This window comes from Oncorhynchus kisutch, unplaced genomic scaffold (assembly GCF_002021735.2).
Source record: "Oncorhynchus kisutch isolate 150728-3 unplaced genomic scaffold, Okis_V2 Okis06b-Okis10b_hom, whole genome shotgun sequence".
NCBI classification, from domain to species: domain Eukaryota; kingdom Metazoa; phylum Chordata; class Actinopteri; order Salmoniformes; family Salmonidae; genus Oncorhynchus; species Oncorhynchus kisutch.
The window spans coordinates 6,293,180-6,557,657 of NW_022261983.1; the positions used below are offsets into that span (position 1 = coordinate 6,293,180).

Consider the following 264,478-nt stretch of genomic DNA (forward strand, 5'->3'; position numbering starts at 1 on the left):
CGCCTCTAGAGACTGGCTGCCCTTACTGACCTTAACACACTACACACACACACACACACCCGCAAACACACACACACACACACCCGCACACACCACCCTTGTCAAAAGAGAACTATTCAGTGTTCTAACAACAAACAATATCATCTGCCGGAGGGGAAACTATCTGGCTGCAAACAGCTGGATGAGTGTCAGTCCCATGCAGATGTGCCCACTAGTATAAATAGACACACTCAACCAATCAAACAGACCCTCATAACCTCCTGACAATAACCTATTGGCTTTAAACACACACACATGATCCACCCTCTCATAAACACACAGATGGGGTGGCCACACTCTCCCTAACACAAACACAAGTGTGTGTGTGTGTGTGTGTGTGTGTGTGTGCGCACAGAGACGGCAGCTGTTTAATCAAAGCGGCATAGAACGAAAATCATTCTCAAGCTGCTGTTAATGAGTTCAACCCTGCTGTATAGCTTTCACACACATGCACACAGCCAACCTCCCCTTTCCAGTTGTCCATGGCAACTCCCCACAAAAAAACAGTGTCAATCCCCAGTGACTGACAGTCCAGACTGTGTGACATCAGGAGGAGTTGGGTCACACACTGATAATAACTAATAATATTTCTTTATCATGGGAGTGTGTGTGTGTGTCTATTAAAACAGAGCTGGATAAAAAGTATATCCAATATGAAGAGAAAGGGGAATATCTACTCACTGTTTTGATGTGAAAAACCCACATTAACAGAAGCTACAAGACTCCATAGAGAGGTCATACCTGCTGCTGTAGATGCTATAAGACTCCATAGAGAGGTCATACCTGCTGCTGTAGAAGCTATAAGACTCCATAGAGAGGTCATACCTGCTGCTGTAGAAGCTATAAGACTCCATAGAGAGGTCATACCTGCTGCTGTAGAAGCTATAAGACTCCATAGAGAGGTCATACCTGCTGCTGTAGAAGCTATAAGACTCCATAGAGAGGTCATACCTGCTGCTGTAGACGCTATAAGACTATAGAGAGGTCATACCTGCTGCTGTAGAAGCTATAAGACTCCATAGAGGTCATACCTGCTGCTGTAGAAGCTATAAGACTCCATAGAGGTCATACCTGCTGCTGTAGAAGCTATAAGACTCCATAGAGAGGTCATACCTGCTGCTGTAGAAGCTATAAGACTCCATAGAGAGGTCATACCTGCCTCTGTAGAAGCTATAAGACTCCATAGAGGTCATACCTGCTGCTGTAGAAGCCATAAGACTCCATAGAGAGGTCATACCTGTTGCTGAAGACGCTATAAGACTCCATAGAGAGGTCATACCTGTTGCTGAAGACGCTATAAGACTCCATAGAGAGGTGATACCTGCTGCTGTAGAAGCTATAAGACTCCATAGAGAGGTCATACCTGTTGCTGCAGACGCTATAAGACTCCATAGAGAGGTCATACCTGTTGCTGCAGAAGCTACAAGACTCCATAGAGAGGTCATACCTGTTGCTGCAGAAGCTACAAGACTCCATAGAAAGGTCATACCTGTTGCTGCAGAAGCTACAAGACCCCATAGAGAGGTCATACCTGTTGCTGCAGTAGCTACAAGACTCCATAGAGAGGTCATACCTGTTGCTGCAGACGCTATAAGACTCCATAGAGAGGTCATACCTGTTGCTGCAGAAGCTACAAGACTCCATAGAGAGGTCATACCTGTTGCTGCAGAAGCTACAAGACTCCATAGAGAGGTCATACCTGTTGCTGCAGAAGCTACAAGACTCCATAGAGAGGTCATACCTGTTGCTGCAGACAACAGCATGGGGAGAAGGTGAAAGAAGCTGTTCAGTACATGAAGACAGAGGTAGTGAGAGAGGAATGGGATAGAAACTGTTTCTCCTTTTGGAGTAGGATTGATGGAACAGGTTAGGGAAGGTGAACTGCAGTGTTTAAAACCAGTCTGTTACAGCCCTTGATGGAATGATGCATCTCTTGGCCCCTACATCTGGGTAGTGTGTATTAGAGCACACCATAGCAAAACGTTTTGCAACGGAAAACAAAACTGAGTGTCTCTTATTGGTAGTTTCCAGTCGCTCTGCTTTCTTCCATTTAGTGCCTAATGAACACACCCAGGACTGTTATGAGTGCTGCTCGCTGGGTGACGGATGGATGGTCACGGTCTCCCTTCATCTGACGTAGAGCACCCCCATGTTCACCCATTTGGGTGAGCCCGGCCTCAATTGAATACACGTTGGCAGGGCCTATTTGCTTAAATAAAGGGTATTGGAGAGATTGAAGGGCCCATTGAGTTAAATTACACCCCAGGTCTCAGTCAACTCAGAGAAGCCTGAACCCCCAGACGCTCTCATCTAGTGTCACATTTCTCCTCCACTCTGTTTTTCCCTTTCTTTTTCTGTCTTCCGCTTCTCTCTTTCTTCTCTGTCCATCTCTCAGTCTCTCTCCCTCTTTCTCTCTCCGCCCCTCCTAAGGAAGGCAGCCAGCAGCAGCCTTCCTAAGGACTATCATCATGTGAAGAGTAATTCTGGTCTGAGCACGGGCCATCACTGACTGACTGATGGGCGAACTCCTTTCTGGTCACTGGGAATACAAACAGAGGAAAATGACCCCCACTCTGACACACACAGTTGTTAAGCACCCAGAGTCACACGACAGCCTGTCTCTCTGTAGGTTTTGATCTTGCTTGGTCTACTAAAAGGTTCCTTATGGAAACGTTTTGAAATGTTTTGCAACAGAAACCTAAAATAGCGTTTCTTATTGCACAAGTTCAGGTAGTCCTTCCCTGTTTTAATACAAAATATATTTTTTTTAATGTTTGGCGACAAATGAACACAAAGCACCCAGGGCTCTTGCTCTGTCTCAGAGAACCCAACCAGATGTTTTATTTATTCAACCAGGGAGGACAGTTGAGAACAAGTTCTCATTTACAACTGTGACCTGGCCAAGATAAAGCAAAGCAGTGCGACACAAACAACAACACAGAGTTACACATGGAATAAACAAACACAGTCAATAACACAATAGAGAAGGTCTACATACAGTGTGTGCAAATGAGGTAAGATAAGGGAGGTAAGGCAATAAATAGGCCATAGTGGCAAAATAATTACAATTTAGCAGATTAACACTGGAGTGATAGATGAGCAGATGATGATGTGCAAGTAGAGATACTGGTGTGCAAAAGAGCAGAAAAGTAAATAAAAACAATATGGGGATGCGGTAGGTAGATTGGGTGGACTATTTACAGATGGGCTATGTACAGCTGTAGTGAATGGTTAGCTGCTCAGATAGCAGATGTTTAAAGTTAGTGAGGGAAATATAAGTCTCCAGCTTCAGCGATTTTTGCAATTCATTCCAGCCATTGGCAACAGAGAACTAGAAGGCGGCCAAAGGAGGTGTTGGATTTGGGGATGACCAGTGAGATATACCTGCTGGAACGTGTGCTACAGGTGGGTGTTATCGTGACCAGTGAGCTGAGATAAGGCTGAGCTTTACCTAGCATAGACTTTTTGATGACCTGGAGCCAGTGGGCCTGGCGACGAATATGTAGTGAGGGCCAACCCACTAGAGCATACAGGTCGCAGTGGTGGTGGTATAAGGGGCTTTAGTAACAAAACGGATGGCACTGTGATATACTGCATCCAGTTTGTAGAGTATTGGAAGATATTTTGTAGATGACATCGCCGAAGTCGAGGATCGGTAGGATAGTCAGTTTTACTAGGGTATGTTTGGCGGCGTGAGAGAAGGAGGCTTTGTTGCGAAATAGAAAGCCGATTCTAGATTATCACTGAATGTCTGTATGTGACAGAGAAAGTGTCCAAGAGAGCAGGAGAGGACAAGGGAAGTGCCACAGCACATACTGTACCTCAAAGGCAGGAAGTGTTAAAAAATGAGTTATGTTAACCCCCGCTGATGAAAAGGCCCCTGCCTAGTGTCCAAGTTCAACTACACATGAAACTATTCCACTTCTACTCATAAACTCCCCTCTCTCCCTCTGTGCCCCTTCCATAAACCCAGAGCTCCCTCCACTCTGGCACCCCCTACTCAACCGCGCACACACACACACACGATGGAAATACCTTCCAGCACAGTTATTATTTCCTTTATGACAGGAGGGGGCACCACACATGCCTCCATGCCTAGGTCCTCTCTCCTGGGGCACTAAATCACCCGCTCTTGGGGCCTTGCGACGGGCCTCTGTGGCCAGGTGAGGATTGAGGTCCCGTCCTGCGTGTTTTTCATCTCTGCTCTTTACTTTGCTTTAAAAAGGCAGTAACTTGCAGAACCTGTCAGGGAGCAGAGGATGGAGAAAGGACCCTTGCTATAGCTCCCTTCTCCCCAGGAGAGGCAGGGGTCGGGCGGGGCAGTTGGGGAGAAGAGGCTTGGGATGTATTCATTAGAGAAGAAAATAGCAAAACATTTTGTAATGGAAAACTAAAACAAGGATTTCTTACTGGACAAGTCCAGGAAGTCCCTGCCTGTTTCAGCCCATTTTCTTCCATTTGGTGCCTAATGAACATGATCCTGGACGTGTGCAGGGCTTGGGGTCAGAGGTCACTGGGGTTTTCTGCATGCGGGGGCCTGATGGATGCCGTCCTACACTAAACAGTTATGTACTCTGCCTCCAGTGCCTCGTTAAGGCCTAACTAATGACACATCCAATGTTCCCTACTGTTTTCTGTTTGAGAAAGAGAGAACGAGACAAATTGCCAGATAACTAACACACTAATGTTAATAGGAAGACTTGGCTGCTCAGTGAGGATCACTCACTCTTGCATTAATTAATTCCTCTGTCAACTCGATCAAACTATTAGAACACTAAAACAATTAGACAAACTGGCTGTTACATCAGTGATCTCAGACTCATCCCTCTTTCTCAACCCCTGAGTTGTGTTCATTTCCACTTTAGAACCCAAGGGAAAGTTGAGGTTGAATTTTTATGGAGAACTCTGTATCCAGTATAAAAAGTGTGACACAGTCAGTCAGAGTACAAGATCTACACCCGGGTTAATGAGTGTCACCCCTGTTGACGGAATGAACCGCTCAAAAACAGATGCTGATTAATGTCGGGTAGCGCCAATCAGGCAAACAGGGGGATATGGTGTTCCGTTGGCGGCATCTACTGGTAAGACGCGGCTACTACAGTTACTACAGTATTCCATCCCAGGTTGACAAATTAGGCCCTCATCTATGGATTTCACATGACTGGGCAGGGGCGCAGCTATGGGTGGGCCTGTGAGGGCATAGGCCCACACTCTTGGGAGCAATAATGCTAATTACATGTCCACAGGGGCACAGGACAACGACCTTAGGGGTTTTTAATAATGTTTATATACTGTTTTACCCACTTCATATGTGTTCTAGTCAAGGCTCATCCTACATAACTACTGCTGTACATATATTTTCTATTCATATACTGTCCATAATGTCAATACACACAGACTCTGACATTGCTCGTTCTGATATTTCTTAATTTCTTTCTTTTCATTTAGGGGATTTGTGTGTATTGTTCGTTATTACTGCACTGTTTGAGCTATGAACATAAGTATCTCACTGCACCTGCGATAAAATCTGCTAAATATAAAGTATGTACATGAGCAATAACATGTCATTTAACTTGTAGATCAGTGATTCCACACAGTACAACCGTAATGTATGTGGAAGGACCACCAGAGGGCAGGCTGGGCTCATGGATAGTAGCCCAACAAGGCATGGGAGACAAGGTAACCAGAGGCAATTAAGCACAGCTGACGGTACTAATGACATACTCTCCTTCCCCTATAAGAGAGAGAATGGAACCAGCAGACAAGGGGGGAAAACTATCTCTGGAAGATGGCCACCGAGAGAGAGGAGCTATCCAGGAAGAACCACTAAGACGGTGACAATCCCGTGACTTTTTGTTGTAGTTTAAAGATAATCCTATTGTGTTCCTGTTTCATCTGGAGAAGAAGATAGTGACGCCCAATTACTTGGTCCGCTCACATGTAGTAGATGTCAAACACACACATTATGTGAACCTCTACTGCTATTGTTTCCCACTAGAGAGTTGGGAAGTATTTAAGACACAACACATAAGATAGAAAGAGAGGTTGCTGTGTGACAAATCTTCCTTGATAGTGTCATGACGTTGGCCTGAGGGATAGGTTTATGACAGTCATAAATACCTCTTCCCCCCTTTTTCCTCTCTCTAACCTACTGAGGTTACATTTGCAAAACCCTTGGTTAACATAGAGATTCTGGGAACATCAGAAGGTGGAGGGAAATGGAACTATATTCTGGTAATGCGACCAATTGAACATATGCCGTGGTACTTAATGAATATGATGTCAGTTCGTTTGTCATCTGATACATTCTCATCAATGATAAGATGACATAAACTCTACAGTGGAAAGTCTACACATCAGAGTTATCGGATTCACATGGAATTGTTGTTCAATTTAAATGTTTGAATATGAAATTATTTGTGATGGATGAAATGTGATTTTAGCTGCTAAAATGTGAGATGTTGGTTGTCATAAGATAGGTCTCTGCTCAATCAGTGGTCCGCCTCTGTGAAGAGACATGGGCTATAAAACTTTTCAAACACGCCCTCTTCTCCCTTCCTAAATAAAGCCTTGACGACAACAGAACTTCCTGTTCTGAAGATGTAGGGACGACGGTCCTATGTCAGAATGGTTCAGATAATAACTACAGAAAGAAGCCAACATCAGCGTGAGCTTTGGTTGCGAATGGTATGAACTTTGAACTCTTATTCACTACAGAAGTGATGCCCTCTAGCCGTTGAGTTAGCAACAGCAGATGCAATAAGGGTTAGGAAGGAACAGACAGAGTATCCCGTCTACCACACAACGACGTTACTACAACGTATCCAATTGACAACCAGAGACATTCTTCAAAGGACAAAGGACTCGGTTTGGCAACACGGTCTTCCATCTACCACCAAACTACTGAAGCGCAGCTCAGAGTAAATATTTATTGCATTTTCCTTTTCCAAATGGGCGGTAATTTCGAATGCATCGGATACTGTATTTACGATAGCACAGCTTTTTACCTTTGTTCCTCAGTCTCCCGCTCTTTCACTCAACCCAGCCCCTTTTCCTTTGTGTAACAAGCTGTCATATCTGTTCCGCCCCCTTGGGACGTTTTCCTTTATGACGTAATTTGTAATCAAGTTATGATTAATTGTGTGTATGTGAATTCTGTGTGATTAGTTAGGTATTTAGTAAATAAATAATTAAACCCAATTTTGTATTGCTGATTCAAATTGTTAGCCAGGGTTCTTGCAGATAACCAAGAATTTACAACTTTCAGATGATGAGACTGAAGTAAGATGTTATTGACTGCTATTGATGTAAAATATTACTGGTTCTTTAAGAGTTTATTCGGAAGATAACAGCTCTATAAATATTATTTTGTGGTGCCCCACTCTCGTTAATTACATTTACATGATTAGCTCAATCAGGTGATATTAATTACGGAGAAATTATTTCATCGAATAGCATGTCATATCACTTAATCCGGCATAGCCAAAGACACGACAATAGATAGCAAACTCTCTATGTGACAAACACAATATGTGAACATGCACTTTCTGCCATCTTTTCTATCCAGCTCCTGTGCTATCCAGCTCCTGTGCTATCCAGCTCCTGTGCTATCCAGCTCCTGTGCTATCCAGCTCCTGTGCTATCCAGCTCCTGTGCTATCCAGCTCCTGTGCTATCCAGCTCCTGTGCTATCCAGCTCCTGTGCTATCCAGCTCCTGTGCTATCCAGCCCCTGTGCTATCCAGCCCCTGTGCTATCCAGCCCCTGTGCTATCCAGCCCGTCTTTCAAAGATAATTCGTAAAAATCCAAATAACTTCACAGATCTTCATTGTAGAGTTTAAACACCGTTTAAACTCTACATGCTTGTTCAGTGAAGCATAAACAATTAATGAACATGCACCTGTGGAACGGTCGTTAAGACACTAACAGCTTACAGACAGTAGGCAATTAAGGTCACAGTTATGAAAACTTAGGACGCTAGATGAGACCTTTCTACTGACTCTGAAAAACACCAAAAGAAAGATGTCCAGGGTCCCTGCTCATCTGCGTGAACGTGCCTTAGGCATGCTGCAAGTGAGGATGAGGATAGCAGGTGTGGCCAGCGCAATAAATTGCAATGTCCGTACTGTGAGACGCCTAAGACAGCGCTACAGGGAGACAGGATGGACAGCTGATCGTCCTCACAGTGGCAGACCACGTGTAACACCTGCACAGGATCGGTACAGCCGAACAGCATACCTGCGAGACAGGTACAACAGCAACTGCCTGAGTTACACCAGGAATGCACAATCCCTCCATCAGTGCTCTGACTGTCCACAATAGGCTGAGAGAGGCTGGACTGAGGGCTTGTAGGCCTGTTGTAAGGCAGGTCCTCACCAGACATCACCGGCAACAATGTCGCTTATGGGCACAAACCTACCGTGTCTGAACCAAACAGGACTGGCAAAAAGTGCTCTTCACTAACGAGTCACCGTTTTGTATCACCAGGGGTGATGGTCGGGTTCGCGTTTAACATTAAAGGAATGAGCGTTACACCGAGGCCTGTACTCTGGAGTGGGATCTATTTGGAGGTGGAGGGTCTATCATGGTCTGGGGCAGTGTGTCACAGCATCATCGGACTGGGCTTGTTGTGATTGCAGGCAATCTCAACGCTGTGCGTTACAGGGAAGACATCCTCCTCCCTCATGTGGTACCCTTCCTGCAGGCTCATCCTGACATAACCCTCCAGCATGACAATGCCACCAGCCATACTGCTAATTCTGTGTGTGATTTCCTGCAAGACTGGAATGTCAGTGTTCTGCCATGGCGAGCGAAGAGCCCAGATCTCAATCCTACGGAGCACATCTGGGACCTGTTGGATCGGAGGGTGAGGACTTGGACCATTCCCCCCAGAAATGTCCGGGAACTTGTAGGTGCCTTGGTGGAAGAGTGGGGTAACATCTCACAGCAATAACTGGCAAATCTGGTGCAGTCCATGAGGAGGAGATGCACTGCAGTACTTCATGCAGCTGGTAGCCACCCCAGATACTGACTATTACTTTTGATTTGACCCCCCCTTTGTTCAGGGACACATTATTCAATTTCTGTTAGTCACATCTGTGGAACTTGTTCAGTTTATGTCGCAGTTGTTGAATCTTATGTTCATACCAATATTTACACGTTAAGTTTGCTGAAAATAAACACAGTTGACAGTGAGAGGATGTTTATTTTTCTGCTGAGTTTATATTTAGCTGTACTGTACATGACAATAATAGTTCCTGTCTGGCCTCAGTATGTACTGTAGGACTGACTCACCTTGCAGGAGGAAGCCAGCAGGGAGCCGTCCTGTTTCCAGCTAAGACTCTGCAGCTGATCACCATGCGGCTCCAGAGCTGCAGACAGAAACACAGGTCAGAGATCAAGAGACTGGTCAGCTCAGCCCGCAGGTTATCACAGGGAAGGTCAAGGAAAGGTCACAGAGAGGTCAACAGCACAGGTTAACACAAGACCAGGAACAACAAAGTACATAAAGAACAGATTCAGGATGAATAGACAAAGAAAAGAAAGCACAGGTAGAAACACGGGACAGGTGCAGCCCAGACACGGGACAGGTGGGCCAAGACACAGGACAGGTGCAGCCCAGACACGGGACAGGTGTGGCCCAGACACGGGACAGGTGGGGCCCAGACACGGGACAGGTGGGGCCCAGACACGGGACAGGTGGGCCAAGACACGGGACAGGTGCAGCCCAGACACGGGACAGGTGCAGCCCAGACACGGGACAGGTGCAGCCCAGACACGGGACAGGTGCAGCCCAGACACGGGACAGGTGCAGCCCAGACACGGGACAGGTGGGCCAAGACACAGGACAGGTGCAGCCCAGACACGGGACAGGTGCAGCCCAGACACGGGACAGGTGGGCCAAGACACAGGACAGGACCCTGTGGCGGGTCGGGCGCAATGCACGCTGACATGGTCGCCTGGTGTACAGTGTTTCCTCCGACACATTGGTGCGGCTGGCTTCCAGGTTAAGTGGGCATTGTGTCAAGAAGCAGTGCGGCTTGGTTGGGTTGTGTTTCGGAGGACGCACGACTCTCGACCTTCAACTGTGAAAGGATCAAACTGACAGATTGTGTGTATGGTCTGTTTGCTGCTATATTTGGGCGAAGAAGTGTGTTCGTACTGTATTGATCCAGTGATTGATTATGAGTGTGTGTGTTCATCATTCATGCATGTGTGTTTGTGTGCGTTCCTGCAATCATTTGTGAGTGTTCATGCATTCACCATTCTTTCATGCCTGCATAGTGTAAAGCTCCTCTCCTCCAGTGTATCCTACCTGCTAGCGGTGATTGTTGGCGTCTGGTGTCCCAGAGCTGGGCTGTCTTTGTGGAGCCCACAGCCAGCAGGCCAGAGGAGGTGGGGTGGAAGGCGACCAGCTCCAGACGACCCTCTCCGGGACACAGGGTCACCTCCGCCCCCCCGGGCTGCTCTTGTTCTGGTTCACACACACGCCACAGCTTCACCTGCATGGACACACACCAGGCCAAGAAAGCATGTTTTTAGTGACCTTGTTGTGCTGAGTAAGAGAGAGACACACTTGCGGAGCACACAAACACACACACAAACAAGAGTGTCAGGTGAACGGGCTCTCAATCAGACATGAAGACGGTGACATACACAATAATTACAAAAGTATGTGGACCCCTTCAAATTCGTGGATTCTGCTATTTCAGCCACATCCACTGCTGACAGGTGTATAAAATCAAGCATCCAGCCATGCAATCTGAATAGACAAACATTGGCAGTAGAATGGCCTTACTCAAGAGCTCAGTGACTTTCAACGTGGCATCATCATAGGATGCCACCTCCCCAATAAGTCAGTTCGTCAAATTTCTGCCTTTCTACATTAGTCCCAGTCAACTGTAAGTGCTGTTATTGTGAAGTGGAAATGTCGACGAATAACAACGGCTCAGCCGCGAAGTGGTTGGTCACACAAGCTCACAGAACGGGACTGTGGCGTGCTAAAGTGCGTAAAATCATCAGTTCACAGTTGCAACACTCACTACCCGAGTTCAAAACTGCCTCGAAACAACGTCAGCACAAGAACTGTTCGTCGGGAGCTTCATGAACTGGGTTTCCATGGCCCAGCAGCCGCACACAAGCCTAAGATCACCATGCCAAGCGTCGGCTGGAGTGGTGTAAAGCCCGCCACCATTGGACTCTGGAGCAGTGGAAACATGTTCTCTTGAATGATGCTTCACCATCTGGCAGTCCGACCGACAAATATGGGTTTGAGAAACGCTTCCTACCCGAATGTATAGTGCCAACTGTAAAGTCTGGTGGAGGAGGATAATGGTCTGGGGCTGTTTTTCATGGTTCGGGCTCGGCCCCTTAGTTCAAGTGATAGGGAACTCTTAGCTACAGCATTGAGGAAGGCCCTTTCCTGTTTCAGCATGACAATGCCCCGCTGCACAAAGCGAGATACATACAGAAATGGTTTGTTGAGATCGGTGTGGAAGAACTTCACTGGCCTACACAGAGCCCTGACCTCAACCCCATTGAAAACCTTAGGGATGAATGGGAACGCCGACTACGAGTCTGGTCTAATCGCCCAACATCAGAGCCCGACCTCACTAATGCTCTTGTGGCTGAATGGAAGCAAGTGTGTGTTACACATGCATATAAAGTATTATACACATGTAAATGTAACATTTGCATATCTCTATCTAATGTTAGGTTTTGAGGTTTGTATCTTGCTCCATGTCAGTAGGTCATTGAAGGCAATGACTTAAACTGATCCCTTCACCCCAGCTACACTCACTGAACGTCCGTACCCCAGCTACACTCACTGAACGTCCGTACCCCAGCTACACTCACTGAACGTCCGTACCCCAGCTACACTCACTGAACGTCCGTACCCCAGCTACACTCACTGAACGTCCGTACCCCAGCTACACTCACTGAACGTCCGTACCCCAGCTACACTCACTGAACGTCCGTACCCCAGCTACACTCACTGAACGTCCGTACCCCAGCTACACTCACTGAACGTCCGTACCCCAGCTACACTCACTGAACGTCCGTACCCCAGCTACACTCACTGAACGTCCGTACCCCAGCTACACTCACTGAACGTCCGTACCCCAGCTACACTCACTGAACGTCCGTACCCCAGCTACACTCACTGAACGTCCGTACCCCAGCTACACTCACTGAACGTCCGTACCCCAGGTACACTCACTGAACGTCCGTACCCCAGGTACACTCACTGAACGTCCGTACCCCAGCTACACTCACTGAACGTCCGTACCCCAGCTACACTCACTGAACGTCCGTACCCCAGCTACACTCACTGAACGTCCGTACCCCAGCTACACTCACTGAACGTCCGTACCCCAGCTACACTCACTGAACGTCCGTACCCCAGCTACACTCACTGAACGTCCGTACCCCAGCTACACTCACTGAACGTCCGTACCCCAGCTACACTCACTGAACGTCCGTACCCCAGCTACACTCACTGAAAATTGAAAGGCAGAGTTGATAGACATGCCATTAGCCCCAACCCTGTTGTTAATGAACAGTGAGTTCATCTCCAACAGCTGGCCTTGCCCTAAAACCCACCGCAGCCGACTCAGTTTGCCCATACCCAACCACCTACTGTTAAACATTGGAGCTTTCACTACTAGGACTACAGACACCTGGACCATGTTCTCACTACTAGGACTACAGACACCTGGACCATGTTCTCACTACTAGGACTACAGACACCTGGACCATGTTCTCACTACTAGGACTCCTGACACCGGGACCATGTTCTCCCTACTAGAAATACAGACACCGGGACCATGTTCTCCCTACTAGGACTCCTGACACCGGGACCATGTTCTCACTACTAGGACTCCTGACACCTGGACCATGTTCTCACTACTGGGACTCCTGACACCGGGACCATGTTCTCACTACTGGGACTCCTGACACCGGGACCATGTTCTCCCTACTAGGACTCCTGACACCGGGACAATGTTCTCCCTACTAGGACTCCTGACACCTGGACCATGTTCTCCCTACTAGGACTACAGACACCTGGACCATGTTCTCACTACTAGGACTCCTGACACCTGGACCATGTTCTCACTACTGGGACTCCTGACACCGGGACCATGTTCTCACTACTAGGACACCTGACACCTGGACCATGTTCTCACTACTAGGACTCCTGACACCTGGACCATGTTCTCCCTACTAGGACTCCTGACACCTGGACCATGTTCTCCCTACTAGGACTCCTGACACCGGGACCATGTTCTCCCTACTAGGACTCCTGACACCGGGACCATGTTCTCCCTACTAGGACTCCTGACACCTGGACCATGTTCTCCCTACTAGGACTCCTGACACCTGGACCATGTTCTCCCTACTAGGACTCCTGACACCGGGACTGGAGAGCCAAGTGGTATACAGCTGCAGATACAGGATTTAATCCAGCAATAAGGTGGTAAATTGGAGCCTTTTAAATGCCACCTGGGCCCTGATTTATTATTTTATGTAACCTTTATTTAACTAGGCAAGTCAGGTAAGAACAAATTCTTATTTACAAACCCAGACGACGCTGGGCCAATTATGCGCAGCCCTATGGGACTCCCAATCACGGCAGGATGTGATGCAGCCTGGATTCGAACCAGGTACTGCAGTGACGCCTCTTGCACTGAGTTTCTTAGACCACTGCCACTCAGGAGCCCAAAGCATGGCAAAAGCGATGACAAAGTCTTAAAACAGGGTGTGTGTGTACACATGTGTTTTTGTGGGTGTGGACGTCTGTGTGTGTTACTCAGCACAACAAGGTGACTAAAACAATATGTCTTCTTGGCAGCAGATGAAAGCTGGGAATATAAAGTATCCTAGCTGAGCTCAGGGCTCCTCTACATATGCTGGGTACTTTACTGTGCACTGAGGCTTCGGCTCAGTGTGGCTGTACATGTGTTTACTCAGCCCTCTGAGGCAGACCCTGCTGCTGAGTCTGCATACACACTCACACATGGACTGAGTGACTTCAAAAGGTTTCTTTCCACATAATAACAGTCAATGCTATTCATTTTTTCATCCAGATGTGTCAGAGCCCTCGTTCCCGGCCTAAAGATACAAACAACTGTTCATGAGTATGTGCATGTACCATGAAAAAAATAGAACAACCAGTCTGCAAGAGAGTGTATGACCATAACGAAATCCTCTTTCCTTCCTTCCTCTCTTAAAGATATGACTCATCTTATAGTTAGGTGAAAGGTCAAGAGGAAGGAAGGAAAGAATGAAGGACATTTTTTTTAAATGAAGACAGGGCCTTAGAGGAATGAGGACAGGGCCTTAGAGGAATGAGGACAGGGCCTTAGAGGAATGAGGACCAAGTGAGAGGAGGGCCTCACCGTTTCATCTGCAGAACAGGTAGCCAGGAGATTATCATCAAACGGAGAGAAGTCCAAATCAGTTATCAGATCTGAGAGAGAGAAAGACAGAGAGGAGGACAAATCAGTTATCAGATCTGAGAGAGACGGAGAGAGGACAAATCAGTTATCAGATCTGAGAGAGAGACAGAGAGAGGACAAATCAGTTATCAGATCTGAGAGAGAGACAGAGACAGGACAACTCAGTTATCAGATCTGAGAGAGAGACAGAGACAGGACAACTCAGTTATCAGATCTGAGAGAGAGACAGAGACAGGACAACTCAGTTATCAGATCTGAGAGAGAGACAGAGAGAGGACAAATCAGTTATCAGATCTGAGAGAGAGAGACAGAGACAGAGACAGAGAGAGAGACAGACAGAGAAGTCCAAATCAGTTATCTGAGAGAGAGCGAGAGCCAGAAGTCCAAATCAGTTATGTGAGAGAGAGAGAGGGAGAGAGAGAGACAGAGAGAAGTCCAAATCAGTTATCAGATCTGAGAGAGTGAGAGAGTGAGATTGAGAGAGAGAGAGAGAGAGAGAGAGGACAAATCAGTCAGATCTGAGTAAGAAAGAGAGAGACCGAGAGGAGGACAAACAAGAGATTTAGGTCACAGGTTTAAGGGTTTATTTGAGAACATGGCATTCCTCTTGTGATCACTTGGATAAGTTAAAAGTCCAATGCAGCAGTTTTTGTCACAATATCAAATCATTTCTGGGGAACAATTAAGTAGCTTACTGTGATTGGTTTCAATTAAAATGGTCAAAAAGAAACAACAAAAGCTTCTTAACAAAGAGCAATTTCTCAAGGAAGAATTTAGCTCGGACAGTCTGGGAATGGTCTGAGTGGGGAGGGGGAAAGTAAAAACTAGTGGTTATTGGCAGAGGTTTGGAACCCTCTTTCTTATTGGTAAATGAACAAACTTCCCGCCTGATAATGTCACCAGACAGGCCAAAACGCCATCCCACCAAAACAGGCTGATATTACAGGTGGTCTTTCCAAACAGCTCTTACACTAAAAGGGCATTATAATAATTTTCACAATTTCAGAGTATTATCCAACCTCCTAGTGTGGAAATATATATAAAACACAGGAAATCACATTTTGGACTGGACCTTTAAGAAACTGGTCTTGTTAAAAAAAGCAGACAAAAGGGAGTGAGTTCGATAAAGGTTGAAACATCTTAACCCTGGTCTCTCACGTTAAAAACCCCTTTAGACCAAGAGGAAATTCCCTTTTGGGCCACTGATTTGGATGTCGCAGGCAGGGCTAGCTCATCATGAGACCATGAGCAACCATGTCCCCGACTCATGTTCACTACACCTAGTTCCAGATCTGGTTGTACTGTCTAGCTAACTCCTTTGGTCGGGAGTCGTGACACACATTTCTATATGAATTTGTTTAGGTCACCCAAATTGTTACATATTGCAGTTTTAAGAAATGTAAAACAGAGAGAGAAAAAAGAGAGTTGTGATGAGTGGATAGTGTCTGGCGCTTGTGAAGGAGGGATTTAACAATGACTGCCTACCCCAGCCAAACCCTCCATTAACCCGGACAACGCTGGGCAAATGGGACTCCCCATTACGGCAGGTTGTGATACAGCCCGGGATCTAACCCGGGTCTGTAGTGATGCCTCTAGCACTGAGAGGCAGAGCCTTAGACCACTGCGCCACTCAGGAGAAATGAATGAAAAGTGGCTAGAGGGATCTTACCAGCATGACATGGGATCACAGTCACTGTCCACTTGCCATCAGACCCTGGTTCCACAGAGGTGAGGCCGAGCATTCCTCCACCTGGTGACACACACACAAGAGACAGACAGCATGATCTATACAGTCTCTCTTTCATACTGATATGGCCTTCTCTAACAAAACAGATCGAGATATCTCCTCTGTGATGGCAATACCTGCTCACACACGCTTCAACAGACAAGTGAACTTACCAGAGACAGACAGGTAAATATACCAGAGACAGACAGGTAAATATACCAGAGACAGACAGCATGACTCCTCATAACAGAGACCAGACAGAATACTCTTAGTTGAACCCCAACCACATACCACTGTTGCCTGAATCACACTATATGTCCAAAAGGATACCACATCCACCATAGTTGCTGGAATCATGCAGGAACTGACATTTAGAAAAGAAAGCACAGTATGGTTCTATAGTTGTCCTGACTCAGTCGTATCCTTACCGGCCTGGTCAGTGTTGAAGGCCACAAGCCTGGTGCTGGATTTGATGTGGTTCCCCTGAGAGGTGAAGGATCCTGCCCGGACATTACTGATCCAGCCCTGGACACAGGGGAAATTCACAGTGCATTAGGGGTAGGTGTGGTGGGACACTGGAGCTATCATTAGGAAGATGACTTAAGCAACTGGCCATCAGATAAAACAAAGGTGGCCTAAAAGATGACACTGTCTAACGGTCATTATGAGTAGGCTATTTCTGACCTACGCTAATATAATAGAGAAGGGACGAACAGAATTGTTGCTATACTTGACAAGAAAACCATTAGAATGTTTCAGTTATTGTCTGTTCACTTAAATGCAAGTCTATCCAACTGAGTGGGATCCTAAGCATTCCCTTGACAAGTCCACACAAGAGAATAGCAGCTCACACTCTTTTAGAGACACACTGCTGAAGTGCAATGCCCTTCATTGTCATCGCAAAATAAACTGTGGATAACTTAAATGCACAGGCAGAGCACACACACACTGCTTCTCCAAACACCCAAGATTCAGACTAACTGTCATTATCAGGAAGATTCAGACTAACTGTCATCATGAGGAAGATTCAGACTAACTGTCATCATGAGGAAGATTCAGACTAACTGTCATCATGAGGAAGATTCAGACTAACTGTCATCATGAGGAAGATTCAGACTAACTGTCATCATGAGGAAGATTCAGACTAACTGTCATCATGAGGAAGATTCAGACTAACTGTCATCATGAGGAAAATTCAGACTAACTGTCATCATGAGGAAAATTCAGACTAACTGTCATCATGAGGAAGATTCAGACTAACTGTCATAAGAAGGAAGATTCAGACTAACTGTCATAAGAAGGAAGATTCAGACTAACTGTCATAAGAAGGAAGATTCAGACTAACTGTCATAAGAAGGAAGATTCAGACTGTCATAAGAAGGAAGATTCAGACTGTCATAATAAGGAAGATTCAGACTGTCATAATAAGGAAGATTCAGACTGTCATAATAAGGAAGATTCAGACTAACTGTCATAAGAAGGAAGATTCAGACTAACTGTCATAAGAAGGAAGATTCAGACTAACTGTCATAAGAAGGAAGATTCAGACTAACTGTCATAAGAAGGAAGATTCAGACTAACTGTCATAATAAGGAAGATTCAGACTGTCATAATAAGGAAGATTCAGACTGTCATAATAAGGAAGATTCAGACTGTCATAATAAGGAAGATTCAGACTGTCATAATAAGGAAGATTCAGACTGTCATAATAAGGAAGATTCAGACTGTCATAATAAGGAAGATTCAGACTGTCATAATAAGGAAGATTCAGACTGTCATAATAAGGAAGATTCAGACTGTCATAATAAGGAAGAGGGTAACAGAGGGCATGTTGTTACACACACCCTCTGCCGTCCATGTTGAATCAGCAGAATGTTAAGGAAGTGGGAGCGACTCCCTGCGATGCGTATTCTAAAACCTCCTTTCACAACACTAACAACAGGGCATAGGCAGGAGCGCCGTGTGTTTGAATACCACTGCTGCCAAAACCGTTATGGGCTAACCATGTCAGACAACAGGCCTGAACACTGTCGCGGGAGCAGAGAGCACTTAGCAGCCCAGACAGTGTCTGACAGCCCAGCAAAACAGCTAGTTTCTCTCTCTCAGGAAACACACATTACTGCTCCGCAGGCAGCCAGGCATAAAGAGAACAAGGTGCCTATTCTCACTCACTCCTTGGAGTTCTCCCTCTCCCTCGCTCCTAACATTTGAGATGGTGCTTTGAGTGTTGCTTTTCTGAGGCAGTCCTCGTAACAGGATCAGAGATCCGCTTTGCAGCTGGAACTCACTCACACTGTGAGACTGTGTGGAGGTCTGCTACATGGAGAATAAGCATCCAAGTAATGGTATGTTTCATAACCGATGGCATGACACCACTACTGTGTATCTTACTCACAGCCTACAGTCATTGGTTGACAGAGAGGAGCTTTGTTAAATGGCGTAGGGATACGCACTGTATGTACAGTGCACTTTAGAACTCAAATCTGAGCATTGCTGCTACATTGTAGAATGATGACCGGTTACAATGCGAGCAGGAATTCTGATACATTCGAAACAATGTGGCTATTCAGTGATGATGGGCATCATAGCCTGCCTATCTGTAACATCTGACAATCCTGACCAATACGAACCGCTGTCAATTTCAAACGTGGAATTTGCATAGACTGCTGAAAGCTAGCTAGATAACAATAACCACATGGTTAACACTGTCACGTTAGCAGCCTTCGCGGTTTGCACTTGGTTTTCGTAGACTATTGTTTCTCTACCAACACACTGTTGCGATGCAGCAGCCTTCTGCAGATATGCAGGAAGTTCAATTTCCTTCAAACATTTTCAGACGTTCCCCAAAACACAACTCCATTCCGTCTTCTTCACCGTTGCTAAAAACCAATGCTGGCGAGGCTTTCTTGCAACACTCATTACTTACATCTTTCTTGGCGATCTTCGGGGTGGTGTTTTTGAATTTGGAGGTCTTGAAACGATTCATTCTAGTCCCCTGAATTAACTTTCGTGCCTTCCGGGTATCTCTGTCTTGTTGATACTATTCGAAAAGAGCGAGCACTCAGCAGCACACTCCTTTTCAGATGACAGTTCTCGAGTTCAGCACTGTCACAACTCGCTGTACTGTGTGAGCGATTCAATCGACGATCGACTCAAAGCCCTGTTTAGCTACATCAATGATGATTGACCACGGTAAAATACAAACGTTTCTGTTTTGAAACGTTTAATCGTAATTGCCGTGAGTAAGAAGCGGACTACATGGGATTCAACTGTTTAAATACTATTCCACAGTTTCTCAAGTACAGATGTTTCAACAGAGTGAAAGTTAGTTTGGGAACATCTTGAAACAAAAAATATATTTATTGACAGTCAATTCTTCTGCGCATGTCCGTGACACAACTTTACTTGCACATGCGCAGTCCTCGCTGAGTAACAGCAGTAAAGTAATGATGGCGTCCTCAGCGGCTCGCTGCTCCACACGTTGGATAACAGTTGCTGTGTCCTCTGGTCACCGTCGTGCTTTGGCCCCTTCTTCCAATGGAGGCTCAAGAAGTCTGTCGACTTTTGGAGCACAGAAATTCTGGCCGGGAAGCAATGCAATGCGTGGGGGATCGGGGAATGCGTTGACATTGAGAGGGCTGTCAGGTGGGTGCACAGAGACGGCCTAACTAGCAAGCTAGGCTAGCTTGATGCTAGCGTTTCTCGTAGTTTCCATTCACCTTTTTGGACACAACTGACAGTCTCCAACAACAAAAAAATTGACACCACGGTAACATTCCTAACGATACAACTGAAAGACAGACTAACCTTAGCTCAGCCCATAGCTGGCTAGCTAACTAGCTAGTAGTTAGCTTATACGCATTCAAATTGCTGGAGGTATTTTGGTACTGTAGCAAGCCTGCAGCTCCATAGCCATTGCAAGGAAAGTAATGTCAGGTCACAGCACTGATGATCTTGAGCGGACTGTCAGTAATAGCTACCGAACTGTACAGTCAAACATTGCGTTGAACTAGCTGTATCTGCATGCTCCATGATTAGCTAGCTATATATGCCAACTGGCGTTTGCTAGAAATGTATTGGCCCAAGAGTTGATCATCACAGACAGCAGATAACTTTATGTATTTGATAGAGTCCTCAGATATATCGAGCCCTGCTTAGTGTTATAGATGAATTGTGAGTGTACAGGCCTGTAGCTACCTTGGAAATAGATGACAACAATAATAATCCACAGTCATGTTGCCAGGTGTAATCTACTCACAAGCCCTTTCTTGGTAGTTCCAGGTCTTAAATCTCCCCATGTCATCTGCACACTGTCCTTCCACACAAGTACCCCAGCCTCCAACAAACAGGACTTCTACGCGGTGTTGGAGGTACCACGCACTGCCACCCAGAAAGAGATCAAGAAAGCGTATTATCAGGTGTGTGTGTGATCACTTTCTGTGTAGTGTTGATTGCTGTATTGATCCTTAGCTGTCACAATCACCACAGTGGTTGAAAGATAACTTTTGTTGTTGTCCCTCTTCAGATGGCTAAGAAGTATCACCCTGACACCAACAAGGAAGACCCTAAGGCCAAGGAGAAATTTGCTCAGCTGGCTGAAGCTTATGAGGTTTGGCTGACCTTCAAAATGGGCTTCCCCTTTTAAGAAACTAAAATTAGATTAAAGGATAGCAATATTTCTGTGACTTGTGTAGCTGATGTGGAATCACTAGTTCGTTACTTTCCTAACCGGTTTCTTGGTACTATTTGATATCACTCTTGAAGAAAGTGTCAGTTAATCAAGTAAACGAAACATCAGAACCACTTGACTCAATGAAGGAACTGCCTGGTCTTATTGGAGGTCAGTGCATCTTACTTCCTGCTTTGTCCTCCCCCAGGTGCTGAGTGATGAGGTGAAGAGGAAGCAGTATGACGCGTACGGGGTGGCAGGGTTCGACGCCAGCCAGGCGGGCGGTGGTGGACACCAGCAGTACTGGAGCGGACAGGCCAACAGCGTGGACCCAGAGGAACTGTTCCGCAAGATCTTTGGGGAGTTCTCTGGAAACCGTGGCTTCGGCGACTTCAATGCCGTATTTGATCAGCCCCAGGAGGTATGTAGTTGGGATGCCACACTGCTTTTAGAACCAAGGGGTTTGGAGAAGGGGTTATGATTAGCCTAATCCCAGATCTGCTTGTGCTGTCTGTGCATGACAACCACCATATGAGTTGGCTATACAGCACAAACAGAGGTTTGGCTGCTCATTCAAGTCCATGTTCAGTGAGGTCATATTGAGTGAGCCCATGCCAGGAAGTAAAAGCAGGAAGCAATTACTTTTTTAGGAGTGTAAACTTTTTGTTAAAGACATCCAATATGAATCTCTTGTCCCTCCTTTCCTCCCAGTTTATCATGGAGCTGACGTTCACCCAAGCTGCCAAGGGGGTCAACAAAGAGATGGCGTTCAACACTGAGGCCAGCTGCCAGCGATGTGATGGCAAAGGGAGCGAGCCTGGCACCAAGGTTGTGCACTGCCACTACTGCAACGGCTCTGGCATGGTAGGTGACATGATGTGTGGCGTGAAGTGTTCGTGTCTCACGTGCTTGTCTCACGTGCTTGTGTGTTTTGCCCTGTACAGGAGACGGTGAACACGGGCCCCTTTGTGATGCGGTCGACATGCCGTCGGTGTAATGGAAAAGGCACTGTGATCTCCACCCCATGTAACTCCTGTCACGGGACCGGACAGACCAGACAGAAAAAGACAGTAATGGTCCCTGTCCCAGCAGGTGAGACACACCCACACACTGACTCTCACTCCTATACCTACCCAGTCTTATCTGGAATCTTTCAAAACAATTCTTGATCTAAACGAGGTATGCATTTTCTAATGTGCACCCACAGAGAGACCCAGGAGCAGCCTTCTCATCCTGAATCTCTTTTCTCATTAAGATCACAAATATTTTTTTTATTCAACCTTTATTTAACTAGGCAAGTCAGTTAAGAACAAATTCTTATTTACAATGATGGCCTACCGGGGAACAGTGGGTTATCAAATCAAAGTTTGTCACGTGCGCCAAAAACAACCGGTGTTGTAGACCTTACAGTTAAATGCTCACATACAGGCTCTAACCAACAATGCAAAAAAGGTATTAGGTGAACAATGGGTAAATAAAGAAATAAAAACAACAGTGAAAAATAACAGTAGCGAGGCTATATACAGTAGTGAGGCTATATACAGTAGTGAGGCTATATACAGTAGCGAGGCTATATACAGTAGCGAGGCTATATACAGTAGAGAGGCTATATACAGTAGAGAGGCTATATACAGTAGCGAGGCTATATACAGTAGCGAGGCTGTCAGAATGACAGATTTTTACCTTGTCAGCTTGGGGATTCGGTCCAGGCAACTTTTGGTTACTGGCCCAAAGCGCTAACCACTAGGCTACCCGCCACCCCATAATTCTCTTCTAAACTGTTTTAAACGTTTATAAAACGCTATAATGCTGATGAAGCACTTTCTATGTTTGAAATGTCTATAAAACGTGAGCGACTTCAACGAGAGCAACTTTAATGTGAGCGGGTTAAACGAGAGCAACTTTAATGTGAGCGGGTTAAACGAGAGCAACTTTAATGTGAGCAACTTGAATGTGAGCGGGTTAAACGTGAGCGGGTTAAACGAGAGCAACTTTAATGTGAGCCACTTTAATGTGAGCGGGTTAAACGTGAGCGGGTTAAACGAGAGCAACTTTAATGTGAGCAACTTTAATGTGAGCGGGTTAAACGTGAGCAACTTTAATGTGAGCGGGTTAAACGACAGCAACTTTAATGTGAGCGGGTTAAACGACAGCAACTTTAATGTGAGCGGGTTAAACGTGAGCAACTTTAATGTGAGCGGGTTAAACGTGAGCAACTTTAATGTGAGCGGGTTAAACGTGAGCAACTTTAACGTGAGCGGGTTAAACGTGAGCAACTTTAATGTGAGCGGGTTAAACGTGAGCAACTTTAATGTGAGCGGGTTAAACGTGAGCAACTTTAACGTGAGCGGGTTTAATGTGAGCGGGTTAAACGTGAGCTGGTTTAATGTGAGCGGGTTAAACGTGAGCTGGTTTAATGTGAGCGGGTTAAACGTGAGCAACTTTAACGTGAGCGGGTTTAATGTGAGCGGGTTAAACGTGAGCTGGTTTAATGTGAGCGGGTTAAACGTGAGCAACTTTAACGTGAGCGGGTTTAACGTGAGCGGGTTAAACGTGAGCAACTTTAACGTGAGCGGGTTTAACGAGAGCAACTTTAACGTGAGCGGGTTTAACGTGAGCGGGTCAGAGATGTAATCTGAGGGCTACTGATCCCGTCTTTGAGCGTCCCAGACGTCCTGATATTTTCAAACCTGTCGGCACAATCTGCAATGCTCTTCTAGTGTGAGATGTACAACGACAGGTTTTGAGAACGGTGTTCAGCAATAGCCAATGAGGTCTCCAGAGAAGATGCCAGTAAGATGATGGCGTCACCCAGAATGTGTACTCTCGAGCAGGAGCGATAATAACAACTACTAATATGCCTTTGTACTTGCCTTTAACCAAAGCCAAAGTGTCAAATCGATATTTCAACTAGGTGTGAATGTCTGACTGAAAACGTTTGAGGCTGATTTGTTCTAGCTATACAATCTAATTGCATCATTGTTTTCATGAGACAGCATGTCTGTATGGAGAATCCTTACGACCCAGTGAAGAATCGTGTAGTTTGTGACCCTGTACTGTGCCACATCGTGTGACCCTGTACTGTGCCACATCGTGTGACCCTGTACTGTGCCACATTGTGTGACCCTGTACTGTGCCACATCGTGTGACCCTGTACCGTGCCACATCGTGTAGTGCGCACCACTACGTTGGCGAGACAAAAAACGACAGGGAAGACAGTCGTTTAATGTGAGAGGCTCAGCGATGTTAGGATTTTGAAAGTTGTGTAGTGCGCACACCCAGGTTGACTGGCTGTATTGTCTCTTTGCAGGTGTTGAGGACGGTCAGACGGTCAGGATGCCTGTGGGGAAGAAGGAGGTGTTCATCACGTTTCGGGTCCAGAAGAGCCCAGTTTTCAGACGGGACGGCGCAGACATCCACTCTGACGTGCTGATCTCTGTGGCTCAGGCTGTACTGGGGGGCACGGCCCGGGCACAGGGCCTCTACGAGACAGTCAACCTCTCGGTGAGAGACACACGGACAGACCAACCTTTCTGTGACACACCTACATACATAAGAGTGATGGATCGATGGCCAGTAACTAACTGTGATTGGTGAATCCTCTTGTAGATCCCTGCTGGGATCCAAACAGACCAGAGGATCCTCCTCTCTGGGAAGGGCATCGCACGGATCAGTGGCTATGGATACGGAGATCACTACGTCCACGTCAAAGTCCGAGTCCCCAAGTAAGCTACACACAGTACACCTTTAGATACCATCTCTGTAGTAAGTTACTCACAATACACCTTTAGATACCATCTCTGTAGTAAGTTACTCACAATACACCTTTAGATACCATCTCTGTAGTAAGTTACTCACAATACACCTTTAGATACCATCTCTGTAGTAAGTTACTGACAATACACCTTTAGATACCATCTCTGTAGTAAGTTACTGACAATACACCTTTAGATACCATCTCTGTAGTGAGTTACTCACAATACACCTTTAGATACCATCTCTGTAGTGAGTTACTGACAATACACCTTTAGATACCATCTCTGTAGTGAGTTACTCACAATACACCTTTAGATACCATCTCTGTAGTAAGTTACTCACAATACACCTTTAGATACCATCTCTGTAGTAAGTTACTGACAAATGTTAGATGCTCATTCCTCACGGTCTCCACTGTTGTGTGTGAGCAGGATCCTGACAGACAGACAAAAAGCTCTGCTCATGAGCTACGCAGAGGATGAGACTGAAGTGGAGGGGACAGTCAATGGTGTCACAAGCACCACTGCAGGTAGTGGCGCACACACACACACTGTTTCTGCGCTAGGTTCCTACACACTGACTGCACACTTACCTGCTCCCCTTCATTTGGTTTACAATTAGTTGAGGTCCCTCCCAGCTCTGCTCATGAAAGCTGACAGTGCTTTTATGAGTAAAATCTTGTCTCACACAGTACATGTTTCTGACCAGGTGGGGGCAGTGGTAAGCAGCCTGAGGCAGGGCAGGACAGGCAAGAGGAGGTAGGAGAGAGCAAGCAGGAGCAGGGCTTCTTCACCAAGTTAAAACAATTGTTTAGCTCCACCTGACAGTCACAAACCAGGTAGGACACTTTAGTCATGATGTCTTCGCCTGACAGTCACAAACCAGGTAGGACACTTTAGTGATGATGCCTTCACCTGACTGTCACAAACCAGGAAGGACACTCTAGTCATGATGTCTTCACCTGACAGTCACAAACCAGGAAGGACACTCTAGTCATGATGATGCCTTTGCCACTTGTGCACATGCATATGTGGGATAAACTGTTTCTGGAACACACTGGTTCGTGGCACACTGTTTGTCAGTCAGCTGGTTTGTGACTGTCATCTGTTTAAAGTTGCATGCATACATACACTACATACATACTAAAGTATGTGGACACCCCTTCAAATTAGTTGATTCGGCTATTTGAGACACCCGTTGCTGACAGATGTATAAAATCGAGCACACAGCCATGCAATCTTCATAGACAACATTGGCAGTAGACAGACTGGCCTTACTGAAGAGCTCAGGGACTTTCAACGTGGCACCGTCATAGGATGCCACATATCCAACAGGTCAGTTCGTAAAATTTCTGCCCTACTAGAGCTACCCCGGTCAACTGTAAGTGCTGTTATTGTGAAGTGGAAACGTCAAGGAGCAACAACCGCTCAGCCGCCAAGTGGTAGGCCACACAAGCTCGTCTGTCCTCGGTTGCAACACTCACTACTAGTTCCAAACTGCCTCTAGAAGCAACGTCAGCACAAGAACTGTTCATCGGGAGCTTCCTGAAACGGGTTTCCATGGCTGAGCAGACAAGCCTAAGATCACCACACAAGCAATGCCAAGTGTCAGCTGGAGTGGTGTAAAGCTTTCCGCCATTGGACTCTGGAGCAGTGGAAACGCGTTCTCTGGAGTGATGAGTCACACTTCACCATCTGGCAGTCCAATGGACGAATCTGGATTTGGCGGATGCCAGGAGAACACTCCCAACCCAAATGCATAGTGCCAACTGTAAAGTCTGGTGGAGGAGGAATTATGGTCTGGGGCTGTTTTTGATGGTTCAGGCTAGACCCCTGAGTTTCTGTGAAGGGAAATGTTAACGCTACCGCATGCAATCTCATTCTAGACCATTCTGTGCTTCCAACTTTGTGGCAACAGTTTGGGGAAGGCCCTTTCCTGTTTCAGCATGACAATGCCCCTGTGCACAAAGCAAGGTCCATACAAAAATGGTTTGTTGAGATCGGTGTGGAAGAACTTGACTGGCCTGCATTGAGCCCTGACCTCAACTCCATCAAACACCTATGAGATGAATTAGAAAGCTGACTGCGAGCCTGGCCTAATCGCCCATCATCATCAGCACCTGACCTCACTAATGCTCTTATGGCTGAAAGTCCCTGCAGAAATGTTCCAAAATCTAATGGAAAGCCTTCCCAGACAAGTGAAGGCTGTTATAGCAGCAAAGGGGGACCAACTCCATATTAATGCCCATGATTTTGGAATGAGATTTTTCGACAAGCAGGAGTCCACGTACTTCTGGTCATGTAGTGTACATGCATACACACAATTGTTTAACCATATAAATATATTTACTTGAAAATACATCCCAATTCAAATCACTGTTTTGCTGTCACTTTCAATGGGTGGAGGGACAGTAGTTTGTCATATGCTGGTTTTGAAAACACATGCAGTAATTCTGGTTCTTTTTTTTATACTGAAAGGTAAAAGGTCCACTGGGAACTGAGGCGAGTGTCCGAGGGTAGAGAGATGATGCCCTAAGAAGACAGCCACAAGGAGAGACCAGATATGGGGACAGGTGGTGGGGGAGTGTTGGAGGGATGATGTCTACTGGACAAGACTAGTTACCCCAGATCTACCTTCACAGATCTCCTTTCATCCTTGATCAGTTACATAGCAGTGGAAGACAATGGACTGAAACAGACTCAAACAGAATGTGGTCCTAACTCATACCTGCTGCCTAAAACACAAATCCAAGAGGAAATATGCTCTGGAAGTACCAGGAAGTGACTGCCCCTTAGGCATGTAATTTTTTGGATGGTGTTAAATGTGCAAAAATGTTGCGCAATGGTATTCAAACATATCATAAAAGGCATTGGGCAGAAGTAAATTCATCCACAAATATAATTCTACATCTTAAATGACCACATGTTCAAAAGATTGGGGTACGTGATCCGTACGTAAAGCGAACGGGCGGCAAATTTAACAGGGTATTCCATAGATGTTCCTAATGTTCCTGTCCATCAGATTCCTAACCGTGTGATAGCAGCGCAGTCAGTCACTCAAAGTATGGTCTGTGCTGTCTGAGGAATGCACTGTTGCCAGTGATGGCTAAAAAAATCATGGATATACGAAACATTAGACACCTCCATAATATTGAGTTGCACCCCCTTTTTCCCTCAGAACAGCCTCAATTCATCAGGGAATGGACTCTACAATGTGTCATGCGTTCCACAGGGATGCTGGCCCATGTTGACTCCAATGCTTCCCACAGTTGTGTCAAGTTGGCTGGATGTCCTTTGGGTGGTGGACCATTCTTGATACACACAGGAAACTGTGAAAAAACCCAGCAACACTGCAGTTTGTGACACTGGTGCGCCTGGTACCTACTATCATACCCTGTTCAAAGGCATTTCAATCTTTTGTCTTGCCCATTCACTCTCTGAATGGTACACACACACAATACAAGTCTGGTCTCAAAGCTTAAACTTCCTTCTTTAACCTGTCTCCTCCCCTTCATCTACACTGATTGAAGTAAATTGAAGTGTCATTAATAAGGGATCATAGCTTTCACCTGGTCAGTCTGTCATGGAAAGAAGTTATTCCTAATGGTTTGTACACTTAGGGTATAAGAATATAAAATTAATTTAATTTAAAAGGCCTGTGCTGCAATAAGGAGCTTTGTTTTGGTTGAGATCCTCCTGATTTCTTAATGTGTAATAAGTTTGTTCTGTAAAGTTAACTCTGCTTCCTATCTATCTAGCCACTGCAATGAGTTCTACCAACCTAGTAACAGCATTAGTACTGTCAAACAGCTATGGTGAGATAAAGAGGAAGTTGTCTGGCTGATATACCTTTCTGTTACATAAAAAAGTAATGTATGTGGAGATGCATTTGGGTCTGAGAACCCAGTCATCCAGGATGGGCATGACTCAAACCAGTTGGATCAGATGTGGCTGGACCTCTTCCCTCCTACTCTGCTCCTCGTCAACCCCTTCTCTCTTGATGAATCTGAGGATTCACTCAAAGCAGCACACGTTCATGTACCTCCATTCTGCCTCCTTATATTTGTAAATACACAGCTGTTGATATTGCAACCATACCAATGTGTCATGTTAGAAGTAAATAACAAAGTGAAATCTAAATGAATTGTTCATGTCTTATTGCTGCCAGATGTGAACAGTGGAAATACTAAACTACTGGAGAACGGGCCCATGACCCTGGTCTAATACTTTAGATGTCTGTACTTCCTTTAACAGAGCTGAATTGCAAGTGACATTACTAAGCACAGATCTGTTAGCAGTTGGATATGTTTATCTTAGGAACACAAGGAATGTATTCAAACAGGGAAAATGTCAACACAAGATAATGACAAAAGTATACAGGAAATTCAACCATTTATTTTACTACAATATTCCTGTGATTTTCTTCTTTCACAAAATGAGACCAGTGACATTTGTAGTAAATCGTCAGTCACTGATAAAGCTGGAGTTAGATTGCAGTGTACTTACTGTACAAGACTAATGGGTTTGATAATACGGTTACTGTTTGCTTTCTATTACAGTCGACAAGGCAAGAAAGAGTCACGCAACGTGTGTCTGTCAAGCACTCACTGAGATCACTAGGGTTCCATTAGTCCATCGCCAACAACACTCACACCTCAACACCTGAGATTATGGGTCGTGTTCATTAGGGCCCACGTTTCAGAAGAGTTTAATTGGACAAGTCCAGTTAGTCCCTCCCTGTTTCAGTCTTCTTCTGTTTAGTGCCTAATGAACACAACCCAAGTCTGGTCATTCCAGAACTCCTTCAAAATGTTCTAAATACTGCAACAGTTCCATCCCCTGAAAACAAATACTAAAATTGCATTTACATTGAACTAAAATTATGACACATCTTGCAATGATTCTTAAGTATATAATTTCATTAACATGAACCTGAGACCCAACACGTACATGACTAATGAGGCTCTGGACTGGTCTGGACAGCCATAACTACACCTGGGTCATGTTCATTAGGGCAAAATGTTTTACCACGGAAGTCAAACATTTCTTATTGGACTAATCAAGATAATCCCGGTTTCATTCTGCATTGTTAATACCTCAGATGGAGGGAGGGCTACTGAACACATAATACGTCATCTAACACCGGCAAAGAATTCAATGACTACCAAATACACCAGAGATGGATAGGAGAGAACCACAGACCTGAACACACAGCATAGAACCTGTTTATAATGAACCGAGATGTCATGTCAGAAACTTGACCTTTGGTATTCAGCATTCTGGCCTTTTACAACTTCTCCACCTTCAAGCGAAAGCATAGAATACAACGCAAACTGCTGTCTTCAATGTTTAAACTACAAACAAATCAAGGAATGTAATGTTGATGTCAGTGTGAATCCTGAAAAGGATCTGCTAAATACTGTACTGTATTGCCCTTATATTCGCTCAGATACAAACCTATGGTCACCTGCACAATTGTTCTCCACAACCAAACAACAATGGCTCAACCTCATCAGGTTGGTGCATAGCTTTCAAGTCTTAAATGTTATCCATTCAGACTGATGAGGTGCCTTGTCTTCACCAATCTAACCCGATCTCACCTGTCCTGCCCTATCTCCCAGACCATTACACTAGCTGCTGTATTCGCTGCCTCTACCTGGTGTTCATAGACCTAGAACAATACTGAAAATCAACTTTATACACGTTTCCAGGACGGATGTGTCCGTTTTCAGACACTCTGCTCCTCTCTAGACTGCCTGAGTGCCAAGCAAAGGACAAGGAACTGGACAGCACTAGATAACTAAGTCCAACATAGCATAAAACAAAGAAATACACTTCAGAAATGATTAATAATAATAATATTGCTCGTCCATCCTAAAACAAGAACTAAAAAGTGTCCATCCTACCACTCACTCACTGTCTGTGTGCTTTTCACAGGAGGTTGGACATTTCTGCCTGCGTTCATTTGAAGAGAAGAGAAAAATAATACATTGTGATGTGTGACAACCGTTGGCAACATTTTAAAGTCTAGACCTTTCTAAAACAGTGTGCTCTTATTGTCAGTTAGCCTGTGCTGTCCGTAACCAAATCTTGGGACTACTCCCAAGAGAGTATCACCCCATAACCATTAATACAAACTTTAAAAGATGTCGCTCAACCTACTCACGCAAAGAGATAGTAGTCTGCCCTACAGAAATACTCCTACACTTTGCCAGATCTGCATATTAACATATGCATAGAACGTGTTACTTTGACTGTTTCTGGCTCAGCAGTGTTTGAGTTGTGCTGGTGCTCACCGCTACGGAGTGCCAGCACCTCAAATGTTCTACTTGTTCAGTTCCACCACCTAAATAAAAAAGTACCGGCAACTAATTCAGTCCACTTCAAGCAAAGGCTCACTGCTCTAATATTTTCAAGATTACATTTTGGTTTGATGGACTGATTGTGAGGACACCAGAATATAGTCCTTCAAATCACCATGGCAACCTAAAAGTGTCAAAATCCACAAAGGCTTTTTTGTCATAGCAGGATAGCTGTTTTTTCCCTCCAACTCTACTGCATCACTCCATAATACAATTGTTTGGAATTATTAAGAGACTTCAACCTGACAAATCACACTATAATCTAAACAAGTAAGATCAATTGTCATCTCATGTCAACTCAAGAAGAAATAAATGCTATAACAGGTTTGAATTTAAAAAATGGCTCTAAACTGGTACTAAGAGCTACAAATATGACCAACCATACTGAGAAGATACAGGATGGAGAGTGAGAGGGAGGTAGTAGAGAGAGAAAATTAGAGGAGAGGAGGAGGGAAGGTTACAAGGTCTGGGTACAGATGGGTTCTCATCCAAACGTTCAGAAAACAATTCTTCTCGTCTTCCCTCCCTGTTTTTCCTCCTTCTTTCCTGCAGAACAGCCAACAATTGGCTGTGGGTCGGATCACATGAAGTACCACGCAGCCAATCCGGCGAGGGCGGCGACCCAGGCGGCGAATAGGACCTGGCCTGTGGGGTGTCTGAGGACGGCCATGGCCAGCTGACCGACATACGCCGAGCCCCCACTGGCCGCTGAGATAGACAGAGGACAAAGAACACGGTCAGCAAACATCCCACATTACCATGTGAAACACTCATGCCATTTTTAACACCACTAAGCCAGGTCAAGCAGTACTGCACTGGCCTGGTTAGGGAGCCACCGTAGATTTTTTTTATTTTACCTTTATTTAACCAGGCAAGTCAGTTAAGAACAAATTCTTATTTTCAATGACGGCCTAGGAACAGTGAGTTAGCTGCCTGTTCAGGGACATATTTTGTACCTTGTTAGCTCGGGGATTTGAACTTGCAACCTTTCGGTTACTAGTCCAATGCTCTAACCACTAGGTTACCCTGCCAGCCAGATGCTGGAGCCATGCTGGAAAGGACAATGTGAAAAGCAAATATCCAAGCCAGCCAGACAGTGTGGTAAGGGTATTGTGGTTCTAAATGCCCACGTATTGCTAACATGGCACAACAATTCTTTCTTTTGGTTTTCTAGATCAAATCACTTTGTTTCCAGACAGAGCCTACAGGAGTTGTGTGTCAGCGTACCCATTTGTGCGGCGTAGTAGGGACATTTGTTGATGTCTCCTCCGGTCCCATGGGCCCCGTGAACGGGCATGCCCGCGTCCATGACCTCCTCCTGGATATCCTTACCCATCTCCTCTAGCTCATCAAATACCTGACACCAAACACACCAAACACAGGGGATTACAACTGGTTCATTTTCACTCAGCACAAAACAGAACCAAAGGTCAAACAGGGAGGTACCATCTGAAAAGGTCCAATAAAGAAAGCTTATTTTTCACAACACTTTGGAACAGTTTGATATTGTGTGTCCTGATGAACACAATCTCTGAACTGAAACAGTAAGCTGAATTGTGTTGACCCAGAGTTTAGCACAAACAGTTTCACATTGTGACTGGGTCGGTGGGCGAGTGAAAGGAGTGATATTTAACTTAAGGAGGTGCCACTGGTCAAAGAAATGTACATGATGCAGAACCGTAATAAGAATATGATCAAGTTCAACATCTGACATTCATGTAATGTAATCAGAAGCCAGATGTGAATTAATGATCATATCTGAGCACTTGAAATATGATAGATGGCACATTGTCTGGCTACGCTCTCAGAACCAGTTAGCAGAGTGGTTACGGTGATAAGCACAAATCCAACCATCTGCTGTTGGCCAAAGGCCCTAATTTTCCCTGGGCACAAGACTTATCTCCAAAGACAGGATCAATACAGTGGCTGGTTACGGAGCTTAAATGATTAATTAAATGATACAATACTGAGAAATGCAACTAAAACGACCGTGGCCTACCTCAGAGACTAAACTAATGCGGCCTGGCTTCCTCTGAAAACAAAACATCTATTTTTATTTAACTAGGCAAGTCAGGCAATAACAAATTCTTATTTACAATGACGGTCTAACCCTGCCCTAACCCGGACGACGCTGGGCCAATTGTGCACCGCCCTATGGGACTCCCGATCACGACCGGTTGTGATACCATCCGAGATCGAACCCGGGCATGTAGTGACGCCTCTAACACTGCAATACAGTGCCATAGACTGCTGCGCCACTCAAGGACCCACAGAAATGAGATGGCAATATTTCCAGCCATCAACTAGAAGGAATTATTAGGAGATCCACCGTTTACTGGAAGACCCACCACACCAGTAAGTGCAGCAGTCTCCTTTTACTGGAAGACCCACCACACCAGTAGGTGCAGCAGTCTCCGTTTACTGGAAGACCCACCACACCAGTAGGTGCAGCAGTCTCCATTTACTGGAAGACCCACCACACCAGTAGGTGCAGCAGTCTCCATTTACTGGAAGACCCACCACAGCAGCAGGTGCAGCAGTCTCCGTTTACTGGAAGACCCACCACACCAGCAGGTGCATCAGTCTCACTCTTTAATCAACCCCAGCTCTATCTTCCCTTCCCCTTCCTCACCTCCATGTTGAACTGAAAGGCCAGCACGGCCTCCGCCACCAGCCTGTCCTTGGTGGCCATGTCCAGCTCCAGCTCATTCATCCGGCTCCGGTACAGCTGCTTGAAGGCCTTGGCGCTGTGGATGCCGTCAAACTGGTAGAAGTAGACGCCCTCGCCCGTCGATGGCAACTTCAGCGCCCGCTGGGCCACCTTCTTCAGCACCTGACCCCCGGACAGGTCACCCATGTAACGGGTGTAGGCATGGGCCACCAGCAAGACCGGCTCTTCCTGACCCACCTAAATACAAATACAACTTCACTGGCTTCTGGTATTGTCAACCCCCCCTGGACTCCACACACACACACACACACACACACACACACACACACCAGAGGATTGAAGCAGCACAGGGAGTCACAGTGCAGCACCCATGGAGTAGTGTTAGGTCTGAAGTGCCTTGCATAAAGGCACAATGGTAGTGGATGGTGGTAATGTGAATCTGAAACCAGCAGCCCTCCAGTAGCCAGTTCAGCCCCCACTTTTTTCATCGTCCAGCCTGGGACTTGAACCAGCGACCTTCTGGTTACCGGTCCACCTCTCTAACCTCTGGGTTACTCACCTGGTGGATGCGTTCCACGTAGCGTTGCGTGGCTGGCGAGCAGCTGACCCGCTCCCGCCAGTCCTCACCATAGAAGTAGTCCAGGTCGCGGGACAGAGCGTCACGTCTATTCAGCTCTGGGAAGTAGAGCGGGGAGAAGTCAGGATGATCCTTGTTCCTCTCAATCTCCTCCTCCATGGCCTCGTAGGTGTAGTAGAGGGCCACATCACCCAGCTGAGCAAGAGAGAGATGCAGAATTGTACCCCAAAACAAACATTTTAGGTGCAAATATTTTTCATTAATCCATGTTTGACAGTACCTCAAATAATGTGTGTGTGTCAACATTCACGTTTTCAAGATACATCCCTTTCTGTATCCTGGCATAGTCTCACAAAGTGAGGATGTCAAAGCGCTTCATGTTCTTTAAAGCCTTACAAGATATTGTTGTTCAGTATAGTGGTTGTTCATTACCAGTGGTGCTGAAAGACCCATCATGATTCTTGACAGTAATATCTTTCAAAGTGTTTGCAAAGTGAGGATGTCAAAGTTAGATCAAAAAGCCTACACCCTTAACTGACTGCTGTTGATAAATCAGATGATGCATAATGTTCAAGACAGTGAATGCAGCAGTACTAAGTCTCAGAAAAGACTTAAGTGGCTGCTCTATTCTCCAGACTGACCTTGAAGAGCTCCTTGCGGATGCGCCCCCTGAGGAAGTCCTTGACAAACTGGGTGTTCTCCGCCTTCTCGTGAACCTCTTTGGTCCCGGCAGCCAGCAGTTCAGAAAGGTCTGTGGGGCTGTGGGGAGGGCACACTGGCTGACACCGCATGGGAAACTAGAGGCACACACTAACTACATGACCCATAGGGCTGGCTTCCCAAACCCAGATTAATCCTAGTTCTGGAGAAGAAGGGAAAAAACACGTTCAATGTAGCCTATTCTCCATTGAGGATGCTTTTTACTCCAGGAGAAAGTTTAATCTGTGTCCGGGAAACGAGCCCATTGTGTTTTCAACTCTCCTCAGAAATGAAAGAGATAGACAATTCTGTCAGATTTGGTCTGAAACATACCCTGCCCACACCCTGGCACTCAAACATACACTTGAGAGAGGAAACCTCTCACTTCCAGAAACTGCCCAGCAGTGAAGTTAGACCATCCCAGATGTCTATACCTGAGAGTGTCTTCTGGCTCTCTCTCTGCATTCACCAGGCCTCCTCCATCGGCGACACTCTCCGCCTTCACAGAGTCCTCCATCTTTTCTGCAGACAGCTTGGTCCTGTCACTCAGACAGACACTCTTTGCCAGTCTCTGCCAAAGACAGAACACCAAAACAAGACCCACACATTCAAAACTGACTCACTATTGAGTGGGTGGGGTAGCCTACATGAGAGCCACATGGCCTAGATACAGTATGTGCAGATAGATAGATACAGAAGTAGTGCTTTTGTAAACAGAAGCCCAAATGTCCATGACAATAGAGTCTTAAGGGATAGTTGAAGGTTTTGACAACTTATCAATTGTTTCCATTTACCCAGTCAGATCAACTCATGGATATCATTTGTATGTCTCTGCATGCAGTTTCAATGAAGTTGAAGGTAATTCGTGTTAATGGAGCAATTGCCAACTAGCGTGAGTGTAATGACTGAAAGTCTATGGGATCAGCTAGCATGCTCCTCTGACTATAGGTATGCTGTCCACGCTGTGTTCTGGTGTACCGTTTGACAGCTAGCATAAACAGTAGCCCAACATGCTCCTCTGACTATGGGTATGCTGTCCACGCGGTGTTCTGGTGTACCGTTTGACAGCTAGCATAAACAGTAGCCCAACATGCTCCTCTGACTATGGGTATGCTGTCCACGCGGTGTTCTGGTGTACCGTTTGACAGTTAGCATAAACAGTAGCCCAACATGCTCCTCTGACTATGCTGTCCACGCTGTGTTCTGGTGTACCGTTTGACAGCTAGCATAAACAGTAGCCCAACATGCTCCTCTGACTATGGGTATGCTGTCCACGCTGTGTTCTGGTGTACCGTTTGACAGCTAGCATAAACAGTAGCCTAACATGCTCCTCTGACTATGCTGTCCACGCTGTGTTCTGGTGTACCGTTTGACAGCTAGCATAAACAGTAGCCCAACATGCTCCTCTGACTATGCTGTCCACGCTGTGTTCTGGTGTACCGTTTGACAGCTAGCATAAACAGTAGCCCAACATGCTCCTCTGACTATGGGTATGCTGTCCACGCTGTGTTCTGGTGTACCGTTTGACAGCTAGCATAAACAGTTGTCCAACAAATCCATAAGAGAAGTGGTGCTTTTTTTCTGAAACTGAAAATACAGAAAGGAAATATTTCTTAACTCCAAATAATAACAAGGTAAACCTAACATTTAAGAACAACAAGGCAGAAAAACACTTTACATAACATTAGCCAAGTTAGAAAGCAGAACCATAGAACAGTAAATGTAGCTAGCTAGTTAACGTAAGTTAGCTCATAAATAAGTAAAAATAATGCCACCACCTTGAAACATTTTTCTCTCTGTATAATAGCTAACATTGTTATGATACTTACAATACTATGCTTGCAATGGGCATAAATGCAGATTACTGAAAATAAACTAATGTAATGATTGCTGTTTTGACAAGGTAGCTAGCGATCTCTGACAGAGCTGTTTGATTATTTTCATCGTCATGGTAACCACATGCCCCGAGTCTGCCTGCTAGCAAGGGATCTCTTTACATTCTAGATGGCATTTACGTTCTATTTAAGCAATAAGGCACGAGGGGGTGTGGTATATGGTCAATATACCATTGCTAAGTGCTGCTCTAAACAAGACGCAACGCGGAGTGCCTGGATACAGGCCTTAGCTGTGGTATATTGGCTATATACCACAAAGCCCCAAGGTGCTTTATTGCTAATATAAACTGGTTACCAACGTAATTAGAACAGTAAAGATGTTTTGTCATATCACACACGTGTTATATGGTCTGATATACCACGGCTTTAAGCCAATCAGCATTCAGAGCTCAAACCACCCAGTTTATAATTGGGTCCGTGACAGTGCAAGTAGCCAAAATTGCTTAATTAGTGCAAACCCAGCACAACATATCATATCAGATACAACATAGCAAACAGCATATATATATTTTCTGATGAATCCTCGGCTCATGCCTGTATAAACTTAATATGGTAGGGTTTAAGCATAGCCTACATCTTTGAGGGTGACAACCCAAACCATCCTAATTAGTCATAATAAGTAAAAGAAATTGGCTATGTAATTAACTCAACTATTTACTAAAGCTACATTCATTAAAACATCAAGAAGGGTCCATGAAATTAACTGGCCACATAAATCAGTACCCTTTGTTATTGCTGCCTGAACATGTCTCATGTGCCAGGATTACCAAGAAAACCTTGCACAAGGGCAAAAGAGCACTTAGGCTAATGTGGGTGGGACTACTGCTCTATTCTGCTGCGGGCCAAAATATTTTGTTCATTATTATTCTGCAAGTAAGACTATATTATTCTGCATTTAGCCTAATACTACACCGTCTTCATGGTGTAAACAAAAGATTGGGTATATGATATAACGTGTTAATATCCTAATGACAGTAAAACCCAATTCAAACATCTCTCTACATTTAGGAGAAGAGAGTCTAAACAGAACAGCAGCATTTGATACAGAGACTCTCCATCCAATGTCTTGTTGACACGTAGCCTAGTTATGACCAGCAGAACATCAGTCCACAACACAGGTTAGGCTAGATCTATAGAATAAACTCTACAGAAACACCTGAGATTTTTCAGATCAGTGTCACTTCAGTAACAGGAGCAGCCTACCACAATAAATATGACAATTATACGTAGCTTCTGTGCCTTATGATATCAGGTCCAGTCCACTTCAAGTCCACATGAGAGACCTCCCGAGTGGCGTAGCGGTCTAATGCCCTGCATCGCCGTGCTTGAGACATCACTACAGACCCGGGTTCGATCCAGCTGTGACCGGGAGACCCGTGAAGAGGCGCATAATTGGCACAGCGTCGCGCGGGACAGGGAAGGGTTTGGCCGGCCGGGATGTCCTTGTCCCATCACTCTCTAGTGACTCCTGTGGCGGGCCGGGCGCATGCACGCTGACATGGTAGCCAGTTGTACGGTGTTTCCTCCGACACATTGGTGTGGCTAGCTTCAGGGTAAAGCAAGCAGTGTGTCAAGAAGCAGTACGGCTTGCCAGCATCGTGTTTTGGAGGACGCATGGTTCTTGACGTTCGCCTCTCCCATACGGGAGTTGCAGAGATGGGACAAGACTAAGGAAACCTCTCACCAATATACCAATTGGATATCACGAAGTCGAAAAAGGGGGTAAAAATAATAAATACAATCCACATGATTAACACATGTTCACCATGCCTACCAGATAAGTTCGGGAGATGCAGTCGTCAATGCAGGCAGGGGAAGCAGTGGAAATGCTCTTTTCTCTTACCAATTATGTGTTGTTGTTGTCGTCTTGGGGCGTTGGTGGTCACTGGTCAAACGTCCTCTGACAGTTGATTCAGCTGTGACCTTATTTAGAGTGCCAGAGATAAGGGAATGTGTGTGTGACTTTGGCAACACTGACACACAAGTAACATCACAGTGAATAGCTGGCACAACATAGAAGGGGCCTAGCATTAGAAGGCCCTAGTCGCTTCACATAGTAATGAGGAAAGTCAACAATGAAGAGGCCTGGAACTACACAGAGAGCCAGACAAAGGAGCTCATAGTACACACATTGCTAGATGTTCAGTTAGTCTTGTGTTTACAAGCTAACTAACTGTAAACTGCATCAAATAGTAGTTCTGGTTGTATCCATGATAGTGTTCCAACACTAGTTACATGCATTTCATCAAATGCGTCTTACATTTAAGGATATGGCAAGGGAGTATTGCAAGCTAACTAACATCAGAATGTCGATTGGTCTTGCGAACGTTGTAACAAAGACGCTAACTGAGCTAGCCACCACTAGCAGAGCAGTTAGCTAGTTGAACAATTTAGCCCGTGACATCAAGGCACTGAACTGGCAGCTGTTAGACATGTTCCATGCTAGAGATCTATGTATAGTAGTTGCTAGTCTTTGGATGAAACAGTTTACAAGTGTTATAACCAGCGCCAGCTAATTAAACAGTTAATACGTGATTTACTTCAGGATGACAATGTGTCAAACATCTTAGAATAGCCTAATTTACTGTTGTGATGCTGTAGAACGCTAAATAACTCACATGGGGTTATCTAGCATCCTACTCTGCCCCTATTGTACAGAGAATAAACATACAGTAGATTACCTTCTCTGCGCACTCTGCGGAGCTCTTCTTCAGTGTTGCTTAAAACATAGGAAATGTAGTCTTGCTTATTCTTCTTTGAGATTGGGTTGGCTGACCGCATCCAACTTTTAGGTGCATACACCGCCACCTACTGTACTGGAGTTTGAGCTCAGTCACGGACTACCTACATTTACTTACGGTAATACAAAATTGGGGGAAAAGAAAAATTACCCTGGCAACTATTAGCTCTCACTAAAAAAAACACCACCCCATTCCACTATTTAACCTTATCTAATCCTACTCCAGGCCAACGGTCTAAGAGGACAGAACACTACCACTCAATATCTCTGCAAGTCTTCTGCAGTAAAACCTCGCAATCCCAAGTACTTCTCTGCAGCTGCCATCACAACCTCTATTTTCTGTGACTTGTGTTCCATTTCTGTAGTACAGTTGACAACCATGGCTATAAATGCCAAGAAACCCACCTCACTGAAACACATACTAATCTCATCCCTCTTTATTGGTCTCTGCCTACTCACAGAAACTTTGTAATGTACATATCTTCCTCTACCGCTCTCTTCACTTCTTCAGCATATGACACTTTCTGTACTAACGTTAATCACTGACCTCAACCTGCCTTTGTCTCACCAGACACCTCCAATCTCCAGCCCCATGGGCAACCAACAGTTTACATACACAACTTTCTCCACCGATACTACACATTCCTTCATCTCATTCCCTCCTGCACTTTCTCACATCTAGGAATCTCCCTCCTACACACTGCGGCAACCCCTAAAACACAGGTGCATTGCAGTCTTGGGAACAATGTGAACAGAAAGAGAATAGGAGATTTGGATGACTGAATTAGCCACGCTATGGCGCGCCACATTAACTAAATGCCACAGTTACATTCACTTAAATTTAGTTACATTCACTAAATTAATGTGAGTCTGTTCAAATTAATTAATTCATTAATGGACTGAAGAGAGTCTCATTTTTTAATTAATTAATTGTCAGTGGATGCTCTTTAAAAAGACAATGTCAGATTATTTATTTCCTTGTTTTTATCGTCACTACCAGAAAATCTGCAGGGTGTGCAATGGATCTGATTATCATGGTGGTGGGGATGGACTGATTTGTGATCAATACAATCATTGTGAGGGGCAGAGGAAGGGCAAGTAAGTATGATAGGCACTCCATTGAACAGCTTTTAGAAACAGGAAAACTGGGAAAAATGTGTTACTATATGTAATGTGCTACTATGTGTAATATGTTACTATATGTAATATGTTACTATACTGTATGTAATGTGTTACCAAATGTTATTTGTTGATATACGAAATGTGCTACTATATGTAATATGTTACTATATGTAATTGACTCTTAACCAACCATGCTATTTTGTTTGTTTTTCCTGTTGTTCGTAACTTGTTTTGTACATAATGTTGCTGCTACCATCTCTTATGACCGTAAAGAGCTTCTGGACATCAGAACTGCGATTGCTCACCTCAAACTCTACGAAGATTTCTTCTTCAGTGAGTTGGACGGGAGGGATATACTACAGACACCCGACCAGGCCCAGATCCCCGTTATTCGCTGGAGAAGGAAACTGAGATTTCGCGGAAAGAGATCAGGGTGCCTTGTGAGGATCAGGCAACAAGTGGCTAACCTGCCCACCGTCCTGCTAGCTAACGTTCAATCGCTGGAAAATAAATGGGACGAACTGAAAGCACGTCTCCTGATCTCTCCTACCAACGGAACATTAAAAACTGTAATATCTTATGTTTCACCGAGTCGTGGCTGAATGACAACATTAAGAACATACAGCTGGCAGGTTGTACTTTCTATCGGCAGGACAGAATAGCAACCTCTGTTAAGACACGGGGCGGGGGCCTATGCATTTATATAAACCACAGCTGGTGCACGATATCTAAGGAAGTCTCTAGGTTTTGCTCGCCTAAGGTAGAGTAGCTCATGATAAGCTGTAGACCACACTATCTACCTAGAGTTTTCATCTGTATTTTTTGTAGCTGTCTACATACCACCACAGACCAATGCTGGCAGTAAAATCGCCATCAATGAGCTGTATATCGCCTTAAGCAAACAGGAAAACGCTCATCCAGAGGCGGCACTCTTAGATGCCGGGGACTTTAATGCAGGGAACTTAAAACAGTTCTATCTAATTTCTATCAGCATGTTAAATGTGCAACCAGAGGGAAACAATTCTAGACCACCTTTACTCCACACACAAAGCTCTCCCTCACCCTCCATTTGGCAAATCTGACCATAATTCTATCCTCCTGCTGAAAAGCAAAAATTAAAGCATGAAGCACCAGTGACTCGGTCTATAAAAAAAGTGGTCAGATGAAGCAGATGCTAAACTACCGGACTGTTTTGCTAGCACAGACTAGAATATGTTCCGGGATTCTCCCGATGGCATTGAGGAGTACATCACATCAGTCACTGGCTTTATCAATAAGTGCATCGAGAATGTCGTACCCACAGTGACTGTACGTACATACCCCAACCAGAAGCCATGGATTACAGGCAACATTTGCACTGAGCTAAAGGGTAGAGCTGCCGCTTTCAAGGAGCGGGACTCTAACCCGGAAGCTTATAAGAAATCCCGCTATGCCCTCCGATGAACTATCAAACAGGCAAAGTGTCAATACAGGACTAAGATCGAATCGTACTACACCGGCTCCGACACTCATTGGATGTGGCAGGGCCTGCAAACTATTATAGACTACAAAGGGAAGCACAGCCGAGAGCTGCTCAGTGATACGATCCTACCAAAGGAGCTAAATAACTTATACGCTAGCTTCGAGGCAAGTAACACTGAAACACGCATGGGAGCACCAGCTGTTCCAGACGACTGTGTGATCACGCTCTCCACAGCCAGAGACCACCATAGTCCCTGTGCCCAAGAACACTAAGGTAACCTGCCTAAGGTAACCGACCCGTAGCACTCACGTCTGTAGCCATGGAATGCTTTGAAAGGCTGGTAATGGCTCACATCAACACCACTATCCCAGAAATCCTAGACCCACTCCAATTTGCATACCGCACCAACATATCCACAGATGATGCAATCTCAATTGCACTCCACACTGCCCTTTCACACCTGGACAAAAGAAACACCTATGTGAGAATGCATTTCATAGACTACAGCTCAGCTCAACCATAGTGCCCTCAAAGCTCATCACTAAGCTAGGGACCCTGGGATTAAACACCACCCTCTGCAACTGGATCCTGGACATCCTGACCGTCCACCCCCAGGCGATAAGGGTAGGTAACAACACATCCGCCACTCTGATCCTCAACACGGGGTCCGTGCTCAGTCCCCTCCTGTACTCCCTGTTCACTCATGACTGCACTGCCAGGCATGACTCCAACACCATCATTATGTTTGCTGATGACACAACAGTGATAGGCCTGATCACCGACAACGATGAGATAGCCTATAGGGTGGAGGTCAGAGACTTGACTGTGTGGTGCAAGGACAACAACCTCTCCCTCAACGTGATCAAGACAAAGGAGATGATTGTGGACTACAGGAAAAGGAGGACTGAGCACGCCCCCATTCTCATCAACGGGGCTGTAGTGGAGCAGGTTGAGAGCTTCATGTTCCTTGGCGTCCACATCACCAACAAACTAACATGGTCCAAGCATACCAAGACAGTCGTGAAGAGGGCACGACAAAACTTAATCCCCCTCAGGAGACTGACAAGATTTGGCATGGGTCCTCGGATCCTCAAACTGTTTTACAGCTGCACCATCGAGAGCATCCTGACGGGTTGCATTACTGCCTGGTATGGCAACTGCTCGGCCTCCGACCGCAAGGCACTGTAGAGGGTAGTGCGTACGGCCCAGTACATCACTGGGTCCAAGCTTCCTGGACCTCTATACCAGGCGGTGTCAGAGGAAGGACCCTAAAATGGTCAAAGACTCCAGCCACCCTAGTCATAGACTGTTCTCTCTGCTACCGCACAGCAAGCGGTACCGGAGCACCAAGTCTAGGTCCAAGAGGCTCCTAAATAGCTTCTACCCCCAAGCCATAAGACACCTGAACAGCTAATCAAATGGCTACCCAGACTATTTGCATTGACCCCCCCCCCCCACCCCTCCTCTGGAACGCTGCTGCTACTCTCTGTTATTATCTATGCATAGTCACTTTAATAACTCTACCAACATGTACATATTACCTCAATTACCTGGACACCGGTACCCCTGTTTATAACAAATATAGTAAATATTGTTATTTACTGCTTCTCTTTAATCATTTGTTATTCTTATCTCTTACATTTTTTTTTGTATTTTCTTAAAATTGCGTTGTTGGGACAAATACAATATACTATATGTACTATGCTACTATATGTAATGTGTAATGTGTAATATGTTACTATAAGCTTACTTAGCAAATAGCTGTAGCTATAGTACAGTGTGTGTATTGAAGTCATTTCCTTATTTCATATCAGACAGTTGGGTGGCTTGCTTGACATTTTTACTGCAGCTGCGACCTTAGCGATGGCTAAGGGTCAAAAGAGCGTGAGACCTGTCAGGGGCAACGACAGCTTTTGGTCTTCATCAACCTCAAGGTGATATGATGAGTGGTGTTGCTGGCTCAGCATTATTCAACTAAATAACAGTATTACTGCCGTTACACAGGCAATTCTGATCGTTTGACCAATTATTGGCAAAAGAGCTGATCTGACTGGTCAAAAGACCAATTACTGGAAAAAGATCAGAATTGGGCTGCCTGTGTAAACTCAGCCTCTGTGTCATACAGTGGGTTCAGTAGATCCATCAACTTCTCTGCTTCCCTTGTATGAGTAACTTGGAGATTTGTTAATTGTTTATCTTCAACTTTCACTTGATTTCCTCTATTTCTGAATCCACACTGACTAGGTCTAATAATCCTGAAGACTTTGTCACGGAGCAGTCCAGTGGTTTGCAAATGGCCAACATGAATAATGTGTCTGGGCAGGATAGTATGTTTAAGGACTCTCAGTATATGGTAAAACTCTCAGTACATGGTAAAACTCTCAGTACATGATAAAACTCTCAGTACATGGTAAAACTCTCAGTACATGGTAAAACTCTCAGTACATGGTAAAACTCTCAGTACATGGTAAAACTCTCAGTACATGATAAAACTTTCAGTACATGGTAAAACTCTCAGTACATGATAAAACTCTCAGTACATGATAAAACTCTCAGTACATGGTAAAACTCTCAGTACATGGTAACATGCCATATTTATGGGAACATGACATTTCTGAGATTAATTTATAATGGGCTAAATAGATTACATGATGTAGCAGCAAATAAAAAAGTTTTTTCGTGCCTTGTTATGTACATGAGGCAAAACGTTATTCCTATCATTTCATAATGTCAGAAATATACCCTCGTTCATGTAGGTTCACCCAGTGATGGGTTTCCCAGACCTTAATGTGGTGCGTGCTGCGGAGCGCACAGTGAGGGAGCACCAAGCCAAGTTCTCCCAGACCTTAATGTGGTGCGTGCTGCGGAGCGCACAGTGAGGGAGCACCAAGCCAAGTTCTCCCAGACCTTAATGTGGTGCGTGCTGCGGAGCGCACAGTGAGGGAGCACCAAGCCAAGTTCTCCCAGACCTTAATGTGGTGCGTGCTGCGGAGCGCACAGTGAGGGAGCACCAAGCCAAGTTCTCCCAGACCTTAATGTGGTGCGTGCTGCGGAGCGCACAGTGAGGGAGCACCAAGCCAAGTTCTCCCAGACATCAAGCATTCTACAACAGGCAGAGAGACTGTTTCGTTTCTTTCATTATTATTATCATCATCATTATTCAAATTACAGCAACTCATTTTTTCGCATGAAGTATCTAATTACACTGGAGGCCTGTTTGTGCATTTGCTTTTTCCAAATTGCAAAAAAATCAATGTCATGGGATTTTATTAATTTTATTAAAGGAACCGTCTTTCCCCTCTCTCGCTCTCTCTCACTTCAGCGTCAGACCATCGAGATAATTCCTATCACTAAGGTGATCTACAAGTGGGAGACGCATTTACTTTGTCTATGGAAATGAGTTTAAAGACAGTGCAGATGACTATCCAGCTAGCTGTTGCTGCACAATAATGTAGTGTGGTCCTGTACGGCTCAGTCTGTAGAGCATGACGCTTGCAACACCAGGATTGTTCTTTCCATTCCCGTGTACAAAATAATAAGAATTGTATGCGTGACTGTCAATCGCTTTGGGTAAGTGTCTGGTTTAATGGATTGCTTTAAATTCGTCTGTCTTCCACAGAGGTGGTGATAGCCTAGTGGTTAGAGCGTTGGACTAGTAACGGGAAGGTTGCAAGGATAAATCCCCGAGATGACAAGGTACAAATCTGTCGTTCTACCCTTGAACAGTTAACCCTTGAGCAGTTAACCCACTGTTCCTAGGCCGTCATTGAAAATAAGAATTTGTTCTTAACTGCCTTGGCTAGTTAAATAAAGGTAAAATAAAAAGTGTACTGTAGTTTATGGTTGGCTTGGCAGTTTGCTATGCCTGATAGTCTTTACACTTATGCAGTGAATGCTTTGGATATTGTATTTTCCACTTAAAGTATATGCTCGACTCCCGTGGTCATTCGAACAATAAGCGCTAAGTTCAGTCCATTTGGAAAAGTATTCAGACCCCTTCACTTTGCCCACATGTAAATAAGTATTTATTTATTTTTTCTTTGCAAACATAAAAAAAAACTTTTCACATTGTCATTATGGGGTATTGTGTGTATATTAATGAGAGGAGTACATAATTTAATTAATTTTAGAATAAGGCTGTAACGTAACAAAATGTGGAAAAAGTGAAAGGGTCTGAACACTATCCGAATGCACTTGTATGCAGAAGGAAGTAGCTTATAAACTGTACATTACTCAACTGTACATTGTGTTTGTGCGCGAATGGGGTCTGATTCTTGATGTGCCCCTGGTTGTCCTAAGAATTGTGCCATCTGGTTAGCTTAATATAAGGAATTAGATTTATAGCATTTACTTAAACTTTTGATACTTAAGTACATTTAAAACCAGATACTTGTAGACTTTTACTAAAGCAATATTTTACTGGGTGACTTTCACTTTAGTCATTATCATCATGGTTTCTTTACTTTAATTCAAGTATGCCAAATGACTACTTTTTCCACCTCTGGACAGATACTCTCTCTGGATCTGCACATCTTTGTTGTGTCACAATATTATATCCTACATTATGCAAAAGTAACAACTTTTAATCAGATACAGCTGAAGATGCAGACAAGTGTACAAGTCATTGATGTGTAATTCCTTCCACAATTCACAGTCACTTTGCGATGCCAACCATTAGGTATTTACCAACCAGAATTACAATTCATCTTTGTTTTAACCTAAATCATTGATGGTGCCGGCAGTTGTTCTTCAGAAACATGGATTTCCAAAGCCAACATGATCTTGGAGTGCCTTGATCTCACGAAGAACTGCCTCTTTCTGCAGGTTCAACTGTGAAATAAAAGTAAATTACTTCATTAAATTCATATACATATCAATAACATTGTTTTGAAACAATTCAGAGAGGAACAACCTTCAGGACGTATTTGTAGGACTGCTCTGCCTCAAGTCTTCTGCCCGTCTGAAACACACAACCACACACACTTGAGGGTTAATACACATGGATTTCACCTGAACTCTTTGTTTGTGTCAAAAACCCCAGTACACGGCCCTAAAGGAGCCAATTCTCTTCTGGCCTCCTTCTGCACACTATATACTGTACTGTGTATATACACACTATAGCACTCAGTCCCACATAACAAGATGTAACAACAGAGATCCTTTCATTCGATATGTAATTCTATGGTGGTGACATCATAAGGTTTGGATCATAGAAACACAATCCTTAGAAAGGGTTTGAAACCTCGAACTCTGGCAATCTGGCTGGCCATCATTGACTTGAATGGGGAGGACCGTTTTATGGATTCTATTTCTATGGACTGGACTGCTCACCTGCAAACAAACTAGAGACAGGTAACCCCACACCTCCGCGTTCCCATTGTTCAGGATGTTGGCCTCTGTCAGTGCATCCTCTGCTTCAGTCAGCTCCCCTAGCTGTGGGCGGGCGGGCACACACACACACACACACACACACACACACACACAAAGAATGTATTCCTAATTCCTGACTAGCCTGGATAAATAAAAGGTTAAATAAATAATAAAAATGCATACACACACAAATGTATCCTTCATACATAATCAAAAAGAGCAGTATCATTTCTAGAGGAGCTTGGGAAGAGTAGATATGGTATTTCTTACCCGGTAACAGGCGATCCCTAGTCCCAGCCAGGTGAGGCAGGAGGGGGAGCTCTTGCAGGCGCGCAGGTAAGTCGTTTTCGCCCTCTGAAACTTAAGTGTCAATACATAAAGTGTTAATTTCAATCATGTTGGCACACATTGGTAGGTAGGAGCTGGAGACACACCTAATTGGTGGATGAGGTGCAGAGTCAAACTAACAGACCAAAAACAATGAATCTCACACACTCCTAGGGACTCTTAATTACAGGGAGTTAATTACACTGGGTAACTTTAATATTTTTAGAATAATGTATTGTTCAGTTTCCACCAAAACAACTACCAACTCCTGAATATTCCCCAGTAATAAATACATTGTTCTCAGGTCCCAGGTGGTGTGTGTGACCCCCACCCCCTGTCCATCTCACCTCCCCTTCCTGCAGGTAGATGGATCCCAGGCGCAGGTAGATGGGGTGTGTGTCTGTGGCATCCGTCACAAAGTCCAGGGTCCTCTCGTAACACTCCTGGGCCTTCCCAAACTCCCCAGTCAGATGGTGTATGTGCCCAAACAACGCCCATACATCTGGGTCCTATACATGGCCAGAATACACACATCTGGGTCCTATACCTGTCCAGAACACATACATCTGGGACCCTATACGTGTTCAGAACACACACACATCTGGGACCCTATACGTGTCCAGAACACACACATCTGGATCCCTATACGTGTCCAGAACACACACATCTGGGTCCCTATACGTGTCCAGAACACACATCTGGGCCCTATACATGTCCAGAATATACAATATAGCAATCAGGTCCTGTATAGATCACTTAGTTAGAGCATGGTTTTAATAACACCAAGGTTGTGGGTTCAATTCCTGCAGGGATCACACTAATGTGTTAGACATTTGTTTCCTGTATGGAATAATATATAAACCATTTAGAAGCATCAGATTATCATCAGATTGCTGCAAAACCAATTTCCTTTGCAACAATAAAGTTGAAAGTTGAACTTGAAGGGCCAGCTTCTCAGACACAGATTCAGCCTAGTTCTGAACTAACAAGCTCTTTCAATTGAGAATCACCATTGAGAATGCTTTTTACTCCTGGACCAGGCTTATTTTGTGTCTGGGAATTGGGCTGGAAATGTCTGTTGGCTCTACCTGAAAGCTGTCGTTGAGCGCCTCCTTCAGGCTGGACTCGGCGCTGCCGTACTCTGCCCTGAGCAGCTGCAGGCGGGCCAGGGCCAGGTGGTAGGAGCTGCTCAGACCCCCCCCTGGACACAAGAGCTCCTGGGCCAGCGCTCTCTGGGCCATCTGTGGACAAAGGGTCAGAATTGGACAAGATTAGAAACATATGCGCAAAAAACCACATGGATCACCGTGCAGAGTCTCTTTTTTATAATCTACCATCTGTAGCAAACACAGGACACAGAGGGAAGGCTGACAAATATGTGTCTGGAGTGATGCACAGATCTCGTATCAGAATATTGGACAAATTAAAGAGTGATAAGCATGAAGACAGTGTGAGAGAGATACTATTATACAGAGCTATAGTAGCTTACCAGTCTGACATACTGCATGTGTTTTTCACTCATTATCTTCTGTTGGATTGGGCCATAGTTTAGTGTATATACATCCATAGTCTTCTATACAGCATGTGTGTCTAGTAGCAGTGTGTATATATATATATATATATATATATATATATATATATATATATATATATATATATATATGTGTGCTCATGTTGCTGACCTGTAGTGCGTTGTTCTGCAGCAGGAACTGCACTGTCTCCATATAGATGGTGGTGTTTAGTCTGGTGGGGGTTGCTAGGTGTCGCATGGCACTAGGTTCAGCCTCAGCACCTCCCTTGTATCCCTCCCCAGGCTTGTTGCCCTGGCAGCTCTGAGACCCGGTCACCACACTGGCTTCTGTGTCTCCATCCACGTCTACAGCCAACAAAAGTAGATCACAGAAATGAGTTTGACCTCTTGCACAACAACACCTCACACTCACAAAGCATGGTCTTGGTTGAACAAGGCTGACAAAACGTCTAGTCTCAGACAGGGTGGCACCACCGTACGATGCTCGATTTGTCGCTCGGGCTAACCAACTAGTGATACTGCATCTGCTACACTTCAGTGCTCACCTGGCTCGATGGTGAAAGACTCACAGTTCGCCACCTCCTGCTCCTCCTCTCCCAGGTCTGGTGACTCCACCCTTGTCTCCACCCTGCAGGGTGGGGTGACCACCAGGGCTGCCCTCTGCTGCTTGGTGGCCTCCAGGAAGGCCATCTCTGTCTGGATGGAGTTCTCCTGGCCCTCATAGAACAGGCCTGACCAGTGACCACAGATAACATGGTCACCACCATTGGATGGCAAATTTTTTGGAACTGACTCCCAATTGATTCCAAATTGAAGAATTAGAATCAACACCAATACTTCTAAAGTCAAACAGCTCTATTACAACACATTATTCTAGTATCGTAACACCGTATAAATTATTATGGCGTGTCCTTGTTTCTTTGTATTGAATTCTTGGAATTAGATGATGTTCGCTGACAAATTAAAGTAAGAGGTGTCTGTTTGTGTTTGTGATTAATAGAGGTGTTTCCATCCTGGTCCTAGTTCACTTTGTGCTGTAGAGCCAACCCTAGTGTTGTTACAAACATACAGTATCTGGGACCAGGCTAGCATCTCCCTCCCGGCCTCTCATCTCTTACCAAACAGAGTCCAGGCCACCACATTGGCCGGGTCCACACACGTGGCTCCTTCAAAGAATGTCTCTGCCTCCTCAAGGCGTCCACCCATCTCTGCCAGGATACCACACATAAGCAAACTGCAGACAGACAGAGAATATCATTCAGTTAGACTCTGTAATTCATTTATTTACCCATAAAATAAAAATACATCAAATAATGAAATAAAATTGTGCAGGGGTGAAACCCCCCAGAAAAGGCTTGTAGGAGGGCCCTCATCCCATCAGAGGTATACATGCAAATGACAAGTTCCTGGTTTCACTGGGTGTAAGTTTTAAGTATGGACCTCTATTCCCCTGGTCTGTTTAAACCAGACTGAACGCTGAACCAGGTTACTATCCCCTCCCTTATTACCTGGGCAGGTGTGTTTGCTCCATGGACACAGCGTAGTGGAAGCACTCCTCAGCCTTCTGGTAGTCAGCCGTCAGCATGTACAACACCCCGTAGTCAAACCAGTGGGCTGGGTCGCTACGGTCACGCGTCAGCTGCTACAGGGGGAGAACCATCACAAACAAATCAAGCTCACTAACGGGGTTAGAACATCTCTTTCTGAACTAAAACCATACTTAGAAATGCCCGTTGTTATGATGTTTAACCCTCCCGTCACAACTAAAGGTCCAATGGTTGAAAACATTCAATAGTTTTGTCACAGGCACTCTAGTGACTGCAGCACAAGGTGTGAGGTGCAGACAGACAGTGTGTAACTACTCCGAATGTGATTAAAATGAGTGCTTCAGCACTTCGCCTTTCCCAAAATGATCCCCTCCAACACTCTGTTACCTCCTGGTAGTACTCGGCAGCTAGCTGGTAGTCCCCGTTGAGCTGGGCCTCCTTGGCAAAGTGGATGAGCTGGGCACAGTCCACCAGGGGGCGAGGCTGAGTCTCCTGGGCATCCACTGACAACGTCTGGGGAGAGAAGAAGGACAAGGCAGTTAGGTCTTTTTTTGTACATTTTGTGGACACAAACGATTGCACATAATTCATATATTTCACCAAATATAGCATGTTACAAACAGAGCCCCATAAGGGATAGTTATGAACACCCAACCCTCGGCAACACAGTGACCAGGGGCTGGTTTCAAATATGGACTTTTTTGGTATAGAGGAACTACGTCACTGTCTATGTCAAAAAAACAACACATCTGGGGACTCTCGGAACAAATCACAAGGCAGCCATGCCAGAACGTCACGATTCAAAACCAAAGTTTACAGGCAAAACCTGTGCAGTGGTTTTAGTTAAGATAGATAATGCAAACTAGCCATTTGTGAAATGCACACAATAACCTCTGTGATCTCTATCCTGCTAGCTACTATTTAGTATTTTATTAAAGCGGATAAAGTAGTGACGCAGGCAGTGACGTAGTTCCTCTTTACCAAGAGGCCATCATTGAAACCAGATCCTAGTCACTGTCATTGCCTGTGGTCGGTCGGGTTTACGAGACTACATAAGGGAAGAACAGAGTAGGTTGAAATCCATGGAAAGAAAGAACTGGTCATGGAAATGTATGTATGGTGGGACTGGGAAGGGTGAGCAAGGGTGTGTGTCTTGCCTTGTTGAGGGCGACGTGCATCTCGTCCACCAGGAACACATAGAGCTGGCTGAGGAAGGCCTGCAGCTGCTCAGGATCTGAGAAGGCCTCGGTCCGCAGCATCTTCTCCCTCACGATACGCACCACAGAGTACTGGCCATGACATGGTAGCAAAAACATCACCACAGAGTACTGACCCTGACATGGTAGCATAAACATCACCACATTTACAGATTTACAGTTGAAGTTGGAAGTTTAGATACACCTTAGCCAAATACATTTAAACTCAGTTTTTCACAATTCCTGACATTTAATCCTAAGAAAAAAATCTGTCTTAGGTCAGTTAGGATCACCACTTAAATTTTAAGAATGTGAAATGTCAGAATAATAGTAGAGAGAATGATTTATTTCAGCTTTTATTTCTTTCATCGCGTTCCCAGTGCGTCAGAAGTTTACATACACTCAATTAGTATTTGGTAGCATTGCCTTTAAATTGTTTAACTTGGGTCAAATGTTTTGGGTAGCCCTCCACAAGCTTCCCACAATAAGTTGGGTGAATTTTGGCCCATTCCTCCTGACAGAGCTTGTGTAACTGAGTCAGGTTTGTAGGCCTCCTTGCTCGCACATGCTTTTTCAGCTCTGCCCACAAATTTTCTATAGGATTGAGGTCAGGGCTTTGTGATGGTCACTCCAATACCTTGACTTTGTTGTCCGTAAGCCATTTTGCCACAACTTTGGAAGTATGCTTGGGGTCATTGACCATTTGGAAGACCCATTTGCGAGCAAGCTTTAACTTCCTGACTGATGTCTTGAAATGTTGCTTCAATATATCCACATAATTGTCCTCCCTCATGATGCCATCTATTTTGTAAAGTGCACCAGTCCCTCCTGCAGCAAAGCAGTCAATCACGGATTACAAAAAGAAAACCAGCCCCGTCGCGGACAAGGATGTCTTGCTCCCAGACAGATTAAATAACTTCTTTGCCCCGCTTTGAGGACAATACAGTGCCACTGACACGGCCCGCTACCAAAACCTGCGGACTCTCCTTCACTGTAGCCGACGTGAGTAAAACATTTAAACGTGTTAACTCTTGCAAGGCTACAGGCCCAGACGGCATCCCCAGCCGCATCTTCAGAGCATGCGCAGACCAGCTGGCTGGTGTGTTTACGGACATATTCAATCAATCCTTATCCCAGTCTGCTGTTCCCACATGCTTCAAGAGGACCACCATTGTTCCTGTTCCCAAGAATGCTAAGGTAACTGAGCTAAACGAATACCGCCCCATAGCACTCACTTCCATCTTCATGAAGTGCTTTGAGGGGCTAGTCAAGGACCATATCACCTCCACCCTACCTGACACCCTAGACCCACTCCAATTTGCTTACCGCCCCAATAGGTCCACAGACGATGCAATCGCAACCACAATGCACACTGCCCTAACCCATCTGGACAAGAGGAATACCTATGTGAGAATCCTGTTCATCGACTACAGCTCAGCATTTAACACCATAGTACCCTCCAAACTCGTCATCAAGCTCGAGACCCTGGGTCTCGACCCCGCCCTGTGCAACTGGGATACTGGACTTCCTGATGGGCCGCCCCCAGGTGGTGAGGGTAGGTAACAACATCTCCACCCCGCTGATCCTCAATACTGGGGCCCCACAAGGGTGCGTTCTGAGCTCTCTCCTGTACTCCCTGTTCACCCACGACTGCGTGGCCATGCACGCCTCCAACTCAATCATCAAGCTTGTGGACGACACTACAGTGGTAGGCTTGATTACCAACAACGACGAGACGGCCTACAGGGAGGAGGTGAGGGCCCTCGGAGTGTGGTGTCAGGAAAATAACCTCGCACTCAACGTCAACAAAACAAAGGAGATAATTGTGGACTTCAGGAAACAGCAGAGGGAGCACCCCCCTATCCACATCGACGGGACAGTAAGTTTTAAGTTCCTCGGCGTACACATCACGGACAAACTGAATTGGTCCACCCACACACATGGCAGCAGCGCCTCTTCAACCTCAGGAGGCTGAAGAAATTTGGCTTGTCACTCAAACAATCCAGAGCATCCTGTCGGGCTGTATCACCGCCTGGTACGGCAACTGCTCCACCCACAACCGTAAGGCTCTCCAGAGGGTAGTGAGGTCTGAACAACTACCTGCCCTCCAGGACACCTACACCACCCGATGTCACAGGAAGGCCATAAAGATCAAGATAAAAACAACCACCCGAGCCACTGCCTGTTCACCCCGCTATCATCCAGAAGGCGAGGTCAGTACAGGTGCATCAAAGCAGGGCCCGAGAGACTGAAAAACAGCTTCTATCTCAAGGCCATCAGACTGTTAAACAGCCACCACTAACATTGAGTGGCTGCTGCCAACATACTGACTCAACTCCAGCCACTTTAATAATGTAAATTGACGGAAATTGATGTAAAAAAATTTATCACTAGCTACTTTAAACAATGCCACTTAATATGTTTACATACCCTACATTACTCACCTCCTATGTATATGTATATACTGTACTCTATATCATCTACTGCATCTTGCCATCTTTATGTAATACATGTATCACTAGCCACTTTAAACTATGCCACTTATATGTTTACATACCCTACATTACTCATCTCATATGTATATACTGTACTCCATCTACTGCATCTTGCCTATGCCATTCTGTACCATCACTCATTCATATATCTTTATGTACATATTCTTTATCCCTTTACACTTGTGTGTGTATAAGGTAGTAGTTGTGGAATTGTTCGGTTAGATTACTTGTTGGTTATTACTGCATTGTCAGAACTAGAAGCACAAGCATTTCGCTACACTCACATTAACATCTGATAACCATGTGTATGTGACAAATAAAATTAGATTTGATTGATTTGATTACTTTTGTACCTGTTTCCGTCAGCATCTTCACAAGGTCATTTGCTGTTGTTCTGGGATTGATTTGCACTTTTCGCACCAAAGTACGTTCATCTCTAGGAGACAGAACACGTCTTCTTCCTGAGCGGTATGATGGCTGCGTGGTCCCATGGTATTTATACTTACGTACTATTGTTTGTACAGATGAATGTGGTACCTTCAGGCGTTTGGAAATTGCTCCCAAGGATGAACCAGACTTGTGGAGGTCTACAATTCTTTTTCTGAAGTCTTGGCTGATTTCTTTTGATTTTCCCATGATGTCAAGCAAAGAGGCACTGAGTTTGAAGGTAGGCCTTGAAATACATCCACAGGTATACCTACAATTGACTCAAATGATGTCAATTAGCCTACCAGAAGCTTCTAAAGCCATGACATCATTTTCTGGAATTTTCCAAGCTGTTTAAAGGCACAGTCAACTTAGTGTATGTAAACTTCTGTCTCACTAGAATTGTGATACAGTGAATTATAAGTGAAATAATCTGTCTGTAAACAATTGTTGGAAAAATTACTTGTGTCATGCACAAATTAGATGTCCTAACCGACTTGCCAAAACTATAGTTTGTTAACAAGACATTTGTGGAGTGGTTGAAAAACTATTTTTGATGACTAAGTATACCTAAGTATATGTAAACTTCAACTGTATGTTGTTAGTCTTATTATACATCCCACTTCTGATATTCTATGAAAAACAATTGTTTATGAATAACATACCAGGGGAAACATATGTATCAGACAGCATTGAATTGTCTTCTCAAAAAGACTTGAAAAGGGACGACAGAGCTAGGCTGGTCCAACTTGGAAAGACAGCACAAACAGATCTGGGATCAGGATATTTGGGATCCAATTTATCTTTCACTAAATCTATCATACATGAGAAGAACAACAAGCAGACTGGCTTGTTAACCAGAATTTAGGAGATAAGCACCAGCTGGCCACTGTTTAGCCCCGACCCCGCTGTCCAAAAGCAGTTATTGAGCACTGATGCAACTGTCATTCTCAACATTATCCTTTACCCACTCCCCTAACCCGGATCATACTCATTAGTGTACACCATAGCAAAAGGTTTTGCAACGAAAAACAAAAACAACTGTTTCTTAAGTTCAGGTAGTCTCTCCCTGTTTCAGTCATTTCTTTTAGTGCCTAATGAATGCGACCCAGCCCTTTCTCACCTTAATCTGCTCCTTGAAAGCAAAGTACTTCCCAGAATAGTTGAGTTCTCCCAGGAGCTTGGTCTTGCGCTGCTCCTGGCTGGTTGGGTCCAGAGGCTTCTCTCCGGGCAGGAAGGCAGGCCCGAACAGCTGCTGGTACTGCTCCAACACCTGGCCTGCCACACTGGCTATCTGGGCCTGGTACTCCTGCACAGCCTGGTACAGCAGGATAGAAGGAAGGAAGTAGGGAAGCAAGGAAGGAAGCAAAGCCGCAAGGAAGGAAGGGATATGTAAGGCTAAAAATAGACTTGTTTTCAAACAATTATGACATTTGATAACGATTTACATTTCCCAGAGCCCGTTATAAGGTTAAGTGTGACGTTGGTTTGGGATGTGCTGGACCGCAGGAGACAGCAGCTATCATCACTGGAAACCACTGGCATTTTATGCCTCTACACAAGTCTAGATTATGGCCACAAGATGGCAATCACTCAGAGTGAATGTAGTGATTGAGGGAAGTGCAATCATTAGACCACATTTTTGGATTGCGTTTGTGGAATGTGTATGTGTGTGTGTGTGGTGGTTTACTCTCTCTGCTCCAGCAGGTCTGCGAGGCAAAGGAGCTCTAGGAGGTATCAGCTCCATCACCCTTTCAACAGAAATGCAGAGAAACCGTAGTAAACCATAAAACAATGTTACAACAACATTACTAGGATATTGCTACAATGTTACTACAACTGCTACTACAACATCTATTCAAACAAACCATCCCCTTTTCATCCCATTCCAATCTATATTACTGCAGTACTTCCACTCAATTACTTCAGACTTACATGTTAATCTTTAAGGCCATTCCACATGTTTAATTAAAGTTGAACAAACGTCACGTTACCTTTTGGCTAACTCTTCCGGTGATCTCTTTGGCACCAGCGATTTCTCAAGAGCGATTTCAATGATGATGTAGGTTCTGGAATCTGCATACATCTAAGTTCAAGGTTCAAGTTCATTTGCCACATGCAATAGATACACTGGAAATGGTACACAGAGGATAGGTGCTGCTTATTGAGGGTGGCAGGTATCCTAGCAGTTAAGATCATTGGGCCAGTAACAGAAAGGTCGCTGGTTCGACTATGTGAAACATCTGTTTATGTGCCCTTGAGCAAGGCACTTACTCTAATTGCTCCTGTAAGTCTCTCTGGATAAGAGAGAGTCTGCTAAATGACTACATTGTAAATGTATACACGAACCCTAGATTTAATATTGTTTAATGGTTCACAGAACCCCAACTCACCTGACCCTCTGTGTTCACTTGTTGCTGCTGTTCAGTTTCAACCAGCGTCACACTATCAGTGCCAATGGGTGCTGACTTCCCCTGTGTCCCGGGCTGAAATAAAACAAATCACTATGTCCTTCTCTCTCACCAATCAAGGCAAACAAACAAAGCATATTTCTCTTCTAGTTCACTCTTTACAAGTTAGAATATTGCCATGAGACATTGCAAAAAGACGAAGTTGGAAATACACAATAGCAAACAACCTGCATGGTTCAACCATGCTACAGTTCAGAACAGTTATTAAACAGTTCTTTTCTGGTTGGATGTGGGCATGTGTAGGCAACACTTCTAGACAACACTTGTGTATGAACCATGAATGAGAGGTTGTTGTTTGTGTGGATCGATTCATGTACTTGTTTGTACCTGTCCATGCTTGCATGTGTGTATGTATGTCTACTTTGTGTGTGTGCATCCGTGGGCATGCACACACTTGTGGAGGCACATGTGTGTGTGGGTGCATGCCTCTGTGTAAGAGCCTGTTATTTGTCTGGCCATAACAGATGCTTAGTTGGTAGGGTGGCTGTGTATGTGTGTGTGTATGTTTACGTGTATATATGTGTGCGTACGCACATGAGTGTGTGTGTGTGTTCGTTGCTCCTTCTGCTGCTGGGCCACGGGGGGGGCTGTAGCGAGGGGCCAGATGAGCTAACAGCTAACGAGATGATTCACCGCTCTCTGACGACGCTGGCAAGCTGCTGCCATTAAGGCTAATTGCTTTGGGAAGCGCTCCTGTTGCTGCCGACCCACAACTCAATCATACAGGAAATCAGGGTCTCTGATCTAAGATGCTCTGTGGGAGACTGCAGCTGGCCTATCAACAGGATGTCACTGAATGCTATTGAGACCTTTTACAAAGAAGTCATATCCTAGCTCTATCGCAATTTGTTTTTCTTCGATTCCTTGCATCCTATCTCGTTGCCTCCTACTCAACCATATTGGAGGAGAAGGTCAAGGGTCCCTCCCATCTCACCTTGTTCTCCAATGTGTTCTGAGAAAGAGGCGAGAGGGTGCTAGGCATCAAGGAAAGATGAATTGAGAAAGAGCCACTGTCTGAGACACAGAGCCCCATCGTGGTCAAAAAGGCAGTAAGTCAGTCGCTTACCCTTTTGGGCGATTCCTTGGTGTCCTTCCCGCCCTTGTGACCGCCGTCAAACATCTTACTAGGGACCGCCTTGCAGGAGCCTACGGAGGAGGGGGCCCTACCTCGGCCCTGGGTGGCCGGAGCCCTGATACTCTCTCTCAGAACACTGATGTTTCTCTTAGCCTGTCAAACACAATACACGGGTCGTGTTCATTAGGGCACACTGTAACAAAACATGTTGCAACGGTAAACGAAAATGACGGTACTTATTGTACCAAGTCCATAGTCGTCCCTCCTGTTTCAGTCCGTTTGTCACCTTATGAACATGACCCGGGTCACACATAATAACACCAGATAATCACTCAGCAGGGGGTGGTTTGGTTCTATGTTGCCAGGGTAATGCAAAACTCAAGTTCAGCACCGCAGGGGTAGCGTAAGAGCATTAGAGCACATCACAGGAGGTTGGTGGCACCTTAACTGGGTCGGAGGGGCTTGTGGTAATGGCTGGAGCAGAATCAGTGGAATGGTATCAAATACATCAAACACATGGTTTGATGCCATTCCATTTACTCTGTTCCAGCCATTATTATGAGCCATCCTCCCCTCAGCAGCCCCCATTAACAATCCAAAGTATGTCACAACAAGCCAATTGACAATGAGCAAAAACCATCCCCGCAGGGATACAGCGCTGCACAGCTGTGAAATACTAAAAGATGTGTCAAATGTGTGTTGTGGTTAACGGATGTATCTCATATTTCCACATTTGTTCATGTACAAGCTAAGAGCCCTTAGAAATCAAATGGTTATGAGATGTACTGCGCAAACACAAACAATTGTTTAAGATTGTAATAACATGGACCATCAAGTGTTTTGATTCTCTATTTTAGGACACTTGAGGGTATCATAGAACACTTTTTTGCCCTTAAAAAATGTTCTAACTACATAGGAAATGTACAAAAACAAACCAAAACAACTAACTAAATGTCCTCAGCAAAATTATACTTTAAACAAAACTCCAATAGACAGAGAGAGAAAGCAACAAGGACACGAAAACTGGCACGGAATAGAATGGATGATAATCTGGACAACTGCTGTGTCTCAGAATGAATTAGTCAACATGGCTGCCTCTGTTCTGCAAGTCTGTTCTGCAAGTCCGTTTCATTTCTCCAATCATATCACAGTCTCTCTCAAACACACAGACACACACCGAAAGCGGTTCTGTAATAATCACGAGTGTCAAATTAGTATTGACCGTTCCTCCACACCTGCCACTGCAAGACTATCTCACCTTAGTCTTGCGATACCAAACCTGTCAAACCTGTCAAACCATATTCCTTTTTTCTCCCCAATTTTGTGATTACGATCTTGTCTCATCGCTGCAACTCCCCAACGGGCTCGGGAGAAGTGAAGGTCGAGTCATGCGTCCTCCAAGACCTACCAAACTGCGCTTAATACCTGCTCGCTTAACCCAGAAGCCAGCTGCACCAATGTGTCAGTGGAAACACCATTTAACTGACAACCGAAATCAGCCTGCAGAAGCCCGGCTCGCCACAAGGTGTCGCAATAGAGCACGATGAGCCAAGTAAAGCCCCCCGGCCAAACCCTCCCCTAACCCGGACGACACTGGGCCAACTGTGTGCCGCCCTATTGGACTCCCGGTCACGGCCGGTAATGAGATCAAACCCCAGGCTGTAGTGATGCCGCAACACTGAGATACAGTGTCTTAGACCGCTGCCACTTGGGAGGCCCCAACAACACCATATTCTAAAGAAACCTTGAATGGCTGTAGTCGAAGCTACTTTCACCTTGACCAGTAGGTCAGAGTCGTAGAAGGGGTAGAGCCGGTACGCTCCACGGACACGCCTCGCCCCGGGGTACAACAGGGGCGCCATGTCCACGTATGCCACTCCATGGAAGGAGAGTTGGGTCTCATCCTCACCCTGTTGAACAGACACACACACACACACACACACACACACACACACAAAAAAGGCAATTCAAAGAAACATTAGTCAGGATATTAACAATAATGGCCAAGAGTGATTTTATCAGATCCTGTATAGGAGAAATTCAGTGTCTTACTCCCTTGTCTTTGCCAGCCTTCCCTCCTTTAGTGGCTCCAACCTGTGGTGACCTCATGACCTCTACTGGCCACAGTCTGCTTTCTGCTATCCTACGGGTCAGACTGAGAGAGGAGGATAGAACATAGATAGAGAATTCAATTAAATTCAATAAAACGTTATTGTTCCCAAAGGGCAATTTGGTAGCAGCACATTATATAGTCCAACTTTTTTCAATTCAATATTGAAAAACTTTGAGGATACTGTAGCTCTCTATTTATATTTGTTACAGATAAAATCCAAGATTTAAAGCAGGGCTCAATAGAAGCAGATTGTTTGCAGTGAGGTGGTGTATCTGTCTCACCAGGCTGCACCATCTGCATCCAGAAAGCAACGACGCTCTGTGTCCCAGCTCACTCTCTTCTTATTGGTCTCCGCTTCTTTCCGGAAATCCCTGTCCTGGAAAACACAGGAAGCGATGAGGGGAAGAGATCCATTGTCACGCCCTGACCTTAGTTATCTTGGTTTTCTTTAGTATTTTGGTTAGGTCAGGGTGTGACGAGGGTGGTTTGTTAGTTTTTGTATTGTCTAGGGTTTTTTATATTGTCTAGGGGTTTTTCTATGTCTAAGGTTTATGTATCTCTAGGGGTTTTAGTAAGTGTAGGTGTTTATATGTCTATGGTTGCCTAAATTGGTTCTCAATCAGTGGCAGCTGTTTATCGTTGTTTCTGATTGGGGACCATATTTAGGTAGCCATATTCCTTGGGTATTTTGTGGGTTCTTGGTCTATGTTTAGTTGCCTGTCTGCACTACGCATATAAGCACCATGGTTCGTTTTTTTGTTGTTGTTTTGATAGTTTGTCCAGTGGTTTTTCTTTAATTAAAGAAGATGTACGCCTACCACGCTGCGCCTTGGTCACCTCTTTATGATGACCGTGACATCCATACATTACACAGAATGTATTGGTCAAACCACTGAGAGTGCAAACGATGACTCAATGACAATAATTGAAATAATGACATAACAATAAAAACATTTGATTCATTTGGTATTAAGGTGAGATTGTGCTGCAGTACTAGAGATGGTTATACCAACCATAATACCAGAGTACAAGTAGGCTAGAGTACCTCTATGCTGGTGAGATCCCCATCCTCCATCTCAATGGGCTCTCCCTCCATGGAGGCACCTGGTATGAACTGAGCTCCAGGAGCCAACAGGGGACCCAGGGGCCACTTCCTGGGTCTTCCCATAGGTTCACTCTCCCCGCCCACCTTCAGCAGCCCATTGGAGAACATCAGCACCTGCTCTTTCTGGGGGAAACAAGAAATGTGTCAGGTACAAGTTAAATGTCATATGACATTAGGGATTGTGGGTTCATCTGTGTATGTGTATTGTATCCTTGAATTACTGTCAATAGTTCACAGTTGACAACATTTCCACAGTAAAAATGCTTTCGTGCATCAGTATGGGAATTGGTCTGTACTATTCCAGTGTGACTGTGAACTAACCTATAGAGATGTCATTCTATTCAACATCAAATATTTCACAAATGGCATGAAAAGAAGAGGAATTTCACTTTACTTCCTGTATTGACTGAATTTAAATGGAATTGGCTCCAACCCTGATGGCAACATAGGTCTCTTATCGCTCACCTCTGCAGTGAGGGGAACCTGCAGGGCAGCCACATAGCTGGAGAGAGGACCAGACCCAGAGACAGGGTTCCACACCTCCGGAACAGAGTAAGCTGTCTCCACAGTAACCTTCAGCAGGTTGGAGTCAGACAGCTGGACGCCGGATAGCAGAGGCTCGGGAACACAGACGGTCACGTCTAGAGATGGCTGGATGCCAGGCAGAGGAGGGAGATGTCAATTACAAACAAACAGCATACATACATACATACATACATACATACATACATACATACATACATACATATATATAAACACACAGTCACGTATGAACACACAAACACACAGTCACACACACACAAAGTCTCTCGTGCTGGTTAGTTTTTACTCCTACTTTACAGCTGCCATCCTGTGAGGCTGCCTCTGCAGGTGAGCCAGGAGTTGGATGAAGTAGCACAGTGGAGAAGAAGCTGACCTGACCTATTGAGGGTGAGAGAGAGAGGAATACATTTACATTTCAAACATGAGTGAGTTTTTTTGGGGCCCTGGAAGCTATTAAGTTAGATGGATACTCGATTGAATCTAATGTGTTGGTCTCTCACCATGCAAGAGAGGTAGCAAGTCCACTATAGCTTGCCCTATAACTGCAGTCTTCTCCTCCTTCTGCTTCTTCTCCTTGGGAAGGACCTCAATCACTGTCACTAAATGACAACGGCAACGACAGATTAATGTGCTAAGCAACCGTGGATTGGTGAACAACTGGCTGAACGAGGGAGACACGGTACAATGAGGATATGGATCAATCGTCAACATAAATAGTGGCTTTAACATCTGAAACAAGCAGCACTCATCATAATAATGGATTAGTTAGTAGTAGCTCACATATGACAGGTTTGTGTGCCATGTCATCTAATGTGTGGGCAGCATCTGAGCACTCAAAGCTGCAGGTGAAGTTGTAATCCACGCCCTGATCCACAGCAGCATCCAGCTTATGGGAATCTCCCAGGACGATGCCATTGAACTCAGCTCTCACATAGTTCAGGATGGACTCAGCCTTGTTGCCCCTCTGGAAGTGAAAAACAGCAACACCATTTTGTTAGGGTTTATTATAATATTAACGTTAGTTAGCTAGCAGAATTTGATCAATAGAGCTGTCACAGCCGGGGGTGCACATTTGACTCAACTGATCCATTAAGTTAGTCATCAAACTCTTGATCAACTGAATCAGTTGTACTTCCTGAGCTAAGACAACAAAGTGCACAACTGTGGATCCCCAGAACCCAAGAATGTAAAACACCAAGTTAGCCATATATGCAAGTTGCTACAACTGACCGATCTTATTCTACCAGTGCTACTAACGTACTGGAAACCAGAAAGGGACACAAGCTTACCAGGTTATTTCCACGAAGTACTGTTATTTTCACGAGTGTTGCTTTGTCTCCCACACCACGAAATTGTTCCATTCTGTTTTTGTAAATCAGAGTGAGTAAAAGTCAAATGTTTGTTGATTGTTCTGGATAAACAAAAACTCCCCCTGCACTGCAGCAGGTGAATACATCAGCGTCCCCGTTTCCATAGTAGCGAGTCTGAATATCGCGAGAAGTGGGGTTGTTGTTGGTGGAGGAGTGGCTAGCTAGTTGCTAGTGAGTCGCGTGTGCTATTTTTTTATGTGAGTAATATGTATGTTGTCCAGTATTTAAAGGACTACATAGTAGACGTTGTGTATGAACGCCATACAATGTTGAATGGGTTTTCTATCAGTCGGTTGGACTTTGCAAATCTTCTCTGTTTTTCCAGTTAGCTAACGTTAGCTAGCGTAACTTCCGATTTTTGCTTTCGCGGGTCAGTACAACAACAGCTTGCTAAAGTTGCATGCAGATGTTTGGCAAGTGTCACACTTTCTCAAGATGCAGTATTCAAATGTGTATGTGATGCATTTAAGTTTGCAGTGTGCCTATGCTTTCATTTAGCCATCGAGCTAGAGCAGAGGTGTATACACTAGGAACGAACCTGAATGTATCCAATATAGCATCTTGTTTTCGCTGTAAAAAGTGTTCCGATGCAAAGCGTGTTGGACTAATGATTACACCCCAGATATAGTAGCGTTGTTTTGTTTACGCATGGTCACTGTGAACTGTAATCTATTGTGCATGACAGTGCCAGGCTGCCTGCATTATGTCACTGCTTAGCCTTGTGGATGAAGCCATCAAGTTGTGTAAAGTAGAGGAGACCAAGATAAACGAGAACATCCTTCAATACAGGGAGATACTGCGCTCTTTGTAAGTACAGTAAAACCTCCACGTCCATTGATATATGTTAAGCTAATGGTCTACAGTTGTTCTGTATGAGTAGGTAACTCGAAAGGCCTGTGTTATAACATGCTTGCCATCTGATCATTCACCAGGAGACCACAGCAAGAAGACGGCAAGGAAATAGAACTGACAGATGATGTTGAAAAGGGTATTATGATGATCCACAATCTGCTATTTTCTCTGAAGCCCAGTGTACTAGTAGTAACTGGATATGGTAATGTTTTTCATATCTACGTTGTCAGCATGTTTTTCTCTTTCTCTGTTTAGACCCAGATGTCCAACTGGAGGAGAGACGGGAGATGAAACTGCTGAATCGATTGCTGGAGAAGGCCCTCAGAGTTCGCGCTGGCACAGCACCCCAAAAAGACCCTCAGAACTGTCCAGGACCAAAGAAAGAACCAGTGGACACTACACAGGGCAAGGGAAGGGCTCTGACCCCAGGTGGCACCAAGGGGAATAAAAATGGCATTAAAACTACCTCCAAACCCATCACGATGGACAAAAAAGAGTCCAAAAAGTATTCTGCCTCCCATCTCTCCTGGGGTGGAAGGGGGAGGATGGGTCATCCGGTAGGTCATTCAGGACAAGGCAGGGCAAGCATGATCAGAAGCTCTGTCCAGATGCAGAAACGATCTGTCGTGTCATCAAAGGGGTTTCCTCCCCAGTCCTCTGGGAAGGAAGTGAAGCAGGCTGGTCCTCCAGGTCCTGTGTCACATGATCAGGGTCAATCACCACAGGCCTCATCAGCACATCATCAGGTTGAGGTGTCCCACAGGTCAGCTGCAGCCACTTCCTTCCAGCCCCCTAAGTGGGACACGGTGTCTGTTTCACACATGGAGGGGATGCCAAAAGCACATGTAATTTCACCTCCACAGAATAGGTAGGCTGCAAGACAACACTAGACCACTGCTTAGTGAACAAAGTATATGACAGTGTCAAATTCCTATTCCATAAGCAACATAACCAATTAAAATGGAACGTCCAAGTACCGTACTGATATCGTTAAGAAGTTGGCTAGAAGCAACTCAACGTTTGTGATATAATATGACTAGTCTGTTGTGACAATAAGTAGTTTGAGTGTGGTTTAATGACACTGTACATGTTTTTGTGGCAGGGCTCCCACACCGTTAACTAAATGGATCAGTCTAAGGACCAAACAAAGCAGGTCAGCCAGTAAATCATATCTTTTGTGAAGGGAATGTCTGACCTATATCATCCTTCTTGTAACATTTTCCATCCAGTGTTCTGTAATGCATACAGAATTTTCTCTAATGTATTATGTCCAAAAGGGTCAATTCCTTGTGCACCGCAGTGTGTCCAGGTGCTATGATTCTGGCAGGAACAGCTAGCTAGGTATCCAAAAGAAATGTCCAAAAAGTGATTGTTTTTTTGTTCTTCATGTCTTTTGTATACTCTTTGATGTTGAGCTGTGTTTGTTTGGGGAACAAGAAGTAGGCTATACATGTATACCACAGGAGGTTGGTGGCACCTTAATTGGGGAGGACTGGCTTGTGGTAATGGCAGGAGCGGAATCAGTGGTTTGATTCACTGAACACGTGGTTTGATTCCATTCGCTCCGTTCCAGCCATTATTATGAGCTGTCCTCCCCTCTGCAGCCTCCATTGATGTATACTTGTATACTGTTGTAATGGTGGCTGGGACATTCATTTGACCCTTTCAGTTTGTTTTCTTCCCTCAGGTTATGGGACAAAGTCCTGGCTCTACAATCCAAACCTGTGGCGGAGAGGAGTCACTTCACGGAGAGAGTGAAAGCCACTGTATTCTTCCTCAGATGAACTGAACATTTACCACCCACATATAGCCAAACCTGATTTAATGCACCCTCATGCTTACATTTAGACATTAATGAGTAGTTAAATAGTGTTTTAATAGTATATCTTATTTGTGACATGGGACCTGCAGAGATATCAATTGTTCATTTTAACGAGTATAAACTCGTTACTAATTCTCTCACTCCCACTCGTTCACACAGCCTACGTGAGAGAAATTAGCACGGCATCAAATTCAGTGTCTACCAGCATTTCTCAAAATAACACCCCAGATTTTAGAATTCACACACAGAAAATGAAATGTGTTTGTGTGTCTTCTAATATTATCTCAGAGTTTTGTCTGCTTGTTCTCCTTGACCCGTCCCCTTATGGGTCAGTTCTCCAGAGAGTGGCCAACCAGTGGCAGCCCGGCCGACACCGGGGCTCAGGTGGACAGACTGACACAGCTTTGCACGGATCTGAGTCATTGCTACCAGAGCGAGCGGCTGCTGACTGGCCAGACCTTCAGAACCTCTGGCACTGAGCCAGGTACCAGCCCAACCAGAGGAGATATGGAAGGAGGGATAAGTAAGAAATAGGAAATGACAGAAGTGGAGGGATGGAAAACTGGTAGGAGATGACAGAAGTATTGGCGATGAGAAAACAAGAGTCTGGAAAGAAAAGCAATAGGGGGTGAAGAAGGGGTCCATTTATCCAAGAACTAAGTAGTTAGCTTAGAAATAAGAACGTTCAGTGTTATTTTTCAGCTCATCACCCCTTAGTCCTCTGACCTCATTTACTGCTGAGCTTATTAATTCTGAAGCCATTAGCAATCATTTGACAGAGCTGTTTTTATGCTACAGATAACAATTAATTACAGTAACTTCTGAGTAATGTAAAGCAATTAGATACGGCAAAACCTTGTCATGTTTTATAGCACCATTACCAATACATTTGAGATCGATCCGCAATGCGCTTTCACTGCATGTGTTTAATTTCATGTCCAAATGCTGAAGAGAGTAATTCTTTGTCAATGTGTAATAATAATGCTTAGCTCATGTCTGTTATACATACCGTGCATTCGGAAAGTATTCAGACCTCTTGACCTTTTCCACATTTTCTTACGTTACAGCCTTATTCTATGGATTAAATTGTTATTTCCCCCCTCAATCTATACACAATACCCTATAATGACAAAGCAAACACAGGTTTTTAGAATGTTTTAGAAAATGTATTTAAAAAATGAAATATAACATTTACATAAGTATTCAGACCCTTTACTCAGTACTTTCTTGAAGCACCTTTGACAGTGATTACAGCCTCGAGTCTTCTTGGGTATGACGCTACAGGCTTGGCACACCTGTATTTGGGGAGTTTCTCCCATTCTTCTCTGCAGATCCTCTCAATCTCTGCCAGGTTGGATGGGGAGCGTCGCTGCACAGCTATTTTCAGGTCTCTCCAGAGATGTTCGATTCGGTTAATTGTTTCTCATGGTCTGAGTCCTTTAGGTGCCTTTTGGCAAACTCCTAGCGTGCTATCATGTGCCTTTTACTGAGGAGTGGCTTCAGTCTGGCCACTCTACCATAAAGGCCTGAATGGTGGAGTGCTGCAGAGATGGATGTCCTTCTGGAAGGTTCTCCCATCTCCACAGAGGAACTCTGGAGCTCTGTCAGAATGACCTTTCGGGTTCTTGGTCACCTCCCTGACCAAGGCCCTTCTCCGATTGCGCAGTTTGGCTGGGTGGCCAGGTCTAGGAAGAGTCTTGGGGACCTTCAATGCTGCAGTAATTCTTTGGTACCCTTTCCCAGATGTGTGCCTCAACACAATCCTGTCTCGGAGCTCTACGGACAATTCCTTTGACCTCATGAATTGGTTTTTGCTCTGACATGTACTGTCAACCGTGGGACCTTTATATAGACAGGTGTGTGCTTTTCCAAACCATGTCTTATCAATTCAACTTTCAAAACAAAGTAAGTCGCACACTCCATGTGTAATCTCCCAGCAATGTAATGGCTATTTACCAATGTTTCAGCATCACTGTGCCTTTATTTTGATAGTTTATTGTTTATTCGCCGTTAGTGAGCACATCCACACAAACTATTATTCTTGGTGTGCGCCAGCTCATGTTATTTATCATTCAATTGAATTTACCGCAGGTGGACTCCAATCAAATTGTAGAAATATCTCAAGGATGATCAATGGGAACGGGATGCACCTGAACTCAATTTAGACTGATAGCAAAGGGTCTGAATTCTTATGTAAAGATAATTTGCCAAACATGTCTGAAAACCGTTTTTCGCTTTGTCATTATGGGGTATTGTGTGTAGATTGATGAGGATAAAATGTATTTAATCAATTTTAGAATAAGGCTGTACCGTAACAAAGTGGAAAAGGTTAAGGGGTCTGAATACTTTCCGAATGCACTGTACATTTATATTTATGGATTCTTTTTTCCATGTTATTATGTGAAGCAACATGCCAGAAGAGCGAATATGAGTCCTTGCTGATGCTGGAAGGACTAGAGAAGATGGTGGCAGACCTCCGGAAACATGCTGGACAGCTGAGAAAAGGTACTAAATCTTGCTTCACTCTATACACTCACGCACACACATCTCCACTCTCAATGTTTTTCACTGGCACAGTGTAGAGTATAATCAAATGTCGAGAATGAGTTAGCATGTTAAAAATCAGTCTTGGAAAGTAGGCATATTACCCTCCAATACTCCCTTTACTGACTCTTCCAGGGACTTCACTTGTGGTGAAATTGTGACCCTTTGCAATTGATTCACGCAGCAGAATGAGCCTATATAGCATCTCACAGTATAATGCAACATATTCTCCACGACCTTGAACCAATACAATTATAAGCTGAGCTCTCTTTTCCCCCCTCTCACCAATCTCACTGTGACAGTGTGGTGCTGATGGGGGGGACTTTTATTTAGAATTGACCGTTTTTAGTATTCCCCAAGCCTCCAAGGTGACTGGCTAGGGGCCAGATTGTGACAGAATGTTCCAGAACACTCACACACTATCCAGAGTCAAAGCCAAAGTCCCCACTTAAAATTGAGCCTCGACTGGCTGCCTTGCTGGCCCCGGGCCTTCTCTAACACTCACAAAGAAATATCTCATTTGCATGTACTTAAGTATTCACATCCCTGAGTACCAATACTTTGTAGAAGCACCTTTGGCACAGATTTGTGGTGAAATATTTCAAATCAATGGAGAGAGACTTAGATTTCCTCATAACAATCCAACTTGATTATTCATTATTACAATAATGTAGCTGGGCAACAATAAATGCAGAGGTGATCACTGAGAACCCAGCAGCAGATTTGGGTTACAGCTCTTTATAGCAAAGTACATCCTCCTCTACACATCTGACAAACAGATGTGTAGGAATTATACAAAGATACATTGTGTAATCAAGTAACAGACACAAATGTACATTGCGCCAGGTTTCTGTCTCTAGGTAATTTACTGCTTGTTTATACAGAGTTATTTTCCCAGTTTCACACTCCTTAACACACAGATACTAATGCAACATGGAACACTGGGTACTCCTCACAATGTCTGAAGTTCGGTGTTCATCTGCGTGTGGGAGAGAAACTGGAGGGAGGGTTCACCTGGCCCTGGCAGACAGGCATTTCACAGACACTGTTCATTCAATGGAATGCAGGCTGTAGGTTTTATCACCAAGGCATTTTAAATCAATTGCGTTAAGCCCCAGAGGCCCAACTCAATCACACAAACACAGATGAGAGAGTACTAATGCAACGTATTATGTGACTTGTTAAGCAAATGTTTACTCCAGAATATATTTAGGCTTGTCATAACAAAGGGCTTGAATATTTATTGACTCAGATTTATTTTATTTTTTTTCATTTGTAAACATGTTGACATTATGGGGTATTGTGTATATAGGCCAGTGACAAATCTAAATGTCATCCATTTTAAATGGAGGCTGTAACACAACAAAATGTGGAAGAAGTCAAGGGGTGTGAATACTTTCTCGAGAACAATTATACAGTTCCTATCTTATCTCTAATCTACATTCTGGTATTCATTCTGAAGGAACTGTATCATTCTTATAATTGATCTCTAATCTATATTCTGGTAGTCAGATTATGATGCAGCATTTTATTTTGGGACAATTCAATTCAGTGTAAATGTCCAACAATAGAATGGTACAGTGACTTTTGTTGCAGCATTGTCTTGAGTCAACTGACAACAGTATGATGAGCAGATTCATTCTCAGGTCACCATCCTCCAATGGAGAAATGTGCTCCCTGAGAGTCAATCTTCACGCGGACACACACTAACGAGCTAAATGAACCCCTCACTTTCTTGACTTATGGATAATGAAAATAGAAGTCGTCAGTTACACCGGATTTATTCTGGTTTCCTTGGTCTCCTTTTGAGATTGTGTGACGGTGAGGCTCCTTCTCAGGTCCCTCTGTGTGAATGTGACGGTGAGGCTCCTTCTCAGGTCCCCCTGTGTGAATGTGACGGTGAGGCTCCTTCTCAGGTCCCCCTGTGTGAATTTGATGGTGAGGCTCCTTCTCAGGTCCCCCTGTGTGAATGTGACGGTGAGGCTCCTTCTCAGGTCCCCCTGTGTGAATGTGACGGTGAGGCTCCTTCTCAGGTCCCCCTGTGTGAATTTGATGGTGAGGCTCCTTCTCAGGTCCCCCTGTGTGAATGTGACGGTGAGGCTCCTTCTCAGGTCCCCCTGTGTGAATTTGATGGTGAGGCTCCTTCTCAGGTCCCCCTGTGTGAATGTGACTGAGGTTTTAAAGCCGTCAGTCCGCGCAATGCTTGTCCCTGCTATTTAAAGCTGAGGGAGCAGCAAGCACACAGGAGGTGCAAGCGTTTTCGGCTTCGGTTGCTCACGCTCCTCTCACTCTAAAAATAATCAATTTTTCCGACCAGAGTGGGAGGCATGGGATCGATGGAGGAGGCTGAAGGGGGAAGGAGCGGGCGCGTTCTGCCCCGTCAGGAGTAAGGGTGAGTGGGGTGACCTGAGTGGGGTGACCCCCTTGCCCCCCACCCTGACCTACACCAGCCAGGCAGAGCTCCAGGAGGTGGAGAGGCTGAGGTTGCGAGTGGGGCTGCTACAACAGGAGGTGCACCTGCATCAGGTAGCGGCACATCTGTCTCATACATACACATACACCTGTATCAGGTAGCGGCACATCTGTCTCATACATACACACACACCTGTATCAGGTAGCGGCACATCTGTCACATACACACACACACACACACACCTGCATCAGGTAGCGGCATATCTGTCTCATACATGCACACACACACCTGTATCAGGTAAGAGGCACATCTGTCTCATACATACATACACACACACACACCTGTATCAGGTAGCGGCACATCTGTCTCATACATACACACACACACACACACACACCTGTATCAGGTAAGAGGCACATCTGTCTCATACACACACACACCTGTATCAGGTAGCGGCATATCTGTCTCATACATACATACATACATACATACACACACACCTGTATCAGGTAAGAGGCACATCTGTCTCATACATACGTGTGTGTGTGTGTATCAGGTAAGAGGCACGTCTGTCTCTATATATATATATATATATATACACACACACCTGCATCAGAGGCACATCTCTCTCACACACCTCTATCAGGCAAGAGGCACATCTGTCTCATACATGCACACACATACCTGCATCAGATACTCATACAAACACACACCTGTATCAGGTAGCTAATAACACACCCTTTGCATATTTCTACCAAGAGCCATGCCATTACACACCTGTGCCATGTTAAAAGGAAAAAGGATTTCTCCACAAAGGTCAATACTGTGATTTTGCATCTGTGTGTGTATGTATGCATTAGTCACTTTTTTGGTGTGTGTTCTGTTTCTCTGACAGGCTCTCTCTGACACCATGGTCATGCCCTCCGCTCCTGGACTTCCCAACCCCGCCGTGCTCCGTGACATTTACTCCCTGCTTGGAGAGGGAGGGGTGATGTTTCCTACTCTGGTTCTGGACACAGAACCTGACTAAAGGAACAGGTCAAATGAACTGAACAGGCCAAATCACCTGGGTCATGTTTATTAGGGCACACAATGCAGCAGAAAACAAATGAACGTTTCTAATTGGACAAGTCCAGGTAGCCTCTCCCTGTTTCATTCTGTGTTCTTCCATTTGGTGCCTAATGAACACGACCAAGAAAGACTATTGAAGAATAGACCAATGAATGGTATGTCTTAGGAGGGGACACTGAGAACAGAGGAAGAAGAATGGAGAATCTTCTGAAAAGAGGCATTTTTGTGTGTTGGGAATGTCAATCTGTGTATTTATTTGGAGAGATTGAGCATTTTGGTTTTACATTGTTTCTTTTGAAAAATATTGTAAGACTCCTATAATTAGATTAAATTATTCAAATTGATGGATATTGAAAAAGTTACTTTGCATTTTCCATTCGGTAGTCTACATCTACAAATGTGTAATAATTTTAGTTTAATAATTTAAGTAAAAATGTTGTAGGTCAACTAAGTTAGGGTCACTGACAGATGCTGTGATTTTATATTTGTCAGCAGGTGGCGCTTTACCCATGACGCGCCTTTCAAATCAAAAACAGCCTACGTGCAGTACATTAGTACTTGTTATACAGACTACATACAGTACATTAGTACTTGTTATACAGACTACATACAGTACATTAGTACTTGTTATACAGAATACATACAGTACATTAGTACTTGTTATACAGACTACGTGCAGTACATTAGTACTTGTTATACAGACTACGTGCAGTACATTAGTACTTGTTATACAGACTACGTGCAGTACATTAGTACTTGTTATACAGACTACATACAGTACATTAGTACTTGTTATACAGACTATGTGCAGTACATTAGTAGTTGTTATACAGACTACATACAGTACATTAGTACTTGTTATACAGCCTACATGCAGTACATTAGTACTTGTTATACAGACTACATACAGTACATTAGTACTTGTTATACAGACTACATACAGTACATTAGTACTTGTTATACAGACTACGTGCAGTACATTAGTACTTGTTATACAGACTACATACAGTACATTAGTACTTGTTATACAGACTTCATACAGTACATTAGTACTTGTTATACAGACTACGTGCAGTACATTAGTACTTGTTATACAGACTACGTGCAGTATATTAGTACTTGTTATACAGACTACATACAGTACATTAGTACTTGTTATACAGACTACATACAGTACATTAGTACTTGTTATACAGACTTCATACAGTACATTAGTACTTGTTATACAGACTACATGCAGTACATTAGTACTTGTTATACAGACTTCATACAGTACATTAGTACTTGTTATACAGGCTACATGCAGTACATTAGTACTTGTTATACAGACTACATGCAGTACATGAGTACTTGTTATACAGACTACATACAGTACATTAGTTATTGTTATACAGACTACAGATAGTACATTAGTACTTGTTATACAGACTACATACAGTACATTAGCACTTGTTACACAGATTCACAGTACATTAGTACTTGTTATACAGATTTCATACAGTACATTAGTACTTGTTATACAGACTAGACAGTGCATTAGTACTTGTTATACAGACTACAGACAGTACATTAGTACTTGTTATACAGGCAGTACATTAGCACTTGTTATACAGACTACATACAGTACATTAGTACTTGTTATACAGACTACAGACAGTACATTAGTACTTGTTATACAGACAACATTCCCTCTTATCTATCTAATGCATGTTAAGTTTTAATTTTAAATATCAAGTACAGCATTTTTCCCCCCGAAATGAATACTGTGGCTAATACAACGGGAAGCACTGTGGTTAATACAACAGGAAGCACTGTGGCTAATACAACGGGAAGCACTGTGGCTAATACAACGGGAAGCACTGTGGTTAATACAACGGGAAGCACTGTGGCGTATACAACGGGAAGCACTGTGGCTAATACAACGGGAAGCACTGTGGCTAATACAACGGGAAGCACTGTGGCTAATACAACGGGAAGCACTGTGGCTAATACATCGGGAAGCACTGTGGTTAATACAACGGGAAGCACTGTAGTTAATACAACGGGAAGCACTGTGGCTAATACAACGGGAAGCACTGTGGCTAATACAACGGGAAGCACTGTGGCTAATACAACGGGAAGCACTGTGGCTAATACAACGGGAAGCACTGTGGCTAATACAACGGGAAGCACTGTGGTTAATACAACGGGAAGCACTGTGGCTAATACAACGGGAAGCACTGTGGTTAATACAACGGGAAGCACTGTGGTTAATACAACGGGAAGCACTGTGGCTAATACAACGGGAAGCACTGTGGCTAATACAACGGGAAGCACTGTGGCTAATACAACGGGAAGCACTGTGGCTAATACAACGGGAAGCACTGTGGCTAATACAACGGGAAGCACTGTGGCTAATACAACGGGAAGCACTGTGGTTAATACAACGGGAAGCACTGTGGCTAATACAACGGGAAGCACTGTGGTTAATACAACGGGAAGCACTGTGGCTAATACAACGGGAAGCACTGTGGCTAATACAACAGGAAGCGCTGTGGTTAATACAACGGGAAGCGCTGTGGTTAATACAACGGGAAGCACTGTGGTTAATACAACGGGAAGCACTGTGGTTAATACAACGGGAAGCACTGTGGCTAATACAACAGGAAGCACTGTGGCTAATACCACGGGAGTTTGCTCTTATAAGGCAGCAAATAAGGAGGCAGGTGACTCATTTGAGTAAAGAAGGCCGAAACTAACTCTGTCCTTCTGGTCTGTGGAGTGGTGTGGAAGGAGAACAATGTAGGAGATTCACTATTATCCGTCCTGGCTCTGGGCTGCATTCAAAACACGCCATGGGTACTGTGAATAGGACAAGCAAGCAAAAATACAGTGGGGAAAAACTTGGCAAAACAGTTTAATGACGGCTGGGGAGGTAGATCAACAGCATGAGCCTCATCTGCCTGGCAAACACGCCATCGGTCGTCAGGTGGTGTAGGTATGAACCAGTGGAGGCTGCTGAGGGGAGGACGGCTCATAATGACTGGAACGGAGCAAATGGAATGGCACCATGGAAACCGCGTGTTTGATGTATTTGATACCATTCCACCTATTCCGCTCCAGCCATTACTATGAGCCTGTCCTCCCAAATTATGGTGCCACCAACCTCCTGTGGCACGCATCAAGTGCCAGTCCCAATTCACTCCCTACCTCTTCCCCTTGGCCCTAACCTAATCCTTTGGTGTTTGCAGTTGTTTAAAGTGTAAGCAATATGGGGAAGAGGTAGGCCCTACGAGGCCCTTCAGATCGGCCAACATTGAAGGGTAAGGCCTACGGGACCAGCTGTCTGTGTTCATCTCCATAGTCAAAGCCACAAACTTGATCTGTGTCTTTGACTGGCCAGAATCCTTGCCTAATCTAAGAGGAATAGCCTCTGTCTGCTGTTTCATACATTTTGACTGACATTCCCATCCTGTCTGCTTCTGGATCAGATTTCTACATCCTGTATGGGTCTGGTATGTAATGGGTGCGTGTCGGTGGCAGGGAAGTCAGGCGCAGGAAAAAGAACTTGGTATAAACAGAGTCGTTTAATAAGTGCTCAGAAAACTCCAAAAACCAAAATATACCAAAAATAATATAAGTGGGTACAAAACCCGTCACACACCGACACATGACTTGCACATGTAGGTAGGGGTGAAGTGACTACGCATAGATAATAAACAGCGAGTAGCAGCAGTGTACAAAACAAATGGAGGGGTGGTGGAGGTGTTAATGTCAATAGTCCGGTGGCCATTTTATTAATTGTTCAGCAGTCTTATGGCTTGGAGGTAGAAGCTGAGCCTTTTGGTCCTAGACGACGCTCCGGTACCGCTTGTTGTGTGGTAGCAGAGAAAACAGTTTATGACTTGGGTGACTGGAGTCTGACAATTTTTGGGGCTTTCCTCTGATGCGATATGAGAGATTATGAGGTTGGGTGTGAGAGGTAGCGGGGGCCTAGAGAGGATAAAAAGGGCCAGTTCAATGCGTGCCCAGTCTACCCACGGTCAAATGACTTGAGGATGGCACAAGCTGGTCCAGACTGAGCGACAGGTGGCGCCGGGTTTACACAGCGGGTCGTGGGTGAGTATGCTCTGCTGCACCAGACCTCACACACACACACACACCCCTCCAGGGTGACTGAGTCACCAGGGGAACAGGTTCCATGGAAATCTACTATGATGGTTGTCAGCTGGGGTTAGCAGGTTTCTCACCAGAAAGAGACAAAGAGACGTAATAGCATACAGCAGGATAGTAGTCATGGTGACACGAGGGTGGTGTTCAGAGGCACAAAATGGAATAAAATGGGGATTTTCTGTTTTCCATTAGATAGCCAATTTTGACTTTGTGGCTGTGCTAACACAAATGTGCTTTTTGGTCTTAACATAAGGCTAGAGTTAGGAATGTGGTTAATGTTAGGGTTAGGTTGAAAATCAGATTTTAATTAGAGAAATTGTACAAATAGACTGGGTTTATGACTGGTTTATGGGTGTGGTAGTCAGTGACGACTGGCTCTTCCTTACCAACAGCTCTATTCCGATAAACGGGTCATTTTCCTCTGCTGCAGTAGAGTGATGAGGGCACTGATCATTATTCATTTAGACATGATTCTATCAAGTGCTAGCTCTGTCACAATCCTCTGTTTCTGCTATGGTACTGGTATTCACCAGTAGGCCTTTTACTACTACACACATGCTCTGTCAGTGGTTTTATGGGCCTGTTTGCCATCCCTATCAGAACATAGTTATTATTTATTTAATCATGATGCTACTGTATATCAATCCATTATTGAATGGGAAACTCTCCCAACCATTTTATCAAAGCATCCACTGTGATTTATAACTATGCCTTTCTTAATTGCCCCTGAGGGGATAAATACCATGTTATTGAGTAAAAATGAACTGTGTGTCTGTATAATTGCGGTTGCCAGTCCCTGTGTGGGAAGGGCTGGATTCCCAGCAAAAGGGAGGATTCTGTCTTGATAAGAGCTTCAGTTTAGGCCAGGGCGTGTGAAGAGGGGAGGCAGGAAAGCACTAAGCGGCAGGCATTAATAATGTCAACATAAATTTGCAACACACAGAGGTCCCGGTGAGCCCACTCAACTCAGCCTTCCTGTGTTCCCGTTTGCCTGACACAAGTCCCGCCCAGGTGACATACTGTAGTATGTATGCTTCAGACAACTGAACCATTTTCAGCAATGTCCTAGTCTTTACGTAAAGGGCAATTCTGCAACTTTTCAACCTCAAATTCATTATTTTCAGCACCATACCAGTGTCAACATGCATTTCTGTGATTAAAAAGATAAGAGTTCTTAAAAAATGCTTCTCTGTGACATCACAGGGTAGGATTAAATGTAAGAAAAACTGCTCGTTTCTGGCCAGTTGAGGGTATTTTCTTGCTCCACACAGTCACTACGAATCTCATCTTTTGATGCCATCGGGTAGAACTGTTACACTTTACTGTATATTTTTACCACAAACTTAGAAACTGGCATTGTGCTGGAGATAATGAAAATGAGGTTGAAAAGTGGTGGAATTAAATTGTATTTGTCACATGTGCCGAATACAACCGTGTAGACCCTACCGTGAAATGCTTGCTTACGTGCTCTTAACCAACAAACAAATTTAGCTTAATAAACTAAAGGAAAAATAGCAACAAAATAAATGAACGTTTAAGTTTTCTGTGTAACTGTTGTATATTCCTCTACTCAACTGGTCTCTTTCTTTCTCCCTTTTGCTTTTCCTTCTAGTCATTTTAGGAAGGGGACAACTGATGTTGTTTGAATTGAATTATCCTCTACTCTATTCTTTCTCCGCCTGGTCCTTTAATCTATCCATCCTCTCTGTAATTTGAATGGGGGGGGGGCAGATGTACAAAACCCATAGTGCTTTATAAACTGCCGTGTCCAAGTACACAGCCACAGAAACCATGCTGCGTTACCAAGAATCCACCTCGCTTTTCATTGAGCCTTCTTTCTCCTCTCTCTCCCACTCTTCTCTGACGCCCCCGGCCCTTCTCTCCCCCCATCCATTACCCTCCTCTCCTCCTAAATCTCCTGTATCTCTTTCTCTGTTGGTATTCAGTTACAGCAGGCAGCTAGTGTTGAGTCACGCTGTTTCATCAATTACCCCTCCAGCAATGGTTTATTATTTGACTTCCTCCCTGACCACCCTGCCTGTGTGTGTCAGTTTACTCCGTCACAGAGAGCTTTTAAACGAAGGGCAGGGAGGGACATCTCAATAAAGGTTCAATCTTGTGTGTGTGTGGGGGGGGTGGGGGGGTCTATTCCCATGTCCTCTTATTTCCTTTCAGACTATGGAGGAAAGTGTGTTCCACTCTCTTTGTTTATGTTGAAACCAAGGAGTTTTGGTAAATAAATAATACTAATAGGTCTTTGACGGTTGTTGTGACCAGTGGTGGCTGCTGAGTGGAGGACGCCTCAGAATAATGGCTGTAATGGAGCGAATGGAATGGCATCAGACACATGAAAACTATGTGTTTGATGTATTTGATACCATCCCATCCATTGCTCTACAGCCGCTACCACAAGCCCCCCCCCCCCCCCCCCCCCAATTAAGGAGCCACCAACCTCCTGTGATTGTGACCATAGAATTCGTTTTATTTCTATGGTTGTGGGTGACGCCCTCCGCCTCTCTGGTAGTCTGGTAAGATATTTTGTTAATCTGCCGCCAGACATGAGAGAGACATGATGACAGGTAAAGAATGTAGGTGGACTTCTATTCCATGGCTGACATCAATAACTAGTTATCCCCTGTCTATGAACTGGTTATCATCAATGGCTGACATCAATAACTAGTTATCCCCTGTCTATGAACTGGTTCTCATCAACAATTGTTAAAACGCCAAATTCAAAACAGAAATCTCATAATTAAAATTCCTCAAACATACAAGTATTTTAAACCATTTTAAAGGTAAACTTGTTGTTAATCCCACCACAGTGTCCGATTTCAAAAAGGCTTTACTATAAAAGCACACCAAACGATTGTTAGGTCTGCACCTAGTCACAGAAAAACTGTCATTTTTCCAGCCAAAGAGAGGAGTCATAAAAAGCAGAAATAGAGATCAAATTAATCACTAACCTTTGATGATCTTCATCAGAATGCACTCACAGGAATCCCAGTTCCACAATAAATGTTTGATTTGTTCGATAAAGTCCATCATTTATGTCCAAATACCTTATTTTTGTTTGCGTGTTTAGTACACACTCCAAACTCACGAGGCGCGGGCAAGTCCAGGTGAAATTCAGACGAAAAGTCATATTACAGTTCGTAGAAACATGTCAAACGAAGTATAGAATCAATCTTTGGGATGTTTTTATCATAAACTTCAATAATGTTCCAACCGGAGAATTCCTTAGCTGCGTTCCATTGCATTTCTACAGACTAACTCTCACATGAGCGCGCGTGATCAGCTCATGGCACTCTGCCAGACCCCTGACTCAATCAACTCTCATTCCCCCCTCCTTCACAGTAGAAGCCTCAAACAAGGTTCTAAAGACTGTTGACATCTAGTGGAAGCTTTAGGAAGTGCAATATGACCCCATAGACACTATATATTCGATTGGCAATGACTTGAAAAACTACAAACCTCAGATTTCCCACTTCCCGGTTGGATTTTTCTCAGGTTTTTGCCTGCCATATGAGTTCTGTTATACTCACAGACATCATTCAAACAGTTTTAGAAACTTCAGAGTGTTTTCTATCCAAATCTGTATATATATATATATATGCATATATTAGCAACTGGGCCTGAGTAGCAGGCAGTTAACTCTGGGCACCTTATTCATCCAAGCTACTCAATACTGCCCCCAGCCATAAGAAGTTTTAACTGACAGATTATTTCACTTATAGTTCACTGAATCACAATTCCAGTGGGTCAGAAGTTTACAAACACTAAGTTGACTGTGTCTTCAAACTGTTTGGAAAATTCCAGAAAATGATGTCATGGCTTTAGAAGCTTCTGATAGGCTAATTGACATCATTTGAGTCAATTGGAGGTGTACCTGTGGATGTATTTCAAGGCCTACCTTCAAACTCAGTGCCTCTTTGCTTGACATCATGGGAAAATAAAAAATAAAAAAGTCTGGTTCATCCTTGGGAGCAATTTTCAAATGCCTGAAGGTACCACATTCATCTGTACAAACAATAATACGCAAGTATAAACACCATGGGACCAGACAGCCATCATACTGCTCAGGAAGGCGACGCGTTCTGTCTCCTAGGGATGAACGTACTTTGGTGCGAAAAGTGCAAATCAATCCCAGAACAACAGCAAAGGACCTTGTGAAGATGCTGGAGGAAACAGGTACAAAAGTATCTATATCCACAGTAAATTAGTTCTATATCAACATAACCTGAAAGGTCACTCAGCAAGGAAGAAGCCACTGTTCCAAAACCGCCATTAAAAAGCCAGACTATGGTTTGCAACTGCACATGGGGACAAAGATCGTACTTTTTGAAGAAATGTCCTCCGGTCTGATGAAACAAAAATAGAACTGTTTGGCCATAATGACCATCGTTATGTTTGGAGGAAAAAGGGAGGGGATTGCGATCCGAAAAATACCATCCCAAAAGTGAAACACGGGGGTGGCAGCATCATGTTGTGGAAGTGCTTTGCTGCAGGAGGGACTGGTGCACTTCACAAAATAGATGGCTGCATGAGGCAGGAAAATTATGTGGATATATTGAAGCAACATCTCAAGACATCAGTCAGGAAGTTAAAGCTTGGTCGCAAATGGGGTCTTCCAAATGGACAATGACCCCAAGCATACTTCCAAAGTTGTGGCAAAATGGCTTAAGGACAACAAAGTCAAGGTAATGGAGTGGCCATCACAAAACTCTGACCTCAATCCTATAGAACATCTGTGGGCAGAACTGAAAAAGCATGTGCAAGCAAGGAGGCCTACAAACCTGACTCAGTTACACCAGCTCTGTCAGGAGGAATGGGCCAAAATTCACCCAATTTATTGTGGGAAGCTTGTGGAAGGCTACCCATAACATTTGACCCATGTTAAGCAATTTAAAGGCAATGCTACCAAATACTAATTGAGTGTATGTAAACTTCTGACCCACTGGGAATGTGATGAAAGAAATAAAGCTGAAATAAATAATTCTCTCTATTATTATTCTGACATTTCACATTCTTAAAATAAAGTGGTGATCCTAACTGACCTAAGACAGGGACTTTTTTACTGAGTTTAAATGTATTTGGCTAAGGTGTATGTAAACGTCCCACTTCAACTGTACACACACACACACACACACACACACACACACACACACACACACACACACACACACACTGTGTACAAATAAGCATGTTCACATTGGAGGAGACGTCTAGGACCATATGGTGTGGCTCTTTGTAGACGGCTTTAAGACGAGACATTCCTGATTAGCATTACATGGTTAATTTAATTAAAATGACACTGTCATTCCTCCTGCATATCAAGGAGCTCACATCCACACACAAAACTACTATCTGTTCTAATCATTCATTAGAATCATGCTTACAATATTCATAGTTGAATGAATATATCCCATCCCATAGAGTTTCATGTATTATTCCAATCAGTCTTCTACTCATCCCATGAGCGTGCATTCTAAATGAAACAACATTTAAACTGGTTAGAATGTCATCCCAGTAGAGCCTTACCCACCAGTAGTGAAGCATCTTTCTGGAACTGGGTTTAGGTGAGCTGGGAGAGGACTTAGGGAGGCAGAGCTGTCAGGATTGATTTAATTTGAAGAGAGGCTGAAGGCTCCGGAGGCTGGTCCTGGTGGTATAGAGGGGATTAGCCTCTCTGTCATCCATACGTAGCCTTTATCCCATTTAGCCATTTGGCAGGAGGCTTTGTGTACGTGTGTGTGGAGGAGGAGGAAAGGGTGCTGCGTCGTGTGTGTGGGCGGAGGAGGAGGAGGAATGGGTGCTGAGTGTGTTTACTATTACGTGCATCTGTGTAGAAATCAGAAGGATCACTCCAGATCCAAGGCGAAATTCGATATTTGTGCAGGTCCACTGGATGTCGGGAGACACTGTCAGAACCAGCCCAAGATCCCTGTACTGGGATTCAACCCACAGTCTACAGAGCAGGAGCTCATCGCCACTCCACCATCTGTCCACAACAATATACCAAGTCTGAGTTGTCTCTGTTTCATCCCTATCGCAAACCTTCACCCCTAATTAACCCAGTCAGAATGAATGCCTACACTTCACACTAGAGTTGTTTCTGTGTGCCTAAATTTAACAAGTTTGTCACAGAACGTTGGGAGATGAAGTCAGTTTACTCGTCAAAAATAAACGTTGGGGCATGAAGTCGGACTGTGATATCTTGTTGGTATAAATATAGGTTTTCATATATGGACTATGTCTGTCTGTGAATGTGTTTCTAAATGTATCTGTGTGTGTGTCCCTCTGTGTTGTGGCAGGGTGCAGTGGGAATGCCGTTGTTGTAGAATTAGTATGTTGAGCGTGATACAGCTGTGCCGTTGCGGCGAGGTGTGTGTGAGAGAGAGAGAGGTGGCAGACGCTCCAAACACTCCCCTTCCTCTCCCTACTCTGATCAAACAGAAACGCTATCTCTACCTCATTCTGCTGGTATCTTTTCTATAGTTGAATCCTGGCAGAGTCGTGCTCCCCTCCCTGCAGAAAACGTAGCAGTAGGTGTTTCTTCTATTCTCCAGGGGATACTTTCTCTCTACCGCATGGAGATAAAAAAGAGAATAAAGGAGAGGAAGGATGGAGAGAGACGAGACGGAGAGGGAGCAGTTAAACTGTTCTTCTCCTCTTCTCCCTTCCCCCTTCCTCTTCTCTCCTCCCGCTTCCTGTTCTCCCACCACTCCCCATTCCTCCCTGCCCCGGTCTTTGACATCACATGTGCTGCGGCCAATCTGAGACTTTGTTCCGCCCACTTTCCTCTCCCTGGCTCCACCCCCTCCGCTGGCCCCTTATATATCCCCCTACAGTCCCGGCAGCAGAGTGTACAATGTGCTGCCAGAGAATCAGCAGCAAGCAGGGCAGACGCAGCAGAGAGACAGAGAGAGAGGGAGGAAGAGACAGGGAGAGTGTGAGTAGGATTTCTGCGCTTTATGACCAAAACCTCACAATACCTTCCACTCTACCTATTCCTCCCTTTCTCCTCTGTGCTCTGAGACAGAGAAACCTCCTCTGGTTGTCTCTATTTCTTGCTCCAGGCCAGTGCTGACTACTACTGAGGAGAAGATAGCTGAGGCAGAGGCAGCTCCAGGAGGATCTGCTGCCTGGTCTGCACCTCCAGCCTCCACCTCCTCTCCCCCTGCGGAAGGCCGGGTTAGTCCAACAGGATGGGCTGCACCACTAGCAAACTGGCCTGCCAGCCTCCAACCCAGCCCTCAGGAGCCCTGACCCCTGGACAAGAAAATCAGTCCTTGAGCCAGCTGGAAGCCCAGGGGCCCAAAGGCCCGGAGGTCCTATCCAGTCTGGAGCGCCTTTCCCAGGCCACGGGCGGCATGGAGAAGTCCTGGTATCGCTGCATCTTCCCCTTTGGCATCATCTCGTTGGTGATCGGTGTGTCGGGCACGGCTGTTACTTACACATACAATGACCTGCCCCTGACCAAAGTGGTGACGGTAGTGTTGCTTATAGCTGGACTGGTGCTGACACTGACCGCCGCCGCCTGCTGGACGGTCCACAAGAGAAAGAAGAGAAAAAAGAAAGAGAGGGCCTCAGGAGCCGGAGGAGGAGGAGGGAGCTCCTTTACCTCAGAGCAGTGCCCCTTGTGAGGAACACCTGGAGCCTGGGATATTCTGACCACACAGGGACATGAGAGGAGAGAAGCCCCAGGAAGGGAGCACCGCCAGGGGGTGGGCTAGCCACCACCACCAGCCCTCCCTAGTCTTTATGGAGCCTGGGATATTCTGACCACACAGGGACATGAGAGGAGAGAAGCCCCAGGAAGGGAGCACCGCCAGGGGGGTGGGCTAGCCACCACCACCAGCCCTCCCTAGTCTTTATGGATCCTGGCTGCTCTTGCCTCAGCTCATAGCTCAGGAATAGGTGTGGAGAGGAGGAGGATAAGGACTCAGGAAGAGGTGTGGAGGAGGAGGACAAGGACTCAGGAAGAGGTGTGGAGAGGAGAAAAACAAGGACTCAGGAAGAGGTGTGGAGAGGACGAGGACGAGGACACAGGAAGTGGTGTGAAGAGGAGGAGGATGAGGACTCAGGAAGAGGTGTGGAGAGGAGGACTCAGGAAGAGGTGTGGAGAGTAGGAGGATAAGGACTCAGGAAGAGGTGTGGAGAGGAGAAAAACGAGGACTCAGGAAGAGGTGTGGCGAGGATGAGGGCTCAGGGTTCACGGACAGACAGACGGGCGGAGGAAGTACCTGTGGAACTCTGAGGAGAGAGAGACAGAGGGAGAGAGAGACGGATGGGTCTGGCATGCGGGTTCACCACCTCCTCACACACACGCGCTTATACAGTCGGACAGCAGGTGTCCAGTGTCAAAACAACCTCTCAGGAGACATGCACACACACACCCTGAGACCCCCTCACACACATTGACACACGCAGCGGGAGCCTCACAGACACTTAATCCGCTATGCCGAGCTGCTGCCGGAGTCAGTGCTGCCGTCACTGGCCGTGTCAGTCGCGGCATTCCTCCCAGCCAGGACAGGTGACAAGCCGACCGACCGGTGAAAAGTGGGCCAGCGACGGCAACTCGACACCGGGCCGAAAGAGGAGTGCACCCGCGTCAGTGCCCCGCGTCATTCACTCGTCCTGTGACACTGCAGCAATGTGTTTGGGCTTTTTTTACGCAACGGGAGAGTGGAACCTGAGTCCGCCAGGATCTTACTGGCAGCTGGTGGTAGAGGGACGAGGAGAGGAGCAGGAGAGGGCAGGAAAATGATGTGTTTATTTGTGCGAGTGTATTTGTGTAAGTGTGTGTGTGTGTATGTGTGCAAGAAAGACATTCTACTGGACCGAAAGAGTATGTACAGGACCTGTGGACTTTTTCCAGTGTAAGAACACAAGAACTAATGTATGGAACAAAGAAATCACACATCTACACTATTACACTAGAACAGAGTGACCAGTCCCTTCAGTATTACAGTAGTAGGTCATTGTCTGTGCTTTGTGCCTTTCTGAGGCACAGAAAAGACTACTATTCTAGACTGTGGAATACAGACCAAGGAGGAGAATATTCCACATGGAGTCATAAAGGCCCAAAGGAAACCATGTCTCTGCCTCAGCCATTGGTAACACAAAAGTCTGAGTTTTTAGGTCCAGCACCGGTATTAATCCTCGCAGTGAAAAAGGGACATAAAGGCATTTTCCACTATGTTTTTCTCCATGCAGCCATTCTGAGAGTGGAGTGGAGAGAGCTGAGTGAGTGACTTCACTGCACACCTGACACACTGTAGTGTGACTATGAGCATTGACCTCTGTCAGTTTTTCTGCAGTCGTAGGACCTCAGCTCCTCTCTCACAGAGAGAGAAAGAGAGAGAGCGAGCAGGGGACAGGATGGGATAAATGAAGGACATTACTGCTGGGGGGACATTCCACCGAGGGACACTTTGACTTGGTGACACTCCACTCTGAGGGACCCCTCCCGTCCCCTTTTCAGTGCCTTGAGCGAGTGGAGCAGAGAACTGGAGAGCTGGATCATGGAAAAAGGCTCTGACTTCTGTGTTACCCGTTTCCATCTGCTCTTCTGAGAATTTCCCCCTCTCTCTCCTCCTCTCCCTCTCCTCCTCTCCCTCTCCTCCCTCTCCTCCTCTCCCTCTCTCTCCTCCTCTCCTCCTCTCTCTCCTCCTCTTCCCTCTCCTCCTCCTCCTCTCCTCCCTCTCTCTCCTCCCTCTTTCCTCCTCTCCCTCCCTCTCTTTCCTCCTCTCCCTCTCCTCCCTCGACCCTGACAGACAGACAGCTATCTCAGGGGGAGACAACCCTCCTTCCCTCACATTACTATTACCATTCAAACATTTCCCACTCCCCCCCTCACCATTTTTCTCATCTCTCGTTGTGACTGACCACTGGAGGAGACTGGGACTACTGCAGCACGACAAACACACACACAAACACACACGCAAACACCAACACATACGCAAGCAAACACACACACGCAAACACACACACACACGCAAACACCAACACATACGCAAGCAAACACACACACACGCAAACACACACCAAGACTGGTTTTCCATCCTTTCCTCTCTTTCCTCAATGTTCCTGAAAAATGAGGAAACTGCTCTGTGATCTGGGAAACCCTCTCTTGCGGTGGTGAGGATTTATTAATGGCATTGATTTGATTGGACCATCCTCATTTCGTACTGATGAATCAGTGTTTTAAAAGGATCTGTACAGGTTTGTGTCATTAGGGAATAGAGGCAGTGTACTCATCTAGCTTCTCTCAATAGATGTTCTGAGAATGAATAGGCGAGGCTACACAGTGTTACTGAGACCACCACTTGGGCTGATTGTCTTGATAATAGAACTGACATATTGATTGTTGTCTTGACGATATAACTAACATATTGATGGCTGTCTTGACGATATAACATAATGATGGTTGTCTTGATGATTGAATTAACATATTGATGGTTGTCTTGACGATAGAACTAATATATTGATGGTTGTCTTGACAATAGAACTAACATATTGACGGTTGTCTTGACGATAGAACTAGCATATTGACGGTTGTCTTGACGATAGAACTAACATATTGATGGTTGTCTTGACTACTACAGTGTATCTCTGGATGCGTAGAGAGAGTTAAATGGATGTAGATTAGAATGCACATACACGTGAACAGAGGTAGAGAAGGGAGTCTGGCCTTCAGTCTGGAGCGGTGCCTGTTTTGAATGGGCTCTCCCCTTGAGAAAAGTGTAATTGATTAGCCAAGTATTGATCCAGTCCCATAGAACACCAATGGCATCTAGCATGGTGTTAAATGTGTCTATGCATAAAGAGAAATCAGATACATAACCTTTCAGTGCCAAAGACTCGGGCTGCATCCCAAATGGCACCCTATTCCATATATAGTGCACTACTTTTGACCAGAACCCGGGTCATATGTAGTGCACTATATAGGGAAAAGGGTGCCAATAAAGACGCAGCCTCTCTCCACTCACAGGTCAGCCTCAGCTCTATGGTTACATGTCTAGTGTAGTAGGATAGACATGCAATGGCATGGATCAGCCCTTTCTCCTGCTTTTGCCTTTGTCCTGAATATGTTGCAGCTTATTGTGTGTGAATGTACTGTAACTATGTCCTCTATTGAACGTGTTAGTCAGTACAGCTTTGTCTTATATCCTCTATTCTACAACCCAGCCAAACTGAGGTGAGCTCTACTGCGCTGGCCTACTGGAATTGTGCTGGAAACATTTGATGAACTAACGCAGTATGGTTCAGATTGGCACAATAGTGTGAAAAGGCTGAGAGAGAGAGAGAGAACAGAAGACAGAGAGAGAGAGAACAAAAGAGAGAGAGAGAGAACAGAAGACAGAGAGAGAGAGAACAGAAGAGAGAGAGAGAGAACAGAAGACAGAGAGAGAGAGAACAGAAGAGAGAGAGAGAGAACAGAAGAGAGAGAGAGAACAAAAGAGAGAGAGAGAGAACAGAAGACAGAGAGAGAGAGAACAAAAGAGAGAGAGAGAGAACAGAAGACAGAGAGAGAGAGAACAGAAGAGAGAGAGAGAGAGAACAGAAGAGAGAGAGAACAGAAGAGAGCGAGAGAGAGAGAGAGAGCAACCAGCCAGTCGAGCCTCTCAATTTTAAGTGGGGACTCTGACTTTGACTCTGGACAGATTTAGGTCAGTCATGCTCAGTGGTGGAAAAACTACCCAGTTGTCATACTTGAGTAAAAGTATAGATACCTTAATAGAAAGTTACTCAAGTAAAAGTGAAAGTCACCCAGTAAAATATTACTTGAGTAAAAGTCTTAAAGTAGTTGGTTCTAAATATACTTAAGTATCAAATGTAATTGTTAAAATATACTTAAGTTTCAAAAGTAAAAGTATAAATCATTTCAAATTCCTCATATAAATCAAGAACATACGGCACTATTTTCTTGTTTTTAAAATGTATGGATAGCCAGGGGTACACATTAACACTCAGACATCATTTACAAACGATGCATATGTGTTCAGTGAGTCAGCCAGATCAGAGACAGTAGAGATGACCAGGGATGTTCTCTGTTCAGTGAGTCAGCCAGATCAGAGGCAGTAGAGATGACCAGGGATGTTCTCTTGATAAGTGCGTGAATTGGACCATATTCCTGTCCTGCTAAGCACTCAACATGCAACGAGTACTTTTGGGTGTCAGGGAAAATGTATGGAGTAAAAAGTACATTATTGTCTTTAGGAATCTAGTGAAGTAAAAGTTGAATAGTAAAGCAAAGTACAGGTACCCCAAAAAACGACTTAAGTAGTACTTTAAAGTATTTTTACTTAAGTACTTTACACCACTGGTCATGCTGAACTGAATATTATTATTATTCGTAGTTAGAATGCTTTACTGGAAACGGCACTGAAAATGTCTCTGAACTCTGGCTGATCTGGCGCAGGATCAAGGCAGTGGTCCTGGCCTTCAGCCACAGAATAGGAATGCTGCCTTCTTGTCCTTTTTGTTACTGGACAGAATAACAAGTGGCTTTACTGGCTGAAGTAGCTGGGTCCTCCAGTACTCTCACTATTCTGCGTTGGTCCGTTCAACGTCATTTCATTGAAATGACATGCAAACAGCATTGATACAACCAGTGTGGCCACAGTGGGATGTGTATATAATTCTATGTGCTTTACAGCCAGCTCTACTGACTTGCGTTGTCACGGCATGCCATACATTGTTAGTGGAGTTTGGCATGACAACGGACACGACCAAGGAGTCAGGCTGAAGCTCAAACAGGCCTGCTACCAGCAGGCTAGCTTCAAAAGGCCTTTTCACATGTGGTTATCCCAAGTCTATACTTAACCCCAGACGCTCTTAGTCCTGGGCTAGAAACGCTAGAGCAGGGGTTCTCAAAGGGGGGTCTGCAGACCCCTGGGAAGGGGAAAACTGAAAACTAGCTGTTTTTGGCAGAGAGGTTTGGAACTCTCTTTCTTATTGGTCGATTAACTCATTTACTGCCTGGCAGAACAGAACTCCATCCGATCAAAACATAATGACATTTTAGGAGGACTTTTCCAACAGCTCTTACAGCATTATCAGAAATAAAATGCTAATTAATTACTTAAAAATCATACAATGTGATTTTCTGGATTTTTGTTTTAGATTCCGTCACTCACAGTTGAAGTGTACCTATGATTTAAAAAATGACAGGCCTCTACATGCTTTGTAAGTAGGAAAACCTGCAAAATCGGCAGTATATCAAATACTTGTTCCCCCCGTCTGTAAATATAATGTTTGACTGCACTGGGCCTTTAAAACGGTAAAGTTGTATCTGCCTCATGACAAAATGTGTAGAATTGCAGGAAATGTGCTTGAAAACTGCAACATTTTTTCTCTGATGTCAAGAGGCGAGCTTTAAAATGTTCCTTTCCCTGGCCAGAGACTTGGTTCATCCAGCCATGCACTGCTGAAGTCATGGTAAAACTGGACTTGTTCTGATTAAGAGGGGGTCCCTGTTGAATTCCCTTTTTTTCCTCTTGCACTAGTTGAACACGATTAAAGAAGACGATTAAAGAAGACTGAGGAACATTTTTATTTCATGAGTCTCTGGTGACGTATTTGCCACAAATAGTCACATAACATCGTTTTAAATTGAAAGGAAGCCAAGTCTGAATATCAAAAGAAGCAGGGTGGGATATTTATAAAAGAGATGATTTGTAGGCAGCGCTCTGAGAATCCCTTAGAAGAGAGAGACAGACAAGGCCCCAGGTGGTTCTGATGTTTACAGTGTAACCATCTCTCTCTCTCCCTCTCTCTCCCTCTCTCTCCCTCTCTCTCCCTCTCTAGAAGAGTTGTGTAATTTCATTGAGAGAACTGGACCGCAAAGTGCTACGTGCAGGGAATACAGTCGCAAGCAGTTCGGCTGTCATTCTAACCACACACACACACACACTGCAACACAGACATGGACACACACGGACACCCACATGCGCACGCACACGGATACGCACAGTCCGACACGTAGGTCTCTGAACACCATGCATGTTCTGTGTGTGTATTCAGCTGTGTGAGTTCAGCTGTGTGCTTGCTTATGAGGAGAAAATCTTGTTATGTAATCATATATACAGTACGTAGTAGTACTTGATGTGATACTTGAATAGCACTTAGGTCGTATTCATTAGGGCACACTGTAGCAAAAGATTTTACAACGGAATATGAAAACTAACGTTTCTCATTGGATAAGTTCAGGCACTTCTACACTACTTCGGTCTGTTTTCTTCCGTTCGGTGCCTAATGAACACGTCCCTGGTATGAGGTGATGTAAAGATGGAATGATGATTGTGCTGAAAAAGAGAAGAGAGAAAAAGAGGGACATCTACCTCTACACCGGGTGAGGGATGTCTAACAAATAGTGGACAGCCATGTCTGTCTGCTGAAACCAATGCTGTTTATTTGTCACTAGTGACAGAAAATGTATGTCTCTCTGCCCATTATTCTGTGATGAATACAACTGTATATCTATTTGTATATTTATACTCTGTCTGTCTGAACGTGTATATTTTAATTTTAATTGTTGTAGTACCCCTTTCCTGCAGTCGAATTACCTAGTGGCTTCATGGGTGGAATGTTATTCATATTTTTCATAATTTCATAATTAATAAACATTATTTTTTTAAACCCACCGAAAATCTGGTGTTTGTTTCTATGTCAAACAGTTTTGTTATATTTCAGTCTTCTGGTATGTATATGAAGTGTAATATTGTCATTCAAACTCAAAATGAAATACATTTCCTATCTGGCATCTTCTTTTTTTGTTGTTGCCCATAACCATGTGTGTGAGGTGTATACTTCTGTTTCAAAGTAGATTTGTTTGACTACCAAGAACCACTCTGTGTGACCCTGATTTAGCCCACTGCAGTAAAAGGTTATTTAAAGCAGTGATGTGAAAATCCTCTCTTTCTGTCATCTCTTGGTATAAGGTTTTGATCGAAGAAAGGATAACTCTGTTTTGGCTAAGAAGTTTTAAAGGGATAGACTGCCTTCAAAGTAAGGAAACACAAATCTAAATATGTTATTTAGCTGAACTGTCCCTTTAATTTGACCATAACACAATTACTGCTTGTGAGTTGTTTACAGAGCTGTTGAGTATTCATTGATGCTCAGGTTAACCTGGACTCCAGGTTTATCCCTATAGATCTGTCAGGATTTCTGTTTTGCAGGACTGGGCTAAAAATAGAGGAAGAGTAGGGGGAGGGAAGGAGTGGGTGGAGAGAGAGGGGGGGGGGGCGGGGGAAGAGAGAGAATGAGAGGGGAGGAGCAAAGAGTAGGGGGAGGGAAGGAGTGGGTGGAGAGAGAGGGGGGGGGGGCGGGGGAAGAGAGAGAATGAGAGGGGAGGAGCGAGGAGTAGGGGGAGGGAAGGAGCGGGTGGAGAGAGGGGGGGGGCGGGGGAAGAGAGAGAATGAGAGGGGAGGAGCGAGGAGTAGGGGGAGGGAAGGAGTGGGTGGAGAGAGAGGGGGGGGGGCGGGGGAAGAGAGAGAATGAGAGGGGAGGAGCGAGAACAAGAAAGAGAAAGACAGTGTTTGCTATTTTTCTTGGGAAGCCTGGAGCATGTTTGTGTGTCTGAATGGTTGTTATGTCTTATTGAGTCATTTTGACAAATGGATTTTCCAAAGAATGATTTGTTTATTTAAGGGACAATAGAATTCCCAGAACACAACCTCCTCGTCATAACTAGATCATAACAACACTTAACCAACAGTGTTGAGAGAGAGAGAGAGTGCTTCCATTTTTAAACATGTTTCCCTTCATCATTGCATCACCTCTGTGCCAGAGTCATCATCTCAGTCATTAAACCAGCTATGTGCTGTCTAGATTCATATAACCTGTTTTGTCAATTGTAACTGTCATTACAAAACAGGAAACCTGTCTCATCACAGAACATTGTAGTGAAGAAACTCAGGGAATAAATCTGCTATCACTAAGGCCCAGAGGTGTTCATTGTCAAGTCACATGGTCAAGGCAAAAACGGAGGGCCCGGGAAGTTGGCTCAACGAAAGGCACCACCTACTGGTGAAATAGTGTTTTCAGAAATTCAAATTCACGACAAAAGCCAGTCTCCTTATTTATTTATTTATTTATTTATCTCTCTCTCTCTCTCTCTCTCTCTCTCTCTCTTCTTTCTATTTATCTTCCTTCACTATCTCTTGCTTCACTATGTCTTCTTTCACTATCTGTTCTTTCTATATGTCTTCTCATCACATTGTTAAATAGAGATCCAGCCATAACTATGACAACACATGACCTCCAAATGTAGCATAAATTGTTGTTGTCAATTATCACCTCACATGCCGTATAATGCATATATTATTTGTCGCTCTGTATAAGACTAAATAAGCTATAGATGTCAGGTGGCAGTCACATCAACCTTAAGCACTGTACCAAATAGATGCAATATAATGATCTTATTGTAAGTTGCTTTGGACAAGACTATAGCCTAGGTGACGGTAATGTGAAATATATGTCTTGATGTAGCATTCCATGAACTGAAAGCCCTGTACAAATTACAGATGACCTAGTAGTCAATGGTGATGGGAAACAGGTGTGGATGTAGGGACTGGGGCAAGTGTGTTTGGGGTTGGGTGGAGGGAGGTGGGGTGGGGTGGGGTGGAGAAGGGTGAAGAGGTCAGTAGGGCCAGAGTGCAGATGGAGGGGAAGTAGTTACCTGGATGTTTGAGGTCCGTACAGATACAAATTACTGGAATTTGTCAGGTGTGCTCATCTGCACCCTCACCCATCCACAGAGGCTTACTGTCAGTGTTCTACTCTGACTTACTGTCAGTGTTCTACTCTGACTTACTGTCAGTGTTCTACTCTGACTTACTGTCAGTGTTCTATTCTGACACACTGTATTGATCTATTCTGACACACTGTATTGATCTATTCTGACACACTGTATTGATCTATTCTGACACACTGTATTGTTCTATTCTGACACACTGTATTGTTCTATTCTGACATACTGTATTGTTCTATTCTGACACACTGTATTGTTCTATTCTGACACACTATTGTTCTATTCTGACACACTATTGTTCTATTCTGACACACTGTGTTGTTCTATTCGGACATACTGTATTGTTCTATTCTGACACACTGTATTGTTCTATTCTGACACACTGTATTGTTCTATTCTGACATACTGTATTGATCTATTCTGACATACTGTATTGATCTATTCTGACATACTGTCAGTGTTCTATTCTGACACACTGTATTGTTCTATTCTGACATACTGTATTGTTCTATTCTGACATACTGTATTGATCTATTCTGACATACTGTATTGATCTATTCTGACATACTGTGTTGTTTTATTCTGACACACGGTATTGTTCTATTCTGAAATACTATATTGTTCTATTCTGACATACTGTCAGTGTTCTATTCTGACATACTGTATTGTTCTATTCTGACACACTGTATTGATCTATTCTGACATACTGTATTGTTCTATTCTGACATACTGTATTGTTCTATTCTGACATACTGTATTGTTCTATTCTGAAATACTGTATCGTTCTATTCTGACATACTGTATTGTTCTATTCTGAAATACTGTATCGTTCTATTCTGACATACTGTCAGTGTTCTATTCTGAAATACTGTATTGTTCTATTCTGACATACTGTATTGTTCTATTCTGAAATACTGTATTGTTCTATTCTGACATACTGTATTGTTCTATTCTGACATACTGTATTGTTCTATTCTGACATACTGTCAGTGTTCTATTCTGACACACTGTATTGTTCTATTCTGACATACTGTATTGATCTATTCTGACATACTGTATTGTTCTATTCTGACATACTGTATTGTTCTATTCTGACATACTGTATTGTTCTATTCTGACATACTGTATTGTTCTATTCTGAAATACTGTATCGTTCTATTCTGACATACTGTCAGTGTTCTATTCTGACACACTGTATTGATCTATTCTGACATACTGTATTGTTCTATTCTGACACACTGTCAATGTTCTATTCTGACATACTGTATTGTTCTATTCTGACACACTGTATTGTTCTATTCTGACATACTGTCAGTGTTCTATTCTGACACACTGTATTGTTCTATTCTGACATACTGTATTGATCTATTCTGACATACTGTATTGTTCTATTCTGACATACTGTATTGTTCTATTCTGAAATACTGTATCGTTCTATTCTGACATACTGTCAGTGTTCTATTCTGACACACTGTATTGTTCTCTTCTGACACACTGTCAGTGTTCTATTCTGAAATACTGTATTGTTCTATTCTGAAATACTGTCAGTGTTCTATTCTGACACACTGTATTGTTCTATTCTGAAATACTGTCAGTGTTCTATTCTGACACACTGTCAATGTTCTATTAAACCAAACACTCTCTAAGACATCAGGTCCCATATTCATAAGTCGTCTTAGAATAGGATTGCTGATCTGGAATCAGTCTTGTATTTTAGATCATCCTGAATATGATTACATGGACAGTGAGGACCTGATCATAGATCAGCATTCCTACTCTGAAGCTTCATGATTATAGGCCCTGGATGAATGATAATTAAATCAGAATCAGAGCTGTGCGGCATAGTGCACTCCAGACCATAGAATTAGGAATACAGCAGTGTTGAGTGTAAATTACTACTGTTATCTGTCTCTTTGCTTGGGAGATATCCAACAATGCCTAGTAGTGGAAATTAAAAAAGGACAATTATTTCTCAGTGCTGATGACTCACTGCCTCTGCTGCTTTGTTCATACTGTATGTTGATGGTGGTGGTGAAGATGTTGATGAAGGAGCAGAATGGAGCAGGTCAGAAATGAAGTATTAAACAAACAGCATAGGCCTGGCACGTTTGGATGAACATCACAGATGACGAAAAAAGCTGCAACATTAATCACAGTCCACTTACTTTATTTCGGTGCAATCAATCAAATGTATTTAGAAAGCCCTTCTTACATCAGCTGATATCACAACGTGCTGTACAGAAACCCAGCCTAAAACCCCAAACAGCAAGCAATGCAGGTGAAGGAGCACGGTGGCTAGGGAAAACTCCCTAGAAAGGCCAGAACCTAGGAAGAAACCTAGAGAGGAACCAGGCTATGAGGGGTGGCCAGTCCTCTTCTGGCTGTGCCAGGTGGAGATAATAACAGAACATGCCCCCCACCACCACCACCAACACCACCACCACTACTACACTCTTGTTGGTACATCTAGTATGTCCTACTCTGTCCTGAAAGCTTTTAGTCAGGGAAACCTGAGTAGATCACACACTCTACTGAATACCTGGCTACATCTGAATTGGCTGAGAGAGCCTGTGTGTGCTAAATTGCTCTTCCATCTGTAGCAATTTCTCTGAACAGGTAGAACAACAGCTTCTGATAGTGTACATGCCTCACTCTTCTCTTCCACCAACCACGGCTTTTATACAAATGACATGACACCTTTAGAGAGCAAATTGATGTTTGTAAGGCAACCTGAAATGACAGTCTGTTGAATTGTATTACCAAAAGAACAAAGCTAAATATGACCTTGTCTGGGGACAACAGAACTGTTCTTTTGCAGTAAACACCACAATGGATGCTTTGGACTGCACAGGAGAACCCACCTTATTTAAAGCCTGAGGAGTTGCTTTGGAAACAGTAACAGGTTATAATACAGGTGAAATCTCATAGGTCAATCACCCACAACAAAAATAGGTTTACAATTTCACACAAACATGCCTGTGTAGAATACACAAACACCAAGACCGGTTAACTTTCTCTTACCATGAAGAGTGGTACTGTTGTATTATGTACCGGGAAATATACATGCAATGTACATTACATTCAAATCAAATACAACAGGTGTAGACCTGACAGTGAAACGCTTACTTACAAGCCCTTAACCAACAATGCAGTTTTAAGAAAATACAAAAATACGTAAGAGATAAGAAGAGCAGCAGTAAATAACAATAGCGGGCTATACAGGGGGTGATGGTTCAGATAACAGTACCCCCGTTACAGGGGGTGATGGTACAGATAACAGGACCCCCGTTACAGGGGGTAATGGTACAGATAACAGGACCCCCGTTACAGGGGGTAACGGTACAGATAACAGTACCCCCGTTACAGGGGGTAACGGTACAGATAACAGTACCCCCGTTACAGGGGGTAACGGTACAGATAACAGTACCCCCGTTACAGGGGGTAACGGTACAGATAACAGTACCCCCGTTACAGGGGGTAACGGTACAGATAACAGGACCCCCGTTACAGGGGGTAACCGTACAGATAACAGGACCCCCGTTACAGGGGGTAACCGTACAGATAACAGGACCCCAGTTACAGGGGGTAACGGTACAGATAACAGGACCCCCGTTACAGGGGGTAACGGTACAGATAACAGTACCCCCGTTACAGGGGGTAACGGTACAGATAACAGTACCCCCGTTACAGGGGGTAACGGTACAGATAACAGTACCCCCGTTACAGGGGGTAACGGTACAGATAACAGTACCCCCGTTACAGGGGGTAACGGTACAGATAACAGTACCCCCGTTACAGGGGGTAACGGTACAGATAACAGTACCCCCGTTACAGGGGGTAACGGTACAGATAACAGTACCCCCGTTACAGGGGGTAACGGTACAGATAACAGGACCCCCGTTACAGGTGGTAACGGTACAGATAACAGGACCCCCGTTACAGGGGGTAACGGTACAGATAACAGGACCCCCGTTACAGGGGGTAACGGTACAGATAACAGGACCCCCGTTACAGGGGGTAACGGTACAGATAACAGGTCCCCCGTTACAGGGGGTAACGGTACAGATAACAGGACCCCCGTTACAGGGGGTAAAGGTACAGATAACAGTACCCCCGTTACAGGGGGTAACGGTACAGATAACAGTACCCCCGTTACAGGGGGTAACGGTACAGATAACAGTACCCCCGTTACAGGGATAACGGTACAGATAACAGTACCCCCGTTACAGGGGGTAACGGTACAGATAACAGTACCCCCGTTACACGGGGTAACGGTACAGATAACAGTACCCCCGTTACAGGGGGTAACGGTACAGATAACAGTACCCCCGTTACACGGCTAGGGGTAACGGTACAGATAACAGTACCCCCGTTACAGGGGGTAACTGTACAGATAACAGTACCCCCGTTACAGGGGGTAACTGTACAGATAACAGTACCCCCGTTACAGGGGGTAACGGTACAGATAACAGGACCCCCGTTACAGGAGGTAATGGTACAGATAACAGGACAGAGTTAATATGCGGGGGAACCGGTGTAGAGGAAATTGAGGTAATATGTACATGTAGGTCGAGTTATTAAAGTGTCTATTTACAGATAATAACAGAGTTGCAGCAGCATTCCAAAAAAAATAGTCTGGGTAGCCATTTGATTAGATGTTCAGGTGTCTTATGGCTTGGGGATAGAAGTTATTTAGGAGCCTCATGGACCTAGACTTGGCGCTCTGGTACCACTTGCCGTGTGGTAGCAGAGAGAACAGTCTATGACTAGGGTGGCTGGAGTCTTTGACCATTTTTAGGGCCTTCCTCTGACACCGCCTGGTATAGAGGTCCAGAATGGAGGCCGAGCAGTTGCCATATCAGGGAATAGGTTTTGTCGTGCCCTCTTCACGACTGTCTTGGTGTACTTGGACCATGTTAGTTTGTTGGTGATATGGACGCCAAGGAACTTGAAGCTCTCAACCTGCTCCACTGCAGTCCTGTCGATGAGAATGGGGGCGTACTCGGTCCTCCTTTCCTGTATCCACAATTATCTCATTTGTCTTGATCACGTTAACGGAGAGTCTGTTGTCCTGGCACCACACAGTCAGGTCTCTGACCTCCTCTCTATAGGCTGTCTCATCGTTGTCGGTGATCAGGCCTACCACTGTTGTGTCATCAGCAAACTTAATGATGGTGTTGTAGTCGTGCCTGGCTGTGCAGTCATGATTGAACAGGGAGTACAGGAGGGCCCCTGTGTTGAGGATCAGCGTGGCGGACCCTTACCACGTACCCTTACCACCTGGGGGAACCCGTCAGGAAGTCCAGGATCAAGTTGCAGAGGGAGGTGTTTAGTCCCAGGGTCCTTAGCTTTTTGATGAGCTTTCAGGGCATTATGGTGTTGTACGCTGGGCAGCTCTCGGCTGTACTTCCCTTTGTAGTCTCCAATAGTTTGCAGACCCTGCCACATCCGTCAAGCGTCGGAGCCGGTGTAGTACAATTCGATCTTAGTCCTGTATTGATGCTTTGCCTGTTTGATGGTTCGTTGGACGGCATAGTGGGATTTCTTATCAACTTCCATGTTAGAGTTCCGTTCCTTGAAAGCGGAAGCTCTACCCTTTAGCTCAGTGCAAATGTTGCCTGTAATTCATGGCTTCTGGTTAGGGAATGTACGTACAGTCACTGTGGGGATGACGTCCTTGATGCACTTATTGATAAAGCCTGTGACTGATGTGATGTACTCCTCAATGCCATCGGAAGAATCCCGGAACATATTCTAGTCTGTGCTAGCAAAGCAGTCCTGAAGTTTAGTATCAACTTCATCTGACCACTTATTTTATAGACCAAGTCGCCGGTGCTTCCTGCTTTAATTTTTGCTTGTAAGCAGGAATCAGTAGGATAGAATTATGGTCAGATTTGGAGGGCGAGGGAGAGCTATGTACGCGTCTCTGTGTGTGGAGTAAAGTTGGTCTAGAATTTCTTTCCCTCTGGTTGCACATTTAACATGCTGATAGAAATGAGGTAAAACTGATTTAAGTTTCCCTGCATTAAAGTCCCTGTCCACTAGGAGCGCAGCTTCTGGATGAGCGTTTTCCTGTTTGCTTATGGCAGTATACAGCTCATTGAGTGCAGTTTTAGTGCCAGCATTGGTCATTACAACCCCTTTACATTTCATAGGTAATTCCTCTTTTCCAGGGGAATGACAGATGAATTGTGTGGCAGAGAAACAATGACATACCACCAAGCATTGATCTGATATTACTGATGATGTCTCTCATACTTAGTCTGGACCTTTCTAGCACTCTAACACTCTCAGAGGACCCCCCCTAACGCTCATATATCACAGCCGCACGCACACACACAGTGGCAGGTTTATGGCATGACTGTGATGCAGTGTGGCTTTATACAGTGAGCCACCTAGAGCCAAAATTGAGCTTTTCAGTTACAGTTTCCATGTTTTACCTGGGATTACACCACCTAATATTTCTGCTGTAAGAGTCTACCGACAGATTTCTATAGTAGGAGTCTTCTGTTGTATGGTTGGTAGTGGTGGTGCTGAGTGTTGTGGGGGTGGTGGCAGGATCAGGATGAGAAGGGGATGAATGGAGGACAGACAGAGAGCTAGGGAGAAAGGAAGAATTACGCTACTATCTATGGTGTCTCTAGCTGTTTATCCCACCGTAGTTCAAGTTATCGTTACTCATTGTGTATTTATTCCTTATTGTTCCATTTTTTCTATTTCTCTTTTTTTCTCCCTCTGCATTGTTGGAAAGGGCCCATAAGAAAACATTTCACTGTTAGTCTACACCTGTTGTTTACCAAGTAATTAACAAATACAATTTGATTTGATTTATTTGATTTGTAATATACACTGTTGTAGGATTCTTCTGATGTATGGGTTGGTAGTGGGGGAGTTGTGGGGGTGGTGGAAGGATGAGAGGTGATTTTGGGACAGGTACTGAAGATTAAATGATGAACTCGGGAGGAAATAAGGATTAGGCTTCTGTCTGTGGCTGTCCTATATTTTTATAATATAATCACTGTGAGATTCTTCCTCTGATGTTTGGGTTGGTGGTGGTGAGTATTGTGTGGCAGGATGTTTTACCTTTATTTTACCCAGACAGGTTAACAAATTCTTATTTACAATGATGGCACATGTTGGTTCAGGAACTGAAGATGAATGGAGGAAGAATACAAGATACATATGGAGAGACAACTAGGGAGAAAGGAGAGGTAGGATGAATTCGGAAAGAGTGGGACATCATGTAAACTGGGACAGCTTAATCCTGACACGTTTATTTATTGGTCTGACATGAGAAAATCAAAGATATTGTTACTAAGCCTTTGCAAACCACATGATCAAAATCACATCACTTCATTGGTGTTACATCATAGAGGGGGACAGAGCAAGCTTCAAACAGGAAGCTCACACCACAAAGCACACGGTAATATTAATGACATTTTTCTTTTGATGGTAAGGGTATAAAACGGTCGTAAATAATGCACTGTGCCACATTGTGATGTAAATGTGGATACTATGAACTGGTGCATCAAAACACAGAAACAAGTTGACAATATTATGTTTCCATTTTGTAATTCTGAGATTGTTTTTGTTTGCCAACCATAGCTAAAGTAGTACAGAATTGAGAAGCTAAGGTGGGACAGTCTTATAGGCTTTACCAATGGAGGAAAGAGATCCCGTTAAAATTGGGGACCCCCAGTACTTAGGTTAGGCCAGGCTCTGCTTCTTATAGTACTATATCCTGTACATGTTTTCTTGTAGTTTTTAGTTCAGTTCTTAGTACTGTTATTAGTTCTGTTATTAGTACTGTTATTAGTTCTGTTCTTAGTACTGTTATTAGTTCTGTTATTAGTACTGTTATTAGTTCTGTTCTTAGTACTGTTATTAGTTCTGTTATTAGTACTGTTATTAGTTCTGTTCTTAGTACTGTTATTAGTTCTGTTATTAGTACTGTTATTAGTTCTGTTATTAGTACTGTTATTAGTTCTGTTCTTAGTACTGTTATTAGTTATGTTATTAGTACTGTTATTAGTTCTGTTATTAGTACTGTTATTAGTTCTGTTCTTAGTACTGTTATTAGTTCTGTTCTTAGTACTGTTATTAGTTCTGTTCTTAGTACTGTTATTAGTTCTGTTCTTAGTACTGTTATTAGTTCTGTTCTTAGTACTGTTATTAGTTCTGTTATTAGTACTGTTATTAGTTCTGTTATTAGTACTGTTATTAGTTCTGTTCTTAGTACTGTTATTAGTTCTGTTATTAGTACTGTTATTAGTTCTGTTATTAGTACTGTTATTAGTTCTGTTCTTAGTACTGTTATTAGTTCTGTTCTTAGTACTGTTATTAGTTCTGTTCTTAGTACTGTTATTAGTTCTGTTCTTAGTACTGTTATTAGTTCTGTTATTAGTACTGTTATTAGTTCTGTTATTAGTACTGTTATTAGTTCTGTTCTTAGTACTGTTATTAGTTCTGTTATTTGAGTGAACTCAGAATACGTGGGACACTTTTTGCATTTCCGTCCCCTGTAACCTCTTCAGACGTCTATCCCACATGTTAGCCCAACACATGATACAAATCTGAAATTCTCTGATGTTTCCTAACCACACAAAATTGAATTGTCATTGGGGTACAATTAGGACTATAATAAGGGTGTCCCAGTTGATATATTCTGCTGTCCCAGTCTCCCAAATGCGAACTGAAAATATGATTTTGACTATGATTTTGTACACAAATGGGTGTGTCATGCCTCCTGTGTATATGATATCAATATTTTTGGGTGTGTGTGGTTAGGAAACATCTTGAGGATTTCAGAAATGTATCATGTGTTGGGCTAACATGTTGTATAGATGTCGAAAGAGGTTACAGACGGAAGTGCAAAAAGTGTCCCACTTATTCTGAATTCACCTTACAGAAGAAGATGGAGGTGAGGCCACTATAGAGAAAGCCAGGAAGAAAACAAGGATCACATTGTCTGTGGTGGTTCAGCTGCGCTGTGCTCGCTTTGATGACAATCAAGTGGGCAGCGATCAAAGGGAGCCAGTATTTTGAAGATACCGTTGCCCTCTTTATTCCCCTGGGGAACAGAGAAGACCGAACCCTCACATCATGTCCACAGACACAACAGCTGCTATCTCACTTGGGGTAAACATCCAATCTCTGCCTCTGCCAACTACCTGTCTGCATCATCACCCCTGATTATGATTCATGTTTGTGTGTGTGTGTGTGTGTGTGATGGAGAAGGGTCTGGAATGTGTGTGTGTGCTTGAGGATGAAAATGACTTCATGCTATGCCTGTATTGATTCTTTATTGTGTTGTTTGACAATATGGAGGACAAATGAATGATGCTGAGGCATGGCTGCTCATCCATAATACAACGCTTTACATTTCCCTCTACGTCATGGTATTTTTCATTTGCTAATTCTTTGGCTAGCGTCTTATTATAGTGTCTTTGACCACCATGGTGCTACATTTCCGGCATCCGTTCCATGATAACTAATTCATTTGTCCTTGCCTCGCCAACTCCCGTCTCCCGTCTCTATGATGAGTAGCTGTCTACAAAGGTTAATCTATGCATCCCATTTCATTCAAGTCCACCATTTAATATTCAGGTTCATCACTTCCTGTCATGGAGGTGACTCCGCTAAGATAGATCAGGAGATATTTTGGATCTTCTGAGAATGTGAGATTGCAATGTGAGGGGAAATTCTGACTGCATTGATTTCAAATAGTAATGAAGTTCTGACAAGGAGGAGAAAATGCAGAATATTAATATAATATTAACATTACTCACACATTGTCCCTTGAGACATAAGTCATTATAAAAACTATATGGCATGATGGGGAAATTGTGAAGGAAACCTTTATTCAGATAAAAAAAATACAATTCTGAGTTGTAGACTTTTCAGAGGAACTCCAGCACCGTCATGTTCCTTGGGACTTAAATGATACGTGGGTCTGTTCTTCAATGTGGAATGATTTAAAAACGTCACTTAGATTTGATTTCACCTATCAATCACACACAGGCCTATCGGTAATCAAACGCCAAGCCAATCAACTTGTAAATAAGTTTAGCCGGAGAAGATGAAACGAGAACAAACAATCGGCAATCATCTTTCCATCTTCCTCCTCAGAGCCAGTTTCTCTCCTTTATGTGTGTGATTGACTGGGTTATTCAAGTTTGAAGCTCATCAATTTGGAAAAGATTGCAAGAGTTCATATTTGAAAAGATTGGTTTGAGTCAGTCACAGTTTATCTGACTTGCCACTCTGTTTTTTTCTGGTTATTTCCTACCCCTCCTTTCCTGCCCCATAAGACCCATTTAATAAACATCCTTTCTGAAGCATCAAGCACCATGAAAGCAAACTGTCAGCGATATCCCATGACTCTTGGAACTCAAATGGGTTTCTGAAAAGATTTTCAACAGAGATGTCGGCCTATCTGTAAACATTGCTTCACAAAATGTCTCCTGGGATAAAACTGTCAGACGTACCTTCAATAGATCTGTCCTGGTGGTTTGGATGATTGGAGTGATAGACATTTTTTTGAGATTGAACTGCACTGAAGAGAACAGAACAGTACTGGGTCAGAGCAATGCGTTTGCCTTTACAGTCCTTGCTGGCCAGGACTGTCACGCCTACTCCTGCTCCCTCCCTCCTGCACTCAACGTCGCCGGTCTACAAACCACCGTTCCTGGCAACCCACATTGCGCACACCTGGCAACCATCATTGGGCACACCTGCTCACCATCATTAAGCACACCTGGACTTCATCAGCACCCTGATTACTCTCCCTTCTTATAGCCCTCAGTAGCCTCAGTCATCAGGCAGTGTTGGTTTTGGTTACGTTCAGTACTCTTCTCCTATTTTGTTGTTTCGTCATGTTTATTATTAAACTCCTCTTCTGTACCTGCTTCCTAACTCCCTGCATATACATTACAGGGACATCCTTACCCCAATGAAGTTGAAATGTAAAATGGTTAAGGTAAGGGTTAATGTTAGGGTTTGGGTTAGGGTTAGGTAAGGGTTATGGTTATGATTAAGGTTAGGGTAGGGGTTATGCTAAGGGTTTAGGCTAGTGTTGAGACTTTGGCATCATGAAAGTGAAGACTGTTATTTTATCAAATCATTTCTCTGTAATTATTATTACATGATTAAACTAATCATGTAAATGTAATTAACTAGGAAGTCAGGGCACCAAGGAAAATCTTCAGATTACAACATAATTTTCCTAATATAACTCAGACATTTTAATATCTGATAAATTAATCTTCTAATTAATGAATAATTCTTTACCTCACGTTAGTCTCATTCCAAACATCGTAAATTGTTGGTTATCTGCACGAACCCAGCCTTTACTATGCATCATCCATACACCAATTGTCTTAATCATTTATTTACTAATTAACTAAATCACAGAAATGCATAAACACACAAACAGTAGCTATGGTTACAAATAAATTATAGGGGAGGTTCCCTAATGGGCTAAGCCGATATGACGGCTTGGTGGACAAAAGGGAAGTGGGTGTGGACTGAAAAGGGCGGGAAAGACAAAATGAGTCACTACACAGTTGATAATTATATTAATTGAAATGCTAATCATTTGCACATGAATGCTCACTCATTCGGGAATAACTGCAATGAATATATATTTACGCCCAGTGTGTCGTCGTGATCTCTGTTGGAATCGTCAGTCCTTCTGTTGGAGAGTCAGCTCATCATCGTCTCTCTCTCTGCTTCCCTGAAGATCAAAGTCTTCCGTGGTTAAATGGATACTTCAGAGTACCATTCAGAAATACTCTCGTAGTATAGATGTTTCGGCGGTTGGCGGTCTTCGCATCCCAAGTTGACATAATTTCTAGCTGAAGACTAGTAATTATTATCTAAGATTTGTTCTTATTCTGTAGGGATCGATAGTCTCAGAGTTGAATGATTTCCAGCTGTGTAGCCAATGCTCCACGTGGTATGGTTAGGAATTCAACAACCATTTCAACCTTAGCTTATACTGAGTTTTTTGTGGTCTGAAGAGGATTTCCTCAGGAAAGGTTTTATTCGTAACAGTAGAAAAGAGCTGTTCCATGACGCCAGATAACTTTGTTAAACTTTAAAAGGAATAGAATTCTCTTTCATTAAGGTTTAACATCCCATTACATAATTTCAGAAATAGTTTAATCTTTACTCATTCATTTTATACAAGAATTAGATGCAAACCCCATAATTGAGAAATGTACATATTTGGAGAAATAGTTATGTGTGTTTCCTGTCCTCTCTGAGGTCACCAAATGAAACACACGCTTCATACCCGTCCCTTAAGTGTCCAAGGACCATTTCTCAACCACACTGCAAACTGCCCTAACCCATCTGGACAAGAGGAATACCTATGTGAGAATGCTGTTCATCGACTACAGCTCAGCATTTAATACCATAGTACCCTCCAAACTCGTCATCAAGCTCGAGACCCTGGGTCTCAACCCCGCTCTGTGCAACTGGGTACTGGACTTCCTGATGGGCCGCCCCCAGGTGGTGAGGGTAGGTAACAACATCTCCACCCTGCTGATCCTCAACACTGGGGCCCCACAAGGGTGCGTTCTGAGCCCTCTCCTGTACTCCCTGTTCACCCACGACTGCGTGGCCATGCACGCCTCCAACTCAATCATCAAGTTTGCGGACGACACTACAGTGGTAGGCTTGATTACCAACAACGACGAGGCGGCCTACAGGGAGGAGGTGAGGGCCCTTGGAGTGTGGTGTCAGGAAAATAACCTCACACTCAACGTCAACAAAACAAAGGAGATGATTGTGGACTTCGGGAAACAGCAGAGAGAGCAGCCCCCTATCCACATCGATGGGACAGTAGTGGAGAGGATAGTAAGTTTTAAGTTCCTCGGCGTACACATCACGGACAAACTGAATTGGTCCACCCACACAGACAGCGTCGTGAAGAAGGCGCAGCAGCGCCTCTTCAACCACAGGAGGCTGAAGAAATTTGGCTTGTCACCAAAAGCACAAAAACTTCTACAGATGCAAAATCGAGAGCATCCTGTCGGGCTGTATCACCGCCTGGTACGGCAACTACTCCGCCCACAACCGTAAGGCTCTCCAGAAGGTAGTGAGGTCTGCACAACGCATTACCGGGGGCAAACTACCTGCCCTCCAGGACACCTACACCACCCGATGTCACAGGAAGGCCATAAAGATCATCAAGGACAACAACCACCCGAGCCACTGCCTGTTCACCCCACTGTCATCCAGAAGGCGAGGTCAGTATAGGTGCATTAAAGCAGGAACCAAGAGACTGAAAAACAGCTTCTATCTCAAGGCCATCAGACTGTTAAACAGCCACCACTAACATTGAGTGGCTGCTGCCAACACACTGACTCAACTCCAGCCACTTTAATAATGGGAATTGATGGAAATTGATGGAAAATATATCACTAGCCACTTTAAACAATGCTACTTAATATAATGTTTACATTCCCTACATTACTCATCTCATATGTATATGTACAGTGGGGCAAAAAAGTATTTAGTCAGCCACCAATTGTGCAAGGTCTCCCACTTAAAAAGATGAGAGGCCTGTCATTTTCATCATAGGTACACTTCAACTATGACAGACAAAATGAGAAAAGAAAATCCAGAAAATCACATTGTAGGATTTTTAATGAATTTATTTGCAAATGATGGTGGAAAATAAGTATTTGGTCAATAACAAAAGTTTATCTCAATACTTTTATATACCTTTGTTGGCAATGGTCAAACGTTTTCTGTAAGTCTTCACAAGGTTTTCACAAACTGTTGCTGGTATTTTGGCCCATTCCTCCATGCAGATCTCCTCTAGAGCAGTGATGTTTTGGGGCTGTTGCTGGGCAACACGGACTTTCAACTCCCTCCAAAGATTTTCTATGGGGTTGAGATCTGGAGACTGGCTAGGCCACTCTAGGACCTTGAAATGCTTCTTACGAAGTCACTCCTTCGTTGCCCTGGCGGTGTGTTTGGGATCATTGTCATGCTGAAAGACCCAGCCACGTTTCATCTTCAATGCCCCTGCTGATGGAAGGAGGTTTTCACTCAAAATCTCACGATACATGGCCCCATTCATTCTTTCCTTTACACGGATCAGTCGTCCTGGTCCCTTTGCAGAAAAACAGCCCCAAAGCATGATGTTTCCACCCCCATGCTTCACAGTAGGTATGGTGTTCTTTGGATGCAACTCAGCATTCTTTGTCCTCCAAACACGACGAGTTGAGTTTTTACCAAAAAGTTCTATTTTGGTTTCATCTGACCATATGACATTCTCCCAATCTTCTTCTGGATCATCCAAATGCTCTCTAGCAAACTTCCGACGGGCCTGGACATGTACTGGCTTAAGCAGCGGGACACGTCTGGCACTGCAGGATTTGAGTCCCTGGCGGCGTAGTGTGTTACTGATGGTAGGCTTTGTTACTTTTGTCCCAGCTCTCTGCAGGTCATTCACTAGGTCCCCCCATGTGGTTCTGGGATTTTTGCTCACCGTTCTTGTGATCATTTTGACCCCACGGGGTGAGATCTTGCGTGGAGCCCCAGATCGAGGGAGATTATCAGTGGTCTTGTATGTCTTCCATTTCCTAATAATTGCTCCCACAGTTGATTTCTTCAAACCAAGCTGCTTACCTATTGCAGATTCAGTCTTCCCAGCCTGGTGCAGGTCTACAATTTTGTTTCTGGTGTCCTTTGACAGCTCTTTGGTCTTGGCCCATAGTGGAGTTTGTAGTGTGAATGTTTGAGGTTGTGGACAGGTGTCTTTTATACTGATAACAAGTTCAAACAGGTGTCATTAATACAGGTAACGAGTGGAGGACAGAGGAGCCTCTTAAAGAAGAAGTTACAGGTCTGTGAGAGCCAGAAATCTTGCTTGTTTGTAGGTGCCCAAATACTTATTTTCCACCATAATTTGCAAATAAATTCATTAAAAATCCTACAATGTGATTTTCTGGATTTTCCCCCCTCATTTTGTCTGTCATAGTTGAAGTGTACCTATGTTGAAAATTACAGGCCTCTCTCATCTTCTGAAGTGGGAGAATTTGCACAATTGGTGGCTTACTAAATACTTTTTGCCCCACTGTTTATACTGTACTCTATATCATCTACTGCATCTTTATGTAATACATGTATCACTAGCCACTTTAAACGGTGCCACTTTTGTTTACATACCCTACATTACTCATCTCATATGTATATACTGTACTCGATAACATCTACTGCATCTTTCCTATGCCATTCTGTACCATCACTCATTCATATATCTTTATGTACATATTCTGTACAAGGTAGTAGTTTTGGAATTGTTAGGTTAGATTACTCGTTGGTTATTACTGCATTGTTGGAACTAGAAGCACAAGCATTTCGCTACACTCGCATTAACATCTGCTAACCATGTGTATGTGAAATCCTTTGTTCTCTCTGTGTCTCTCTTTCTGCGTGGCCAGGGGGAGAGTGTCTCCGCCAGGAATTTACGACCTGAGAGAGAGAGAGAGAGAGAGAGAGAGAGAGAGAGAGAGAGAGAGAGAGAGAGAGAGAGAGAGAGAGAGAGAGAGAGAGAGAGAGAGAGAGAGAGAGAGAGAGAGAGAGAGAGAGAGAGAGAGAGAGAGAGAGAGAGAGAGAGAGAGAGAGAGAGAGAGAGAGAGAGAGAGAGAGAGAGAGAGAGAGAGAGAGAGAGAGAGAGAGAGAGAGAGAGAGAGAGAGAGAGAGAGAGAGAGAGACCACTAGCTATACCTAAAAAGGGCCCCGTCATGGCACTATGGACGTCCCAAGGATTCAGGATAGCACTAACCTTGCCTTTACCCTGCTGCAAATCACATGCCGGCTCTATCAGTTCGAGTAATACTATTCCACACTAAATTAGACTATAGACTATCATCTGAGTAACTAAGGTCTGATAGGCCACAAATTGGAAAGAGAAACCTTTCCCCAAACTCTTGTGAGCCTATTATTTGAGCTCATCTTTGTAGGCTGTATTGACACTTCTATTAGAGACTGTATGTTATTTATAATGAGGGATACTTGGGGAAAATCTGGCCTCTCTGAAATGAAAATGGATTGCACTCCCTTCAGTAAAACATATATTTACCCTCCCCTCCCTGAAAGCTTAAAAAAAGTGACCCTCCTCTATACCCAAAATAATAATCAGAACATAAAGTGGATAGCAGAGAACATGCCTACCGTTTACCCTCACAGACCAGATCCTTAGATATGCAGTTTTAGAAACTGTTATTCGTTTTGTAAGCATCACATATCAAAGTAGCCAGAAGGTTGTGGATTTGCAGACTAAGGGTAGGGGTGAACAGATCTCAATTATACTAAAAGCAATACATGAATCTATCATTTTATTTGCAGTTTGAGAAAAAATATCCTTTTATAAATGCATTTCATGCAATTCTACATCATTTTACATGATGGAGACAAGCAGAGTCTTTTTTAATACCACAACAAAGCATGACAATGACTGAGCGCATGCTGCAGCACTGACACGTTTTGATATCTGTGCAGGCTATTGTTTAGAAAGAGGATAGTCTAAGTCTGGAACAGTGCTGAAGTTGTCTAACTGTAAAAATGTTGCTCAACAGAACCACTTACGACTGTAGTGTCTGATCATCAATGAATTTGAGAAAAATACATACATTTTTTAACACAACAGCCGCATATCAACTGGTAGACCTATATGCACTTGTAACTTCTTTTCATTTGGGATACTATAGTTTTCTAATTTATTCTATTTTATTCCATGATATTGTTGTAACAAAATATATTTGTGTTGACTGATTAGGGCATGGGATTATAAGAGCATCAGCTAAGGCTAAATTAACAAACTGGACACGCATAGCTCAGTGCATGATCTTCAAACCAAAGACTGGCCAAACTTGTGTTTCTAAAAGTGAATTCAAAAGTCACTGTAGAATTACTGTATAGCCTAATAAGGCATTTTTGGTTTCTTTATTATTTAATTCTAAGTAATTCATTTAATTTTATACAGCCTAAATGCAAAATGTATAGAGGTTCTATAGGTTCTGTTGATGTGTTGAAATGCTGAGTGCTCCTGCCAGCGTGTCACAAATGCTTCACAATTGATTTCTTAAATGGCAGGCTATAGCCTTGAAATAATAATAATATAGCCAAAATAATACATTTTCCTTCCTTCTTAGGCTAGCTGGCTTGCTCCTGACTGATTTGGAGTTAGTATGTTGTTTAATATCCTGTTGAAATGTTGAACGTCAATTGATAGTGACAGAATCACACATTACTTCCCAAGCAAAGTACATTTTTTGTCTCCTCGGCTATAGAAGGTTGTAGCGCAGGCTCTGAACGTCATAGAGACAAACGAAAGATATCCCATATGCATCAGAGTCACGTCTTTCCCCAGAAAGCGTCGTTATAGAGCTCTTTATATAATGAGATTCATAATTTTGTAGATTTTTTTAAATATTTCGCTAACAAGGGGTAGGCCCATTTTCTTTTTTTTAAAGCCACAGTACCCTCACATTCTCTCACATAACACTTCCTGGTTTTACCTTAACACACCAAGCCCTTCACTGAGACATTTAAGGAGTGCATGGTGACTGAACAAATTGTCTGACAAAATCTATGGATAGTAGACTATGATTTAGTCTATCAATAGGAATAGGAACAGAAATAAATAGGCTTCAACAAAAAGCCCTCTTGTTGTTAGTAGCCTAAAGTCAAATTAAAATGAAGACCTTCAATTAGGCCTTCTCGAATTAGCATACTTAAGGCACCCATGCGCTGTCCAGTTATGCAAATTACTCAAATATGGCTTATTGTGAGGTCAATAACTCTGATAAATAGCTTCATTATGGGCAATGAAACATTTAGTTTTTATTCAAAACAATTATAGCAGTAGCACGCTTACCTCTGGTCCTCCTTTTCATCTTCAGGCTCTCCCTCTCAAACTGAACAGGACATCAGTAGGCCTAGTCCATGCAAACAAATATTACATAAAATAAATACTAAACCCTCTCCCTTCCTAGAAATGAAAAAGCATGACCCTCCCTTTTCCTACAGGTAACAATTCTGTAAATTGCAACCGCTCCCATAGCTATGTAAAATTGTAATGAAAGCAATTACACCATAAACATTTTTAAGAAATACGTTTTTATTAAATGAATTATCTCGAGTGATACTGTATTTTCTTGTTAATGTCTCTTTAAATATGGTACGTTTAAAACGTAAATTATGACTACTACATATCCCAAATTTCAATCCAAGAGGCCGGGCGCTGGCCGACGTCATCGTGTTTGGTTACCCCTTTTACCAATAAAATGCATCAATTTGGAAGCGCGTACTTCGAAAATGGTTTCATATTATCCAATCAGTGGTCTTTATTTAATTATTTGTAACGACAAACCAATCGAAGTTGCCGCTCTTCTTCTAGACGAATCGGAAGCTCGTTAGATAATAGCTGGGCGTACTAGTTTTTCGCCAATGAAATCGAAGTTGATGTTTAAACTCTGCGCGCGGGCGGTGCTTAGCCAATTTTGGGAGGATCTCAAAAGTTGAGAGGGATGCATGGATGGATTTGAATTCATGCTATTAATTTCACAACATCCCATCAAGCTAGACAGCGCTCTCAAGCTGTCTTTTTGAATTAGACAAATTTATAATTCATTGGAATTACCATAGTTTATAACACAAGTTATATTTACTCGTATTTTGTTCACTGTCAGCTTTGTGGTTGCACATCTTTAACACTAGGGAGCTTGCCGTATTTAAGGTGATCTCTCCACGAAATGAAAGTAAGCGGTAAGTATCTCCGACTCAATTAGCTACGGTGTGAATGTGCCATCTAACATGTAAACGTTAGATTAGAGAACTTGCATTGTGTGAGAGTGGATAGCATGAAAGTTTTATAGCTACTTCATAACGTTAGCAGCTAACTAGCCTGCTAGCTAGCTATCTGTTATGGTTTACTGATGTAATGATGGCTAGTTAGTTAGCTAGCTACTGGTACACAGCTTGGTGCCAGTACTAGAGCCAGTCGTTAGTTCAGTGGCTAACGTTATAAATGTGCCTTATTTGAAACTAAAGCATTCGTAACATTTATATCATAGTTAAATACGTTGTAAAGTCATTACATTTTGTGTGGTTTTGAAAGCCCCGCAAATAGATAATTAACTTTATTTTATTTAAATCTAAGAAGCTTTACAGGAAATGTTAAATGTACCTAGTTTTGAGGAGGGAAATTTGGGCGCTGAGTTAAGCTAAACTCAAACATTAGCCAGAACTTGGCCAGCTAATTAGTCAAAATAGATTCCATTGGTTATAACTACCGATATATCATAAAATTAATAATATATAAATTATATCTAACTGGGTCACTTTTGCCTAATTTGATTTAGTTTGAGTCAGCAAGCTGTAGCAAACGTAAACTGACTTTCAGGTGGGAATTACTGTCTCTTGTGCAGCATATAGATGAGAACTGTAAACAAATACTATTGAATAAACAGTGTATGAAACAATGTCAGTAATCAACGGTATCCCACAGTTGGAGACTAAATGTATGGGGGCACTGTGTGAGTAGGAGTTAGTTTATTTGGAGGGTCAGTTGAGTTGGATAGAGGGAGGTTTTTTGCGTTTGATGGGTATCTGTATCTAAAATGGCAAGAGTGATTTAAAAAAAAAAGTATACTTCTCCCTCTCATCTTTAGTGCTACACTGTCGTTGTTCCAAATGCTTCACGGTTCCAGCACGGAAGCGGGTCCGTAAGCGTGTTCCAGCCCTAACACTGCTGTCTCTTCCCGAAGAGGTGCTTCTGTGTGTTCTCCAGTGCCTCTCTGCTGAGGACCTGCTGGCTGTCAGAGCTGTGAGTCTCACAAACACACACACGGTCTTGTTTAACTAATCTTGTGGAGATTTACAATTCTGTCCCATTCAAAATCCAATTTAAACATTAAACTGAACAAAATTTTGGTTTGTTTACTATTATTGTGGGTACTTCTTGTCCCTGCAAGTTAAAGACGTGAACACACACACCTAAAAAACACACACACTCTCTAACAATTGAACAGCCTCTGGAGTAAACATAATTTGAGGGAGTCTCTTCTGAACATCTTGTCACCACCTGTATACTCCTCCTTTAGCATGTATAAGGAATGTTATGTTTACTCAGTTATTGAAAGGAAGAATAATTTTTTTGAACATGCATGGAGGATTGCCATGTTGGAGGCTAACTGAGGCATTTGGTTCTCCCAGGTACACTCTCAGCTCCGTGACATCATTGATAACCACTCTAGTGTTTGGGCCCGGGTCAGTTTCAGGGATACCTGGCCATCCCCCAACACAGTCTGGCTCTTTGAGAGGTAGGATGGACTCCTCCCACACCCAAACCCTGACCTCGACTCTGTACATCTTCCAATGTCAGTTTCACATGAGGGAGACTGAAAGTGTGCATACATACCCTAATATGTTTCTGTCTCCTCTTTCAGGGCCGCAGAGAAGGGGAACTTCGAGGCAGCTGTGAAACTAGGGATTGCATATTTGTACAATGAAGGACGTAAGTCTCACTGCATTTGTCATCCATTGTTTCTCATTGAATTGGTTGTGAGGTTGCTCAGTGATTGACATTGACCAAATCACTTAATTAATTCCTGTATAATAATCACCCTTTTCTCTGTCCCAGCGTTGCTGAGTGATGAAGGGCGTGCCGACGTGTGCGGCCGGAAGGCGTCCCAGTTCTTCAGCCTGGCGGAGAGCCTGCGTTCCCCTACCGCTGACCCCTTCATCTGGGTTTTCATCCGCCCGCCCTGGTCCCCCACTGGGAGCTGCTGCAAGGCTGTGGTGTTTGACAGGCTCAAGGCGGAGTGTGAAACCAATGTGGTAAGTGTTTACCAGGCTAGGCGTGGTTGAGCTTGGCTGTGGAGATGGGCAGCCATAGACACAGCCAACCTCAGCAACCATCACTGTCCTCTCCCATGGTTCCTATTGGAAAAACACTCATTTAGTATAATATCCTGGATACAAATTAGAGGGCTGTTTTACCCATAGAAATATAATGAGTAATGTTGAATCTGTTTCTATGGTTGTGCCTTCCTGGTTTATTCACTCAGAGCTGTCCATCGTCTTTCCATCCATTATCAACACTGATTAAGATGTGTAAAGGCGGCAGGTAGCCTAGGGTTTTAAGAGGGTTGTGCCAGTAACCGAAAGGTCGCTGGTTCAAATCCCCGAGCCGACTAGGTGAATGCGCCCTTGAGGAAGGCACTTAGCCCTAATTCCTTCTGTAAGTCACTCTGGGTAAGAGTGTCTACTAAATTACTAAAATGTAGGCATCACACTGCATGGGAAGAAAGGAGAGGTGGATTCGGAAACATGTTGCTACCAATAAAGTCTTTCCCGAAGGCCAACAGGACCTTGGTAATGAAGACAAATGGGGAGAGACTTATGCTGCTTTGTGCAACGCCATAAAGTTCCACCCCTTACAGCCTGTTTTTTTCCTGTCCTCTCTTGTGGTGCCCTGCATGTATCGCCTCTGTTTTGTTGATTTTTATAAATAGACGAGCATGTCTTTGCTCAATGGAATGAATGGACTTGTAATGTAAAAGCCAATGTTTCTATAAAAATAGTTTTGTAGACTAAGGTTGTGCTCAAACAATGCTTTCATTAGGCTACATTTTCACATTTTGCTGTTTTTTATTTTTTTGTAGGAGAGGAGGGGTACGTTGCTGCACTGTCTGGCCAGAGTCCTCCAGCTTTTTGATGTAAGTGTACACACACCATTGCAAGTCTTCCAGAAAGGCAGAGGCGTTAGTGTGGTGATTTTTGTACTGACAACTGTCATCCATTTCTATGGTAACCAAACCAAAACACAGTTCGTTAGTTTCTGATGAGGCTGTGAAGACACTGTCACTTTTTAGGCAGCCCTGCTAGTCATCAGCCCAGTTAGGATACATGTTTTCTCCCTCTTCTTCACTTATTGATTGCTCGCTACGCACCTCATTGTTTCTGCTCTCCCATGAACCCACACGGATCTTTTAAAGCAGCTTTGTTTCAGTAATAATTTTACATACCAAAAATCCTTGATGACTCTCTGACATTCATTCAGGGGTTGTTATGTGTGTGTGTGTGTGTGTACAGTTGAGGTCGGAAGTTTACGTACACTTAGTCTGGAGTCATTAAAACTCGTTTTTCAACCACTCCACACATTTTTTGTTCACAAACTATAGTTTTTGCGAGGCGGTTAGGACATCTACTTTTTGCATAACACAAGTAATTTTTCCAGCAATTGTTTACAGACAGATTATTTCACTTATAATTCACTGTATCACAATTCTAGTGGTTCAGAGGTTTACTTACATTTAAGTTGACTGTGCTTTTAAACAGCTTGGAAAGTTCCAGAAAATGAAGTCATAGCTTTAGAAGCTTCTGATAGGCTAATTGATCATTTGAGTCAATTGGAGGTGTACCTGTGGATGTATTTCAAGGCCTACCTTCAAACTCAGTGCCTCTTTGCTTGACATCATGGGAAAATCAAAAGAAATCAGTGAAGACCTCAGAATTGTTTTTGTAGTCTTCCACAAGTCTGGTTCATCATTGGGAGCAATTTCCAAACGCCTGAAGGTACCACGTTCATCTGTACAAACAATAGTACGCAAGTAAAACACCGTGGGACCACGCAGCCGTCATACCACTCAGGAAGGAGACGCGTTCTTTCTCCTAGAGATGAACGTACTTTGGTGCGAAAAGTGCAAATCAATCCCAGAACGACAGCAAAGGACCTTGTGGATATGCTGGAGGAAACAGGTACAAAATATCTATATCCACAGTAAAACGAGTCTTCTATCGACACAACCTGAAAGGCAGCTCAACAAGGAAGAAGCCACTGCTCCAAAACCGCCATAAAAAAAGCCAGACTGTGGTTTGCAACTGCACAAGGGGACAAAAAATGTCCTCTGGTCTGATGAAACTAAAATTGAACTGTTTGGCCATAATGACCGTTGTTATGTTTGGAGGGAAAAGGGAGGCCTGCAAGTTGAAGAACACCATCCCAACCGTGAAGCACGGGGGTGGCAGCATGTTGAAGGGGTGCTTTGCTGCAGGAAGGACTGGTGCACTTTACAAAATAGATGGCATCATGAGGCAGGAAAATTTACATGGATATATTGAAGCAACATCTCAAGACATCAGTCAGGAAGTTAAAGCTTGGTCGCAAATGGGTCTTCCAAATGGACAATGACCCCAAGCATACTTCCAAAGTTGTGGCAAAATGGCTTAAGGACAACAAAGTCCAGGTATTGGAGTGGCCATCACAAAGCCCTGACCTCAATCCTATAGAAAATTTGTGGGCAGAAATGAAAAGTGTGTGCGAGCAAGGAGGCCTAAAAACCTGACTCAGTTACACCAGCTCTGTCAGGAAGGGGCTGAAATTCACCCAACTTATTGTGGGAAGCTTGTGGAAGGCTACCAGAAACGTTTGACCCAAGGTGAACAATTTAAAGGCAATGTTACCAAATACTAATTGAGTGTATGTAAACTTCTGACCCATTGGGAATGGGATGAAAGAAATTAAAAGTTGAAATGAATCATTCTCTCTACTATTATTCTGACATTTCACATTCTTAAAATGAAGTGGTGGTCCAAACTGACATAAGACAGGGAATTTTTACTAGGATTAAATGTCAGGAATTGTGAAACAGATATGTAGGCCTTGTTGTGCTGGATAGAGAGGAGTATTTAAATGTGCTGTTTGAAACACTGACTATTGAAACCTGGTTTAATCTGTGTGTTTCAGGAGGACGACAAGCGCGCCGAGGCCCTGACACTACTTGAAGAGTCGTCTCAGTCGGGCTGTCTACAGAGCGCTTACCTGCTTTGGGAACATAACCGTAAAACCGCAGTGAGTTTCCCTTCTCTCTGGTTCTCCACATCTCAAAAGGCTTTGTTTATGTTACAATGTATGTTGTGTAGTTAAAGGGTGTAAAATGTGATATAAAACCCCTGTTGTGTTGTTAGTCAACAAACTACCTCATAACTTACTGTGGTCCTGTGCTGTCTTCTCAGATGGCGGACCCAGGCAGGTACCTCCAGTTCATACGCACGCTCAGGGACTACGCAGCCAAAGGATGCTGGGAAGCACAGGTGTGTGTCTATTTGGCTTTGTTTACAGAGGCAGGCCAATTCTGATTGTTTATATATAAAATCAGCTGTTTCCAGCTACAATAGTAATTTACAACATCAACAATGTCTACACTGTAATTGATATTTGAATGGACAAAAAATATGCTTTTCTTTCAAAAACATGAAATGTCTACGTGACCCCGAACTTTTGAATGGGTGTGTATAATCAGCCAAAAAAGGGACGTCCTCTCACTGTCAACTGTGTTTATTTTCTGCAAACTTAACATGTGTAAATATTTGTATGAACATAACGAGATTCAACAACTGAGACATAAACTGAACAAGTTCCACAGACATGTGACTAACAGAAATTGAATGTGTCCCTGAACAAAGGGGGGGGGGTCAAAATAAAATGTAACGGTCAGTATCTGGTGTGGCCACTAGCTGTATTAAGTACTGCAGTGCATCTCCTACTCATGGACTGCACCAGATTTGCCAGTTTTTGCTGTGAGATGTTACCCCGCTCTTCCACCAAGGCACCTGCAAGTTCCCAAACATTTCTGGGGTGGAATGGCCCTAGCCCTTACCCTCTGATCCAACAGGTCCCAGGCGTGCTCAGTTGGATTGAGATCCGGGCTCTTTGCTGGCATGGCAGAACACTGACATTCCTGTCTTGCAGGAAATCACGCACAGAATGAGCAGTTTGGATGGTGGCATTGTCATGCTGGAGGGTCATTTTTAGGATGAGCCTACAGGCAGGGTGCCACATGAGGGAGGAGGATGTCTTCCCTGTAACGTACAGCGTTGAGATTGCCTGCATTGACGACAAGCTCACTCTGATGATGCTATGACTCCACCCCCAGACCATGACGGACCCTCCACCTCCAAATCGATCCCGCTCCAGAGTACAGGCCTCGGTGTAACGCTCATTTCTCAGACGATAAACGCGAATCCGACCATCACCCTTGGTGAGACAAAACTGTCTGGTCTTGTGACGGTGGGTTTATGCCCATAGGTGACGTTGTTGCCGGTGATGTCTGGTGAGGATCTGCCTTGCAACAGGCCTACAAGCCCTCAGTCCAGCCTCTCTCAGCCTATTGCGGACAGTCAGAGCACTGATGGAGGGATTGTGCATCCTGGTGTAACTCGGGCAGTTGTTGCCATCCTGGACCTGTCCTGCAGGTGTGATGTACAGATCCTGTGCAGGTGTTGTTACACGTGGTCTGCCACTGTGAGGACAATCAGCTGTTTGTCCTGTCTCCCTGTAGCACTGTCTTCGGTTTCTCACAGAATGGACATTGCAATTTATTTCCATGGCTACAGCCGCAGTCCTCATGCTTCCTTGCAGCATGCCTATCACACAGATGAGCAGGGACCCTGGGCATCCTTCTTTTGGTGTTTTTCAGAGTCAGTAGAAAGGCCTCTTTAGTGTCCTCGGTTTTCATAACTGTGACCTTATTTGCCTACCGTCTGTAAGCTGTTAGTGTCTTAAGCACTGTTCCACAGGTGCATGTTCATTAATTGTTTATGGTTCATTGAACAAGCATGGGAGACGGTGTTTAAACCTTTTACAATGAAGATCTGTGAAGTTATTTGGATTTTTATGAATTATCTTTGAAAGACAAGGTCCTGAAAAGGGGACTTTTTTTGTTTGTTTTGCTGAGTGTGATATATATATATAACACACACACACACACTACCATTCTAAAGTTGGTCATTTAAATATTCCTTGATTTTTAAAGAAAAGCAATGAAGGTTTGTCCATTAAAATCACATCAAATCGATCAGAAATACAGTGTAGACATTGTTAATGTTGTAAATTACTACTATTGCTGGAAATGGCTTTAAAAAAAGCCAACTGTTATATGGAATATCTACATGGGTGTACAGGGGCACATTATCAGCAACCATCACTCGTGTGTTCCAATGCCACGTTGTGTTAATCCAAGTTTATCATTTTAAAAGGCTAATTGATCATTAGACAACCTTTTTTTTGCAATTATGTTTGCACAGCTGAAAACTGTTGTCCTGATTTTAAAGAAGCCATAAAACTGTCCTTCTTTAGACTAGTTGAGTATCTGGAGCATCATAATGTGTGGGTTCAATTACAGGCTCAAAATGGCCAGAAACAAATAACTTTCTTCTGAAACTCGTCTATACTTGTTCTGAGAAATTACCAAGAACCTGAACATCTCGTACATTTCTGTGTACTACTCCCTTCACAGAGTAGCGCAAACAGACCCCAATGAGAATAGAATGAGTGGGAGGCCCCGGTGCACAACTGCGCAAGTCCTCAACTGGCAGCTTCATTAAATAATACCTGCAAAACACCAGTCTCAACATCAACCGTGAAGAGACGACTCCGGGATGCTGGCCGTCTCAGCCATATCTCCGACTGGCCAATTAAAAGGAAATGATTACTATGGGCAAAAGAACAAAGACACTGGACAGGGGAAGATTGAAAAAAAAAAAGTTATGGGCAAACTAATCTAAGTTTGAGGTGTTTTGATCACAAATAATATTTGTGAGATGCAGAAAAGATGGAGTGCTTGATGCCATCTGTCAAGCATGGTTGAGGCAATGTGATGGTCTGGGGGTGCTTTGGTGGCGATAAAGTGGGAGATTTGTACAGGGTTAAAGGGATCTTGAAGAAGAAAACCAAGTTTGAAGTACAAATCATTCTTTCTAACCTCTTGACTGGATAACAAGGACATTTCTAAGTGACCCCCAAACTTTTGTACGGTTGTGTGTCTATCTCTCCAATGGCATAGACATGATAATGTAGCCGCTGACTAGAACAGGCAGCCCAAATCCACACACAGACTAAATCTATGGTTTTGTTTATTCTCCCAACCATTTAAAGTGGATTAATCATTGAGGATGTTACTGAGCACAGGTGGTGTTTAAAAAAAAAAACATTCTCCCTCCTGTTGAGCTTGCTTGGCAAGCCTGGCATGACTTTTGACCTGTGCCCTTTGACCCTTTCTCTCTGTGTGTGCACGCTTCCAGCTGTCCCTGGCCAAGGTGTGCAGCAGTGACAACCCGCTGGGTCTGGAGCAGAGGGCCTGTGCCGACCTTGTGGCCCAGCTGTTTCGTTCCTGTCCCCCCGTGCCCCGACGCAGGGTGGAGGAGGTGCTCCGACAGGGCATCAACGACACCATGAGGTAACCTGGTTTGGTCTGGAACTGACTGTACCCACACTGAAGATCACTTGACTTTGTACCAATTGTGTTGTTTTATCAATTTTGGTTAATGGCTCGCGTTAAGGGAAAAGATTCTTAATTTGAAGGGGCTTTCAAAATTCTAAGCACTCTTAATGACTTGCCTAGTAAAATATAGGTAAAAATAAATAAATATGCTATTTACTATCATAACCACATTTTTCTAGGTACATAACATTATTAATCTCTCTCTCCTGTGCCTCTCCTCTCCCCTCACTAGGTACATTAGTGTTTATCTCTCGTGTGTCCCCCCTTCTCTAGGTACATAACAGTATTCATCTCTCTCTAGATACATCCTGGTGGACTGGTTGGTGGAGGTAACCACCATGAAGGACTTCTCCAGCCTGACCCTCCACGTGACAGTGGGCTGTGTGGACCGCTACCTGGCCCTGCGCTCCGTGCCCAAGGCCCGCCTGCAGCTGCTGGGCATCGCCTGCATGGTCGTCTGCACGCGGTACGAGACAGAAAAACGTTGGAGGTGGATGTAGCATCATTTGGGTTGGAACGTTCCTGTAATTTTCCCAAAATGCCCAGGCTTTCCACAAATCCTGGTTGGGAATGTTGCATCCTGCTTATTCCTTCCTGATTTTGGGAAGTAGCTGGATTTTTGTAACTCTAAGCATGATACAAACTAGTCAGTATTTATCCTCTATGTAGTCTGCCCCGATGTACAGTACTTCTGTATTCACTGGATCAGCTTTAGCTAAAGGTGGGTGCTCAAGTGCCACACAACATATTTTTCAATGCTCAGAATTATGAGACTGTACGGAAACGAGCGTTATATTTACTGGACTAGTTCAGGTCGTCCCTCCCTGTTTCAGTCTGTTTTCTGCCTAATGAATATGACCCACGTCTCCTTCTCTAGGTACATCAGTAAGGATATCCTGACCATCCGGGAAGCGGTGTGGCTCACAGACAACACCTACAAGTATGAGGACCTGGTCCGCATGATGGGGGAGGTCATCTCTGTGCTGGAGGGCAAGATCAGGGTGAGCGGAGTACAGTCTATACCCATCTTATGTCAACATGTTTAGTCTGCCCTGATGATGGCATCTGTATTTGTTTCATCAGCTTGGGTTAAAGGCATCTGTTGAAGTGAAAATATATATATTATTATTTTTTGTTTGGGGGGGGGGTTCAAAATGATCAACTCTCTTTAGTCCTGTCTAGTCATTTTTATTTCTATGAGTTCAACTCGTTTGGTGTTGTCTCAGCAGACTCCCACTCTGCTGGACTATGGCCAGGTGCTGCTGTCTCTGTTACCCCTAGAGCGGCTCAGTGTCCACCTGTTCAGCTACTTGTGTGAGCTCACCTTGCTCTACTCAGCCCTCACTACATACTCCTCAGCCCACCTGGCCAACGCCATCCTGCTGCTCACACGGGCACTACACCACTACGGTAAGGCGGGCAAACAGGCAGTCTACGGTTGCGTCCCAAATGGCACGTTGCGCTGTAGTGCACTATATAGGGAATAGGATGCCATTTGGGACACAAACCATTTGTCTTCTAAACTCTGTCTACAAACTGATATGTAATCTACCCCGATGATGTATTTCTGTATTCACTTGATCAGCTTTGAACTGAAGTGTAACAAAAAAATCTTTCTGAGGGGGTGGTCTTCAAAATTGAGATTTATCTAAGTGCTGTATCCTCAGTCCCAAGGGAGTTGCTCAGTAACCATACATGACACACACACACACACACACTGTTGTCCTAGGTTTTCAAACACCCCTAGAGCAGTGGTATTCAAACCTTTTCAGCAGGGACTCCATTTTTCTTCCCAGCAGAACTTCTGGGGATCCCATTATTTTCCAAATTTCTTGCAACCTGTAGTTCCCTGTTACCCACCCTTTGAATACCTAGTCTAGTTCATCAGCTTCTCATTAAAACTTCTGAGGCGTTATTTTAATATTTGTTGGACGTCATATCAGTCTTGATGCTCTACTGTGTCGCCTTGACCCCTGCTCTTCCTCTCTGCATTGCAGCTCCCATCTGGCCCATCCAGCTGGCTGAGTATACAGGCTTCTCCAAGCAGGACCTGGTCCCCTGCACTTTACTACTCTATGTCAAGTGGTAAGTTATAATACATGCCACGGGCGTCCTAGAAATCACCATAACCGGTTATTAAACAGTTCTATATGCATACTAGATTCAAGGGCTAATGTTAGTCTGGGTTAGAAAGTCTGTCCCCTCTTGTACTGTTCTTTCTCCAATATTTGTTCCCTCTATTTCTCTCCCTTGTAATCCAATGCCTGACAAACAAGGGGTGCTCGCTGGCTTGACTTTGTTCTCATGAGGGTTACCAAGGTGATAGAGGCATATTGGCGGAGGAGGGTGGGTGTGTAGCTGTGAAAGCAAAACACAAAACCCTCACACTCTACTGCTACAAATACACTGTAAAAGTTGATTGGCTAGAGAGATTTCACCTTAGGTGTCAAATCTGTGTCAAGCTGATAGTTCGAAGATGTCAGCAATTACATACTAGAGAAAATAAAGTACTGCAATTGCCAGTATGGCTTGTTTTATGAAGTTTACACATCGTCCAGCCTTGGTCTAAGAGCTTTTGTGGCTGTTCATTGTTGACTGAAACCAAGCTGTTTCTATTTTAGCTTGCCTGCTGGTTGTGGTAGTAAACAACCTTGTTAGCATGCAGGCTAGCTGTGGTGAGTATCGATAGCCCCTCTTCCTGGAGATCCCCATTGTCCCTCAGCAGCCCATCCTGCTATCAATTAGCATTCTAGCAATTAGCATTTCTCCCCTTTTTTTTCATTCTGTTACTAGTTAACACAACCACAAAGTCATAAACTCTGCCTATAAAAAAAAATCTGATTTAAAAAATATAAACCAAACCTAAAACCACACTGCTAACCTTGTGCCCAATCCTAACCTTAAATAATTGTGTATGTTTATAGCAATTTTACTTTGGGGCTGTGTTATCTAGTGGAAGAAAAACAATTCTGGGAAGCAGCAATGGGGGAATGACAGACGGTGGTTAGTTGTGCTAATTAGCGCTGTCAGCGCATGATTAGAACAAATCATTAGCTTGTTTAAGATTTTTTTTATACTTGTAGTCTTCGTTAGGGGGAATAAGGCAACACTAGCGTACATGCAGGTGTTATTGAGAATGTGTTTGTGAGAAGACATCTTTATGTAACTTACTGAGATGTTTTTTTTTCCATTCCTCGGTTCATCATCCACACACAGTAGTCAATGTGAAGTGCTATTTAAAGGACTGCTCCAGTATTATTACAATCCTGAAGTGTTCTCTGGGCACCATTACTGTAGAACCCCCTGCAGGTCAGAAAGGTAGCAGGTCTGATGAATGCCATGCTTCTTTTCAATATGAGTGTGATTTCCAGCAGGTGAGGAATGCCAATCTCTGTAGTGATTTTAGTTGAAGAGATGAAAGGTTGTGTTTTGGTCCTCTTAACCCTTTTGATCAGGCTGGGTTTTCTGTCTGTGTGTGGTAGGTGGTTTTTACCACATGGGTGGTTAAGACTCCGCCCACTCACAATCTCCCTCACCCCCTCCCTCTCCTTCATGTCCCAGGCAGGAGGGCTGTCCGTTGCTGTCTCATTATAAAGCCAGTAAAATGCACCGACCGCTGTTTGTCTTTCACCGCACACGTACAGAGGCCAGCTCCTGCTGTTCTACGTTTTCCCTCCTGCAGTTCTTTGAGCACACTGTAGAAAATCACATGAAGTCGCATACTTATAAAGACAAATGAACAAAGTAGTGTGCTGATTTCTTAGACTGTTGCTAACCAGCGCTGCAGACAGACAAATTGGACAATGGTATTGATTACAAGATCAGGTTGTTTGTGGCTATGTCCTAAATGGTCTCCTATTCCCTAGTGCACATGTTTTCCAAGGTAGTGCAATGTGTAGGGAGTGGGGTGCCATTTGGGACGCAGACTATCTGCTCCTGTTAACCACGACGTAGATCATCATTAGCGAAGGGTCACAGTGACCCTGATGCAGAGGGCCGTAGGGGTGGGGTGTTGGCTGGGATCGAAAGGTGAGTGGGAGGGAGCTGGACCTAGGGTGTGTGTGGCAGGGAGGGTGTGTGTGGCAGGGAGGGAGGGGGTGTGTTTGCTAAGGACTGTGTGTGTGGGGGATGACTCACCCTGCACCATACTTGTGTGAGTCAGACTAGTGGGAGGCACTGCACTTTATTGACAACGTCCAATTTTCAAATGAAGTACTATCATAGACTGATATGATTTCCCATTGGATGTAACACAGTTGGAGAACACAGACTGGATGATTAATCATGCTCTTCTCTTTCTTCTCTCTCTCTCTTCTCTCTGACAGCTTCAGTAAGGATGTACCCAAAGACTACAGGCAAATGTCTCTGACAGGTGTCAAGCAGAGGTTTGAGGATGAGGCCTACCAACACATCAGCAAAGAAAAGGTGAGCTTGTCATCTCCTGACATGGACCGTTGCCTTTTTCAAACTAGTATGTCAAGGCGAAGTGCACAGTGCTGGGCTGCTGGCCTGGATATTCTCCTTTTGGCTGTACTGGTGGTGTGCACCTTTTGGCTGTACTGGTGGTGTAACAAAACTAGGGATGGGAATTGCCAGGGACCTCGCAATATGACATTATCACAATACTTAGGTGCTGATATATGTATTGTGATTCGGTGTTCCAAACATTGGTCACTCTTTGTCTGCTACAGGGCGCATGAGAACGAGTTTTGATTGGGATAAATAAATAAATAGCTATAGGATGAAAAATTGTTTTTTTTTTTACAGGTACAGCCGACTAGTGCTAGCTAACGTTACCTAGTGTTCTTTTTTACAAATCAATATTTGGAGTCATAATATCAATATAATGTTGTCCCCCCCCCATCACTAGGCAAAGAAAAACAAGATGTCCTTATTGGACAAACTTAGTACCTCTCAGTTGAAGAGCTTTGTCTTCCAGTCCGTGTCTAGTTAACACTAACCTAACCAGTGTGTTTGTGTACCGTGTTCTCTCCCAGGTGATTGATTTCAAGGAGCTGTGTCAGGTCCTGGAGGTCCCGGAGGTGGAACCCTACATGGTGCTGCCCAGCCCCACGGGCCAGCCAGCTGACATCCACACCTTCCTCTCCTCCCCCTCCAGCAACAGCAAGAGGTGGGTTCCTACGTTAAGCCACTCAAATGTGAGAGCAATATAATGATTAGCTCCACCGTGCTCTCTTTTATAGGCCAGGGAGAATTTCTCTGTCCAATCCTTGCCAAGTGTCTAGGCAGATTGTCAACGCTAGGGGTTAATTTGGGATTGGGCAAGTCACTCTCACGTAGCCTTTTATGGTGGTTGTCCAGCGCTGGTCTCGTCCAAAAAAGTGCTTTTTTGTTTGTTTGTTTATGCTGTACTGAGTAATTGCCATCTGCCCACTAGATGACCACAATGGAAATGAATATTAAACTTTGTCATCCTTTGACTTTATTAACATTTAAAAACATTGATGAATAACTAAACTAAGAAGACTCAGGTTAGCTAGGTTTCATCAAATAGGTTACATATTTTAATAATAAAAATCTGCACTAAGACAATCTGCATGTTTTTATACCAGTGGTGTTTATGCCGAACGGCCTGCCTGATTATGTAGTGCACACAATGTACCTCCTGGCTAAATCTTTCATGTACTGAATAAAAATCTAAAGTTCAGTGCATTTCCATGGCATTTTCCACTTTACTGATTTTTAGTTTTGTCAAAAAGCTGTGTAAAACAAACTATTCCTACCTGCAGGACATGAGATTGGGAATATTTATTTTTGTCAAGCATCGATCATCATGTCAACACAATAAGACCCTCTATTTCTTGGGAAGGAGCATCAAGCTCATCACTGTGCACTTTCACCACCCTGTGACATTCATCATAACTTCCATCTGTAGCCTAATAAACTGCATGGTTTCCCAAGTCCTAGTGAAAGGACCACACACCATATCTTGTGACTCCAAGCTTACTTGGATAAATATGCTGTTTCTCTCCCCTAGGAGACGGGAGGAGTCCTTGCCTGTGCACCGAGGCAGCTTTGTGGCCACACCCACGGCTGAGCTGTCCACTCAGGAAGAGACCCTGGTGGGGGACATGCTGGACTGGAGCCTGGACACCTCCTGCTCTGGATACGAGGGGGACCAGGAGAGTGAAGGAGAGAAGGAGGCCAAGGAGGGAGAGAGTGAGTGGAGGGTATCAACTATATGAGTTCTGATCATTTATGATCAGCTCTTTACCAGGGGTGTATTCACTAGAAACCAAACAGGGAGGGACCTACCTGAATGTGTCCAATAAGAAACGCCTGTTTTTTGTTTTCCATAGCAAAGCATGCACTAATGAATACACCCCAGCCCTATCTAGAGATGGGGGTTAATGGAAGATGAGTGTCATGCTGGCCATTCTAACTGGTGAACTAGATGTAGTGACATCACTATGTACTGGAAGACAGACATTATTCTCCTTATGTGGGGTACAGACCAGACTGCTCAGAGGCAGACGCATGCAAAACGCATCGTACATGTATTTTGAAAGTTGAATACCTTGAGAAATCTATTGCACAATGGTTTTTGACTACATCAGCAATGGACTAATGAAACAAATACAAAGAGTTTGACGTTTTCCTTTTCAGGCATCCATAATTGATAGTGACGGGGAGGAAATCGATAGTTGTGTATATCAATATTTCAGGATGATTATTATATCGATATTTGACTCCGAAGTATGGATTTGTAAATAAATAATAATAATTGACTAGCTAGCACTAGTCCGCTGTACTGTAATAATTGACTAGCTAGCACTAGTCCGCTGTACTGTAATAATTGACTAGCTAGCACTAGTCCGCTGTACTGTAATAATTGACTAGCTAGCACTAGTCCGCTGTACTGTAATAATTGACTAGCTAGCACTAGTCCGCTGTACTGTAATAATTGACTAGCTAGCACTAGTCCGCTGTACTGTAATAATTGACTAGCTAGCACTAGTCCGCTGTACTGGCGCCAAAACTCCCGTAGCTTGTTTTCCACCTTTAAAAAATAAACGAAATAGTGATCAATATATTTTCAGCTCTTTTTTAAAATTTGATTTCTGTGACTGATCAAAACGTTCTCTCATGTTCTCTTATCTGCAGCAGGCATAGTGAGCAATATGTTGGCAACCTCAAATCGCAATGCATATAGAATCTTAAATATAGAGTCATGATATCGTGAGGTCCTAATAATTGACATCGGTTGGATATTTGTTCACATGAGGTCACTACACTCACTATGATATGCTGCCAAGCTAACAGTATCTTCTTCTGTGTAGCCTCTGTTCTGGCCATTACACTGGAGCTAGCAACGGAGCCCGAGGACTCCAAACTGCACTGCCGAGCCCTCTCCAGCGACGATGACAGTTTCTGTGAGGGGAACAAAGAGGAAGAGGAGTATGAAGGGGAGGGGAGTGCCAGGAGCCGACCGGGCGAGCCCCTCTCCTCATTCATCACAACCGACTTCCACAGCTCAGGCTACTCCTCCGTCCAGAGTGCCAGCCCTTCCTCCAATTCCTCTTCACTCCTGATGCCCTGCACCTTCACGGCGCTGCCTCCGGACCCCACTCCAGGCTCTGCCTCCAGCATCACGGTGGCTCTGCCTGGGTTCCGCCTCCTGGTGCCGGTGCAAAGACCCCGGGCTGCAGCACGCAAACAGGTAAAGAGGAAGAACGCAGCAGCTCACAGCGGAGGGGAGAGGGAAGGGGAGGATGAAGAGGTGGTATATGCCTCAAGTGTAGGTTTCCTAAGCCTGTAAGCACTGACTTGACTCACCGTTGAATGGATTCAGATGATTTTCTACCACCCTGCCTCAACTTAACCCTCTTTTGCCATGGTCGCGTTCATTAGGCACCAAACTGAAGACAAACAGACCCAAAAGTAAAGGGACTACCTGGACTTGTCCAATAAGAAATGATAATTTCTGTCTCCTGTTGAAAAAGTTTAAATGTTCCTGCCCTAATGAACACGACCCAGGAGCACTGTTCTGTCGTTGACAATATTCTTAATTCCATGAAGGCCTGAACTCTGCACTGGTTCCTGGAATGTCATAAGATCACAAATACCTGTTGTAAGCTTTACACACAAACCCAAACGGTCTCTCCAGAATCCAGACTTTTTTTATTTTGTTACATTCCGCACGAGTAAACAGACATCTTCTGCTTGAGAACGATCAGATGGCTCCCTCTCATATTTCACTGACTTCGCTTGTATCCCAAATGACACCCTATTCCCTATGTATTGCACTACTTTGACCAGATTCCTGTTCAAAAGTAGTGCACTGCATAGGGAAGAGGGTGTCATTTGTGAGACTTCCTTCATCAGCCGAAAAACCATTGGAACAGCTCTTCACTATCCGCCTCATGACTTTGTTACATTGCATTGATCCAGATTGTGTTCCGCGCTGGTCTCACACATTGACTTTTGCAACAACAACCTATCTCAGATGTCAAAGGATTGCAGCTACCACCTAAAAAAAGAGACACCTCATGGACCATTTTGAAATATGTCTGTATGAAGACTTTCACATGTGAAAAGAACCACAACCTGCATTGTTGACTGTATTTGATTACAATTATTAATCAATGCAACAGTTTTTTTTGTTTTGCTCTCTGCAACTCTTCTGATGTTGGGAGTTTCATGAATCCCCGTTTATACCAGTGAAGAGATTCTGATATGCACTGCCTGTACAGAATGGTCAGGAGTTGGCTACTCTGTACTAGCCTGGGATCCAAACTGAGTAGTGAAACAAAGCCATGTTCAGTTTGGATTCCAGGCTCGATCTGTACTTTAGATATCTACTATTGTATAAAGCCTTATTTTGAGTCAGAATTTTCTCTGATCCATTTTTGTCATTTGTCTGTTCACATACCAAAGGTACTAAAACATAATTGAGGGGACTATCGGTGGGTAAATAGCTTTTACCTGTAAAGGACTGATATGATAGTAATTCAAGCGTACAGAAATACATTCTTAGCTACAGTTTTGTATGTACTGTTTAGAGTTGGAGCACAGGAGAGAACCTATACTACAGGAACAAATCAATTCTATAAGCTTTAACAAGAGCAAGGTATTGTTTCATTTGAAAACAGCATAACATTTTGTAGAAGCAGAATATTTCAGTCATCCCCACCACCCCTAACCTTTGACCCCATAACACCTAATTTCATGGGTGAGAGCACATGATTGCATCTGTCTGTTAGAAACCACTAAAATTGATGCCCTAGAAATATGGTATAGATTGTATTTCTATGGTTCAATCATCAGTGATGTCATCTGAACATTGAGCCATGAACATTGACCAATGAGGTCACAGTTTAGTAACTAAGAGGTGCACAGTGCGACATGAAATTTGAAGTTCAGAACATCTAACAAGTTTTGTCGAAGCAAGTCTATTCGTTTTGCCCACCGTTTCTCCCATTGGGTTCGTCTTGAATGAGGTCTGGCACTTCTATTGAATGAGGAGCGTTTTGTTTTCCACAGTGATGTTTTCTATGCTTGAACAATCAACTACTAATGTTATTCCATTAAGTGGAGTTGCATTGCCTCCTTTTGGGGAAACGGAAGTGAAGACACTAAAAGGCAAATGGTTACTTGATGTGTTGATAAGTACTGTATGCCTACATCAGGACACGGAGTCCTTGGGCTCCGTCTGAAATGTCATCCTATTCCATATGTAGTGCACTTCTTTTGCTCACAGCCCCATTGGTCTCTGGTCAAATTAGGGTGCCATTTCAGACGCAAACCGTGTGCACAAATGATTGTGACTGTAAATATGTTTTTAAAACTGTTAGGTCAGACTCATATCCTTGGTCTGTTATGTACATATGTAAATGTGGCGGGGGGGAGAAAGAACTGTGACAATATACCTTTTACTTGAAATTGGATGATTGGTTTTGGCTTCATTCCAAGAAGGACACGTCTTTTTCTACATAAAGGTTGACATTTGGCTTGTTTTTTTGTCTACATTGTACCATCAAGTGACTTGTGTGAAGATATTTCTGTGCACCCGGTATCAATTTCTATTAAAACAAGCATGTGGACTTGCAGATGTATGTGTTGAATATTAGCTTTGACTGACACTCCCTCAACCTGTTCCACCCTTTTTAACTGCCCTGCCCAGGGAGCAGTACGACCACCAGGGGGCCACACCTGGAGCGTTCACACACATGCACTTGAATATTTCAATTGAACCTTTTAAGTAGGTAAGTCAGTTAAGAACATTCTTATTTACAATGATGGCCTACCCCGGCCGAACCCGGATGACGCTGGGCCAATTGTGCGACGCCCTATTGGAATCAATACAATACAGCCTGGATTCGAAGCCAGGGTGTCTGTAGTGATGTCTCTAACACTGATATGCAGTGCCTTAGACTGCTGCGCCACTCGATAGTTAAAAATACAGAATGTATGCACATGAATTTATGTGCAAAGAGTTGCACTGATGAGAAAGGGTTTATTTTCTTAATATCATAGACTGATAGAGGTAAGGTATTCTTGCTTATATAATTATTGGACCATGCAATTGTCACAAGTTTAAATGACTATACAATATTACCCTAGCTACAGAATACCCAGAGACACACAAGTTTCATGTCCCCAAATGACTCCTGTATTTCGAAAGAAAAGGGAACATACGGTTAGTGCTATTCGGGATCATTGGGACGTCCCGGGCAGCAAGGAGCCAACTAAAAACCCACACACAGCTGGTGTAGGGTCATGTGACAGACAGGATCAGGTCACGTGATTGCATCTGTTGACGATTGTATCTGGATTTGCACAAAGAATTCGGCCTTTCACTGTCTGGTGCAATGTCATCGCCTCCCTAACTGGCGTTTACTGAGTAAAAATACACACATTCACAGCCTAACGAACGCAACCTCGGGTGTTAAGTCGAAAGTAAACTGAGAGGACATGTAAAGCCATCGTTTTAAAAAGGAGGAATTGTATACGCTGACTAAGGAGAACCCATGAAGTTCACATATCGAGCCTTTCTTTTGTAAGGTAAGGTTGCCTTGCATTTGGAATGATTCAATAAGGGTTTCATAAAACTGTGTTTAATAGTTGTTCTGAGACTAAAATAAATGAAATATCATCAAGCAACGTTATTTTGGGGGAAATATTTGTTTTGGACCTGCTTCACCAGTATTGGGGATTGTCGTTTGTCCAATCATTTAGGCCAAATAATTCGGTTGGACCAATAACCGTGAAGACCGAAGGGCATCATTTCTATAAAAAATACAGACGTATTATTTGCGTTACATCTATAATGTTTAAATCAAGTCCAACATCACTTGGATGTTTATCTTAGTTTAGTCAGCAACTGACGTTCAAATTTCACATGAACGACAAATCGTATATAATTACTTCATCAGCATTGCGTTTGTAAATGCATGAAAGGGAAAGGGGATACCTATTCAGTTGTACAGATGAAGGCATTCAGTTGAAATGTGTCTTCCGCAGGTAATGTCATTTGTCTATCCCTTATACAATGATTTAAAATTAAACAATAACTTAATTCTAGAGTGTAGACAGAGTATTTGTTGATTTAAATGAATTTGGGCCTAATATTAGGCCATGAAAGAGATGCATTTTGAGATTAATGACACTGCTTTTTCTATCATACATTCGTCTTTAATTAGATCTTCAGCACATAAACTTTAGCATGAAGACACTGCCTCTGAGAGTTTTATTCCCTACCTTCCTCACCCAATGAACTCTTATTATTCTGGTGGGACCCTCCGAACGTGACACAAGAAGACACACTGACCATTGGCAAGAAGTACAAGGGTTGATAATTGTTTATAACTACCCTTTCACAGAGGAACCCTATTTCTTTGAGGCCAGTCACAACAGCAGTCCCTTTGTCTAAACAGAAAGACATATTCAGATTTGTAGCAACTGAGGATAGAGAGGCCTTATATTTCAAAAAGGAAGTTACCTGCCTTGCCTTCACACAACGTGAATGTAGTGGTGATTTAGGTCTTGGTGGTGGTGAATGATATGACAGGCGCATGACTGTTGTCATCTGTCCGCAGCAGACCATTCGTTGTTGCTCTCCAAGGCTTTTGAAACAGTTTCAGGGCCAAAGAAGTAGATTGACAGGAAAGGGTATGGCTCACATCTGGATTATACCCCTTTTGCACCACAGAGTGCAGCCAAGCTGTGCTGCACTGGCCCAGTTCTGCATCAAACATACACTACAAGGGCCTCCCGGGTGGCGCAGTGGTCTAAGGCACTGCATCGAAGTGCTAGCTGTGCCACTAGAGATCCTGGTTCAAGTCCAGGCTCTGTCGCAGCCAGACGTGACCGGGAGACCCATGGTGCGACGCACAATTCGCCCAAACTGTCCGGGTTAGGACATGTTCTTGTCCCATTGCGCACTAGCGACTCCTGTGGCAGGCCAGGCGCAGTGCACACTGACACAGTCGCCAGGTGTACAGTGTTTCCTCCGACACACTGGCTGGGTTGTGTTTCGGAGGACGCACGGCTTTTGACCTTCGCCTCTCCCGGGGGCGAAGGGGGGGTTGCAGCGAAGGGACAAGACTGTAACTACCAATTGGATACCACGAAATTGGGGCGAAAAATGGGTAAAATAACATACATGACCAAAAGTTTGTGGACACTGTGTTGCTGTGTGTTGACAATGTTAATTCCTTAGTGATGTGGACACCGAGGAACTTGAAGCTCTCGACCTGCTCCACTACAGCCCTGTCGAAGGGATGAAGACATGTTATTTTAGATGGGTGTGATAGGTGTGTGGGGTTGTTCTTCTTCTTAACACCCATAGTTCATCCCAATTTGCATTCCATGCATTCCATTGAATTGGTATATTATAACCTTTTCCTGTCTGCCTGTCAAAGGCCTACTCTGTTGAGGCAGTTCAAAAACATTTAAACAAGCATGTCCTGTCAACACTCACTAAACAAACTAGGTACAACTGGTTTGGTGAGCGATTGTCAACAGTATACTTTTTGCTTAGTGTTTTTTCCTTCTGGTGTTTCTTCTCCCCCTCTCTTCTCCCCCTCTCTTCTCATGTCCTCTATTCAGCTGGATGTCATCATTCCCCAGTTGTCAGACTCTGTGTTTCTCAGAACCCGGATTTAGGTTTTCTGATTGTACGTATTAAACACAGTCTATACAAATACCGAGCTGAGTAACATCCAATTTCACTTCTCTTTTTTGCTTGTTTGATTATCTTTGTTTATATTATGAACTGATGGTTATCTGGAGGTGAAAAGCCTCTGTGGATCAACTGTGTTTGGTAGGATTGCTCTCTCAAATTTCCGTCAACACACCAAATACCTTGATAAGCCTAGTTCAGAACCAGATAAATGTAGTAACTGAACATTTCTCTTTCTCTTTTTGTCTGTCCAGGTCCTGCTGTAGTTCTGGTCTGTATCCAGTCTCCTCTCTAAATGGCGATAGCACGCCAGTTTGGATTACTCTTGTGGAAGAACTACCTTCAGCAGGTGGGTGGTGTAGGGAGAACTACCTTCAGCAGGTGGGTGGTGTAGGGAGAACTACCTTCAGCAGGTGGGTGGTGTAGGGAGAACTACCTTCAGCAGGTGGGTGGTGTAGGGAGAACTACCTTCAGCAGGGGTGGGGAACCTCAGGTGGTGGTGTAGGGAGAACTACCTTCAGCAGGTGGGTGGTGTAGGGGATATTGAATGTAAATCTTCAGGGGGATGCTACAGTTAACCATCTGAATAAGATCTATAACTTTATTGTGAGTTGTACTTTGCAGAGAGTGAAATGTGTACTGTACTATTTAATAATAATAATACATGGGACTTATAGCGCTTTTCAAGGACCCAACATCACTTTACAATTGTAATAAAACCAAAAAACAGGAGTGAAGACATCAGACGTAACAAAAACATGAATAAAGAGAGGGGTGGGCTCAAAGAAGGCAGAGTGTGATGTGTATGGGGAGGGTTGGGATTTGGATACGAACCTGGTTTAGGGTAAGTGGTGGGATTGGGGTTGTATACAAGCCCAGTTTAGGGTAAGGGGCGGGATTGGGGTTAGTATATAAACCTGGTTTAGGGTAAGGGGCGGGATTGGGGTTAGTATATAAACCTGGTTTAGGGTAAGGGGCAGGATTGGGGTTAGTTTTTAAACCTGGTTTAGGGTAAGGGACGGGATTGGTTAGTATTTAAACCTGGTTTAGGCTAAGGGGCGGGATTGGGGTTAGTATATAAACCTGGTTTAGGCTAAGGGGCGGGATTGGGGTTAGTATTTAAACCTGGTTTAGGCTAAGGGGCGGGATTGGGGTTAGTGTTAACCTGGTTTAGGCTAAGGGGCGGGATTGGGGTTAGTGTTTAAACCTGGTTTAGGCTAAGGGGCGGGATTGGGGTTGTATATAAACCTGGTTTAGGGTAAGGGGCAGGATTGGGGTTAGTTTTTAAACCTGGTTTAGGGTAAGGGGCGGGATTGGGGTTAGTATATAAACCTGGTTTAGGGTAAGGGGCGGGATTGGGGTTAGTATATAAACCTGGTTTAGGGTAAGGGACAGGATTGGGGTTAGTTTTTAAACCTGGTTTAGGGTAAGGGACGGGATTGGTTAGTATTTAAACCTGGTTTAGGCTAAGGGGCGGGATTGGGGTTAGTATATAAACCTGGTTTAGGCTAAGGGGCGGGATTGGGGTTAGTATTTAAACCTGGTTTAGGCTAAGGGGCGGGATTGGGGTTAGTGTTAACCTGGTTTAGGCTAAGGGGCGGGATTGGGGTTGTATATAAACCTGGTTTAGGGTAAGGGGAGGGATTGGGGTTAGTGTTTAAACCTGGTTTAGGGTAAGGGCCGGGATTGGGGTTGCTGACAAACAGTGTCACAGCCACAGGTTCTGTCACAAGACTGTTTTGACCCATGTTTGGTCTAGCAGCCCCATAGTTCTATCAATCCTTGGGGAAATCAATGTTTGCAGATACATTCGGTCAATTCAGGAAGTGTTTCAATTTAAAATGTTTGAAGTAGCTTTTTTTCATTTAAATGAGAAATGATTGATAATATATGCAAATGTTTTTCTGTTCATGAATTGGAATTTCAGTGTAGTTCCTGACTTCAATTCGAATCGACCCCAACTCGGCCTCCAACATTGATTTATCATGTGACAAGTTCATTTAGAGGTTCGCAACGGGACATGAAAGCCTGGTGCGTGTCTTGGCTGTTGTTGTTGCACTGAAACGTGTTAAGGTGGAGGTCAAAAAGTAGTCATTTAAAATCTAAATTACCTTGCTCTCTTTTGTTTTCCAAATTCTATATTGACATGGTACCTTTGCCACCCCACCACGGTAACCACTAGCTTCCATGGTGTGGATGAGTTGACAGATCTACAGTAGGTTTTAAAGACCAGTTCTTTAATTGACTGTTGTGAGTGATTAATATGTGATGGTTTGGTATAGCCACCTATCCAAACTCTGTCCTTTCACAAATCCTGGGCCAGTATTTGTAAAGTGTCTCAGAATAGGAGTGATGATCTAGGATCAGTTGAGCCTTTTCGATATTAATACATAAGATTACATGGACCTGATCCTAGATCAGCACTCCTACATTGAGACTCTTTATGGATACGGTCTGACTACCCTCAGTCTTGATATATTGCCAAGCTTCATGCTGCGTTGAAACAGTAGGTGGTGAAACACACTGGGCTGGGATATTTATTCACTGATGAAAGATTGAATTGAATGGTAAGTAAATACACTTCTGTAGTGTTTCTTGTGTGTGTAAGACGTGCTGGTGTGTTTGAGTTTGTTTCTCAGTAGTTTGGGCTGTTTTATTAACGATAGCTCCTCACAATGGCTCTCATATCAAAGACTTAATCAAAACCCTTCACAAATCTGGGAGGGTGGTTGCATAATGAAACACACACACATGACAATGTCACACCACAGTTTCTCGTGTTAGTGTGTGTAGCTGCTTCCATTTCCTGCTTTCTTCCTCCCTTTAAGATTGTTGTTTCATTACCATTAACCCACACTCCTGGAGACTCAATTGAGGCCAGGCAGGAAAAGGGTGTCTATCTTGGCCCCATCACAGAGACACTGCAGAGTGCATGGAAGGTTCATACCAGGTAACCAGGGATTGACCCAGAGAGAACTGCTCTGTAGGGGTCAACGTGGGTCACAGTCTGTATTCAAAAATGATCTCCAAGTAGGTGGAGTAGTAGGAGTGCTGATCTTAGATCAGGTGAAATTCTGTCTATGTAATACTATTCCTTTAGATCTAAAAGGCAACATTTATCCTATATTAGCACTCCTACTGTGAGACCATTGTTAATACAGACCCTAAAGTACATAGTTAGCTGACTATTGTTAATACAGACTAGAGGTCGACACAATTAATCGGAATGGCCGATTTAATTAGGGCCGATTTCAAGTTTTCATAACAATCGGAAATCTGTATTTTTGGGCACTAATTTGCCTATTTATTTATTTAAAAATGTATTTAATCTTTATTTAACTAGGCAAGTCAGTTAAGAACACATTCTTATCTTCAATGACGGCATAGGAACGGTGGGTTAACTGCCTTGTTCAGGGGCAGAACGACAGATTTTCACCTTGCCAGCTTGGGGGATCCAATCTTGCAACCTTACAGTTAACTAGTCCAACGCAATAACGACCTGCCTCTCTCGTTGCACTCCACAAGGAGACTGCCTGTTACGCAAATGCAGTAAACCAAGGTAAGTTGCTAGCTAGCATTAAACTTATCATATAAAAATCAATCATAATCACTAGTTAACTACACATGGTTGATGATATTACTAGATATTATCTAGCGTGTCCTGCATTGCATATAATCTGACTGAGCATGCAAGTATCTGACTGAGTGGTGGTAGGCAGAAGCAGGTGTGTAAACATTCATTCAAACAGCACTTTCGTGCGTTTTGCCAGCAGCTCTTCGTTGTGAGTCAAGCATTACGCTGTTTATGACTTCAAGCCTATCAACTCCCGAGATGAGGCTGGTGTAACCGAAGTGAAATGGCTAGCTAGTTAGCGCGCGCTTAACTAGAGGGACGGAAGCTATACTGTTACACTGGCAATACTAAAGTGCCTATAAGAACATTCAATAGTCAAAGGTATATGAAATCCAAATTGTATAGAGAGAAATAGTCCCGTAATTCCTATAATAACTACAACCTAAAACTTCTTACCTGTGAATATTGAAGACTCATGTTAAAAGGAGCCACCAGCTTTCATATGTTCTCATGTTCTGAGCAAGGAACTGAAACGTTAGCTTTCTTACATAGCACGTATTGTACTTTTGCGTTCTTCTCCAACACTTTGTTTTTGCATTATTTAAACCAAATTTGAACATGTTTCATTATTTACTTGAGGCTAAATTGATTTTATTAGATGTATTATATTAAGTTCAAATAAGTGTTCATTCAGAATTGTTGTACTTGTCATTATTACAAAAAAAAAAAAAAAATCGTCAGATTAATCGGTATTGGCTGTTTTGGTCCTCCAATAATCGGTATCTGCGTTGAAAAATCATAATCGGTCGACCTCTGTTAATACAGACCCTAAAGTACATGGTTAGCTGACTATTGTTAATACAGACCCTAAAGTACATGGTTAGCTGATGCAAGAAGTTCATTGTAAGGGAACTAGGGGAAAATGGAACTTATACAGTAAAATATTTTCTAAGACTATGATTTAAGAGAATTAATTGATTCATTGCTGGAAAGTTTGCTCGCATTCTTTTTGCATCCAAAATGTAAAAAAATTGGTAGGGGTATAGCCATTTGAATTCAATCATAGATGACATTTAAGAATCATTTCTAAAAAGCCTAGAATTCAATGTAGGGTTGATCTTGTTTGTTTTGAGTATTGATCCCTCGCTATAAAGAGCATCGGGATGTTTTGGATGTTATTTATTTTCAGAAACGTTTCCATTATTTTGGATTTCTCTTCTAGATAGTATACTGAATGTGTCTCACACTGTAGGTGTTCTGAGATTACACATGGTCTTCCTTGTATCAGTAGATAGTTTGTTTCCCCTTCATGTTTCGCCAGGGTTGTGTTCTTTAGGGCACACTGAATTAAAATGTTTCAAAATATTGTGCAATGGAAAACAAAAACTATTCTTACTGGACCAGTCCATGTAAGTCCTTCCCTGTTTCAATCTGATTTTCTGTTTACTCCTGAATGAGCACAACCCAGACCTAAACATTAGATGCTAGCTGGACTGTAGCAGGCTGTGTAACTCATATCTTGTTCAACTGGTAATCAACAGTAATCCCTGTTAAACAGAGTTCATATCAAATTTAATTTGTCACATTCTTTGTAAACAACAGATGTAGACGGACAGTGAAATGCTTACTTACAACAATGCAGAGAGGAGAATAAATAGAACATTTCCAGAAAAATGATATCACGCGGAATAAATACATAATGAGTAACGATAACTTGGCTATCTTCACGGTGTACTAGTGCCGAGTCGATGTGCAGGGTTACGAGTAGAGGTCGACCGATTATAATTTACCAACGCCGATTTTTATAGATATATTTGTAATAATGACTATTACAACAATACTGAATGAACAATGAACACTTATTTTAACTTAATATAATACATAAATAACATCTATTTAGTCTCAAATAAATAATGAAACATGTTCAATTTGGTTTAAATAATGCAAAAACACAGTCTTGGAGAAGAAAGTAAAAGTGCAATATGTGCCATGTAAAAAAGCTAATGTTTAAGTTCCTTGCTCAGAACATGAGAACATATGAATGCTGGTGGTTCAATATTCCCAGTTAAGAAGTTTTAGGTTGTAGTTATTATAGGAATTATGATGTGTCGACTATTTCTCTCTATACCATTTGTATTTCATATACCTTTGACTATTGGATGTTCTTATAGGCACTATAGTATTGCCAGCCTAATCTCTGGAGTTTATAGGCTTGAAGTCATAAACAGCACTGTGCTTCAAGCATTGCTAAGAGCTGCTGGCAAACGCAGTAAAGTGTTGTTTGAATGAATGCTTACGAGCTTGCTACTGCCTACCACCGCTCAGTCAGACTGCTCTATCAAATCATAGACTTAATTATAATATAACAAAACACAGAAATACGAGCCTTAGGTCATTAATATGGTCAAATCTGGAAACTATCATTTCGAAAACAAAAACGTTTATTCTTTCAGTGAAATACGGAACCGTTCCGTATGTTATCGAATGGGTGGCAACCCTAAGTCTAAATGTTCCTGTTACATTGCACAACCTTCAATGTTATGTAAAAATTATGTAAAATTCTGACAAACTAAGGTCACATAGTTCGCAACGAGCCAGGCGGCCCAAACTGTAGCATATACCCTGACTCTGCTTGCACTGAACGCAAGAGAAGTGACACAATTTCCCTAGATAATATTGCCTGCTAACATGAATTTCTTAACTAAATATGCAGGTATAAAATAAATATACTTCTGTGTATTGATTATAATAAAGGCATTGATGTTTATGGTTCGGTACATTTGTGCAACAATTGTGCATTTTTCGCAAATGCACTTTTGTTAAATCATCACCCATCTGTCGAAGTTGAAGTAGGCTGTGATTCGATGATAAATTAACAGGCACTGCAAGCCAGGACAAGCTAGTTAACTACACATGGTTGATGATATTACTAGTTTAACTGCTGATTATGTGAAGATTTATTGTTTTTTTATAAGATAAGCTTAATGCTAGCTAGCAACTTACCTTGGCTCCTTGCAGCCACAAGGTCCTTTTGACGCTGCACTCGCGTAACAGGTGGTCAGCCTGCTATGCAGTTTCCTCGTGGATTGCAATGTAATGGGCCATAATCGGCGTCCAAAAAGCCTGATTACTGGTTTGTTATGAAAACGTAATCTTCCCTAATTAATCGGCCATGGCAATCGGTCGACCTCTAGTTCGGAAAGTATTCAGACCGCTTGACTTTTTCCACATTTTGTTACGTTACAATTTTATTGTAAAATTGATTGAATTGTTTTTTCCCCCCCCTCATCAATCTACTGCCATAATAACAAAGCAAAAACAGTTTTTTAGGAAAAACGGACTATCACATTTACAGAATTATTCAGACCCTTTACTCAGTACTTTGTTGAAGCATCTTTGGCAGCGATTACAGCCTCGGGTCTTCTTGGGTATGACACTACAAGCTTGGCACACCTATATTTGGGGAGATTTTCACATTCTTCTCTGCAGAACCTCTCAAGCTCTGTCAGGTTGGATGGGGAGCATCGCTGTACAGCTATTTTGAGGTCTTTCCAGAGATGTTCAATCGGGTTCAAGTCTGGGTTCTGGCTAGGCCACTCAAGGACATTCAGAGACTTGTCCCAAAGCCACTCCTCCGTTGTCTTGGCTGTGTGCTTTGGGTCGTTAACCTGTTGGAAGGTGAACCTTCACCCCAGTCTGAGGTCCTGATCACTCCGGAGCAGGTTTTAATCAAGGATCTCTCTGTACTTTTCTTCTTTCATCTTTCCCTCCATCCTGACTTGTCTCCCAGTCCATGCCGCTGAAAAACTTCCCCACAGCATGATGCTGCCACGACCATGCTTCACCCTAGGGATGGTGCCAGGTTTCCTCCAGACATGATGCTTGGCATTCAGGCCAAAGAGTTCAGCCTTGGTTTCATTGGACCAGGGAATCTTGTTTCTCATCTTTAGGTGCCATTTGTACATTTTTACTGAGGAGTGGCTTCCGTCTGTCCACTCTACCATAAAGGCCTGATTTGGTGGAGTGCTGCAGAGATGGTTGTCCTCCTGGAAGGTTATCCAATATCAACAGAGGAACTCTGGCGCTCTGTCAGTGACCATCGGGTTCTTGGTCACCCCCAAGGCCCTTCTCCGCCGATTGCTCAATTTGTATAGACAGATGTGTGCACTGTAATTGAGGTAGATGATGTATGTACATATAGGTAGGGATAAAGTGACTAGGCAACATGATAGATAATAAACAGTAGCAGCAACCTATGTGATGAGTTGGTGCAATGGGGTCAATGCAGATAGTCCAGGTAGCAATTGGTTAACTATTTAGCAGTCTTATGGCTTGTGGGTAGAAGCTGTTCAGGATCCTGTTGGTTCCAGACTTGGTGCATCGGTTTCACTTGCCGTGCGGTAGCAGAGCGAACAGTCTATCACTTGGGTGGCTGGAGTCTTTGACACTGCTTGATATAGAGATCCTGGATGGCAGAGAGCTCGGCCCCAATGATGTACTGGACCGTACGTGCTGCCCTCTGTAGCACTTTGAGGTCGGATGCCAAGCAGTTGCCATACTAAGCGGTGATGCAGCCAGTCAAGATGCTTTCTATGGTGCAGCTGTATAAATGTCTGAGGGCCCATACCAAATCTTTTCAGCCTCATGAGGGGGAAGAGGCGTTGTGGTGCCTTCTTCACGACTGTGTTGGTGTGTGTGGACCCTGATAATGTTTTAGTGATGTGGACACCAAGGAACTTGAAGTTCTCGACCCGCCCTGTCTGTGGATGGTGTGGACAGGCCCTTTGTTTCCTTTTAGTCCAGGATCAGCTCCTTTTTCTTGCTGACATTGAGGGAGAGGTTGTTGTCCTGGCACCACACTGCCAGGTCGCTTACCTCCCCCCTGTAGGCTGTCTCCTCGTCGGTGATCAGGCCAACCACAGTTGTGTCGTCAGAAAACTTAATGATGGTGTTGGAGTCATGGGTGAAGAGGGAGTACAGGAGGGAAAAAAGCAAATCCCACTGAGGGGCAACCGTGTTGAGGGTTAGTATGGCGGATGTGTTATTGCCTACCCTCACCACCTTGGGATGGCCTGTCAGGAAGATCAGCATCCAGTTGAAGAGGGAGGTGTGCAGTCCCAAGGTCCTGAGCTTAGTGTTGAGCTTGCAGGGCACTGTTTTGTTAAGCGCTGAGCTGTAGTCAAGGTTGACAATGTCAGTGAAGACACTTGCCAGCTCGTCAGCGCATGCTCTGAGCACGCAACCTGGTAATCCGTCTGAATGTTAACCTGTTTAAAGGTCTTACTCACATCGGCTACATAGAGCGTGATTATACAGATCTGGAGCAGCTGGTGCTCTCATGCATGGTTCAGTGTTGCTGGCCTCGAAGCGAGAATAGGAATGTAGCTCGTCTGGTAGGCTCACGTTAATCTTTGTAATCATGATAGTTTGCAAGCCCAGCCACATCTGAGGAGCGTCAGGGCCGGCATTGTAGGATTCAATTTTAGTCCTGTTGTCTCAGTACCATCGCCAAGGGGACTCGGTGGCCCCATGAAACTGTCTCTCGGATACTGTTGTTCTCTATGGTACACACTCAGTCTGTATGGCAATGTCTCCAGAAATATCTGTTTAGGTTCAGCCCTGACCTGTGAGAATGAGATGAGAGCATCTCCAATGTGATAACTGAACACTGTCCAAGCTGCTGCTTTCTCCAGTCATTGTACAAGGGGTGGCCTTCACATATCCTATGAGCAGTGGAACTTGTGAAATGCACCATATCTCTCCTATGAGCATTCAAATAATTGTTGTCTTGACTCATCTGGTCAAATGGCAGCTTGGACATTTCATCTAACATTTAAATCACCAATTTTCTTCTGAAACTATGGAAATGTACCTTACAGTACTGCTAATGGATAGTTTTTGTTTCAGTCTGAGCCAACTCCGGTGTGTCAGAGGAGGTCACAGAGAGAATTACTATTCGATAGTAATCACTTTGATTTACTATCTACTGAGTCCAGGCTTTTGATGATTTAGGTGACGAATGTTCTGTCATGCACAGCTCACTGATCTTTCTCCTTCTCTTCTCCTCTTTCTAAAACCTTTGCCGATGTTCCTCTACCACTTTGTTTCTTTCCTCTGCCAATACATCCTTTCTCTCCCCCCTACAGAAGCGTCAGATCCTGGTGACTCTAGTGGAGATCGCCCTGCCCCTGCTCTTCTCGGGCATCCTCATCGTGCTGCGCGAGAACGTGCCCTTCAAGGACTACCCCAATGCCACACTCTACCAGAGCTTCTCTGTGGATGGCCTGCAGTACCCACTGGACAACTACCATCACTACCAGTTGGCCTACGTGCCGGGCAACGCCAGTGTGGTGCGGCGGGTGGCGGAGGACGTGCAGAGCAGCCTGGCACCCGTCATCAGTTCAGGTGAGTAAAGGAGAGAGTGTGAGGGCTGTGCTGCTCTACCAAGCAAAAATGATGTGATGATGATGATAATAATGATGATGGTTTAGATGGGAACGGATGATGATGTTGAGTATGACTAAAACATCTGAAAAAAAGATGTTCCTCTGCTGGAGAAAACATACAGTCTTTATCATGAAAACAAGCTCTGTTCTGCCAGTGTAAGTACGTCCTACAGTGAGAGGCCATCTCATAGACAGAAGATGGGGTTGGTCTGTCAAGTCTTTGTAGCCTGTGTCTGTGTTCTGTTGTGAGGTGACTGGGACCATATCTCTGTGCTGGTCACTGTGTCCTGCATGGAGTGGTAGCTTATAATGGATACAAAAATGGATGGAAAACCTAATGCAAATGTACAGTTTAGCTTGGGTTGCCCAGGTGTAGTCAGTGTGTCATTGTCTCGAACAGAGAACATTATTTACTTTGATGAGTTCAAGTTCATTTGGGGTTACAGCGTGTTTGTGTGACAGCTTGTTACTGCATCCTGTTCTGTGAATGATGATCTCTCCGCTGCCCTTAGCGGTTCAGAGGACAATTCTATTATTTAAGTCCAGATTTGTGAGATTCTATAAGCATGGACCTGTAAAGATCATTGGCTATAGTGTTAAAGAAAGCTCTGAGCATTTGAAACCCAGTCACATACAATACTGTTACTGTAATGACCCCACTTTCTCTGGAAAGCAAAGCCCACATTGCCATTCATCGAATTGAATCAGTGCCACTGTAGGTCAATTATCTCTTCCTGTGGCTTGCATTTTGCCAATGACACTATGCTAGGCATTAGGGGTGGATGTTGCTGTTTCTGTAACCAGTGGCACAGCTTTGATACTGTAAAGGCAAATCTCTATTCAATAGGAATCTACTATGTTATAGTTAAACCTGTTTCACTTTATGTGTTGTAGGCTGATCTATTCAATATGAATCTACAAATGTTGTTATAGTAGGCCCAGTAGCCTGTAATAGTAGGCCCAGTAGCCTGTAATAGTAGGCCCAGTAGCCTGTAATAGTAGGCCCAGTAGCCTGTAATAGTAGGCCCAGTAGCCTGTAATAGTAGGCCCAGTAGCCTGTAATAGTAGGCCCAGTAGCCTGTAATAGTAGGCCCAGTAGCCTATGCTACTGCTTTGATGTTATTGCAGATATACAGGTAGCTGCCAAATTAAAACAATTGAAAGCAAGTGCTTCCATACAGGTGTCATTCCTGAGTTAATTAAGCAATGAATATCCCATCATGCTTAGGGGCATGTATAAAAATGCTGGGCAGGGAATTTATTTTGGCTACCATAGCTATGCCATCCATTTTGTCACCAAATCCCCTTATACCACCCACTGCGACCTGTATGCTCTAGTCGGCTGGCCCTCGCTACATATTCGTCACCAGACCCACTGGCTCCAGTTCATCTACAACTCTATGCTAGGTAAAGCTCCGCCTTATCTCAGCTGACTGGTCACGATAACAACAACCACCCGTAGCACGCGCTCCAGCAGGTATATCTCACTGATCATCCCCAAAGCCCACACCTCCTTTGGCCTCCTATCCTTCCAGTTCTCTGCTGCCAATGACTGGAACGAATTGCAAAAAATCGCTGAAGCTGGAGACCTATATTTCCCTCACTAACTTTAAACATCAGCTATCTGAGCAGCTAACCGATCGCTGCAGCTGTACATAGCCCATCTGTAAATAGCCCACCCAATCTACCTACCTCATCCCCATACTGTTTTATTTATTTACTTTTCTGCTCTTTTGCACACTAGTATTTCTACTTGCACATCATCATCTGCTCATCTATCACTCCAGTGTTAATTTGCTAAATTGTAATTACTTCACTACTATGGCCTATTTATTGCCTCACCTCCTCATGCATTTTGAACACACTGTTTTTAGACCTTTTTTCCTCTATTGTATTATTGACTGTACGTTTGTTCATTCCATGTGTAACTCTGTGTTGTTTGTGTCGCACTGTTTTGCTTTATCTTGGCCAGGTTGCAGTTGCAATGAGAACTTGTTCTCAACTGGCCTACCTGGTTAAATAAAGGTGAAATAAAAAAATAAAAAATAGGATGGCAATGCCCCATCCACAGGCAGTGGTCACTGAATGGTTCAATGAGCATAAAAACTAACCATATGCCATGGCTGTCTCAGTCACCAGATATTTTTTTAAATTGTATTTATTTATTTCACTTTTATTTAACCAGGAAGGCTAGTTGAGAGCAAGTTCTCATTTGCAACTGCGACCTGAAGCATAGCAATTCGACACATACAACAACACAGAGTTACACATGGAATAAACAAAACATAGTCAATAATACAGTAGAAAAAAGAAAACAAAGTGTACATACAATGAGTGCAAATGAGGTAAGATAAGGGAGTTGAGGCAATAAATAGTTCAAGGTTGCAAAGTAATTACAATATGGCAATTAAACACTGGAATGGTAGATGTGCAGAAGAAGAATGTGCAAGTAGAGATACTGGGGTGCAAAGGAGTAAGATAAATAAATACAGTATGGAGATGAGGTAGATGGGCTATTTACAGATGGGCTATCTATGTACAGGTGCAGTGATCGTGAGCTGCTCTGACAGCTGGTGCTTAAAGCTAGTGAGGTCGATATGAGTCTCCAGCTTCAGAGATTGTTGCAGTTCGTTCCAGTCATTGGCAGCAGAGAACTGGAAGGAAAGGCGACCAAAGGGGGAATTGGCTTTGGGGGTGACCAGTGAGATATACCTGCTGGAGTGCGTGCTACGAGTGGGTGCTGCTATGGTGACCAGTGAGCTGAGATAAGGTGGGGCTTTACCTATCAGGGACTTGAACCTGTAGCCAGTGGGTTTGGCGACGAGTATGAAGCGAGGGTCAACCAACGAGAGCGTTCAGGTCGCAGTGGTGGGTAGTATATGGGGCTTTGGTGATAAAACGGATGGCACTGTGATAGACTGCATCCAATTTGTTGAGTAGAGTGTTTGAGGCTATTTTATAGATGATATCGCTGAAGTCGAGGATCAGTAGGATGGTCAGTTCTACGAGGGTATGTTTGGCAGCATGAGTGAAGGATGCTTTGTTGCGATATAGGAAGCCTATTCTAGATTTAATTTTGGATTGGAGATGCTTAATGTGAGTCTGGAAGGAGAGTTTACCGTCTAACCAGACACCTAGGTATTTGTAGTTGTCCAAGTATTCTAAGTCAGAGCCGTCCAGAGTAGTGATGCTGGACGGGCGGGCAGGTGCAGGCAGTGATCGATTGAATAGCATGCATTTAGTTTTACTTGCATTATAGAGCAGTTGGAGGCCACGGAAGGAGAGCTGTATGGCATTGAAGCTCGTCTGGAGGTTAGTTAACAGTGTCCAAAGAGGGGCCAGAAGTATACAGAATGGTGTCGTCTGCGTAGAGGTGGATCAGAGAATCGCCAGCAGCAAGAGCGACATCATTGATGTATACAGAGAAGAGAGTTGGCCCGAGAATTTAACCCTGTGGCACCCCCATAGAGACTGCCAGAGGTCCAGACAACAGGCCCTCCGATTTGACACACTGAACTCTATCAGAGAAGTAGTTGGTGAACCAGGCGAGGCAATCATTTGAGAAACCAAGGCTGTGGTTTCTGCCAATAAGAATGTGGTGATTGACAGAGTCGAAAGCCTTGGCCAGGTCGATGAATACGGCTGCACAGTAATGTCTCTTGTCGATGGCGGTCATGGTATCGTTTAGGACCTTGAGCGTGGCTGAGGTGCACCCATAACCATCTCTGAATCCAGATTGCATAGCGGAGAAGGTACGGTAGGATTCGAAATGGTCGGTAATCTGTCTGTAATCTGTCTTCCGAAGACCTTAGACAGGGTAGGATAGATATAGGTCGGTAGCAGTTTGGGTCTAGAGTGTCACCCACTTTGAAGAGGGGGATGACCGCAGCAGCTTTCCAATCTTTGGGAATCCCAGACGATACGAAAGAGGTTGAACAGGCTAGTAATAAGGGTTGCAACAATTTTGGCAGATCATTTTAGAAAGAGAGGGTCCAGATTGTCTAGCCCGGCTGATTTGTAGGGGTCCAGATTTTGCAGCTCTTTCAGAACATCAGCTATCTGGATTTGGGTGAAGGAGAAATGGTGGGGGATATCAACCCAATTGAACACTTCTGGGATATTCTGGAGCGGTGCTTGAGAGAGCGTTTTCCATCAACAAAACACCAAATGATGGAATTTCTCGATGAAGAACAATGTCTCATCCCTCCAATAGAGTTCCAGACACTTGTAGAATGTATGCCAAGGTGCATTGAAGCTGCTCTGGCTCATGGTGGCACAACACCCTATTATGTTGGTGTTTCCTTTATTTTGGCAGTTACATGTCTTCTCATTGATGCTGTATAACTGAATGTTTTTGTGGTAGTATATCTTGTACCATTATGCTATATAACTGGATGTTGTTGTGGTAGTATAGCATGTACCATTATGCAGTATAACTGGATGTTGTTGTGGTAGTATAGCATGTACCATTATGCAGTATAACTTGATGTTGTTGTGGTAGTAAAGCATGTACTACTGCCCTGGTGTTATTGTAGGCCCGCCTACCAGCCTCGGCTGTCCTGGGAATACTGGTTCCTCCAGAAATGGCGCCTGACTCCTCAGGCAACATGTAAGGGCCAGTCTCTTCACTATCTGATTCAGATGGAGAGGTGGGGGAGATGGAGAGGAGCTCACCCCTGTCAGTCTGGTGCGGCTGGACGAATGGACACACACACACACACACACTGAGATCAACTCTCTGAATAATTTAGATTGTGAGAGGAGGGGGAAGGGAGCGGTCACTATGGAGGTTTAGAATGTTATGCATGTAGAATAACATGCATGTAGAATAATTCAACAGGGTATGACGTGTTAAAATGTATGCACATCTTGTAATACATTATACAAATACACTTTCAGCGATTATACTGAGTTCATAGAAGGATATCAATCAAATAAATAAATAAATTAGGCCCTAATCTATGCATTTCACATCACTTGGCAGGGGCGCAGCTGTGGGTGTGCCCACCCACTGGGGAGTTTTTCCCCACAAAAGGGCCCCTCTCAGATGATCCCGCCAGGTGAAGAAGAGGATGTGGAAGTCTTGGGCCTGTGTGGTTACACGTGGTCTGCGCTTGTGAGGCCGATTGCCAAATTCTCTAAAAAGACATTGGAGGTGGCATATGGTAGAGAAATTAACATTAAATTATCTGGGAACAGCTCTGCTGGACATTCCTGAAGTCAGCATGCCAATTGCATGCTCTCTCAACTTGAGACATCTGTGGCATTGTGTTGTGTGGCACAACTTTAGAGTGGCCTTTTTTTGTCCCCAGCACAAGGTGCACCTGTGTATTGATCCTGCTGTTTAATCAGCTTCTTGATAAGCTGCTGCTGTCAGGTGGATGGATTTTCTTGGCAAATGTAAACAAATTTGAGAAATAAGCTTTTTGTGCGTATGAAACATTTCTGTGATTTAAAAAAAAATTCAGCTCATGAAACATGGGACCAACACTTTACATGTTGCATTTATATTTTTGTTCAGTATAGAATCAATATGAAAAAGGGACAGGAAAAAATAAATAAACTCAGCAAAAAAAGAAACATCCCCTTTTCAGGATTTTCTCTTTCAAAGATAGTTCGTGAAAATCCAAATAACTTCACAGATCTTTATTGTAAAGGGTTTAAACACCGTCTCCCATGCTTGTTCAATGAACCATAAACAATTAATGAACATGCACCTGTGGAACGGTCGTTAAGACACTAACAGCTTACAGACAGTAGGCAATTAAGGTCACAGTTATGAAAACTTAGGACACTAATGAGGCCTTTCTACTGACTCTGAAAACCACAAGAAAGATGCCCAGGGTCTCTGCTCATCTGCGTGAAAGTGCCTTAGGCATGCTGCATGCATGAGGCATGCGTGCCCAGGGCAATAAATTGCAATGTCCGTACTGTGAGACGCCTAAGTTAGCGCTACAGGGAGACAGGACAGACAGCGGATCGTCCTCGTAGTGGCAGAGGATTGGTACATCCGAACATCACACCTGCGGGACAGGTACAGGATGGCAACAACAACTGCCTGAGTTACACCAGGAATGCACAATCCCTCCATCAGTGCTCAGACTGCCTGCAATTCGCTGAGAGAGGCTGAACTCAGGGCTTGTAGGCCTGTTGTAAGCCAGGTCCTCACCAGACATCACCGGCAACGTTGCCTATGGGCACAAACCCACCGTTGCTGGAGCAGACAGGACTGGCAAAATGTGCTCTTCACTGACGAGTTGCGGTTTTGTCTCACCAGGGGTGATGGTTGGATTCGTGTTTGTTGTCGAAGGAATGAGCGTTACACTGAGGCCTGTACTCTGGAGGTGGTGTGTCACAGCATCATCGGACTGAGCTTGTTGTCATTGCAGGCAATCTCAACGCTGTGTTTTACAGGGAAGACATCCTCCTCCCTCATGGGATACCCTTCCTGTAGGCTCATCCTGACATGACCCTCCAGCATGACAATGCCACCAGCTATACTGCTCATTCTGTGCGTGATTTCCTGTTCTGCCATGGCCAACGAAGAGCCTGGATCTCAATCATATTTAGCACGTCTGGGACCTGTTGGATCGGAGGGTAAGGGCTAGGGCCACCGCCCCCCCACAGAAATGTTTTGGGTCCTTGCAGGTGCCTTGGTGGAAGAGTGGTGTAACATCTCACAGCAAGAACTGGCAAATCTGGTGCAGTCAATGAGGAGGAGCTGGTGGCAGCAGATACTGACTGCTACTTTTGATTTTGACCTGTTTTAGAGTGAGAGGGCCTATGTGTGTGTGGGCCTGAATACCAGTGCTCAGGATAAGATTAACAGAGCATGTTGAAATCTATGGGAGCGGTAGACAAATCTATAAATGAATGGAAAACATATTTTGAGCTCAAGATATGACATTGATTGTTTCCTGTAACTGGAACACGGGGTGAAAGTGAGGCTTATTTCACAACTTCACTGTGTCTATATCATGCCGCTGTTATATGAGCCCGTTGTGTTTTCAGCTGGCTTTCAAACCAACTAATGTTCTCTTTGCCTGTGTGACTGTTCTGTTCCTGCCACTTGTTTCTCTTCTGACTGTATGTCTCCATGTCAACTGGTAGAATTCACAAGGTTAATTAAGGATCCGGCCCTTTTTATAAATGTTCGCCTAAAATGACTTTCCCAAATCAAATTGCCTGTAGTTCAGGCCCAGAAGCAAGGATATTCTTGGTACCATTTGTAATGAATTGCTTTTAAGTTTGGAAATGTGAAAGGAATGTAAGAGAATATAACACAATAGATCTGGTAAAACCATTATTTTGTATTTTTTTTGTACCATATTTGAAATGCAAGAGAAAGGCCATAACGTTTTAGACTGATCCCATTTGATTTCTGTCCATATGTCCTGGGAAATTTTCTTGTTACTTACAACCTCATGCTAATCGCATTAGCCTATGTTTGCTCAGCCGTCCCGTGGAAGGGACACCAATCCCAAAGAAGTTCAAGGGAGAGTCGGTGTGAAAAATTGGTAGACATGACATGGGATTTTGTCACTTCAACTAATGTTCTCTCTCTCTCTGTTTGCCCCAACAGTGCATGCGTTTGAGACAGAGGAGCAGTTTGAGGACTTTGTGAGGAAGGACCCTCAGTCTCGGAAGGTTCTGGCTGCTGTGGTGTTTGAGCACTCCTTCACTCACGATGATGAGCCACTGCCCCAACAGGTTGGTTTAGTAGTGTATTCATATAGTTTGTATTGCACTTAGGGATGACCCCAATTAGTCGCCTGGTCGATTGTTTGGTCGATAGGCTGATGATCGTCCGGGGTTTTCATTTTTTGTCGAGCAGTAGCAAATATATATGCCTTTGGAAAGTATTCAGACCCCTTGACTTTTTCCACATTTTGTTACGTTACAGCCTTATTCTAAAGTGCATAAAAAAATCCTCTGCAATCTACAGACAATACCCCATTATGACAGTGAAAATAGGTTTTTAGACTTTTTTGCAAATGTATAAAAATAAAAAAAACACACCCTTTGCTATGAGACTCAATTGAGCTCAGGTACATCCTGTTTCTACAACTTGATTGGAGTCCACCTGTGGTATATTCAATTGATTGGACATAATTTGGAAGGGCACGCACCTGTCTATATAAGGTCCCACAGTTGACGGTGCATGTCAGAGCAAAAACCAAGCCATGAGGTTGAAGGAATTGTCCGTAGAGACAGGGTTGTGTCGAGGCACAGATCTGAGGAAGGGTACCAAAAATGTTTGCAGCATTGAAGTCCCCAAGAACACAGTGGCCTCCATCATTCTTAAATGGAAGAAATTTGGAACCACCAAGACTCTTCCTGGAGCTGGCCGGCCCGGCCAAACTGAGCAATCGGGGGATATGGGCCTTCTTCAGGGAGGTGACCAAGAACCAGATGGTCACTCTGACAGAGCTCCAGAGTTCCTCTGTGGAGATGGTTGTCCTTCTGAAAGGTTCTCATCTCTGTAGCACTCCACCAATCCGGCCTTTATGGTAGAGTCACCAGACGGAGCCACTCCTCAGTAAAAGGCACATGACAGCACCTAAAGACAGACCATGAGAAGCAAGATTCTCTGGTCTGATGAAGCCAAGATCTAACTCTTTGGCTTGAATGGCAAGAGTCACGTCTGGAGGAAACAGGGCACCATGCCTACGGTGAAGCATGGTGGTGGCAGTATCATGCTGTGGGGATGTTTTTCAGCATCAGGGACTGGGAGACTAGTCAGGATTGAGGCAAAGATGAACGGAGCAAAGTAAAGAGAGAACCTTGATGAAAACCTGCTCCAGAGCACTCAGGACCTCAGACTGGGGTGAAGGTTCACCTTCCAACAGGACAACAAACCTAAGCACACAGCCAAGACAACGCAGGAGTGGTTTCGGGACAAATCTCTGAATGTCCTTGAGTGGCCCAGCCAGAGCCAGGACTTGAATCCGATTTGAACATCTCTGGAGAGACCTGAAAATAGCTGTGCAGCAACGCTCCCCATCCAACCTGACAGTGCTTGAGAGGATCTGTAGAGAAGAATGGGAGAAACTCCCCAAATACAGGAGTGCCAGGCTTGTAGCGTCATACCCAAGAAGACTCGAGGTTGTAATCGCTGCCAAAGGTGCTTCAACAAAGTACTGAGTAAAAGGTCTGAATACTTATGTAAATGTGATATTTCAGTTTTACATTTTTTTTATAAATTAGCAAACATTTCTAAAAACCTGTTTTTGTTTGTTATTATGGGGTATAGGGTGTGGATTGATGAGGGGGGAAAAAAACCGAATCAATTTTATAATAAAATTGTAATGTAACAAAATGTTGAAAAAGTCAAGTGGTCTGAATACTTTCCGAAAGCACTGTATATTTGATTTGATTGAACACGAGACACCTGTCTTATTCGCGCCCATCTCAGTGAACTAATCCATTGCGTAAGCCGCTGGGGATGGCACAGTCCAAGAAGGTGAGTGTGGCTAAGATGCACAATGCACGTCTGTCTTACTGTGCTCTCTCCCTCCAATACAATACATATATATCACCAGTAGTACATTTACCATTAAGGCCTATTATTTCTAATCTACATTGTGTGTTTGATTACGGTCATTTCTGTTAATGCATTCAATTGATTATTATTCCTGTCTTTTACCTTTCTCATTGTCAGAGTGGACACGTTGTTTGCGGAGCATACAACCTATGCTACACTTGTGAGATAAAATAAAAATGTCATTCCATTTACGAATTTTGTGACTTTAGTCATATTCGAAGTAGGACTATAGGATACCTGACCTGCACGCCAATGTAGGCATAGAAATGTGCCCATTTGGGGGATCTGATATTATTTCTGATTGCCTTAATACACCACCATTAATGAGCTGTGGAGCTTCTCAAATTTGTTTTCTTCACCTCAAATAGCAAGCAAACAAAGTCTGTTTTTACATACGTGGAGAATTACAATACAATAGTTCCTCAATGTATTTAAAAATCGTTCCAGTTCCCTCCCATTCAATAACCACTCGGTATGAAAGGGAAAAATATCATGCTCTGATCCAGTGGAAAAGTCATAAAATAGGCCTACCTGATTACTTATTATCCCTTGTGCAAATAACCTACAGCTGTCTGTCCCGAGCTCACTGGCACAGAATATTTTATACAATGTTGCAAGTTTGTGAGCTTGTGCCCAACCCAAGTTAATAGTTGATACAATGTTTCAAGTTGGTTGCAGACAGGCCATGCGTAGCCAATGTGATTTTCTATATTTATTTTTATCAGGATATTTTCTACCTTCAGGCTGCAATGTTTTTATTTGTTGGCTTTATATAGGGTATTTTTTACATGGCTGGCAATGCCAAAATAAGTTACTTTTTAGGTTTGTATAATTTTCACTTAGATTTTAATAGAATTATGATAAAACACATGACAATGATTTTGAGATACAAAGACGTATTTATAAATTAATGAAACAGTTCCACATAACCATAACTGGAAGGCAGATTGGTAGAAATATTAAGATAAATTGGCCTATTACCGGAAACTTCAAGAGAGTAAGGGCGGAATCTGCGAAAGCCAGCAGGAGCGGGAAGAGAACGGTCGGGTCAGGTTTTTTATCTTTTTTTCCTGGTTATCTTGATCTCTGGCTCCCTCTTGAGTAATTTGTGTCTTATTTCATGTGCTTAAAGCATCAGACAAACTCAATGTAAAAAGTTGATTTTAGTTAAACACAGGGTGTGTCTATATATGGAAAAAAAATACTTGTTTAAAAATGTTGACCAATCGATTGGTCAAAAGAACAGACTTTCGGTCGACCAAAATGTTGCACTGTATGCCTGCCCGTTTCCTAACAAACCAATACATTGTTTCTTAGTTTATTCTTTCATCATTGGTGAAGGAGATATGCAGGCTTCGAGACTGGGAAGGGACTGGGTGAGGGAACGGGGTAGATGGTAGATGAGATGCATGACCGTGAGCATATTTGGACGAACTGGGAAAGACTATCTGAATCCTCTCCTTGCTGGATAGAGGCGGAAGACCTCAACCAACCCTCTGAACCACTTGGATGTGGTGTTGAAAGATAACACATGCATTTATTATTTATTAACACATTAATTTATTGCTGTCTACTCAAACCTTAGCTTATACTCAGGTTTATGGTCTCTACTCAAACCTTGGCCCTCTTGTGGCAATCTGGTCTGCAACCTTTAGCCATCTCGTAATTGAGGTAAGCTCGGTCTCCTCTCAAACCTTGGCCCTCTCGTTATCGAGGTAAGCTGGTCTGGCGATAGAAAACCCGGGTGGGGGTTTTATTCGGAAGAGCAGAAAAGGGCCTGTCCCATGACACCATAACTGTGCTCATGGGCGGTCCTCTAATTCAGTTAAACTCCAAAGGGAATTGGAGTTTCCTTCATTACAGTCCAAAATCACATTACACAATTTCACAAACAGTTAGATGTAAGCTTCATAACTGAGGCTATTTTATAAACAGCATTATGGTAATGTGGCCATATTGTCTTTCATGAGTTTCACTAAATTGTACCAAACGCACCAGTTCGTAGTTGGATTCTTCACCGATCTTTTATACCTTCTACAGAACATAAATGTCGTTCGGTTCTCCAGTTCTGTGAGGTGGAAGAAATTCCTTTGTTCTCTCTATGACACTCACTCTCTCTCTATACTGTGGCCATGAGGAGATAATCTCTTCCAGGAATTTAAAACCTGAGGTTGCAGCAGCCTGAGTGTAGGAGACAGAGAGAGGGGGATGGTGCTCTCTGTACCCAAAGAGGGAAACGTCATGACATACTGTAGATCCAAACTTCTACCAACCTATATCTATCCTACCCTGCCTTTCTAAGGTCTTCGAAAGACCTTAACAAGACAAGATAACAAACAGATCACCGACCATTTCGAATCCACCGTACCTTCTCCGCTATGTAATCTGGTTTCCGAGCTGGCCATGGGTGCACCTCAGCCACGCACGCTCATTGTCCTAAACGATATCATAACCGCCATTGATAAGAGACAATACTGTGTATTCATCGACCTGGCCAAGGCTTTCGACTATGTCAATCACCACATTCTTATTGGCAGACTCCATAGCCTTGGTTTTTCAAATGACTGTCTCACCTGGTTCACCAACTACTTCTCAGATAGAGTTCAATGTGTCAAATTGGAGGGCCTGTTGTCTGGACCTCTGGCAGCCTCTATGGGGGTGCCACAGGGTTAAAAACTCGGGCCGACTCTTTTCTCTGTATACATCAGTGATGTCGCTCTTGCTGCTGGTGATTCTCTGATCCACCTCTACGCAGACGACATCATTCTGTATGCTTCTGGCCCTTCTTTGGACACTGTGTTAACTAACCTCCAGACGAGCTTCACTGCCATACAACTCTCCTTCCGTGGCCTCCAACTGCTCTTAAATGCAAGTAAAACTAAATGCATGCTATTCAACCGATCGCTGCCCACACCTGCCCGCCCGTCGAGCATCACTACTCTGGACGGTTCTGACTTAGAATATGTGAACAACTACAAATGCCTAGGTGTGTAGCTAGACTGTAAACTCTCCTTCCAGACTCACATTAAGCATCTGGGGCGGCAGGGTAGCCTAGTTAGAGCGTTGGACTAGTAACCGGAAGGTTGCAAGTTCAAACCCATGAGCTGACAAGGTACAAATCTGAACAGGCAGTTAACCCACTGTTCCTAGGCCGTCATTGAAGATAAGAATTCGTTCTGAACTGACTTGCCTCGTTAAATAAATAAATATCCAATCCAAAATTAAATCTAGAATCGGCTTCCTATCTATTTCGCAACAAAGCATCCTTCACTCATGCTGCCAAACACACCCTCGTAAAACTGCCCATCCTACCGATCCTTGACTTCGGCGACGTCATTTACAGGATAGCCTCCAACACTCTACTCAGTAAATTGGATGCAGTCTATCACAGTGCCATCCGTTTTGTCACCAAAGCCCCATATACCACCAACCACTGCGACCTGTATGCTCTTGTTGGCATGCCCTCGCTTCATATTCGTCGCCAAACCTACTGGCTCCAGGTCATCTATAAGTCTTTGCTAGGTAAAGCCTTATCTCAGCTCACTGGTCACCATAGCAGCACCCACCCGTAGCACGCGCTCCAGAAGGTATATTTCACTGGTCACCCCTAAGCCAATTCCTCTTCGGCCGCCTTTCCTTCCAGTTCTCTGCTGCCAATGACTGGAACGAACTGCAAAAATCCCTGAAGCTGGAGACTCATATCTCCCTCACTAGCTTTAAGCACCAGCTGTCAGAGCAGCTCACAGATCACTGCATCTGTACATAGCCCATATGTGTATAGCCTAACCAACTACCTCATCCCCATACTGTTATTTATTTGATTTATTTTGCTCCTTTGCACCCCAGTATCTCTACTTGCACATTCATCTTCTGCACATCTATCACTCCAGTGTTTAATTGCTATATTGTAATTATATTGCCACTATGGCCTATTTATTGCCTTTACATCTCTTCTCCTACCTCATTTGCACACACTGTATATAGACTTTTTCTATTGTATTATTGACTGTATGCTTGTTTTGTTTATTCCATGTGTAACTCTGTGTTATTGTTTGTGTCGCACTGCTATGCTTTATCTTGGCCAGGTCGCAGTTGTAAATGAGAACTTATTCTCAACTTGCCTACCTGGTTAAATAAAGGTGAAATAAAAAATTAATAACAGTATGTGTGTGACCAGTCAGCTTCACTGTACTTTAACCTAGGGTGAGCACATTTTAAAATGCCCAAAAGCGGGACAATGGTATGATTTTACGGGACATTCGTGGGACAGTGTAGCCTACACCTGAATAATTTTTCCACACACATCTCCCTACCGCAGCACCGAGTGAACTAATTGAAGTGTACCTTGCCTGCACTTTTTTCCTCACACAAAATTCTGGCTATATTTTGCCAGGGAATCATTGCTGGTTTGTCTTAGGAAATGTTTAACAGTTCGGAAGAGAGACTTTTAAAACGGTATTGAATGAAGTAACAGCAAATATGTTGAATGAGCAACTAATGAGCATGGACAGCCTCACAAGTTTGCCAAATGACCTTATATCTTTGTCTAATATGACTATTTACTGACATTAGTAGCTCTTCGTTACACACAATTTTTGTTATTAGTTAATTAACAGTCCTCCAAGTTTAGCTGGAATTTAGCCCGAAATGTTTTGACAAATGTGATTGGTTGATGATATGACATTGGCCTATGTCTCTTCTTGTGTTGGGCATAATATCAGATCTCAACAACGATTGGAGAAGTGTTTAACATCACCAGCACCACATCCTTGATATTTATCTTGTTGTAAGCTCAACGTGATTTCAAACAAGACCGGTTGGAATGTAATTTCTCAGCAAATGAATAAGAAGTCTGACTGAAATATGTACCTTTTTTCTAAATTAGTGATGTTTTCATTTGTTGGTCAAATGCGGGACATGATTGTTTGGTTGTGGGACGAAAGGCCAAAATGCAGGACTGTACCGCACAATCTGGGACATGTGGTCACCCTAATTGAACCTTGAACCCTGAATCAGCTCTTTGTTTACATATGAAAGCATCTGGTTCTCACTGACAGTATTATTGCCCCTCATTCAAATCCAATAATCCTGGAGTCACCTGCAGTCCGGCCAAATCCTTGACATTCTAACCTTTAACCACACTTTAGTTTTTCCTCCTGGTTTGAGGCTATACAGAACGTTTGCATCTGAGAATGCTCTTGAGCCAAAAGGGGTTGCCTATAGAGACATAAATATTCTACAGAAATGACCTAATTGGACAGAAAGCGGCAGACCTCGACACACCAAAAGCTAAAGCTCCACAGTGGTTTTTTAACCCGAGCAGCGGGAATGACCTGCTGGAAGGAAGTCAGGAAAAAGAGATGAGAATTCCCTGGTTGGGTTGATGGACACCATCCTCCCTATGGAGATTTAACTCTGTCACCCTCTCCCTGTGTCAGTGGAATGTGTTGGTGTGTGGTGGGCAGAGAGGTAGATGGTGGTGGATCAATATATATCATCTTATCTTTCACATCTAAAAAAAGAAAATCCACTCTTCCAGTTGTTCATAATCTTTCTCTCTTTTACTCTCTCTATTTCTTTCCCTCCCTCCTCTCCTCCTCCTATCCCCTACAGGTCAGCTACCACCTGCGGTTCAGCTTTAGTCCCCGTAATGCCCCGGCCAAGGAGAAGTCTGAGCTAAACATCAACAATGACTTTGACTGGCACACTCTCAACTTGTTCCCCCTCTTCCAACTGCCCGGGCCCAGGGAGCAGTACGACCTCCAGGGGGGCACGCCTGGTGAGCCTGTACCCTAACCCTAATTGTAACTCTAAACTTAACACTTAAGCTTAACATAGCCTTTGTACCCACAATGGAGAATGTTCCTTGTTCTACTATCCTTGCGAGACTTTGAGGGATTTCCGGCACCCGTGAGGATAATAATGATTTTATATATATATATATATATATATATAATAAACACAGTCTCAGGCTTCATACGCTTGTGTTTGCCTGTTCATATTGCCAGTGTAAGATGGATTACTGATAAGACAGACAGCGAAGAGAGAGAGATAGTGAGGGAGAGTGTTGAAAGACAAGGGTGGTGATAGGGGGAGGGAGGGAACTAGACATGGAATGGGAATGATAAATTCATAGCGGGTCAGAGGGAATTGGAGAGAAGGGTGTCAAAGTATTTTTTATGGGTGACCGTCCATTCCAATCATTTCTGTAATGAAAATATTTTGCCTTGGCAATCCTGATTATTTGACAGGGCAGAGGAGCAATATAATATTTATAATATTTAAAAGATAAATACACCATTACACACTCACTGGATGAGAACTCCAGGGTTGTGTTCATTAGGCACCAAACGGACTGAAACAGGGAGGAACTATCTGGACTGGTCTAATAAGAAATACTCCTTTTTGTGTTCCGTTGCAAAACATTTTCAGTTGCGTGCCCTAATGAACACCACCCTGATCTGTCATCCATGTTGGTTAATCAGACATTATTGACACTGAATCTTTTCAAGCATAAACACAGTAAATATAGTAAACAAACACCAAGTGTTTCTGCAGGCTCCTTCGGGAACAGTGGATAAGAGCCAGATACGAGAGGAAGGAGTTTGTGTGTGTGGAGAGACCGTAGCTGTCTGAAGTAGAGGTCGACCGATTATGATTTTTCAACGCCGATACCGATTATTGGAGGACCAAAAAAGCCGGTACCGATTTTAGTCGGCCGATTTAATAAATAAATACATATAAAAAAATATATATATATTTGTAATAATGACAATTACAACAATACTGAATTAACACTTATTTTAACTTAATACATCAATAAAATCAATTTAGGCTCAAGTAGATAATGAAACATGTTCAATTTGGTTTAAATCCTGAAAAAACTAAGTGTTGGAGAAGAAAGTAAAAGTGCAATATGTGCTATGTAAGAAAGCTAACGTTTCAGTTCCTTGCTCAGAACATGAGAACATATGAAAGCTGGTGGTTCCTTTTAACATGAGTCTTCAATATTCCCAGGTAAGAAGTTTTAGGTTGTAGTTATTATAGGACTATTTCCCTCTATACCATTTGTATTTCATTAACCTTTGACTATTGGATGTTCTTATTGGCACTTTAGTATTGCCAGAGTAACAGTATAGCTTCCGTCCCTCTCCTCGCTCCTCCCTGGGCTCAAACCAGCAACACAACGTCAACAGCCACCACATCGAAGCAGCGTTACCCATGCAGAGCAAGGGAAACAACCACCCCAAAGCTCAGAGCGAGTGAAGATTGAAACGCTATCATCTCGGGAGTTGATAGGTTTGAAGTCATAAACAGCGCAATGCTTGACGCACAACGAAGAGCTGCTGGCAAAACGCACGAAAGTGCTGTTTGAATGAATGTTTACGCGCCTGCTTCTGCCTACCTACCGCTCAGTCAGATACTTCTATGCTTGTATGCTCAGTCAGATTATATGCAACAAAGGACACGCTAGACAATATCTAGTAATATCATCAACCATGTGTCTTTAACTAGTGATTATGATTGTTTTTTATAAGATAAGTTTAATGCTAGCTAGCAACTTACCTTGGCCTACTGCATTTGCATAACAGGCAGTCTCCTTGTGGAGTGCAACGAGAGAGAGGCAGGTCGTTATTGCTTTGGACTAGTTAACTGTAATGTTGCAAGATTGGATCCCCCGAGCTGACAAGGTGAAAATCTGTCTTTCTGCCCCTGAACGAGGCAGTTAACCCACCGTTCCTAGGCCGTCATTGAACATAAGAATGTGTTCTTAACTGACTTGCCTAGTTAAATAAAGATTAAATGTTTATGTAATAATAAAAAATCATCAAATCGGCGCCCAAAAATATTGATTTCCGATTGTTATGAAAACTTGAAATCGGCCCTAAATAATCGGCCATTCCGATTAATCGGTCGACCTCTAGTCTGAAGCATGACAAACACTTTATTTTTTATTTTTTATTAAACGCAACTCTACTTTGCATGAAAGTGACCCCTAAGTGGCATATACAATATAACATGTAAACCTGTACTCCTTCACAGGAGGGTTTAACCAACTGCTGCAGTCAGGTGCACTGTTATTATCTCGTGTTCACAGATCACACACTCGATGGGAGAGCTTTAGCTATTTGCACAGCCCCTTGAAAGATAACCTTTCCTCCTTGCTCCCGCTATGTTCCCATGGCAACCCTTGCTCTGTGTCACAGGGCAACAGTGTTTGGCTGAGCCCTGTAATCTAGTGGTACCCCCTTGTCACACTACCTTTCTAACCCAAATGGTATTTTTCACAGCTTTGCCTTCATCATCAGGAAACTTTTTATTTTTTTTCCATCCATATATATATGAACCTTTCTCTCTGATAAATGGTGACGGCTCAGATATTTTTTTCATATTTTCCAGAATATATCCAGAAACGATGGTGGTGGTGGTGGTGGTTGCGTAACAAGTTGTGTATTAAATTGAGAATAGGATGTTGTTGAGATTTGCCCCATCTCTTTGCTCATGGCTCCAGATCCTCCATCTTAGACCCTGCCCTTTTGATTCCCTTCCTCCTTCCTCTTTGAAGCTATGTCAATATTCTGACTCTCAAAAGAGGAAGAGATGATGAACAGAGGAGAACTGGCATTCTGGTGTTCTCTACTGAGCCAGACCTTTGATCTCAAATTAAGTGGCTGTGTTAATGTGTCTCTAATGGGAGATATCAGGGTCATATTTATTAAAGCACACAATGGAAAACATTTACGAAAATGTTTCAGTGTTAAAAAAAAATTGGTGCCTGATGAATATGGCCCAAGGCTAGCCTAGAGGAAACCATTCCATTACATGACAATAACTACAAAGAGTTTCAGTCAGAATTCATGAATTTTAAATATGGATTAAAATGTAAAAGTGTTCATCATTACTGAGGCCTACCTCCTGCCTCTTTAAGCCGTCTATCCCTTCATCAGTTCAGATTATTCAGTGAGTTGCTGTTGTCATCATTTTCAGGTCAGTATATATTAAAATGAACTTCTGGTGGGGTTAAGGAATGATCTGGTAAAATGGTCAGAATGAGTCCTCATTTCCTGTTTATCTCCATGGTAATGGAAGAGTGTCATACTTAGAACCAGATGTTTTTCCCCCACCAGTATACAGTATGACATGAACAGGAAAAAGGAGAATGCAGGTAGATGTTTTACGTGATATTTTTTTGTTTGTTGTTTATATGCGTTGTTCGCCGAGTTACGGGGAAGATTAAACTGCCAACTACCAAAAACTGTAACATCTTATGCTTCACGGAGTTGTGGCTGAATGACGACAATATTATCATACAGCTGGCTGGTTATATGAGGTACCGGCAGGATAGAACATAGCCGTCTGGTAAGACAAGGGGCGGCGGTCTATGTATTTTTGTAAACAACAGCCGGTGCATGATATCTAAGGAAGTCTCGAGCTATTGTTCGCCTGAGAGTTTTCATCTGTATTCTTTGTAGCTGTTTACATACCACCACAGACTGATGCTGGCACTAACGCTGAACTGAATGAGCTGTATTCCGCCATAAGCAAACAGGAAAACATGACTTGGGTTTCACAGACTAACATTGTCAGGAGACTTATTAAAGAACCTCCCTAGGCTGTAGCACATGTTTGTGCTGATCCATGGGGAGGAGTGCACAAGGGCCCACATTGTGAGAATTGGGATGTAGTTATTCTAACATAACCCGGTTCCTCTCTGTAGGTTACTTCCGCGAGGGCTTCCTGGCAGTGCAGCATGCTGTCAACAAGGCCATCATGCGTTCCTATAACAGCACAGGAGCAGCCTGGCTCCTCTACCACACCCGGGTGGTCCTCCGCCGATTCCCCTTCCCGCCGTTCATCTACGACGTGTTCATCCTGGCCATCCAGAACCAGCTGCCCCTCCTCCTGGTGCTCAGCCTCACCTATACCTCTCTGAACATCGTGAGGGCCGTGGTACAGGAGAAGGAGAGGAAGCTCAAGGTGGGTGAGGTGGTGGATTACCTGTTAGTGGATTACCTGTTAGTCATCTCACTCTACTTACTCTCTACAGGAGTACATGCGGATGATGGGCCTCAGTAACTGGCTGCACTGGACGGCCTGGTTCCTCATGTTCTTCCTCTTCCTCGCCATCTCCATGTTCTTCGTCACGCTGCTCTTCTGCATCAAGGTGAGTTTGCACTTTACAAAACGGTTATGTTATAAAACACAAACAAAAACACTTAACTAGTCTTTCTATTGCTTTGAGGAGAATTATTTTTCATTCAGTGTGTTTAGTATTCATGATGATAATGATGTTCTTTCCTGTCCTGGCCCTTTCTAGGTGAGCCCTAATGGAGCTGTGTTGACCTATAGTGACCCCACCCTGGTCTTTGTCTTCCTGCTTGTCTTTGCCGTGGCAACAATCAACTTCAGCTTCATGATCAGTGCCTTCTTCTCAAGAGGTGTGTGTGTGTGTTTCAAGAGGTTTGTTTGTGTCTGTCTCAAAATGTCTGTCCGACCTTCCATCTGTCTGTTTATTCATGGTTTTCTAAAACCTCTGTCTCAAAATGTCTGTCCGACCTTCCATCTGTCTGTTTATTCATGGTTTTCTAAAACCTCAGCCGTCCTGTGCTATCTGAGAGATGCTCCATTGTGTATAGTATGTTCTGTTACAGTTGGAAGTTTACATACACTTAGGTTGGAGTTATTAAAACGTGTTTTTCACCCACTCCTCACATTTCTTGTTAACAAACTATAGTTTTGGCAAGTCGGTTAGGACATCTACTTTGTGCATGACAAGTAATTTTTGAACAATTGTTTACATAAAGATTATTTCACTTGTAATTCACTGCATCACAATTCCAGTGGGTCAGAATTGTACATACACTAAGTTGACTGTGCCTTTAAACAGCTTGGAAAATTTCAGAAAATGATGTCATGCTTTAGAAGCTTCTGATAGGCTAATTTACATCATTTGAGTCAATTTGAGGTGTACCTGTGGATGTATTTCAAGGCCTACCTTCAAACTCAGTGCCTCTTTGCATGACATCATGGGAAAATGAAAAGAAATCAGCCAAGAAAAATAATTGTAGACCTCCACAAGTCTGGCTCATCCTTTGGAGCAATTTCCAAATGCCTGAAGGTACCACGTTCATCTGTACAAACAATAGTACGTAAGTATAAACACCATGGGACCACGCAGCCGTCATACTGCTCAGGAAGGAGACGCGTTCTGTCTCCTAAAGATTAATGTAATTTGGTGCGAAATGTGCAAATCAGTCCCAGAACAACAGCAAAGGACCTTGTGAAGATGCTGGAGGAAACTGGTACAAAAGTATCTATATCCACAGTAAAATATCGACAACCTGAAAGGCCACTCAGCAAGGAAGAAGCCACTGCTCCAAAACCGCCATAAAAAAGCAAGACTACGGTTTGCAACTGCACATGGGAACAATGATTGTACTTTTTGCAGATGTCCTCTGGTCTGATGAAACAAAAATAGAACTGTTTGGCCATAATGACCATCGTTATATTTGGAGGAAAAAGGGGGAAGCTTGCAAGCAGAAGAGCACCATCCCTACCGCGAAGCACGGGGGTGGCAGCATCATGTCATGGGGGTGCTTTGCTGTAGGAGGGACTGGTGCACTTCACAAAATAGATGGCATCATGAGGTAGGAAAATTATGTGGATATATGGAAGCAACATCTCAAGACATGAGTCAGGAAGTTACAACTTGGTCGCAAATGGGTCTTTCAAATGGACAATGACCCTAAGCATACTTCCAAAGTTGTGGCAAAATGGCTTAAGGACAACAAAGTCAAGGTATTGGAGTGGCCATCACAAAGCCCTGACCCCAATCCCATAGAAAATTTGTGGGCAGAGCTGAAAAAGCATGTGCGAGCAAGGAGGCCTACATACCTGACTCAGTTACACCAGCTCTGTCAGGAGGAATGGGCCAAAATTATTATTATGGGAAGCTTGTGGAAGGCTACCCAAAACGTTTGACCCAAATTAAACCATTTAAAGTCAATGCTACCAAATACTAATTGAGTGTATGTGAACTTCTGACCCACTGGGAATGTGATGAAAGAAATAAAAGCTGAAATCATTTTCTCTACTATTATTCTGACATTTCACATTCTTAAAATATAGTGTTGATCCTAACTGACCTGAAACAGGGAATTTCTACTAGGATTAAATGTCAGGAATTGTGAAACTGAGTTTAAATGTATTTGTCTAAGGTGTATGTAAACTTCTGACTTCAACCGTAAATGTAGTGTAGATCATATTATTTGACTCTCCTGAGGTTGTTTCGTCTTTCCTCTGAGTGAACAACAGTAAACCAGCTCCATCAGTCATTGGAGCCTGGAAGATGGGCAATCAAATGTCTATTCAGCCTCATGGAATAATTAAACAGTCACTCAACGTGACAAACTGGAACAAAGGGAGAGGAGATGTGGTGAAAAACCTGTATGTCTACATGTTTATGTTTAGCAGCCAATACACATGCTTGGGAGGTTTAGAATAATCAATTGTTTATGTTCTAATCGAATGCGATTGATGCTATATGATACATTACATTTCCAGTTCTACACATCCTGGGTGTTGAGCTATTAATCTCGGCACAATGCGGATGTTGCTCTTTTATCCCCGCTGGTGTGGTCAGAGTTGTGCTGTACTGGAAAGATGACTTGTGAGGTTCGCAAAAAATAATGTCAACTAGTCTCCGGACTGACTTTACAGAGGTTGTGTGGTTGTTCTGTTCACCGTTGTCAGGGTTATGTTCAGAAAGGCACACTGTAGAAAAAAAGTTTCAAAACGTAAAACAAAAATAAGCGTTTCTTATTGGACAAGTTCAGAGGGTACCTCCTCATTTCACTCATTTTCGGAAGGTTTTCTTGGTTTGTGCGGACTGAACATGACCGAGGATTAAAGCACAGCCAATCACACACAGCCAATCTCACACAGGCTACTTTGGTTATTGCTAATATCACACCCTCACACAAAAAGGTAATGATGATTATTAAATGGCCTTCAGTTGATGATGCTTGATAGTCCTTTATCATTTCTCTTTCACTATTTCTTTCTTCTATACTTCCATATCTTTTCGAACAAAAAGGTCCAGTCCAATTTCTCCAAATCGTTCCTCAACAAAAGAGTGCAGATGGAGATTAAAATGATCTGTGATTGTGTTCAAGACCAATTTGGACTCTGGTGTAATCAGACAAGCTGTTATTTACTCCCAGCAGCCATACAATTTCTGTCAGGCTTTGGCTTGTAAAAGAGTAGCTGAAAGCTTAGCAAATTAAAACGTTGAAATTGCGTCTGATTACGGTGTGCATGATATTTTCTCCTGATTCTTTTTATTTTTTTTACATTATTGGTTGGGTGTGTGACATACAGTATGATGTCATTATTAGAGTAGGGCGAGAAAGGGCTTTTAGCTGGCCTCAGCTGTGCCTGGCCCCTAGTCACAACAGGACCCCTCTCCAGGTGGCCTTCCGCTGCCTGAAACTCTGACCTCCTGCAGTGTTAGGTGAGTGGGTACTCACATTCAGATCTGAACTGCAGAGTTAGGTGAGTGGGTATTCCCATTGACGGGCTCCTTGGCGTGACTCTGCAAAGGGGGCTTCATTTAAATTCAGGAAGCAAACTGAAACATAATTTCTTCATTGCTTTTTGCTTCTTGCTTCTTGCTGGTAGTAATGGAGGAATCAGCCAGGCCTGAATGTTGGGGTCCACTGGGGACTGAATCAGGGGCTGATGTGGATGGAGAGCCCCTTTGTGGGCTGTGGAGTCAGGTTTTTAGTGTCTTGTGTCTAGAGATGAGGCATTTCTTAATTTGTCTTTATTTCACCCTGTCTCTCTCTCAATTCAATTTCAGTTTAAGGGGCTTTATTGGCATGGGAACATATGCTTGCATTGCCAAAGAAAGTGAAATAAATTATAAACAATAAAGTATTTACTGTAAACATTACACTTACAAAAGTTCAAAAATAATAGTTTTGTATGAAATGTCTTGTGTCTATATACAGTGTTGTAATGAGGTGCAAATGGTTAAAGAACAAAAGGGAAAATAAATAAACATAAACATGGGTTGTATTTACAAGGGTGTTTGTTCTTCCCTGGTTGCCCTTTTCTTGTGGCAACAGGTCACAAATCTTGCTGCTGTGATGGCACACTGGAATTTCACCAGATCAATATGGGAGATTATCAACATTGGATTTGTTTACAAATTCTTTGTGGGTCTGTGTAATCTGAGGAAAATGTCTGTCTCACGCTCTCTATCGCCTTTTATTTCTATTGTTTTACCACTCCCCCATTTCTCAGGAAAAGGTAGAGTAGCTCATCCTCTTCTCTCTCCACCTCTCCTCATTCTTTCTCCCTCTCCTGCTGTCAGGTAGCACCTGGCCTCTCTGGGGACTGAATTATTAATGTCCCTTGGAGGGAAACCAGGTGGAATTTTCTGTGAGTAATGTTTCTTGCGTTCTTTCTCTCTCTCCCCTCTCTCTCTCTCTCTCTCTCTCTCTCTCTCTCTCTCTCTCTCTCTCTCTCTCTCTCTCTCTCTCTCTCTCTCTCTCTCTCTCTCTCTCTCTCTCTCTCTCTCTCTCTCTCTCTCTCTCTCTCTCAATGTGTGTTTGAAAGGAATTCAGGTTGAAGGAATAGCAAATACAGATAGCCTATCTCTTGTTCAACAGACGGGCACAGAATAACTATTTTAAGATTACTCTTCGACTCAGGCATTGCACACACAGGACCAATGAGTCCCCTGCTCTAACTACCTCTTCCTTACCCAGAGTTGTCTTCTATGTAATTACCGATAGAGATGAAAGGAGTTGATTGGTGAACAGAGGCTGAATACTGCCTTAACCTCCTCCATCCTTTCAGATTAGATGTGATCTTTCTCCTCTTCTCTCGATCCCTCTCTCTCGCGGCGCTCTCTCGGCGCTCTCGCTCTCTCGGCACTCTCTCAGCACTCTCTCGGCGCTTTCGTTCTCTCTCGGCACTCTCTCGGCACTCTCGTTCTCTCTCGGCGCTCTCGTTCTCTCTCGGCACTCTCTCTCGGCGCTCTCGTCGCTCTCGCTCGGCGCTCTCTCTCTCTCGGCGCGGTCGCTCTCTCGCTCGCTCTCTCTCTCTCTCTCGGCAATCTCTTTTTCAGCGATCTCTTTCTCGACGCTTTCTCTCGCGCTCTCGGCGCTCTCGCTCTCGGCGCTCTCGCTCTCGATGCGCTCTCTCTCTCTCTTGATGCTCTCTTGATGCTCTCTCTTGATGCTCTCTTGATGCTCTCTCTCTTGATGCTCTCGCTCTCTCTCTCTCTCTTGATGCTCTCTCTCTCTCTCTCTTGATGCTCTCTCTCTCTCTCTCTTGATGCTCTCTCGATTCTCTCTCTCGGCGCGCTCGCTCTCTCGGCGCTCTCTCTCTCGGCGCTCGCGCTCTCTCTCTCTCTCTCTCTCTCGTTCGCTCTCTCTCTCTCTCTCTCGTTCGCTCTCTCTCTCTCTCTCTCTCTCTCTCTCTCTCTCTCTCTCTCTCTCTCTCTCTCTCTCTCTCTCTCTCTCTCTCTCTCTCTCTCTCTCTCTCTCTCTCTCTCTCTCTCTCTCTCTCTCTCGGCACGCTCACTCTCGGCGCTCTCACTCTCGGCGCTCTCTCTCCCTCTCTTTCTCGGCGTTCTTTCTTTCTCGGCGTTCTCTTTCTCTCTCGGCACTCTCTTACTCTCTCGGCACTCTCTTTCTCTCTCGGCGCTCTCTTTCGGCGCTCTCTCTCTCTCTCGGCGATCTCTTTCTCGGCGCTTTCTCTCGTGCTCTCGGCGCTCTCGCTCTCGACGCTCTCTCTCTTTCTCTCTCTCTTGATGCTCTCTCTCTCTCTCGATGCTCTCTCTCGAATCTCTCAGAGAGATGCGCTCTCTCTCTCGATGCTCGCGCTCTCTCTCGATGCTCGCTCTCTCTCTCTCGATGCTCGCTCGCTCTCTCTCTCGATGCTCGCTCGCTCTCTCTCTCGATGCTCTCTCTCTCTCTCGATGCTCGCTCTCTCTCTCGATGCTCGCTCTCTCTCTCGATGCTCGCTCTCTCTCTCGATGCTCGCTCTCTCTCTCGATGCTCGCTCTCTCTCTCGATGCTCGCTCTCTCTCGATGCTCTCTCTCGATGCTCGCTCGCTCTCTCTCGATGCTCGCTCGCTCTCTCTCGATGCTCGCTCGCTCGCTCTCTCTCTCTTGATGCTCTCTCTCTCTCTTGATGCTCTCTCTCTCTCTTGAATACGTATTGCGGTATTTCTCTTGCACAATGCAGCTCCTCTGTTTTCTTTCCTCTATTTCTCCACCCATTTCTCCTTTCCTTTACTGTCCTGTCTGAAGGTTCTGTAGAAGCTGACCAGTCAACAACAACACAGTGACAGTTGCTTTATAAAACACTGATGGTGCAGTGGAACCATGCATTGTGACTATAGCTCTCCCTACATTTTTGAGAATCCTATCGGTGTAGACAATTATCATACAGACTTTTCTAAGCATGCAGACCATTCGTATACAGACCTCAAGGCTGTGCCTATGGGGTCATTAGAGCAATTGCCTGGATATCGGTGAAGCTGAAGAGAAGTGTTCATTCACACCTTGTGTACCCGTCATCACATCCATCATGCTTCTCACACCTCTTTGTGTACATCGGTTCATCAAGGTGTGTGCATGCCGAGATATGTTGCCTTTCACAAGGACGACAGGAACTATAAAAGCCACAAGTACAACATACTTTGTTATTCATAAAGTGTTGAGCATTTTCCATAGACTGTCTTGTATTTGGTATCCATTTTGCATCTACACCGTGTCGTGTCTGGACTATCATTACATGTGAAGACTTATTTATAATAAATCAGTTCTCTAGGTTTAATTATTAATTAACAAGGAAGTCGGGGCACCACAGAAAATGTTGATTTACAGAGTTATAATTTTTCAAATATAACTCTTCAGATATTTGAATATGTGATCAATTACTGTCTTCTATTAATTAATTGTTATTATTACCTCATCAGTTCTCATTACTGAATGTCGCAAACCCCTTGGATATCTGCACTAACTCAAGTCAGGAATCAGCTATATATATATATATATATAGTCAGTTCATCAGCGAGTCTCTGTTTAACTTCCCCAGAAGTCACCATGTCTTTCGTGGTTGTAGGTGGTTAGAATGGATACTTCAGAGTACCATTTGGAAATGTTCTCATAGATGCTTTGGCGGGGGTCGGTATTCTCGTTCTAGACTTACGTCATTTCTAGCTGGAGACTAATAATTATACGTCTAAGATTTACTCTTATTCTGTAGTGATCGATAGTCTGAGTTTAACCATTTCCAGCCATATAACTAAAACTACAGCTGTATGGTCGATAGAATTGTAGCCATTCCAACGTGGTGACTATGTCCCGGCGTTCTGACTTAATGTATATTTTGTAGGAAGTGGGTTTTATACTCTGTGGGAAAAGGGGCGGTTCTATGACGCCTGATGCAATGTCTGGGCTCACTGGGGTGTGGCCACTGACTAGTTAAAACTTTAACTAAACTGTTCAACTGTTCTGCCTGCGGCTATGGAATCCTGACCTGTTCACTGGATGTGTTACCTGTCCAAGACCTGCTGTTTTCAACTCTCTAGAGACAGCAGGAGCGGTAGAGACACACTGAATGATTGGCTATAAAAAGCCAACTGACATTTACTCCTGAGGTGCTGACTTGTTGCACCCTCGACAACTACTGTGATTATTATTATTTGACCCTGCTGGTCATCTATGAACATTTGAACATCTTGGCCATGTTCTGTTATAATCTCCACCTGGCACAGCCAGAAGAGGACTGGCCACCCCTCATAGCCTGGTTCCTCTCTAGGTTTCTTTGTAGGTTTTGGCCTTTCTAGGGAGCTTTTCCTAGCCACCGTGCTTCTACACCTGCATTGCTTGCTGTTTGGGGTTTTAGGCTGGGTTTCTGTACAGCACTTTGAGATATCAGCTGATGTAAGAAGGGCTTTCTAAATAATTTGATTTGATAGCTAAACAAGTATCTCGTTTAGAAGGCCAACATGACATTACATCTTCTCACAAATAGTTTCATATTCAATCATATATTGTACACAACATTCAGGTAGAAAATGAAGAACTGAGAAACGTACACTTCCAAAACTACCATTATTCTGTGCTACCCTCCTTCCTAATGTCACAAAATAAAACAACTCTGACAGGATTGTTCTTTAAATACCCACGGACCATTCCCACAAAAATATAAATATAGTTTAATCCTTCAATTTTGGGGAATAGGAGTTGAACCAAGAGAAGCTCTTTATTCCCCCCCTCTTTCTGCATGACCAGGGGAGAGAATCTCTGCCAGGAATTTATGACCTTTCGTAAAGTCATAACTTGTGGTGGGAGAGAGAGGGGGGGATCCACCCCAAAGGGCCACGTTGTGACAACTGTTTTCCCCCCTCCAGACCTTTCCCTCTCAGCGTGTTTAAGGAGATCAGTTTGAGCAAGGCCATCTACAAAATAGCTAATGACAAGTTATTTGGGATCCAAGGGGATTTGTAGATCAGTGATTCTTTGCAGTCTGACTGCTATAATCTTTCTCAAACACACTCCGTCTCTCTCTCTCTCCAGCCAATGTGGCGGCTGCGGCGGGCGGCTTCATCTACTTCCTGTCCTACCTGCCGTACGTGTTCCTATGGCCTCGCTACGACCTGCTTAGCCACGCCCAGAAGGTGTCTGCCTGCCTCATCTCCAATGTGGCCATGGCCATGGGAGCGCAGCTACTAGGCATGTTTGAGGGCAAAGGTGAGCCATGTTCTCATGAGACTCACACAGAGAGACTCACACAGAGAGACGCACACACACTCCCACCAATGCCTTCATACCAATGTTGTGTTTAAATACCAACACTCCAATTATGAGTCTTCACAATCTATTTCAAATGTCTCTACCCAACTTTACTCCCTTTCTCTCCTCCCGTCCATCCCCCCCTTCCCTCAGGCACGGGGATCCAGTGGTGTAACCTGTTTGAGTCGGTGACGGTGGACGATGACTTCTCCCTGGCCCAGGTGCTGGGGCTGCTGCTGCTGGATGCCCTGCTCTATGGCCTGGTGGCCTGGTATGTGGAGGCTGTGTTCCCAGGGGAGTACGGAGTCCCTCTGCCCTGCTACTTCTTCCTACTGGTACGTGGGTGTAGGTTGGGTCTGGGTGGTGGTGTGGGGGGTAGATAAGGTGTGTGTGTGTGTGTCCATGAAGTCAGTGTTCCCAGGGGAGAAATCTATTAGAGCAGGGGTGTCCAACTCATTTCATGGAGAGCTGAGTGTCTGCAGTTAAAAATAATTAAGCCCTAAACAAACGTGTGGAAATGCCTTACTGTTCAAGGAAGGAGTAAAAACTTGCAGACACTCGGCACTCTGTGGAATGTGTTGACACATGCGCGTTAGAGCTTTGCCTGTTGACCCCTAGTCTGAGAGGAATGCAGAATGACTAATTATTTTTATTTGCAAGAAATATCAGGAAGTATATGTTGTGTCAGACAGTGAGAGTGAGGCTGGCTGTGTTTCCTGGACTGGAAACCCAAACATGTTCATTAGGGCACACAATAGCAAAATGTTTTGCAATGGAAGACGGTGGGTCCCTAATGAATTTTATACCACGATAGGGGTCCTCAGCCCCTTAAAGTTTGAGAACCCTTGCATTAGGGTTAGACAGATGTCTGATGGATCCTTTAAGGTCCACTAGGGTTAGACGGATGTCTTTGATGGATCCTTTAAGGTCCACTAGGGTTAAACAGGTCAGACCAGGATGACTTTGATTGACTCCCAGTGAGAGACTAAGATGATCACATTTTCATTGAATCTGGAATGGAAACATGTATTTAATTTGCTGACGTGGTATCCAGTAGAGGTCGACCGATTATGATTTTTCTCACCGCAGATAACGATACCGATTTATTGGAGAACCACCAAAAAAAAAGCCGATACCGATTTAATCGGATGATTTTTGTTATATATATTTGTAATAATGACAATTACAACAATACTGAATGAACACTTATTTTAACTTAATATAATACATCAATAAAATCAATTTAGCCTCAAATAAATAATGAAACATGTTCAATTTGGTTTAAATCCTGAAAAAACAAAGTGTTGGAGAAGAAAGTAAAAGTGCATTATGTGCCATGTAAGAAAGCTAACATTTCAGTTCCTTGCTCAGAACATGAGAACATACGAAAGCTGGTGGTTCCTTTTAACACGAGTCTTCAATATTCCCAGGTAAGAAGTTTTAGGTTGTAGTTAATATTGGAATTATTGGACTATTTCTCTCTATACCATTTGGATTTCATATACCTTTGGACTATTAAATGTTCTAAAAGGCACATTAGTATTGCCAGTGTAACAGTATAGCTTCCGTATACTCCAAGTCTCAGAGCGAGTGACGTTTGAAACGCTATTAGCGCACACCCCGCTAACTAGCTAGCCATTTCACATCATTACACCAGCCTAATCTTGGGAGTTGATAGGCTTGAAGTCATAAACAGCAGAGCTGCTGGCAAAACGCACAAAAGCACTGTTTGAATGAATGCTTATGAGCCTGCTGGTGCCTACCATCGCTCAGTCAGACTGCTCTATCAAATCATAGACTTAATTATAACATAATAACACGCAGAAATGCGGGTCAATTAATATGGTCGAATCCGGAAACTATCATCTCGAAAACAAGACGTTTATTATTTCAGTGAAATACGGAACCGTTCCGTATTTCATCCAACGGGTGTCATCCATCAGTCTAAATATTCCTGTTACATTGCACAACCTTCAATGTTATGTCATAATTACGTAAAATTCTGGCAAATTAGTTCGCAATGAGCCAGGCGGCCCAAACTGTTGCATATACCCTGACTCTGCGTGCAATGAACGCAAGAGAAGTGACACAATTTCACCTGGTTAATATTGCCTGCTAACCTGGATTTCTTTTAGCTAAATATGCAGGTTTAAAAATATATACTTCTGTATATTGATTTTAAGAAAGGCATTGGTGTTTATGGTTAGGTACACGTTGGAGCAACGCCAGTCCTTTTTCGCGAATGCGCACTGCATCGATTATATGCAACGCAGGACACGCTAGATAAACTAGTAATATCATCAACCATGTGTAGTTATAACTAGTGATTATGACTGATTTAAGTTTAATGCTAGCTAGCAACTTACCTTGGCTTCTTACTGCATTCGCGTAACAGGCGGGCTCCTCGTGAGGCAGGTGGTTAGTGCGTTGGACTAGTTAACTAAGGTTGCAAGATTGAATCCCTGAGCTGACAAGGTCAAAATCTGTCGTTCTGCCCCTGAACAAGGCAGTTAACCCACCGTTCCTAGGCTATAATTGAAAATAAGAATGCGTTCTTAACTGACTTGCCTAGTTAAATAAAGATTCAATAAAGGTGTAAAAAAAAAGATTCTGCAAAATCCGTGTCCAAAATTACCGATTTCTGATTGTTATGAAAACTCTCGACAACAATACAATGCTTGTATTGTCCATTTCCATGGAAATTCATTTTGTGAGTTCAGCAGTACTGCAGTAGTGCTTAACTCCCTCCCTACTCAGTTAACCATTCCATAGTCGTTTACATTATTGTCATTTATATCCTTACTGATTAACGAGCATGGGATGGATAGCTAATTAATTAAGCATAATACAGCACACCCACTTCCTCATCCCGACCTTAATTCACAGTCATAGCTGTTGTTCTCCTTCAAGAGGGCCGTTTTGTTGATTTATTTTGGTGTGTGTGTTTGATGCATGGTTTCCCAAACTCGGTCCTCAGGACCCTAAGGGGTGGACGTTTTGGTTTTTGCCCTAACAATACACAGCGGATTCAAATAGTCAACTAATCATCTAGCTTTGATCATTTGAATCAGCTGTGTAGTGTAAGGGCAAAAACCAAAACGTGGAGCCCTTGGGGTCCCGAGGATCGAGTGTGGGAAACGCTGGTGTAGTGTCTTGATAAGGAGCAGAGAGGCAGACAGGTTATGTAACAACTCAATGACTTCCCCATTAGCAGCCGTATCGGGTGGTTTTGTTTTGGATGCTTTGTCATTGACCTTAGTTTGGGTCTCATTTGAATGTTTTCCAAAGCCCCTGCTAATACATCTGACTCCAATAATCAACTAATCATGGTCTTCAGTTTAGAATGCTTTTAGTTTCATCAGTTGTGTTGACTAGGGATGGGGGGGAAAGTGTGACTTCTCCGGCCCCGAGGACTGGAGTTGCCCATCCCTGACTAGGTTAATGTTTACTCCATAGACAAGACCTATGATAGAGGTATCTTTCTGATACTCACCATAAGGGTACGAGCTGAGGAAACAGAAGCATTCCACTTATTTTCTTTCTCCCATTCCCTTTCTCTCCAGCCGTCCTACTGGTGCAGCAGCCCCCGCATGGCCATGGTGAAGGAAGAGGAAGACGTGGAGAAGGCTCTGAAGGGAGAGTTTATCGAGGAGGAGCCAGCCGGACTGGTCTCAGGAGTCAAGATCAAACACCTGAACAAGGCAAGGTCTTATATGCAACCTGTCCACCCAGTCCCAATTTGATCCCTACCCCTCCCCTTGGCTGTAACCCTATGATGTCTGCAGATCTGTAGAGTGGAAGCAACACAGTGAAAGCTCCTCCACTACACTGCTTGTACTGTCCAGACTCTTCAGTTCCCTATACATAGAAGGCTTGGGCCAAGGAGTTGGGAGCGAATTGAGACTGAGACATCAAGTGGTTGAACATGTTTTTCCAAAAAAAGAAAGAAATCCCATTATGGGAGTGGGCCTTTATTTCAGTGTGGTCCTCAACATGTAAAAGAGCATCTCATTTCATATTGTTATGTAATGATGTTTTTGAACTGGAACTGGGCAGGAGGAGATTTCTGGTACATTTTTTGTGTGTTTTCTGAAGTTTGAAGATTAGTCAACACAACCCAAGGCTGGGTAGATAATACACTTTGCTAAGTTTGGGAGAAGGAGATGAGGAGAAAGATAATGGAGAAGGCGATTATGACACTAGGCCCTTAGACCCAGGGCTAGAGATGAGGTGATTAGACCCCGGGCTGGAGATGAGGTGATTAGACCCAGGGCTGGAGATGAGGTGATTAGACCCCGGGCTGGAGATGAGGTGATTAGACCCCGGGCTGGAGATGAGGTGATTAGACCCCGGGCTGGAGATGAGGTGATTAGACCCCGGGCTGGAGATGAGGTGATTAGACCCCGGGCTGGAGATGAGGTGATTAGACCCCGGGCTGGAGATGAGGTGATTAGACCCCGGGCTGGAGATGAGGTGATTAGACCCCGGGCTGGAGATGAGGTGATTAGACCCCGGGCTGGAGATGAGGTGATTAGACCCCGGGCTGGAGATGAGGTGATTAGACCCCGGGCTGGAGATGAGGTGATTAGACCCCGGGCTGGAGATGAGGTGATTAGACCCAGGGCTGGAGAGGGATAATAAAGAGCAAAATAATGACTTCCCTCAGGGATAGATAGGCCATTGTAATCATTAAATTAGTTTATTAGTCACATGCACAGGGTTGCAGATGTAATTGCAGGGTACAGTGAAATTGTTAGGCTCCAAACAGTGCAGGAAGTTTTTGTCATGATGCTCCTATATTGCCCACGTCTGAGTGATGGAAATGGGGAGAACAGGCCGTGGCTCGGGTGGCTGCGGTCCTTAATGATTTTCTCCATGGATAAATAAGCAGTTGTAGTCACTCAGATGGAATGATTTTAATCTACGGGTAGGTAGGCCATTGGAATGATTTTAATCTAGGGATAGGTAGGCCATTGTAATGATTTTAATCCAGGGATAGGGATGCCGTTGTAATGATTTTAATCCAGGGATAGGGATGCCGTTGGAATGATTTTAATCTAGGGATAGGGATGCCGTTGGAATGATTTTAATCTAGGGATAGGGATGCCGTTGGAATGATTTTAATCTAGGGATAGGGATGCCGTTGGAATGATTTTAATCCAGGGATAGGTTGGCTGTTGTAATGATTTTAATCCAGGGATAGGTTGGCCGTTGTAATGATGTTAATCCAGGGATAGGTTGGCCGTTGTAATGATTTTAATCCAGGGATAGGTAGGCCGTTGTAATGATTTTAATCCAGGGATAGGTTGGCCGTTGTAATGATTTTAATCCAGGGATAGGTAGGCCGTTGTAATGATTTTAATCCAGGGATAGGTAGGCCGTTGTAATGATTTTAATCCAGGGATAGGTTGGCCGTTGTAATGATTTTAATCCAGGGATAGGTTGGCCGTTGTAATGATTTTAATCCAGGGATAGGTTGGCCGTTGTAATGATTTTAATCCAGGGATAGGTTGGCCATTGTAATCATTTAGATGTAATGATTTTCATCCTGCCAGGAGTTCAAAGTGGGTAACAAGACGCGGCAGGCTGTCAAGGATCTGACAGTGAACATGTTCGAGGGCCAGATCACAGTTCTGCTGGGGCACAACGGAGCCGGGAAGACCACCACACTGTCCATGCTGACAGGTGGGACACACACACACACAGAGCCATACACATTGCTACTTTTCCCTTGTACAATCTACAGACCAAATTGAAAACAGTGATGACCCTAACAAAACCGCAAGCATAGACAGGCTAGTGTGCCTCCACTCTAAAACCAAACTCACAATAGGCTTTGTATTGTAAAAATCACTCCTTATGTTTCTCTGTGTATCCTCCAGGTCTGTTTCAGTAGCAGGGCTGACATTAACAGCTATGTTTCTCTGTGTATCCTCCAGGTCTGTTTCAGTAGCAGGGCCTACATTAACAGCTATGTTTCTCTGTGTATCCTCTAGGTCTGTTTCAGTAGCAGGGCCTACATTAACAGCTATGTTTCTCTGTGTATCCTCCAGGTCTGTTTCAGTAGCAGTGCCTACATTAACAGCTATGTTTCTCTGTGTATCCTCCAGGTCTGTTTCAGTAGCAGGGCCTACATTAACAGCTATGTTTCTCTGTGTATCCTTCAGGTCTGTTTCCTCCCAGCAGTGGCAGGGCCTACATTAACGGCTATGACATCTGTCAGGACATGGCTCTGATTCGCCACAGCCTGGGCCTGTGTCCGCAGCACGACGTGCTCTTTGACAACCTCACTGTCCAGGAGCACCTGCTATTCTACACACAGGTAAGACATGCAAACACGCAGACAGGCACAGAGCCAGACAGGCAGTCAGGCATGCAGGCACAGAGACAGGCAGGCAGGCACTCGGCACCATTCCCCTCTACTTTCCTTACCTTCTGTCCTCTTATCGTTCCTTTTAAGGTTACTTTCTCAATTTCACTCTAACTTTTCCTCATATTCCATACTTCCCTTCTTCCCACTTATGTCTCTCGCACTCCCTTGCGTTTTCTCATGCTCTCGCTCTCTATTGCGCTCTCCAGCTGTGGTATGTATTCCTTATGCCTCATCTCCAGCTGAAGGGTTATCCCTTAGGTCTCTGTCTTGTCTCCAGCTGAAGGGTTATTCCTTATGTCTCTGTCTTGTCTGCAGCTGAAGGGTTATTCCTTATGTCTCTGTCTTGTCTCCAGTTGAAGGGTTATTCCTTATGTCTCTGTCTTGTCTCCAGTTGAAGGGTTATTCCTTATGTCTCTTTCTTGTCTCCGGTTGAAGGGTTATTCCTTATGTCTCTCTCTCTCTCGTCTCCAGCTGAAGGGGTATTCCTTATGTCTCTCTCTCTCCCTCTCTCTCTCTGTGTCTCATCTCCAGCTGAAGGGTTATTCCTTATGTCTCTGTCTTGTCTGCAGCTGAAGGGTTATTCCTTATGTCTCTGTCTTGTCTCCGGTTGAAGGGTTATTCCTTATGTCTCTCTCTCTCTCGTCTCCAGCTGAAGGGGTATTCCTTATGTCTCTCTCTCTCCCTCTCTATCTCTGTGTCTCATCTCCAGCTGAAGGGTTATTCCTTATGTCTCTGTCTTGTCTCCAGCTGAAGGGTAATTCCTTATGTCTCTGTCTTGTCTCCAGCTGAAGGGTTATTCCTTATGTCTCTGTCTTGTCTCCAGCTGAAGGGTTATTCCTTATCTCTCTCTCTCTCTCTCTCTCTCTCTCTCTCTCTCTCTCTCTCTCGTCTCCAGCTGAAGGGGTATTCCCAGGAGAAGATTCCAGCTGAGGTGGACCGGATCATCAGGATTCTGAACCTGGAGGACAAGCGACATTCCCACTCCAAGACCCTGTCAGGTGGGATGAAGAGGAAACTGTCCATTGGCATCGGCCTCATCGGAGACTCCAAGGTCAGTTTTGGATTGTGTCCCAAATGCCACCCATTTCCCTATTCAGTGCACTGCTTTTGACCTGAAGGTATTGTCTTGTCACTCAATTCAAAATGACTTTATTGACCCCAGAGGGTTAGTTAGCGTGGCATTGTCAAAGTACAGGCATAACATAATTGCATGAATAAGTACATATTCCTTTTCCACATGTTGTTGTGTTACAGCCTGCATTTAAAATGGATTACGTTGAGATTGTTGTCACTGGCCTGAACTCAATACCTCATAATGTCAAAGTGGAATTATGCTGTTTTTTTATGTACGAAAAATATAACGCTGAAATGTCTTGAGTCCATAAGTATTCAACCCGTTTGTTATGACAAGCCTAAATAAGTTTAGGAGTAAACATTTGCTTAACATGTCACATAATAAGTTGCATGGACTCACTCTGTGTGCAATAATAGTGTTTAACATTATTTTTGAATGACTACCTCATCTCTGTACCCCACACATACAATATGTAAGGCCCCTCAGTCTAGAAGTGAATTTCAAACACAGATTCAAACACAGATTCAACCACAAAGACCAGGGAGGTTTTCCAATGTCTCGCAAAGAAGGGTACCTATTGGTAGATAAAAAATTAATTAGACATTGAATATCCCTTTGAGCATGGTGAAGTTATTAATTACACTTTTGATGGTGTATCAATACACCCAGTCACTGCAAAGATACAGGCGTCCTTCCTAACTCAGTTGCGGGAGAGGAAGGAAATCGTTTAGGGGTTTCACCATGAGGCCAATGGTGACTTTAAAACAGTTACAGAGTGGAATTACTATGAGAGAACTGAGGCTGGTTCAACAATAATGTAGTTAGTCCACAATACTAACCTAATTGACAGAGTGAAAAGAAGGAAACCTGTACAGAATACAAATATTGCAAAACGTGCATCATGTTTGCAACAAGGCACTAAACTAATACTGAAGAAAAAATTGCAAAGAAATTCACTTGGGGCAAATCCAGTGCAACATATTACTGATTACCACTCTTCATATTTTCAAACATCGGAGTGGCTGCATTGTGTTATGGGTGTGCTTGGAATTGTTATGGACTGAGGAGTTTTTCAGGATAAAAAAGAAACAGAATGGAGCTAAGCACAGGCTAAATCCTAGAGTAAAACCTAGATCTGTCTGCTTTCCACCAGACACTGGGAGATGAGTTCACCTTTCAGCAGGACAATAACCTAAAACACAAGGCCAAATATACACTGGAGTTGCTTACCAAGAAGTCAGTAAATGTTACTGAGTTACAGTTTTGACTTAAATCTACTTGAAAATCTATGGCAAGACCTGAACATGGGTTTCTAGCAATGATTAACAACCAATTTGACAGCCCTTGAAGAGTTTAGAAAATAATAAATGGGCAAATATTGCACAATCCATAGACTGACCCAGCCTATTCACAGCTGTAATCAATGCCAAAAGTGCTTCTACAAAGTATTGACTCGAGGGTGTGAATACTTTGGTAAATTAGACTTTTATTTATTTCATTTTCAAAAATTCCTAAAAACATGTTTTCACTTTGTCATTTTGTGTGTAGATGGGTGAGAAAAACAATCTATGAAATCCATTTTGAATTTGGGCTGTAACACAACAATGTGGTATGAATACTTGTTATTGACTTGTGTTATTGACATGTTAATTGTTTACTCCATGTGTAACTCTGTGTTGTTATCTGTTCACACTGCTATGCTTTATCTTGGCCAGGTCGCAGTTGTAAATGAGAACTTGTTCTCAACTAGCCTACCTGGTTAAATAAAGGTGTTCTCAACTAGCCTACCTGGTTAAATAAAGGTGTTCTCAACTAGCCTACCTGGTTAAATAAAGGTGTTCTCAACTAGCCTACCTGGTTAAATAAAGGTGTTCTCAACTAGCCTGCCTGGTTAAATAAAGGTGTGCAACACACAAGGCTATTTCAACACATCTTACCCCTCTGGCTCTTTCTCTGTCCCTTTACTTCCATCCCTCAATCTTCCCTTTCCTCCACCCCCCTCCCTGTCTCTATCTTTGTCCTTCCATCCCTCCATCTCACCACTCCTCCCCTCCAGGTGGTGATGTTGGATGAGCCCACGTCGGGCATGGACCCGTCGGCGAGGCGGGCCACCTGGGACCTGCTCCAGGGCGAGAAGCGCGGGCGCACCATCCTGCTGACTACGCACTTCATGGACGAGGCCGACCTGCTGGGGGACCGTATAGTCATCATGGCTGGGGGAGAGCTGCAGTGCTGCGGCTCTCCGCTGTTTCTCAAGAACAAATACGGTGAGAGGAGGGAGGGAGATAAAGAAGAATGGGTAGAGAGGGTAAAGGGTGTGGGAGAGGGGAGAGAGGAGGGAGGGAGATAAAGAAGAATGGGTAGAGACGGTAAAGGGTATGGGAGGGAGGAGGGAGGGAGATAAAGAAGAATGGGTAGAGAGGGTAAAGGGTGTGGGAGAGGAGGGAGGGAGAAAGAGAAGAATGGGTAGAGAGGGTAAAGGGTGTGGGAGAGGGAAGAGAGGAGGGAGGGAGATAAAGAAGAATGGGTAGAGAGGGTAAAGGGTGTGGGAGGGTAGAGGGAGGGAGAAAGAGAAGAATGGGTAGAGAGGGTAAAGGGTGTGGGAGGGTAGAGGGAGGGAGAAAGAGAAGAATGGGTAGAGAGGGTAAAGGGTGTGGGAGAGGGAAGAGAGGAGGGATGATAAAGAAGAATGGGTAGAGAGGGTAAAGGGTGTGGGAGAGGAGGGAGGGAGAAAGAGAAGAATAGGTAGAGAGGGTAAAGGGTGTGGGAGAGGGAAGAGAGGAGGGAGGGAGATAAAGAAGAATGGGTAGAGAGGGTAAAGGGTGTGAGAGAGAGGAGGGAGGGAGAAAGAGAAGAATGGGTAGAGAGGGTAAAGGGTGTGGGAGGGTAGAGGGAGGGAGAAAGAGAAGAATGGGTAGAGAGGGTAAAGGGTGTGGGAGAGGGAAGAGAGGAGGGATGATAAAGAAGAATGGGTAGAGAGGGTAAAGTGTGTGGGAGAGGGAAGAGAGGAGGGATGATAAAATGAACAGGTGTGATGGAGAGGTTGTGGAAACAGAGAAGAGGTGGAATGTAGTGGTGAAATGAAAAGGGTTGGATAGAAGGGGTGAAGTGGGAGTGAAGAATGCAAGACAGAACATAGTGTGAATAACTAGTAGTTGTAGAATGTCATGAGGTGATAGGAGAGGGATTCAGAGATGTAACTTTACCTTCCTTCTCCTGCGTCTCAGGTGCTGGCTACCACATGGTGATCGTGAAGGATGCGCTGTGCAACGTGTCTGAGATCACACGGCTGGTCCACATGTACGTTCCCAATGCCACGCTGGAGAGCAGTGCTGGGGCTGAGCTCTCATACATTCTGCCCAAAGAGAGCACCAACCGGTAAGACAAAATCAATACCCAATCTCACACAGGCCATCAGTGCCGATGGCCACAGCTCAGTGTTTAGTGTGACACACACATACTATTTTTGTCAGTCTATTTTGATGAGCCCAAGTTGGGTCCAATCTGAGGGTGTTGCTGCTTGCTACAGTATGATTACAGACACCTCTACTTCTAGAGGTAAGGGTTATGTTTCAAGTAGATATATAGCTTATGTCCCATATGGCACCCTATTCCCTATTTAGTGCACTACTTTTGACCACTTTTGACCTGGTGAAAAGTAGTGCAGTAAAATGGGAATAGGGTGGTATTTTGGTCCCTGCTATAGTTGTTGGTTTTATCTGGAGGGAGTATTGACTGACTGAGGTTGTTTAACGGCCTGTGATGTCACCGTAGATCCCCATGACAGAAGACTGTTTTAGACCCGGGTCTGACTGATCTCTGATGGATCAACATTCTTCCCTCTCCAGGTTTGAGCTGCTGTTTGCAGAGCTGGAGATGAACAGAGAGGAGCTGGGCATCGCCAGCTATGGAGCCTCTGTCACCACCATGGAGGAGGTCTTCCTCAGGTATGGTATCACACACTCACCACAGCTCCCAGGGAGAGTACCAGCTAGGTCTGGACCTCTCACCACAGCTCCCAGGGAGAGTCCCAGCTAGGTCTGGACCTTTCTCCACAGCTCCCAGGGAGAGTCCCAGCTAGGTCTGGACCTTTCACCACAGCTCCCAGGGAGAGTACCAGCTAGGTCTGGACCTTTCACCACAGTTCCCAGGGAGAGTACCAGCTAGGTCTGGACCTTTCACCACAGCACCCAGGGAGAGTACCTTCAAGCCTGCAGTTGTAATAAATATTAACACTTGTCATGAGTATGTATGTACCTGCAGGCTTTTAAGTGTACGCACACAAATATATATACACACACACACACAAACACACACCTGTGGCGGTCGATGCTGTTTAAGATGGAGGATGATTTGTGTCATGCGCATGGCTTTAATTCTATTACAGCATATTGGATAACTGTCTTTCATATTCCATTCAACCAGCTCAGTGTAACATCGATAGGCTTAGGCTACTACATGATACTCACATGTTCCCTATACCCATCATGAGGTTGCTACAACCTAGCCTGTGAATGAAAGTTTACAACGTCGGTGCACACAGGTCAAGAGAAACATTTGAAGTGACAGACAGTGACACATGCAATACCGCCTTGCACAGTTTTGCCTGCGTCTAGCTGATCTAGGGTGTAATCATTAGTCTAACAGTGGCAAATGAGAGTTTCTATTGGACAAATTCAGGAATGTTTATCCCTGTTTCGTTCCGTGTGCTTCCGTTTTAAGAAATATTTTTCAACAGAATCCGTGGAATGAATTCACCCCTGATCACTCATGAACATTTGTTTCATAGCAGCCATGTTCTATTCCTTCTCACATCTATGCTCTCTCCTCCTCTCACCTTTTTCCCTTCGCTTGGGGACTTCTTAAAAACACATTAGATCTATGTGACCAGGCGAAGAAACCTTTCCAAGCCAAACCATATCATAACCACTAAAGCCTACATTGTTGTCACCATATTAGCTAAAGTAACATCCTAGTCAACATGGCTAATAGAAATAACAGGTTACTAAACCCGATACAATCATGCAGTAACGTTAGTGTGCAGTCAGTAAACAGTTTAGCAGTTACACCGGCAGGCCCCGGTGGCAATACATTAGTAAAATCAAAAGCTTACCTTGACTTGGAAGCGTTCCAGTGTTGTGTTGGATAGTCATAGCTAGCTAGCTAACATGGCATCCCTCTGTTTGAGCAGGGGGTTTGAGTAGGCTAAACTAGCTAGCTAAGTAAGTGAAACTGAAAGTTAAAAAAAAGACAATCTTTCTCTTGCTTCTTTCATTTTGGAAGAAATTAATTTAACTGTTCACCTATTGTCTTTATCTTTGAGTCAACTACTCACCACATTTGGTGCACTGCAGTGCTAGCTAGCTGTAGCTTATGCTTTCAGTACTAAATTAATTCTCTGTTCCTTTGATTTTGTGGACAACATGTCAGTTCTTGCTGCCAGAGCTCTGATAGATTGGAGGACGTCCCCTGGAAGTTGTCATAATTACTATGTAAGTCTATGGAAGGGGGTGAGAACCATGAGCCTCCTAGGATTTATATTGAAGTCAATGTACCCAGAGGAGGACGGAAGCTAGCTGTCCTCCGGCTATGCCATGGTGCTACCCTACAGAGTGTTGTTGAGGCTATTGTAGACCTTCACTGCAAAAAAGTGTGTTTTAATCAATGATTTGGTGACGTGAATATATTTTGTATAGTTTTATCTAAAAAAGATAACTTTTTATACATTTCTATTTTTCTGAGGAGGATGGTCCTCCCCTTCCTCCTCTGAAGAGCCTCCACTGTCACACACACTTATTCCAGTTCTCATCTTCCGCTCAATTACTCTGCATCACCAACCAGCCAGCTGCTTTCAGCTTACATCTGAGCAATTATTTCTGCCTGTGTTTAAAGCCTCTTTGTGTGTGTGTGTGTGTGTGTGTGTTTTTTAAGCATATTTTAATGTGTGAGTGTGTGTTTTTGGGGGGGGGGGGTGAGCATACATGCATGTCTTTGTGTTACTGTCTGGTAGGATAGTTTGTTTGCTTGCACGTGTTCTTGTGGGCACGTGTTTTTTCAGTAGAACACAGCTGTGAAGGCTCTAAACAGGATATAGCAATTACCTCCAAAATATCTCATTTCAGGCGTCATTATTTTTACATCACAATGTGGGTCTGTCAGTGAGTGTCTCCATCATTCCCCAGATACAAAAGCCTCATTAGTCCTTCATTTTTAACTCCACTAAAAGCCGCCATCTTAACACGCGTTCAGTCTATACACAGTGATACATACTGTATCTAAAGGTGTAACACCATCTACATTAGTCTTATCATTAGGGTTCATTTTCAACTCCACTAAAAGCCGCCATCTTAACACGCGTTCAGTCTGTACATACCCTGGCTATTACATACAGCCTCTTTCCATTACCAATTTCATTCAGCTTTATTCCCACCCAGCTCTCTGAAGGGGTGGACCATCTACATTAGTCCTGTCATTTCAGTTTCAGTTCAAATATACTGAAAGCCACCTAATATCACACCAGTTCAGACTGTTCCTACCTTGGCCAAGTCATTTCTGCTTCTTTTCATCTTACTACCTATGCAGTCTCTCTGTCATTATCAATTTCATACAGCTACAGCAGAGGCCCGAGTCAATTTTCACACCCTGGATAGGGGTCTCGTTGATCACTTATAGAACTGTTAGATGAAGCTCTTTGAGGGGAGTGCTGTCTGTGTCAGGCGTTGTGGGAGTGGAGATTGGCTGGCTGAAATGATCATTCATTTGTAACGGACAGAAATGGCATTCTGGCTATTGTGGTTGTCCAAGCTCCTGTCCATCCCCTCAGAGTGAGAAGACGAGAGAGTTAGCAGGGCTGGAATGACATAAAATGCTCACCGTCACCATCACCAGTAACACAAACACACTCCCACTTATTAAGTACTCTCCGATGAGCTCCTTTCTTTGGTGTACAATAGACCCCGGGGTGTGTTCCTGAGTTCTGTGAAGAGATTTCAGCATCAACATCCGTCTGATTCACACAGAGTACTCTCTCCATAAGCCACTTCCGGAACACAAAGATTCATCCAATTATAAATGAATATGTTTCATGTCTATAAATACATTTGTACAGTCTAAAACGGTCAAGATGTCACACAGTACAAAGAAAGGTTCCTACGTTCCTCCGGACCACCTGACATGATTAGGATCAATGGATCTCAAACTAAAGTTTCCTGGTCAGGACACATGGTCTGGAAAAACTCAGCATAGTTAATTGAATTTACAGATGAATTGTATTGTCATAATCTAATACTAGGTATCTAACTACTGTAAATGGTATATTTCCTTTATGTTGTCCTGATAAAACTCTGTTCAGTAGGGAAGCTCAAGTAAGTTCATCCCTGTCTACTGTCAGACTAGAGAAGTCCACTAAGTTGTATTGGTCCCTGTGTACTGTCAGACTAGAGAAGTCCACTAAGTTGTATTGGTCCCTATGTACTGTCAGACTAGAGAAGTCCACTAAGTTGTATTGGTCCCTGTCTACTGTCAGACTAGAGAAGTCCACTAAGTTGTATTGGTCCCTGTGTACTGTCAGACTAGAGAAGTCCACTAAGTTGTATTGGTCCCTGTGTACTGCCAGACTAGAGAAGTCCACTAAGTTGTATTGGTCCCTGTCTACTGCCAGACTAGAGAAGTCCACTAAGTTGTATTGGTCCCTGTGTACTGCCAGACTAGAGAAGTCCACTAAGTTGTATTGGTCCCTGTGTACTGTCAGACTAGAGAAGTCCACTAAGTTGTATTGGTCCCTGTGTACTGTCAGACTAGAGAAGTCCACTAAGTTGTATTGGTCCCTGTCTACTGTCAGACTAGAGAAGTCCACTAAGTTGTATTGGACCCTGTGTACTGCCAGACTAGAGAAGTCCACTAAGTTGTATTGGTCCCTGTCTACTGCCAGACTAGAGAAGTCCACTAAGTTGTATTGGTCCCTGTGTACTGCCAGACTAGAGAAGTCCACTAAGTTGTATTGGTCCCTGTGTACTGTCAGACTAGAGAAGTCCACTAAGTTGTATTGGTCCCTGTGTACTGTCAGACTAGAGAAGTCCACTAAGTTGTATTGGTCCCTGTATACTGTCAGACTAGAGAAGTCCACTAAGTTGTATTGGACCCTGTGTACTGCCAGAGTAGAGAAGTCCACTAAGTTGTATTGGTCCCTGTGTACTGCCAGACTAGAGAAGTCCACTAAATTGTATTGGTCCCTGTGTACTGCCAGACTAGAGAAGTCCACTAAGTTGTATTAATCCCTGTCTACTGCCAGACTAGAGAAGTCCACTAAGTTGTATTGGTCCCTGTGTACTGTCAGACTAGAGAAGTCCACTAAGTTGTATTGGTCCCTGTGTACTGTCAGACTAGAGAAGTCCACTAAGTTGTATTGGTCCCTGTCTACTGCCAGACTAGAGAAGTCCACTAAGTTGTATTGGTCCCTGTGTACTGCCAGACTAGAGAAGTCCACTAAATTGTATTGGTCCCTGTGTACTGCCAGACTAGAGAAGTCCACTAAGTTGTATTAATCCCTGTCTACTGCCAGACTAGAGAAGTCCACTAAGTTGTATTGGTCCCTGTGTACTGTCAGACTAGAGAAGTCCACTAAGTTGTATTGGTCCCTGTGTACTGTCAGACTAGAGAAGTCCACTAAGTTGTATTGGTCCCTGTCTACTGCCAGACTAGAGAAGTCCACTAAGTTGTATTGGTCCCTGTGTACTGCCAGACTAGAGAAGTCCACTAAGTTGTATTGGTCCTTGTGTACTGTCAGACTAGAGAAGTCCACTAAGATGTATTGGTCCCTGTGTACTGTCAGACTAGAGAAGTCCACTAAGTTGTATTGGTCCCTGTGTACTGCCAGACTAGAGAAGTCCACTAAGTTGTATTGGTCCCTGTGTACTGTCAGACTAGAGAAGTCCACTAAGTTGTATTGGTCCCTGTCTACTGTCAGACTAGAGAAGTCCACTAAGTTGTATTGGTCCCTGTGTACTGCCAGACTAGAGAAGTCCACTAAGTTGTATTAATCCCTGTCTACTGCCAGACTAGAGAAGTCCACTAAGTTGTATTGGTCCCTGTGTACTGTCAGACTAGAGAAGTCCACTAAGTTGTATTGGTCCCTGTGTACTGTCAGACTAGAGAAGTCCACTAAGTTGTATTGGTCCCTGTCTACTGCCAGACTAGAGAAGTCCACTAAGTTGTATTGGTCCCTGTGTACTGCCAGACTAGAGAAGTCCACTAAGTTGTATTGGTCCTTGTGTACTGTCAGACTAGAGAAGTCCACTAAGATGTATTGGTCCCTGTGTACTGTCAGACTAGAGAAGTCCACTAAGTTGTATTGGTCCCTGTGTACTGCCAGACTAGAGAAGTCCACTAAGTTGTATTGGTCCCTGTGTACTGTCAGACTAGAGAAGTCCACTAAGTTGTATTGGTCCCTGTCTACTGTCAGACTAGAGAAGTCCACTAAGTTGTATTGGTCCCTGTGTACTGCCAGACTAGAGAAGTCCACTAAGTTGTATTGGTCCCTGTGTACTGTCAGACTAGAGAAGTCCACTAAGTTGTATTGGTCCCTGTGTACTGTCAGACTAGAGAAGTCCACTAAGTTGTATTGGTCCCTGTGTACTGTCAGACTAGAGAAGTCCACTAAGTTGTATTGGTCCCTGTCTACTGTCAGACTAGAGAAGTCCACTAAGTTGTATTGGTCCCTGTGTACTGCCAGACTAGAGAAGTCCACTAAGTTGTATTGGTCCCTGTGTACTGTCAGACTAGAGAAGTCCACTAAGTTGTATTGGTCCCTGTCTACTGTCAGACTAGAGAAGTCCACTAAGTTGTATTGGTCCCTGTGTACTGCCAGACTAGAGAAGTCCACTAAGTTGTATTGGTCCCTGTGTACTGTCAGACTAGAGAAGTCCACTAAGTTGTTTTGGTCCCTGTGTACTGCCAGACTAGAGAAGTCCACTAAGTTGTATTGGTCCCTGTGTACTGTCAGACTAGAGAAGTCCACTAAGTTGTATTGGTCCCTGTGTACTGTCAGACTAGAGAAGTCCACTAAGTTGTATTGGTCCCTGTCTACTGTCAGACTAGAGAAGTCCACTAAGTTGTATTGGTCCCTGTCTACTGTCAGACTAGAGAAGTCCACTAAGTTGTATTGGTCCCTGTCTACTGTCAGACTAGAGAAGTCCACTAAGTTGTATTGGTCCCTGTGTACTGCCAGACTAGAGAAGTCCACTAAGTTGTATTGGTCCCTGTGTACTGCCAGACTAGAGAAGTCCACTAAGTTGTATTGGTCCCTGTGTACTGTCAGACTAGAGAAGTCCACTAAGTTGTTTTGGTCCCTGTGTACTGTCAGACTAGAGAAGTCCACTAAGTTGTATTGGTCCCTGTGTACTGTCAGACTAGAGAAGTCCACTAAGTTGTATTGGTCCCTGTGTACTGCCAGACTAGAGAAGTCCACTAAGTTGTATTGGTCCCTGTGTACTGTCAGACTAGAGAAGTCCACTAAGTTGTATTGGTCCCTGTGTACTGCCAGACTAGAGAAGTCCACTAAGTTGTATTGGTCCCTGTGTACTGCCAGACTAGATAAGTGTACTTTGGGTTAGATACACTGCTACTGTACTAAGCTGTACATTCTTGTGTATTTCCAGAGTGGGGAAGCTGGTGGATTCTAGCCTGGACATCCAGGCCATCCAGCTGCCCCCGCTGCAGTACCAACACGAGAGACGCTCCCACGACTGGACCATGGACGACACCAGCAGCTACAGCGGCATAACGGACGTCACCGACTTCACTGACAGCGGCACGCTCATCTCCGAGGACTGCTCCAACATCAAGCTCAACACCGGGGTGAGAGAGGAGAGTTTTTGTGTGTGGGTTCAGACAGGAAGTGAGCTAAATGTCAGTATAGAAGGTTGCCTGTACACATCTTCTCTTTCTGTCATTAATATGGTTTATTAGTAGGAAGGTTTAGGAGCTTACAAAATATAGGAACATACTGTATTAAATCAGAGGTGATATGGAAATAATCTCTTGCTCTTCTCTCTCTCCTGTCTGTCTTCCCACCCTCCTCTCCAGGCCAGACTGTACATGCAGCAGTTCTATGCCATGTTCCTGAAGCGGGCGCTCTATAGCTGGAGGAACTGGAAGGTGATTGTGGCCCAGTTCCTGGTGCCCCTGGTGTTCACCGTGCTGGCCCTGGTGGTGGCAAAGACCTTCCCCGGGCGCCACGACTCACCGCAGCTGAGGCTGGCACTGGGCCGCTACGGCCCCACCACCGTGCCCGTGGCCCTGGAGCCCGGCAAGGGACCGCTGGCAATCGCCCTGGCACAGGTGTATTCTTCACAATTGGCCGCCCAGGAAGCCCAGGATGTCAATATTAGGGGTAAGCGTGACAGCATGTTGGAAGAGATCACAGGATCACAGTACCACATAATAACTAGTTATTTGAGATGAAAGGTGATTTGTAGATCAGTGATTCTGTGCAGTTGTCTGCAATGTAGTGAATCTCAAACACGCATGGTGGAAGCTGCTTTAGACCATAGAGATGCAGACATGGAAAAAGCTTGTCTTTACTGATCCACCCTATCCTCTGCTTCTTCTCCTCAGACTTCACAGAGTACGTGCTCACCAAGACCGAGGAGGAGGGCGGGGCATTCAACGAGCGCTGCGTGGTGGGTGCATCATTCAGAGGCGGAACGGGGAAGTTTGCAGAGGTCACGGCCTACTTCAATAACCAGGGCTACCACACGGCCGCTACAGCCCTGATGATGGTGGACAACACCCTGTTCAAAATGCTGGCCGGGCCCAACGCATCGATTATGACTGGAAACATGCCCATGCCCCGCAACGTCTCCGAGAGCGCCCAGAGTCAGCTGACAGAGTGAGTGGGGAGTATGGAGGGGAAGGAGGGAGGGATGGAGGGAGGGATGGTGGTATGGAAGTGGAGAGGGTGTTATGAAAAGAGGAGAGAGGATAGGAAAGGAAAGGAAGGGAGAATGGATGATAAAAGAGGAGAGAAAGGAGAAGATGGTATGGAAGGAACAGGTGTTATCTTGAACACATTTGAGAAAAGGAGTGAATGTTGAACTCTGACTCAGTTCATAACTTCCTTATTGTTGTCAGATAGAAGTTGACTTTTCCATCAACCACCTTGTTTTGGGTCCTTATTCTGGCCTATCCTTTAAACACCTGCGGTCAACACATCTGTTACAGCCACTAAACCCCAATTAAACCAGGGTACTTCCCAAATGGCAACCTATTCCTTACAGAGTGCACTACTCTTTACCAGGGCCCATAGGGCCTCTGGTCAAAAGTAGTACACTATGTAGGGAATAGGGTGCCATTTGGGATGGATGCACATCCAGTCAATGACCTCCCGGCCCTGCTGGATAGCTGGCTGGATCGATGGGGAAGCAACAGAGGCTGATAACAAGTTAGAGTCTGAGGGGGAGATATTGACCAACACCATTCATCAGGAGGTGTTTTTTAGAGGTGAGAGGATGGAGAGGGAGTGGTTCGGTCAGGGAAGGTATATTGATGGGAGGAAGGATAGAGTGAAAGAAGGATGAGAGGATAGAGGTCTGGTGAAGATGTTCTCCTGGCTATCAGGATATTTATTGTTTCATAATACTCCATCTCTTCCTCTCCCTCCTTTTCCCCTCTGCCTGCCGACCTCACCACTCAATACATAATCTGCCTCCCTTACTTTTCTTTCTTTTTTTCTATGACTCCTCCCAGCTCCATGCCCTTCTTTATTTTCCTCCTGACTCTTTAAAAAATGTTTTACCCTCCTCTCTTCTGTCTCTCTATTCCGTCTCGCTCGCTCTCTCTTCCGTCTCGCTCTCTCTCTCTCTCTTCCGTCTCTCTCTCTCTCAATTCAATTAAAATTGTTTTTTTGCATGGAAAGTTTAGGGACTGTTTAAATAATAAATAGTACCCCCCCCCTCTCTCTCACTACTTCCCTCCTCGACACAGAGGTCAGACAGGCTTTGCCATCGCCATCAACCTGATGTATGGCATGGCATCCCTGTCCAGTACCTTCGCCCTGCTCCTGGTCACAGAGCGTTCACTCAAGTCCAAGCACGTACAGCAGGTCAGCGGCGTCTACCTCTCCAACTTCTGGTTCTCTGCACTGCTCTGGGACCTGGTCAACTTCTTCCTGCCCTGCATGCTCATGCTGGTCAGTATACCATCTGGATTTACTTAAAGGCCCAATGCAGCTGTTTTTTTATTTTAATATCAAATCATTTCCGGGTAACAATTAAGTACCTTACTGTTATTGTTTTCAATGAAAATGGTCAAAAAGAAAGAAAATAAGTTTCTTAGCAAGAGCAATTTCTGAAGCAAGAATTTTGCTAGGACTGTCTTTTAATGGTGTGAGTGGGGAGGGTAAAACTGAAAACTAGCTGCTATCCAAACAGTGTTTCACTCCCTCCCAACAGGTGGTGTTCCGGGCGTTTGGGGTCAAGGCCTTCGTAGCAGACAACCACCTGGTTGATGTGTTATTACTCCTGCTGCTATATGGCTGGGCCGTCATCCCCCTCATGTACCTGCTCAGCTTCCTGTTCTCCACCGCTGCCACCGCCTACACCCGCCTCACCATCTTCAACATCATCAGCGGCACCGCCACCTTCCTCACCGTCACCATCATGACCATCCCAGGTGAGAGCCAGGGCCAGGATACTAGCATTTCACGCCATCGTGCCGACCCGAACCAAACTGTGCCGACTCTGATATTTTCAGGATGGTCCAGCAACTGTGGGGATGCGTAGCCAGTACAGCTTGGCCCAGTTTGGTTCTGAGGTGTGAAAAGCCCTTAGGTGTACTGGAACAGCTCAGAGACTACACTTCTAACTACATGGGGAATCATAAGATTTGGCGATTTAGAGCCTGTTTCTCTGCTAGGAAAAAGAACGACCCCCTACTGCACACTGGTGCACTTATTTGCTTCAGAACTGCGGATTAGGCTGGCAAAATATGCTGTGGAAATACATTTGATGAATTTCCCTTACCTTGATTCTCTCATCTCATTTCCTCTCCTCCTTTCCCTCCCCTCCTTCTCCTGTTTCCCCTCCTCTCTCCCCCTCCCAGAGCTATATCTACAGGACCTGTCTCGTAACCTGGACAAGGTGTTCCTGCTCTTCCCTAACTACTGCCTGGGCATGTCCTTCAGCCAGTTCTACCAGAACTACCAGTTCATCACCTTCTGCACCCCCAACCCCGTGACCACGGCCTTCTGCCGTGCCTTCAGTGAGTAGTGTACAGTGTTCTCCTACAGCAGGGAGACAGCAGCCGTAGCTGTATCAGTGTCCATAGTTCAGTAGGAATACCTATTGTATTCGTAGCTTCTTTGGGGGGGGGGGGGACCAAAAATGTAGAGGATTATTTTATGGGACAATATACTAATGTTATTGAGAAAGATAATTTGAAAAAGAAAATGTTATTGAGAAAGATAATTTGAAAAAGAAAATGTTATTGAGAAAGATAATTTGAAAAAGAAAATGTTATTGGGAAAGATAATTTGAAAAATAAATTTTATTGAGAAAGATAATTTGAAAAAGAAAATGTTATTGAGAAAGATCATCTGAAAAATAAATGTTATTGCGTTAATAAATATATGTTGGTTCTCTTAATTTTGATAGAGATACAAATATAATGAGTAAAAGGTTGTTTGTTGATATATATTTTTTTACAGTTTTTAAGGTTGATGTTAGATTTAGGGTGGGGTCGCCAGAATAAAGAAATAATAAAATGGGTATCCTGAAATGCTGGGGGAAAATAAAGGGGTCTCTGCTGAAAAAGTTTCAATACCACTGTGTTTACATGATATGTAATGGTAGTAATATTGTGATCACAATAATGTTGATGAGAATGATTCTGACTATGACGATGGTAAAGAGGATGATGAAGAGCCTGTCATGCTATTTTCTAGTTAACCTTTCGTAGCACTGACTGGTCTTGTTGCTCCTCACTCTTCCAGACATCACGTACCAGGAGAACTACTTCTCCATGTCGGAGCCGGGGGTGGGGCGTTTCCTGGTGGCCCTGTCCCTGCAGGGTGTAGTCTTCATCACCCTCCTCTTCATCATCGAGATGCAGTGTGTCAAAACCCTCCGCCGCTTCCTCACCCACCTCGCCAGCAGACGTAAACAGGTTAGAAGGGGAGGGGCCAGAGAGTTGACTATAGGGTGCTGCCTCATGCCCCGGGTGAGCGGAGTTTTCAGAAAATGTGCCCACCTGATGCTCTGAGTGAGATTAAACTAATGCCCCATTTGTTTATATAGGGCTGTAGTCAAGAGCAAATTATACTCCTCTTTTAAGAATTTCAGATTTCTGAAAAACTGGTAAAATGTTGGTGTGGTTGGGTACATGTGAAAATTCAACATTACTGTGCCCTGCTGTAATTTCTTACAGCTGTATTATGCCAATAGTATAAAAAGACCTCATCGATAATGACAGTCAGTATGTCTCCTAGTTGCCTCTGATGGGGGATGCGGCCCTACTGCCGGAGGACAGGGACGTAGCGGAGGAGAGGAAGAGGGTTCTGGAGTGTCAGCCCATAGTAGAATCTATGGTGGGGAGCCCACTCATTCTGCAGGACCTCAGCAAGGTACAGCAATCTGTCTGTTAGTCTGGTCTCCCTCCCAGAGGCATCCAATAGTGGTGAGGGCCTGCCTGCCTCCCTCCCTCCCTCCCTCTAGGCACACAGCAGTGATCTCCCTCCCTCCCTCTAGGCACACAGCAGTGATCTCCCTCCCTCCCTCTAGGCACACAGCAGTGATCTCCCTCCCTCCCTCTAGGCACACAGCAGTGATCTCCCTCCCCCCTCTAGGCACACAGCAGTGATCTCCCTCCCTCCCTCTAGGCACACAGCAGTGATCTCCCTCCCTCCCTCCCTCTAGGCACACAGCAGTGATCTCCCTCCCTCCCTCCCTCTAGGCACACAGCAGTGGTCTCCCTCCCTCCCTCTAGGCACACAGCAGTGATCTCCCTCCTTCCCTCTAGGCACACAGCAGTGATCTCCCTCCTTCTCTCTAGGCACACAGCAGTGATCTCCCTCTCTCTCTCCCTCCCTCCCTCCCTCCCTCTAGGCACACAGCAGTGACCTCCCTCCCTTTAGGCACACAGCAGTGACCTCCCTCCCTTTAGGCACACAGCAGTGACCTTCCTCCCTCTAGGCACACAGCAGTGATCTCCCTCCCTCTAGGCACACAGCAGTGATCTCCCTCCCTCCCTCCCTCTAGGCACACAGCAGTGATCTCCCTCCCTCTAGGCACACAGCAGTGATCTCCCTCCCTCCCTCCCTCCCTCTAGGCACACAGCAGTGATCTCCCTCCCTCTAGGCACACAGCAGTGATCTCCCTCCCTCCCTCTAGGCACACAGCAGTGATCTCCCTCCCTCCAGTTCTACAGCAGTGATCTCCCTCCCTCCCTCTAGGCACACAGCAGTGACCTCCCTCCCTCCAGTTCTACAGCAGTGACCTCCCTCCCTCTAGTTCTACAGCAGTGATCTCCCTCCCTCCCTCCAGTTCTACAGCAGTGATCTCCCTCCCTCCCTCCAGTTCTACAGCAGTGATCTACCTCCCTCCCTCCAGTTCTACAGCAGTGACCTCCCTCCCTCCAGTTCTACAGCAGTGACCTCCCTCCCTCCAGTTCTACAGCAGTGATCTCCCTCCCTCCAGTTCTACAGCAGTGATCTCCCTCCCTCCAGTTCTACAGCAGTGATCTCCCTCCCTCCAGTTCTACAGCAGTGATCTCCCTCCCTCCCTCCAGTTCTACAGCAGTGATCTCCCTCCCTCCCTCCAGTTCTACAGCAGTGATCTCCCTCCCTCCCTCCAGTTCTACAGCAGTGATCTCCCTCCCTCCAGTTCTACAGCAGTGATCTCCCTCCCTCCAGTTCTACAGCAGTGATCTCCCTCCCTCCAGTTCTACAGCAGTGATCTCCCTCCCTCCCTCCCCCCAGTTCTACAGCAGTGATCTCCCTCCCTCCCTCCCTCCAGTTCTACAGCAGTGATCTCCCTCCTTCCCTCCCTCCAGTTCTACAGCAGTGACCTCCCTCCCTCCCTCTAGGCACACAGCAGTGACCTCCCTCCCTCCAGTTCTACAGCAGTGACCTCCCTCCCTCTAGTTCTACAGCAGTGATCTCCCTCCCTCCCTCCAGTTCTACAGCAGTGATCTCCCTCCCTCCCTCCAGTTCTACAGCAGTGATCTCCCTCCCTCCCTCCCTCCAGTTCTACAGCAGTGATCTCCCTCCCTCCCTCCCTCCAGTTCTACAGCAGTGATCTACCTCCCTCCCTCCAGTTCTACAGCAGTGATCTCCCTCCCTCCAGTTCTACAGCAGTGATCTCCCTCCCTCCCTCCAGTTCTACAGCAGTGATCTCCCTCCTTCCCTCCAGTTCTACAGCAGTGATCTCCCTCCCTCCCTCCAGTTCTACAGCAGTGATCTCCCTCCCTCCCTCCAGTTCTACAGCAGTGATCTCCCTCCCTCCCTCCAGTTCTACAGCAGTGATCTCCCTCCCTCCCTCCCCCCAGTTCTACAGCAGTGATCTCCCTCCCTCCCTCCTTCCAGTTCTACAGCAGTGATCTCCCTCCTTCCCTCCCTCCAGTTCTACAGCAGTGATCTCGCCCCTTCCCTCCGTCCAGTTCTACAGCAGTGATCTCCCTCCTTCCCTCCTTCCCTCCCTCCAGTTCTACAGCAGTGACCTCCCTCCCTCCCTCCCTCCAGTTCTACAGCAGTGACCTCCCTCCCTCCCTCCAGTTCTACAGCAGTGATCTCCCTCCCTCCCTCCAGTTCTACAGCAGTGATCTCCCTCCAGTTCTACAGCAGTGATCTCTCTCCCTCCCTCCCTCCAGTTCTACAGCAGTGATCTCCCTCCAGTTCTACAGCAGTGATCTCTCTCCCTCTCTCCCTCCAGGTATACAGCAGTGGAGAAACAGTACTGGCGGTAGACAGACTCTCTCTAGCAGTGGGGAAAGGAGAGTGTTTTGGCCTGCTGGGTTTCAATGGAGCAGGGAAGACCACCACCTTCAAGATGCTCACCGGGGACGAGACTGTCACCTCTGGCGATGCCTACATTGACGGCTACAGCATTCTGAGGGATGTCAAGAAGGTTAGAGAGAGAGAGGAAAACATTTCACTTTTTTTTTTTTTTTTTTAAATAAACCTTTTTTTTGTGTCACATACACAGAATAGGTGCAGTGAAATGTGTTGTTTGACAGGGTCATCCATAGTAGCACGGCATCCCTGGAGCAAATTAAGATGAACTACCTTGCTTGAGGGCACATCGGCAGATTTTTCACCTTGTCGGCTCGGGTATACTCAAACCTCTAAGCTACCTGCTGCCCTTACTTAAAAGTTCATTAGGGCACACCGTAGCAAAGCATTTTGCAACAGAAAACAAAAACGAGCATTTCTTATTGTATGCGTACAGATAGGACCTTCTTAATTAGGGACTGTTTTCTTACGCTTTGTGCCTCCTGAACACCAACCAGTTCTAATATACTGTGAAACAAAATCACCTTGCATGACACCACCCTCTCTCCCGTGGGTCGTAGGTACAGCAGCGGATTGGCTATTGCCCGCAGTTCGACGCTGTCCTGGATCACATGACAGGAAGAGAAACGCTGAGCATGTATGCTAGGCTCCGGGGGATACCAGAGAAATACGTGTCAGGCTGCGTGGAGAACGTGCTACGGTCCTTACTACTGGAGCCCCATGCTGACAAACTGTGCCGCAGCTACAGGTAAGCAGTGAGGGGGGAGGGGCTGTGTGTTTGTGTTGGTTTGGGGGTGGGGGACAGTGTGTAGGTGTGTTGGTTTGGGGGTGGGGGACAGTGTGTAGGTGTGTGTTGGGGTGGGGGACAGTGGGTGGGTGTGTTGGTTTGGGGGTGGGGGACAGTGTGTAGGTGTGTTGGTTTGGGGGTGGGGGACAGTGTAGGTGTGTTAGTTTGGGAGTGGGGGACAGTGTGGGTGTGTTGGTTTGGGAGTGGGGGACAGTGTGTGGGTGTGTGTTGGTTTGGGAGTGGGGGACAGTGTGTGTGTGTTGGTTTGGGAGTGGGGGACAGTGGGTGTGTTGGTTTGGGATTGGGGGACAGTGGGTGGGTGTTGGTTTGGGAGTGGGGGACAGTGGGTGGGTGTTGGTTTGGGAGTGGGGGACAGTGGGTGGGTGTTTTGGTTTGGGATTGGGGGACAGTGGGTGGGTCTGTTGGTTTGGGTTGGGGACAGTGTGGGTGTGTTGGTTTGGGAGTGGGGGACAGTGGGTGGGTGTGTTGGTTTGGGAGTGGGGGACAGTGGGTGGGTGTGTTGGTTTGGGAGTGGGGGACAGTGTGTGGGTGTGTTGGTTTGGGAGTGGGGGACAGTGTGTATTAATTTGGGAGTGGGGGACAGTGTGTGTTGGTTTGGGAGTGGGGGACAGTGTGTGTTGGTTTGGGAGTGGGGGACAGTGTGTGTGTGTGTGTGTGTGTGTGTGTGTGTGTGTGTGTGTGTGTGTGTGTGTGTGTGTTGGTTTGGGGGTGGGGGACAGTGTGGGTGTGTTGGTTTGGGAGTGGGGGACAGTGGGTGGGTGTGTTGGTTTGGGAGTGGGGGACAGTGTGTGGGTGTGTTGGTTTGGGAGTGGGAGACAGTGTGTGTGGGTGTGTTGGTTTGGGAGTGGGAGACAGTGTGTGGGGGTGTTGGTTTGGGAGTGGGAGACAGTGTGTGTGGTGTGTTGGTTTGGGAGTGGGAGACAGTGTGTGTGGGGGTGTTGGTTTGGGAGTGGGGGACAGTGTGGGTGTGTTGGTTTGGGAGTGGGGGACAGTGTGTGGGTGTGTGTTGGTTTGGGAGTGGGGGACAGTGTGTGTGTGTTGGTTTGGGAGTGGGGGACAGTGGGTGTGTTGGTTTGGGATTGGGGGACAGTGGGTGGGTGTTGGTTTGGGAGTGGGGGACAGTGGGTGGGTGTTGGTTTGGGAGTGGGGGACAGTGGGTGGGTGTGTTGGTTTGGGATTGGGGGACAGTGGGTGGGTCTGTTGGTTTGGGTTGGGGACAGTGTGGGTGTGTTGGTTTGGGAGTGGGGGACAGTGGGTGGGTGTGTTGGTTTGGGAGTGGGGGACAGTGGGTGGGTGTGTTGGTTTGGGAGTGGGGGACAGTGTGTGGGTGTGTTGGTTTGGGAGTGGGGGACAGTGTGTATTAATTTGGGAGTGGGGGACAGTGTGTGTTGGTTTGGGAGTGGGGGACAGTGTGTGTTGGTTTGGGAGTGGGGGACAGTGTGTGTGTGTGTGTGTGTGTGTGTGTGTGTGTGTTGGTTTGGGGGTGGGGGACAGTGTGTGTGTGTTGGTTTGGGGGTGGGGGACAGTGTGGGTGTGTTGGTTTGGGAGTGGGGGACAGTGGGTGGGTGTGTTGGTTTGGGAGTGGGGGACAGTGTGTGGGTGTGTTGGTTTGGGAGTGGGAGACAGTGTGTGTGGGTGTGTTGGTTTGGGAGTGGGAGACAGTGTGTGGGGGTGTTGGTTTGGGAGTGGGAGACAGTGTGTGTGGGGGTGTTGGTTTGGGAGTGGGAGACAGTGTGTGTGGTGTGTTGGTTTGGGAGTGGGAGACAGTGTGTGTGGTGTGTTGGTTTGGGAGTGGGAGACAGTGTGTGTGTGGTGTGTGTGTGGAACTGGATGAATCATTGTGTTCTTTCCCTTTGTACTTTTGTGGCTGGAATTTCTTCACAGTATCATACTACAGGAGGCCGTCTATTGTACACATACAAAATCGTTAATCTGGTGTGTTTGTAGGGCACTTGCAGGTCACAGAGCTCTTTTCTTGCTATTTTTGTTGTGCTCCTTCTCTCTAGAGACATATTTTGTCCTATAGTGTATACTACTCCTTCACTCTCTAGAGACATACAGTGGGGCAAAAAAGTATTTAGTCAGCCGCAAATTGTGCAAGTTCTCCCACTTAAAAGGATGAGAGAGGCCTGTAATTTTCATCATAGGTACACTTCAACTATGATCCAGAAAGTCACATTGTAGGATTTTTAATGAATTTATTTGCAAATTATGGTGGAAAATAAGTATTTGGTCACCTACAAACAAGCAAGATTTCTGGCTCTCACAGACCTGTAACTTCTTCTTTTAAAAGGCTCCTCTGTCCTCCACTCGTTACCTGTATTAATGGCACCTGTTTGAACTTGTTATCGGTATAAAAGACACCTGTTCACAACCTCAAACAGTCACACTCCAAACTCCACTATGGCCAAGACCAAAGAGCTGTCAAAGGACACCAGAAACAAAATTGTCGACCTGCACCAGGCTGGGAAGACTGAATCTGCAATAGGTAAGCAGCTTGGTTTGAAAAAATCAACTGTGCGAGCAATTATTAGGAAATGGAAGACCACTGATAATCTCCCTTGATCTGGGGCTCCACGCAAGATCTCACCCGTGGGATCAAAATGATCACATGAACGGTGAGCAAAAATCCCAGAACCACACGGGGGGACCTAGTGAATGTCCTGCAGAGAGCTGGAACCAAAGTAACAAAGCCTACCATCAGTAACACACTACGCCGCCAGGGACTCAAATCCTGCAGTGCCAGACGTGTCCCCCTGCTTAAGCCAGTACATGTCCAGGCCCGTCTGAAGTTTGCTAGAGAGCATTTGGATGATCCAGAAGAAGATTGGGAGAATGTCATATGGTCAGATGAAACCAAAATATAACTTTTTGGTAAAAACTCAACTCGTCGTGTTTGGAGGACAAAGAATGCCGAGTTTCATCCAACCATACCTACTGTGAAGCATGGGGTGGAAACGTCATGCTTTGGGGCTGTTTTTCTGCAAAGGGTCCAGGACGACTCATCCGTGTAAAGGAAAGAATGAATGGGGCCATGTATCGTGAGATTTTGAGTGAAAACCTCCTTCCATCAGCAAGGGCATTGAAGATGAAACGTGGCTGGGTCTTTCAGCATGACAATGATCCCAAACACACCACCCGGGCAACGAAGGAGTGGCTTCGTAAGAAGCATTTCAAGGTCCTGGAGTGGCCTAGCCAGTCTCCAGATCTCAACCCCATAGAAAATCTTTGGAGGGAGTTGAAAGTCTGTGTTGCCCAGAAACAGCCCCAAAACAATACTGCTCTAGAGGAGATATGCATGGAGGAATGGGCCAAAATACCAGCAACAGTGTGTGAAAACCTTGTGAAGACTTACAGAAAACATTTGACCTCTGTCATTGCCAACAAAGGGTATATAAAAAAGTATTGAGATAAACTTTTGTTATTGACCAAATACTTATTTTCCACCATAATTTGCAAATTAATTAATAAAAAATCCTACAATGTGATTTTCTGGATTTATTTTCTCATTTTGTCTGTCATAGTTGAAGTGTACCTATGATGAAAATTACAGGCCTCATCTTTTTAAGTGGGAGAACTTGCACAATTGGTGGCTGACTAAATACTTTTTTGCCCCACTGTATCTTGTCCTATAGTGCATACTACTCCTTCTCTCTCTAGAGACATAGCTCATGAATGTCAAGATATTACCGAGTACAAACACACTGCCTTTCCTTCCTTCCTTCCTCCCTCTTGCCCCCCCCCCTTCACTCTCTCTCCCTCCAGTGGGGGCAATAAGAGGAAGCTGAGTGCGGCTGTGGCTCTGATTGGTGGACCCCCGGTAATCTTCCTGGACGAGCCGTCCACTGGCATGGACCCGGTTGCTAGGCGACTGCTGTGGGACGCTGTGACGCGCACCCGGGAGTCTGGAAAGGCCATCATCATCACCTCTCACAGGTGAGCATTGCACACACACACACACACAAACCATCCTCTTTATCACCATCATCATCATCATTATCCACCTTCCAGTACAGTCATTACTGTGTCACAGGAAGGAACAGAGTGACTCAGAGAATAAAATAGATGTTGTCGTGGGTTTATCTTTCTCCCTCTCCTCTTTTGTTCCTCTCTTCTTCCCCTTCTCTCTCTCTGCTGTAGTATGGAGGAATGCGAGGCCCTGTGTACCCGGCTGGCTGTGATGGTGAACGGTCAGTTTAAGTGTCTGGGCAGTCCCCAGCACCTGAAGAGTAAGTTTGGCAGCGGCTACACACTACTGGCTAAAGTACGAGTGGACAAGGAGGTGGAGGATAGCGACCTGCAACTCTTCAAGGACTTCATCGAGAGCACCTTCCCAGGTCAGAGAGACACACACACACTCTGAGTCAGACTCATGAACATACACGGGTGCACACACACAAACAAACATATACAGGCGCACGTAGTGTATACACACACACACACACGTAGACATGCACAAACACTCACGCGTACGTATGCACACAGACACACGTGCACGCACCCCACCCCCTGAGGCTGGTTCAAAGATAATCCAAGATGTATGACTGTCAATGGTTTAGGGCAGTGGTTCCTAAACTTTTTATAGTCCCATACCCCTTCAAACAGTCAACCTCCAGCTGATTAGCACCAGGGTCAGCACACTCTCAAATGTAGTTTTTTTCCATCATTGTAATAAGCCTGCCACACACACACCATACGATACCTTTACTAAACATAAGAATGAGTGTGAGTTTTTGTCACAACCCGGCTCGTGTGAAGTGACAAAGAGCTGTTGTAGGACCAGGGCACAAATAATAACAATAATAATTGTGCTCTTTATTTAACCATCTTACATATAACACTTTTTTGTTCATCAAAAATGGTGAATAACTCTCCACAGGTTAATGAGAAGGGTGTGAATAACTCTCCACAGGTTAATGAGAAGGCTGTGAATAACTCTCCACAGGTTAATGAGAAGGGTGTGAATAACTCTCCACAGGTTAATGAGAAGGGTGTGAATAACTCTCCACAGGTTAATGAGAAGGGTGTGAATAACTCTCCACAGGTTAATGAGAAGGGTGTGAATAACTCTCCACAGGTTAATGAGAAGGGTGTGAATAACTCTCCACAGGTTAATGAGAAGGGTGTGAATAACTCTCCACAGGTTAATGAGAAGGGTGTGAATAACTCTCCACAGGTTAATGAGAAGGGTGTGAATAACTCACCACAGGCTAATGAGAAGGCTGTGAATAACTCTCCACAGGTTAATGAGAAGGGTGTGAATAACTCTCCACAGGTTAATGAGAAGGGTGTGAATAACTCTCCACAGGTTAATGAGAAGGCTGTGAATAACTCTCCACAGGTTAATGAGAAGGCTGTGAATAACTCTCCACAGGTTAATGAGAAGGGTGTGAATAACTCACCACAGGCTAATGAGAAGGCTGTGAATAACTCTCCACAGGTTAATGAGAAGGGTGTGAATAACTCTCCACAGGTTAATGAGAAGGGTGTGAATAACTCACCACAGGTTAATGAGAAGGGTGTGAATAACTCTCCACAGGTTAATGAGAAGGGTGTGAATAACTCTCCACAGGTTAATGAGAAGGGTGTGAATAACTCACCACAGGTTAATGAGAAGGGTGTGAATAACTCTCCACAGGTTAATGAGAAGGGTGTGAATCACTCTCCACAGGTTAATGGGAAGGGTGTGAATAACTCTCCACAGGTTAATGAGAAGGGTGTGAATAACTCCACAGGTTAATGAGAAGGGTGTGAATAACTCTCCACAGGTTAATGAGAAGGGTGTGAATAACTCTCCACAGGTTAATGAGAAGGGTGTGAATAACTCTCCACAGGTTAATGAGAAGGGCTGTGAATAACTCTCCACAGGTTAATGAGAAGGGTGTGAATAACTCACCACAGGCTAATGAGAAGGCTGTGAATAACTCTCCACAGGTTAATGAGAAGGGTGTGAATAACTCTCCACAGGTTAATGAGAAGGGTGTGAATAACTCACCACAGGTTAATGAGAAGGGTGTGAATAACTCTCCACAGGTTAATGAGAAGGGTGTGAATAACTCTCCACAGGTTAATGAGAAGGGTGTGAATAACTCACCACAGGTTAATGAGAAGGGTGTGAATAACTCACCACAGGTTAATGAGAAGGGTGTGAATAACTCTCCACAGGTTAATGAGAAGGGTGTGAATCACTCTCCACAGGTTAATGGGAAGGGTGTGAATAACTCTCCACAGGTTAATGAGAAGGGTGTGAATAACTCCACAGGTTAATGAGAAGGGTGTGAATAACTCTCCACAGGTTAATGAGAAGGGTGTGAATAACTCTCCACAGGTTAATGAGAAGGGTGTGAATAACTCTCCACAGGTTAATGAGAAGGGTGTGAATAACTCTCCACAGGTTAATGAGAAGGGTGTGAATAACTCTCCACAGGTTAATGAGAAGGGTGTGAATAACTCTCCACAGGTTAATGAGAAGGGTGTGAATAACTCACCACATGTTAATGAGAAGGGTGTGAATAACTCTCCACAGGTTAATGAGAAGGGTGTGAATAACTCTCCACAGGTTAATGAGAAGGGTGTGAATAACTCACCACAGGTTAATGAGAAGGGTGTGAATAACTCACCACAGGTTAATGAGAAGGGTGTGAATAACTCTCCACAGGTTAATGAGAAGGGTGTGAATAACTCTCCACAGGTTAATGAGAAGGGTGTGAATAACTCACCACAGGTTAATGAGAAGGGTGTGAATAACTCACCACAGGTTAATGAGAAGGGTGTGAATAACTCACCACAGGTTAATGAGAAGGGTGTGCTTGAAAGGATGCACATAACTCTGCACTGTTGGGTTATATTGGAGAGTCTCAGTCTTAAATCATTTTCCACACACAGTCTGTGCCTGTATTTAGTTTTCATTCTAGTGAGGGCCGAGAATCCACTCTCATATAGATACATGGTTGCAAAGGGCATCAGTGTGTTAACAGCACAATTTGCCAAGGCAAGAAACTCTGAGCGCAGCCCTATCCATAAATCTGGCAGTGGCTTCTGTTTAAATGACATTTTCACAGAACCGCTTGTTTGAATTTCGATGAGGCTCTCTTGTTCAGATATCTGTAAGTGGACTGGAGGAAGGGCATTAAAGGGATAACGAATCCAGGTTGTGTCATCCGTTTCAGGAAAGTATCTGCGTAATTGCGCACACAGCTCACTCAGGTGCCTCGCTATATCACATTTGACATTGTCCGTAAGCTTGAGTTCATTTGCAAACAAAAAATCATACGATGATGGAAAGACCTGTGTGTTGTCCTTGTTAATGCAGACAGAGAAGAGCTCCAACTTCTTAATCATAGACTCAATTTTGTCCCGCACATTGAACATTGTTGCGTAGATTCCCTGTAATCCTAGATTCAGATCATTCAGGTGAGAAAAAACGTCACCCAGATAGGCCAGTCGTGTGAGAAACTCTTCATCATGCAAGCAGTCAGACAAGTGACTATTATGGTCAGTAAAGAAAACATTAAGCTCGTCTCTCTATTAAAAAAGTGTCAATACTTTGCCTCTTGATAACCAGCGCACTTCTGTATGTTGTAAAAGCGTTACATGGTCGCTGCCCATATCTTTGCATAATGCAGAAAATACACGAGAGTTCGGGGTCTTGCTTTAATGAAGTTAACCATTTTCACTGTAGCGTCCAAAACGTCTTTCAAGCTCAGGCATTCCCTTGGCAGCAAGAGCCTCTCGGTGGATGCTGCAATGTACCCAAGTGGCGTCGGGAGCAACTGCTTGCACACGCATTACCACTCCACTGTGTCTCCCTGTCATGGCTTTTGCTCCATCAGTACAGATACCAACACATCTTAACCACCAAAGTCCATTAGATGTCACAAAGCTGTCCAGTACTTTAAACACATTTTCTCCTGTTGTCCTGGTTTCCAGAAGAGGATGTCTTCCTGATGCGTCGTGAAACAGTGTTGTTTGATAAAGACTGTCTGTTTTTTTGGGCCTTTTCCCCCGGCACTGTCCCAGCCATATCCGCGGCAGCAGGAAGAATTAAGTCCTCTACAATAGTCTGGGGCTTGCCTGTCCTAGCCACTCGGTAGCTCACGATATAAGACTCTTCTAGCCTCTTCTTATTAATGGTATCGGTTGCTTTTATACATGTATTACTACGCAAAAGTCGTCTATTCTAGCTCAAAATACCCCCTTGGCTTATTTTTCACATTTGGTCATGTTTCGTTTCTAAATGTCTGCGTAAGAGGGAAGGTTTCCCGCGAGAGAGTAATGGTTAATGTGATTGGATGTTAATTATTTGACTAGGCTGCCTGTATTTGACATTGTGTTTTTGTTTCGATAAGCACTAGATTTTTTTTTTTTTTTTGGCAGTGAAACGAGGCTATACCTACCCCAGTTTGGGAATACCTGGTTTAGGGGGTTGGTCTAACATGACATCACTTCCTTCTCTCCACAGGAAGTCTACTAACAGATGAACACCAGGGCATGGTGCACTACCACTTAACTGACAAGACTCTTACCTGGGCACAGGTAACAATCTCTCTTTCTCAGCCGGTCCCTATTCACTCCCTAACCCTTCTTCTTGGCCCTAACCTGTCAGCCAACCTGTCTTTTAGACTGTAATAGCACCATCTAGTGGAGACCTAACCTGTCAGCCAACCTGTCTTTTAGACTGTAAGAGCACTATCTAGTGGAGACCAAACCTGTCAGCCAACCTGTCTTTTAGACTGTAAGAGCACTATCTAGTGGAGACCAAACCTGTCAGGCAACCTGTCTTTTAGACTGTAAGAGCACTATCTAGTGGAGACCTAACATGTCATTTAGACTGTAATAGCACCATCTAGTGGAGACCTAACCTGTCAGCCAACCTGTCTTTTAGACTGTAATAGCACTATCTAGTGGAGACCTAACCTGTCAGCCAACCTGTCTTTTAGACTGTAATATCACCATCTAGTGGAGACCTAACCTGTCAGCCAACCTGTCTTTTAGACTGTAAGAGCACTATCTAGTGGAGACCTAACCTGTCAGCCAACCTGTCTTTTAGACTGTAAGAGCACCATCTAGTGGAGACCTAACCTGTCTTTTAGACTGTAATAGCACCATCTAGTGGAGACGTAACCTGTCAGCCAACCTGTCTTTTAGACTGTAATAGCACCATCTAGTGGAGACGTAACCTGTCAGCCAACCTGTCTTTTAGACTGTAATAGCACCATCTAGTGGAGACCTAACCTGTCAGCCAACCTGTCTTTTAGACTGTAATAGCACCATCTAGTGGAGACCTAACCTGTCAGCCAACCTGTATTTTAGACTGTAAGAGCACTATCTAGTGGAGACCTAACCTGTCTTTTAGACTGTAATAGCACTATCTAGTGGAGACCTAACCTGTCAGCCAACCTGTCTTTTAGACTGTAATAGCACCATCTAGTGGAGACCTAACCTGTCAGCCAACCTGTATTTTAGACTGTAAGAGCACTATCTAGTGGAGACCTAACCTGTCTTTTAGACTGTAATAGCACCATCTAGTGGAGACCTAACCTGTCAGCCAACCTGTCTTTTAGACTGTAAGAGCACTATCTAGTGGAGACCTAACCTGTCAGCCAACCTGTCTTTTAGACTGTAATAGCACCATCTAGTGGAGACCTAACCTGTCTTTTAGACTGTAATAGCACCATCTAGTGGAGACGTAACCTGTCAGCCAACCTGTCTTTTAGACTGTAATAGCACCATCTAGTGGAGACGTAACCTGTCAGCCAACCTGTCTTTTAGACTGTAATAGCACCATCTAGTGGAGACCTAACCTGTCAGCCAACCTGTCTTTTAGACTGTAATAGCACCATCTAGTGGAGACCTAACCTGTCAGCCAACCTGTATTTTAGACTGTAAGAGCACTATCTAGTGGAGACCTAACCTGTCTTTTAGACTGTAATAGCACTATCTAGTGGAGACCTAACCTGTCAGCCAACCTGTCTTTTAGACTGTAATAGCACCATCTAGTGGAGACCTAACCTGTCAGCCAACCTGTATTTTAGACTGTAAGAGCACTATCTAGTGGAGACCTAACCTGTCTTTTAGACTGTAATAGCACTATCTAGTGGAGACCTAACCTGTCAGCCAACCTGTCTTTTAGACTGTAAGAGCACTATCTAGTGGAGACCTAACCTGTCAGCTAACCTGTCTTTTAGACTGTAAGAGCACTATCTAGTGGAGACTTAACCTGTCAGCCAACCTGTCTTTTAGACTGTAAGAGCACTATCTGGTGGAGACCTAACCTGTCTTTTTAGACTGTAAGAGCACTATCTAGTGGAGACCTAACCTTTCAGCCAACCTGTCTTCTAGACTGTAAGAGCACTATCTAGTGGAGACCTAACCTGTCTTTTAGACTGTAAGAGCACTATCTAGTGGAGACCTAACCTGTCAGCCAGCCTGTCTTTTAGACTGTAATAGCACCGTCTAGTGGAGACCTAACCTGTCAGCCAACCTGTCTTTTAGACTGTAATAGCACTATCTAGTGGAGACCTAACCTGTCAGCCAACCTGTCTTTTAGACTGTAATAGCACCGTCTAGTGGAGACCTAACCTGTCAGCCAACCTGTCTTTTAGACTGTAATAGCACCATCTAGTGGAGGAAGAGTGTAATGATGTATTTGCCTTTGATTTGTATCTGACTACTCCACACAATTGACGTTGTCAGATACAGCTTTTGATTTCAGGCTAAGCACTGACTCACCCTCTGATTTCCCTCTTTCTATCCCCTCTTTCTATCCCCTCTCTTCATCCCCCCCATCCTCCCCAAGGTGTTTGGCACCCTGGAGGCAGCCAAAGAGAAGTACAACATCGACGACTACGCTGTGAGCCAGATCTCCTTGGAACAGGTGTTCCTCAGCTTCGCCCAGTTCCAGCACTGCAGCAGGAAATAGATACAGCGAGGAGGAAGAAGAGGTGGAGCTCCATCTCTCTGTTTCTCTCTCTTTCTGTCTGTCCATCTGTCCTGTGTATCTCTCCACTCTGTGTGGCTGACCTGTGTACATGGGCTCGACTATGTGACGCGCCACTGAGCTATGATCAGGTCTTGATCTACATACACACAGACAGACACTGTGCAGTGATGGAGCAGAGTTTGAATCCAAGGACACCCGGTCTTCAACATGGCCGTGTTACCCCAGCTCCCTCTTACCCCGCTGGGCTTGGACCGCCAACCAGACTGGACCTGTTGATCCAAGCCTGGGTCTTAACCATCAACCACTCCTTTCTCTTCTGTTCAATCAGTTTGTGTGTTGGACATTTAGGTCAGTACAGAGGCAAGGTTAGGGTTAGGGTTAGGGAGTTCTGTTTAGGGGGGGGGGGGTCTGCTATACGACCAAGTAAGGAATCTTAGAAGTTACCCCTTTTTTGTCTTTGACGTTTAAGACCATGTATACAACTGGATACCACTGGATATGATGGTCTACTCTGTATAATACAACTCAGCCTTGTGAATGTGTGACAGGCAGGGTTGTGAATGTGTGACAGGCAGGGTTGTGAATGTGTGACAGGCAGGGTTGTGAATGTGTGACAGACCTTTTTGTGAACTTGTATGCAGCTTTCTTTATGAATGATTTTTGTCTCCTCATGATTCTTACTGTGATCCTAAACAATTGTGCACAGTGGGTATTGTTCTTCACTGATATGATTGAAATATACAATGAAGCACTTCAAGTGATGGAATTGTAAAACAAATTTTCTTTATTAGGGTAAATGCCATGCTAATGCCATGCCAGGGTAAATGCCATGCTAATGCCATGCCAGGGTAAATGCGATGCTCTAACGCTTGCTCATCATTTTTGGTCGGATGTAAATGATGTAATAGATTCATGGTACTGAAGCCACTTCCTGTAGGAAGTCATTAGATTTGTTTGCAGAAACAGTAGCTAACAATTGCATGTCTGAATGAACAACAACCTCTCTGCACTGCATGGCACACCAAAAGTGTGCTAGGTATTGAGATGCCCTCAGACCATCATCGAAATTCCTAATTGCAAGATTCAGAAAGAAAAAAGGTCTTGAAGGATTTGGGCATGTTGGACTGTGTGGTTTCTATCCTTAGCATTGTGTCCACTGACTGAAGCACAACTTCCCTTTCTACGGGCTACAGTAAGTTTGATGCAGTGTCATAGTTACAGAATCACTATCAACCTGCTGAGGTACAGATATGTTATTTGACTTTAAGGGATAAGTCAATGACCTTGTGAAATCACTGCACTATCCCTCTAAGTGAGGTGTTTTTTGGTTAGTTTACCCACACTAATTTAACTGCAGCTTAAGCATTTCATGTTAACTTTATTTGTTTGTGTGCTGTCCCTTTACTGCTGTCAATTATACTACTACAGTACTACAATGTTATTCCTGAAGGCTGAAACAAAATGATGTTTTTGCTTATCAATGTGTAGATGCATTACAGCTATGGACCAATGCACTGTTACGTCCTCTTAATATAGAGTTTAGAGTACTTTACTATAGAGTAACACACCGTCCAGTCAACAAATCAGTCACTTTTTTCCGTCCATTGGCTGTTTTTGTTTTCTCATTTGCAAACCCTTTCTTAATGTAATTGAATGAAGAGGTTGAATGAGAATGTGAGGTTTAAAGACAATAGCTTCCACAAGAATGAAAGTATTTCTGTCCAGACAGAGAATTCCTGCGTCTTGTCCCAGCATTCCATTTATACATTTTTTTTGCTTTGTGGAAAATGTTTAGGCCAAGTCCAATATTTAGTCCAATTGTGTTCACTCTCCTATGTTCTCCCAATGCTACACTGGTTGATGTGGTTATGTATCTAAACTATCAACAGTAGTCATGGGAGCATAGTGTAAACGTCTTAAAGGGGTAGCTGACTTTTTTGTTGATGTTTTCAGTTTAAAAAAGTAAACTCCTTTTTAAAAGAATGTTTCTGAAAATGGTTAACTTATCAATGCAACTGACTGTAAAACAGCCTCCCATAAGGACCATGAAGGATCAACTCTGCCCCCCCCACCCCCCTCATAGCTCACTCAATCTAGCAAGTGAACTTTTTATTTTATTTTTTAAAAGCACTTTTGAAGTAAACCTCTGCAACAATGGCTGTTTCTGGGATGGTTGAACTTAAGCACTGCGTAGGATAGTTGACAAACTGATAGGCAAGTGGTTACAGACTTAAATAGAGGCTGACGTTCATGTTTGGAAGACAATAAATAGGCCTTATTGATTATACAGGGCTCTGTCCTGACAACTTCTGTTTTTGTTACGTTTCTACATATTATAGATGCTAGTTCATCTATATGGACATGTCTTGCAGCCAGTGAAAGAGAACTTGAAAACATTGTGATGATGAGGCATATGATTAGGATGAAATACAATGTATCATATTTAAAAAGGGACTCTTCATCATTGTACTCGTATGTACTGTATCATGGAACTAACCTTGTCTACTGTATAATTACTGCTATTATTTTTTAAATTAAATTTGCTTTATGCAAATTGGAACAAAAACAAGTATTCCTTTACTTTAGAAACACCACACTCCCATTATACATAATCAATGATGAGGTATTTCTAATAATAAGCCAGTAGTACACTGTGGTCATATACTGTTAACACCTGTATGCTTTGTTTGTGAATCAGAGTATGACCTGTGTGACCTGTGTGTATCCCCTCAGTAGTTACAACCCAGGTTTTCTCTGGTGATTTCAGAGGGGAAGGCACAGAAACCCTCAGTGGTTACAACCCAGGTTTTCTCTGGTGATTTCAGAGGGGAAGGCACAGAAACCCTCAGTAGTTATAACCCAGGTTTTCTCTGGTGATTTCAGAGGGGAAGGCACAGAAACTTTAACGATGGACAAAAGTCTTGCAGGACCAGTTATTTGACCTCCCTATTCCCTGCTGTATTGCCAGATATGTCATACAACCTGGAACCTATGGGCTGGTTTCCCAGTCTAGGACTATGCTACATCTGTCTGGGAAACCTTTATTGGGCTTGGGTTCTTTCACTCCCCTGAATGGAAAAGTAGGGGTTGGTCAAAGACATTCATATTACCAGGAAGCATGAAGAAAAGTATTTTATAGGTGTGAGTGATTTGTGTCAGTTCTTTGTTCATGTTCACAATATGCTAACTGATTCTTCAGAAAGTGTGAAACACAATCAGACCTAAAAGACAATCGAGGTTAAACTGTATTCCTACTTCCTCTTATTCAGTTTTGTGATTACGTTTAATCAGTCAATTCTCTGTTGCTCAGTATAGACGGATTACAGTATGAGATAATGACAGACAATGATATCTACGTGATATCCATGTTCTACATTCTGTTCCGTTATGTTCCGTTATGTTAAAATATGGTCAGCATATACAGTGCCTTCGGAAAGTATTCAGACCCCTTGACTTTTTCCACAGTTTGTCATGTTACGGCCTTATTCTAAAATGGATTTAAAAAATAATTACTCAGATGACAAAGCAAAAACAGGTTTTTAGAAATTTCTGCAAATGTATTAAAAATAACAGAAATACATTATTTACATAGGTATTCAGACCCTTTGCTATGAGATTTGAAATTGAGATCAGGTGCATCCTGTTTCCATTGATCATCCTTGAGAGGTTTCTACAACTTGATTGGAGTCCACCTGTGGTAGATTCAATTAATTGGACATGATTTGGAAAGGCATTTTCCTGTCCAACAGTTGACAGTGAATGTCAGAGCAAAAACCAAGACATGAGGTCGAAGGAATTGTCCGTAGAGCTCAGAGACAGGATTGTGTCGAGGCACAAATCTGGGGAATGGTACCAAAACATTTCTGCAGCTTTGAAGGTCCCCAAGAACACAGTGGCCTCCATCATTCTGAAATGGAAGAAGTTTGGAACCACCAACACTCTTCCTAGAGCTGGCCTCCTGGCCAAACTGAGCAATAGGGGAACAAGAGCCTTGGTTCGGGAGGTAACCAAGAAACCGATGGTCACTCTGACAGAGCTCTAGAATTCCTCTGTGGAGATGGGAGAACCTTCCAGAAATACAACCATCTCTGCAGCACTCCACCAATCAGGCCTTTATGGTAGAGAGGCCAGACAGAAGCCACTCCTCAGTAAAAGGCACATGCCAGCCTGCTTGGAATTTGCCAAAAGGCACCTAAAGACTCAGACCATGAGAAACAACCTCTCACTCAACGTCAACAAAACAAAGGAGATGATCGTGGACTTCAGCAAACGGCAGAGGGAGAATCCCCCTATCCACATCTACGGGACCGCAGTGGAGAAGGTGGAACGTTTTAAGTTCCTCTGCGTACACATCACGGATAAACTGAAATGGTCCACCCACACAGCGTGGTGAAGAAGACGCAACAGTGCCGTTTCAACCTCAGGAGGCTGAAGAAATTCTTGTCAGCTAAAAGCCTCACAAACCTTTACAGATACACCATTGAGAGCATCCTGTCGGGCTGTATCACCACCTGGTACGGCAACTGCACTGCCCACAACCGCAAAGCTCTCCAGAGGGTGGTGCGGTCTGCACAACGCATCACCGGGGGCAAACTACTTGCCATCCAGGACACCTACAGCACCCGATGTCACAGGAAGGCCAAAAAGATCACCAAGGACAACAACCACCCGAGCCACTGCCTGTTCACCCCGCTACCATTCAGAAGACGAGGTCAGTATAGGTGCATCAAAGTTGGGACAGAGAAACTGAAAAACATTTCAAGGCCATCTGACTGTTAAACAGCCATCACTGACAGAGAGGCTGCTGTCTACATATAGACTCGAAATCATTGTTCATGTTAATAAATGGATCACTAGTCACTTTAATAATGCCACTTTAATAATGTTTACATATCTTGCATTACTCATCTCATATGTATATACTGTATTCTATACCATATATTGCATCTTGCCTATGCCGCTCATTCATTGCTCATTCGTATATTTATATGTACATATTCTTATTCCATCCCGTTACTTAGATTTGTGTGTATTAGGTAGTTGTTGTGGGATTGTTAGATATCATTGCACCGTAGGAACTAGAAGCACAAGCATTTCACTAAACTCGCATTAACATCTGCTAACCATGTATGCCAAGCGTCACGTCTGGAGGAAACCTGGCACCATCCCTACTTTGAAGCATGGTGGTGGCGGCATCATGCTGTGAGGGATGTTTTTCGGCGGCAGGGTCTGGGAGACTAGTCAGGATTGAGGCAAAGATGAACGGAGCAAAGATCAGAGAGATCCTTGATGAAAACCTGCTCCAGAGCGCTCAGGACCTCAGACTGGGACAAAAGTTCACCTTCCAATAGGACAATGACCCTGAGCACACAGCCAAGACAACGCTGGAGTGGCTTCGGGACAAGTCTCTGAATGTCCTTGACTGGCCTAGCCAGAGCCTGGACTTGAACCCGATCAAACATCTCTGGAGAGACCTGAAAATATCTGTGAAGCAACGCTCCCCATCCAAACTGACGAGGCTTGAGGAGAAGAATGGTAGAAACTCTCCAAATACAGGTGTGCCAAACTTGTAGCGTCATACCCAAGAAGACTTAAGGCTGTAATCGCTGACAATGGTTCTTCAACAAAGTACTGAGTAAAGGGTCTGAATACTTATGTAAATGTGATATTTAAAAAAATGTATTCTGAAAAAATTTGCTAACTTTTCTTAACCTGTTTTTGCTTCATCATTATGGGATATTGTGTGTAGATTGATGAGGATACTTTCGGAATATGCTGTTATATGTGGCTCTGAGCCTGCCATAGAGTTGGATAGAGGGCAAACTTGGCCCAAAGCTTATATTAGTATGGGCAGCACCACTGAGGACTTTGACCATTTTGAAGTAGTCAACTTAATTTGCCTGATGACGAGCGAGTGGAGAAGGAGTCTCATTTAACTAAGCTCATCTTTGTCCACTTTCCCTCTCCTCGCCGCCTCTCCTTGATTACCTTTGACCTTTTTCAAAAGGAGGCAAGAGGAGATGGAGGAGAGCGGACGCAGGAGTTGAGCAAACCATTTGAGAAAAGCCCTATGGGTTGAAGAAGGATCCTAGAGATGTAGAGAGCTCATCTATATTTACAATAGACACTTCCGTGACAGCATGGGCAGTGCTATTGAGGGCTATCTCAGTTTTAAAGTAGTTGATTTCTACTTCTTAAAGACCCACTCAGTTGACTACTTTCAAACGGTGAAAGCCCTCCATGATGCTGCACATGTTAAAACAGGCTATGGGCCAAGTGCCTCTCTCCATCTCAATTGGCCCTATGCATAATGCAGTTACACTTGAATAGATCCCACCCCCAGTCATGTCCCTCCCCCACATTCCTGTGTACCTGAGGGTGGGGCATAGAGATCAATAAGGAAGTCCTCAGTGGCCCAATGTAGAGCTTCTGTGAACACAGATTGACAAGATGCGTTATGTAGAAGATCTTCTCCTCCAGACTCCCAGCATGGTGACCCTGCTGGGGGCTGTACTTTTTCTGCCTCCTCTCCTCAGGTTCCAACTCTGAGGAACGGAGGAAGGAGCCTCCAGGACCCAGGCCTCTGCCCCTGCTTGGTAAAATGCTCCAGCTGAAACTCAAGAGGCCCTACCGCACCCTTTGTGAGTTGAGGAGAATTCCTGAGTTGCTTTTAAAAAATATATATATTTTTAGCTTGTTTATATTTCCTAAAATAGTTGTTAACTTGACCTGTGTGGCTATAAGCTCTATTTAGAGTTTCAACCAAAAGTTATAGTACAAATGTTTTGAGAATTTGAATAATTGCTCACCCTGAAATCTTAGCTTGGAACGTAGGAGAAGTACAAACTCACCTAAACAAACACATGAGTTAGCCAACTACTGTCATTCAAAGGTCTATTTGTAGGACTTTGTGACTGAAACTGAAATTTAATACATTTTCAACTTCCAAGAACACAGTTTGCTGGAGTCAATTCAAGTAGATTGCAAAAAAAGAAGAAGAAAGAATTATTGTCAACAGTGTGACAGGTACCAGACCCGCGGTTGACACAAGCAAACAGGCAATTGTGCTGCCTTCAATATCATCTCCATTGTGTATGGCAGCAGGTTTGAATACAATGACCCTCAGTTCCAAGGCATGGTGGACAGACAATGAGACCATAGACCTTACAGGCTCTGCACCTATTAAGGTACCGTCTACATATTTAGTGCACTTTGTTTCTCAATCTTTTTTTCTCAGGAAACTAAGAGTCAGTTTACCAGATCCAGATCTGGAAAACTAATCATATGGACGTCTTGGTGCAAAATGATATGAGCTAATGCTTACCCTTTCTGTATCAGGAGATCGGTGTACTTCATGTTTCCCTGGCTGGGTCCATGGCTGAAAAACTAGGAACTTATGACTATGTGAATCAGGCCTTCATTGCTCCAAAGAAACCACTAGCAAAGGACACCAATTAGAAGAAGAGAATTGCTTGGGCCAAGAAACACGAGCAATGGACATTAGACCAGTGGAAATCTGTCTTTTGGTATGTTGAGTCCAAATTTGAGATTTTTGGTTCCAACCTCTGTGTCTTTGTGAGACACAGAGTAGGTGAATGGATGATCTCCGCATTTTGTGGTTCCCACCTTGAAGCATGGAGGAGGAGGTGTGATGCTGTGGGCGTGCTTTGCTGAGGACAATGTCTGTGATTTCTTTATAGTTCAAGGAACACTTGACCAGCATGGCTACCACAGCATTCTGCTGCGATACGCCATCCCATCTGATTTGCTCTTAGTGGGACTATCATTTGTTTTTCAACAGGACCATGACCCAAAACACATCTCCAGGCTTTGTAAGGGCTATTTGACCAGGAAGGAGAGTGATGGAGTGCTCCATCAGATGACCTGGCCTCCACAATCACCTGACCTGAACTCAATTGAGATCGTTTGGGATGACTGCAGTGTGAAGGAAAAGTAGACAACAAGTGCTCAGCATATATGGGAACTCATTCAAGACTGTTGGAAAAGAATTCCAGGTGAAGCTGGTTGAGAGAATGACAAGAGTGTGCAAGCTGTCATTAAGGCAGCTTTGCAAACTCTTGTCATGGCTACTCTGAAGAATCTCAAATATAATATATATTATGATTTGTTTAACACTTTTTTGGTTACTACATTATTTCATATGTGTTATTTCATCATTTTGATGTCTTCACTATTATTCTACAATGTAGAAAATAGTAAAAATAAAGAAAAACCCTTGAATGAGTAGGTGTGTCCAAACCTTTGACTGGTACTGCACGTCGGTTGTTTTGCTTCAGGACGCTCACAGGCCTCACAAGACTCGTCTAACGATCCCCCGGTACTAGCTGAAAAAAAAGCCTCCTTCACTCACACCGCCAAACTCACCCTTGTAAAACTGACTATCCTACCGATCCTCGACTTCGGCAATGTCATCTACAAAATAGCTTCCAATACTCTACTCACCAAACTGGATGCAGTCTATCACAGTGCCATCCGTTTTGTTACCAAATCACCTTATACCACACACCACTGCGACCTGTATGCTCTAGTCGACTGGCCCTCACTACATATTAGTCTCCAGGCCCACTGGCTCCAGGTCATCTATAAGTCTATGCTAGGTAAAGCTCCGCCTTATCTCAGTTCACTGGTCACGATAACAACACCCACCCGTAGCACACGTTCCAGCAGGTATATCTCACTGATCATCCCCAAAGCCAACACCTAATTTGGCCGCCTTTTCTTCCAGTTCTCTGCTGCCAGTGACTGGAACGAATTGCAAAAATCACTGAAGTTGGAGACTTTTATTTCCTACACCAACTTTAAACATCAGCTATCTGAGCAGCTAAACAATCGCTGCAGTGGTACATAGTCCATCTGTAAATAGTCCACCCAATCTACCTACCGCATCCCCATACTGTTTTTATTTATTTACTTTTCTGCTCTTTTGCACACCAGTATCTCTACTTGCACATCATCATCTGCTCATTTATCACTCCAGTGTTAATCTGCTAAATTGTAATTATTCGCTCCTGTGGCCTATTTATTGCCTACCTCCTCACGCCATTTGCACACACTGTATATAGACTTTCCTTTTTTTGCTACTGTGTTATTGACTTGTTTATTGTGCTATTGGCTTGTTTATTGTTTACTCCATGTGTAACTCTGTTGTTGTCTGTGTCACACTGTTTTGCTTTATCTTGGCAAGGTCGCAGTTGTAAATGAGAACTTGTTCTCAACTAGCCTACCTGGTTAAATAAAGGTGTTCTCAACTAGCCTACCTGGTTAAATAAAGGTGTTCTCAACTAGCCTACCTGGTTAAATAAAGGTGAAATAATAAAAATACAAAAAATGAATGGAAGTAGAGTGCCTTCAGAAAGTATTCACACCCCTTGACTTTTTCCACATTGTTGTGTTACAGCGTGAATTTAAAATAGATTCAAATGAGAGTTTTTGTCACTGGCCTGCACACCCCATAATGTCAACACGGAATTATGTTCTCTATTATTATTTTTTTTTATTATTTTTTTCAAATTAATTAAAAATGGAAAGCTGAAATGTCTTGAGTTAGTAAGTATTCAACCCCTTTGCTATTTAAATTAAATAAGTTAATGAGTAAAACGTATTATGGCTGGGGGCAGTATTGAGTAGCTTGGATGAATAAGATGCCCAGAGTGAACGGCCTGCTCCTCAGTCCCAGTTGCTAATATATTCATATTATTAGTACATTTGGATAGAAAACACTGAAGTTTCTAAAACTGTTTGAATGATGTCTGTGGGTATAACATAACTAATATTGCAGGCATAAACCTGAGAAAAAATCCAAACAGGAAGTGGGAAAACTGAGGTTGGTCGATTTCCAACTCAGTCCCTATCAAATACACAGTGGAATATGGGTCAAGTTGCACTTCCTAAGGCTTCCACTAGATGTCAACCGTCTTTAGAAACTTGAATGAGGCTTCGACTGTGATGTGGGGCTGAATGAGAGCTGAATGAGTCAGGTGTCTGGTAGAGAGCCATGGGCTGGTAATGCGCATTTCACATGAGAGGTTGCTCCGTTCCATTACTTTTCTACAGACAATGGAATTCTCCGGTTGGAATGTTATTGAAGATTTATGATAAAAACATCCTAATGTTTCTACGAACTGTAATATGACTTTTTTAACCTTTCGTCTGACGTTCGGCTGGACCTGCACGAGCGTTTGGATTTGTGTACTAAACGCCCTAACAAAAGTAGCTATTTGGACCTAAATGTTGGACATTATCGAACAAATCAAACATTTATTGTGGAACTAGGATTCCTGGGAGTGCATTCTGATGAAGATCATCCAAGGTAAGTGAATATTTATAATGTTATTTCTGATTTCTGTTGACTCCAACATGGCGGATAAATGTATTTGTTTTCTGAGCGCTGTTCTCAGAATATTGCATGGTCTGATTTTTCCGTAAAGCTTTTTTGAAATCTGACACAGCAGTTGCATTAATAAGGAGAAGTATAGCTATAATTCCATGTGTAACACTTGTATTTTCATCAATATTTATGAAGAGTATTTCTTTAAAATTGATGTGGTTATGCAAAATCACTGGATGTTTTTGGAACTACTGAACGTAACGCATCAATGTAAACTCTGATTTCTTAATGTAAATATGAACTTTATCAAACAAAACATACTTGTATTGTGTTACATGAAGTCCTATGAGTGTCATCTGATGAAGATAATCAAAGGTTAGTGATTAATTGTATCTCTATTTGTGCTTTTGTGAATCCTATCTTTGGCTGGAAAAATGGCTGTGTTTTTCTGTGGCTTGGTGGTGACCTAACATAATCGTTTGTGGTGCTTTCGCTGAAAAGCATTTATGATATCAGACACTGTGGCTGGATTAACGAGAATTTTATGTTTAAAACGGTATAAGATACTTGTATGCTTGATGAATTTTAATTGAGATTTTTTTTGTTTTGAATTTGTCACCCTGCTCTTTCACTGGCTGTTGTCATATCGATCCCGTTAACGGGATTTCAGCCTTAAGAGGTTGTTTAACAAGTCACCTAATAAGTTGCATGGACTCCCTCTGTGTTTAACATGAGTTTTCAATGACTACCTCAGCTCTGTACCCCAGACATACAATAATCTGTAAGGTCCCTCAATCGAGCAGTGAATTGTAAACACAGATTCAACCACAAAGACCAGGGTTATCCAGGTTTTCCAATGCCTCACAGAGAAGGGCACCTATTGGTAGATGGGTAAAAAGCACCATGTTGTTAGGAATTACACTTTGGATGTGTATCAATACACCCAGTAACAACAAAGATACACGCTTCCTTCCTAACTCAGTTGCCGGAGAGGAAGGAAACCACTCAGAGATTTCACCATGAGGCCAATGGTGACTTTAAAACAGTTAGAGTTTAATGACTGACTATGAGAAAACTAAGGATGGATCAATAATATAGTAGTTACTCCACAATACTAACCTAATTGACAGAGTGAAAAGAAGAAAACCTTTTCAGAATAAAAAATATTCCAAAACATACATCCTGTTTGCAACAAGGCACTAAAGTAATACTGCATGTTTGCGGCAAATCCAATACAACACATTACTGAGTACTACTATCACTTTTCCACGGGCCATTCAGTTGTACAACTGACTAGGTATCCCCCTTTCCTTTCCATATTTTCAAGCATAGTGGTAGCTGTATCATATTATGGGTATGCTTTTAATCGTTAAGGACTGGGGAGTAATTCAGGATAAAAAATTTACGGAATAGAACTAAGCAAAGGAGAAATCCTATAGGAAAAATTGGTTCAGTCTGCTTTCCACTTGACACTGGGAGATGAATTAACCTAAAACACAAGGCCAAATCTAAACTGGAGTTCCTTACCAAGAAGATAGTGAATGTTCATGTGGACGAATTACATTTTTGACTTATATCTACTTGAAAATCTATGACAAGACCTGAAAATGATTGTCTTGCAATGATCAACAACCAATTTGACATAGTTGAAGAATTTTTCTTAAGAATGTGTTAATGATGCACAATCCAGGTGTGGAAAGCCCTTAGAGACTTACCCAGAAAGACTGACAGCTGTAGTCGCTGCCAAAGATGCTTCTACAAAGTATTGACTCAGGGGTGTGAATAGTTACAGCTGAAATTGCATACACTCAAATAGTTTTTGGTAGCATTGCCTTTTAAATTGTTTAACTTGGGTCAAACGTTTTGGGTAGCCTTCTACAAGCTTCCCACAATAAGTTGGGTGAATTTTGGCCCATTCCTACTGACAGAGATGGTGTAACTGAGTCAAGGTTGTAGGCCTCCTGACTCTCACAAACTTTCAGTTCTGCCCACAAATTTTCTATAGGATTGAGGTCAGGGCTTTGTGATGGCCACTCCAATACCTTGACTTTGTTGTCCTTAAGCCATTTTGCCACAACTTTGGAAGTATGCTTGGAGTCCTTTTCCATTTGGAAGACCCATTTGCGACCAAGCTTTAACTTCCTGCCTGACTGATGTCTTGAGATGTTGCTTCAATATATCCACATAATTTCCTTTCCTCATGATGCCATCTATTTTGTGAAGTCCACCAGTCCCTCCTGCAGCAATGCACCCCCACAAAATGATGCTGCCACCCCCGTTCTTCATGGTTGGGATGGTGATCTTCGGCTTGCAAGCTTCCCCCTTTTTCCTCCAAACATGACGATGTTCATTATGGCCAAACAGCTCTGTTTTTGTTTCATCAGACCAGAGGACATTTCTCCAAAAGTACAATCTTTGTCCATGTGTGCAGTTGCAAACTGTAGTCTGTTTTTTTAATGGTGGTTTTGGAGCAGTGGCTTCTTCCTTGTTGAGCGGCCTTTCAGTTTATGCCAATATAGGACTCGTTTTACTGGGGATATAGATACTTTTGTACCTGTTTCCTCCAGCATCTTTACAAGGTTCTCTGCTGTTGTTCTGGGATTGATTTGCACTTTTCGCACCAAAGTACCTTCATCTCTAGGAGACAGAACGCGTCTCCTTCCTGAGCGGTATGATGGCTGCGTGGTCCCATGGTGTTTATACTTGCGTACTATTATTTGTACAGATGAATGTAGTAACTTCAGGCATTTGGAAATTGCTCCCAAGGATGAACCAGACTTGTGGAGGTCTACAATGGTTTTACTGAGGTCTTGGCTGATTTCTTTTAATTGTCCCATGATATCAAGCAAAGAGGCATTGAGTTTGAAGGTAGGCCTTGAAATACATCCACAGGTACACCTCCAATTGACTCAGGCTAATGGACATCATTTATCAGAAGCTTCGAAAGCCATGACTTCATTTTCTGGAATTGTGAAATAATCTGTCTGTAAACAATTGTTGGAAAAATGACTTGTGTCATGCACAAAGTAGATGTCCTAACCGATTTGCCCAAACTATAGTTTGTTAACAAGAAATTTGTGGAGTGGTTGAATGTATGTAAATTCGATATTTCTATATTCATTTTTAATCCATTTGAAACATTGCTAAAATCATTGTGAGGTATTGTGTGTCGATGGATCAGAAAAAAATCTAATAAATGTTCAAATCAGGCACAACAAAATGTGGAATAAGCTAAGGGTATGAATACTTTCTGAAGGCACTGTATATATGTACAAATAAATAAAACTAAATGTTCTGATCTTTATAATATCTCTCAGATATAGGACAGATCAAACAACCCCCCCCCCCCCCCCCCCCAGCTTAGACAGGGTTTACATTGTTTAGTGCCAAAAATAAGGGGTTAAATACCTGTAAAAGTATATATAAATATATATACTCTACCGGTTTTAGAACCTACTCATTCAAGGGTTTTTCTTTATTTTTACTATTTTCTACATTGTAGAATACACATTAAGAGGGAACGAAATTCCACAAATATACTTTAAAGAACCTGTTATTTGAAAAGCATTCCAGGAAGGTGCAAAGCTGTCATCAAGGCAAAGGGTGGCTACTTTGAGGAATCTCAAATATAATATACATTTAGATTTGTTTAACACTTTTTTGGTTACTACCTGGTTCCATATGCGTTATTTCATAGTTTAAATGTCTTCACTATTATTTTACAAAGTAGAAAATTGTAAAAAATAAAGAGAAACCCTTGAATGAGTAGGTGTGTCCAAACTTTTGACCGTTAGTGTATATGTTTCCTGATCTTCTTATATCTCTCAGATATAGGACAGACACTTCAGAACAAACTTCCTTTTGATTTTTGGGGAGACTATCTGTTGTTCCATGTTGTGAATATGTTATTCAATGCATTTTTATGGACTTATATATATATATTGAGTCACCCGCATACATAGACACGCTGGCTTTACTCAGGTGTGAATGCTCTGAGAGTCTAAACCTACCTAACCAGTTTGAATATCAACCATCAGCAGACAATAAGTAAACTGAGAGCCTTTGAGATCAACCCCAGAAGCCTTTGCAAGGGTTCATTTTATCTTTTGATACCTGTATGATCAAGGCATATGATAGCGGTTTATCCTTGCTGTTAACCTACACTATATATTACATGACTGTTCCTGTAAGCACATACCCGTGAGCGAAAATACTGTTCCAAAAAGTAACACACCTCCTCTATGCCATTTCTTCTCCAACTTCCCCTCAGCTCTTTTGGGACAAGTTGGCTATTCACTTGCTGGTTAACAGGGAGCTATGTAGGATTAAGAACGGTCAATGATCCCTGGGTCAGTTTCTACCAGACTTTACACCATATGTTAAATGACCCTGATTCATAACCCTCAGCAATCACACCTTTTTGACAGAAAGTAACCTTTGTTTCAACTCTTGTGTGTTGTGCACTTTTGTGAGTTTGGAGAGTTTGGATGTAATCACCCAACCACGATGACAGCACATCGGAAGCCCATGATACAGCGGCAATTTGAGGCAATATTGCAGAGGAGAGAGTTTGGTCTCAATGTGTATTTCCACACTGGTTAGACCAGGAGAGTAGGCAACTACATTCAGCCGCAGGAAGATTTTTTCTTGAGCAGATAGTCATTGGGCCGGAACATAATTGTTATCATTTGTACATTGACAGCAAGTAAGCCCAAACAGATATTATATTTCACAATACCATAATAATTTCATACTTTGATTACATTGAGACAGACCACATACATGTAACTGCCAAAAATAATGGAAACACAAGTACATGAGGGACACAAAGTATATTGAAAGCAGGTGCTTTCACACAGGTGTGGTTCCTACCCTCCTTAATCAAGCAATTAACATCTCCTCATACTTAGGGTCATGTAAAAAATGCTGGACGGGCCATTATTTTGGCTATCATAAAGACAATGCCCCTATCCACAATCAATGAATGGTTTGATGAGCATAAAAACAATGTAAACCCTATGCCATGTCTGTCTCAGCCACCAGATCTCAAACCAATTGAACACTTATGGGAGATTCTGGAGTGACGCCTGGGACTGTTTTCCACAGCCATAAATAAAACAACAAATGATGGAATTTCTCATGGAAGAAAAGAGTTCCAGACACTTGTGAAATCTATGCCAAGGTGCATTGAAGCTGTTTTAGCTCATCATGGCCCAACACTGTATTAAGACACTTTATGTTGGTGTTTCCTTTATTTTGGCAGTTACCTGGATGAACCTGTATATCTATTTTTGGGAGTATTTGCAAACAGATTTCCTAAACAAAAGTCATTTTGAGCTGAATTCCTTTGTCCATCAACAAAAATCTTATGTGAGTGTCAGTCACAATTTATTTATGAAAATGTTGTAATAGAGCAGAGGGCTGGGAGCGTATATTTCCCTCTTAGCCGAGCAGTGATCCATTTAGTTAAAGGCAGATGTCAGAGGTGATGTGGCTGTAGGGCAGGGCAAACACATGGACGTACAGACCCATGTGTCTTTTTTTCACAACCACAATCTCTCAAATACTTCTCTGATTAGCTGTGTAAAGAAAGCATCTATTTATTTAGATTTGTGCATACACCTTTAGGTTCTTAACCTAAATAATCTATAGTAATTCAAAAGCCAGAGATGTGGATCTGATTACAAATTAAATGACAAATCTACCTTTGTAGATTTGTCAGTAGCACCATGGGTAGTGAACCTCATTTGATCAATTTAAAGGAGAGATGAGAAATACTAACCCATCGAGAGTGGGAGTTGGGGAAGCAGATCTCCACTCAAATCGTTGAAAATCTTAAAAAATAAATGACACATAAATGACTGCGTGGCCACGCACGCCTCCAACTCAATCATCAAGTTTGCGGACGACACAACAGTGGTAGGCTTGATTACCAACAATGACGAGACGGCCTACAGGGAGGAGGTGAGGGCCCTCGGAGTGTGGTGTCAGGAAAATAACCTCACACTCAACGTCAACAAAACTAAGGAGATGATTGTGGACTTCAGGAAACAGCAGATGGAACACCCCCCCCATCCACATCGATGGAACAGTAGTGGAGAGGGTAGCAAGTTTTAAGTTCCTCGGCATACACATCACAGACAAACTGAATTGGTCCACTCACACAGACAGCATCGTGAGGAAGGCGCAGCAGCGCCTCTTCAACCTCAGGAGGCTGAAGAAATTCGGCTTGTCACCAAAAGCACTCACAAACTTCTACAGATGCACAATCGAGAGCATCCTGGCGGGCTGTATCACCGCCTGGTATGGCAACTGCACCGCCCTCAACCGTAAGGCTCTCCAGAGGTTAGTGAGGTCTGCACAACGCATCACCGGGGGCAAACTACCTTCCCTCCAGGACACCTACACCACCCGATGCTACAGGAAGGCCATAAAGATCATCAAGGACGTCAACCACCCGAGCCACTGCCTGTTCACCCCGCTGTCATCCAGAAGGCGAGGTCAGTACAGGTGCATCAAAGCTGGGACCGAGAGACTGAAAAACAGATTCTATCTCAAGGCCATCAGACTGTTAAACAGCCACCACTAACATTGAGTGGCTACTGCCAACACACTGTCAATGACACTGACTCTACTCCAGCCACTTTAATAATGGGAATTGATGGGAAATGATGTAAATATATCACTAGCCACATTAAACAATGCTACCTTATATAATGTTACTTACCCTACATTATTCATCTCATATGCATACGTATATACTGTACTCTATATCATCGACTGCATCCTTATGTAATACATGTATCACTAGCCACTTTAACTATGCCACTTGGTTTACATACTCATCTCATATGTATATACTGTACTCGATATCATCTACTGTATCTTGCCTATGCTGCTCTGTACCATCACTCATTCATATATCCTTATGTACATATTCTTTATCCCCTTACACTGTGTATAAGACAGTAGTTTTTGGAATTGTTAGTTAGATTACTTGTTCGTTATTACTGCATTGTCGGAACTAGAAGCACAAGCATTTCGCTACACTCGCATTAACATCTGCTAACCATGTGTATGTGACAAATAAAATTTGATTTGATTTGATATTTTGGAGAGCAAATTAAATCGTGGGTCGACTTCTGGCTTAGACGACACATGATATACAAATATAGGACTATGATGAAAAAGCATATTTTAAAATATTTTATTTTAATGAAGTATCCGTATATGCAGGGCTAAGGTGACTTCTGTTAGTTATGCTTCCCTCTATTCAAGAAGAGGTTTTCAGACTTTTACAGAGATTGGAAATGCATTCTGTCTTTGGAATGTGTAAACTGACCTTTGTAACCTCGTGGCAGAGGGATTATTGGGATCCAGCCTGACCTGTTCTTTCTCCCACTGTCTGCACTGAAGATAGTTTTACCAGACCATTTACCTGATCATCATTGACTCACACTAAACAAATAAAACATTAGATGTGGAACACCTTCAAGTGTCTAAAAAGTTATTATATATGATTGGAGATGTAAATATGTGTCAATCAGAAATGTATTATCTTTTTATATGATATTTATAGAGTTTTCAAAGTATATAGACAACGGAGGGGGATTTCTGAAGATCTTTAGTAACACAATCAAATCCCAAATATGATTAGATTTAACCTCATTCTATCTATGTAACCCTCACCATCCCTTTGGTGATGGAATAAAGTTTACATGTGTTTATCTGGTCTATCAGCCTAATTCCATTTCGCCGGGCGTATAAATGCCTTTCGAGACCAGGAAACAAATCATATGGAGAGTTTGTCAATGACCTGCAGGTGAGATCATGTGAGTTTCACAATTATATGTAGACAGACCTGCTGGAGTTGCATTGTTTAGCTCCTCCTCTGAGGTTGTACCCTCCCTCTTCTCATCTTGCTCCAATAGGGTGGGGTGGGGAGGTTAAACAAATAGCATTCCTTGGAGATCTGTTGTCATGGAAGTCCTTGGAGATCTGTTGTCTGAGCATTAGTGGACGGAACATTAGTGTGTTGTATTTTTAGCCCAGTATAAGGTGTATGAGCTCAGTCTGAAGATGTCTCTTATAGAAGGTCTTCTACAGACCTCAAGCACGGTGACACTGCTGGGTACTGTGCTGTTTCTACTGGTCCTCTACCTCCGCTCCTCTGGTTCCAGCTCTGAGGAACAGGGGAAGGAGCCTCCAGGACCGAGGCCGCTGCCCCTGCTTGGTAACATGCTCCAGCTGGACCTCAAGAAGCCCTACTGCACTCTCTGCGAGGTAAGATGAAGTCATCCTTTGCTTTCAGAACAAAACATGTTGATGTTGATTTGATCTGTTTTATCTCACTTACTGTATGTAGTTTTTTTGCTGTTTCACCAGGTTTGAAAAGTTCAGTAAGCAAACTGATGAATGAACTCTGGCACATTGTATATGCTTTTAGCTGGTTAATGTTGTTTAGTGTTCTATTCTGTAATGTATTTCAATAGATATGTCCTGCCCAAGTAGCCTGGTCCCAGATGTTTTTTGTTGGGAACCAGGCTATGGACAAAATACTTTGTGACAGTGACCAATGTGTTGCAAGGAAAGAGATGAGGCCACTTTAGAATATTGAAAGTAAAGGGGATACCTGGTCATTTGTACAACTGAACTCATTCAACTGAAATGTGTTTTCCGCATTTAACACAACCCCTCTGAATCAGAGAGGTGCGGGGGGCTGCCATAATCGACATCCACGGCGCCCGAGATGCACCCTGGAATATCCCTTCAGGGATCTTGTTATAACAGACCTGGGTTCAAATAACTAGTGTACTTAAGTATTTGACATTTTGTGTTTGAGTATTTTGTAATACACAGCCAAAAACAACTACATCAAATAAAAATAACAAGTAGTTGTAAATACATGCACTTGTAACATAGGTGCAGTTAATGACATGACCAGACCTCTGACATGGAAACATAAACAATAGTACCTGATAACAAAATAGTACTATATAAAGGGTAGGTAATCAAGATAGTAATGAAGTCCAGGTGTGACTGATGAGTCACAGGTGTGCGTAATGATGGGTTGCCAGGTGTGCATAATGATGGGTTGCCAGGTGTGCATAATGATGGGTTGCCAGGTGTGCATAATGATGGGTTGCCATGTGTGCATAATGATGGGTTGCCATGTGTGCATAATGATGGGTTGCCATGTGTGCATAATGATGGGTTGCCAGGTGCACATAATGATGGGTTGCCAGGTGCGCATAATGATGGGTTGCCAGGTACGCATAATGATGGGTTGCCAGGTGCACATAATGATGGGTTGCCAGGTGTGCATAAAGATGGTTGCCAGGTGTGCATAATGATGGGTTGCCATGTGTGCATAATGATGGGTTGCCATGTGTGCATAATGATGGGTTGCCATGTGTGCATAATGATGGGTTGCCATGTGTGCATAATGATGGGTTGCCAAGTGCGCATAAAGATGGTTGCCAGGTGCGCATAATGATGGGTTGCCAGGTGCGCATAATGATGGGTTGCCAGGTGCGCATAATGATGGGTTGCCAGGTGCGCATAATGATGGGTTGCCAGGTGCGCATAATGATGGGTTGCCAGGTGCGCATAATGATGGGTTGCCAGGTGCGCATAATGATGGGTTGCCAGGTGCGCATAATGATGGGTTGCCAGGTGCGCATAATGATGGGTTGCCAGGTGCGCATAATGATGGGTTGCCAGGTGCGCATAATGATGGGTTGCCAGGTGCGCATAATGATGGGTTGCCAGGTGCGCATAATGATGGGTTGCCAGGTGCGCATAATGATGGGTTGCCAGGTGCGCATAATGATGGGTTGCCAGGTGCGCATAATGATGGGTTGCCAGGTGCGCATAATGATGGGTTGCCAGGTGTGCATAAAGATGGGTTGCCAGGACCAGTGGTTAGTAGACCGGTGACATTGGGAGTGGGAGCTCGACACCAATACTTTCCAAATATATTTCCAATAAAAAAAATTGTTTGTAAGTAATTAAATTACATTGACTGCTATTTGAACGTAGGTCTGACATCAACTGTAAACCACTGTCTTCACGCTATTTCTTGACTGAAACACGTTAAACAAGCTGTATGAGATGTCCAGTTATGTGTTTAGTCATAGATCATTACGAGACATAACTGAGTCTATGGTGTACTTTATGTATACTTTATCTGTCCAGCTCTCCAAGAAATATGGTTCCATCTTCACGGTTCACTTTGGACCCAAGAAAGTGGTTGTTCTGGCAGGATACAAGACGGTCATGAGATGTATGAGATGTCCAGTTATGTGTTTAGTCATAGATCATTACGAGACATAACTGAGTCTATGGTGTACTTTATGTATACTTTATCTGTCCAGCTCTCCAAGAAATATGGTTCCATCTTCACGGTTCACTTTGGACCCAAGAAAGTGGTTGTTCTGGCAGGATACAAGACGGTCAAGCAGGCGCTGGTCAACCAGGCAGAGGACTTTGGGGACAGGGACATCACTCCTGTGTTCTATGATTTCAACCAAGGACATGGTAATGATATTTTACTCTTATGCTGGCTATGTCCTATTCTTAAAGGGATAGTTCACCCAAATGACAACCTGTCTTATTGATTTCCTTAATCTGTAAGCAGTCTATGAACAAGCTAAAACAGAAATCCATGCGTTTGTTCTCCAATTTATGTGTTGGCCACAAATATGAGCATAGGATGAGTCAACAACATTGTGGGTATAAGTTAACAAATTATGAACTTTTAAAAGTGAGATTTTCACCTAACAGTTACTTTAAATAAATGTTATTGAGCTACACAATCAATTTCAGACACTTTGGGATGAGATGGAAATTAAATGCATTAGATTGGCAATAGATGCAATAGATTGGCTTTGGATGAAGCCAGAAAATGGCTGGTCCAATCAGTGCCCTCGCAGAAACAATGGTTGGGTTTAGGACAACAACCAATGTTGCCAAATACTGTGCTTGAATTAGGCTGTCCTCTGGTTGGTTGAAAGTGATCCAATAACTGACAAGTTCATTTGAAATAATACCACTCCTTTCTGACATTTGAGACTAGAATGGTGAATGTAAAGATCAGACTAGAATGGTGAATGTAAAGATCAGACTAGAATGGTGAATGCAGAGATCAGGCTAGAATGGTGAATGCAGAGATCAGACTAGAATGCTCAATGCAGAGATCAGACTAGAATGGTGAATGCAGAGATCAGACTAGAATGGTGAATGCAGAGATCAGACTAGAAGGGTGAATGCAGAGATCAGACTAGAATGCTGAATGCAGAGATCAGACTAGAATGCTGAATGCAGAGATCAGACTAGAATGCTGAATGCAGAGATCACGCTGTTTCCACAATTCATCAAATGTTCTTACTCTAATCATCTGCAAATAATATAAATGTCTAAAATGTCTTAAATAGTTACACATGATCCTGACCAGAAAAGATGCAGAGATAATTTGGCAGATTATATTTATATATATATATATATATATGGTACATGCTCATTATGAAATGGCATATTATAGTAATTTATTTATAATTATTACTTTGAATTGTCATGGAAACAAACTACATTCTCTACAGGGATTCTGTTTGCCAATGGAGACTCATGGAAAGAGATGAGGCGCTTTGCCCTGACAAACCTTAGAGACTTTGGGATGGGCAAGAAAGGGAGTGAGGAGAAAATCTTAGAGGAAATCCCCTACCTGATTGAAGTGTTGGAAAAACATAAGGGTAAGAGAATCAGTATCTCTACGCTAGTAGTAGAAGTAGTATGATGTATTTATAGGGGATGCCTAGGCTTAATTGCCTGGTTAAAAATCAGGCTATTTTTAACCACTTTATTAGTCAATAGCTAAGTGATCGTGTGGGTTCTGGAAAGCTTATTTTGGATTAATTAGATGTTTTGTCTATTACAGGTAAGGCATTTGACACCACTCAGCCTGTGCTTTATGCCGTCTCCAACATAATCTCGGCCATTGTCTACGGCAGCAGGTTTGAATACACTGACCCCCTATTCACAGGCATGGCGGACAGGGCCAAGGAGAGTGTTCACCTTACAGGTTCTGCATCAATTCAGGTAGTCTGCTTATTCAGACCATTTTGTTTAAAAAAAATACATGTCTGTTTCAGTGCAATCAATAAAACTAGGAAACAGACGCCTGTTATGAATTCTTGCAAATTAATATGTACATACTCAGTTATACTTTACTTGATGGGCCAGTAAACTTATTATAAACCATTATTGTACTGTTTATAACCCATTACCAAGCTGCTTATACAACATTATATACAATATTCATGATGTATACGTATAACATATCAAATAAAATCCTCATAGCCCAGTCCAAGCTCTTTGTCCTGACACACCAATGGTGGAACCAGCTTCCCCCTGAACCTAGGACAGCAGAGTCCCTGCCCATCTCCCGAAAACACCTGAAACTCTTAACTCCTCAAAAAGTATCTTAAATAAACACTCCCCCCCGCCCCCAGTGACTACTTTATTGAGAAAAGTGTACTTACTATGCCTGTGACATCTGATTGTCCCACCAAGCTATCTTAATGTCATGTGTCAATGTGCAGCGGTTAGGACGGAGTCAGGTGCAGGACACAGAACTGAGTAAAATACATACTTTACTCGAAAAGAAACAACAAAATATTTCAACGTAGGGAAAACACACCAGCTCACAGAAGTCTTGAACACTAAACAAAGAACAAACACTCACAAAACCCTGTGGGAAGCAGCGGGTTAAATAGGGAATAAATATTAACATAATGGGAACCAGGTGTGTACAATCAAGACAAAACAAATGGAAAAAGAAACGTAGATTGGTGGCAGCTAGAAAGCCTGGGACAATGACCGCCGAACGCCGCCCGAACAAGGAGAGGCACCAACTTCGGTGGAAGTCGTGACACTTAAGATGAATGCACTAACTGTGAATCACTCTGGATACGTCTGCTAAATGGCTAAAATATTTTATTAATTATATCATTGTAATTATTATATATAATATGGTTAAATAATCACTAGTGATGGGCACCGATATTCAAAATTATATCAATATTTTTGTGATTCCATATTGTTTCGGTTTGCATAAAATATTTTGCAACTGTGTATGTTCACTTATCTGTTCACTTCCATGGCTCTTTGAAGTTCAGACAACTGTTAGCAGATTGTCCTTTGGGCCAGGCGTGAATATTCTGTTATTATAATATTGTATTCATAGTTAGGGAGGCCTATATTATAGGACCATCAACAGGCAATTAATTAAATATGCTAAATTGAGAGCCTGTGAGGTCTGTTTGAGGGTTTTGTGTATGCAGGAAAAGTAATGTGTTCTTTTTACAGAATACTTGTCACGATTCCACCGATGTCGGCTCCTCTCCTTGTTCGATCGGCGATCGACGTCACCGGCTTTCTAGCCATCACCGATCCATTTTTCATATTTCCATTTGTTTCGTCTTGTTCCATACATACACACCTGGTTTTCATTCTCTAATCACACAGCATGTATTTAGTCCTCTGTTCCCCTCCGTGTGAAATTGATTTTATGTTATGTGGGTGTTGTTACACGCCATACTTTTTGTCTATGTTCTGTGTTTGGGCACATTTATGTACTGTTGTGCTTTCGTTGGACCAGAATAAAAGTGTGCCTGTTCACTACACTCTGCTCTCCTGCACCTGACTTCACCTCCAGTACACACACTTAACAATAGTAAAAATAATAAACCGACATTACAATATGCCTTGATCATATCGATATCAAATAATATTGAATCACTATTGGTGCTCACTACATATTTATGCATATGCGTATCACATTTGAATTTATGCATTTAATAATCTAATCATAGTTGTGGTGTGTTATGTTATAATTAATATAATATTGTTTTATGTGTATTCTACCTGAATCTCTGTGTAGATGTACAACATGTTTCCCTGGTTGGGTCTGTGGATAAACAACCTGACACGTCTGAAAAAGAATATTGCTGATATGAAGATGGAGGTGACAGAGCTGGTGAGGGGCCTGAAGGAGACTCTGAACCCTCATATGTGTAGAGGCTTTGTGGACTCGTTCCTCGTCCGAAAGCAGACCCTGGAGGTATGAAGACTTCATGCAGAATCTGCATCTCACTCATTCATAACAAAGTGTTGCATTAATATTGCTCAGTATGACTATACAGAATAGAATTAATCAATAAGGTCAGAGGGGGTGTGGTATCTGGTCAATTTACCACAGCTGAGGCACTGCATGACGCGAAGTGCAGTGCCTGTATATAGTCCTTGTATATTGGCCATATTCCACAAAACCCAGAGGTGCTTTGCTGGTGTTATAAACTTGTTACCAACATATTTAGAACAGTAAACGAGTAATTTTGCGCCACACTAGTGGTATATTGTCTAAACTACCAAGACATTTGGACAATCAGTATCCAGGAACCAAACTGCCGGGTTTATAGTACTTATTACACCACCTTGTGGTTCACTTTACTGCCGAAAAACACAACTAACTTGAGTTGTCCAACACTAACATCCCACTGGGCACAGACGTCAATTCAACATCTATTCGATGTTGATTCAACATAATTTAATTTAAATGACGTATATGACTGAATGCCAGCTGAGGGAGGATCTAACTAGTTCTCTGTATCAGTAGAATCACATGTAAAGTCAGACTCAAACACTGAAACAGTTCCTCAGGCTGATTTAAAATAATGTGTTGATTATCTGTTATGTTGCTTTTTTGTTGTTTTCCATATTATGTCTCTCTGATAAGCTACCCAGGAAAGGGCTAAAAATAGCCCATATTAATAATACATCTAGGCTTAGAAATAAGGTTAATACAATGAACTTGCTAACATCAGATATATATTCATATATTAGCCATTTATGAGACTCACGTCGATAATTCATTTGATACATCATTAGCAATACAATGATATAACATCTACAGAAGACACAGGAATGCATATGGGGGAGTTGTTGCTGTACATATTCAGAGCCATATCCCTGTAATGCTTATAGAGGATCTCGTGTTATTAAAGTGTTGTGGTTGCAGGATCACCTGCCTCTTCTAAAGCCTATTTTAGTGTAGCTCCTATAGGCCACCGAGTTCTAACTGTCAGTATCCAGATAATGTGTGTGAAATGCTTGATGGGGGCTCCTGAGTGGCGCAGAGGTCTAAGGCACTGCATCTCAGTGCTAGAGGCATCACTACAGACCCTGGTTCGATTCCAGGCTGGCTCACAACCGGCCATGATTGGAGTCCCACAGTGCGACACACAATTGGGCCAGCATTGTTAGGGTTTGGCCGGGGTACGCCGTCATGGTAAATAAGAATTTGTTCTTAACTGACTTGCTTTACTTAAATAAAAAAATAGTTTGTGATATAAACAGAGAGGTCTTCTATCTTGGTTGTCATCAAGCTCTCCGCTGAAGAGGAAGCATCTCACTGTAACCAGTGACTGTAATGTGGTTCAGGTTATTAATCAACCTACTAGTGTGTTTACAAACAGAACAGGAACGATCATCCACATGCCCTGTATTGATTACATTTTTCCTAATAATATAGATCTTTGTTCTAAGGCTGTAACCGTACCATTGGATGCAGTGATCACAATATCCAGTGGTTATTTCCAGGAAAGCGAAGCTTCTAAAAGATGGGACTAAAATAGTGTATGAGATCATACGATTTGATTTGATTTGAAAATCTTTTGTATTTGTCACATGTGAAATGCATATTTACAAGCCCTTAACCAACAATGATGTTTTAAGAAAAATACAAAAAAAAAGAAGAAGTCACATTTTGCTGTGACTCTTATGTAGATTATGTTTAAAAATATTTGTTGGTCTCGTGATTAATAAGGAGCATCCAGACGCTGCACTTGATGCATTTATGAAATTGCTTCTTCTAGTTATTGATAAACATGAACCTTTTAAGAAACTGGCTCCGTGGATTGATGAGGAATTGAAAAACTGTATAGTTGAAAGAGATGGGGGCAAAAGGAGTGGCTAATAAGTCTGGCTGCACATCTGACTGACTGACTGCAAATTGAGAAATAATGTGACTAACCTCAACAAAGAGGAGACACTGTATTATGAAGCCAAGATCAAGGATATAAAGAATGATGGGGGGGACTTTGGAGTATTTTAAATTGGGGCGGCAGGTAACCTAGTGGTTTGAGCGTTGGGCTAGTAACTGAAAGGTAGCTGGGTTGAATCCCCGAGCTGACCAGGTCGCTGACCATCTGTCGTTCTGCCCCTGAACAAGGCAGTTAATTCACTGTTCCCCAGTAGGCTGTCATTGTAAATAAGAATTTGTTCTTAACTGACTTCCCTAGTTAAATAAATAAAAGGAAATTATGGTCAGAAAGACTAATTCTATTAAAATGGAACCAGATGGCTTATTTATCACAACAATTTGATGTTGCCAATTATTTTAATGATACATTTGCCACAATGCCAATGAAGTTAAGCAGGAAATGCCAGCAAAACAGTGAGCCATCATATTCATGCATAAAACCCCCCACATAATTCAAATGGACAATGCTTTTCTTTCATTTTGTAAAGTTAGTGTGGGAGAGGTGACAAAATGATTATCGATCAATAATGACAAACCTCCTGGCATTGACAACTGTCATGCCTTTAATCTGAGCCTAGATAAGTGTTTGTCCTCAGGCCTGGTTCTAACAGCCAACCTATCATCTTACTGCCAGCTCTTAGTAAACTGTTGGAAAAAATGGTGTTTGACCAAATACAATGCTATTTCTCTGTAAACAAATTAAGACTTTCAGAATGCTTATAGAGAAGGCCACTGAACATGCACTGGCACAGATGACTGATGATTGGTTTAAAGAAATGTATAATAAAAATATTTCAGTGCAGCCTTTAATATTAGTGACCATAACGTGTTGAATAATCTTCATTGTAATCAGAGGGCTAATATCAATACTATGCATGTCAGTTTCTCTTGGCTAAGAGTTGACGAAAGACTGACTGTACATAACTCATGTCATCTGAGGGTCTGTTTCTGTTAGGAATCTGGCAATATGGATTCTTTCTACCATGACGACAACCTGGTATTTAGTGTTGGTAACCTGTTTGCTGCTGGTACCGACACCACCGGGACAACCCTGCGCTGGGGTCTGCTGCTAATGGTCAAGTACCCCCATATACAGGGTAAGAATAGATATAAACACAAACACATGCACGCACACACACACCACAGGAGGCTGCTGAGGGGAGGATGGCTCATAATAATGGCTGGAATGGAGTGGTATCAAAAATATGGAAACCATGTGTTCGATTCCATTCCAGCCATTACTATGAGCCCGTCCTCCCGAATTAAGGTGCCACCTGTGACACACAGACATGAAACAGTAAAGCACTCATGGTGTTACAAGTTATCAACATTGGCAAAGGGCCAAATTGAAGAATATATTATGAAACTAGACAAGGATGGCTTGGTTAATGAAGGTTAAACGTTAACTGAGGAACATCTTCCTCAGAACAGCCTCAATTCGTTGGAGCATGGACTCAAGAAAGTGTTGAATGCATTCCACAGAGATGTGGCCCATGTTGAATCAAATCAAATTTTATTTGTCACATACACATGGTTAGCAGATGTTAATGCGAGTGTAGCGAAATGCTTGTGCTTCTAGTTCCGACAATGCAGTAATAACCAACAAGTAATCTAACTAACAATTCCAAAACTACTGTCTTATACACAGTGTAAGGGGATAAAGAATATGTACATAAGGATATATGAATGAGTGATGGTACAGAGCAGCATAGGCAAGATACAGTAGATGATATCGAGTACAGTATATACATATGAGATGAGTATGTAAACAAAGTGGCATAGTTAAAGTGGCTAGTGATACATGTATTACATAAGGATGCAGTCGATGATATAGAGTACAGTATATACGTATGCATATGAGATGAATAATGTAGGGTAAGTAACATTATATAAGGTAGCATTGTTTAAAGTGGCTAGTGATATATTTACATCATTTCCCATCAATTCCCATTATTAAAGTGGCTGGAGTTGAGTCAGTGTCATTGTCAGTGTGTTGGCAGCAGCCACTCAATGTTAGTGGTGGCTGTTTAACAGTCTGATGGCCTTGAGATAGAAGCTGTTTTTCAGTCTCTCGGCCCCAGCTTTGATGCACCTGTACTGACCTCGCCTTCTGGATGATAGCGGGGTGAACAGGCAGTGGCTCGGGTGGTTGATGTCCTTAATGATCTTTATGGCCTTCCTGTAACATCGGGTGGTGTAGGTGTCCTGGAGGGCAGGTAGTTTGCCCCCGGTGATGCGTTGTGCAGACCTCACTACCCTCTGGAGAGCCTTACGGTTGAGGGCGGAGCAGTTGCCGTACCAGGCGGTGATACAGCCCGCCAGGATGCTCTCGATTGTGCATCTGTAGAAGTTTGTGAGTGCTTTTGGTGACAAGACAAATTTCTTCAGCCTCCTGAGGTTGAAGAGGCGCTGCTGCGCGTTCTTCACGATGCTGTCTGTGTGAGTGGACCAATTCAGTTTGTCTGTGATGTGTATGCCGAGGAACTTAAAACTTGCTACCCTCTCCACTACTGTTCCATCGATGTGGATAGGGGGGTGTTCCCTCTGCTGTTTCCTGAAGTCCACAATCATCTCCTTAGTTTTGTTGACGTTGAGTGTGAGGTTATTTTCCTGACACCACACTCCGAGGGCCCTCACCTCCTCCCTGTAGGCCGTCTCGTCATTGTTGGTAATCAAGCCTACCACTGTTGTGTTGTCCGCAAACTTGATGATTGAGTTGGAGGCGTGCGTGGCCACGCAGTCGTGGGTGAACAGGGAGTACAGGAGAGGGCTCAGAACGCACCCTTGTGGGGCCCCAGTGTTGAGGATCAGCGGGGAGGAGATGTTGTTACCTACCCTCACGACCTGGGGGCGGCCCGTCAGGAAGTCCAGTACCCAGTTGCACAGGGCGGGGTTGAGACCCAGGGTCTCGAGCTTGATGACGAGCTTGGAGGGTACTATGGTGTTGAATGCCGAGCTGTAGTCGATGAACAGCATTCTCACGTAGGTATTCCTCTTGTCCAGATGGGTTAGGGCAGTGTGGTTGAGATTGCATCGTCTGTGGACCTATTTGGGCGGTAAGCAAATTGGAGTGGGTCTAGGGTGTCAGGTAGGGTGGAGGTGATATGGTCCTTGACTAGTCTCTCAAAGCACTTCATGATGACGGATGTGAGTGCTACGGGGCGGTAGTCGTTTAGCTCAGTTACCTTAGCTTTCTTGGGAACAGGAACAATTGTGGCCCTCTTGAAGCATGTGGGAACAGCAGACTGGTATAGGGATTGATTGAATATGTCCGTAAACACACCGGCCTGTTGGTCTGCGCATGCTCTGAGGGCACGGCCGGGGATGCCGTCTGGGCCTGCAGCCTTGCAAGGGTTAACACGTTTAAATGTCTTACTCACCTCGGCTGCAGTGAAGGAGAGACCGCATGTTTTCGTTGCAGGCCGTGTCAGTGGCACTGTATTGTCCTCAAAGCGGGCAAAAAAGTTATTTAGTCTGCCTGGGAGCAAGACATCCTGGTCCGTGACTGGGCTGGATTTCTTCCTGTAGTCCGTGATTGACTGTAGACCCTGCCACATGCCTCTTGTGTCTGAGCCGTTGAATTGAGATTCTACTTTGTCTCTGTACTGACGCTTAGCTTGTTTGATAGCCTTGCGGAGGGAATAGCTGCACTGTTTGTATTCGGTCATGTTACCAGATACCTTGCCCTGATTAAAAGCAGTGGTTCGCGCTTTCAGTTCCACACGAATGCTGCCATCAATCCACGGTTTCTGGTTAGGAAATGTTTTAATCGTTGCTATGGGAATGACATCTTCAACGCACATGCTAATGAACTCGCACACCGAATCAGCGTATTCGTCAATATTGTTATCTGACGCAATACGAAACATATCCCAGTCCACGTGATGGAAGCAGTCTTGGAGTGTGGAGTCAGCTTGGTCGGACCAGCGTTGGACAGACCTCAGCGTGGGAGCCTCTTGTTTTAGTTTCTGTCTGTAGGCAGGGATCAACAAAATGGAGTCGTGGTCAGCTTTTCCGAAAGGGGGGCGGGGCAGGGCCTTATAATGCTTTCCACAGTTGTCAGGTTGGTTGGATGTCCTTTGGGTGGTGGACCATGCTTGATAGACATGGGAAACTGTTGAGTGTGAAAAGCCCAGCGGCGTTGCAGTTCTTGATACAAACCGATGCGCTTGGCACCTTCACCATACCCCATTCAAAGGCACTTAAATCTTTTGTCTTGCCCATTCAACCTCTGAATGGAACGCATACACAATCCATGTCGAAAGACCCACTGGTTGACTCTTATTTATAAAACCCTCTTAAGCCTCACTCCCCCCTATCTGAGATATCTACTGCAGCCCTCATCCTCCACATACAACACCCATTCTGCCACTCACATTCTGTTAAAGGTCCCCAAAGCACACACATCCCTGGGTCGCTCGTCTTTTCAGTTCGCTGCAGCTGGCAACTGGAACTGTAACGGTTCTCCTCCTCGTCATCTGAAGAGGAGTAGCAAGGATCGGACCAATGAGCAGCGTGGTAAGTGTCCAAATTTTTAAGAAATAAATAAAACACTGAACAAAAACAACAAAGCGAATGACCGAAACAGTTCTGTCTGGTGCAGATACAAACACTCAACAGAAAACAATCACCCACAACTCAAAAGTGAAACTAGGCTACCTAAGTATGGTTCTTAATCAAGGACAATGATTGACAGCTGCCTTTGATTGAGAACCATACCAAACACAGAAATCCCAAATTATAGAAAAAAGAACATAGACTGCCCACCCCAACTCACACCCTGACCATACTAAAACAAAGACAAAACAAAGGAACTAATATCAGAACGTGACAGGAACGAGCTGCAACAAACACTCAAACTGGACAGTTTTATCTCAATCTCTTCATTCAAAGACTCAATCATGGACAGTCTCACTGACAGTGGCTGATTTGCGTGATGTATTGTTCTCTACCTTCCCCTTTGTGCTGTTGTCTGTGCCAAATAATGTTAGTACCATGCTGTGTTGTCATCTTATGTCTCTCTTTATGTAGTGTTGTGTTCTCTCTTCAATGTGTGTTGTCCTGTATTTATATTTATTTTTATCCCAGCCCCCGTCCTTTCAGGAGGCCTTTTGGTAGGCCGTCATTGTAAATAAAATTTGTTCTTAACTGACTTGCCTAGTTAAATAATGTCTCAATTGTCTCGAGGCTTAAAAATCCGTTGTTAACCTGTCTCCTCCCCTTCATTTACACTGATTGAAGTGGATTTAACAAGAGACAGTAAGAGATCATAGCTTTCACCTGGTCAGTCTGTCATGGAAAGAAGAGCAGGTGTTTTTAATGTTTTGTATACTGAGTGTACATTTCATTGTATTAACTCCAACCCTCCCTCCTTTCTGTCTCAGATCAGGTCCAGGAGGAGATCAGCAGGGTTATAGGAAGTCGTCAGCCCTTGGTAGAGGACAGGAAGAACCTTCCCTACACTGATGCAGTGATCCATGAGACCCAGAGACTGGCCAATATTGTACCCATGTCCATCCCTCACACCACCAGCCGAGATGTCACCTTCCAGGGATATTTCATCAAAAAGGTCAGATACCTGGATATCCAAATCTCTGTGTTTATTTATACAGAAACAACGCCTGGGGAAGGAACCAAAGAGAGGGAGTATACGTGACATCTATATTCTGTTCCAGATAAAGGATTGTTCAGATTGAATTAGATCTGTGGACCATACTGTTTAAATGGCTAGCTCAGAATATGAGCTTTCCAAAAGTTGTTTATATATTATAGAGATCAGTCCTTCTGGGAACCCATATAATGTATTTATAAATCCATCACTGGAAGGTTTGGTAGTTGGGTTTCCCAAGGGACTCTGTAGACCAGCATAGCTGACTTTAGTTGTAAATATAGAAAAAAGGAGTTGCCTGGTAATGTGTATGTATCTTTCAAATCTTGGAAAGTTCTCAAACCATTTCTGTCCATGATATCGGTAAGGATTCCACATTTGGGGTATGCAAAAAGACGGCATCCAGATCACAACACATTATTGTGAAATATTGGTGTTTGGGCATGCCATAAGTATATATTTCTGCCTAAAGTTGCAATCCACTCCTTTTGAGTGTGCACATTTATTAAACCAAGTTTCATCACTTTTACTCTGAAAATAAGGGGTCCTGTGCTTCACCCTTACTGCAGGGGACATCTGTGATTCCTCTACTGACGTCGGTCCTACAGGATGATAGCGAATGGGAGACCCCCCACACCTTTAACCCCTCACATTTTCTGGATGAGCAGGGAGGATTTGTCAAGAGGGACGCCTTCATGGCCTTCTCTGCAGGTAGATTAACTTCATTATGAAACACATAATTTAATTGCAAGAAGTAGATCAATTCAGGTTGCCTTTTGGACAGACTTCATGCTATTTTCTGTATCTTTGGTCTCTCTCGCAGGTCGTAGGGTGTGTCTGGGGGAGGGTCTGGCCAGGATGGAGCTCTTCCTCTTCTTCACCTCCCTCCTGCAGCGCTTTCATTTCTCTCCTCCTCCTGGAGTAACAGAGGATGATCTGGACCTCACACCTTTACTGGGGTTCACCCTCAACCCTTCACCTCACCAGCTCTGTGCTGTGAGCCGGGTCTGAGATTTGAACATGAAAATATTGGTGGGATAAACTCAATCAAAAAAGCTAATATGCATCGAAACCCATTAAAATGCACCATCATAATAACCAATCCCAGAAATTAGTTTGCGTGACACACACAAACATTATTATATTTTGTTTGATCAGTGCGTAGGCTGATTCCAATATCCTTTTAGATTTAATTGCAAAGGAAGACCACAGTAGCCGAACATACTTCATAGAGTAAAGTTAATTCAAAATGTCATGTTCCAGTTAAGAATAAAGTTTATAAAGCTTCTGCTTGGCTTCAACCATTGCATTGTTTAAAGTTCCATGGGAAATTAAAACAGTCTATCAGGGTAAATCCATTTGACAGCACCCCATTTGATTTGAATGAAACCTTCCATACATATACTCATCAGCCAGTTTATTAGGTACACCCTGTTCATGAAAATGGATCGCACTTATACAGTGAGTCACGTCAATTGCAATATAAAGCTGGCAGACAGGCATTGAGACATTCATTTACTGTTTGATCATTAGAATGGGCAAAAGGTGTGACCTAACTGACTTTGAAGGTGGTATGATCGTCAGAGGAAGGCACGCCGGATTCAGTATCTCCTTTCACGCACGACAGTGTCTAGGTTTTACAGAGAATGACGCGACAAAAAACATCCAGTCAGCCACAATCCTGTGGGTGAAAACAGCTCATTGATGAGGGAGGTTGAAGGAGAATGGCAAGAATCATGCAAGCTAACAGGCAGGCGACAAACAGACAAATAATACAGTTTTGTGTAGAACAACATCTCGGAACGCACACCTTGTTGATCCATGTCACAGATGAGCTATTGCAGCAGACGACCACACAGGGTTCCACTCCTATCAGCTAACAACAAGAGGAAGCTCCATTGGGAACGCAATAACCAACCATGGACAATTCAGGAGTGGAAAAACATTGTCTGGTCTGACGAATGCCGGTTACTGTTGCATCATGCTGACAGCAGAGTCAGAAGTTGGTGTAAGCATGTGTCTGGTGTCAACGGTACAGGCTGGTTGCGGGGGTGTAATGGTGTGGGTAATGTTTTCCTGGCACAAGTTAGGTCCCTTGATACCAATTGAGCAATGATTGAACACCACAGAGTATCTGAACATTGTTGATGACCAAACCCAATAGAGGCGCATGGGAAGAGATGGAACGGGCTGTTCACAGCATGAATCTCCCGCCATCCAATCTGCAGCAACTTTGTGATGCCACCGCGTCAGCAGGGACCGACATCCCTGTGAAACTTCTTCTCCACCTTGTTGAATCGCTGTTCTGGAGGCAGTGGGGGTCCGACCTGGTACTAGATGGGTGTACCTATGTAAAAAGTGCTCACAGTCTTTTTGGAGATGAATGCCAAAACATTCAAGAGATAAAGGTGCTCAAAGTTTACTTATTTTATATACTCCGCCATACCATGACACATCCATGTCTTCATCACTGGAAAAGATAAAAAGTTGAGATCATTTTAAGCTTACAAACAGGGTTGTCAAACTATTTTAGAATTTATTGAAAAACATTAAAACAAATAAATATAGATGGTACTTTTTTAAAACTCTTTTTCATATTTGCATATGTTGTAGCTTAGACCTTATTTGACATGATCTGAGGTTTTTGTGTTTTGCCTGCCATCGATTGAAACAACATGGTCTTGAATACAGGGTGGTTGTCTTGGCAGATAAATGTACTAAAATGGGAATCAAATTGAAATTTCAACTTTCAAATGGTACCACAAAGATGGTTGGATCAGAAAATGTTGACTTGAATAGGAATATCTGTTTACATTTTTACTTTAGATTGACATCTTTAATAGAAAATCGAATGAAGTCATAGAAATATAGATAATGGAATAGACATGACCATTTAAGTCGACATTCAACGGTGGCTGGACTGTCCACCATCTTTGTGGTAGTAATTATACGTTTACATTTAAATTTAAATTTCACTGGTGTACCAGCTAAAATTGCAGTGGTCTGAAGGATAGGTCCATTCAAATAATTATATTTCTATGATTGAAATGACATCCACCCTGTATTCAAGAGCATGTTGGTAGGCACCACATAAAAACCTAGGGTCTAAGATACAACAAATGCAAATATATATTTAAAAAGTGAATAAGTGTTTTTAGATAATTGATGTTAATGGTTAAACGGCCTAATTTAATATTTTTTTCAAGAAATTATACAATTGTTTGACCACACTGTTTGTCAGCTTTTAAATGATATCAAACTCAACTGTATCTTTTCCCATGATGAACACATGGATGTCTCATGGTATGGGAAGGTATCTTCTGAATGTTTTGGCATTCACCTCCAAAACAGTCCTTCTCTGACCAATTCTTCCATGGTCAAAAAGTGATTGGATTCCCCCATCAAGCATTATAAACAAGACACATAGCTAGTTAAAACGGCTGTTAGCCACTGCTTCCATCCAAACCATTGGTTGAGTATTCTTTCCAGCTTTCTTTTAACAGAGGTCTTATTTGAATGTTCATCTGCTGACGAGCACAGACAATTTATCGCTACATTTCCTTCATAACGCAAAGTTTTAAAATAATTTGTGAAGAGGAAGTTGAAGTGATTCATGACATTTCAGCTAGCTAGAAGACAAACAACTATGAAGTTGACACATTAGTCCAATCAAAGCTACCGGAGATAAGACGTTGATTAATCTGTGGCAAATGACATTGAGTGTTCTTGGGCTTGGCATACTAACGTATTATTCTTTACCTCACGTTAGTCTCATTCCAAATGTCGTAAATTGTTGGTTATCTGCACGGACCCAGTCTTCACTATGATTCATCCATACATCAATTGTATCAATCATTTATTTAAAAACGAACTAAATAATCACAGAAATGCACAAACAAACAAAGTAGATATGGTTACAAGGAAATGATACGGGATGTGCCCTAGTGGGCTAAACCGGTATGGCGGCTTGGTAGACAAAGGGACTGAGAAGGGTGCGAAAGACAAAAGACACTACACGGTTGATAATTATAACAATTGAAATGCTAATCCTTTGCACATGAACGCTCACTCATTCGGGAATAATTGCAATCAATATATATATTTACGCTCAGTGTGTCGTCATGATCTCTGTTGGAATCGTCCTTCTTTCTGTTGGAAGTTCATCTGCCCATCTCTCTGCGTCCCTGGAGTCTTTGGTTAAAATGAATACTTTAGAGTAACATTCAGAAATGTTCTTATAGAATAGATGTTTTGGCGGTTGTCAGTCTTCGCGTTCAATGGTACAGAATTCCTAGCTGCAGACTGGTAATTAGTATCAAAGATTTGCTCTTATTCTGTCAGTATCGATAGTCTCAGAGTTTAACCACGTGGTATGGTTAAGAATTCAGCAACGAGAAATCTATGGTCTCTACTCATACCTTAGCTCCCTCTGTGATCGAGGTACTGGTCTACTGGGAAATTCCCAATTCCCAAATCCCAGAACCTAGGAAAGGGGTGTCCCATGATGCCAGATGATTGTCTGTACAATTAGATGCAAGCCCCTCAACAGAGACTCTTGTATAAACAGAGTTCTGGTAATGTGGCTTTATTGTCTCTCATGAGTTACACAAACATTAAACGAAATCGACTGGTCGTAGCTGGATTCTCCCCCGACCGTGTACACATTCTCCAAAATATGGACATTGTTCTGTTCTCAAGTTCCATGATGGAGAATAGGTTCTTTGGTTCTCCTGTGAAACCTTCTCTCTATACTGTCTGGCGATGAGGAGAGAGACTCCTCTAGGAATTTATGACCTGCAATAACAGAGCCTGGGTGTCGAGGGAACAGAGAGTTGGTGAGAGAGAGAGGGGGATGGTGCAGAGAAAGGGGGATGGTACTCGCTATCCCCAAAGAGGGCCACGTCATGAGAATGGCTACCACAGCATTCTGAAGCGATACACAATCCCATCTGGTTTGCGCTTAGTGGGACTATCATTTGTTTTTCAACAAGTCAATGACTCAAAACCCACCTCCAGGCTGTGTAAGGGCTATTTGACCAAGAAGGAGAGTGATCGAGTGCTGCATCAGATGACCTGGCCTCCAAAGTCACCTGACCTCTACCCAATTGAGATGGTTTGGGATGAGTTGGACCGCAGTGTGAAGGAAAAGCAGCCAACAAGTGATCAGCATATGTTGGAACTCCTTCAAGACTATTGGAAAAGCATTCCAGGTGAAGCTGGTTGAGAGAATGCCAAGAGTGTGTTAAGATGTCATCAGGGCAAAGGGTGGCTAATATGAAGAATATAAAATATATTTTTATTTGTCTAACCTGCCCCCCCCCCCCCCCCCCCTCCCCCCAACATTCTGCTGAAAAGGCAGGGCGGGAAATTCAAAAATATATTTTTTGAAATATTTAACTTTCACACATTAACAAGTCCGATACAGCAAATGAAAGATAAACATCTTGTTAATCTACCCATCGTGTCTGATTTTTAAAATGTTTTACAGCGGAAACACAACATATATTTATGTTAGATCACCACCAAATCCAAAAAACACACAGCCATTTTTCCCAGCCAAAGATAGTCACAAAAGCAGAATTAGAGATAAAAGGAATCACTAACCTTTGATAATCTTCATCAGATTACACTCATTGTAACGATTGTCCTCCTCTTCAGACGAAGAGGAGCAGTAGGAAGGATCGGAGGACCAATGTGCAGCGTGGTAAGTGTCCATAACGATACTTTATTTACATGAACACTAAAATACAAAATAACAACCGAAACCGAAACAAATGACCGAAGCAGTCCCGTGTGGAACAAACACTGACACGGAAAATAATCACCCACAACTCAAAAGTGAAACCATGCTACCTAAGTATGGTTCTCAATCAGGGACAATGATAGACAGCTGCCTCTGATTGAGAACCATACTAGAACAAACACAGAAATCCCAAATCATAGAAAAAGGAACATAGACAACCCACCCAACTCACGCCCTGACCATACTAAAACCAAGACATACCAAAAGAACTAAGGTCAGAACGTGACACTCATAGGACATCATGTTACACAATACATTTATGTTTTGTTCGATAATATGCATATTTATATCCACAAATCTCAGTTTACATTGGCGCCATGTTCAGAAATGCCTCCAAAATATCCGGAGTAATTACAGAGAGCTACGTCAAATAACAGAAATACTCATCATAAACTTTGACGAAAGATACATGTTTTACATATAATTAAAAGATACACTTGTTCTTAATGCAACCGCTGTGTCAGATTTTTTAAAAACTTTACGAAAAAAGCTTACCATGCAATAATCTGAGACGGCGCTCAGAAGTAACAATATTTCTCCGCCATGTTGGAGTCAACTGAAGTACGAAATTACATCATAAATATTCCCTTACCTTTGATGATCTTTCATCAGAATGCAGTGCCAGGAATCATAGTTCTGCAATACATCGTTGTTTTGTTCGATAATGTCCATTACTAATGTCCAATTAGCTACTTTTGCTAGCACGTTTAGTTCACATGTCCAAAAGCTTCAGGATGTTATTATCATATATATCCAATAACGTTCCAACCGGAGCATTCGTTTTTGTCTACAGAGTAATGGAATGCATGGTGATATCATGAGTAATAGGCATAACCAGGAATTGGCATTCTGCCAGACCACTGACTCAAATAGCTGCCATCCGGGCCCACATCACACTAGAGGCTTCATTCCACGTTCTACTGACTGTTGACATCTAGTGGAAGGCCTAGGAAGTGCGAACAGATCCATATCTTACTGGGATGTGAATAGGCGATGAGTTGAATATCAACCAGCCCCAGAATTTTCCACTTTGTGTTTGGAAGTTTGCCTGCCCTATGAGTTCTGTTATACTCACAGACATAATTCAAACAGTTTTAGAAACTTCAGAGTGTTTTCTATCCAATAGCAATAATAATATGCCTATATTAGCATCTGGGACAGAGTAGGAGGCAGTTCACTATGGGCACGCAATTCATCCAAAGTGAAAATGCTGCCCCCTATCCCTAAAAGGTCAATTCAACTTCTATTTTGGCAAACTTAACACTATGGGGTCTATATGGTCCCATTTGAGTTGTAAAATCTAATTTACGTATTTCTTAATGTGTCGTATTATGGTGGCTTGGTTGTGACATCCAATCTCTATTGGTGTCCATTTATTAAGATAAATAATTTCCAGCAATTTTACATTTCCCACAATTTACATTCAGAATGCAAGTCAGCCTTCTCAGTAAAGGTTGCAATAAATCCAATCATTGACAGATTAGATTATTTTAGGAAAATGTATGTTACATATCATTGTGTAGCAAAGATTTTTTTTAAACAATCAAATCAAATAAGTTAATTGTATCATTTATTTACGTATTAGGGTACGTAAGGTTTGATTATAAACGTTGTTTGACTTGTTTGGATAAGTTTATTGGTAACGTTTGCGGTTCATTTTGTATGCATTTTGAAGGAGGGAAACCGGTGGATTATTGACTGAAGCGCGCCAGCTAAACTGAGTTTTTATGGATATAAAGAAGGACTTTATCGAACAAAATGACCATTTGTGATGTAACTGGGACCTTTTGGAGTGACAACAGAAGAAGATCTTCAAAGGTAAGGCATTTATTATATCGTTATTTCTGACTTTCATGGCGCACCTGCCTGGTTGAAATATGTTTTTCAACCTCCCGGGTGGCGCAGTGGTTAAGGGCATTGTACTGGAGCGCCAGCTGTGCCACCAGAGACTCTGCTTTCACGCCAAGGCTCTGTCGTAACCGGCCGCGACCGAGAGGTCCGTGGGGCGACGCACAATTGGCCTAGCGTCGTCCGGGTTAGGGAGAGGTTGACCGGTAGGGATATCCTTGTCTCATCGTGCACCAGCGACTCCTATGGCGGGCCAGGCGCAGTGCGCGCTAACCACGGTTGCCAGGTGCACAGTGTTTCCTCCGACACATTGGTGCGGCTGGCTTCCGGGTCGGATGCGCGCTGTGTTAAGAAGCATTGCGGCTTGGTTGGGTTGTGTATCGAAGGATGCATGACTTTCAACCTTCGTCTCTCCCGAGCCCGTACGGGAGTTGTAGCGATGAGACAAGATAGTAACTACTAAACAATTGGATACCACGAAATTGGGGAGAAAAAGGGGTAAAATTCACACACAAAAAATAAATATATGTTTTTCATGCTTTTGTGTGCGGGGCACTGTCCTCAGATAATCGCATGGTGTGCTTTCGCCATAAAGTCTTTTTAAAATCTGACACAGCGGCTGGATTAAAAATAAAATAACGTTAAGCTTTATTTTGATGTATAACACTTGTATTTTCATGAATGTTAAATATTTATATTTCTGTAATTTGAATTTCGCGCTCTGCAATTTCACCAGATGTTGTGGTCGAGGTGGGTTGCTAGCGGCTCGCCTGCGCTAGAAAGGTTAACTTTTTAGCGGAGAGGGGAGGCACATGAAAGAGAGATTAACTGTTGTGATTATGAGTCAACATTACTCTAAATAATAAACTTTAGAACACTGAACAACAAAGTAACAGAGATATTTTCAATTAATAGTGTAGAGTGAATTGCAATGACGCAGAGTTAAATATCAACAATAAATTGAACATATTCAACTCTGAAACTAAAGACTCTGTTGCCAGAGTAGGTTTTACTCTCTTTAGACTGGTACCAAATGTTATCTGTGGCAGAGTTACATTTTCTTCAATAAGAGTTCAATTTACTGTCATTTTTATTCTGCGGGCTATCCGGTACACCAGTATCTATAGGTAGACTATCTGTATGCTTTATCCCTCCAGCTATCCAATAAATATCGCTCCATCTTTACAGTTCACTTTGGACCCACAAAAGTGGTCATCCTGGCAGGATACAAACCAAATCAAATGTATTTATAAAGCCCTTCTTACATCAGCTGATATCTCAAAGTGCTGTACAGAAAGTCAATCTAAAACCCCAAACAGCAAGCAATGCAGGTGTAGAAGCACGGTGGCTAGGAAAAACTCCCTAGAAAGGCCAAAACCTAGGAAGAAACCTAGAGAGAAACCAGGCTATGAGGGGTGGCCAGTCCTCTTCTCGCTGTGCCAAGTGGAAATTATAACAGAACATGGCCAAGATGTTCAAATGTTCATAGATGATCAGCAGTATCAAATAATAATAATCACAGTAGTTGTCGCGGGTGCAACAAGTCAGCACCTCAGGAGTAAATGTCAGTTGGCTTTTCATATCCGATCATTAAGAGTATCTTTACCGCTCCTGCTGTCTCTAGAGAGTTGAAAACAGCAAGTCTGAGACAGGTAGCACGTTCGGTGAACAGGTCAGGGTTCCATAGCCGCAGGCAGAACAGTTGAAACTGTAGCAGCAGCACGGCCAGGTGGACTAGTCCTGAGGCATTGTCCTAGGGCTCAGGTCCTCCGAGAGAGAGAAAGAAAGAAAGAGAGAAAGAGAATTAGAGAGAGCATACAGTGGGGAGAACAAGTATTGATTGATACACTACCGATTTTGCAGGTTTTCCTACTTACAAAGCATGTAGAGGTCTGCCATTTTTATCATAGGTACACTTCAACTGTGAGAGACGGAATCTAAAACAAAAATCCCAAAAATCACATTGTATGAGTTTTAAGTAAATAATTAGCATTTTATTGCACGATATAAGTATTTGATCACCTACCAACCAGTAAGACTTCCGTCTCTCACAGACCTGTTAGTTTTTCTTTACGAAGCCTTCCTGTTCTCCACTCATTACCTGTATTAACTGCACCTGTTTGAACTTGTTACCTGTATAAAAGACACCTGTCCACACACTCAATCAAACAGACTCCAACCTCTCAACAATGGCCAAGACCAGAGAGCTGTGTAAGGACATCAGGGATAAAATTGAAGACCTGCACAAGGCTGGGATGGGCTAAACATGCCCACAAGGGAGTGTGTATATGTGTGTATATATATACAGTATATATGTGTGTCAACTACTGAACATTAGCTAGAATTTATACAGGTAATGAGTTCAAATAGGTGCAGTTAATACAGGTAATGAGTGGAGAACAGGAAGGCTTCTTAAAGAAAAACTAACAGGTCTCTGAGAGCTGGAATTCTTACTGGTTGGTAGGTGATCAAATACTTATGTCATGCAATAAAATTGTTATGGTATTTTTTATGAATAATGATTAAATTATCTATACATTTCAATCAGAACTATGACTAAACAGAATACTTCTATGTTACTGTATGGATGTATGAATCTTATTATAATCATAGTACTGAATATAATGTGTGTAATTATAATCAAGAATTAGAACAAAGACTGTCTGTTCCTTGGTAGAAACGAATGAAGTTATCGTCAGACTGGCTAGAATGCTGTGTTCCTTACAGGACATCTTATCTCCACACAGGGAGAGGAGATACCTTGGGCTAGAAGTAAATGATCTAACAGGTGGTGTACGATGTGGGAAGGCTTGTGAACTATACTGCCATTGTATCGGAGTGGAGGAAGGCCAAGTTAAAACCTAGTTTATAACCTGTTGTAAATTGTACCATGATCTGTACTCTCGAGAATAAACGCTATTGATTGATTTTGAGACTGGCCTCTGTCCATGTTATGCAAATAAGTATCTTACAAATTCTTAGGAATGGGCAGAGTGTTTTAACTGAATTGGTTAATAAACATATAGGAATCAAATTCCTTTAACAAAAATGCAAATGAATTACTTAAAAATCATACAATGTGATTTTTGTTTTAGATTCCTTCTCACAGAGTTGAAGTGTACCTATTATGCTTTGTAAGTAGGAAAACCTGCAAAATAGGCAGTGTATCAAATACTTGTTCTCCCCACTGTATGTGTACACACGCACATACACACTCCCTTGTGGGCATGTTTATATATGACTAGCAGGCATACTTATTTCTTAGTTCTAGCTAGCAAATATGGTTAACACTAACCTCTAACTAATCAGCTAGCTAGCTCCAGCAGGAGTGGAAGTTCTGCTGGCTACTTTCCCTCCATGAGAGGTACCAGTTAGGAAAGGAGACTTGAAACCAAGACTGCATTTACATAGGCAGCCCGATTCTGATATTTTTCCACTAATTGGTATTTTTACCAATCATATCAGCTCTTTGGGCAAAATACCAGAATTGGGATGCCTGTGTAAACACAGCCAAAAAGTCTCACTTAAAGTAAAGTTGTTTACAAACTGTTCGCTACCTAGCTGCTGGCTAGTTTAACCTACTCCAAGTCCAATGACGTTAGCTTGTGGTTAGCATTAGCCACATTAGCTACTAATAACATTTTACATAATAAACCATTTGGGTAAATTTGGGCAAGAAAATCCAACTTGTTGCAACTTTAAGCTTTCTTGTCCTATTCAAACAGGCCAACCAAAGGTACATAACACTCACAATGTCAGTTACTTATAACAGTTAGATGACTGACTTCTCTAAGCTTGGATACACCCCAAAGATAAATAAGACAAGATGTAGACTTCTGATTAGCCTTGGTTAGCAGTGAGTCAGACTGCTCCATATAAATTGTTAATCAATCAGTATACTTGATATCGGCAGCTTTTTTTTGTGAAATTGGAGTTGGAGTCTGGATATTCAATTCCAACGAGTCAGAATTGGAGTTCACCAAAAAAGCACTCAGAATGTTTGTGTAGAATATACCTCGTCACAACACTGTGATCTATCAATCCACTGGGCACACACACTGGTTGAATCAACGTTGTTTCCACGTCATTTATATTTCTACACCCCACTAAAGTGTCAAATGTGAAAGACTCCCCAAAATGTGTGCATTTGTGAAAAAAGGTTGGAAATATGTATCTAATAGTTGCTAAATGACATTCAAAAGATGGTGGTTAACAGAGTCAAACCTTAAAGGTCTGTAAATGTTTATTTTTACACTTGCCTTCAATTGTATCTAGTGTTGATCAAGGTCTAATAAACTATGGGAAATCGTCATAGGACCTTCGCATAGATAAGAGCACGTTTTTTTCAGAATGTTTAGCCCCTCCCCTGAGGCTGTTCCATGCTCTATAAAAGGTGAGCCTCCATTGGCAGGCAGATCAATGAGCAGGAAGTAGTCACTATTTTTAGCCCTGTTAGAGCTGTTTGAAGATGTCTCTTTTAGAATGTCTTCTCCAGACATCGAGCACAGTGACACTGCTGGGGGCTCTGCTGTTTCTGCTGGCCCTTTACCGCCTCTCCTCTGGTTCCAACTCTGAGGAACAGGGGAAGCAGCCTCCAGGACCCAGGCCTCTGCCCCTGCTTGGTAACATGCTCCAGCTGGATCTCAAGAGGCCCTACCGCAGCCTCTGTGAGGTGAGAGGAAGTCCTGAGATTAAACTATGTTGTGGTTGTTGATATGATCTGGGACATTGTTTTATCTGGCTAAATATATTCAAAATGTCGGTATTTTAGCAGGTATAAAACTTCCAGTTAGTTTCAATAGGCATGTATTGTCAAATCAATATGTTGAGTACATGGTGTTTCAACCAGTTAGCCCTCTAAAATGTTTTTATTTTGATGTGGCCCTACTTACCACACTCGCTCTGAGTTTCTGAATGTTTTCAGAGAATGTTCCTCCATTAATGTTCCATTTCAGTTTTTTTTTAAATGTTAAGTGTTGTCAAACAATACAGGTGAAATGATGACCACTGTGCATTCACTCACATAATAGAGGCATTTGGCTTGAAAATCGTATCTGTCATAAATGCTTAAAGGGATTGTTTTGTGTGTTTTTACCCCTATCTTAATAGTTTTCTTGTCACAGACCAAACAACTCACCAAAATAGCTCACACATACTTTAATCCAACTTATATTGCAACAATATCACTCCTGAAGATATGTGTCAACATAGAATTATACTTTATTTGTTACAGAACTGCTGCCAACAACCTTTAGCTCAGGTTTTTATATTTACATTTCATGCATTGTTTACTTCACAGGGCGTTTCGTAACACCTGCATTGTTTACTTCACAGGGCGTTTCGTAACACCTGCATTGTTTACTTCACAGGGAGTTTCGTAACACCTGCATTGTTTTAAGTCACACACTGATCTCCACAGTCTGTTTGGTTAATTTATTTGGAATAACTTCCAGATGCTTTGAGAGCTTAGTTAAAGGGACAATCTGCAGTTCAAACAATAAAGCTTACACCCCACTACTGTTTTAGGTTAACAGCTGAGGAATGTGGCTGGAGAAATATAACCCCTCTGAAATTATAGACAAACCTATGGATGCAATGACCATCCATAATAATACAATTATAGTTTTAACCATGTTTAGAGGCTACATGTATTTATTTTTATGTTTAACAAACTCATACTTTGGGTTCTGATGGGGTATGACAGTTGAGCTAAGCTCATAAGGTATTTCTAGTTATATTCTTCAAGAATCAATAGCTATAATTAGTCATTTAAACTTTAAAAAATGGATGTACCAATGGCAGATTGACCCTTTTTAAACTGGTTTACTCTTTAGAACTCAGTGTTTGTTTGTTTGTAAACAATGTGATTCTAAACAAACACTGTATAGCTTCACAACGTTGTTAAGGGCTAGATTGAATCCGATCACATTTGTCCACTATGCACGTTTTAAAGGCAATGTTCCCGCATTCTCAGAGATCACGTTCACGGAAAAAGCTGCGTATGTCGGCTCAATTGGATATTACCTTTACATTCTGCATTGTCCAAATCAGCAATCGGATTGAATCCTGGCCTAAAAAGATCCTTTCATGGATGGTCAGTCCTTGCATCCATAGCGCCATCTGTGAATTTGAGTGGTTGCATTTCTCCAGCCCCATTCCTCAGCTGTTTACCAAATTAAGTGATGGGATGATGTTTTGATGTTTGAATTATAGACTGCAGCTTTAAGATTGGTGTAAAACTCAGGAAAACATTGACAGACAGCTTGTGGAAACACCCTTGTGGTCATTGCCTGGTAAGGTAAACAATGGGCCATATGTCATTATGAGCCTAAATAGTACACTCCCCGTCAGTGTTACACGGAACCCAAACTGGCTGTGCGTGTGCCCCATCGTGCATGAATGTATTTTGTCCCCACACACCAAACGCCATCATGACACGCAAGTTAAAATATCAAAACAAACTCTGAACAAATTATATTAATTTGGGGACAGGTCGAAATCATTCAACATTTTTAAGGCAATTTAGCTAGTTCGCTTGCACTTGCTAGCCAATCTGTCCTATTTAGCTAGCTTGCTGTTGCTAGCTAATTTGTCCTGGGATATAAACATTGAGTTGTTATTTTACCTGAAATGCACAAGGTTCTACTCCTACAATTATTCCACATATAAAACGGTCAACCGAATCGATTCTAGTCATCTCTCTTCCTTCCAGGCTTTTCACCTCTTGACTTTATATTGCGATTGGCAACTTTCATAAATTAGGTGCATTACCGCCACTGACCTCGTTCGTCTTACCCACGTGGGTATAACCAATGAGGAGATGGCACTTGGGTACCTGCTTCTATAACCCAATGAGATGGGAGAGGCAGGACTTGCAGCGCAATCTGCATCAGAAATATAACTAATTTCTATTTTAGCCCTTGGCAACGCAGGCACTCGTTGGAGCACATGAGCAATAATTGAATAACATAGATTTCTACATTTATTTTGCAATGCTGAAGCAGGCGACGCGAGTACAACATGTCTTTTTATTCATTTATTTAACTAGGCAAGGCAGGTAAGAACACATTTTTATTTTCAATGACGGCCTAGGAACAGTGGGTTAACTGCCTGTTCAGGGGCAGAACGACAGATTTGTACCTTGTCAGCTCGGGGGTTTGAACTTGCAACCTTCCGGTTACTAGTCCAACGCTCTAACCACTAGGCTACCCTGCCTCCCCTTTTCAACATTGCCTCTCCCTAGCGTTCTCACTACTTAGAAAAATGTAATATTGTAGGGCGTCCTGAATGCCCCTATTCATGACGGTGCTAGAAGCCACGTGAGTGCTAGCTAGCTTCCGACCAGAACGTTAGGCTAGCCAAGACGCAAACAAACTATACAGCTACAAGTAGTGAATGGAGTTACAAACGGATTGTGCTTGCTAAACAAGTTAAATGTCTTACCTGTGATTACATTGTTTCCACATTTATAGAGCTCTAACTATGTGTAGCCTACTTGGACACCGGCTCCCCACAATTTCCCACTCTCCCATGCCGAATAGCCTGAAGCCACAGGCTCTTCTTGCTGGCTCTATTTCCCTACGTGGGAGCATTGCGAACCGTAGGTCGTGATTTTTGACCTGGTTACATGTACATTGAACACACAGCAGGTTTTCAGCATGGTTTGTTGTTTATATATAACAAAAATATATCCAACAAAGTTGTCTCTCTTACACTGGGGGTCAATGGAAAAGAATGTTTGATTTTCCCCAATTTGTGGATGCGGTCGAGGGGAATTCCATATTACGTGAATATCGACTCGGAGTATGCCTCAACCCATTTTCTCTTCAATGCTCTCATGGTCAATAGAGCTGATCATGGACTGTTGGCTCTCAGACAAACAGTAGCAATACACAATTGCATTTCTATTGTTTTTTTTAGACTAATTACAGAATACAGTTCACTGATACAATTCTTCTTTAGTAAAGCCTGAGTCCCCTTAGAAGCTTAGACATAAGGGAACGTACATGAAAACACCATAAGTGTACTGAACAATTTTTGGCTTATATATTAACATTATAAATGATATGTTCAGAATTGTATTCATTGATCAGACATTCAGTTGATAACTTACAATAGGCCAGTATAGCTGAAATATTGATCAACATGAACAATCATGATAAATAATGGTGACATTTGACATAAATAGATTCTTAGAGCCATAATCCTAATATACTGTAGGCATCCGGCCTCACTACAGTGTGCAAGATCACACTGATTCGTACAATGTATAACACTCATCTTCCATCTGAATGCTTGAAATAAAACTATACAAAGTAACAATGTGATATCATATCATGTAAAAGTGAATTACTTAGGCTTTAGGAAATGCCACAAACTACAGAGCTTGATGGTGAGGCGAGCGGGAGAGGAGGGGGACCCATGTACCCCGCTTCAGTCACCCACTTGGCCACAGTCACCCCCAAGATATAAGCGGGAGACAAATCCAGCTTTGACCTCCTACCTGTCAGGCCTCTCATACTGGGCAGACAGGGGTCCTGGGATGGACAGCTCACACAGCTTCCCCACATACGGTGCTGGATCAAGTGTGACCTCGTTGAAGAGGCGATCCAGGAGCCTGTCTACGTAGCCTGAAATGTATTTTTTGTTGTTGTGACCAACTTGTTTAATTTGTTTTCTTCAGAGGGTTACAGATATAAAACCAAAATGCATGCATATAAAGATAACCATGACCCATTTCCCCCTTAGTCCCTGTACCCCCCCTTCACTGTGGGCCAGAAAGCAAGGAAAGTAACAAAAGTTTAAATACTGTATCATTGGTTTGTATACGTGGGCCTTAGCTGAGTTTGTTCTTTACAGAGTCCAATATATTTGTCCAGGTCTCAACTGCTCCTTGTCTAGTACCATTCATTCTCCCTGTTGATAATTCTAATGATGGAACTTCTAATAGTAACTGTGTCCTTTGGTTAAATGGTGAGAGTGAGGTGGTTGCCATCTTAAGAGTCAACATTTATTTCACAGCAGTGCTGCCTGCCAGCAGTCATTTTCTCTAAGAGAGGCTGTCAAGGGGCTGTCATTGTTAAGTAACATAATAGATGGAAAGCAATGAATATTTAAATTCATGCACTTCTACATTTATTTTGTAACTTTGCCCTTGAAGCATTTAACTGCAGGGCACTCCCACATTAGATGAATGTGCTTACCTATTTCAGGGGACACAGTGAACCGTTGGCGCCAATTTCATTGTAAAATCTTTCCTTGGTCCAAAACAAACTTAAAATGTATACTTTGATGGTTTGGATTACGGGATGCCAAGGTAATATTTTTCCATTTTCTGTTCCAGTTAAAGCGTGGTTCAGATTCAATTAGATCTGTGGGCCATACTTGTTTAATGGCTAGCTCAGATATGAGCTTTCCAAAAGTTGTTTATATTATACAGATCAGTCCTTTCGGGAGCCCAGATCATGTGTTTACAAATCTCATCATTGGATGGTTTGGTAGTCGCGTTTCCCACGGGACTCCATAGGCCAACATAGCTGACCTAAGTTGTAAATATAGAAAAAACGAGTTGCCTGTAATGTTTTTGAAAAGGGAAATCTTTCTTAAATGGATCGTGAAATGTATTTCATTTTATTTACTGTTCTGAGTTATGATACTATCAATTAGCTGATGTAGTGATCTACTCATTTGACAATGTGTTTTTGAAGTACTCAATTTGAAATATGCAATATTTAATTGTTGCACCTTTTTCTGAAACTTTTCAATGTGTGTATTTTTTATTTTTGTGTACCTGAAATGTTCAATTGATTTTAAATGAATAATTATGACTAGGGCTGTTACGGTGACCGTATTACTACCACACCGGCAGTCACGAGTCATGACAACAGTCAAATTCACGTGACCATTTAGTCACAGTAATTTGGCTTCTCCAAGCTCTGATGCTGCTGATGGTCATTAGTAGCCTACCAAACATGCTAAATGACTGGTACCCAGCACTCTACTGTGCCTCTAAATACTCTGACATCACTGCAAATGTAATCTAAAAATCTATTCAAACACTTCATGAGAGCTCATGAGTTCATGTTGCGCAACATTTCTATAGGCCATGCAATTGCGTGAGAAAAAGCCTCTATTTAATAAGAGGAGGTTCCCATCAGCTTTCTATAGGCTATGCCTACTATATTTATTGCTCAGCTTTCCTAATATTAAGCACATTGCTTCTCTTTACAACAGAAGTATAGCCTACCTGGCTGGTATGAAAATGAACCGTGGGAAAGGCATCCTTCATTTGCTATTTAAGTGCTTTACATAAATTACATAAATGTTTTACCCCTGCCCCCGTTTGAGACAAATGCATAATAATGGTCCATTCTAAATCAAAACAAATGTTACACATATACAGTGCCTTGCGAAAGTATTCGGCCCCCTTGAACTTTGCGACCTTTTGCCACATTTCAGGCTTCAAACATAAAGATATAAAACTGTATTTTTTTTTGTGAAGAATCAACAACAAGTGGGACACAATCATGAAGTGGAACGACATTTATTGGATATTTCAAACTTTTTTAACAAATCAAAAACTGAAAAATTGGGCCTGCAAAAGTATTCAGTTAATACATTGTAGAAGAAATAGCATAATCGTTTATCAACAATTTATGCTAAACGTTCTGAACTGTTGTGTCAGGCTCATTGCTTAAAACAGTTTTTTTTAATGCTATTGGTTGTATTAATTTGGGATCTATCGCATCCCACAACTATCCCAGACTATGTTTGGAATATTTATTTCTAGTTAACTTTTGTACTATGGGGGATAGTAGATTGACATGGAGTAGTGCTTTTGCTGTTTGTTAGGCCCACTTATCTTGTTGGCTGACAAAAAGTCAATTACAGTTCTTCCAATATGCACCTTGAATTTGGATGCAAGCAGTTATGTCCCTCTTCACTTGTAGCCTGTGAGAAAGACCCAATCACTGACAGAGCCATGTGAGTGAGAGGCTTTTGGAAAGCAACCAGGAGAAGGGAATTTACTTAATTTTCATTTGAACAAGTCAGTTAAGAACAATTTCTTATTTACAGTGACAGCCTATTGGGAAACAGTGGTTTAACTGCCTTATTCAGTGGCAGAATGACAGATTTTTACCTTGTCAGCTCAGGGATTTGATCCAGCACCCTTTTGGTCACTGGCCCAACACTCTAACCACTAATCTACCTGCTGCCCCTTCAGCCCAAAGGCAAGACGGCCACTGGCTGCAAAAGGCATGGATTTTTTTTTTTAGGTTGTACACAAAGGGAATGCAGCAAGGAACTTCGAGGCATTATCAAGCGCTTGTCAAATTGTGAATGAGACTGATGAAGTGTGTACAGCCTGCGCAAAAAACAAAGCAGAGCTCATGCCCTTCATGCTTTTTCAAATGATCATTAGTCGCATCATGCAGCCTTAGAATGTATTAAAAATCAAAACACTTAGCCCAACATTTGTATCACAACCAAAGCTAAATAAATAACTCTAAATGAAGCATATAGGAGGACCTGTTTCTTTGTTAACCGCTCAACACAGAATAGCCGTGTGCAAATATCCTTTCAATTTTTTTCAGCTATGTTAAATTTCATTCTTCATACTATAAAATATTTCCACGTAATTCTAACCAAATCTTGCCTGCTGAATGAACTAGTGAGCCCACAACCATATGGCATAGCCAGATCAGGGCCTAACATAAGGACAACTCAGCGTATGCTATTCTGTTCTTCTGAAATAGACTACATTTTCTTCATATCATGTTTCTAAAATAAATCATGGATTTATTGTGATGGTGTAGGCTATATTACATGGATTTATTAGACTTTTTAAAATGTTGATGTTCCGAAGGTCTGTATTGATGGCTTGTAGTCTATGCGTGGAAGCCATGAGATGGTAAATGTGCTTATGTTAATTAACGGTTAATTACCGTGAGACCGGCAGTTATTTGCTTGACAATCACCGGCTCTTTCATGACCACAGCCCTAACTATGACTTCCAGTATGTTGGGTCTGTCTTCGCAGGCTTCACAACATATCCCCTTTGCTTGGGAAAGCTGATTTTTGTATCACAGCATTCCTAATGCGGTAGTTGCCTGGGAAGCTATGCACACCGAGTAGATGTTTAATTTTCTAAAATGTCTCATTATAGCTTGATGATAGTGGAAAGACAAAAGGAGATGGAAAGTGAAATAATAATACCTCCCCACCATTATGATTAGCCCCAATGACACAAGCTACATCAACTGTAGGACAACCCACACAATGGAATAGAAGAATATGATTGTCAGTGGTAAATTACAAGTACTATACACAGGGACTTTCACTGGGGGGAAGCTTTGCCTTCACACAGCCTGTCAGCACGCTCTGTTGTGTTTGTGCAGTCTTTAAATCCAGTCCGATGAACACTCCAAACAGCCTACCGACAACTGAGGCATCCGCATGGTCCTAAAGGACGTTGGCACGTTTTTTAAAATCACATTTCAATGATAAAACTGGGGGGGACAAACATGCAATTTCATAATGTGGGGGGACGTATCTGAAATTGCATTTTTGTTCCCCTCAGTTTTATCATTGGAATGTGATCAAATTGTGGCAACTGTGTGCTTTAGGGCCATGCGGACACCTCATAGTTGTCGGGAAGGCTGTAACAGGCTGTGTGAAGGCAAAACATCTGGAAGGCTGGCTGGACGAGCACTTGAGAGTTGAGCACAATTCAGTCAGTGTGTATGTGTTCCGCTCTTTCATCGAGTTGTAAAAGGAAGCAGAACAGAAAATGGCTACTTTAGTTGACTGATATAGCTGGCAAGGTAACTGTTTAACTTTACAGAAAAAAATGAACTAATGTTTATTCGCAGTGCTGGGCTAGTATTGTAACTGACATGTAACGTTGTCTAATGTTTCATCCCCTCTCGATTGAGGTGAATGAATAAGCCACGCTAGTGAGTAGCTACCACCGCCAGGTCAGCTCTAGTCTCTAGTTACCTGGCAGTTGCGAGATGAGACAGTAATAATAACCATCTAACCACAGTGAGTTGTATTAGTCAGTATGGCAATGTAACGGTATTGATCTGTCAGTTTCCCTCGCTAGTTCCCTACTTTTCACACTGACAGTCATAAATAGCTCTAAAGTTACAGGCTTCACTGTCATGGTGCACAGTAGAGGTCTGCGCAGGACTGATTTCTAAATCCTGCTCCTGCTCTTCCACCCGCTACAGCAAGAACTGGTCTCAAACCTAACCGAAGTCCCGCAATGACATTTAGGCTTATGTGAAGCAGCTCATTAGCCAGCCATGGTCCCAGCTATTTTGCCCCCTATAGGCAATATCAAATGCGCAAAAATAACTAAAGATATGGGCTAAATTAGCTGAGATTCTCACATGGCCCTTTCTATTACTGGGCTATATCAGGAAATATGCTAGATGTAGTTTAAAGAGAGCAGAGTTGGAGAAACTTACACTTTCTCTTGAGCTATTTTTATAGCCTACCTTTTTAGGAGTGAGAAGATTTTCAGACTGAGAAATATGGGTGATCAATATGTAGCCCTATTTCTAGGCAATGTAGTAAACTATAGCCTAATCATAGGCCTATTTAGGAAATATATTCAATTGGAAAGATAACTACACTGTGCTTCTCCGACCACGTATACATAGGCTATAGTCTACTCTGTTTAGTTGAGATCTCGAAAGGTACTGCTACTGAACTGGAAGCAGCAAGAATGATGACAGCGACACTTGACGTTTAGCAGTCTTATAGGTTAGGGAGGGAGGGAGGGAGAAGGGACCAGTAACTTTATCAGCTTTTCCAATGTACCAGCTACTGTACTTTTTTTTACTTGGGTCAAACTGCTATGAACTGATTACATTCAAATATCATCGAATTTGATTTAAAAAACATGATTGTCACTGTCCGGGACCTTTTTAATAAACCATGCATTTAGTCTTATTTTATGTTCTACAGCTGTCCAAGAAATATGGGTCTGTTTTCACGGTTCATTTTGGACCCACAAAAGTGGTCATCCTGGCAGGATACAAGACGGTCAAGCAGGCGCTGGTCAACCATGCAGAGGAGTTTGGGGACAGGGGCATGCTTCCTGTGTTGTATGATTTCACCAATGGACATGGTAATGTAGTATGTGAAACTTGTAATCCCGGTTAACTGTTGCATTCAACAATATTCTGTCAAGCAAGCATATTTGGAGCTATAAATACTTGACAAATATATGATTCTCTCCTGACATGATTAGTTCCTGACACCTGCACAATGTTACTTTTAAATAGGTATTCTGTTTGGCAATGGAGACTCATGGAAAGAGATGAGGCGCTTTGCCCTGGCGAACCTTAGAGACTTTGGGATGGGCAAGAAAGGGAGTGAGGAGAAAATCTTAGAGGAAATTCATTACCTGATCGAAGTGTTGGAAAAACATGAGGGTAAGAATTCGTAGGTCTGATTTTGAAAACCAAAAAAAGGATTACATTTAAAAAATCCTTAGGTTTTCTAATTGAATTTCTGATCTTGATCTTTTTAATAGGTAAAGCATTTGACACAACCCAGCCATTGAGTTATGCTGTCGCCAACGTAATCTCCAACATTGTGTACGGCAGCAGGTTTGAATACTCTGACTCCAAGTTCCGAGCCACAGTGGATCGAGCCAATGAGAACCTACGAATTGCAGGCTCCGTTTCAGTTCAGGTATTGTACTATGTGCTCATGATGTTTACTTTGCCATTATTCTCAGAGTGAAAAACAAACTGGTCACACTTGACTAAACCAGGAAAATGTAATAGTCATTCAAATTTGTACTGGGGTACAGGAATAATAAAGGGTAATTCATGCTTAACTTTATGTTTACGGGGAGATAGTTGTACAACATGTTCCCCTGGCTGGGCCCTTGGCTGAAAAGCAGGAAGCTTTTGTTGAAGAATATTGAGAACAACAAGAAGGAGATGGAGGAGCTGGTGAGGGGGCTGAAGGAGACTCTCAACCCTCAGATGTGTAGAGGCTTTGTGGACTCGTTCCTCGTCCGAAAGAAGACCCTGGAGGTATGAAATCTCAATTAAAAACAAGATAACTCATGTAAAATATACGGTGTCCGTAAAATATATAGGTTCAGAACATTTGTGAAACAGCACAGTTAGAAATATATGGCAAATATAAATCAAGCTGAATGGTCTTCAGAGATAGATGGGTGGGGTTGAGGGTAGCTGAAGGATGGGAATAAATACAAACAAAAGATAACTATTGTGCAGTGGGGCAACAAAGTATTTAGTCAGCCACCAATGTTGCAAGTTCTCCCACTTAAAAAGATGAGAGAGGCCTGTAATTTCCATCATAGGTACACTTCAAAGATGACAGACGAAATTAGAAAAAA

General features: G+C 43.5%; 8 protein-coding genes and 1 pseudogene across 28 annotated transcripts in view; 6 read left to right on the forward strand and 3 right to left on the reverse strand.

Moving 5' to 3' along the window:
• The window catches only part of coro7 (coronin 7), a 244,011-nt gene extending 224,449 nt beyond the window's left edge, over nt 1-19,562 (reverse strand). Inside the window, exons 1-6 of the mRNA XM_031813924.1 lie at nt 19,150-19,562; nt 16,652-16,748; nt 16,167-16,247; nt 14,438-14,508; nt 10,354-10,540; nt 9,333-9,409 (exon numbers count right to left, since the gene is read on the reverse strand). Coding sequence (XP_031669784.1) covers nt 9,333-9,409; nt 10,354-10,540; nt 14,438-14,508; nt 16,167-16,247; nt 16,652-16,748; nt 19,150-19,209 — 573 coding nt within the window. The 5' untranslated portion in view covers nt 19,210-19,562. The remainder of the gene's footprint in view (nt 1-9,332; nt 9,410-10,353; nt 10,541-14,437; nt 14,509-16,166; nt 16,248-16,651; nt 16,749-19,149) is intronic.
• dnaja3a (DnaJ heat shock protein family (Hsp40) member A3a) lies at nt 18,150-28,873 on the forward strand. Of its 7 annotated transcripts, none has more exons than XM_031813932.1 (11): nt 18,529-18,568; nt 20,499-20,641; nt 20,749-20,832; nt 21,101-21,313; nt 21,604-21,756; nt 21,837-21,984; nt 24,203-24,396; nt 24,502-24,617; nt 25,080-25,177; nt 25,357-25,486; nt 27,126-28,787. In XM_031813932.1, the coding sequence occupies exons 1-10, from the start codon at nt 18,544-18,546 to the stop codon at nt 25,470-25,472; spliced, it is 1,290 nt and encodes a 429-aa protein (XP_031669792.1). In that variant the 5' UTR covers nt 18,529-18,543; the 3' UTR covers nt 25,473-25,486; nt 27,126-28,787. The 7 variants fall into 7 exon arrangements, with proteins under 7 accessions (XP_031669794.1, XP_031669792.1, XP_031669790.1 ...); XM_031813928.1 differs by lacking the exon at nt 18,529-18,568 and adding an exon at nt 19,626-19,868 and having other exon boundaries at nt 20,505-20,641; XM_031813927.1 differs by lacking the exon at nt 18,529-18,568 and adding an exon at nt 19,627-19,868.
• Nucleotides 28,874-29,022: 149 nt separating this feature from the next.
• Nucleotides 29,023-39,643, reverse strand: hmox2b (heme oxygenase 2b). Of its 3 annotated transcripts, none has more exons than XM_031813936.1 (8): nt 39,533-39,643; nt 38,695-38,774; nt 35,391-35,527; nt 34,899-35,016; nt 34,240-34,452; nt 33,642-33,917; nt 32,237-32,366; nt 29,023-31,717 (listed from the first exon to the last, which is right to left on the reverse strand). In XM_031813936.1, exons 3-8 carry the CDS (start codon nt 35,471-35,473, stop codon nt 31,590-31,592), a joined length of 948 nt encoding a protein of 315 aa, XP_031669796.1. In that variant the 5' UTR covers nt 35,474-35,527; nt 38,695-38,774; nt 39,533-39,643; the 3' UTR covers nt 29,023-31,589. The 3 variants fall into 3 exon arrangements, with proteins under 3 accessions (XP_031669796.1, XP_031669795.1, XP_031669797.1); XM_031813935.1 differs by lacking the exons at nt 38,695-38,774; nt 39,533-39,643 and adding exons at nt 36,477-36,543; nt 36,786-38,342; XM_031813937.1 differs by lacking the exons at nt 38,695-38,774; nt 39,533-39,643 and adding an exon at nt 36,786-38,338.
• Nucleotides 39,644-46,570: 6,927 nt separating this feature from the next.
• cfap70 (cilia and flagella associated protein 70) lies at nt 46,571-82,547 on the reverse strand. Of its 2 annotated transcripts, XM_031813701.1 has the most exons (26): nt 63,664-63,948; nt 63,155-63,338; nt 62,875-62,973; nt 62,667-62,752; nt 62,297-62,482; nt 61,772-61,954; nt 61,008-61,102; nt 60,666-60,768; nt 60,389-60,523; nt 58,605-58,766; nt 57,461-57,553; nt 57,062-57,153; nt 56,758-56,818; nt 56,191-56,385; nt 52,108-52,239; nt 51,338-51,463; nt 50,912-51,045; nt 50,522-50,637; nt 49,949-50,134; nt 49,555-49,748; nt 48,961-49,113; nt 48,220-48,381; nt 47,816-47,905; nt 47,507-47,608; nt 47,088-47,135; nt 46,571-47,005 (listed from the first exon to the last, which is right to left on the reverse strand). In XM_031813701.1, exons 1-26 carry the CDS (start codon nt 63,733-63,735, stop codon nt 46,925-46,927), a joined length of 3,270 nt encoding a protein of 1,089 aa, XP_031669561.1. In that variant the 5' UTR covers nt 63,736-63,948; the 3' UTR covers nt 46,571-46,924. The 2 variants fall into 2 exon arrangements, with proteins under 2 accessions (XP_031669561.1, XP_031669562.1); XM_031813702.1 differs by lacking the exon at nt 63,664-63,948 and adding an exon at nt 82,141-82,547 and having other exon boundaries at nt 62,875-63,338.
• On the forward strand, nt 63,837-72,796 carry tedc2 (tubulin epsilon and delta complex 2). 9 transcript variants are annotated; one of them, XM_020468888.2, is made up of 10 exons: nt 63,837-63,941; nt 64,430-64,551; nt 64,677-64,732; nt 64,852-65,464; nt 65,699-65,749; nt 66,284-66,362; nt 66,752-66,941; nt 68,825-68,923; nt 71,280-71,488; nt 72,271-72,796. In XM_020468888.2, exons 2-10 carry the CDS (start codon nt 64,448-64,450, stop codon nt 72,403-72,405), a joined length of 1,536 nt encoding a protein of 511 aa, XP_020324477.2. In that variant the 5' UTR covers nt 63,837-63,941; nt 64,430-64,447; the 3' UTR covers nt 72,406-72,796. The 9 variants fall into 9 exon arrangements, with proteins under 9 accessions (XP_020324477.2, XP_031669565.1, XP_031669568.1 ...); XM_031813705.1 differs by having other exon boundaries at nt 66,752-66,902; XM_031813708.1 differs by having other exon boundaries at nt 64,852-65,359.
• Nucleotides 82,548-111,874: 29,327 nt separating the features above from the next.
• On the forward strand, nt 111,875-130,732 carry LOC109877435 (cyclin-F-like). The gene is made up of 17 exons (XM_031814182.1): nt 111,875-112,143; nt 113,049-113,203; nt 113,593-113,699; nt 113,826-113,893; nt 114,020-114,216; nt 115,044-115,097; nt 117,128-117,232; nt 117,397-117,474; nt 120,463-120,617; nt 120,964-121,128; nt 121,540-121,663; nt 121,892-122,072; nt 122,660-122,747; nt 124,988-125,087; nt 125,660-125,793; nt 126,661-126,842; nt 127,964-130,732. The coding sequence occupies exons 1-17, from the start codon at nt 112,131-112,133 to the stop codon at nt 128,440-128,442; spliced, it is 2,385 nt and encodes a 794-aa protein (XP_031670042.1). The 5' UTR covers nt 111,875-112,130; the 3' UTR covers nt 128,443-130,732.
• Nucleotides 130,733-131,414: 682 nt separating this feature from the next.
• Nucleotides 131,415-211,953, forward strand: abca3b (ATP-binding cassette, sub-family A (ABC1), member 3b). 3 transcript variants are annotated; one of them, XM_031813865.1, is made up of 32 exons: nt 131,415-131,687; nt 133,734-133,801; nt 134,061-134,155; nt 143,527-143,785; nt 151,409-151,536; nt 158,984-159,149; nt 163,089-163,348; nt 163,419-163,535; nt 163,689-163,809; nt 171,973-172,146; nt 172,342-172,523; nt 175,752-175,889; nt 177,744-177,873; nt 178,356-178,510; nt 179,457-179,612; nt 181,693-181,903; nt 182,864-183,014; nt 183,485-183,583; nt 190,292-190,490; nt 190,719-191,025; nt 191,250-191,523; nt 192,618-192,822; nt 193,085-193,304; nt 193,734-193,892; nt 194,623-194,795; nt 195,118-195,252; nt 197,558-197,752; nt 198,198-198,385; nt 202,211-202,381; nt 202,586-202,782; nt 206,907-206,980; nt 209,244-211,953. In XM_031813865.1, the coding sequence occupies exons 3-32, from the start codon at nt 134,102-134,104 to the stop codon at nt 209,364-209,366; spliced, it is 5,121 nt and encodes a 1,706-aa protein (XP_031669725.1). In that variant the 5' UTR covers nt 131,415-131,687; nt 133,734-133,801; nt 134,061-134,101; the 3' UTR covers nt 209,367-211,953. The 3 variants fall into 3 exon arrangements, with proteins under 3 accessions (XP_031669725.1, XP_031669724.1, XP_031669726.1); XM_031813864.1 differs by lacking the exon at nt 133,734-133,801; XM_031813866.1 differs by lacking the exons at nt 131,415-131,687; nt 133,734-133,801 and adding an exon at nt 132,022-132,146.
• A 15,789-nt stretch (nt 211,954-227,742) lies between these two features.
• LOC116359984 (cytochrome P450 2K1) lies at nt 227,743-242,731 on the forward strand. 2 transcript variants are annotated; one of them, XM_031814274.1, is made up of 9 exons: nt 227,743-228,018; nt 230,112-230,274; nt 231,336-231,485; nt 231,671-231,831; nt 233,675-233,854; nt 236,790-236,931; nt 241,219-241,403; nt 242,012-242,153; nt 242,266-242,731. In XM_031814274.1, the coding sequence occupies exons 1-9, from the start codon at nt 227,815-227,817 to the stop codon at nt 242,451-242,453; spliced, it is 1,515 nt and encodes a 504-aa protein (XP_031670134.1). In that variant the 5' UTR covers nt 227,743-227,814; the 3' UTR covers nt 242,454-242,731. The 2 variants fall into 2 exon arrangements, with proteins under 2 accessions (XP_031670134.1, XP_031670133.1); XM_031814273.1 differs by lacking the exon at nt 227,743-228,018 and having other exon boundaries at nt 230,064-230,274; nt 231,776-231,831.
• Nucleotides 242,732-253,524: 10,793 nt separating this feature from the next.
• The window catches only part of LOC116353021 (cytochrome P450 2K1-like), a 19,558-nt pseudogene continuing 8,604 nt past the window's right edge, over nt 253,525-264,478 (forward strand).

Bases quoted from the DNA above. Each gene is read 5' to 3' on its own strand.
- hmox2b (XM_031813935.1), bottom strand. From the start codon at position 36,808: ATGCCCATTGCAAGCATAGTATT. The intron at 33,918-34,239 runs GTGAGTAACCCA...ATTTGTATTTAG, and splicing joins ACGTGGAACGCATCCACCAG to GTGGGTCAGGAAGAGCCGGT. The intron at 31,718-32,236 runs GTACGCTGACAC...TGTCTATCTCAG, and splicing joins CTACTACGCCGCACAAATGG to CGGCCAGTGGGGGCTCGGCG.
- abca3b (XM_031813865.1), top strand. From the start codon at position 134,102: ATGGCGATAGCACGCCAGTTTGGATTACTCTTGTGGAAGAACTACCTT. The intron at 134,156-143,526 runs GTGGGTGGTGTA...TCCCCCCTACAG, and splicing joins GGAAGAACTACCTTCAGCAG to AAGCGTCAGATCCTGGTGAC. The intron at 179,613-181,692 runs GTCAGTTTTGGA...CCTCCCCTCCAG, and splicing joins GCCTCATCGGAGACTCCAAG to GTGGTGATGTTGGATGAGCC.
- tedc2 (XM_020468888.2), top strand. From the start codon at position 64,448: ATGTCACTGCTTAGCCTTGTGGATGAAGCCATCAAGTTGTGTAAAGTA. The intron at 64,733-64,851 runs GTATTATGATGA...TTCTCTGTTTAG, and splicing joins GACAGATGATGTTGAAAAGG to ACCCAGATGTCCAACTGGAG. The intron at 68,924-71,279 runs GTACTAAATCTT...TTTTCCGACCAG, and splicing joins TGCTGGACAGCTGAGAAAAG to AGTGGGAGGCATGGGATCGA.
- cfap70 (XM_031813701.1), bottom strand. From the start codon at position 63,735: ATGGAACAATTTCGTGGTGTGGGAGACAAAGCAACACTCGTGAAAATA. The intron at 61,955-62,296 runs GTGAGCGATAAG...TGTTTCCCCCAG, and splicing joins AGGTTCCCCTCACTGCAGAG to AAAGAGCAGGTGCTGATGTT. The intron at 49,114-49,554 runs GTCAGCAACATG...CTTTGTCCACAG, and splicing joins TGCAGAACAACGCACTACAG to ATGGCCCAGAGAGCGCTGGC.
- LOC116359984 (XM_031814274.1), top strand. From the start codon at position 227,815: ATGTCTCTTATAGAAGGTCTTCTACAGACCTCAAGCACGGTGACACTG. The intron at 231,832-233,674 runs GTAGTCTGCTTA...ATCTCTGTGTAG, and splicing joins CAGGTTCTGCATCAATTCAG to ATGTACAACATGTTTCCCTG. The intron at 242,154-242,265 runs GTAGATTAACTT...TCTCTCTCGCAG, and splicing joins CTTCATGGCCTTCTCTGCAG to GTCGTAGGGTGTGTCTGGGG.
- dnaja3a (XM_031813927.1), top strand. From the start codon at position 19,670: ATGATGGCGTCCTCAGCGGCTCGCTGCTCCACACGTTGGATAACAGTT. The intron at 21,985-24,202 runs GTGAGACACACC...GTCTCTTTGCAG, and splicing joins AATGGTCCCTGTCCCAGCAG to GTGTTGAGGACGGTCAGACG. The intron at 24,397-24,501 runs GTGAGAGACACA...ATCCTCTTGTAG, and splicing joins ACGAGACAGTCAACCTCTCG to ATCCCTGCTGGGATCCAAAC.
- LOC109877435 (XM_031814182.1), top strand. The intron at 113,894-114,019 runs GTAAGTCTCACT...TCTCTGTCCCAG, and splicing joins ATATTTGTACAATGAAGGAC to CGTTGCTGAGTGATGAAGGG. The intron at 115,098-117,127 runs GTAAGTGTACAC...TGTGTGTTTCAG, and splicing joins GAGTCCTCCAGCTTTTTGAT to GAGGACGACAAGCGCGCCGA.